Source organism: Anopheles stephensi, chromosome X, assembly GCF_013141755.1.
Source record: "Anopheles stephensi strain Indian chromosome X, UCI_ANSTEP_V1.0, whole genome shotgun sequence".
NCBI lineage: Eukaryota > Metazoa > Arthropoda > Insecta > Diptera > Culicidae > Anopheles > Anopheles stephensi.
This window is the reverse complement of record NC_050201.1, coordinates 8,604,076-8,884,381: the sequence shown is the minus strand read 5'-3', so window position 1 is coordinate 8,884,381 and position 280,306 is coordinate 8,604,076. Positions and strand designations below refer to the sequence as shown.

The following is a 280,306-nucleotide window of genomic DNA, read 5'->3' as shown; positions in this document are numbered from 1 at the left end:
CACAGCGAGCACGTTGGCTAGATTAAGTCAGTCCTGAGAGAGATCGGATGTAGCCATCGACCGTGTTACCTGTAAACGAATTTGACACCAGGCCATGACTTAACGACGTGCTCCATAGCATCTGGCCAAGAAAGAAGTTCGATGTGATGAAGACAAAGTACCTACCTGTCGGAGGGTTAGAATATCCTGAGGGTGACCCCAACCGGAAGGATACAATGGTTACGAACACGCTGCAGTCGTCAGTCAGACCGGTGCAAGCGGTTGCAGTCCTGATACGATGCGTGCCCTACCGTGCACGGACCAAGAAGTCTGAGAAGCAGAAGAATGCTTACCCCTTGTTCGAGTTTGGGCTGATAGACATTTATTTTAGGGCAGTACTACAATGGATGTTTTCCTCATTTTACAATTCCTCTCATTTGGCTCAGCAATTCATGTGTGCCCCGGCAAAGCTTAACGTAATGGCTGACTCTGTTATGGACAACGTGACGTAAAAAATATATTACGAAAATGGAAAGAAAGCTACAATAAACGATGATTGTGCGGGGGGGGGGGGGGGGGGGGGAACCGTGGATACGCCACATCCAAGCGTAGTTCGATCGAATAGTGCAATAATCACTGTAGATGCTGTGAAGATCCTCCGGGTGAAATATTTAGGCAGCAAATAATATCAAATCAGGCAGTCGGGTGTACGAGGTGTCCTATCCAGCTGTGAGTACACAACGACACCCGTAATGGCACTATTGAACCGTGTGCAAACGTGTACCAATAGTGAACTTAAAGTAAATCATAATTAATACGGAGCTTCTCGAGATGAATAGGCAATGTTCGAGAGCGATTGCTGGACGCTGGTTCGAGATGAAGGAGCATTGTTGGAAGGAATAGCTGCAGCAGAACCGTCATTCAGCTTTCGACATCCTGTAGGTGAAGAGTGAATGGAACGGTGTGTTACCCAATGAATAGGAAAAAAGGTCCTTGACTGAGAACACCGGCACGAACTTACCGTTGGATCGCAATCTGCACAGTGCCAGGAATAACCACGCCGTTTGGGTGTTTTTTTCAGTGGTGGTTCCAAACATCCGAAGTGATAGCTTTTTTGGCATTCATCGCACCTACACAGGTAAAAAAAAAAAAGCACAGAGACACATGTTAACAATATTGACACGCGAGATGTACGATTGATACGTACTGTACGATGTTAGCTGAGCTGCCCGGACCCTGGCAAACGTCACAAATGCATTCATCCGGTCCGGACGACGATGAGCCGATTGCTCCGGTGGAGGTGGTGCTGGACGCACTTAGACGACTGCCAACATCCCGCTTCACACGCGCCCGTCCCTGAGCGCTATGCTCGGTGCCGTTAAACGGTGTCAGCTGGGTAGCTGCCGGTACCATTTGATTCGCCTGCAGTTGGTTCTGGAGAATGATTTGCGTGCATTAGAGAGAGACAGAGCATAATGATAGCAAAAAGCGAGGAATTACCATCTGCGATGAACTGTCGGCGGCACCGGATATGAGCTGTGGTAGCGCAGACTCGGACTCTTCTATTCGTGGTTCGGTGCGCACGTAGAATATCTGTGTCGTGTGCCGGTTGGACCCGTCCAGTACGGATTTGATCTAAAATGTTGGAGTAAAAAACGGGAGGGGGTGTGTAAGATGGAATGATAGATGCCGTGAGCGCCACGGTTGCCGTACCTTAATTTTTATACGCGGCCGGCTATCACCGTACTCCGGCAGTGGTCCGTAATCGAGATCCGTTTGGTCGACCGGTTCATAGTCGTGATTCTTTCGCTTCCGTTTCCGTTTGTGGTCCTTCGAAATGGTGCGCTCCGTGTTCGGCGACCGGTTGCGATGCTTTTCCTTTCGCCGCTTACTGTGCTTGTGGTGTGTGGATGAGAAGGACGCGGTATTTTCCCGGGCTGGGCCAGACAGAACACCCGATCCTCCTGCTGCTGCTACTGTTGCTGCAACCGCTTCCGATGAGCTGGCCGCGCCGGGCCATGAGGTATGCACCATTGCTGGCGATTCTCCCTCCTGCGCAGGCATCGTTCTGTGTTGCGACGTACCAGCCGCGGACGGGTCCGGTGCTGTCGTGGTGGTTGATTCTACCTTTTCCGGCTTACTAGCCAGCGGCCGTTGCTGCTGCTGCTGCTCGTCCGACGTGTCCAGTTCGGAAAAGGTAGAATCGAGCAGCGAATGTTTGCTGCTCTGTTCGTCGCTCTGCTCCTCTTTCGTGGAGTTTATGGGTTTGAGATCGTTTGTATCGTCAGCCGGAAGTGGGTGTGTCGCCTCACCACCGGGCATGCCGGGTGGTGCGTCAATCGATTTTTTCTTCCGACCACGCTTACCGGGTAGCTTTGCAATCGACGATTCTGCCTCGTTTGTACATTCCTGCTTGATGTCCACCGAACCGGTCGAGAGCAGCACCACCGGGTTGCCACCCTTAATCGACTTCCGGGTGCCATCGGTCTGGGTAGGTGGCGTTGTTGGTGGTGCCGTATGCTCGGGATAGGTAAAATCGTACCGCACAATCGTACCGTCCTTGGAGTAGCGGGTGCGCGATTTCCGTGGCATCTTCGGTATGATGATACTTTCCGGATTGGAGTCGTCCGACTTATCGCACTCGGAACACTGCCAGCCGTACAGTTTCGACTTTTTCGGGTGGCGCGTGAGCGGCGGGTTCAAGCAACCGAGATGGTAATGCAGATGGCAGGTGTCACACTTCGCCAGCAGATGCTGATCATTGCAACGCTTGCAGATGCCACACTCGTTCAGCAGCTCTTCGCTGTTCTGCTTGCACTGGGTGCTCAGAATGCGCCCGGTATCGTCCCGCTTGCCCGGCACCATGAGATTCTGCAGCGGAAACCCTACGCCCATCTTCAATGCGGCCGCCGTCGGGACGGACATTGTGCGGGCGGGCGGTGTGACGCTTAGGGCTGCATTTATTACGACGTTCTGGTGCACCGGTTTCCCGTACGATGGAGCGCCAACGACCGGCGGCTTGCCGACCTGTTCCACCGGTATGAGCGCTTTGTTCGGGCAGAGCGCATTCAGATGCTCGTAAATCTTCGATATGGTTGCTTTGTACGATTCGTTCACCTTCAGCGCGTCCTGGTTCTTCGCTACGCTGCGATCATACTTGACGCGCAGCTGCTGCTGCTTCCCGAGCAGATGTTTGTTCAGCACGATCTGTTCCTGCAGATTTTTCTTCATGTCCACCAGCCGGATCGCCCGGTCGAGGTAGTAGCCAATAAACTCGACGCTAAATGCGGGCGGTATGTGCCACTTCTTGCGCACATCGCTCAGCGAAGCAATCTGCGCCTCCTGAAACTCGATCGCCGCCATATCCAGCCCCATCAGTTCCGCTTTGTACAGCATCTTCTTGCACGCGGTAGCGCTCGTGATCAGCAGCCGCGGCATCTTCTGCGTCGGTACCCAGGGCGGTATTTTCATCTCCTTGTGCGCGACGTACCGTTTGCGGTGTTTGGTAAGCTTCCGCTCGATGCGTACCTGTTCCGGGGTTGGTTTTTGCTTGCGTCGCGACTCTTCCTCCAGCTGCCGCTGCACCGCCTTCATCTTGATCGTGTTGTAGTTGCGCTTGCGGTGCTTGATGAGCGATTTGTCCGAATGTATCTTACAGTGGGCGTAGAACGGGTCGGCCTGGTCCGCTTCCTCCGAGTGTGCCTCGGACAGGAACCCATGGTACTGGGCACAGGTGACGTGAAAGTACGTCTTACACATACCGGCATCGCACCCGATACAGACACCGGTGCGCGCGAGCCGTGCGTCCTCGCACAGGCTGCACGTTTTGGCGCCCCATTTGTTGTACGGCATCTCGAACAGCGTCACGGAGGACAGTTGGTCCACCTCGCCGAACGCTACACCCGGCACGTACAGCGCACACACCAGATGTACCCATTTGCCCACATCCGTCTCCTTGAAGATGCCACCCTTGTTCGGGCACAGCTCACAGTCCGGATTTTCAATCCCCGCCTTGCACGCATCACAAAACCATGGCTCGGTCGAGCAGGACGAAATCGTGCTGGTAACGCTGGTACTTTCGCTCACACCGTAGCAACCTTCGTGCACGGTAACGCCGCAACCGTCACACTCGACGATCTCGTTCTGATCATCGCTGCGGTCACCCAAGCAGGCGCAGCAGATCGATTTCATCAGCAGCTTCTGGATTGCGGCTTCCCGCTCGCTCGTCACCTTCGACACCGGCACCGGTACGCTCGTCACCTTCGCGCTACCCTCGTTCGAATTGTCCTCTTCCTCCTCCTCCTCATCCTCATCGTTTCCGGTTTCGTTCGCATCCTGGTCGGCAGCTTTACGGTTCGCTCCATTCTGGCCTTTCAGATGCTGCAGCGGTTGATTGGCCTGATCGTCCTCATCGTCCTCATCCTCGTCCTCGTCCGCATCCGCATCCTCTTCATCATCGTCATCATCGTCGTCCTCGTCGTCGTCGTCATCATCGTCGTCATCATCATCATCATCGTCATCATCTCCCCCATCGTCGTTCTCTTCCTTCGATCCTAACGAACAGTCGTCACTTTCGTCATCGTGATCCTCGATGCGGAAATCCGAATCCGATGACGATTCGCCTAAATCAAAGTCCAGCAATGTTTGGGTGGTAAGACCGCTGGACTTCCTGCGCTTCACGGTGTTCCTCATGTTCGTGGTTTCTGTTGTGAAGGGAGCGAACGAAGTGTTAAGTGAGCCCGGGGTTTACGGGAACGCATTCGAAACGCTACACCGAACGCAACTACCGCTTTCCGATGGAAAAGCAGTGAAAACTAGATTGCAGCACAAAGCAATACAAACCAGAACATTGCAGGGAACGCCAGACGCCGTTTCCCGGAACGCGATGATTGCCCCTGACACAACGCACACTGACGCACGAGCGTGTGCGCACTGTCGCACAGTTGTTGAATAGCGGGTTTATATCGTCTGGTTAAACAATTGCACGATTCGATTTCGAGGCCTTTCATTCAACATTTTGCATAAATTTTGAAGCTATCATACAAATTAATTTACGGGCAAGATTTAAAAAAAATAATTACCTTCCTTGGTGGGTTATTTATTGTAATTTTAATAGTAATAGAAAAATTTCGCCCCGCAATGGTGAAATTCTAGTGTGATGTTTACATATGACATCTGTCACAATAACACCCAGTTTCCCTGCCGATGATTTCCATCCGAAGAAAAAACAAGGGAAACCGCACCACGATCAACCAGCGCTCAACGTGCTTTGGATAGCCGCACAATTTTCCTCCATTCGTCCAATTTTACGTCGGTATATAGATATTATTTACAAACCAACCTTCACCCTGGCTAGGGTGCAATCATATCTCGCGCTTTGGTTGCACAATTTCACTAATCGCAGCCTGCTTCTCTTTTCCGGTGCGGTACGGCTCTCACGCGCACACCACAGGTAAATACTCCGGCGACGGTATGTCTGGTGCTAGTGCCCGTTCGCTAAAAATCTTCGTCGGCAACATCGCTTGGACCGTGGGCCACCGGGAGTTGCGTAACTACTTCAGCCAGTTCGGCAAGGTGTCGTGGGCCCAGGTAGTGTTCGACCGGAAGTCCGGACTGTCCAAGGGGTACGGGTTCGTGTCGTTCCAGAAGAAGTCGGCGCTGGAAAATTTGGAACGCAACCAGAAGCACGTACTGGACAATACGCCCATCTTTTTCCAGCAAACGGATTAGCTACGGGGGAAGGGGGGCAAACATCACCGTAGAGGTGTAGCCGTGTAGGGCTTGTTTTGTAGTTGGGGTAGTAGGTTACTTTAGGATATGCGATAGGAGGAAAAACACACACACACACACACAAACACGGTATGGCGGATTTGGCGGAAGGATTGGAGGACAATCCGCTCGATGCAGGGTTCGAGAAGGCGAGCAAATTTCTTCAGCACAGCACCGACCTGTTCAAGCAGGACCAGCTGCTACAGTTTTATGGGCTGTACAAGCAGGCCACCGTTGGACCGTGCAATGTGCCGAAGCCGGCTATATACAGCATGGCGGCACGGGCTAAATGGTACGCCTGGGACAAGGTTAAACATCTCGATCCGACCACCGCCAAACAGGAGTACGTACGGCTAATGGATCAGCTTGCACCCGACTGGAACGCGAATAGCACCGGCGAAGCGGGCTGGGTGTCCGTGTCCAGGCCGAAGCGTCCGTCAGAAACCGGGCCGGAGGAGACGAACAAATCGCTGATCGATCGCATCAAGGAGGACGATCTGGACGGTGTGCGGGAAGCGATCCGGCACGGGGACAGTGCCGCCACGGTGAACGTGCTCGACCACGAAGGGCTGGCCGCAATACACTGGGCAGCGGATCGTGGGAATGTTGACGTGCTGGCCTGCCTGCTTACCGTCGACGGGATTGACGTCGACCTGCGCGCTGCGGATGGACAAACCGCGTTGCATTATGCATCCAGCTGCGGGAACGTAGAATGCCTTCAGCTGCTGCTAACACATGGCGCGGACCGTACCATCCGGGATGGGGAGGGTGAAACGTGTAGTGACGTTGCTTACAATCAAGCAATAAAAGCTTTTCTTGCGTGATTAACGAACCAACGAATGATACAATGCTAAGTCGTTTGTTTTATTCCTCTTTTAGGTTTTATAATTCACATCCGGTTAATGGTTAGTGTTTTAAACGAATACTTCCGCATCAAAAACACGGGTCATAGGTTCACATCACTTAATGGTTAATGTTTTAAACGAATACTTGAAAAAAAAGAAGCAGAACAAAAAAATACATAAAGAAAATGCAGCTCGCGCAGTTTATCAACCGTCAAACGTTCGATAAACCACCTTCGTGTCGACCTGGTTCACGCCGGTACTGAACGCTTTCAGCTGCACCGTTTGCGCATTCGCGATCTCAATACTCTCGATGTCCTCCTCCAGGAAGTCCTTGCACATGACGGGCATCTCCTCGAAGACGTTCGACGCTGTGTGCAGCATAATGTCGAAGCTGCAGCGCTCCTCCAGACAGGGCAGGAAGCTGATGGTAGCAATAATCTGTCGCATAACGTCACGTATCTCCTTCTGTATCTTTGCCAGCGGTTTGTTGGCGGTCGGTGCCACCGTGCCGTGCTCACCCCCGGCGTCATCATCATCGTACTGGGGCGTTATGTTGAAATCCCAACGCTCGATGATTTCCTGCTTCGCCACCGTAATGATACACACGGTTACTTTCGTGATCATCTTTTTCATTATCAAATCTAAAACGACGGGGGGAGGAAAAAAACCATTTTACCCGATGGTAAGCAGCCTGCTGCTGCCCGCGTAAATAGCGGCTGGAGTTTTACCTTGCACTTTGCCAATCATATTATCGATGTATGTTTTGATCCGATCATCGCGCGAAACCATCATCGGTATGCCGTTGTACTCCTCCTGCAGGAAATCGCATGATGGATAGATGCCCCGTTGAAATATGATCGAGTTGATGCTGTACTCTGTGTGGGAAACACGATCGGAATCGGTAACAGCTGGGTTGGCAGGTTTGGTGCTGTGCTTCCATCATACTCACTCAGATACTCGTGTATGATTGCCGCTGAACCTTGTAGCGTAATCGAATGATCGTTGCTGGTAGTCATACTGTTGTCTTTTGGTAACAGAACTAAACAAGAATATGAAACAGAATCTTTCTCCGCAAACGACCGACCCGGTGCGTCCAGTTGGGGATGTAGCTGTTGAGACGGATGAATTTTCATACTGACACGACCTGTCAAATCATGTCGTAACGCGAACCAGTGTGCGTGCACATTTCTGATGTCGACATTGTAATTATGTTTCGAAAAACTTTTATCATACTACACATTTTGCTATAATCGAAGCTTGTAAAATAATTTGTAGCTTTACTTAATTTTTTGTACTATATTTTATTCTGTTTTTTGTTTTGTTTTCTGCCTCATCATAATCAGTTCCGCTTCGAAGAAACCGTTGTGTTTGAAATAATTTCATATCGCTTCGTTACGCCCCTGTCAGTATGCAATGCGCATGACACCGTTTAGCAGGCAGTCGATAGAGCAATTTGATCGACTAACGTTTTGCTAGGTTTTTTTGGATTTGGTGTACGATAAGAAATTACAGTCATTACCAAACTGTTGCGGAAAATACGGACCAGAGATAGATCACGTTCTGACCTGCATAATTCGAATAGCAGTTAAAAAAGGAGGCTCATACGTTTAGGGGCGGTCCGGTGGCCGCTTGCATCCCATCCCGATGAGACGGTCCGCACCGTACGCAGGACGGATTATCTAGCTGCGGATAAAATTACGTCTAGGGAATGAGTAATGGAAAGAAGAAGAGAAAAAATTGTTGCATACACACGTTTACGACATATGGCCTTCTATTAAAAGGATTGCAGATATTGCCGATCGCCTACTAGTATCGATGAGTCCAGAACGCTGGGTTCCTTTACCGAACTTTAATACATCCAGTAAAGGACTATTAAATACAAAGATGGAGTTTTCTTGTCACCTCCTTGAGTTCTCGTCTTGCTACACATATTCTCCGATGTCCGCATGGTGTGAAGGTATGGGCAATTAACTCACTACCTGATGCACTCTAGCTTATGCTCACGATAATCGCTTCGTGTACCGGACCCGTTGATGTGTTCCCGCGTCCGGTGGTACGCCCGTTCAGGTTTTCATTCCAGTTGGTCTAGCGTGACAACGGTGTCCGCATAATCGGGTGCGTATGTTCGGCACCTCGCATCACATCTTCCCCACCGAGGCAGGGTGGTTCTCCACCTGCATACGTACGAATACCATTAGCATTGTATGGGTCTTGCGCACGTCCAGAGTTAGGGTAGGTGAAGGAGTTGGCAGATGATTTGCACGCCTGTTCGAGTGGAACATGTTTTTTTGTTGGTTTGCGATGCGTACGCACTCGAATGCAAGTAAGGCTCATGGGAGTGAACTCGCAAATTGCTATTAGGTCCGGCAGTTTTAACTACTTTTGGGATACTGTAAGTATAATGTAAAGCAACAGTTGAATGTAGGTTCCGGGGTAAAAAACACATCTAAAAGAAGTTTAAGTAGACAAGATTCTGGATTACGCCCGACAGCGTCAACAGTCTCCCTAAGCTAACTAAGCCTCCCATTTACGTTAGATATCAAGAGCAGCTACAATGAAGAGTGCCCTAGCTGAGCTACCCAATGTCAAAGTCGCCTATCGCATAGAGCAACAGATAGTATAGATACGAATGAATGACGAGTAATCAACTTCTCCACCCTACACCACCACCCCCACCACCTTGCCCCCAGCTTCCCCGCCAAACCGTGGCAAAACCCCACCACCGAAGATACGGACCACGGTAGCGCTGCTTAAGCGCTGCGGCGGTTGTGTTGTTGTGACCCATAAAATACCACCGGTACCGGGCGGGTTGGGGTAACAGCTGGGCGGATCGCCGTTCCGGGTGCGATTGCAAGCAGATGCTTGGGATCTTGGATGGGCGCACTGATTGTCTATATATATAACACGGCCAGCGTTCCACGGTTTGCGCGTATTCAGCTCTCAGCAGTTGCCTTGAGCAGTTCGCAAACTCCGCAATAAACAAAACGACTCAGTATTTTTGCTGGCCCCCCGGTAGGATTACATGTTTAGTTGTTTTGCATCTGCCTGCCCACCTGCGTTCAGTCCGGTTTGCAGCCACGATCTTCATCAAGCCCACGCTCTGTTTGCTTTTCCTAACTCCGGTAGCGTGTGCGCTGTTTAAGCCGCTCCGTGCACGATACTAGTGCATAGCTGTGTTTTTTGTGTTGTGTTGTGTGTGTGTGTGTGTGTGTGTAGAGAAATATTCGGGTGCGTGCGTGCGTGCAAGACTGTTTAGGAAGTTGTGAGCGACTTATCAACCAATAGACAACAATTGTGGGATATCGACCCTATATTTTCCAACTCTTCATTCTTCTCCAGGTTATTATTCGAGAAAAATAGTGCACATCTGTACTCCAGTGAAAGCATTTCTGTGCGTGTGTAGAAGTCAGTGAAAGGTCTTATTTCTTGTGATTTAAAGTGTGTTGGTGTTCCAGATCACTGTAACGATCGTCTCAAGTGAGAACTCAAGCAGAAGCTGTGTACACACCAATCAAACCAAGTACCGAGATCGCAGAAATCAACAAAGCTTTCCCGGTGTCCTACAGGACCTGTAGCCGAGCGCCGAGGCCGCGACCTAACGGAAGAAGTTTGCATTTGCTATCACACAGATACCATCCATCATCATGCCCGGACGTCCACTGTGGCAGGTAAGAGGGTCGTAAATGGTGCCGCTAATCAGCGCTTAACGGCGTCAAATCAATGCTGACGAACGCGACAGTTTCGCCATATATGGTTAAGGACAGCTCCAGCGACACGTACTCCAGTCGCACGCGTAAATCGGAAGGTGAAATGGTTTAAAATGCTACCGGTCAGGCATTAGATTACTCGTCCCTGACGGCATGGACGGCACAGGTTTCGAGGTGGGGATAGCGCCGACAGGTAGTGAAGGTCTTTGGGGTGTTTGCTAAAAATATCCCATTCCCATTATGCGTTGAATCAGCTGTAATTAATACGTTTCAACGAAAGTCGCCCTCACCTTTCGCGCTGTTCCGAGCGCCGAATGGACAGCAGCTCGGTTAGGTTGTATACACCTTACCTTCGGCAACGCACACTGGCCTTCGGCCGTGGCCGATGTGTGAGCAGAAGTTCAACGGATGCCAACAGTGCGCACTGACTCATCGGTGCCGGGTTGCCCACGATGGCCATGGTCCAAGGAAATTCTTCACCACCATCGCGAGCGTTTGTTTATGCGTCCGTCGGCGATCGCGCCCGGTTGCTTCATTCCTTGCCCCATCATCGCTAGAAATGATCTAGCAGGACACGTCCGAGTGATGCCCAGGGAGCACCTATAACGCTTACCTTATTTATCGGTAGAAAATCAACCGCATGACTCACACGGTCACGTTTCCCAACGCACCCATTATGGAAATGGTGAGCTAAATTTAAATGTTCCGTTCAGCGAGGTAGCGCGTATGAGCGAATCACAACGCTCAGCGGCGAGTCGGCGAACTACAAAACATTGCGGCTTTCGCATCGTTATCGCGTAGAATTTTCGTTGCTCGTCCAAAATGGTTGAAGTTCGAACAAGAAAAATGGAGGCAAATATTTCTTGTGCTGCCCGAAAACCTAACGGAAACCTTTCATCCGGCCCCCGACGCATCAACGGGTACAGCGTTTTTCACACCTAGCCCGAGGTGGAAAAAAATGCCTCCCGCAACCAGGCTCTCACCTGTTCCACATGCAAAGTGTCTAGAGTTCCGCACGATTTCGTATCGGACCCCCGGTTTTTTTTTCTTCCTTTACCAAGATGCTCGGGGAGGGCCTCCCGCTAGCAGTTGGACGCACTGATAGTTTTTTCAGCAAAAAAAAACATATTTCAACCCCCTCTACCACTGCACGCTGAAGACATTTTACAGCAACAAAATGGAGAGTGTGAATAGTTGCCCGTATCTTTGTCTTTGTCGTGGTGGAGCATTGGTTGGCAAAAGCCTGGAGCCCATCGCGAAAAAACAGAAGCGAAAAGCGAGCTCGCAGAGATAATCATTACGGCTTTAACTGCCCATTTCCCCCCCCCCCCCACTCACGGCGGGTATACGTCAAACACGAAGCAAGCTGCAAATGCATCTGTTTGCGCATCATCGATCGACCGAGCCGATCTGCATAAAGAAGAGCAAAAAAAAAAAACGCATCCAACCGGTGCAGTGAAGAAGGGCGCGACACATAGGAGAAGGAAAGCTTAGTCAAGAGTAGTAATAAGTACACACACACGCGTTTGTCACGGTGGACTAAAGATGGTGAATATTCATGGCTCGGGGGGGTTTTTTTTCGCAACACCCATATCTCTTCATCATCACAATCTGATTTTAATTACCTTTGCGAGAGAGCTCAGGTAGTATACACATATAGGACTTTGAAGGTAGCTGATGCTCTGCTGGGCTTTTGATTGCACATGTATCATTAGGCTTCATATTCAAACCACTCTTCTTCTGCACACTACTGTCTGGGGTGTCACTACCTACCTACTCTGCAGACTGTATGCCTTGCTCGAGAAAATGGGAAAAGAAGACCCACTTTGATGAGAGTCAAAACAACACGCTACAACAGATTTGATTGATTGCCGGGGGGGGGGGGGGGGGGGGGGTGAGTGGGTGATAATTTCATCATCATTGGAAAACATCTTCATTTGGTACTTACTTACTGAAATCTCTCTCTACTCTCTTGCCGCCGCTGATAATAATTTCTTGCTGGCTTCGCTTAGGGAATCGATCACAGTAGATTGATGGTAGGAGAGAGAGTGATAAGCGGCGTGCGCTTACGCACCATGCCATACGATCCGCTCTCATGAGCTTCGCTAGAAGAGAACCACGTTCGTTCGCTGCATTGCAGGAATTTAGTAAACACGTTCTACCTGTCTTATACAAAAAAATACGCTTGCAGAGTTGGTGTAACTGGACTAGCAAGTTGACATCATTTCTAGCTCCTAACTCTTTACTTTTCCTTTACCGTCATCTGTAAATCTGTATCCTCTCTCTCTCTCTCTCTGCCCTGTCTCTTTCTACCTGTTTCCACTAAAACAGCAAAGAAATAAAAGCAAATGGTACATCATTTTCTCCCCGGCAAATGACACGGGAGCAGGCTTGCAGAAGCGTAACGATGCACTGCATACTTGGCGCAACATTAGCCCGGCGCTAATCCCATCAACGCTACCCACAAGCTCGCTCGACCAATAATAATGTGCAACAAATGAAAAGCAAAAAAAGAGGGGCATCGTTGTAGTTGCAGATGCACGCATGAAAAATGAAATGGAATGAATTATTCACAATCTATCCCACCGTGACACGCACGCGTGTCTTTATATTGCCTAGGGTATGAGCGATGGGGATCGGTGGCTTGGATGTTGGCAATGATAATGATTTACTTCCACCTACACTGCCCCACGCGCAGCACGAATCGCGCCCTGCTCGCGCTAAAGTGGGGCATTTCTTTAAGATTCTAAATTTAAACCACCAGCGCAAGCAAGGTAGCAGCAGGTTTTCCAGCTTGGGTGTGAAATATTTTTGTTTACACACACACACTCACACACGAAAAATGTGTGTGACGGCCAGCGGCCTAGAATTGATTGGAGGTTGTGCGGTTGCTAGAGTATGAGAACTATTACTTTATTTTTAGACACCCGCATTTATCCCGCATTGTGAAAATGGCCGGACACACAGACTCCGCAATGGATGTACATGGCTCGAAGTACGCTGATGGAGTTGATGAGCTGATTTGAGCGATTCGAATATGGTAAGGATCGTTCATCAGCGCTCGAGCGCTGGGCTAGTAGACCGGTGTATCATCACACTTCATCCAATTTCTATAGCCGCACCTATATTTTTATAAGTGTTGCGTCACTTTCAATTGCGTAAGATTTTCATCTTATTTCGGCCTGAAATCTGAATTAAGACCCCACTCATTTTACCCTACTGAGACACCTTCAATTTAGGAAAAAGTTAGGCAAAAATTTAAAAAATGGTTAAAGGAATTAAAATTAAATTAAATTATAAATTATAAAAAAATAAATTATAAATGTTAAAAGTCTGAAAAATATACCCTTATGCGTAGCTCAGTTGCAAAAATGAGGGCCCGTGCGTGGGGGGATCTTATTTAAGATTTTAGCCCTTTTTTCTTTCATTTTTAGAAAAACCTTCAGAAATTTTTTTTTTAAACTTATTTTGTTTCATAAAATATTTTTTAGTGCTTATCGATTTGAAGAAATTCTGTTCTCTTTAAATTTTACAAAAAACTGTTTTACCATCTCGTAAGTTTTTTTTTATGTGCGATGTATGTAAATTGCAGCTCATATTTTTCCCAATCACCATAAATCAATAAGTTCATAGCAGGAAATGATCGTTTTATTCTTAACGACCTGCTAGGTCATGTCGGCCATCGACTGGCTTACTAGACTTCCTCATACCACGTAGTTGGATGGTATGTTCTGACTACATTTTTTAATCATTTTCATAACCACAATCCTCTTGAAAACTAAAAATAAAACCTATCTGTGAAATAGTACTTCTGATATCATATGAAGTTGTGTGTTCCGCACACGGACCAGACTAGTTTATGAAATTAAATGATGCTTTCATGAGAAAAGGATTTCTTAACAACTCCGTTTCGACGGTGGTTAATGTTTAAAAATGTGTTATAGGACCTCATTTCATTCCAATATGAGCAACTGCGCAATAGCAAAATTCAATTTTGCTTGAGAGCTATTTTGGTTCCTTTTCTGACTCTGGCCATTCGGTTGCAAATTAACTGTGGCCGGCTAGAGTGAGAGAGAGAGAGAGAGAGGTCTGATTTCATCATGCAAGATCAGGAAAAAATAGAAATATATGAACAATTGTAGCACACGTCGACTGAAGCACTAAAAAATTATAAAAAAGTAAAATTTAGTTCTTCTAGCGAACAAAAAGCTACGTTCATTAATTTTTTATTGTAAAGTTCCTGTAGTTTTGGCAGAATTGCTTAGGAATTTGAGACTGCATTAATCGGTTTAAAGTTTTTGGGTTAAATTTTCATCATTTTTATGTTTTTATTTTGTGATATTTTTTTGTGTTTAAACTGTATTTACCTTTTTTTGTCGAGAAACACTTTATCATGCGTACTACGCATAAAAAAGCTTCTTGATAAATAAAATCTATGATTGTGGCCATAAAAGAGATATTTAACTTATTTAACCAAATTAATGTTATAAAATCTGTCAAAAATATTTGTTTTTATTATCATAAAGCAATATAAAAATTTATGAGAAAAAATATTATACGAAGGAAAACAAACACGATAAACACTGTAGTTCAGCGTTGCGTCTATGGGACCTGTAGTCAGTGTATGCAGCGCAGGAAAATCTCACAAGCTCACAATCCACTCCAAAACTCGTTGGGAGCAATAAATTTCACCTTAAACATCATTTTCAACCTATTTTTTTTTTGTTTGCTTTTCCTGCTGCGTGCTGTTTACTTCGGTTTGCCCTGCGTCCCTTGCGGCGTTTCGATTGGTTGCGTTTCGATGCATCGATGCAGAGCGATCGTGCTGCATAATAATTACGCTGAAGCCGGATCGATTGAGGCCGGATGGCGAAGGAAAACCCAAAGAGCTGATGGCATTTGATGGCAATTCGATACGAATGCTTACGATATGGTACGGAAGCGGCATGATCGATGATGGGTCGATGGTCGAACGCCGGGCGCATGATAGCATGATCGCCATGATCGCACGATAGCGCGTGCTGCAGCGATTGGATCGAGTTTAGAAATTTCTCCCGTAACCAGCCGTGCATACCAGGTACGATTGGCGGGGTTTTAATCGCATATCACAGCAATCGGATTGCATGCGTGCGGTATTAATGTTCGAACGGGCGTTGGAGATTTTAAGCAGGGCGATGAGTGCAGTGCGGTCTGGTTGTAAATAAGCAATAAAGGCAGCTATCACGAACGATAAAAAAGTTGATAGCATTGCTTCAAATTCCAGCATGATTAGTTGTGCGTGTGGGGTTATTGTTTTAATTGGGTTTTTTTTTTATTCGGTACTCATCTCCTGCAAATGTTTAGTTACTGAGTTGTACTTCGCTGAAAGTGTTGCACCTTTCCATATAAACAGCCACTGCTGATCATTTTGTGGTAAAAAAGGAATTAAGTGAGTTACAACGTAGTGTGTGAGTGACTAGTCAGCACGGAGAGCCAAATCATAAGTGAATTTAAATAACTCTTCGTGTTGATTTAAATCGTCTCTGTTATCGCTAAGATTTAACTCATTAACTCATTCTGACCCAGTTAAATAAATAACATTTATTAACCACTTTTTTGCAATTAAATTAAATTTTAATCAGGAGGAATCAGGATTTTTTTTAATTCAATTAATCAAAAATAGATGAAAAATTTGTTTCATCAAAATAAAAGTTTGAGAAATACTATATAAGCTGAAAATCTTTTAAAAAAATGTTCAAAAACTTTATAAAAAATCATACCAAAATTATATGCAACTCTTCAACACCACATTTTTGTGGGGAAATTTCTGGGTTCAAATCTCATCCGGACCGTTCCCTCGTAGTGAGTGAACTGACTATCCAACTAAGAGGTATCATGTATATTAGGAAGCCAGAAATGGTGAACCAAGAAAAGTCGTTAGGCCAAGAAGAGAGAGAGAGGGTTAGAGTGGGAGAATTTTTTTTAGGAGACACAAAATTAGACCTTGGGTTTTTGCTAAAAATACATCAGTATCTAGCTCTTTAGTAAGTTGGGAAATATCTGTGAAAATAGCCATAATGAGCAAGCTAAAACATGGAGCCATGGGAATAGGTTTCCGTGTAATAGTAGTGTAGGTAGGTACAAACGAGTAGAGATATCATGGATTATTCTCAAAGTACAATGGAAATTTTGATATTTTATGTATTATTTATGAAAAAGATTATTAAATAATTTTAGTTTCAAAGACAAAACAACGATACAGTGTTTGATTTTATAAAAAAAAATTAAATAATGCATAAAACGCATTTGTATCTTTAAAATTACGCACTGCTCACATTTGTATGTCGACTAGCGAATATTCAAATTGCTGCAGTCGACATACGCGTGGTTGCGTGAAATATTTCACGCGAAACATTTCATTCGCATACACAAAGCTAGAAAGGACGACTAGCAGCAGGTACTTTGTATGTAATTTCTGTAATGAAACTCTTATGCCGTAAATATTGTGTGTTGTCAATTGAAATGATTGAGATAGCAATACTATTCTTCTAAGGGACATTCTCTCATAAAACCATACCAAGTGTGATTTCCGGTGTTGACGACTAAGCATGTTACAAGAGCACTTAAACCTTAAGGCAAAACAACTTTCACTAGTTTTTATTAATTTTTTATTTTTTAGTATCTACAAGATAGAACGAGGAAAAGCGTTCATCTATCAGCATCATCAGCTAGCAAAGGCTCTAGGTATATTGAGCATCTGCTCGTGCTAGCATAGCCTTCGGGAATGGGAATTTTTCTGTCATTCACTGTTGAGATCTCGTACAGCTAAGAACCTCGTCAGCCACCATAAGGGCAACTACCAAGGGGGGGAGGAAAAAAACTTACAGCAGGTCGCATAACCTACAATCCCGTCCTAAAAGCATCTTATTTACAGTTCGCCTGTTTTTTGTGTGTGGAGGCGACACCCAACATCCCAACAACGTGCACCAATTGCGCCCTGGTAGAGCTCACCTCAAGCACGGGGCAGATCCGCCACAAAGTAGTCGGCCGGAATTTGATGGAAGATGTTCTGCATGATCGCGAGCAGTATGTCCTCGATCGTTTTGGCAATGATCGGTTTGAGCGCTTCCGAAACCGGGCGCCAGTTATCGTTCAGGTACTGGTTGGTGCTGTCCTCCAGCACCTTCACACCCTCGAACAGGTTGCCCATGTGCAGCCGGAGTCCGGAGATCGTGTAATCGACCTTGGTGGCGGTAACGTTGTAGAAGACGTGACCATCCTTCTGGTACAGGACGGTGGTCGTACGCATGATGATGTCCATGCCACCTGAATTTTGGAGGAGGAAGGGGGGGTGGAAAGAATTTTTTAATGCTTGATCGGTGATTTACCAGGCCTCCACTACTTACTCGGTTCGAACCAACACTTGCCGTGCCCGTTCAGCGGTATTACCAGTATGCGGCCCTGCATGTGATAGTTACCCTCAAGGCGCATCTTCGGCAGCCGGATGTGTGTTTCCCAGCCGAAATCCTTGCTGCTGACACTGTTGGCCAAGTAGAGGAAGATTGTGTTAGTGGTCGCAGCGATAGACCGTGCGGAGGTACGCACAACCCCCTCCCTTTTTTCGCCAGATCTTACACGTTTCGGACGACTTTGGTGCTGGCAAAACCGGTGACCACCACCTTGGAGAGGGACGCGTTGACACTGACCGGTCCATCACCTTGCAGTATCCTTATTTTGCTGATCTTCATCGGATCGATCGTACCGACGTGCTCGAGCCCTTCGATACCTGTGTCGAGTGTATGTGTTGTGTGGTTTTGAGAAAGCATACGATCAATGCCGGATTAGTAGGTTCCAGAACACGCCAACCAACAACACTGAGTTGCTCTAGGACACACCACTGCACCACCAGCTGCAGTTCCACTTTCTAACGAACTAGTTTCTATAAATAAATAAAGCAAAAAAAACACACACGCGAAAACCTACGCCTCGCACACCAGTAATCGGGTCGATGGCCGTACGGGTTCTTGGTGGATCTGGTGGTGCTGTGCGGGCCCCAAACATGGTAGCCTAACCCTTGCCAACCGGTGCACGGTATGTGGTCACCATGTCACCATGTCATGTACGGAGAGTTTTTCACACGCGCACCTGCTTCCCCTCCCCCCCGCACGCCCCCTTCCCCGCAGCCGGCCTATTGCATTGACCTCCATCTTGGTGCCCTAAAAATTGCCGTCGTCGTACGAGCAGCGCCACCGTTAATCGTGCACCGCTAACCTTCGCCGCTGGACGGTTTACAAGCGCAGATTATCTAGCTAGGTGTTCGGCTACGGTAAACATCGTAGACACAGCTGCACCCCCAACAGAACGAGTCGATAACTTTTCTAGCTGTCAAATTTTATATTGCGTGGACGCAATGGTGGAAAACTGGCCCTTACTTAACGGCTCACTAGTGTACGATCTGATGAAATTCCGAATCGAACGGTGGTACGGTTTCAGTTCAAGGCCTCAGCAACATACACACAGGGGACGGACGGCCCTCCCGAGTGTGCACTGATGCAGCTAACACTTGCCGCTTTTTGGATTTGTTTTGTACGTCGTGTGGAAAATGTTGAAGGTTGGATTGGCAAAAAATGAGGTTAGGCACACCGAATCATGCGTGGGGGGATGGTGAGACAATGAGCCCTACATATCTTAAGATGGGAAGCACTCTTCAACACAGATGGTTCATTTACCGGTTACAAGCTTGTCGAACAGGCCCTGGACGGACTCGGTGGAACACTCCACGAAGTTTGACTGATCGAACCGGCAGGTCTTGATGAAGTCCGCTGTTTTTTTGGATGCCGCCAGAACATGTTGAAGAAAGCAGAGAAGAATGTTTCATTGATAGGCGTCCGAGTACGGGATGCGATGCTGCGATGCCTACGTTTAGTGTCGAACGGTGTACTAGCGGCCGCTGCCGGGATTAAACCAACCAGCAGCACACTTGCTACAGCGCACCGGATGCTCCAGAAGTTCCAGCTCGGTGTGGACATGCTGGCGGTTTGTTGAGGTTGAGGGTAGCTCCAGATAAATTCACACCTTCACGATCGCCTTATCAAACACAAGCAACTCGAGGCGTTTAACACTAATGTCCCGACACTGTCAGTGGCACGCGTGCACTTAAACTCAAACCAATAGCCGCCTATTTCACCCGCGTCTAAGAATCGTCCCAAAAGAACCTAAAGGCTCCTGAATAAAGTGGCACCGGCAACCGAACACAACCGTGGGCACAATCGAACGGCAGGCGTCTGAAAGCCCAGCAACATCAGTGTGCACGATTTATATAAGCTTTATATACCTTGGGACCCGATTTGGCGCGTTTATGGAGAACGATGCAATCAGCAAACGGTACTAGTGCTGCTCGGCCCGGGTCAGAACAAGCCCCCTTTCTGGTCGTTCACTCGCTCGCTCGTTCGCTCGCCGTCTCGTTAGAAATCCAAAACCCTCAAACATCCCCCGCCAACGGTGTCCGTTAGAGGGGCTTTGCGGTTTGTTTTTTTTTTTTTTTTTGCAAAACGGTAGCGTCACTCCCCTTCCGCTAGAACCCACCACACGGCACATGATCTCCCCATTCGCTAAGGCGACCGATTGAAGCTGAACGATGATATGTGTGTAGCTTAGTAGCGCGTAATCTTAAACGCTGGCCGGTTTGTGAAATATCTAGGCAAAGCTGGGCAAATTTGCAACTTCATCCCATAGCGTTTAATTGCCCCCGTCGGTTCCCCCATCTTCCCCGCCAACATGTTGGTGCAAAATTTTTGGGGTCATCCACCAAAACCTCGGAATTGCACAGTCGCATCCGGATCGGATCGCACGCGGTGCGCCAAGTCACGGCGACAGCAAAGGTTAACGGCTTTACCAAGCGCTGGGGAAGTGTCATCCGCCGATGCGAGAAGTTTCCGATTTCCGCCGCACGGTGAGGTTGGCGAGTGTTTTGCGAAAATCTTGGTTTCATCATCGGTACATGCATCGGTACCGGTTGATCGTGGCTAGCATAACTGCACAACGATCTGCCGAACGATTGCAGGCTGAAGGTTACCAGTGATGTATATGAGTGATGCGCGGGAAAAATTATGCAACCGGTGATTCTTATGACAATGTTCTCTCTTTCCACATGGTTGTCGTTCTCAGGGTTACGGTTCGTTCGCCAAACAGGTGTACTCTGCTTGGTATATGCGCCCCCTTGGTTGGCCGGCAGGTGGACGATCAATTGTGCGTGACATACTGCCACGGCTGATGCGAAAGAGCTCTCTCTAGTAGCCTCACTCGGAAACACTAGCCCATTAAGCGCAGCACGGTCCGGGGTGGCTCGGTGGTCGATGGGACAGCGGCACTGGCCTTCACACGGCAGGACTGGGGTTCAAATACCACCTGAGCCCCCGTTCCCTCATAGTGTGAGGATTTGACTATATCCAACTATGTGGTATCAAATAGGTCTTGTAAGACAAATATGGTGGCAGCAGGATCCTTTAGGGGTCGTTGGACCAAGAAAGAAGAAGAAGCAAGGCGCCAGCACACAGCCGCGCAGAGGAGGAGGATTCTTCATGGTCAATTTCTTCTCTTTCCTTGGCACTACAACCTTGAAAAGGTCTCGGCCTTTCTTCTTCTGGCTTTCTGTGACTTTGGTTTTACCCGTAGTAAATTCAGTCTCTGTCCCCTATGGGATTTGAACCCCGGTTCTGCCGTGTGAAGACAGCTGTTCCCTCGGCAACTGGACTTCCCTACGCAGGTCCATCTTAATACTCGTCAAAATGTACGATTTCTATTCATAAATGAGGCCTTAAAATATTTGACAACCACGATTGACCTATCCCCACAAACCCCTTGCACCCAAATATTTCCCAGTCCCTCCCAAAAATAAGAAAACGACTTCGAATGTTTATCGTACGTAGTGACGCTACGCCCTTGAGTCGAACCTAGCGCCGAACAGCTGCAAACATCATTAAATAACCAAACATTTTCGGTCGACCGGGATTTATAGATTGTTTTGGTTTGGAGCAGCCATTACTGGCCGGTCAGGGCCTGTGTGGAACGTCTGTAATGGCAGTTTGGGTATGGTAGATTCTAGAGATTTCTACCGCACTAGCGAACACGATAGATGACAGTTCAGTCCATCAGGGCCCCACTATTGTCGCAAGCCACACGTTGCAATTATTTTTGTTCAATCACAAAACTGGACCTACGACTTTGGCTTGCCAGACGGCGAGAACGAGAACCCACCGTAGGGAAAGGTCATACGTGCGACGTAACAGCAAATTCTAGTTGCGATGGTGGTGCTCCGTACCAGCTGCCTGAACGCTAGCAGATAGCAATGATAACTGATAATTAAGCCACGATAACTGGCAAACAGCTCGGGCGCCTCCACGTTCCATCAACGTCATGCGGGACAGGTAGTAATAATCCTGGCAATAGTGTTTGAAGCTCTGGTGATGTAATTCCCGCTTCATGTACAAGTTATTACTAGCCATTAGACGTCCGCTCCAAGATGTTTCGATTTTATTCGCAGATGTTCCGCTTATTCTACCTGACTTAACAACCTCTTTAGGGGGTCATGCCTGTTATATATGGCCTATTTTGATATCACGCCGCTCGATTGTCAGTCCTCACCGTCAGAGTGAATTAGCCAAAACAACGCACGATTTAGTGTCACATAATATTTATTTGTAGCCCGGTACGCCATTTTATAATACATCGTTGATTGCTACACGAAGAGGCGATTAGACATATTAGTACCGCAAGTGAAAGCGCAAACACAGAAAAAACACATCTACAACACACACACACACACATTGACCTTATTATTGTTGCAATGGCAACTGCATTCTGACACAGAACATCTTGTCGTTGCTGTTGTGTTTGGCCTAACGCACTTAATGGCGAGTGATTAAGGTTCCGATGAGTGTTGATGAAGTATGAGATTATCGCGCACGCGTGTGTGTGTGTTTTAAGGAGAATATAATAGATTTGCCCTCCTGCTACGTCCCTAATGTGAAGGTTAGATTACGGCGCGTAGGTGTCATAGGTTGCGGACGCAACCGTCATACGAACGAGCAGCACGATTAGTACTACCGGCTGACGGGACTGGGCGATATGTTTTCGTGAGTGTGTGTTTTTGTTGTTGTTGTTGTTGTAAAAAACCTTCCTAAAAATAGCAATGATGCACACAAATGACGAATCCACGAAGATGAATTTTCTGTAACGCTAACGCCCGTTTGGCGGAGGCCAAAACCCACCCGTACGAGGCGGACAATCGCGTGTCTCCGCGTACTCGAAGCGTGAATGGATGGATGGAAATAGAAGAGCGCGAATGAGTGTTTGTTTTGGCTTTTTTTTTGTTTTTGTACATAAAGAAAACACGATAAGTTATATAGACGAATACTCTCCGGATACACTAAAGCAAAGTCAGTTCCGTTTGGCGCATGACAGCAGGAACCGCTTACGGTGCTGCCGGCTATCTACATGTGGCGCGAGTTGCCGAACGAACCACACCCGGCCTGGGAGGCACCTTTGTTGTAGCCCATCTGCAGGTTCAGCTCGCCGTGATGAGCCCGCAGCTGTTCCTCGGAGAAGTTACGCTCGTTCTTGTCCGCCATCTTGGGACCAAGGGTCGGTCCATTGTATTCCGGATGCTTTTGGGTCTGGTGGAGAATACAGTGCAGCAAAACGGTACAACGGGTTAGCTTCAAAACTTTGCCCAGAGTCTCTTCGCACAACCACCGCCCCACTTACAATTCTTCCGAGCGAGTACAGACAGAGCGTCACCTGCGGGATGTTGCGGCGCTCGAACAGGTCCGCCGTCTGGAAGATTTCCTCCTCCGGCACACCGTACTTCTTGATCGCGGCCTGGAAGCGCTGAATGTTTTCCATCAGCTGGAAGTTGGTGCCACGCTCCTGGATCTTCTTCACCGAGCCCGGCGCCATCTTGTTGATCAGCTTGCACAGCACCACACCATCCTTCAGGACGTCCTCGTACGCACCGGGCGGCAACTTTTCGCCCAGCACATCGCTGATCCACTGCAGCACTTCGGCTTCCTGTTCCTTGTTGCGGGGCTACACGGTACCGTGAAACGAGAAACGAAATAAACATTACATCAGCGGCCGTAAAACAGCGGTCGTCGGGGAAAGCCATTAAACGCTTCCCGATTCGCGAATTTGCGCTATCCGCTGGTTGGCCTTCGGTGGGAGAAATTTTCCAACATCTTGAACGGTTGGCAATGTTTTTCCATCCAGCGTATGGGTCCCGTATGCTTGAAAATGGTTAAAAATAGATTCCTGGCCATGATCGGCTTTTGAGCGAGCGAGTTTTCCATCAACCAGGGCCACGCCGATTGGAATGCTGTTACTGGGTGGAGATCTCCCGCCAGGTTTACGCCAGCCAGCTTTAATCTTCCAGAAATTTTGCCAATGATGAGAAATTCGGGGCGTAATATTTTTTGCCGGATGTTAAGCTACACCGGGAGAGCTGAATTTGGCAGCGCATTAAGGTATATACGGCCACCAGAGATTGTTGCTAGACAATGCGCCATTATCATTACCGTGCTTCGGGGCGACACGTTTCTTCGGAGGTATTTTCAAACAATTTTCTCAATGCCACTGGCGTGACATGTGTACAGTTAGTACAATCAACATTAGATATATATTCTCCCCATACAACAGTTAATAACCATGACCACTACGCCTACGACTTCCGACGACATTAGCTAGGACGCGGCTAATTATATTACTTGTGCCGGACCATTGACCGATACCCCGTGTAGCGGCCAAAACACGGTCTTGAGAGGGGGGTTGGCGTGCGAGACCAGATTGATGTCCAATGCATATGTTTCAGCCTGGTCGGTATTTTTTGTTTTGTAAACCCATTATCCATTGTACTTGGACTCTAAAGTCGCATGCGCACCAGCTATTGGCATTCAAAGTTGATGACCATGAGGATGGACAGCTTGGTTTAATAGGATATCGACAAATCCCGGTGGCATAGATCACCACTACTTAGAGGTAATTGGCTGTAATTTGTGACTTTGGCAAACATCGCTGGACTCTGGGCGCATTTGTAAGCGTTGCCTACATCGATGAGGATGAGGACCTAAGACATCACCAAAAGTGGTTTGTTGCAAAATTGTTTTGATGTTCAAAACTCGCATCGCAGAAGCAGTTTGCATTGTGCTGGAAAATTCCCACTTCCCTTAAAACTACATTACAGCAAGGAAAGATCGCCCAAAAGGGAGTAGATCTCGATAGTGCACACGTACCGCCATTTTAGCTTTGATTGATACGGTTGATTGATCGTAGATAAACTATCACACGTCACAGCAGGTAAGCGCGAACACACTTCAACAACGGACACACACACAGACACGCTTGGTAGACAGCAGGTGTAGAAATACCCAGCACGGGATGTGCACCGCTTCTCGGCAACTTGTGATCGAAGATGCTCGCGGTACGCCGACTTGCGCTAGACTGTGCCGGTTCGACCACGGGTAGGCGAATTTTGTGTTTCGGGCTGGCAGAATTTTCGGCGCAGGTACGGGACGATCCAGCGGCGCGTGTCTCTTCGGGACGTTGGTTTTCACACCGCACCAACGCTAACCTTTATCCGTCCGCCGACGGTCTATCGCACAGCACGCACACTCACCCACCCACACAAACACACACGCGCAGGGGGTGGGGTTTGTTGCATTTTCCCGGCCGTATTGTTGGATACCGGAGCGAGCAGGAAAACTCGGCGGGGGGAGGGAGGGGGGGAAGCAAAACAAAAAAACCGCGAACGGGAGCAAGATCGCGGATAATTCTTGCAAGCATGGGTGCGCTTGCGCAAGGTGGTTTCGCTTTGTAAGCGATCCCGGTGGATCGGCAGATGCCTGGTCCCGTTCCATTCAGGTCGACTGTTCCAATCACTACGCCCATCGTAATTCGCGTGGAAAAACAACAACGTTCCGTTAGGAAATGGTTTTATATTTGCCGTGTTACATGAGGTTATGTGGTACGATTTTCGTTGGACGACTGTGGGCGACCTGCACCGGGGGAAGCTTGGGAAGCGCTGCAAAGATGAGAGTTGAGGGAAATTTGTTTTTCCAGCCGAGCGTCGGAAACGAATAGCGTTGCTTCGGTGTGTCAAAAGTCATGAAGATTTCTTGGAAAATTTATTAAAACATCTGAACGACCCAAGACCCAACGCTGGAGTCGGTGTGTTGAAGTTCACTTCCACATCCATATCTGTTGCCCGCAACATCTCGATCCGATCCTCAAGGTAAAGTTTCCCTTGGAGGTCGCGCGGGACGTGCTTGATGGAAGGATTTCCCATCGACCGCACAAAAAAAAAAACAAGACCGGTGAGTGACGTCAACGCTGGACGAATGATTGACCTCTTGCGCCATCGGCCTGATGCCGGACAGGAACCACGATCATATACTAAATTTAAATAATCGGCCACACCAGAACCACTACTGGGTGCATAGCAGGAGCTAGGAGCTGGAGGGAAGGGAACGATCGGGGGTTATAATCGGCGACGATTCGGAACCTAAAGATCTTGTACGTGTGCTTGTGTGTGTGGGCTGGTGGAAGTTAGTATCCTCAATGACATCATCCAGATTTGGCGGCACATACCGGGCGGATGTTGCAACAAGTTAATGTTCTGCGACGTGTGGCACCATCGCCATTTGTTTTCTTGGCGCGAGGACCGGGACCCTGTGTTTTCCAACAGTGTTTTCCCGAATGTTTTTGAAGGTGACAGTGCATCAATCCGCGGCTAGCAATAGATTCGGGTTATTTGATTAATCAGCCGTGTGTTCCACGAGATGTAACTGTCCGAATGCGTTCGTCTTCGCTGCCCAGTACCACATCAATACGACATGTAAATAAACTAGGAAAGAGTAGGTGGACAGGGCACAATCGACAACGGCTAGAGATGGCGTGGGCGGTCCTTTGGCACAGGAGGACCGGATATCGAGCTCGCTCCATACGCAAGCCTTAACTGATCCAGCTATAATCAAGACAATAGCCTAGTCAAGGAAGCCCAAAGTTGCAGGTCGTAATCTCTCGGGACCAGAGAAGAAGAGGAAGAAGATTTCGTGAATTAATTGATGTTTCCATCCGCACGCATTACTAGATTTTTTTCGTTCGTTCGACAAGATGTGGTCAAGATGCGTCGTTACCTTCAGGCTGAGGGATTATACGTTAAGCCGAAGAGCATGGTCACAAAGGGCCTAACCTCCTCGATGGACGATGAAAGCCGTGTACCGCGTGGGTGATGTACCGGACGTAGGCGAGGGGAAAAAGACATCCCGCTCCAACACATTTCCTCCCTTCCCGCCATTCCCCGCCATTCCTCGCAACCGGGTCCATTCATATTTCATGGGTGCACTAACACGCGTTTGGGTAGCGTTCGGTGGAAACTCGCCTCGTGTGATGGATCTTAAAATAACGAACCGCGAACATGGAGGCCGGCAGCAGCGTTCGCTCATTTGTTTCGCTGTGTGTTTTCCGAGATGCGAGAAGGTAGGCAGTCTCTCTCTCTCTCTCTCGCCCATGCATGAAGGCATCTGTGTGTATTATTTATTTACGTACTATTTTTCTTCCACTCCCACACGTACATGCCGTGACGGGTCGCAGCTGAAGTGTTTGTTCGCCGTGGCGACGGTTTGTTGTCTTTCGGTCGCAAGGATTAAAATGGTGCCATTTTGCTACAAACAACGCTCTGATCTCTTTCCTTCTTGCTGCCGTATCGGCCGGCCACAGTGGGGCACAATCCACATTTTTCAGAAATGTATCGAACGACTGATTTTTTGCTTTGGAGAGGGTGTTTGTTCGCAAAAAAAGCAGCTCCGGTGCAGCATTTCTGCCGGGGACAGTGGATTTCATCGTACGGGAGATATATTCACGCATGACGGGCTGTTCCGAGTCGAGAAATCCAGAGATCCAGAGAGCAACGAGAGAGCTGCATGAGTCCTCCAAGCCGCGAATTAGTAGAGTATGGGAGTAAACAACATTGGAGTTCAGAATCCTATAGCTCTCCATCCATTTGAATCCTCCCCAACAAAACCACCAACAACCAACTTGAGTTTGACAATATAGTCAGTTTACATGAGTTTGAGCCAGTACGGGCATGCAGTTATCAAACTTAGGCTGTCATTCTGAACCGCTGCACCAGGATGGCATGCGTGTAGGAGTTAGAACACATTCAATTTGAATATTGGCTAGTTCCGGCTAACGGTCGTTATCGATGCTCAGCCGGAAATCCAACGTTTCCGGCAGAGAGCAAAGAGAGAGCTGCGTGAGTCCTGCACGCCGCAAATTTGAAGAGTCTGGGAGTAAACAACATTGGAGTTCAGAATCCTATAGCTCTCCATCCATTTGAATCCACCCCAACAAAACCACCAACAACCAACTTGAGTTTGACAGAAGAGTTAGTTCACATGAGTTTGAGCCAATATGGACATGCAGTTGTCAAACTTAGGTTGTCATTCTGAACCACTGCCCCAGGATTGCATGCGTGTAGGAGTTAGGACATTTTCGAATTGAATCTTGGCTAGTTCCGGCTAACGGTCGTTATCGATGCTTAGCCGGAAATCCAACGTTTCCGATAGAGAGCAAAGAGCGAGCTGCGTGAGTCCTCCACGCCGCGAAGTTGAAGAGTCTGGGAGTAAACAACATTGGAGTTCAGAATCCTATAGCTCTCCATCCATTTAAATCCACCCCAACAAAACCACCAACAACCAACTTGAGTTTGACAGTAGAGTTAGTTCACATGAGTTAGAGCCAATATGGGCATGCAGTTGTCAAACTTAGGTTGTCATTCTGAACCACTGCACCAGGATGGCATACGTGTAGGAGTTAGAACACATTCAATTTGAATATTGGCTAGTTCCGGCTAACAGTCGTTATCGATGCTCAGCCGGAAATCCAACGTTTCCGGCAGAGAACAAAGAGAGAGCTGCGTGAGTCCTCCACGCCGCGAATTTGAAGAGTCTGGGAGTTAACAACATTGGAGTTCAAAGTCATATAACTCTCCATCCATTTGAATCTACCCCAACAAAACCACCAACAACCAACTTGAGTTTGACAGTATAGTCAGTTCACATGAGTTTGAGCCAATATGGGCATGCAGTTGTCAAACTTAGGTTGTCATTCTGAACCACTGCACCAGGATGGCATACGTGTAGGAGTTAGAACACATTCAATTTGAATATTGGCTAGTTCCGGCTAACGGTCGTTATCGATGCTCAGCCGGAAATCCAACGTTTCCGGCAGAGAACAAAGAGAGAGCTGCGTGAGTCCTCCACGCCGCGAATTTGAAGAGTCTGGGAGTTAACAACATTGGAGTTCAAAGTCATATAACTCTCCATCCATTTGAATCTACCCCAACAAAACCACCAACAACCAACTTGAGTTTGACAGTATAGTCAGTTCACATGAGTTTGAGCCAATATGGGCATGCAGTTGTCAAACTTAGGCTGTCATTCTGAACCACTGCCCCAGGATCGCATGCGTGTAGGAGTTAGGACATTTTCAAATTGAATCTTTGCTAGTTCAAACTAACGGTCGTTATCGATGCTCAGCCGGAAATCCAACGTTTCCGGCAGAGAGCAAAGAGAGAGCTGCGTGAGTCCTAAACGCCGCGAAGTTGAAGAGTATGGGAGTAAACAACATTGGAGTTCAGAGTCCTATAGCTCTCCATCCATTTGAATCCACCCCAACAAAACCACCAACAACCAACTTGAGTTTGACAGTATAGTCAGTTCACATGAGTTTGAGCCAATATGGGCATGCAGTTGTCAAACTTAGGTTGTCATTCTGAACCACTGCACCAGGATGGCATACGTGTAGGAGTTAGAACACATTCAATTTGAATATTGGCTAGTTCCGGCTAACGGTCGTTATCGATGCTCAGCCGGAAATCCAACGTTTCCGGCAGAGAACAAAGAGAGAGCTGCGTGAGTCCTCCACGCCGCGAATTTGAAGAGTCTGGGAGTTAACAACATTGGAGTTCAAAGTCATATAACTCTCCATCCATTTGAATCTACCCCAACAAAACCACCAACAACCAACTTGAGTTTGACAGTATAGTCAGTTCACATGAGTTTGAGCCAATATGGGCATGCAGTTGTCAAACTTAGGCTGTCATTCTGAACCACTGCCCCAGGATCGCATGCGTGTAGGAGTTAGGACATTTTCAAATTGAATCTTTGCTAGTTCAAACTAACGGTCGTTATCGATGCTCAGCCGGAAATCCAACGTTTCCGGCAGAGAGCAAAGAGAGAGCTGCGTGAGTCCTAAACGCCGCGAAGTTGAAGAGTATGGGAGTAAACAACATTGGAGTTCAGAGTCCTATAGCTCTCCATCCATTTGAATCCACCCCAACAAAACCACCAACAACCAACTTGAGTTTGACAGTATAGTCAGTTCACATGAGTTTGAGCCAATATGGGCATGCAGTTGTCAAACTTAGGTTGTCATTCTGAACCACTGCACCAGGATGGCATACGTGTAGGAGTTAGAACACATTCAATTTGAATATTGGCTAGTTCCGGCTAACAGTCGTTATCGATGCTCAGCCGGAAATCCAACGTTTCCGGCAGAGAACAAAGAGAGAGCTGCGTGAGTCCTCCACGCCGCGAATTTGAAGAGTCTGGGAGTTAACAACATTGGAGTTCAAAGTCATATAACTCTCCATCCATTTGAATCTACCCCAACAAAACCACCAACAACCAACTTGAGTTTGACAGTATAGTCAGTTCACATGAGTTTGAGCCAATATGGGCATGCAGTTGTCAAACTTAGGCTGTCATTCTGAACCACTGCCCCAGGATCGCATGCGTGTAGGAGTTAGGACATTTTCAAATTGAATCTTTGCTAGTTCAAACTAACGGTCGTTATCGATGCTCAGCCGGAAATCCAACGTTTCCGGCAGAGAGCAAAGAGAGAGCTGCGTGAGTCCTAAACGCCGCGAAGTTGAAGAGTATGGGAGTAAACAACATTGGAGTTCAGAGTCCTATAGCTCTCCATCCATTTGAATCCACCCCAACAAAACCACCAACAACCAACTTGAGTTTGACAGTATAGTCAGTTCACATGAGTTTGAGCCAATATGGGCATGCAGTTGTCAAACTTAGGTTGTCATTCTGAACCACTGCACCAGGATGGCATACGTGTAGGAGTTAGAACACATTCAATTTGAATATTGGCTAGTTCCGGCTAACGGTCGTTATCGATGCTCAGCCGGAAATCCAACGTTTCCGGCAGAGAACAAAGAGAGAGCTGCGTGAGTCCTCCACGCCGCGAATTTGAAGAGTCTGGGAGTTAACAACATTGGAGTTCAAAGTCATATAACTCTCCATCCATTTGAATCTACCCCAACAAAACCACCAACAACCAACTTGAGTTTGACAGTATAGTCAGTTCACATGAGTTTGAGCCAATATGGGCATGCAGTTGTCAAACTTAGGCTGTCATTCTGAACCACTGCCCCAGGATCGCATGCGTGTAGGAGTTAGGACATTTTCAAATTGAATCTTTGCTAGTTCAAACTAACGGTCGTTATCGATGCTCAGCCGGAAATCCAACGTTTCCGGCAGAGAGCAAAGAGAGAGCTGCGTGAGTCCTCCACGCTGCGAAGTTGAAGAGTCTGGGAGTAAACAACATTGGAGTTCAGAATCCTATAGCTCTCCATCCATTTAAATCCAGCCCAACAAAACCACCAACAACCAACTTTAGTTTGACAGTAGAGTTAGTTCACATGAGTTTGAGCCAATATGGACATGCAGTTGTCAAACTTAGGCTGTCATTCTGAACCACTGCACCAGGATGGCATGCGTGTAGGAGTTAGAACACATTCAATTTGAATATTGGCTAGTTCCGGCTAACAGTCGTTATCGATGCTCAGCCGGAAATCCAACGTTTCCGGCAGAGAACAAAGAGAGAGCTGCGTGAGTCCTAAACGCCGCGAAGTTGAAGAGTAGGGGAGCTAACAACATTGGAGTTCAGAATCCTATAGCTCTCCATCCATTTGAATCCACCCCAACAAAACCACCAACAACCAACTTGAGTTTGACAGTATAGTCAGTTCACATGAGTTTGAGCCAGTATGGACATGCAGTTGTCAAACTTAGGCTGTCATTCTGAACCACTGCACCAGGATCGCATGCGTGTAGGAGTTAGGACATTTTCAAATTGAATCTTGGCTAGTTCAAACTAACGGTCGTTATCGATGCTCAGCCGGAAATCCAACGTTTCTGACAAAGAGCAAAGAGAGGGAAAGCATCAGGATCGCATGCGTGTAGGAGTTAGGACATTTTCAAATTGAATCTTGGCTAGTTTAAACTAACGGTCGTTATCGATGCTCAGCCGGAAATCCAACGTTTCCGGCAGAGAGCAAAGAGAGAGCTGCGTGAGTCCTCCACGCCGCGAAGTTGAAGAGTCTGGGAGTAAACAACATTGGAGTTCAGAGTCCTATAGCTCTCCATCCATTTGAATCCACCCCAACAAAACCACCAACAACCAACTTTAGTTTGACAGTATAGTCAGTTCACATGAGTTTGAGCCAATATGGACATGCAGTTGTCAAACTTAGGTTGTCATTCTGAACCACTGCCCCAGGATCGCATGCGTGTAGGAGTTAGGACATTTTCAAATTGAATCTTGGCTAGTTCAAACTAACGGTCGTTATCGATGCTCAGCCGGAAATCCAACGTTTCCGGCAGAGAGCAAAGAGAGAGCTGCGTGAGTCCTAAACGCTGCGAAGTTGAAGAGTATGGGAGTAAACAACATTGGAGTTCAGAGTCCTATAGCTCTCCATCCATTTGAATCAACCCCAACAAAACCACCAACAACCAACTTGAGTTTGACAGTATAGTCAGTTCACATGAGTTTGAGCCAATATGGACATGCAGTTGTCAAACTTAGGCTGTCATTCTGAACCACTGCACCAGGATGGCATGCGTGTAGGAGTTAGGACATTTTCAAATTGAATCTTTGCCAGTTCAAACTAACGGTCGTTATCGATGCTCAGCCGGAAATCCAACGTTTCCGATAGAGAGCAAAGAGCGAGCTGCGTGAGTCCTCCACGCCGCGAAGTTGAAGAGTCTGGGAGTAAACAACATTGGAGTTCAGAATCCTATAGCTATCCATCCATTTGAATCCACCCCAACAAAACCACCAACAACTAACTTGAGTTTGACAATATAGTCAGTTCACATGAGTTTGAGCCAATATGGACATGCAGTTGTCAAACTTAGGCTGTCATTCTGAACCACTGCCCCAGGATTGCATGCGTGTAGGAGTTAGGACATTTTCAAATTGAATCTTGGCTAGCTCAAACTAACGGTCGTTATCGATGCTCAGCCGGAAATCCAACGTTTCCGATAGAGAGCAAAGAGAGAGCTGCGTGAGTCCTCCACGCCGCGAAGTTGAAGAGTCTGGGAGTAAACAACATTGGAGTTCAGAATCCTATAGCTATCCATCCATTTGAATCCACCCCAACAAAACCACCAACAACTAACTTGAGTTTGACAATATAGTCAGTTCACATGAGTTTGAGCCAATATGGACATGCAGTTGTCAAACTTAGGCTGTCATTCTGAACCACTGCCCCAGGATTGCATGCGTGTAGGAGTTAGGACATTTTCAAATTGAATCTTGGCTAGCTCAAACTAACGGTCGTTATCGATGCTCAGCCGGAAATCCAACGTTTCCGATAGAGAGCAAAGAGAGAGCTGCGTGAGTCCTCCACGCCGCGAAGTTGAAGAGTCTGGGAGTAAACAACATTGGAGTTCAGAATCCTATAGCTCTCCATCCATTTGAATCCACCCCAACAAAACCACAAACAACCAACTTGAGTTTGACAGTAGAGTTAGTTCACATGAGTTTGAGCCAGTATGGACGTGCAGTTGTCAAACTTAGGCTGTCATTCTGAACCACTGCCCCAGGATTGCATGCGTGTAGGAGTTAGAACACATTCAATTTGAATATTGGCTAGTTCCGGCTAACGGTCGTTATTGATGCTCAGCCGGAAATCCAACGTTTCCGGCAGAGAGCAAAGAGAGAGCTGCGTGAGTCCTCCACGCCGTGAAGTTGAAGAGTCTGGGAGTAAACAACATTGGAGTTCAGAATCCTATAGCTCTCCAGCCATTTGAATCCACCCCAACAAAACCACCAACAACCAACTTGAGTTTGACAATATAGTCAGTTCACATGAGTTTGAGCCAGTATGGACATGCAGTTGTCAAACTTAGGCTGTCATTCTGAACCACTGCACCAGGATGGCATGCGTGTAGGAGTTAGAACACATTCAATTTGAATATTGGCTAGTTCCGGCTAACGGTCGTTATTGATGCTCAGCCGGAAATCCAACGTTTCCGGCAGAGAGCAAAGAGAGAGCTGCGTGAGTCCTTCACGCCGCGAAGTTGAAGAGTATGGGAGTAAACAACATTGGAGTTCAGAATCCTATAGGTCTCCAGCCATTTGAATCCACCCAAACAAAACCACCAACAAACAACTTGAGTTTGACAATATAGTCAGTTCACATGAGTTTGAGCCAATATGGACATGCAGTTGTCAAACTTAGGTTGTCATTCTGAACCACTGCCCCAGGATGGCATGCGTGTAGGAGTTAGAACACATTCAATTTGAATATTGGCTAGTTCCGGCTAACGGTCGTTATTGATGCTCAGCCGGAAATCCAACGTTTCCGGCAGAGAGCAAAGAGAGAGCTGCGTGAGTCCTCCACGCCGCGAAGTTGAAGAGTATGGGAGTAAACAACATTGGAGTTCAGAATCCTATAGTTATCCATCCATTTGAATCCACCCCAACAAAACCACCAACAACTAACTTGAGTTTGACAGTATAGTCAGTTCACATGAGTTTGAGCCAATATGGACATGCAGTTGTCAAACTTAGGCTGTCATTCTGAACCACTGCACCAGGATGGCATGCGTGTAGGAGTTAGGACATTTTCAAATTGAATCTTGGCTAGCTCAAACTAACGGTCGTTATCGATGCTCAGCCGGAAATCCAACGTCTCCGGCAGAGAGCAAAGAGAGAGCTGCGTGAGTCCTCCACGCCGCGAATTTGAAGAGTCTGGGAGTAAACAACATTGGAGTTCAGAATCCTATAGTTATCCATCCATTTGAATCCACCCCAACAAAACCACCAACAACCAACTTGAGTTTGACAGTAGAGTTAGTTCACATGAGTTTGAGCCAGTACGGGCATGCAGTTATCAAACTAAGGCTGTCATTCTGAACCACTGCCCCGGGATCGCATGCGTGTAGGAGTTAGGACATTTTCAAATTGAATCTTGGCTCGTTCCGGCTAACGGTCGTTATCGATACTCAGCCGGAAATCCAACGTTTCCGGCAGAGAGCAAAGAGAGAGCTGCGTGAGTCCTCCACGCCGCGAAGTTGAAGAGTATGGGAGTAAACAACATTGGAGTTCAGAATCCTATAGCTCTCCAGCCATTTGAATCCACCCCAACAAAACCACCAACAACCAACTTGAGTTTGACAGTATAGTCAGTTTACATGAGTTTGAGCCAATATGGACATGCAGTTGTCAAACTTAGGCTGTCATTCTGAACCACTGCACCAGGATGGCATGCGTGTAGGAGTTAGAACACATTCAAATTGAATATTGGCTAGTTCCGGCTAACGGTCGTTATCGATGCTCAGCCGGAAATCCAACGTCTCCGGCAGAGAGCAAAGAGAGAGCTGCGTGAGTCCTCCACGCCGCGAAGTTGAAGAGTATGGGAGCTAACAACATTGGAGTTCAGAATCCTATAGCTCTCCATCCATTTGAATCCACCCCAACAAAACCACCAACAACCAACTTGAGTTTGACAGTATAGTCAGTTTACATGAGTTTGAGCCAATATGGACATGCAGTTGTCAAACTTAGGCTGTCATTCTGAACCACTGCACCAGGATGGCATGCGTATAGGAGTTAGAACACATTCAAATTGAATATTGGCTAGTTCCGGCTAACGGTCGTTATCGATGCTCAGCCGGAAATCCAACGTCTCCGGCAGAGAGCAAAGAGAGAGCTGCGTGAGTCCTCCACGCCGCGAAGTTGAAGAGTATGGGAGCTAACAACATTGGAGTTCAGAGTCCTATAGCTCTCCAGCCATTTGAATCTACCCCAACAAAACCACCAACAACCAACTTGAGTTTGACAGTAGAGTTAGTTCACATGAGTTTGAGCCAATATGGACATGCAGTTGTCAAACTTAGGCTGTCATTCTGAACCACTGCACCAGGATGGCATGCGTGTAGGAGTTAGAACACATTCAATTTGAATATTGGATAGTTCCGGCTAACGGTCGTTATTGATGCTCAGCCGGAAATCCAACGTTTCCGGCAGAGAGCAAAGAGAGAGCTGCGTGAGTCCTCCACGCCGCGAAGTTGAAGAGTATGGGAGCTAACAACATTGGAGTTCAGAATCCTATAGCTCTCAAGCCATTTGAATCCACCCCAACAAAACCACCAACAACCAACTTGAGTTTGACAGTATAGTCAGTTCACATGAGTTTGAGCCAATATGGACATGCAGTTGTCAAACTTAGGCTGTCATTCTGAACCACTGCACCAGGATGGCATGCGTGTAGGAGTTAGAACACATTCAAATTGAATATTGGCTAGTTCCGGCTAACGGTCGTTATCGATGCTCAGCCGGAAATCCAACGTCTCCGGCAGAGAGCAAAGAGAGAGCTGCGTGAGTCCTCCACGCCGCGAAGTTGAAGAGTATGGGAGTAAACAACATTGGAGTTCAGAGTCCTATAGCTCTCCATCCATTTGAATCCACCCCAACAAAACCACCAACAACCAACTTGAGTTTGACAGTATAGTCAGTTTACATGAGTTTGAGCCAATATGGACATGCAGTTGTCAAACTTAGGCTGTCATTCTGAACCACTTCACCAGGATGGCATGCGTGTAGGAGTTAGAACACATTCAATTTGAATATTGGATAGTTCCGGCTAACGGTCGTTATTGATGCTCAGCCGGAAATCCAACGTCTCCGGCAGAGAGCAAAGAGAGAGCTGCGTGAGTCCTCCACGCCGCGAAGTTGAAGAGTCTGGGAGTAAACAACATTGGAGTTCAGAATCCTATAGCTCTCCATCCATTTGAATCCTCCCCAACAAAACCACCAACAACCAACTTGAGTTTGACAGTATAGTCAGTTCACATGAGTTTGAGCCAATATGGACATGCAGTTGTCAAACTTAGGCTGTCATTCTGAACCACTGCACCAGGATGGCATGCGTGTAGGAGTTAGAACACATTCAATTTGAATATTGGCTAGTTCCGGCTAATGATCGTTATCGATGCTCAGCCGGAAATCCAACGTTTCTGACACAGAGCAAAGAGAGAGAAAGCATCAGGATCGCATGCGTGTAGGAGTTAGGACATTTTCAAATTGAATCTTGGCTAGTTCAAACTAACGGTCGTTATCGATGCTCAGCCGGAAATCCAACGTTTCCGGCAGAGAGCAAAGAGAGAGCTGCGTGAGTCGTCCAAGCCGCGAATTTGAAGAGTATGGGAGTAAACAACATTGGAGTTCAGAATCCTATAGCTCTCCATCCATTTGAATCCACCTTAACAAAACCACCAACAACCAACTTGAGTTTGACAGTATAGTCAGTTCACATGAGTTTGAGCCAGTATGGACATGCAGTTATCAAACTTAGGTTAGCATTCTGAACCACTGCCCCAGGATCGCATGCGTGTAGGAGTTAGGACATTTTCGAATTGAATCTTGGCTAGTTCCGGCTAACGGTCGTTATCGATGCTCAGCCGGAAATCCAACGTTTCCGGCAGAGAGCAAAGAGAGAGCTGCGTGAGTCCTCCACGCCGCGAAGTTGAAGAGCCTGGGAGTAAACAACATTGGAGTTCAGAATCCTATAGCTCTCCAGCCATTTGAATCTACCCCAACAAAACCACCAACAACCAACTTGAGTTTGACAATATAGTTAGTTCACATGAGTTTGAGCCAATATGGACATGCAGTTGTCAAACTTAGGCTGTCATTCTGAACCACTGCACCAGGATGGCATGCGTGTAGGAGTTAGGACATTTTCGAATTGAATCTTGGCTAGTTCAAACTAACGGTCGATATCGATGCTCAGCCGGAAATCGAACGTCTCCGGCAGAGAGCAAAGAGAGAGCTGCGTGAGTCGTCCAAGCCGCGAATTTGAAGAGTATGGGAGCTAACAACATTGGAGTTCAGAATCCTATAGCTCTCCAGCCATTTGAATCCACCCCAACAAAACCACCAACAACCAACTTGAGTTTGACAGTAGAGTTAGTTCACATGAGTTTGAGCCAATATGGGCATGCAGTTGTCAAACTTAGGCTGTCATTCTGAACCACTTCACCAGGATGGCATGCGAGTAGGAGTTAGAACACATTCAATTTGAATATTGGCTAGTTCCGGCTAACGGTCGTTATTGATGCTCAGCCGGAAATCCAACGTCTCCGGCAGAGAGCAAAGAGAGAGCTGCGTGAGTCCTCCACGCCGCGAAGTTGAAGAGTATGGGAGTAAACAACATTGGGGTTCAGAATCCTATAGCTCTCCATCCATTTGAATCCACCCCAACAAAACCACCAACAACCAACTTGAGTTTGACAGTAGAGTCAGTTCACATGAGTTTGAGCCAGTATGGGCATGCAGTTGTCAAACTTAGGCTGTCATTCTGAACCACTGCACCAGGATGGCATGCGTGTAGGAGTTAGGACATTTTCAAATTGAATCTTGGCTAGTTCAAACTAACGGTCGTTATCGATGCTCAGCCGGAAATCCAACGTTTCCGGCAGAGAGCAAAGAGAGAGCTGCGTGAGTCCTCCACGCCGCGAAGTTGAAGAGTATGGGAGTAAACAACATTGGAGTTCAGAGTCCTATAGCTCTCCATCCATTTGAATCCACCCCAACAAAACCACCAACAACCAACTTGAGTTTGACAGTATAGTCAGTTCACATGAGTTTGAGCCAGTATGGACATGCAGTTGTCAAACTTAGGCTGTCATTCTGAACCACTGCACCAGGATGGCATGCGTGTAGGAGTTAGGACATTTTCAAATTGAATCTTGGCTAGTTCAAACTAACGGTCGTTATCGATGCTCAGCCGGAAATCCAACGTTTCCGGCAGAGAGCAAAGAGAGAGCTGCGTGAGTCCTCCACGCCGCGAAGTTGAAGAGTATGGGAGTAAACAACATTGGAGTTCAGAGTCCTATAGCTCTCCATCCATTTGAATCCACCCCAACAAAACCACCAACAACCAACTTGAGTTTGACAGTAGAGTTAGTTCACATGAGTTTGAGCCAATATGGGCATGCAGTTGTCTAACTTAGGCTGTCATTCTGAACCACTGCACCAGGATGGCATGCGAGTAGGAGTTAGAACACATTCAATTTGAATATTGGCTAGTTCCGGCTAACGGTCGTTATTGATGCTCAGCCGGAAATCCAACGTCTCCGGCAGAGAGCAAAGAGAGAGCTGCGTGAGTCCTCCACGCCGCGAAGTTGAAGAGTATGGGAGTAAACAACATTGGAGTTCAGAGTCCTATAGCTATCCATCCATTTGAATCCATCCCAACAAAACCACCAACAACCAACTTGAGTTTGACAGTAGAGTTAGTTCACATGAGTTTGAGCCAGTATGGGCATGCAGTTGTCAAACTTAGGCTGTCATTCTGAACCACTGCCCCAGGATCGCATGCGTGTAGGAGTTAGGACATTTTCGAATTGAATTTTGGCTAGTTCAAACTAATGGTCGTTATCGATGCTCAGCCGGAAATCCAACGTTTTCGATAGAGAGCAAAGACAGAGCTGCATAAGTCCTCCACGCCGCGAATTTGAAGAGTATGGGAGTAAACAACATTGGAGTTCAGAATCCTATAGCTCTCCAGCCATTTGAATCTACCCCAACAAAACCACCAACAACCAACTTGAGTTTGACAGTAGAGTTAGTTCACATGAGTTTGAGCCAGTATGGACATGCAGTTGTCAAACTTAGGCTGTCATTCTGAACCACTGCCCCAGGATCGCATGCGTGTAGGAGTTAGGACATTTTCGAATTGAATTTTGGCTAGTTCAAACTAACGGTCGTTATCGATGCTCAGCCGGAAATCCAACGTTTCCGGCAGAGAGCAAAGAGAGAGCTGCGTGAGTCCTCCACGCCGCGAAGTTGAAGAGTCTGGGAGTAAACAACATTGGAGTTCAGAGTCCTATAGCTCTCCATCCATTTGAATCCACCCCAACAAAACCACCAACAACCAACTTGAGTTTGACAGTAGAGTTAGTTCACATGAGTTTGAGCCAGTATGGGCATGCAGTTGTCAAACTTAGGCTGTCATTCTGAACCACTGCCCCAGGATCGCATGCGTGTAGGAGTTAGGACATTTTCAAATTGAATCTTGGCTAGTTCAAACTAACGGTCGTTATCGATGCTCAGCCGGAAATCCAACGTTTTCGATAGAGAGCAAAGACAGAGCTGCGTGAGTCCTCCACGCCGCGAAGTTGAAGAGTCTGGGAGTAAGCAACATTGGAGTTCAGAGTCCTATAGCTCTCCATCCATTTGAATCCATCCCAACAAAACCACCAACAACCAACTTGAGTTTGACAGTAGAGTTAGTTCACATGAGTTTGAGCCAGTATGGGCATGCAGTTGTCAAACTTAGGCTGTCATTCTGAACCACTGCCCCAGGATCGCATGCGTGTAGGAGTTAGGACATTTTCGAATTGAATTTTGGCTAGTTCAAACTAACGGTCGTTATCGATGCTCAGCCGGAAATCCAACGTTTCCGGCAGAGAGCAAAGAGAGAGCTGCGTGAGTCCTCCACGCCGCGAAGTTGAAGAGTCTGGGAGTAAACAACATTGGAGTTCAGAGTCCTATAGCTCTCCATCCATTTGAATCCACCCCAACAAAACCACCAACAACCAACTTGAGTTTGACAGTAGAGTTAGTTCACATGAGTTTGAGCCAGTATGGGCATGCAGTTGTCAAACTTAGGCTGTCATTCTGAACCACTGCCCCAGGATCGCATGCGTGTAGGAGTTAGGACATTTTCGAATTGAATTTTGGCTAGTTCAAACTAACGGTCGTTATCGATGCTCAGCCGGAAATCCAACGTTTCCGGCAGAGAGCAAAGAGAGAGCTGCGTGAGTCCTCCACGCCGCGAAGTTGAAGAGTCTGGGAGTAAACAACATTGGAGTTCAGAGTCCTATAGCTCTCCATCCATTTGAATCCACCCCAACAAAACCACCAACAACCAACTTGAGTTTGACAGTAGAGTTAGTTCACATGAGTTTGAGCCAGTATGGACATGCAGTTGTCAAACTTAGGCTGTCATTCTGAACCACTGCCCCAGGATCGCATGCGTGTAGGAGTTAGGACATTTTCAAATTGAATCTTGGCTAGTTCAAACTAACGGTCGTTATCGATGCTCAGCCGGAAATCCAACGTTTTCGATAGAGAGCAAAGACAGAGCTGCGTGAGTCCTCCACGCCGCGAAGTTGAAGAGTATGGGAGTAAACAACATTGGAGTTCAGAGTCCTATAGCTCTCCATCCATTTGAATCCACCCCAACAAAACCACCAACAACCAACTTGAGTTTGATAGTAGAGTCAGTTCACATGAGTTTGAGCCAATATGGGCATGCAGTTGTCTAACTTAGGCTGTCATTCTGAACCACTTCACCAGGATGGCATGCGAGTAGGAGTTAGAACACATTCAATTTGAATATTGGCTAGTTCCGGCTAACGGTCGTTATTGATGCTCAGCCGGAAATCCAACGTCTCCGGCAGAGAGCAAAGAGAGAGCTGCGTGAGTCCTCCACGCCGCGAAGTTGAAGAGTATGGGAGTAAACAACATTGGAGTTCAGAGTCCTATAGCTATCCATCCATTTGAATCCATCCCAACAAAACCACCAACAACCAACTTGAGTTTGACAGTAGAGTTAGTTCACATGAGTTTGAGCCAGTATGGGCATGCAGTTGTCAAACTTAGGCTGTCATTCTGAACCACTGCCCCAGGATCGCATGCGTGTAGGAGTTAGGACATTTTCGAATTGAATTTTGGCTAGTTCAAACTAACGGTCGTTATCGATGCTCAGCCGGAAATCCAACGTTTTCGATAGAGAGCAAAGACAGAGCTGCATAAGTCCTCCACGCCGCGAATTTGAAGAGTATGGGAGTAAACAACATTGGAGTTCAGAATCCTATAGCTCTCCAGCCATTTGAATCTACCCCAACAAAACCACCAACAACCAACTTGAGTTTGACAGTAGAGTTAGTTCACATGAGTTTGAGCCAGTATGGACATGCAGTTGTCAAACTTAGGCTGTCATTCTGAACCACTGCCCCAGGATCGCATGCGTGTAGGAGTTAGGACATTTTCGAATTGAATTTTGGCTAGTTCAAACTAACGGTCGTTATCGATGCTCAGCCGGAAATCCAACGTTTCCGGCAGAGAGCAAAGAGAGAGCTGCGTGAGTCCTCCACGCCGCGAAGTTGAAGAGTCTGGGAGTAAACAACATTGGAGTTCAGAGTCCTATAGCTCTCCATCCATTTGAATCCACCCCAACAAAACCACCAACAACCAACTTGAGTTTGACAGTAGAGTTAGTTCACATGAGTTTGAGCCAGTATGGACATGCAGTTGTCAAACTTAGGCTGTCATTCTGAACCACTGCCCCAGGATCGCATGCGTGTAGGAGTTAGGACATTTTCAAATTGAATCTTGGCTAGTTCAAACTAACGGTCGTTATCGATGCTCAGCCGGAAATCCAACGTTTTCGATAGAGAGCAAAGACAGAGCTGCATAAGTCCTCCACGCCGCGAATTTGAAGAATATGGGAGTAAACAACATTGGAGTTCAGAATCCTATAGCTCTCCAGCCATTTGAATCTACCCCAACAAAACCACCAACAACCAACTTGAGTTTGACAGTAGAGTTAGTTCACATGAGTTTGAGCCAGTACGGGCATGCAGTTATCAAACTAAGGCTGTCATTCTGAACCACTGCACCAGGATGGCATGCGTGTAGGAGTTAGAACACATTCAAATTGAATATTGGCTAGTTCCGGCTAACGGTCGTTATCGATGCTCAGCCGGAAATCGAACGTCTCCGGCAGAGAGCAAAGAGAGAGCTGCGTGAGTCGTCCACGCCGCGAAGTTGAAGAGTATGGGAGCTAACAACATTGGAGTTCAGAATCCTATAGCTCTCCATCCATTTGAATCCACCCCAACAAAACCACCAACAACCAACTTGAGTTTGACAGTATAGTCAGTTTACATGAGTTTGAGCCAATATGGACATGCAGTTGTCAAACTTAGGCTGTCATTCTGAACCACTGCACCAGGATGGCATGCGTGTAGGAGTTAGAACACATTCAATTTGAATATTGGCTAGTTCCGGCTAACGGTCGTTATCGATGCACAGCCGGAAATCCAACGTTTCCGGCAGAGAGCAAAGAGAGAGCTGCGTGAGTCCTCCACGCCGCGAAGTTGAAGAGTCTGGGAGTAAACAACATTGGAGTTCAGAGTCCTATAGCTCTCCATCCATTTGAATCCACCCCAACAAAACCACCAACAACCAACTTGAGTTTGACAGTATAGTCAGTTCACATGAGTTTGAGCCAGTATGGACATGCAGTTGTCAAACTTAGGCTGTCATTCTGAACCACTGCACCAGGATGGCATGCGTGTAGGAGTTAGAACACATTCAATTTGAATATTGGCTAGTTCCGGCTAACGGTCGTTATCGATGCTCAGCCGGAAATCCAACGTTTCCGGCAGAGAACAAAGAGAGAGCTGCGTGAGTCCTAAACGCCGCGAAGTTGAAGAGTATGGGAGTAAACAACATTGGGGTTCAGAATCCTATAGCTCTCCATCCATTTGAATCCACCCCAACAAAACCACCAACAACCAACTTGAGTTTGACAGTATAGTCAGTTCACATGAGTTTGAGCCAGTATGGACATGCAGTTGTCAAACTTAGGCTGTCATTCTGAACCACTGCCCCAGGATCGCATGCGTGTAGGAGTTAGGACATTTTCAAATTGAATCTTGGCTAGTTCAAACTAACGGTCGTTATCGATGCTCAGCCGGAAATCCAACGTTTCCGGCAGAGAACAAAGAGAGAGCTGCGTGAGTCCTCCACGCCGCGAAGTTGAAGAGTCTGGGAGTAAACAACATTGGAGTTCAGAGTCCTATAGCTCTCCATCCATTTGAATCCACCCCAACAAAACCACCAACAACCAACTTGAGTTTGACAGTATAGTCAGTTCACATGAGTTTGAGCCAGTATGGACATGCAGTTGTCAAACTTAGGCTGTCATTCTGAACCACTGCACCAGGATGGCATGCGTGTAGGAGTTAGAACACATTCAAATTGAATATTGGCTAGTTCCGGCTAACGGTCGTTATCGATGCTCAGCCGGAAATCCAACGTTTCCGGCAGAGAACAAAGAGAGAGCTGCGTGAGTCCTAAACGCCGCGAAGTTGAAGAGTATGGGAGTAAACAACATTGGGGTTCAGAATCCTATAGCTCTCCATCCATTTGAATCCACCCCAACAAAACCACCAACAACCAACTTGAGTTTGACAGTAGAGTTAGTTCACATGAGTTTGAGCCAGTATGGACATGCAGTTGTCAAACTTAGGCTGTCATTCTGAACCACTGCCCCAGGATCGCATGCGTGTAGGAGTTAGGACATTTTCAAATTGAATCTTGGCTAGTTCAAACTAACGGTCGTTATCGATGCTCAGCCGGAAATCCAACGTTTCCGGCAGAGAGCAAAGAGAGAGCTGCGTGAGTCCTCCACGCCGCGAAGTTGAAGAGTCTGGGAGTAAACAACATTGGAGTTCAGAATCCTATAGCTCTCCATCCATTTGAATCCACCCCAACAAAACCACCAACAACCAACTTGAGTTTGACAGTAGAGTTAGTTCACATGAGTTTGAGCCAGTACGGGCATGCAGTTATCAAACTAAGGCTGTTTGATTCTGAACCACTGCCCCGGGATCGCATGCGTGTAGGAGTTAGAACACATTCAAATTGAATATTGGCTAGTTCTGGCTAACGGTCGTTATCGATGCTCAGCCGGAAATCCAACGTCTCCGGCAGAGAGCAAAGAGAGAGCTGCGTGAGTCCTCCACGCCGCGAAGTTGAAGAGTATGGGAGTAAACAACATTGGAGTTCAGAGTCCTATAGCTCTCCATCCATTTGAATCCTCCCCAACAAAACCACCAACAACCAACTTGAGTTTGACAGTAGAGTTAGTTCACATGAGTTTGAGCCAGTACGGGCATGCAGTTATCAAACTAAGGCTGTTTGATTCTGAACCACTGCCCCGGGATCGCATGCGTGTAGGAGTTAGGACATTTTCAAATTGAATCTTGGCTAGTTCAAACTAACGGTCGTTATCGATGCTCAGCCGGAAATCCAACGTCTCCGGCAGAGAGCAAAGAGAGAGCTGCGTGAGTCCTCCACGCCGCGAAGTTGAAGAGTCTGGGAGTAAACAACATTGGAGTTCAGAATCCTATAGCTCTCCATCCATTTGAATCCTCCCCAACAAAACCACCAACAACCAACTTGAGTTTGACAGTAGAGTTAGTTCACATGAGTTTGAGCCAGTACGGGCATGCAGTTATCAAACTAAGGCTGTTTGATTCTGAACCACTGCCCCGGGATCGCATGCGTGTAGGAGTTAGAACACATTCAAATTGAATATTGGCTAGTTCTGGCTAACGGTCGTTATCGATGCTCAGCCGGAAATCCAACGTCTCCGGCAGAGAGCAAAGAGAGAGCTGCGTGAGTCCTCCACGCCGCGAAGTTGAAGAGTCTGGGAGTAAACAACATTGGAGTTCAGAGTCCTATAGCTCTCCATCCATTTGAATCCTCCCCAACAAAACCACCAACAACCAACTTGAGTTTGACAGTAGAGTTAGTTCACATGAGTTTGAGCCAGTACGGGCATGCAGTTATCAAACTAAGGCTGTTTGATTCTGAACCACTGCCCCGGGATCGCATGCGTGTAGGAGTTAGGACATTTTCAAATTGAATCTTGGCTAGTTCAAACTAACGGTCGTTATCGATGCTCAGCCGGAAATCCAACGTTTCTGACAAAGAGCAAAGAGAGGGAAAGCATCAGGATCGCATGCGTGTAGGAGTTAGGACATTTTCAAATTGTATCTTGGCTAGTTCAAACTAACGGTCGTTATCGATGCTCAGCCGGAAATCCAACGTTTCCGCCAGAGAGCAAAGAGAGAGCTGCGTGAGTCCTCCACGCCGCGAAGTTGAAGAGTATGGGAGCTAACAACATTGGAGTTCAGAGTCCTATAGCTCTCCATCCATTTGAATCCACCCCAACAAAACCACCAACAATCAACTTGAGTTTGACAGTAGAGTTAGTTCACATGAGTTTGAGCCAGTATGGACGAGCAGTTGTCAAACTTAGGTTGTCATTCTGAACCACTGCCCAAGGATTGCATGCGTGTAGGAGTTAGGTCATTTTAAATTTGAATATTGGCTAGTTCAAACTAACGGTCGTTATCGATGCTCAGCCGGAAATCCAACGTTTCCGGCAGAGAGCAAAGAGCGAGCTGCGTGAGTCCTCCACGCCGCGAAGTTGAAGAGTAGGGGAGCTAACAACATTGGAGTTCAGAGTCCTATAGCTCTCCAGCCATTTGAATCCACCCCAACAAAACCACCAACAACCAACTTGAGTTTGACAGTAGAGTTAGTTCACATGAGTTTGAGCCAATATGGACATGCAGTTGTCAAACTTAGGCTGTCATTCTGAACCACTGCACCAGGATGGCATGCGTGTAGGAGTTAGGACATTTTCAATTTGAGTATTGGCTAGTTCCGGCTAATGATCGTTATCGATGCTCAGCCGGAAATCCAGCGCTTCTTACACAGAGCAAAGAGAGAGAAAGCATCAGGATCGCATGCGTGTAGGAGTTAGGACATTTTCAAATTGAATCTTGGCTAGTTCAAACTAACAGTCGTTATCGATGCTCAGCCGGAAATCCAACGTTTCCGGCAGAGAGCAAAGAGAGAGCTGCGTGAGTCCTCCACGCCGCGAAGTTGAAGAGTCTGGGAGTAAACAACACTGGAGTTCAGAATCCTATAGCTCTCCATCCATTTGAATCCACCCCAACAAAACCACCAACAACCAACTTGAGTTTGACAGTATAGTCAGTTCACATGAGTTTGAGCCAGTATGGGCATGCAGTTGTCAAACTTAGGCTAGCATTCTGAACCGTTTCACCAGGATCGCATGCGTGTAGGAGTTAGGACATTTTCAATTTGAATATTGGCTAGTTTAAACTAACGGTCGTTATCGATGCTCAGCCGGAAATCCAACGTTTCTGACAAAGAGCAAAGAGAGAGAAAGCATCAGGATCGCATGCGTGTAGGAGTTAGGACATTTTCAAATTGTATCTTGGCTAGTTCAAACTAACGGTCGTTATCGATGCTCAGCCGGAAATCCAACGTTTCCGGCAGAGAGCAAAGAGAGAGCTGCGTGAGTCCTCCACGCCGCGAAGTTGAAGAGTCTGGGAGTAAACAACATTGGAGTTCAGAATCCTATAGCTCTCCATCCATTTGAATCCTCCCCAACAAAACCACCAACAACCAACTTGAGTTTGACAGTAGAGTTAGTTCACATGAGTTTGAGCCAGTACGGGCATGCAGTTATCAAACTAAGGCTGTTTGATTCTGAACCACTGCCCCGGGATCGCATGCGTGTAGGAGTTAGAACACATTCAAATTGAATATTGGCTAGTTCAAACTAAAGGTCGTTATCGATGCTCAGCCGGAAATCCAACGTTTCCGGCAGAGAGCAAAGAGAGAGCTGCGTGAGTCCTCCACGCCGCAAAGTTGAAGAGTCTGGGACCTAACAACATTGGAGTTCAGAATCCTATAGCTCTCCATCCATTTGAATCCACCTCAACAATACCACCAACAACCAACTTGAGTTTGACAGTAGAGTTAGTTCACATGAGTTTGAGCCAGTATGGGCATGCAGTTGTCAAACTTAGGCTAGCATTCTGAACCGTTTCACCAGGATGGCATGCGTGTAGGAGTTAGGACATTTTCAATTTGAATCTTGGCTAGTTCAAACTAACGGTCGTTATCGATGCTCAGCCGGAAATCCAACGTTTCTGACAAAGAGCAAAGAGAGAGAAAGCATCAGGATCGCATGCGTGTAGGAGTTAGGACATTTTCAAATTGAATCTTTGCTAGTTCAAACTAACGGTCGTTATCGATGCTCAGCCGGAAATCCAACGTTTCCGGCAGAGAGCAAAGAGAGAGCTGCGTGAGTCCTCCACGCCGCGAAGTTCAAGAGTATGGGAGTAAACAACATTGGAGTTCAGAATCCTATAGCTATCCAGCCATTTGAATCCTCCCCAACAAAACCACCAACAACCAACTTGAGTTTGACAGTAGAGTTAGTTCACATGAGTTTGAGCCAATATGGACATGCAGTTGTCAAACTTAGGCTGTCATTCTGAACCACTGCCCCAGGATTGCATGCGTGTAGGAGTTAGGACATTTTCAAATTGAATCTTGGCTAGCTCAAACTAACGGTCATTATCGATGCTCAGCCGGAAATCCAACGTTTCTGACAAAGAGCAAAGAGAGAGAAAGCATCAGGATCGCATGCGTGTAGGAGTTAGGACATTTTCAAATTGAATCTTTGCTAGTTCAAACTAACGGTCGTTATCGATGCTCAGCCGGAAATCCAACGTTTCCGGCAGAGAGCAAAGAGAGAGCTGCGTGAGTCCTCCACGCCGCGAAGTTGAAGAGTCTGGGAGTAAACAACATTGGAGTTCAGAATCCTATAGCTCTCCAGCCATTTGAATCCACCCCAACAAAACCACCAACAACCAACTTGAGTTGGACAGTAGAGTTAGTTCACATGAGTTTGAGCCAGTATGGGCATGCAGTTGTCAAACTTAGGCTAGCATTCTGAACCGTTTCACCAGGATCGCATGCGTGTAGGAGTTAAGACATTTTCAATTTGAATATTGGCTAGTTCCGGCTAACGGTCGTTATCGATGCTCAGCCGGAAATCCAACGTTTCTGACAAAGAGCAAAGCGAGAGAAAGCAACAGGATCGCATGCGTGTAGGAGTTAGGACATTTTCAAATTGAATCTTTGCTAGTTCAAACTAACGGTCGTTATCGATGCTCAGCCGGAAATCCAACGTCTCCGGCAGAGAGCAAAGAGAGAGCTGCGTGAGTCCTCCACGCCGCGAAGTTGAAGAGTCTGGGAGTAAACAACATTGGAGTTCAGAATCCTATAGCTCTCCAGCCATTTGAATCCACTCCAACAAATCCACCAACAACCAACTTGAGTTTGACAGTAGAGTTAGTTCACATGAGTTTGAGCCAATATGGACATGCAGTTGTCAAACTTAGGCTGTCATTCTGAACCACTGCACCAGTATCGCATGCGTGTAGGAGTTAGGAAATTTTCAAATTGAATCTTGGCTAGTTCAAACTAACGGTCGTTATCGATGCTCAGCCTGGAATCCAACGTCTCCGGCAGAGAGCAAAGAGAGAGCTGCGTGAGTCCTCCACGCCGCGAAGTTGAAGAGTCTGGGAGTTAACAACATTGGAAGAATCCTCCAGAATCCTATAGCTCTCCAGCCATTTGAATCCTATAGCTCAGAATCCTATAGCTCTCCAGCCATTTGAATCCACCCCAACAAAACCACCAACAACCAACTTGAGTTTGACAGTAGAGTTTGTTCACATGAGTTTGAGCCAGTATGGGCATGCAGTTGTCAAACTTAGGCTAGCATTCTGAACCGTTTCACCAGGATCGCATGCGTGTAGGAGGTAAGACATTTTCAATTTGAATATTGGCTAGTTCCGGCTAACGGTCGTTATCGATGCTCAGCCGGAAATCCAACGTTTCTGACAAAGAGCAAAGCGAGAGAAAGCATCAGGATTGCATGCGTGTAGGAGTTAGGACATTTTCAAATTGAATCTTGGCTAGTTCAAACTAACGGTCGTTATCGATGCTCAGCCGGAAATCCAACGTTTCCGGCAGAGAGCAAAGAGAGAGCTGCGTGAGTCCTCCACGCCGCGAAGTTGAAGAGTCTGGGAGTAAACAACATTGGAGTTCAGAATCCTATAGCTATTGAGTTTGACAATATAGTCAGTTTACATGAGTTTGAGCCAATATGGACATGCAGTTGTCAAACTTAGGCTGTCATTCTGAACCACTGCACCAGGAGGGCATGCGTGTAGGAGTTAGGACATTTTCAAATTGAATCTTGGCTAGTTCAAACTAACGGTCGTTATCGATGCTCAGCCGGAAATCCAACGTTTCCGGCAGAGAGCAAAGAGAGAGCTGCGTGAGTCCTCCACGCCGCGAAGTTGAAGAGTCTGGGAGTAAACAACATTGGAGTTCAGAATCCTATAGCTCTCCATCCATTTGAATCCACCCCAACAAAACCACCAACAACCAACTTGAGTTTGATAGTACATTCAGGTCACATGAGTTTGAGTCGGCCGAGTTTGTGCTCCCCAACAAAACCACCAACAACCAACTTGAGTTTGACAGTACAGTCAGTTCACATGAGTTTGCGCCAGCCGAGTTTGTGCTCCCCAACAAAACCACCAACAACCAACTTGAGTTGGACAGTAGAGTTAGTTCACATGAGTTTGAGCCAGTATGGGCATGCAGTTGTCAAACTTAGGCTAGCATTCTGAACCACTGCACCAGGATCGCATGCGTGTAGGAGTTAGGACATTTTCAATTTGAATATTGGCTAGTTCCGGCTAACGGTCGTTATCGATGCTCAGCCGGAAATCCAACGTTTCCGATAGAGAGCAAAGAGAGAGCTGCGTGAGTCCTCCACGCCGCGAAGTTCAAGAGTATGGGAGCTAACAACATTGGAGTTCAGAATCCTATAGCTCTCCATCCATTTGAATCCACCCCAATAAAACCACCAACAACCAACTTGAGTTTGACAGTACAGTCAGTTCACATGAGTTTGAGCCAGTATGGGCATGCAGTTGTCAAACTTAGGCTAGCATTCTGAACCGTTTCACCAGGATCGCATGCGTGTAGGAGTTAGGACATTTTCAAATTGAATCTTGGCTAGTTCAAACTAACGGTCGTTATCGATGCTCAGCCGGAAATCCAACGTTTCCGGCAGAGAGCAAAGAGAGAGCTGCGTGAGTCCTCCACGCCGCGAAGTTGAAGAGTCTGGGAGTAAACAACATTGGAGTTCAGAATCCTATAGCTATTGAGTTTGACAATATAGTCAGTTTACATGAGTTTGAGCCAATATGGACATGCAGTTGTCAAACTTAGGCTGTCATTCTGAACCACTGCACCAGGAGGGCATGCGTGTAGGAGTTAGGACATTTTCAAATTGAATCTTGGCTAGTTTAAACTAACGGTCGTTATCGATGCTCAGCCGGAAATCCAACGTTTCCGGCAGAGAGCAAAGAGAGAGCTGCGTGAGTCCTCCACGCCGCGAAGTTGAAGAGTATGGGAGTAAACAACATTGGAGTTCAGAGTCCTATAGCTCTCCATCCATTTGAATCCACCCCAACAAAACCACCAACAACCAACTTGAGTTTGATAGTAGAGTCAGTTCACATGAGTTTGAGCCAATATGGGCATGCAGTTGTCTAACTTAGGCTGTCATTCTGAACCACTGCACCAGGATGGCATGCGAGTAGGAGTTAGAACACATTCAATTTGAATATTGGCTAGTTCCGGCTAACGGTCGTTATTGATGCTCAGCCGGAAATCCAACGTCTCCGGCAGAGAGCAAAGAGAGAGCTGCGTGAGTCCTCCACGCCGCGAAGTTGAAGAGTATGGGAGTAAACAACATTGGAGTTCAGAGTCCTATAGCTATCCATCCATTTGAATCCATCCCAACAAAACCACCAACAACCAACTTGAGTTTGACAGTAGAGTTAGTTCACATGAGTTTGAGCCAGTATGGGCATGCAGTTGTCAAACTTAGGCTGTCATTCTGAACCACTGCCCCAGGATCGCATGCGTGTAGGAGTTAGGACATTTTCGAATTGAATTTTGGCTAGTTCAAACTAATGGTCGTTATCGATGCTCAGCCGGAAATCCAACGTTTTCGATAGAGAGCAAAGACAGAGCTGCATAAGTCCTCCACGCCGCGAATTTGAAGAGTCTGGGAGTAAACAACATTGGAGTTCAGAATCCTATAGCTCTCCATCCATTTGAATCCACCCCAACAAAACCACCAACAACCAACTTGAGTTTGACAGTAGAGTTAGTTCACATGAGTTTGAGCCAGTATGGACATGCAGTTGTCAAACTTAGGCTGTCATTCTGAACCACTGCCCCAGGATCGCATGCGTGTAGGAGTTAGGACATTTTCGAATTGAATCTTTGCTAGTTCAAACTAATGGTCGTTATCGATGCTCAGCCGGAAATCCAACGTTTCCGGCAGAGAGCAAAGAGAGAGCTGCGTGAGTCCTCCACGCCGCGAAGTTGAAGAGTCTGGGAGTTAACAACATTGGAGTTCAGAGTCCTATAGCTCTCCATCCATTTGAATCCACCCCAACAAAACCACCAACAACCAACTTGAGTTTGACAGTAGAGTTAGTTCACATGAGTTTGAGTCGGCCGAGTTTGTGCTCCCCAACAAAACCACCAACAACCAACTTGAGTTTGACAGTACAGTCAGTTCACATGAGTTTGCGCCAGCCGAGTTTGTGCTCCCCAACAAAACCACCAACAACCAACTTGAGTTGGACAGTAGAGTTAGTTCACATGAGTTTGAGCCAGTATGGGCATGCAGTTGTCAAACTTAGGCTAGCATTCTGAACCACTGCACCAGGATCGCATGCGTGTAGGAGTTAGGACATTTTCAATTTGAATATTGGCTAGTTCCGGCTAACGGTCGTTATCGATGCTCAGCCGGAAATCCAACGTTTCCGATAGAGAGCAAAGAGAGAGCTGCGTGAGTCCTCCACGCCGCGAAGTTCAAGAGTATGGGAGCTAACAACATTGGAGTTCAGAATCCTTTAGCTCTCCATCCATTTGAATCCACCCCAACAAAACCACCAACAACCAACTTGAGTTGGACAGTAGAGTTAGTTCACATGAGTTTGAGCCAGTATGGGCATGCAGTTGTCAAACTTAGGCTAGCATTCTGAACCGTTTCACCAGGATCGCATGCGTGTAGGAGTTAGGACATTTTCAATTTGAATATTGGCTAGTTTAAACTAACGGTCGTTATCGATGCTCAGCCGGAAATCCAACGTTTCCGATAGAGAGCAAAGAGAGAGCTGCATAAGTCCTCCAAGCCGCGAATTTGAAGAGTCTGGGAGTTAACAACATTGGAGTTCAGAATCCTATAGCTATCCATCCATTTGAATCCACCCCAACAAAACCACCAACAACCAACTTGAGTTTGACAGTACAGTCAGGTCACATGAGTTTGAGTCGGCCGAGTTTGTGCTCCCCAACAAAACCACCATCTCATCTTTAGATTGACATTAGAGTCAGTTTACATGAGTTTGAGCCGGTATGGGCATGCAGTTGTCAAACTTAGGCTAGCATGCTGAACCGCTGCACCAGGATGGCATGCGTGTAGGAGTTAGGACATTTTCGAATTGAATCTTTGCTAGTTCAAACTAATGGTCGTTATCGATGCTCAGCCGGAAATCCAACGTTTCCGGCAGAGAGCAAAGAGAGAGCTGCGTGAGTCCTCCACGCCGCGAAGTTGAAGAGTCTGGGAGTTAACAACATTGGAGTTCAGAATCCTTTAGCTCTCCATCCATTTGAATCCACCCCAACAAAACCACCAACAACCAACTTGAGTTTGACAGTAGAGTTAGTTCACATGAGTTTGAGTCGGCCGAGTTTGTGCTCCCCAACAAAACCACCAACAACCAACTTGAGTTTGACAGTACAGTCAGTTCACATGAGTTTGCGCCAGCCGAGTTTGTGCTCCCCAACAAAACCACCAACAACCAACTTGAGTTGGACAGTAGAGTTAGTTCACATGAGTTTGAGCCAGTATGGGCATGCAGTTGTCAAACTTAGGCTAGCATTCTGAACCGTTTCACCAGGATGGCATGCGTGTAGGAGTTAGGACATTTTCAATTTGAATATTGGCTAGTTCAAACTAATGGTCGTTATCGATGCTCAGCCGGAAATCCAACGTTTCCGGCAGAGAGCAAAGAGCGAGCTGCGTGAGTCCTCCACGCCGCGAAGTTGAAGAGTCTGGGAGCTAACAACATTGGAATTGAGAATCCTTTAGCTCTCCATCCATTTGAATCCACCCCAACAAAACCACCAACAACCAACTTGAGTTTGACAGTACAGTCAGGTCACATGAGTTTGAGTCGGCCGAGTTTGTGCTCCCCAACAAAACCACCAACTCATCTTTAGATTGACATTAGAGTCAGTTTACATGAGTTTGAGCCGGTATGGGCATGCAGTTGTCAAACTTAGGCTAGCATGCTGAACCGCTGCACCAGGATCGCATGCGTGTAGGAGTTAGGACATTTTCAAATTGAATCTTGGCTAGTTTAAACTAACGGTCGTTATCGATGCTCAGCCGGAAATCCAACGTTTCCGGCAGAGAGCAAAGAGAGAGCTGCGTGAGTCCTCCACGCCGCGAATTTGAAGAGTCTGGGAGTAAACAACATTGGAGTTCAGAATCCTATAGCTCTCCAGCCATTTGAATCCACCCCAACAAATCCACCAACAACCAACTTGAGTTTGACAGTACAGTCAGTTCACATGAGTTTGCGCCAGCCGAGTTTGTGCTCCCCAACAAAACCACCAACAACCAACTTGAGTTGGACAGTAGAGTTAGTTCACATGAGTTTGAGCCAGTATGGGCATGCAGTTGTCAAACTTAGGCTAGCATTCTGAACCGTTTCACCAGGATCGCATGCGTGTAGGAGTTAGGACATTTTCAATTTGAATATTGGCTAGTTTAAACTAACGGTCGTTATCGATGCTCAGCCGGAAATCCAACGTTTCCGGCAGAGAGCAAAGAGCGAGCTGCGTGAGTCCTCCACGCCGCGAAGTTGAAGAGTCTGGGAGCTAACAACATTGGAATTGAGAATCCTTTAGCTCTCCATCCATTTGAATCCACCCCAACAAAACCACCAACAACCAACTTGAGTTTGACAGTACAGTCAGGTCACATGAGTTTGAGTCGGCCGAGTTTGTGCTCCCCAACAAAACCACCAACTCATCTTTAGATTGACATTAGAGTCAGTTTACATGAGTTTGAGCCAGTATGGGCATGCAGTTGTCAAACTTAGGCTAGCATTCTGAACCGTTTCACCAGGATCGCATGCGTGTAGGAGTTAGGACATTTTCGAATTGAACCTTGGCTAGTTCCGGCTAACGGTCGTTATCGATGCTCAGCCGGGAATCGAACGTCTCCGGCAGAGAGCAAAGAGAGAGCTGCATGAGTCCTCCACGCCGCGAATTTGAAGAGTATGGGAGCTAACAACATTGGAATTGAGAATCCTTTAGCTCTCCATCCATTTGAATCCACCCCAACAAATCCACCAACAACCAACTTGAGTTTGACAGTACAGTCAGGTCACATGAGTTTGAGTCGGCCGAGTTTGTGCTCCCCAACAAAACCACCAACTCATCTTTAGATTGACATTAGAGTCAGTTTACATGAGTTTGAGCCGGTATGGGCATGCAGTTGTCAAACTTAGGCTAGCATGCTGAACCGCTGCACCAGGATCGCATGCGTGTAGGAGTTAGGACATTTTCAAATTGAATCTTGGCTAGTTTAAACTAACGGTCGTTATCGATGCTCAGCCGGAAATCCAACGTTTCCGGCAGAGAGCAAAGAGAGAGCTGCGTAAGTCCTCCACGCCGCGAAGTTCAAGAGTATGGGAGCTAACAACATTGGAGTTCAGAATCCTATAGCTCTCCATCCATTTGAATCCACCCCAATAAAACCACCAACAACCAACTTGAGTTTGACAGTAGAGTCAGTTCACATGAGTTTGCGCCGGCCGAGTTTGTGCTCCCCAACAAAACCTCCAACAACCAACTTGAGTTTGACAGTAGAGTTAGTTCACATGAGTTTGAGCCAGTATGGGCATGCAGTTGTCAAACTTAGGCTAGCATTCTGAACCGTTTCACCAGGATCGCATGCGTGTAGGAGTTAGGACATTTTCGAATTTAATATTGGCTAGTTCCGGCTAACGGTCGTTATCGATGCTCAGCCGGAAATCCAACGTTTCCGGCAGAGAGCAAAGAGAGAGCTGCATGAGTCCTCCACGCCGCGAATTTGAAGTTTATGGGAGCTAACAACATTGGAGTTCAGAATCCTTTAGCTCTCCATCCATTATAATGCACCCCAACAAATCCACCAACAACCAACTTGAGTTTGACAGTACAGTCAGGTCACATGAGTTAGAGTCGGCCGAGTTTGTGCTCCCCAACAAAACCACCAGCTCATCTTTAGATTGACATTAGAGTCAGTTTACATGAGTTTGAGCCAGTATGGGCATGCAGTTGTCAAACTTAGGCTAGCATGCTGAACCGCTGCACCAGGATCGCATGCGTGTAGGAGTTAGGACATTTTCGAATTGAATCTTTGCTAGTTGAAACTAACGGTCGTTATCGATGCTCAGCTGGAAATCGAACGTTTCTGGCAGAGAGCAAAGAGAGAGCTGCATGAGTCCTCCAAGCCGCGAATTTGAAGAGTATGGGAGTAAACAACATTGGAGTTCAGAATCCTATAGCTCTCAAGCCATTTGAATCCTCCTCAACAAAACCACCAACAACCAACTTGAGTTTGACAGTAGAGTCAGTTCACATGAGTTTGAGTCGGCCGAGTTTGTGCTCCCCAACAAAACCACCAACAACCAACTTGAGTTGGACAGTAGAGTTAGTTCACATGAGTTTGAGCCAGTATGGGCATGCAGTTGTCAAACTTAGGCTAGCATTCTGAACCGTTTCACCAGGATCGCATGCGTGTAGGAGTTAGGACATTTTCAAATTGAATCTTGGCTCGTTCCGGCTAACGGTCGTTATCGATACTCAGCCGGAAATCCAACGTTTCCGGCAGACAGCAAAGAGAGAGCTGCGTGAGTCCTCCACGCCGCGAAGTTGAAGAGTCTGGGAGTAAACAACATTGGAGTTCAGAATCCTATAGCTCTCCATCCATTTGAATCCACCCCAACAAAACCACCAACAACCAACTTGAGTTTGACAGTAGAGTCAGTTCACATGAGTTTGCGCCGGCCGAGTTTGTGCTCCCCAACAAAACCACCAACAACCAACTTGAGTTGGACAGTAGAGTTAGTTCACATGAGTTTGAGCCGGTATGGGCATGCAATTGTCAAACGTACGCTAGCAGTGATGTAGCATTATGAACCGCTGCACTAGGATCGCATGCGTATAGGAGTTAGAAATGCTATAATTTAAGTCTTTGCCAGTTCAAAATAAATTCTGATCGTTATCGATGCTCAGCCGGAATTCAAACGTGTGCCATTTCGCTCTACAGTATCGGTTTATCGTTATTTCAAAAAAGTTTCGTTAAAGTTTCGGTTATTCGTTTTTGAAATTTAATTAAAATTTCTCTTTTTCTGGCCAAACGACCCATGTTAAACGGAAACACCAACCGGTTTTGAATGTGAACTAATTGCGATTTGTTCTTTGTGCTGGGTGCATTTTGAGCAGGAGCGCATGCGTTTAAGGGATGCACGTAACCCGTACCGTACCGATTGCTGCCTTAGCGGTGAAAGGGCGCGCCACCGTTTTTTTTCTGTTGGAGCACTCTGCCGAACTCGGTTTCGTCGTTCAGAGACGTCAAACCGGTTACGGTTATATGGGAACCAGGGACACATACGTGCAGGAGCTACCATGTTAGAGTTCGTCATCATGGCTGTGTAGTATAGCAAATTAAAGATTGATAAATCCCGTGCATCTTTTCCCCTACTACTTGCAGGTTGCCGGCAAGCGTGATCGCGATCAGGAGCGTGAAGCGCAGCACTGGATCGAGACGGTGATTGGCGAAAAGTTTCCCGCCGGTTACGTCTACGAAGACTGTCTGCGGGACGGTATTCTGCTCTGCCGGCTCATGAATCGCCTGTCGCCCGGCATTGTGCCAAAGATCAACACCACCGGCGGCGATTACAAGATGATGGACAATATTAATCAGTAAGTATATGCGAGTTCCCAAGACAAAACTCAATATTCCTTGTTCAACAGCATCCGTGGGTGTGTCAAAGTAGAAATGAGTTCTCAAAGACCCAAAGCCTCTATAAATAAATGATATTAAAAAAAATCTGCAGCGGTCTAGGCCGTTTCGCGCCAAATAACGCAGCCAAGATTGGGTTGCGGTGACAGGTCGGCAACTGTCAAGTTTGCCCGGTTTCAAAGATAACTGTCATCGTTGTCGGTCGGATTTGGCTGCTTTGCGGTACCGTTGGTACCAGGATCGCATGCACGCGGGAGCATCCCATCCGTGCGATCTGTCCAGCCCGGTCACATTTGCAAACGACGTGGTGCGGGTCAGCAGCGAAATGTCAACCGAGCGTGCGGGATTTCTACGATGGCGCATGCGCGAAAACAGCACTGAAACAGGAAATAACCGACATGCTGCGCATTTGTACGTGGCGAGCATGCGGCAAGGAGGATGCGGTGTTGGGCAGGCAGCCGATTGCTGCACGGCTGGTAGCACGGGTACAGTGTGTGACAGATGTTGGCGACATAGCATTAAAAACTCTCTTAGTTTTTTTTTAATTTCAAACATTTCTTGAATGAACTTGATATTTTAGAAAATTGGTTGATTATGGTTCGGTTTATTTATATATATATATTTATTTATAATTCCAGTATTACGGCATGACGCCGTATTGTCAACACCGCATGTGTTGACGATTACAAATTCACAAATATTAACAAGGCATTTCCTCCCTGTTATTCTGCCTTATCCCGGGCATGCTCGGTTGTCGGTGTGTGGAGATTGCAGTGTGGTTGTTCATGTCTATTGTGGAGGTTGTATTGATGATTTGGTCCGGGTCTATTGCTTTCTGTTGCTGTGTTGGTGGTAGTGTGGTGTGTGGAACGGAACATCCTTCCGTGTAGCGGATCTAGACTGTTACAAAACAAAAAGAAAACAGTAAACAGTAATCGGGACATTACAAACATTTGCCTGCGTACAGTGTTCCTCAAACTGCCCAGCAGTGATAGCCCAAGCTCGATCAAGCCAGCACCGAACTCAGAAGCTATCGGCGAGTTCCATCCCGTAACAGCAGGGTCTCTGCTAATTACGGGGTTGAACCCGCCGACCACATCCGAACCCAACGCCAGCCACGCCGGGCTCGCCCCATCAAGGCTAGACAGAGATGAAGAACACTGTTACAGAAAATTCTGCCTCCCTTCTTACGACAGTGCCGACTTTGACCCCGGATGCTGTTGCTTTGTCAACGGATCACCCGTGGCACTACAAAAAAAAACACTTAACACTTAAGACAAAGACAACACAACGAATAACAAAAAAGGAATGGCGGATATGGTTTGGTAGGATAATGGGGATGTGGAATCAAAGGATAAGACCGTTGTCTCTGGCGAATCGAAAGATGAGCCTCATGTATGCGAGGTCTCTGGTCGCCAACACTTCTCTAATTTCTGTGCCCGGTCGTCTGCCGATGCCCTCGACTGCGCCCAACAAGGAGGGTCTTGCGGTTTCAAACTCCACGCAGGACCACAGAAGGTGATCCACATCGTGAAATCCGTCACCGCAGCCACACTCCTTCGTCTGAGCCAGAGTTATACGCTGCAGATGAGCGTTCAACGCGAAATGATTCGACATAAGTCGAGACATCATGCGTATGAACGCCCGGTCTACAGAGAGCCCACCGAACCAAGGCCGCAGGGACACTTGCGGAGAGATCGAGAAAAGGAATCGCCCGAGATCATCCGCCTCCCACATGCTCTGCCAGCGAGACAGGAAAAGCTGCTGTGGTAGACGAAGAAACTCTCGGGCCGAGATCGGACGGTCGTAAAATGCGCCTTGTTGGGCGCCTGTTTTGGCCAGTGAGTCTGCCTTCTCGTTGCCGGGAATTCCACAATGAGAAGGTACCCAAATTAGCGAAATCCTGAACGCCTTGTCGAACATGGAGCCAAGCAATTCTATGATTTTAATGACAAGGAAATCCTGGCTCTTAACAGCCTTCGGGGATCTTAGTGCTTCAATAGCGCTAAGGCTATCTGTAAAGATGAAGTACTGATCCGAAGGTCTCGCTGCTATCATCAATAGTGCGTACAAGATTGCGGCTAGTTCTGCGGTGTAGACACTACACGGCTCCCGCAATTTGAAAAATGCTTCGGCGGACTCACTAAAAACGCCGAAGCCGGTGCCCTCCTTAGAGGATGATCCATCAGTATAATACTGGCTACTTTGGTCTAAATGGCCATACTTATCCCTGAAAATGCCCGGAACTACCATCGGGCGAAGATCATTCGGTATGGTCTTAATTTCCTCGTGCAACGAGGAATCTGTTGTTAAAAGGGAACTGTAGGTCTCAGGAAGGGCAGCACGGTTTAATGCCTGTGGAGCGCTAGGATGCACTTGTAGGGCAGCAAAATCTTCATAGATCTTCAAGATTTTGCTCTTAGAACCTGTCTCTTAATCATAGAAGGTTTAATCATTAAAAAAAAACTGTTTCTTACCGGCTGGCAAGGCATAAAGACTAAAAAAATATGATTAAACTATTGTACAATCGCTCCCATGCCCTTAAAACGCTCCAAATCATTCCACGCCATGCTGTGTACTCCATCTCAAAGATTCAACAGTATAATTGAAACAAGCTTACTTTGACAGATAAAATCGATCGCGACGTTCCGACGAAAACTAATAAGGATTACTCTAACTTTGTACCTATGCTGCCATCTGTTAAATCCCATATAAAATATTGATAGGACGGAGCTGTCACATCAGCAACTATTTTGTTGGCAAAAACCAAGTGCCTGCTTGGCAAGCAGATTTTTATCAACGCCAGTGATCTTGAGGAAGTAGAGGAGTTTCCGTCAAAACAGAAGGCTCCAGTAATACACTAAATGCACGATTTATCGCTCACTGATACGTCTTGATTCAAGCGACTGTCTTTTACAAGCAAGCAGTGGCCGATAGTTGGAAGTCGTGTTAAGGAGGGTGGACTAATGCTCCACTAGGAAGGTGTAGCTACCCGTGCTGTACAGGGCGTACAGGAGCACAGCGATTTCGATGGCTAGATATAGTTGAGTCCAACTGGCATCGGTTGCAACCGTGGTTGGAGGAATGCAGCACTCGACCGAGGATACAGATAAAGAATTGGCAACCTGAGCATGTCTAGAAGACGCGCTCAATCCTTAGTATGCGAATAAGAAGAAAAATATGCCTTATTTAAAAAAAATAAAACTGAATATTTAATTATACGGTAAATAGTTGATTTTTTTTAGGACATAAACTCTCAGCACAAACGCTAAATTAGATAATTTTATTTAACAAATATTAAAAATATTAAAAAATTAAATAAATTTTTACTCACCGTGCTACGATGCTCCTGGCTTGTCACACACTGTACACTGTGGCGCTTGGTATCGGCAGCAGCATCAGCAGGGTCGCTCACGTTCACCGTAGCCACGCCCCCTTTCTAGCCTGTTCCGGCACACGGCATGCGATCCTGGTAAAAGTTAGCGTTTGCGTGCTACATGTTACAACCTGTAGCCGCGGTTATAACCGATTGCGCCAGATCGTACACAACACCGGCTCGAACGCTTGGTGCCCCACACGGCCGAACCAGTTCGCGGTAGCACCCGGCCATACAAACGCGTAACCCTGCCGCGGGTGCTGCGAGCGTGGTAAAAGCGATGGTTAAAGTACCACTTGCTACGCGCGTCACACAGAAAGCGCCGATTGGTTGCGCTCGCGCCGCCTGGTAGCCAAGATGGTGGGAGGTATCTTTTCCCTACCGGTGTTGGGGATATTGACAGCCGCCGTAACGTAACTCGAACTCGGCACGTAACGACCGGTTCGAAACTCGACCGCCGGCAAAAACCGGTACGGTATCCCGTTCGAACAACTCCGAACAGGACGCAATCCGGTCGAAATGGGTACCGTTTCTACCAGGGTCGGATGCGAAATGGCAGTGCCGGGGCGTTCGGCTCGTTCGGTTTCGTGCAGCGAAATCCGATCGACCGAAATCCGGTCGAATACGGTACCACTTGTAAGGGGATTGCATACGTGGAGGAGGTATCGCTCGGTAAAGGCGAGCGCGTGTGAGCGAATCGGCTGAAACTGCGCTACGTTACCGGGCTAACAACACCATTCAGCTGGTGCTGCAAGCCACAGTACACAAATCGGTTAAACCCGTTCGCAACGGATTTTCCATAAGACACAAACTCTTTTTTGTTATAAAAATCACAGTCCCATTTTATTTGCATCGAATAAAGCAATTGATAAAAAGTGAAGCAATAAGTTCGAAACAAACGGGCAAAATATGACCGTTGACAATTTCCAACGCGTTTCGCCTGGTTTTTTCGCACCATATCGAGTTGGCTTTTTTTTATACAAATCGAAAAATTGTTGCGCTGCTGCACCGGAACCGGTGTCGAAATCGAAATAGTCTCGCTGTATAGCATTTCCACCGGGAGCGCATGCACGCCAGCAGGTTCGATGCTGTTGGTTTGCTGTGAAAGTCTCGCCCTATAGCAGCGTGACGGGGGAAAACCGTTCTGCTTGCACCGGAAGCGATGCAAGAGTTTAGCTGTGTGTTTTTATATTGATTGGCTATAATACTATATGCGAAATGCGGTTGCGAGTTAGGGGAATAAAAATCCAATTTCAAGAAAATTTAATTCAAAAATTAAAACAAACCAAATAAAGATTTTTATCATGGATTTTATAAAACGATTCCACACACTACCATGCCACGAAAACTGAAGAATAAAATTGTTTTTGATTGTTATAATTTTATTTTTAATACGGCGTCAAGTAGCCATAATTAAAACATGAATAAATAAAATAAAGTAATATTTTTAATTATGATTATATTAATGTGCCTAATTTTTATAGGACATTTAAATAACAAAAAAAGGCCCCTTATGAATAAAAAAAACACAGAATTTTTCATTTGCTATAAATGAAGTACCTGAACACGTCTTCTTTCTTTTTGTGGCGCATACAATTGATTTAAAATGTGTTTAAAATTATATACAATTTAATATATCTTTTTAGTTTATTATTTTTAAATATAAATTTAAGATATTTTCGCAGTTTTATATAATTTATTTAAACGGTTTGGTAATCTGCCAAGCATGTGTGCTGTCTGAATATAATTTTTTTAATACTTTTTTTAAAATTATTTTTTTACATTTTTTGCAATTGCGATTGCGATGCGTTTTTGATGTATACACCATTTTGATCAAACTTTATATTTAAAATATTATTTTATATTAAAAGTAATATATTTTGAATAATTTAAAATAAACTTTAAAAATAATTATTTTCTTTATGCAGAAATAAAATATTTTCGAGACACAAAAAGTACTTGGCAAGGTGTCAAATACATTTAAGAAGTGATGTTATACCTACTCTCATTAAAAAGCGCTTGTTCAAAATAGTTTTTATACTTGAATGTATTTTATAAAATTAAAATATTTTAAATATAGTTTAATCTGACGGTTTGTCAATCTGGCAAGCGTGTTCTGTGTCTAGATTTTTCACTTCTTTTTAATTTTTTTCCATAGCGATTATTATTTTCTTACACAGATAATTGATCAAATTTAGATTAAATTTAAATGAGATTTTAAAGTATTTATATAGTAAAATCATTTCTCAAATATCTTGTGGTACTCTGCTAAGCATTTTTAGTGTCTCGAATTTTTTTTCTACATAATATAAATAAAATAATTCAGTCCTTTATTTTATTTATTTTTTTATTCGTAAAGAACGGCCTGGCCGTATTGCTTAAAGCTAAATTACAAATAATAGTACAATTCACGATGGTTTGGAGACATTTCCTTCTCCAAACCGTGAAAGGGCACCTTAACCCGGGTGTGCTCGGTTGAAAATATTTCAGTCCTTTATGAATAAAAAAATCATTTTTTTGTAGTTTATTTTCAATTATAAATTGAAATAATATTTGAGTGTTTCTAAAGAACATTTTTCGAACTAAAAATTTAATTTAAAAAAAATTAAAATTTAAACCGTAACTGAAAAACTGCATGATTTTTTATGGTTTTATAAATTCAATGGAAATAATATATCTACTTTTATCAAGGTCGTTTAGTTCTGTGTATTTTCTAAAAAAAATAAAATTAATTATAAAAGTTGATATTACGATATGTTCTCTGGTAGAGTGTTATAAAAAAGTTTTTTTTGATAGTAGAATACCAACAATAGCAAAGATACATATTATTAACAAATATTGTCAAAATAATTCCATATTTTACCCCATTTTTGATTTTTTACATAATTTTTATTTATTTATTAATTACTATGCACAGATATTTTTATAAAATTTTATTTTACTATAATAAATTAATAATTAAATTTCCAAATCATCGCCATTTAATTTTTTAACCTCGATCTGCAGCAACTAGTTGTTGCCGTTGAATGCAGTCAGCCGAGAGACTGACCGGCGCACAGTTTGTTGTCCCCCGTATTGTGTATTTGCACATGTTTGTTGATGCTGTTGTTGTACGACCGGTTGCGACTGACACACACGCACCCACATACATCCTCATATAGATGATGCGTTATACGAGATGCGATAGAGTGTCCCAGCGATTGCTGCGCTCCTGTTGCTTAACTTATCGATTGCTCTCACCGCTTTGGCGAGTGCCGAATGGCAGCCCACCAACAGGCAACAACAACAACCAGCTGACTGTTATCGTCTCTCACGATGACGGGACATGCTCACCGTCGACCAAGCTTTCCATTACGCATTCTACATGTTTGCTCCTTCGCCCGTTGTTGACAGGTTCCAGAAGGCGTGCATCAAGTACGGTGTGGCCGATGTCGACCTCTTCCAGACGACCGATCTGTGGGATCGCAAAAACGTAGCCCTCGTCACGACGACCATCTTTGCCGTTGGCCGAGCGGTGAGTAGACAGTTTGTGTTTTGGGGGTGGTTTGTGCCTTCAAACAGTATTAATCTCCGTTCCGATTCTTCTCTCACAGTGCTACAAACATCCGGAATTCCGTGGACCGTACCTTGGACCGCGACCGGCCGAGGAAAACCGGCGCGAGTTTACCGAGGAGCAGCTGCGTGCGGGCGAGGGCCTGATCGGGCTGCAGGCCGGATCGAACAAGGGCGCTACCCAGGCGGGCCTTAACTTTGGCGCCACCAGGAAGATTCTGCTCGGCAAGTAGCGGGCATCGAAGACGTCGACGCCCCACGGCGGCGGGGCGGGTGGATATGCCAGAAGGAAGAAAATGGAAGAGAAAAGCGAAATTACAAATTAAAACAACAACAAGAAAGAAGAAACCCCTAACTAACTCTTCAGGACGCGTATACTAACCGTTTGCTATAATAATCGTATCTATTCTCCGGTCAGCTCAGTTATTGAGGATTACCAACATAAAAAAAACTACTAAAAAATTAAATTGAAAACAACCAAGCGCAGAGTTTCCCGGTGGTATATGTGTAGAACACAACAAAGAAACTTAAGCACTTAAATTATTAATCCTATTTATTAAACACCGAAACACTAATATGAAATGCTTGCAATTTTGAGGTTATTTTTGGAAACAAAATTTTTGCTTTGGAATAGATAAAAGCGAGGAATGGATGAGCTCGATCGAAAGCATTCACATACAAATTGCACAACACAGTTTTTGTTTTAAAAGCCCCCACACACAGTAACTACTAACCTGAGCCTTCAGAAGGTTAATTTGAGGAGGAGCCTTTTGAGGTTAACTTGTTTTCCTTTTTATATTATTTATTAGCACTCAACGATTTTAAACGATATTTAAAAGTATTATTAAAAGGGAGCAGGTATAAGCATCCCTTAACTCCGGTCAGGTTTTTGTTTGTTTCGTTCTCATATTTCTTACGCGCTCTAGCCAGCCTCCATGGCGACTTCTCGGTACACTCGGTATCTCCTCATGGTCGGTTTATAATTGTTTGTTTGTTTCTTACAAAAAATAAAGTACAATATTGCCTTTCTATAATCTGGTGTTTTCTTTGCTGTATCATATTTTCACTGGACTGGAAGGAGTCGAAAATGTCTCCAAGCTGGTATAGCTTCGTCTGGTAAGGATATTATGGCGTCCTTGTTGGGTTAAAACTTGAAGCTAGAAATGACACGGTAAGACATCGAAGGTAATTGTTTCACCATTCCTTCACCACGCTTGGTAGTGTTTTGCTCAAATTTCCAGAGAACTCGTAGCTGCTTTACTTACTGTACATCGCTAACTGATATTGAGAAAATGCCATTTTCAAAGCCAATAGTTCCTGAGCCGATGCGAGCAAATATTGGAGGTCCAGGATATTGGATTGGCAGACGACGGTCTGCAGAAGGTCTTCTGCAGCAAACCAAATCCTTGAAGTGGTTGTAGTGCCTGACAAGTTAGTAAGCAATTGTTGTTCTTTAGACAAATCTTCAAGAGTTCAACAATACTTTGAGATAAAGAAGAACTCTTTAGGATGCTGCCCGACGCTGGCAATTCTTCAGTGATGCGGACAACCTAAGTCAGTTCTTTAGACAAATCTTCACGAGATTGGCAATTCTTAAAGATGTAGAAGACATCTAGGATGCCGTCTATGGCTGGCAACTCTTCAGTGATGTAGGCAACCTAAGTCAGTTCTTTAGACAAATCTTCAAGAGTTCAACAAACCTTAAAGATATAGCAGAAATCTCGATTGCTACCCGACGCTGGCAACTCTTCTGTGATGCAGGCAACCTAAGTTAGTTCTTTAGACAAATCTTCAAGAGTTCAACAATTCTTAAAGATGTAGAAGACATTTAGGATGCTGCCTGATGCTGGCTACTCTTCAGTGATGTAGGAAACCTATGTCCGTCCTTTGGACAAATCTTGAAGAGTTCAATAATTCTTAAAGATTCAGATTCAGTGATGAGAAGTCTTGCCACTAGTCTTGCCAGTTGCGCGCGTTATGGTTTGTTCCTTAACACCGATTAGGTTGAAATGAGTAACTTGATGGGTGCTGGTTCAATTAAATCCTTGTAGTTACTCTAGCCGAAAGATACTTGGCCAGACAAAAATTTGTTACAAAGTCTTTTAGATATTCTAGAATGATTATGAAGTAAAAGCATTTTGATAATTGAGACGATCTGAGCTTATGAGCAGCTTTCCAGTAGAAAAGAGCATATATAAGAGCAATAGTAGAAAGAGCTTAATTCTAGTTGGCTTAACAACCTGCATATGTTTACCAGACGTATTGATGCGACGTAGTTGGATAATCAGTCCCCACTATGGTCTATCGAGTATATCTTCCTTGCAAGGGATCGGTATCGAATCACATCCTGGACAGTCTTCCCTGTACGCAGGACGGACTCTCCAGCTACGGGTAACTTAACTCTGGGACGATAGAAATTGTAACGAGGACCTGAGAAAAAATGACCCCCGAGATAGTATAGATTCAAAGATGGAGAAACTTGCTGGAACGATAGAGAAACCTCTAAACTTACGTTCAAGTACAATAAGATTGTAGAAATGCTGAAAAACAATAAGTCAACGCTGAAAGAGAAGCAGAAGAGTTGTGGGATGCTCGCTTTGCGAACGAGACAATCATTGTCTCATATCGGTCACTTGGCATTTATTTTATCCAAATGTTTTTTTTTACAAACATTACCACAGGTTCGTTTTTTATGCGTGTGTTGTAGTTGTTTCGAAATGTAGCGATCGTTTGTGTTTTTGTGCGTGCTGCAAAACACTGCTGCCATCAAGCTGCCTTCCAATCACTAATACCTATAGCTATTGTCATTATGCTTTGTTTGCGTGTATTGCTTCCTTTTTACGAGTTGAATCGTGTTCCGTTGAACTATGAACTCTGTACAGATTTTTTTATTCCAAACTTCGGGGGCGACTAGGCTAACCCCCCCCATTCGTGATGACATTTTGTTTTCCGCTGCCATTTTGTCGACTCTGAGGACTCTCCCTGTCTGGTGGAGTAGAGGTTGTTGCAGCTGTTTTTCTTCAAATTTGGACATTTTATCGCATCACAGGTTGCATTTTAGATATTTGTGGTGTTTGTCGACCAAAAATTTAAAGGACACTTGTGATATGGCGTAGAGCGCAATCGCATCTTATCGCGTATCGATCCCAGCGGTGTGATCGTCATTCACGCAGTTGTTGTGAAGCCAATGTCGAACCGTATCGTCTCCCGAGTGCGGTGTCCGCTTGCTTGGTGGATGCAGCCGGCGGTGCTTCTTCAGCGCATTCCAAATGCGAAGTTCTTCGCCAATCCTGCGAATGTAACAAAGTAGGTGAAGATATTAGGGAGGATATGTTGCTTGATTTAATTGGTGTGTGTACTAGCGTTCAAAATCAAGCGTCTCGGATATAGGCAAATGAGGGGGGGCATAAAGCACTCCTTTCCAACACCAGGCCAAATTCCTGCCACTTAAGGCTAGAGTTACTGCTCAGTAGAATATTACTAGTCCGTACGCAGAGCTGACTTCTTTGCTACGGGTAGAATCAAGTCACAGAGAGTCAGAAACGGCAGGCCGAGACTTCTCGGGGTTGTAGTGCCAAGAAAGAAGAAGAAGAAGTATATTACTAGTCGTACAAAATTTGTATGGGATTTGACGGATTGGAGAGTTGGACGGCAGTTTGCTTGGAAGACCTTATCGGTAAGACCTCACATTTGTTCGATTAGTCGTATACGACTGAGCAATGACTTGAGCCTTAGATGTAGTCGTTATCTTGGATCTTCTTTCTTGGTCTAACGACCTCTTACGTCCTTGCTGCCATTTCTGGCTTACAAGACTTATTTATACTTCACATAGTTGGATAGTCAGTCCTCACTATGGGAGGAACGGTCCTGATGGGATTTGAACTCTGGTCCTGCCGTGTGAAAACCGGCGCCACTGTCATATCTTCCACCGGGCCACTCCTAAGTATTCCTAGAATGGTCTAATTTTGCTAACCACCCATCAAATCCACACTTACTTCAAACCCAAACGGCGCAGATCGTCACGTTCCAGCTCGTACAGGAAGTCATCATACAGGAAGCCTTCGCGCAAAATTCGCTGCTGGCTTTCGATTCGCTTGATGCCTTGCGCCTGCAACCATTCCGCTAACCGCCGATCGCCAATCGACCCATCGTCCTCTTCCTCCTCCTGCTCCTCCTTCTCAGCCTCCTCCTCCTTCTCCTCCACGTTCTCTTCGGGCACGTGCTGTACGTGGTTGACAACCGGTGGCACCCGATTCCGGTGATGCGTCCGCCGCCTGGTACCATCCACACCCCCCTCACCCCCATCCTGCGGTGTGCTGTTTTCGTGCAGACAGCGTTCCATCAGCGCGACCAGCTGATCGGTGAGACACCGGTTAAACGCGCCACTCTCCAGCACCGCCCGGAACGCGCGCTGGTACGATTGTTGAGATTCCAGCAGGTACTCCTTCAGTCTTAGATTTTCCGCCTTCAGTGCTTCCACCTGCTCGCAGATCGCTTTCCAGCGCGTTCGCTTCTGCACCGGTGTGCAGGTGTCCGCACCGTGGCTACGGGCGCGCGGTTTATTCGACCGTGCGGTACTGCTGATCGTACCGTGGCCGGATGTCAGATGCTCCTCCAGCTCGTCGATGGTTTCGTCGTCCGGTTCCGGTAGATCGTAAACATCGTACTCACCACAATCGTACCCGGCCGGTCCCATCATACCATCCCGTTCGTCACGCCCATGGTGAACGGTGGCACCCGGTGGACGCCCGTTCACCAGCACGGTTGTGCGAGCAGCCGGTACCGCAATACCATTGCTCTCCTCCTCGTACTCGTCATCGTTCGGTGCGTTGCCGGCCAGATTGGCGCCCAGCTTCGGCGATAGGATCGTGATGCTCGCGTGTACGGCAGCATTGACTAGATTATCCAGCGCAAAGATCCAGTGCGGTTTGATGTTGTGCGAGCGCAGTACCTCGTTGACGGTGTTTTGAAACGCGTACAGCGCCAGATGCAGGTGCAGGATGGCGGTGTCGTTAAAGTTGGGCTGCTCCTTGAGCGCGGCAATCGCCTGCTCGAGCGTGTCGGTACGCTGCTCGGCAATGTACTTGCGCAACCCGTTCAGCAACATTTCCAGATGGTCCCGGGTGATGGCCAGCTCCTGGTTGCCGCCCGGCTCGATCTTCGTAAGCCACTTCTCGCAGATCTTGGTCGCGTCGTGCCAGAGCACCCTGTCCAGCGTTTGGCGTCGCTGGGAGTCTTTCTTCAGCAGGTAGAACCCATCGCTTTCGTTCGCTTCACCCGCTAGCGGCAGCTTGCTTGCCGTCGCCGCCGTTATATCGATCTACGGTGAAAGGAACGCAAAAAACAAATTTAACTACAAAACCTCTCGGGGTTATGGAAAAACGTACCTCCGGTGACAGTAAACCCCCGGATGAGCTGCGCCGGTTCAGCTGAAACACGGTCGATGTCTGTTCGGCGGTATCCAACTCTAGCGAAGGTGTTTCTGCTATATTCCTGCAAGGTGGAAAAACATGAAAAATTATATTATTAACACAGGCACAACATTGAGCCGAATATTGCAGTTGCAGCACAAAAAAGGTAGCCAAAAATCGCGTGCAGCTAGCAGAAGCACCAACAGCAACTCAATGCAACTGCCGACACGCAGACAAAAGGGGACATCTTCGTTCGGTTTCGCACACAGCTGTTGGCCTGTCTCGCCTACTTACCCGATGCTGTTAACAGTGTTGGGCGCCTTCGGCATCTTGATCGGTGTTAGCTGGAACGAACTTTTGTTTTTCCGCTCCGTCATCGACCGACTAGCGGCCGTATGGCCGCCGATCGTAGTGCTCATGGGCGAAATCGACGCGGGACTGGAGCGTGTTCGGCCATTTTGTTGTGTCATTTACCGCGCCATTTGTTATCCCGATACCCGATCGAAAGATTTCGAGCAGAAAAGCGACAGAAGGGCAAATAATATTGCAAACACACACACACACACACGCACGCATAAACAGTTTTTTTTACGAACAGGGTAAATAATAATAATAAAAACCGTGAAAAATATTGTGTTTTTCGTACGCGCAATTTGAAATGATAACAATGGGAAAATGGCCGATTTGGTTTGTTTGTCGTTGTGGAACAACACGTAAAGGTGGATAAAGAAAAAACGAACACACGACACGTACGTAAATAACGCAGGAATAACACATTTGATAGTAGAGTAAGGGAAAACGACGACGGAAAACGGAGTGTGTGTCGCATTAAATGGAAGAGAAAAAGAAAGAAATAAAAAAAAAACAAGAAAGCAACGATTATTATCAAATGAATGCACGGTCAAGCTGAAATGTGTTAAAGTGCAATGGGAATTCGTGTGATTAGCCAGAAAGCGAGAGAGACGAATAAATTATACGTATGAAAAACAGAGAGAGAGAGAGAGAGAGAGAGAGAGAGATCAACCACTATAGAGAGGAGGTTGGATTCAATCGTTCCGGGACTAATATTTTGTTTATCCCAGTAGGCCGTTGGTTTTGGAGTGTTTTTTTTTCCAAAACCTCCATAACACAAACGTTTACATGTTTTACACCAATTTGCGGTTCAAGATAAGAACAGCAAGTCCGAGAATGCTTTGATCGCTTGAACCCAATGGCCGCTTGGTTTATGAGCTGGAAAGCACTCTAAACCTACAGTGAAAGTCTAAAATCTGAATAGAATCCGGTCCTGCCGTGTGAAGACCGGCGCCGCTGACGCCTCGGCCACCGGACCGCCCCGGATTGAACTGTCATCTGGCTTAATTTGGTGCCTTCTCAATTGAAACTCTCTTATTTAGACGTAAAGCTTTGTGCAGTAAATTCAGGGAGCAAAAAAAAAAATAAATATAAGCCAAGATGTTTCAAACACGCAATACTAAGAAAGATTGTTTTAAATAGCTAAAATAGGAATAATACAATTTTTAATTATGATTTGAAAACAATAAATACGAATTACACTGAGTTTGAAAATTAAGAACAAATGCTGTTGGATATTACTTTTAAATATTGTTGTAGCTATACATCCTCTAAATTATTAGTAAATAATCTAACACAAGTGCCAAATTTTATTATAAAATGCTTTGTGAGCGATAAGTGATATTTAAAGTTTACAGCTAAACAGCAACAGCAAATCCCAAATACGGGGTATAGAGCAACTCGTTGGTATGTATTAGTGATGGGAATCACCACTCAGTAACGTGAATTAAATCGGCGCGAATGAATTAAATCTGGAGTAATGATTTAACTCCGACTAGCCACTCACTCATTACGTTTTAACTGACTCACTAGGAGGTATTATATCAGAGAGTGGCACGGACAATTAAATCATCAATGAGTGATTTAACTCAATTAAACCGCAGTGAGTGGTTAGTCGGCGCGGAGAAATAAATCACAAGTGAGTTGAAATAACTCTACGTGATGATTTAAATCGTCTAATTCATTGCGAAGATTTAAGTCATTCACTCATACTGACTCAATCTACAGATCACTAGTATATATCACTATAAAATCGATCCACTCCAAAAAAAAGGACTCAAAAATTGAGATCAAAACTGGCCAACAGCGATATTAAACGCCAGCGATCCTGGAACAACTGAATCCAACCTTGACAATAGCTTGAAAATATAAAAGAATTTTTAAACAAATCGAACTTTAACATTCACAAAATTTAAACAATAAAAACCGACAAGTTTAATACAGGTACGAAGGGTAAGGAACGAAGAGAACCAACGTTAGGGAGCGTCAGCAAGCAACGGAAGCGTCGTACGGTCCAACCCCTAGTGTTAGGCATACTTGGCTGTTGACGTAGCCCGCGCACTTACTCTGTTTCGGAACTGAAGGTGGGTGTGTTGCAGCTGACCGAACTCTGCTGGGACGTAAGCGTTTTGCCATTGTGTCGATCGGCTGGCATGCTAACGCTGCGTGAATATTCGCAACCGGCGGCGGGACTGATCGTGCTGGTGCTGCTAAACGATGGCCGCATCTTTTTGTGCTTCCTGTGCGACGAAAACCAAAACCGAAAAGAAATGGAGAAAATAATTGCAAGAAGCAAGAAGTACAACCCCCCAAAAAAAAGGGGGTGCTAGAACATACTCGCAAATGAAAGGATCTTCCAGCAGTTCGGCTGCCGTTGCACGCGTGTCCACGTTCACCTCGAAGCAGCGGAGGATGAAATTTTTCGCCACCGTGGACAGTTCCTCCGGGATTTGGGGATGCGTCTTGTAGAAGCCCACCTTAAACATGGCCGCCTGGGGGCTGCCGAGCTCGACGAACGGTGGCTTCCCGGTCGCCATCTCGACCACGGTACACCCGAACGACCAGATGTCGGCTGCCGGACCGTACCCCCGGACACCCTGGTCGATAACTTCCGGCGCCATGTACTGGAGCGTGCCGGTGAACGTTTCCGTCGCCGGGTTGATGCCGGCCAACCGTTTGGAGGTACCGAAGTCGGATATTTTCACCACACCGCTGTACGTGTTGACCAGCACATTGCCACCCTTGATGTCGCGGTGCACAATTTTCTGGTCGTGCAGGTACTTTAGCCCCTCGAGGATCTGGCGCGAGTAGAACGCGATCGTTGCCTCGTTGTCCTTGAGCGGTCCCCACTTGGAGCTGAGCAGCGCCGATAGCGATCCACCCGGGACCTGCTCCATGAAGATCTTGAAGTACTGGTTCTCGGACTTGGAGCCCCAGTACTGGACGATGTTGCGGTGGCGCAGTTGCGAATGGAGCTTGATCTCTTCGTGCAGCGGCTGGACGTCGTGCGTGTTCCGTTCGTACACCTCCTTCACGGCGATCTTCACCTGCGTGGTAAGATCGCGGGCCGCATACACCGCCCCGTACGTACCCTTCCCGAGCAGTATGCGCTGCCCCTCGTCGTCCAGCTCGTACTCGTACTTCAGCTCATCCGCCGACGTTTCCGCCGACGAAAGATCGATAAAGCCCGACCCCTGGTCGGCCGTCATCTGCAGTATCAGATCGTAGAACGTCTGCCGACACTGTACCGAGGGGAAAAATATCTGAAAGTCGTCCGAGTTGTGATGTACGTACAGGTACGCGCACCGCTCATCCCGCTTGTACAGGCTGACCGATTTGATTTGGCTCGCGAGAAAGTTAAAGTCGTGCAGCTTGAGACAGGTGCCCTTCGCGTGCTGCTGACAGATGTTGGTAATGTCGATCGACTTCTGCTCCGCATCCATGTGTATCGCAACGTAGCTGGGCATGTAGATCTTTTGCGGCTCGAGAATCAGTATCGGGAAGCGCACGTTGCTGGACGGCTCTTTGCGCGTCGCCTCGAGGAAAAATTCCATCCAAAACTGAAAGATCTGCTGCTCGATGCTCATCGCGGTCGCGTCGTCCGTCCGCTTGCGGGCCTGATCGATCAGCTTAATGTTGCCGATCGTCGACTTCAGGTACCATTTCGGGGGGCGCAGCTTAAACATACACTCGGCCGCCTGGATCGCTTTTGCGTAGTTTTCGGCCAGGACCGAAATTTCGAAAAATGTCGCCACGTTCCAGTAGTCCTTGATCTGCGACAGCGAACCCTTCTTGCCGATCAGATTGTTCAGCTTCATGCCGATGTGCTGCAGCTCGTTGTCGGTGAAATCCTTCCCGTCGATCACGAGCAGCGTCGCGAGATTGATGCCCGCGAACTCGTTCGGCTGCACCTCGAACGATTTCCGGTACCAGATGATGGCGTTCTTCAGGCTTTCCTTGTCCGTGTGGTTCGACTCGACAAAGATGTCCTTGTAGATGCGCCCGTACAGGCACAGCATGTCCGGGAAGTGGTTTTCCTTCTTTTCGAGCGCCTTCGTGCAGGTGCGCAACGCCCGCTCCCGATCACCTTCGTGGTTCCGTCGGTTCAGCGCGAACGCGTACAGATAATGCATATGGCCGGTGTTGATGTAGTTCTGCTTGTTCGGTATCGTTTGCAGATCATCCACCAGCTGTACCATCGCGTCGTAGTCCTGCACGTCGCGCAACGACAGCATGTACGTCTGCACGATCTCCTTCGACAGTACGTTCGGGTCGTCTAGCCGCTTGCGCATATTGCGCAACATCCGCTGCAACTCCTCCACATTGCCCGCGTGCTGATCGCGCAGGCTACGCAAATCGGCCAGAAACTTTTCGCGCAAATGTGCCTTCGACTGGATTTCCACATCCTGAAACAGCCGGCGCAGGGCAGCGACCAGCGTTGTCATGTGCGGCTGCTGTTGCTGCTGCTGCTGCTGCTGCTGCTGCTGCTGCTGCTGCTGCTGCTGCTGCTGCTGTTGTTGGAGCAGCGCTTGCAGCAGTTGAGATTGTCCCGCCTGCTCGTCAGCGGTTGCCTTCAGCGGGCTGGTAATGATGACGTTACCGTTGTCGTGCAAACGGTACGAGATAAACTGATAGTTGCCGCAGGAGATCTTCATCCGCAGCGTTGCCTCGTGCTGCGTGTCGTTGTAGATGACGATGTTCTCGTTCATCTCAAAGTGTTCGCGCACACCGAGATGATAGCAGAGCGTGCTCCGTTGCGTTTGGACGCTGAGATCCACCACGACGACGTCCGCATTGTAGAAGTTTTCGAGCGTGTTCCGATCGCCGTAGTCGAGCACCTCGAACTGCAGCAGCTGCAGATTGGCACCGACCTGTGCGCAGGCTTGCCGCACCTCCTCCAGGGCGGCCTTCCGGTGGCTCAGGTTCGCGCTCTTCTCGCAGTCGATCACGACCGCAATGTCCATGCGGGGTCGGCCATGGCCGCCGGCGTGCGAACTGCCACCGGAAACCATGATGGCGGTGTTGCCGGATATGTCGCTCAGGTTGGACATGCTGCCACTGCGCTTAACGCTCGACACTGCTGCATGAATTTCTGAAACGAAGCACGGTTACAGTTTGCGTATTAATAACTGGTCGGCACCAAGCAAATGGCGCACTTAGCTGGGACGTCTCCCATTCGTGCAACAATCAGAAACAAACATGTGTAGGCGTGTGTGTGAAAGTTAAACAATAATATTATTACTTTTCAGAGCGTTGCTAATTTGCTAACCACTAGCTGATAATCAAGGTTCTTACCAACCCGCTTAGACTTCGTAGATTTTTTAACTTTAAAAAAAGGCACCGTTAATGAGACTTCCACCTACTGCTTCATGCACTCGCGGTACTACTACTGGTACCGACAGCAATCAATTAGGATTTGTGAGCCTGCGAGAGTGCTTATTTTCACGCTCTCCATAGCTCGGTATCAGGTGAGGACTCGGTGTGCTCTCACACATGGCGACACTCAGCGCAATTCCGCGAAACAGCAGAACATCGCCCAACCGGGCATGAGCGGGTGGTACGCTGCGAAAGGGGTAATTTACAATTATGACAATCTAATAAGCGCACTGGTACGAGCTCGTAACACACATACCATAAACACGGATACGCATGCACACATACGTCTGTGCTCGAGCTGCAGGATGACACCGTCTCAAGGTGTTTGGGAGCAAAGGAAGTAGATAAGGCTACTCTAGCGCAGAGATTGACCGCTAGGTATATGGGCATATGCAATTCGGTCCCACAGTGGCTGTGCCGGACCTATCCGTACCCAACCTCCACAAAACGGTGAGCGGTTGAGTAATGCAGGGTTTACCATAATGCCTGCGTCAGATAAAGGGTGCGAATTTTAGCAAAAAGTCGTCGGCACTGCTTTAAATTCAGTGTTGGCGTTCCAACAGGATTGCATTCTTCAGAAATCTGCTTCTTCTTTGGCTAGGCGATGGATGTAGTTAGTCCTCATTACGGGGGAACGGTCTGGTTTTGTTTTTTTTGCCGGCCTCGGAACGACTTCTTAGGTCATGCCTGGCCTTTATTCCAACTTACTACACTTATCGCGTGGTTGGATAGTCAGTGCTCACTACGTACGGCGGATAGGACATAAACCTTGGGAATGTACTCTCAGGACTATACCTTCTTCTTCCTTGGCACTACAAACCTCGTGAGGTCTCGCGGCTTGCCATTTCTGGCTTTCTGTGACTTGATTTTACCCGTAGCAAAGTAGTCAGTACGGGGAGGCGGTCTGGATGGGATTTAAACCCCGGTCTTGTCATGTGAAGACCGGCGCCGCTGTCATCACGGCCACCGGATCGCCCTCAGGAGTATACGGCTAAATTCTGAATAGATGCCCCCCTCCCCCCCCCACTCACGGCACTCACTTTTCGCTACTGAGTTACTTTAAATTTAGGTAAAAGTTAGACAAAAGTGTTAAAAATTGTTGAAATATGGATTTATAATAATTATAAATAATTATAATAAAAAGTCTGAAAAAGATACACTTTTGCGTAACTCACTAGTAAAAATTAGAGCCCGTGAGTGGGGGGACATCTATTCCGACTTTAGCCGAGTATACTTGGTTAAGAATGTTGTTTAGACTGTTTATTCTTTCTTTTATCTAGTAAAAAGAGCCTGCAATTCCAAGAACTGAAGAAGTAGTCTCAATATAAAAATGTAAAGCTGAAGGCAATTTTTTTTTTTCACTCGTAATCAGTTTTTGGATCAACTACAAATGTTAGTTAACTACTACCCCTAAATATGTCAGTAATTTTTTATCTAAATTTAAAATTTGTTCCTTCATTGACGTCCATCTTACAGAGACTATGAGCAAGATTGATGAATCTGATGTTTGTTCACTCTGCCAAGCGTAGACTGTTGTGTACCGCACATTGTCTTTGAGCATGGAAAACCCTGCACAAAATAGGCGCTTGCGCAAAACCACACACCACACATATATGCGCCACTGTTTGTGCAGGTTGTATCTTCAACCAACCAAACAGCCCATCAGGTGCAATCGACCCACTGACCAACACTGACAAAATCGCCACCGTTCCCTGCCCGTTCCTCCCTGTTTTCTAGCTGCCGATAAGCCGGGCGCTTAAGTGGATAGGGACACGCGACGGTGCTACGAGTGTAGGAAGGTAGCAGCATACACGCCAGACACCAGCAACCTTGTCCGAGGTTAAGGCTCGAGGATATGCCACGCTAATTGTAGCTTGTTGTTTCCAATATCGTCTCAAGCGCAAGGTTTTTGTGTGTCTGTTCGGTGACCGCTGGGAAGTTTACCTATTTTTTTCTGAACTACACGGAAATTTGTCACACCAGGAAAAGATTTCTTGATCGAAACAGGGCCTCCGTAGACAGACGGTCACAGAGCTCTTCGTTGCACAAGCGTCCAGGGCGTGTGGGTGTGAGTAGGCGTGCTATCGCACGTTATCGCAAAACTTAGCACGAGTCAGATAATCAAAGCGACAGGTATCTTATCAAAGGGAGGAAAACATTTTTGGAAGCTGTTGGAAGCGGACCGCAAAACAAACAAAATAAAAGCAATTAGCATTTGATAAACGGTACCGGTAAGTTTGGTAATAGGAGGTAGCGAATGCGGCACATGTCATTTGATTTGTCTCTTCGGTGTCACTGCACAGTAGAGTTGAGTTAGCACCGAATAGCTTCACTTAATGTAATCTACTTGTAGACAGCAATTACAGGTGGAGGCTACTACCGGCATCTAATGGCTTGTAGTAATGGGTGGTAGCGATACGATTAAAATTGTCCTTCGAACCTAGCCGATCTTGACCAACCATGTGTACGTTCAATCGTCTAGACAACATTAAAAAATATTCCAGCGAACTTTAACCATTGAATTAATAAAACATCTAAGCGTCTCTCAGGCCTCCAAGACTCCATATAAATATAAGGCCTTAAGATTGACTATTATTAGATGTAGTAAACTAAGTTCTATACAATAATTTTCAACAGAGCTAATGTATGTGCTAAGCAAGCGCAGGTTAATGCTCACTACAGATAATTTTAATTTGAGATATCAGAGGCTTTAACCCAGAAACTATCCTTCCTGTTTAAGGATCTACAGCCTCAAGAGGTCTTGTGGTCTGCCATTACCGACTTCCTTGACTTTGGACGGTCTGGACGGCCATCGAATCTTCGGGATTGAAGAAATGTCGTCTCAAAAACTGATTCACAATATATAGCTAATAATTCTAACTTAAATGATTTTTGCTGATCATGCTTCAATCCAACAGCGGGGGGTAATAGAATAATCCCCATGAGGAGTTCCAAGATCCCCCCCCAGGATCAGCTTGCTACACTACTCAAATGACTAGAACTAAATCAACAGCCTTTGAACTTTAATAAATTTGAAGTTTTACACGCACTCAAACCGTCATCAACACTTGAAGCAATTGAACTAAAGCTCCACACTCACCTGTTTCTTCCATACTGCCGGCAGCGTTGAGAGCGTCGTCGTTTAAGCGTGCTGCAGCGTACCTTCCGGAACGTTAGTGTGAGGTTGCAGGAGGAGTTTTTCGTAGGTTTTTCCCTTATGTGGTTTTTCTTTCTTCCCAGCGTGACGGGAAGTGAATGTAGAGAGAGAGACAGAGATGGAGTATTCCGACACTAGATGGCACAACCTCGATCAGTCACGAAGCGATCAGTGCTGCGAATCGCGCTTCCGTTCGATGCCATAGTGACGGGCCGGTCGGTCGGTCTTTGCCTACCGGACATGCACCAGGTTTCGGGAAAGGGCGACCGTGTGCGATTGTCCACCACTATCAGTGTCCGGTTGATTGAGAACGAGCTGCACCGAGGAGTTGATAGCAGAGACTAGTACCCTGTAGCTGTTTGGCGCGTGGAGTGGTTGACTGTTTTTTTTTTGTGGTTGAAGAGTAGCAAAAACACACAGCACTGGGCACTCGCACGCCCCAGCAAGCTTAGCGCGTTTCTCGCGCAACAACTAGTAACTGCCGGTAGGGGAGCACAAAACTAACTACCGCGCACACGACAAACCTTCGCTATGTCGTGGGTGAGCGTGTGTGTGTGTGTTTGTGCGTTCTTTGACTTCGTATCCTGTGGACGAACGAGGGGAAGTTAGGGAGGGGGAGGGGAGGGAAGGAAAGAAATCGAAACTTTATTAGCCCGAAGGGATAGGATGGAGCTCTGATTACGGTGCGCAGCATACGCATACAGCATCATCAAGCTGTGGTTTTGCTGTACGCATGTAGGGAGGGCAGATTGGCACATGCGCATTAATTACAAGACTAGCTGTATACGTGTCTGATCGTTCGCCCGTGTGTCACTGTGTGTGGGAGTGCTCTAACGTCCCCAGATCCGTCCGGGTATTTTGTATACCGACACTTCACCCACCGTGGCGGAAACATGTGGTGCGTGGAACATCGGGCGGTGGGAGAACGTGGGGTTTCCTTCACATAGTGGCGGTGGGGGGTAAGCAACAGAAACTGCGGCACAAACCAAAATAACCCAACTTGAGAATACTAGCTACAGTCGATCGGTTATGAGCGAGCAGGATAGAGATGGGATATATAGGACAAGAAGGCAACAAACCCGGATGCTGTGGGTCTAAAGCGCGTGACAATCGCGTGAAAAGGGGCAAAAATGGTTTTGGGGCAAGGAAGCAATATTAGTTTCTGGCGCTTGCCAATGAGTGCATTCGTTTGAATGGGGCAAAATCGTTTGTTTAGCCAAAAAAAAAAAAGACGTAAAACGACGAAATATTCTAACTCAACGACCGCGAGACTCGAGCATATGCGGAGCGAAACAGTAACGAATGGGTAACAACAACGAATGGGTAACAACAACAAAAAGAAAACAACATACTTGTTGCATTCGTTTTCCTTCCTCGCGCCCCATCCCGGCTGTGTGTGCGTGTGGGTGTGGGCCACCCCAACAGTGGGCATTATGCGGCTGGCCAACAGCGCACAACGTGCTCTCTGCTCACACAAAACTGTAACGAAACCGTCCAAACGGGCGTCACATTGTCGCGCTCGTGCGTTCTAACGCTGGGGGAGGGCAAAAAAAAAAACATGCGGACCGACTCGTTTCGGTCACGGTTCCAATGGCGTTCGCACGTTTGTGGGTATGATTACCGTCTCGCGCCCGCTTAGAACAAGCTTCCAATCCGTCTCGCTAAGTGTTTCGATAAACGAACAAGAGAAGGAAAAAAACAAAACTGGCCCTTTCCATGCAATATTTAGGAAAGTGAAGTAATTCTGTTTGTTCTTACTGAAATAATGCTGAAAAAGAAGAGCGTGTATTATTAAGACGAGTGGAAGGCATAACTCTCGATTTTACTGTTGAGTCGTTGAGGGCCATGGATTTAATCTCATCTGAACCGTCCCACCGTAGTTGAGAACTGGCTTTCTATATATGCTTGGCAGAGGCCTTGGGGTGGCCCAATGTTAGAGGCAACAATGGCGCCCGTCTACATACGACAGGGCGGGAGTTCAATTCTCATCTAGACCGCCTACCCGTACACAGGGCTAACTACTTTGCTACGAATAAAATCAAGTCACAGAAAGCCAGAATTGGCAGGCCGAGATCTCTGGAGGTTGTAGTGCCAAAGAAGAAGAAGAAGGAGTTCAAATCCCATTCGGACCTTTCGTTCGTAGTGAGGACTATCCAACTACGTGGTATAAGTCTAGTAAGCCAGAAATGACAGGCATGGTCCAAAGAGATCATTAGGCTAAGAAGAGAGGTAGAGAAGCTATAGCAAGCATGACCTAGTAGGTCGTTAAGCCAAGAACAAGAAATATCTCAGTCAATTAATACTGTTTGACTGGACTTATGAAGTTCCAGGCGTCTCCTTTTTCGGCTCTGAGGTCTCCTAATACAAAACTCCTGACATGAGGCCTTTCTTACACGAAGCAGGCCCCTTACGTTACAGATCTCTGACACGATGTTCCTTATACAATTTCCTATCGTTTAATCCTCCACCGGAAACAGCAGGATCAAACTTCAGCAGGAAGAGGAAGTCTGGGAATTCAATTTAATCAAAACGGCCAAAAATTGTAGGCAAAGAGGCAACGAGGTTGTAGTGCTAAAGAAGAGATTTTTAATTGAAACTGAGGAACAGCATTGGGCTCGTCATACCCGGGGTAGCTTGTAGCGGTACTTCTTCTTTCGCCGGGTTTTGATCTAGAACAGACGAGTGTCTTCAATGCTCAAGATTTTGCTCGTAGAATGGGCCATTTTCATAGCATTTTGTTGTGCTCATTGCTGCAAAACCAGTGCTGGTCTTCACATGGCAGGACCCCATACTGATAGTGACAAATAACATCCAAGCAACTTGAGACGTCCTGGAAGTTGCTTTTAACATGCGATTCTATTGACAACTTCCTGTTTTAATGCCCTCCCCCAAAAGGGGGTTTGGCGCCTTTTAGCCGGCGGACAACCCAGCCCAAACCCTCGCTACGGGGTTGGGTATCGAATTCCGTTCGGAATGGACTGACTGTTCTGCAACGGGTAAAATCAAGTCAAAGAAGGCCTGTAATGGCAGACCAACTCTACCCTGAGGTTTGTAGTGCCAATGAAGAAGAAGAAACAGCGGATTGATTGTATTTCGTTTGTTTTTGAGCAAAAGATGAAATAATTTTGCGAATGGCGCGCAATTACCCCAACAAACGCACACACACATCTCTTCCGCTCGCTCGCTCGTATGCACGTTCGTTCTTCGTTTGATGGCGCTTTTGTTTTCAGAAGGGGTTTTGATTGTTTCACAAAACGATACCATCCCCCCAGCAAGCGTGGAAAAATAGGGGGGTTCATCAAGAAACGCGCCCTACCTGAACTTGACCAATACAGCCGCTTCTTGGCGTGTGAAGGGCGAATACAGTTTCGTTATGTCACCCGGATCATTCGCTCGCACAGATTGGAAGCAGACCGGGCGGGTACCGGGTGAAGGTACGGGGCTGGAAGCTGATCGTAACACGCACGGGAATGTGTGCGATCGTCTTTTCACTTGCTTTGGTAAACCCTCCGACGTAAAAACAATTGCTCCATACGGCGGGGGAGATGAGTTTCATGTGGGTACGTTTGATTGTCGCGTTTGTTTTGTTTGAAGCTGTGTGTATCGATGACGTCAAGAAGTGGTCTCAAGGTCGCGGACAGCATACGGACGCGGACATTTCGCTTTACGGGACGGACGGAGGTTTGTTGGTGCAGTGTTCTCCCTTTTTTTTAATTACTTCACACAAGAGTTTCCCATGGAGACACGCACCAACACACACACACACCCACACACACACACGGGCACGTACACGCGTGCTTGCATACCGATGATCGGAACAGATTGATCTTGATGCTACGGGCCCCATATACAACGGGCTAACGCACACGTACAACACTTTCAACAGGTTTGCCGTACCACTAGCGGGAAAAGTCCTTTTTCCTCGTGTTGCACAACACGTCAAACCACTTACCACCGATTGTTCACAAACGAATCAAACTTATAACATTGAATTTACTTTAACAAAAACACAACTTGACCGTACCACAACACCAGAGAGGAAACATCATCTTCTCCTGCTTCCTCTTCTTCTACTTCCGAGTGAGATTAGATCGTGCCATGCGCCAGTGGTCGGCAAGTACGGAGAACTCTGGAAAATAAAAACATTTTGGTATTCACCTTGATTCAATTGAATTTTCCTACGTAGGCTACCCTATGTGAATCATTCGCTACAATAACATCAAGCGGTAAGCTCGTTTGCATACGTTTTTACATCGTTTTTCATCACATTCCAGCCAGAGGACGAAAGAGTCACGTACTACCAACCACTGACTTTGGAATGCTCTGTGCTTGTTTTGTCTCTTTCTCACCAGCACCATTTACGCCAATCGTCTGTCTCTGTTCAACGCACATGCAATGCGAATGCTAGACTGTTTACCATCGCAGCAAGCTGTTTCATTTTGTACCGTGCTGTCATGTTGTGCATTTAGCACCGCGGGTTCATTTCTTCACAAGCAACGCGCGGTGGTTAAATTTGTGTCAGAGGTAGGCAACCGGTACAAAAAATATTTCAAAATTTTTATTTTTTTCATTAATTGAAAAATTCAAAACAATTTTTTGAAAATATTTCAAAAGTAAAAAAACTTAACTTGTTGCTTTTTAAATATATATTGTACCAAGGTAGTGCAACTCCTCTTCCACCTCGAGATCGTCTCAATCTTATGGGTGTTGCATTTTCATCGGGTGTACGAATAGCAGTACGCCACATGATGTCGCTATCATCTGCAAAACTAAGGGATTGTAGTAGTGATGGAAATATTCCGTTTTTTTAACGGAACGGAACCAGTGTCCTTTCGGAATGGACCGTAATGAATCTAGTAGGTTCCTTGAACCTACTTTAACAGGAACTCAAAATTGTGAAATTGGGAGCGTCTAGTGTGCAGTAGTTGTCAGTGTACTCGTCTTGTCTGCACAACAATATCGTAGAACCATTCTGGCTTCAAATCTTCAAAATCTTTGCTGATGCATGATAGCTGCTAGCCTTTCAGGGCCCATGTTGAACAGTTCCCCCACCTTCATTCCATCGATACCTGCTGAATTTTTACATTTCAGCTATCGGATGCCACTGATAACTTTGCCTAGAAATTCTGTGTTATGTCCGGTATTTTCAACATCTGCTCTGATCAGGTGTCAGTTGAGGAAGCACATCCGTGTGGACGGCCTAAAAGGACTTTGCGAGCTGGGTCGTCCGGTGTCATTCTCATGCCATGATTACCAGTCCGTTGGGTCATCATGACCACCAGTCCACTGGAGTATAAATCGCTGCACGATGGTCATCGTACAGCTCGTAGAGCTCGTCATTGTAGCGACTCATCGATTATCCTTCCATAAATACGGGGACAAAAATCCTTCTGAACATCTTCTTGTTAGGATTAGGGAGCAAAATCTGGTAGGCATTATTCAACTCCATAATAACCCTGTAATTGCTGTACTTTAGTCTCCCGACGATGGATAACCTTTCGTGTCTCATCAATGATAGGTGGCTGTAGTATGATATCTGGTAGTGGAGCAGCCTCTAGCTACTCGCTGAACTGATCATTTAGCAATTCCTCAACGTACTGAGCCCATCGCGAGATGACCTCTGGCTGGTAAATGACCAGATCTCCATCCTTATTCCGACAGCTCCTTAGGTCTGAAGTTGTTTCGGTGACCTGTTATCTGCTGGCAACACTTTCTTCCTGGTCCGTAACGCACTCAGATTTCTTGAAGTTCCCGAACTCTTTCCTCTTCGCTCCTGAGCCGTGAGTATTCCCCTGCGCATTGATTCAATGATGGGATTATTTTCACGAAATCCCTAGCCTAGCCTAGTAATAGTTTGAAGCATCTAAAATGGAGTCAACTAGTTTCAAAATAGTCTTTATCCACATAGCGAACTTCTTTAAAATAATGATCCCTCAGTTTCATGCCTCTTAAGCACAAAACGAAGCGCCACATGGAGGGCAGTAAAACAATTATGCCACGGTTTGATATGAGCCAGCGATTGGCTGCGTGTATCGCTATTGCATACCCATCAGGCGCCCTTGCGCTAACAGCCCAGGAAGGGGAAAAACAAGAGCTCGCTGTTCGCTATTAACGACCGTAACGAAACAGTGAAGCAAAACTAAAATATGAACCAAAATAAGCGAGAGATGGTTAGTTTGAAGCAGGGAAAGTAAAACCATCCACCGGGCCAGCCAAACGACACCTTCCACCAGGTGGAACTAATTGGCTGTGTTAGGGTGGTAACGTAGCGTCGCCATCGTTATCGGGCACCAGTTTCTTAGCGGTTTTACATCATTAATAGAGCAAACCGTTTGTTGCGCTACCAGCCACTGACCTGGCCCCGTTCGTGGTGCGTTCCAGTACCTGATCTGGTAACCGCAACCGGGCCGGGTCTGGGAAGTAGTGCCCGCTTGCTTGGGACTGTATGGCCGATGGCGTCATATCCTTCTGGTGACCGCACGTCTAACGCATGGTTTCGCTGGGGAGGCATTTTTTGTTGTTGTGCTTCTTCTGCTCTCTTCTCCATGAAGAAGCCCTTCACGATGCAACCCTCTGAGCTGCTTACTGGTGGGCAGGACACAAACCGTGCTGATAGCTTGATATGTACAGCAAGTTGCAGCAAGGTGGGTTTTGCTATTTCCTTTATCGTGGTGGGTATTCGTTTCGCTACTCTGTACAGTATGTTTTTCGTTTCTCTTATCGATTGAACTACTTTTCGCTCAGCACGATTGCTACATTTACGGAAATAATCGATTCTTTAAGACGACTTATGCAAAAACAAAAAACCCATTTCAGCATGCTCCGAGCATGCACAAACATGCTGCTTGTTACATACACTTATCGCCAAGCGGGGGTCTACCCACACACACACACGTGCTCGCATTGAGGTACAAGAAATTGAGGATTATTTCTTTAAAAAAACCCCCGCAAGAAAAATAGCAATAATTTCCCCCAACCACAAATATATGTGTGCCAAAAATGTGGCCTGGTAATCAATTTTTCGGGGTGCATTCCACCAGCAAATCATTTCCACCCCATCCACCCTCACCGGCAGCCACATCTGTTTTTTTTTGTTGGGACGAGTGAAAGAAAAATCACATTATATCATCGCGTGGAGTAATTACTTCAGCACGGTGAGCGTACGGGCTCTAATTTTCGGGCGTCAGGCGTGTGTTGTTTCGATTGCTGGCTTTTTAAAAGAAATACTTTCTTAATGTAACATTTCGATGCTGACGCGGGCAATCTATACAGCCACAGTAGCGCACGAGAACGAAATGCGTTGCAACCGCTCGATTGCACCGGCAAAACGGCGCGTGATGCGTTGACAAACTGTCATGCACCTATTGTGGAACTCTGTTGTTAGAGAGAGAGAAAAAGGATGTGAGCGAAGGTGAGCAATAACGCAGACCCGTTACGCACGAGATAGATATCGAGCGATTTTCTCCAAGAGCGATTATCATGCTGAGATGCTTTCGATGAAATTCGATGAAATTCGATTAAAAAGTTAAATTTCAAAAATATAATGATCATCCCAGAGCACACAATCTCTGGTCGGAAATTTTGAGCAACTATTGGTGCTAAGGGTAATTGTGGGATGTCTTTTTGCACGAGGAGAGCGTGCTTACTCGTACGTGTGTATTATCATATCGAAACGAAATAGTTGTTGATTTTGGACAAAAAAAAAGCACTAGTTAAGCATGTTGTACTACGTGAGATAATAATACGATGGGGCTTTTTTAGGTAATCGATAAGCCATGTTTGAACGATTAAGAGCAGCATATTTGGCAAGGGCCTCTTGACCAATTTCATCTTGTCTTTGTGTTAACTCTCATGTATTAATTGTAACTCATTATATTCCGTTTGAGGCAGTCCGGTGGATGTGTCGATAACGGTGCCGATCTTCACACGGCAGGACCGGGGTTCAAATCCCATCCAGACCGGCTCCCCGTACGTATCGCCAAATAAGAATAAAAAGAATAGGCCACGACCTACCCAATGGTACGATCTGATATTTTTTATTTGATTGCTAATCTTAAATCTTCTTTCTCACGTCAGGATTTGGGCCGTCTTCCCATGAATAGGTTTTTTTTTTAAAAGTAAGTTAAGTAAGTCAGAAACTACAAATCAAAACACCGTTTGGGATTCTAGGGCAAAATGAGAAAAGTTTTAGTTTTTTAAGGATTTCTCAAATATTTCAGAATTCGTTCTGAATATTTTTGCCGGTGTTTCAGAAATATATATATCAAAAAAGCAATAAACTGGAGTAAAAAAATGCCTCATAAACAATAATTGGTTGTTAAGTTGTATTGCAAGCAGCAACTGAACAGCGAACTAGTGAATTTGAAAAAGTGGACAAAATATGTGTTTAAAAAGATACTAAAATAATTAAAAGGCTTATAATTTTATTGTTGTCATCTTATCATACTAGAATATTAATTTTCCACCCTCATAAGCTTTTCTTCTTCTTGAAATAAAAAACGAGCGTAGATAAATATTACCGCTAGGAGGATATTGCCATAACAAAAATATCCCCAGGACTTCAGGACTTAACTAAAATTATAACGAAATTGGTAAAAAAAACTTTTTTTTAAATTGAAAATTTAAAACATTGTAAACGAAAAGAAGTTGAAAATTATTTATTTATTTATTTATTAAGTATTACGGTCCGATGCCGTATTGTCAAAGTTGAAAATTATTAGAATATAAAAAAATCGAACAATTTTTAATAAATAATAAAAAAAAATAATACATTTCGTTCTGTTCGACAAATTTTGTAGAGAGATTTTTTATCGTTCGAAAACCACAATATGACCCGCCGTAAAACGGGTGTGAAGTTTACTTTGCATTTTGCTACCTTTGTACTGCTGCAGCTTAAAACCTTAAACCACCGTGCCTGTTATCGTGCCCGTGTGTGGCCTTCAGCTTCCCGCCGTAAGGATGCGTGAAGGGTTGCAGCAAAGCGGTGCGCGGAGAAAGTTGGTCGCAATTGTTCGCGCTTTTTGGGGTTGGGCTCGTACCATGAGGAAGGGAGAGGGGGGTGTGGGTGTCGTTGACAATTTAGCCGCAACATACCGTCATGCCGTTTGCGCAATTTAAAGTCCGATTGCGTATTACCATACGGTGCGTGCCTCTTTTCGAGGGCGGGTTACGATGGGAAAGGGGATGGGAAGGTGGGTGGGACGGAGGTGGTGCAGCACGTGCTCTACATTTCGCGTTATAAGTGCGTCTGCAACTGCACGAAGGAGCAACCTGAAGCGAGCAGGCAACCAGCCGTACCGAATTCGAAAAATCGAAAGTGCTGCGCGTTACCGCGTGTGGCTGCTTGCTGAGGCTGCGCACGGATGTCGGTCGTTGCTATCAAACGGCAGTATCGGGGCGCGATCGGGCGCACCGATCGCAATATTTCTGTCGGACGCGCGCGCTCGCGTATATGTGTGAATGCGTTTTTTTTTGTTGTTGTGGGGAACGGGCAAGGGCCAAGCGGGAAGCGGGTTAAGCAAATTGTGCCGCACGACGATGCATGCTTGCTAAAGATGGCAATGAAACTCGCCCGTAAGGCAAAGTCCAATAAAGAAAAACACATCGGCATCAGGCAAGGCCCGAAGCGAATCATTTCTTCCTTCTGACACCTCGCCCCAGTATCAGTAATGGGGGGGGCCTGAGAGATGAGATGCCGTGCGAGCCAGATCCCGTGAGTGAAGGTTGTCATTACACGATCAGAAAAATTAGAGCAAACCGGGTGTTATCAAACACCTGGCCCGTAATATGGCCGGACGAGACCCCTTCCCGCGCGTTAACCTGCCCGGTGTGCCACCATTTTGTTACAATCGGCCACGGTACGAGTGGCCTTCGTACTTGGTGTGCGACCCTTTTTCGTGCGCTCCGCGATCAGCTTGCCCTGAAGCGTACCTGGGGCCACGGGAACTCGCGTTACACGGGATGTCGAAATTGTTGACAGCGAGACGGGGCCACAAGCATGTCACGCATGGCGAGATGCTTTTTGGTGACACCGCGTACACCCTGGAATCGGGTCGGGGCTACGAATGTAACACGTACACAGTAATTCCCAGAGAGCATTGCAGGTCATTCGATTCGTCTATTTTTGATATAGTTTGACAGCTGAAGCTTAGTACGGTGGCGCTTAGTGGCTCCTTTGACAGCTGTCAAATCAGTCACTTATGATAAGGGTGACTGATTAGTCACCCACCGATGAAGAAGACGAAACATCCCTCAGTATGCCTGAGACGCACACACACACACCGCAAAGCTTTGCGCAACACCAACACTGCCGTGCACGTCGTGGAATGGAATGTGCGTACCGCAACCAAATCATTGCGATTAGTGCCCGGGTCGATCGGCCGATTCGGATGCTTTGGCAGTTTTGGTGAGCTGGCGGACTGCTCAACTGGAGCGTGCGTAATCATCGTGGCATGTTGATGATTGCCGCACTTACCAGCGAGTGATATCTGGAAAGTTGGGGAGGGGGTTTCTTCTTTACATAACATGTTGTTCATCGATGAGGGGCGAGATAGATGTTACTCGAGTCCTTGGCTGGATGGTAGTGATAAATCGATGGAACTCTTTTTGGTGATGCGATATTGAATGTCCAGAATTTATCGAATGGTCAGCCATGTTGAAACTTTGTGTATGGTTAGTCTGCGTCTTTCCTGTACTCATGAATTCTGGTCTTCGATGTCCTCATGAACCCTGCGAATTAGGATAGCTAGAATATCATCAAGGGGCTACTTAAGTTTAAGGAGTGATCATCTGGTAGAATTACGAATTCTTGAAAGGAGTTTTCTTGATATGATTTACTGATTGCTAGAAAGTAAGTCCTGCGTACGAGAAGGACTGATCCTGACCGATCCCTGATATACTGAAAATATTTGCTCTGATAAGCTCAGTTCTTGATTAAATTGAATATCTAGAATGGCCTCTCGAACCTATTTCGCTGGGTAATGGTAAGACTTAATCCAAAAGTCCGCCATTTTGAAGATATTTTTAAACTAATGTCCTGACATTCTCTATAGTCACCAAAAACGCTGCGAATTAGAAGATTTGGAGTAGACAAAGGGAATGAAGTCTTTTTTTCGTCTTTCCTGAACTCAGGAATGTCCTCAAGGATATCTTTCTTTGTTATGCTTCACCTATCTCAATCTAAATTCTTTCTGGAACTAATAATCTCTGTTTTAGATTGTCAAAATAACTTCATCCGATCTTATTGACTAATACTGTCCAATTTCCTGATGTCCACAGAAGTATTGTGAAACTGAAGATTTGAAAAAAAGAGTCAAGGACTATAGTCGATAATATTTACTCGTCAGTCATATTGAAATAATGTTAAGCTCTTTGGACTTTTCTTTGTCTTTACTGGGCTGATGGGCCCTATTCCTTGATATCCACAAAAATATTGCGCAATTGGCTCCCAAAAATATCTTCAAGGATTCCTCATGTATCTTCAAGGAAGAAGGTATAGTTCCTCTGGAACTATTAATCGTCCCATATTGGAGATATTTTAATCTTCTCGTAAGCTTCCTGGGAGAATGGAGGATTCTCCATCTTCCCAGAGCTAAAGCTCTTCATTTACTGATGTCCATATAAACACTGTGAAACTGGACATTAGAAATAGGCTCGGGTCTGACGTCCTTGGGGAGTTATTCGTCTTCCATTATTTTAAAATCATTTCTCCAACTTTCCTGAACTGATGTGCTCTGTTCTGTGATGTCCACAGAGAAACATTGCGTAATTGGCTCCCAATAATATCCTGCAGGATTTATATCTTTAAAACCGTTGTTCAAAGCAAATTCTCCATCGCACCCTGAACTGCTATTTTCAACTACCGAGAGCCTTTGGACAATTTCCGCCAATACCGCTTGAAAGTGTTGGACAAGTTCCTTAGCAGCGAAAGGGGCCGTTTGTGGCACGGTTCGTTTGATACGTCCCCCCCACCCAGTTTAGCAGGCTGGCTACCGGAACCACTGCACCCACTCAACCGTGAGCGGCCATGTGCCGCTCACAATCGCACTCACTCATTTCCACCTGCTTCCACGGCGACATTGGTCGGCGGAAAAAGACGATATGTCCACCGTCTACCATCACGGTGTGTAGGCTCATAAATTGTGCTGCTAATGGTCGCTAGTAAAATGCTAGAAAAATGAAAACTCTCTCTCTCCGCGCCCTATCTTGCCGCGCAAAAATGGCGGACTGGTGTAAAGATGGCGTACGAACCGCGCACATGTGTTATGCATCGTAGGCAAGACGGTACGGTCCTCTAGTGACGGTCGCTTAACGATCGAACCGTTTCAAAAACAATTGCCAAAAAACAATTCCTCCTCCTCCCGTCTACTCCGTCCGTCCTTCCCCACGAGGCCCGGACTTTACGGATCAAACCACAAACCAGCTTTCATCGTTTCTGTTCCGGGCAGGTGAATCCCGGCAGAAAAAAAAGCGCAGGAATAAAACATTAACGTTTAAAGCCTTTAAAGCCCGATTCGTGAACATCATTCAGCTTGCTCGTTCAAATGAAGGGAAAGCCTCCCCTACCAACATGCGAACTGGAATAGATTAGTAACGGGACGGCCAAAGCCGCCATGACATATGCCGCCATGACAAAGAAAAGCATCATCCGACAAAATCATTAACCTCGCGTAGCGTTTTTGGAGGTTGGAAAACCCCTCCTACCAGCGAATGGAAAAATCGAAAGCTTTCGCCGAAAGTAACAGCCAGCGGAAGACACCGTTGTCATATGTCGCTGACAGCGGCCATGTTTGATCCCGTTGTTTGGGAAAGTGAAATGGTTTTTGGCGCACGCGCGCGTGTGTTACTTCATAGGTTCACGGGTCGATTTTCCGTGGAAAAGCACCACGTTACCGGGCACCAAACACAACGGGGAAGTGAACTGGACAAACCGTTGCCCAAACAATCTCCGGTCCGGCTCAAGGTTGCGTGTTTTACGACAAAATGGCTACGAAGAGTGGCAGTGCTGTACGCCACCATTCTAGATAAAGAATCCGTCTAGAATGGCGAACGGTGCGACGGGCAACCAATCAAAACATTACCGATGCGTGAACGGAAACGCTACTTAATGATGATTAAACGGGAGGTTCTCGGCGCGTGACTTGTGGAATTCGTTTGACTCGTTTTGTTGTAAAGCATCACAAAAAAAAAAACCACACAATTAATTTTAAAATGGCCAGTGCATTAATTCTCGGCTTCCATTAGACAGTCCGTACCATCGATCATGCTATCGCGATTGTGATTGGGAATCAATCAAATGTCGTTGCTGGGGTTTACCAACCAGTGCGATAAAATGAAGATCCCAACCCCTTCTGTTTCGCCCGAGATGGTATGCAATAAAGAAGAAAAAACAAATCGTCTTTTGTTAGGACTGTTCCGGACATAATTACAACCTCTCAACCCTGAAGCATCCCTGTCCTGGCCATTCGTACCGTCAGTCCAGCGGAGGTGCCAAAGCTAAATTCGCATTCGTGTGCGCGAGCTGGGACTTTGACTAATTAATGGCAGAGTGAGCAGAAGAGTAGTCAGAGGTCAGGTCGTCAGCGTAGTGACGGCTGTTTGCGCATGAGAAGGCAGGATGTGGCGGCCCTCTGCTGTTTTGGGCAGCAGATCCGTTTACGATTGAAATGTCACTGTCGAGGTCAGATTGGTGGTGTTCCAATCGGCTTAAAACTGAGCGACAACAAGAATCTAGCTACGCAAACGCACAAACACACACACAGTCACAAAGCGACCGGTATAGCACTGGCTAAAGCGTGGACTAAAGCTGTTTGGAGTTAATGTTGAAGTTAAGGGTAACGGATTTTGGTTTTCTTCGTGGCGGTAGAGCCGGTTCGAGACACTACGGCTCGCGTGAGAGACTTTGTCTGATGTTTACCAAATTTCTCGAATTTTCCATCAAAGCATAAGTTTAGGGGGGAAAAGTCACTTTACTTGAACTTCAAGATATTCTGAGGCTAGGCTAGGGACAGCTTTCTTGCGGATAGGTTGTGGAACTCCTCTCGAGGAAAGGTTTGAGATTTTCATTCATCGATTCCTTACGTGGCTGAAATAGTGGTGGCTGCGTAGTTTTGATCCGCTTCCCATAGATCTCCTAAAAACCAGAATATTAAACCCCGTCCACCCAAGTCCACCTTTTTGTGTCTCGGCCTAGCGAGATCGTCTTGTCGGTGATGTACGTGTGAGCTAACCCAACTTATGTGGGTGTTGCGAAAAGTCCCTAGTCTGGGATTAGGCGATGAATGGTGAGCGTCTTTGTCTGCATCACCAAGAATAGCTCGGCGAACCGGTTTGTGGACGATTATAACACCGAGGGTTACTTGCGAGCACCAGCAGCTTCATTCATCTCGGTAAGGATCTTGGACAGACACACTGCGGCGTGAACACACACACGCTTGTCCACAGCATCCAGGAACGTGTGAAACCCTTAAAGTGGCTAGGGTTTTGCCAGCTGGAGGAAACTTTTTGCAGAACCCTCGCACGTCGGCTACGTCACGGTGTGAGTGCGGATTTTGCAGCCATATGGGCTGGTTCGGGCGATCCGCTTCTTTCATCTGTCAACTTCAGGTTTCCCTTCCTTGGTTCAGGCCCCGTTTCGCCCACCGCCTATGTACGAAACGGTTTCGAGGGACCGGAGCTCGAGTCACCCCCCCCCCCCCCTCTGCCACACTACCATGGGATCACGACATTTCGCCCGTTCGATCTTGCTTTCGCTCTCGCTCTCCCACGATCGCGCTCACTCCCGCTCTCGCTCTTACCACGCCCGTACAAGAGTCACTCCATATCTCCATCTCCACATCCGAGTCGGTGTGGACTCGGTGGAGCTGTTTTTCAACCCCCCACCCCCGCGTGGCTCGACAACTCGTCGAGGTGGTGGTGAATGTTATAAAATACAGTGGCGCTGGTAGCACTGGATACCATTTTGCAAAGACACGTTCCACGGTGAACACTAGGGCCACCGAGAAAGAAAAATACACACTCACACACAAAAACAACAAGAAAACACCGTAAGATTGAGTACATCCCTTTTCCTTAAAAAAAACCCTTGTTTCCCGAGTGCGAGTTCGGTGTGCAGTGTAAGTGAGGTGTGAAAGTGAGGTGTGACAGTGAGGACAGTGCTATCCGGAGTTAATGTGAACGAATGAACTGAACCGTTGTGCCTAACGTACATGCCCAGATAGGGACAGTTGGAAGAGATCTTCAAGGAAATTGTCGGAGGCTCTAATCAGGATTTTTGTTTCTGACAGGGATTTGCTTTAAGTTCGAACATTCAATCAGCTCCTCGAATATCCCATACTAAGTCTAGGTTCTCCAGAGATCCTGGAGATCCTAACTGTGTTTTGCTCGAGTTGTACTTGAAGTTGTACTACTCACCAGCCTTGCGAATATATTCGCCTTCGTGTATGTGCCCGTGTGTGTGCCCGTGTGTGTATGTGAACGGTTTGAATGTCGTATTACCATCCTCCATGTCGTCATCCTGCTTCCACGATAAAATGCCAACCGGCCAACTGCACCGACCAAGCTAATAGAGCCCCCTCTCGCTCACCAGTTGGCCAACACCATCAAACACCAGCACACACACACACACAGCTTCTGAAAAACCGCTTTCAATGGATTCCGGGCCGTTGCAGGAGGGTTTGGCGCCCGGGAAATCGAACTGGAACGAAATTGGAAGTAGAAAGTAAAAGTACCGCCCGGGCAAGATGGCAGCGAACGATCGCGGAGGAACGAGTTAGGGCGACTGCACCAATAAAAAGCGGGAGACACACAACAACAACAACAACACTACGCTCAGCCGCGCGTGCCCGGAATCAAAAGCGCTGTTTAAGCGTCTCCCGCGCGCCTAGTTTTCTTCTCGCCTACACGCCACGGGGGTTGATTCTAGTTTAGGCCACGCGTCGGTGGTTGGGCTTCCTAAATTTCACTTTTATTGATGCCTGCCGGTTCGAAGCGGATCTAGGAGCGGATCCAAAATTCCCATACACACACACATACACACCTACACACGTGTAGGGTACCGCTCTGGAAGGGAACAGAGCTTTCGGTTTTAGAAAGTAAATCGCCCTTCCAGACATTTCTTCCCATGCCCCCAGTCTTGTGGCCCTTGAAAATTTATTTCATGTCTCACCACTAACCCTGCTTGGTTGCCTGTGGTGCTTTATGAGATGGAATTCGTTCATTTCCCTATACCGGAATGATCTGCATTTTACTGTCAGCAGAGCTCGTTTTTGACTCATCAAACGCTCAGATGACTGGTTGTTCGAATCCTTGTCTCTTTCCGTTTCCAATCCTAATCAAATGTTACTCTCTTACAGTGTATATTACGGTAAAGCGTAATCAACGTGTGCAGTGCGTGTTGCGCGAGTTGAACGTTGAGTGCGAAAAAAAGAGCAGCCCGTAGTAGCCGAACACCGTCTTTCATGCAACTCGTAGCGTAGATTTTGCGGACAGTTCTATAGAGCGAGCTGTGTGTGTGTGTGCGTGCGTGCACGCGTGTGTGTGACCGAGCGCGTTGCTTAGTGTGAACGGGTGAGCGACCTCACCTCCGAGATAAGCAACAAAACCAGAACAGAAACTCTCCAACTGTGGGTACTAATACCCATCAGCATCTGGAGTCGTTGAACTCCTCAAAAAGATTCCTCAAAGCCACACGATCAAATCCTGTTCTGTTCCCTGCCCAGCATAGCAGCGGTGTGCGTAGGCGACATCTGCTACCATCTATCAGCCCCTAAACAGCAGCGCGTCAGCGGAAAGGCGCCATCTGTACAGAATGCGTATGCAAGGAACGGTAAGTAGTATTGTGCAGGATCGTGTAAAAAAAAGGGATGGATTGTGCGTTGGAACACACGTTCGAACCACTTTCTCATGATAAGGCGGGCGAGATTATGCCAAGGACGCACTAAAAAAAACCAGTATCATGTATCCTTTCACCAGCCGGCACTGGACCTGTCTTTCTGGCAGGATCGGAACGTATCTGGTCGGTTCGATCATTGCGTCAATGGAGCGTTTGAAGTAAACAGCAACACACACACAGAGTGGCACAGTTTTTTTTTGTTTCCCTAGGTGCCATATATTCCGAGCCAACACCGCTTCACACCTCACAACCATAATGCAGCCCCTAAGCAGCCACGGGGCTGCCGCGTTCGTGTGTGTATGTGTGATAGCGTTGCAATCGGGTCAGAATAACAAGAGCACCAGACAAGACGCATTTCTACCGAAAACCCCCTTTTCCGCTGTCCATCAAAAGTAAACTAGTTTTTGGACTTGTGCCCTGCATTTGCCGAGTGATATCGACCACTTCGGGCCGCCGTTAATTGCCGCACTTCTTTTATGTAACTTATGCTTTGATTCGGCTGGTTCATGCCTTATTCGATCGCAGCCAATTGCATCATACAATTGCGTGCCGTGACGCAAGCATTCCCCCTCGAGGCCCGCGCACACGGGGTAGGTTGTTTTAGTTTGTTTTACTTTTACTACTACCGCGCCACAGTTTTTCACGTGCTTCGTTGTGCGGGTAAGAGGGGTTTCGCATTTCCCTTTCGGTCAGAAATCACCACCCTCGTAATGGTCGTCCTTTTGTGGTTGGCGATTCCGAGGTGTCACGAGCGCCAAACGTGGGGGGGAGAAATCTCCGTCTCTTGGGTCATCATCGAGGCTGCGTGTTTGACAATCGTGGCGAGCGGTTCTTTTCACCGTGCAGGGTGCACTTCAAGCTCGATCACACACCTCGAACGCGTATTTGAAGCTGGTTTGTGGCGGTAGAAGAACCCAGTCCCCAGCGATCCTCCTAGCCCGACCGAAGGACAAACCGAGCGAAACAGAGCACCGAAGGTGGCGCGTTCTCACCGCAGCCCGAACGGCACGGACATTTCGGCGTTCCGCTCGCACATTTCTTCACGCGCGCTGACCTTTGCAGGTGAAGATGCTCCCCTTTCCAGAGCGCGGTTGCCACACGCGGCGACCTAATAGAAGAATGCGCCGTGAGAATCGCCGTGTCCCATACGCGGCACACCACTTCCCATGGCTCGGCCTGTTCGCTTCAATTGGTTTCGCTCCCAACCGCCTGTCAGCGGGCTGCGATAACACGATATGTGAGACATTGTTTTTATGTTTTCGTTGTCGTCTCCTAACCAATATAGTATTCGGTGCACTGGCAATTGAATGTGGAGTTGTCGGAGAAGGAGGGGGGGAGGATCGATGTATTTACGTTACGGATGCAATCAGCGTTTCTAGATGGCGATTGCAGTGTGGCACACGATTTGGCACCGCAGATGAAGATGATCCGACAAAAAAAAAAAAACGGTACGAACGATAGGCCCCAGACTCTACACGGACGCTCGTTGCGGTACACCGTCAGCTTAAGTGCAGCTTACGGTTGTAGCTGGGAGCGACGCTTGGGACGCTCACCTGCCGGGCGGTGGTATAATCCTAACCCCTCGACTAGCTCGAACCCGTGAGAATATGTTTACATTTTGCCCTCGGGCCGTCTTCCCACAATAACGCAGCATAAAGCATAACATGCTGGTGGTGGTGTCAGCTTTTTTGGGAGGTGGTAAGGTGCGCTCCCGGGTGCTTTGTGGAGGTTTGCGGTAAGGTTGAGGCCGGGAGAAGTTGTAATGATGTGATGAGAACGGATCATCGGCCGCCACGGCAGCCGCAGCAGGCAGCGCGCTTCTTCTTCTGTTTTTTTCTTCTGTCCCTCCTTTGTAGTTGTCTTTCGTTGTGGTTCGGTTCGTTTGCAACAAGTTGATTTCAAACCTACGTCGGTGCGCGAACTGTTGCGAGCCGTGGACATCCACTGGCGGGAGGATGTAAGGCCCCCTAGATGCCCCATGCTACCCATCATTTTCCCATACCACCCGCCAAGATGACAACGGGACCCGAAACGCACATGTTATTAAATCAAAGATGGACACACGGTATTTACCTGCGACGGGTATGTGTGTGAAAAGTGAAGGTTTTTGAAGTCGATTTAGCGCTGCACCATCCTGAAGCGGGTGATTTACTTGAACAAATTGGCGATTTTCGTGCCAACGAACTTTGTCGCCTTTTGTGGTGGGTACGAGACTAAATAAATGCGAGATAATTACACACGATCGCGGGGACGCTCGTTGCGTCAACAATTTGCAAAGCAAAGTCCCTACCGTTGCGCTGCACAACGCTTTTAAGCAGCGTACACGTCGCGCGTTCTGTTAATCAGAGCAAACGGTAAAGATCCATCTAAATGGTTTTGATCGATCGCACGTACCTGCGTGTTCGGGTTTTGCACCTGGGAACGCACTAATGGATCGTGAACGAAATGCGGATGAAAAAGGGGGAAGAAGCGTGATCTACTTATGCCCGAATGGAGCGTGAACGAGGAAGCAATCAAACCGGTGGTAGAATTGAAAGGGAAAGTAAGCGATATAGAAAGAGAAGGAGAGTGATTTAGTATCCCGTGGTGGGGGTGACTGCATTCTTCAGGTGTTGGTAAGCGCTACCCGACTGTCCACGATCGGGATTAGTGACCGCCAGAGCTGAATATCGGTGGATCGTTACGTAATAGGCCGTTTTGCGTGGTGAGGCCTCTTTGTTTCGTCGCGCGTGTCCTGTCATTCTTGCCATACGGGAATCTCGCATGGCGAATGTGGCAGTGTGTGTATTGGGGAAGGCAGCAAAATAACACTACTACTAGTGATGCTTTGAGTTGGTGCTTTAAGCGTCGTAAGCGTTTACCTTTTCAGTCTGCGCGTGTAATTCAGCGTCGGAAAAGTATTCCAATTACGCATGTATTTTTTAAATTTTCTATCTCTCTCTATTGAGCTAGCGTCCCACGCAAGCTTATCTTACGTAATTGTTCTGAACGTTTCAGATTCCGTTGCCACTACCAATAAGCAACCATTTTTGACAAGCAACCTATTTGTTGCGCCAGACCATCACCGGCATTCGCGTGGCCAAACAAAAATGGATATGCGAATTTTTGCGCTGAAACCACTCTTGTGCAGCAGCGAAGCAATTATTGTGCGGACCAATGGCAAAATTCTCACCCAACAAAGCGGTGGCCTTGCAAACTTAGGCATGCGTTTGCCGCTGGCGTTCCCATGGGTTTTTTTTTTGGGATGCAATTTAGCGATGTTGCAACCGCATCACCCTGAAACGCCGCGATGTGCGAAGAAACCGCTGTGGTGCATTGTGAGCCGCAAAACTGTAACCTGCATGTTCCGGTATGTGAAAATTTGCGGTCCCAGCATCAATGCTACCGGACACCCTCATCCAGTTGCGGTGCACTAGTTGTGCAAAAAAACAAACAAAGGTTAGTGAGTTTGAGAAATAAAGAAAAACAGCGTTACCGCTTGGGAAGCAACACAAAAAGGCCGGAATCAAAACAAATGATAGTGTAATACTTTCTCATTCGCGTCGTTCGCCCGCAAAAAAGGCCAACGGAAGAAGAAATCTTACGTTCGCCCCCCTGGGGAGAGGTGTTGAGATGTGTTGGGATGGGAAATAATTGCGTTTGTTTGTTTTTTTTTTCTCATGCGTTCGCGTTCAAGTTCCAGCTTACCGAGCTGGACTTGACCGTGAAGATCGCAAAGGAAAGTGCTTCACACGCGCGTTCCGCTTGCAAGCGGAGCGGAGAAGTGATCGCTCGTTAAGAGCGTCCTCCGGGTGATTTCGGGGGGATACGGTGTTTGTGCGGGATGGCTGCTGCCCCAGCAAAAGGGCAAGCGATACCGAAGAGTGCGAGGGAGAGAGAAAGAGAGACAGAGAGAGAGGGAGAGAGAGAGCTCGGGTTTGTTATTATTTCTGTTTTCCGTGGCCAGCTGTCAGTGCGAGACACGGTCCATTGCCGGTGGTAACGGGATACCGCTTCGTAATGACGATTGAAAGTGAATCTGAAATGGAAACAAGAAACGATTACCAGTGCGCGCCGACGTCATACCGTGGTGATGCCGGTACGCGTTTGCTTGCTGTAGAAGGCCGTGACTTCAATATGTGGAGCAACTGTGATGTGACCGTTGCGTTACCGACATTGCAGTTTGTCGAGAAAACGGGACTTTGGGTTTGAAAATGTCTTACCTAATCAAAGCCGCCTGTATGGTTCTCACCTGTACCCAAGCGTCGGTTTTTGGAGCATGCGACAGACTCCACAGCATTGGCTAAGGTCGGCCCCGGGTAATGCCTTCCGTACGGGATCGATTTTCGAGCTCTTCAGACACATCTGGGTATCGCATTTCAATCTAGGACAGCTGGACATTCTTACCGCTCCACTACACCGGGCCCGGGCACCATGTTGACGCTAAATGTCAAGGATGCGGGCACGTGTTCTTGCTCCGCTCGAAGGTGCTCCCCATCCCCCCGGGAGGCATTGGGCAATGGCAGAATGGCATCAAACTGTGTGGCCCACAAATTGATTGTTTTCGGTCACAAATTACCACGGTAACCAAGGGTTGGGATGGCGATTTACTACCTTCGTCGGTAGAAGCGGACGAACGCGAGTGAGACCTGAGGACCGATTTTAATTACCGTGCCAGCCGCTCGGCTCGCATATTATCGAGCCCCCGTCACCCACCTGGACGCCATCTTGATTTAGCAGCACCACAGCACGCCGGGAAGCGATAAATCTCCTGACCCGAAAATAGTGCATCGATACCGTACCGAAGGAGAAGGCTAAAAGGTGCAACCGACCTCCATCGACCGTTGGAATCCATGCCAATTCCGTTCGCGTCCCCCTGGCGATGGGCTCGAGAAGCTAGCGCTATTGCGTCTGTGATTTTTTTTTGTTTGCTTTGGAATAGCGAAGATGTTGGCGAAACATAAACCACTTTATGGGTACCGGTGCAGCACAACTGGACCAATGCCAAAAGCATCCGGGGTGCCTGTGACTTCGATGGAAAATTCAATTAAAACTTCCCGTAGCTCTAAACGCAACTCCTCACGACACCCTCAGCTCGCTGTCGTCTTCAGCTTCGGAGAGGCTAATTTAAATGCTCCGTGTTTCTGACGGTGACGGTGACGAAGTTTATTTGTGGAAGGATCATAAAAATCTTCAAAATTACCGTCCGTGTCGAGAGCCAGTGGGTCCCTCGGAGCCATCTCGTGCTCGTAAAGATGCGATTCATTAATAATGTTACACATCTTGCCATTGGCAAAATTTGAATCCGTTTCCGAACTGTCTGCATCAAGAAGTGTGAGGACTTGGCATTTTGCTTCGGCTTATGATTGTGTGAGGATTCCGAAAGGTCTCAGCTATTCCAGGATTTCAAGTCAATAGTGAGAGCAATGCAATCCATTTTGCTAATGGGTTCTTACTGGTTGGGCTGACGTAGTACCGGGGCCACGGAATCGGGAAGTCACTGATGTTTGGGAGCACTCTTGATGCGGGAATCCGGAAATGAGTTCCTCCAACCGCGTACTCTCTCTCGCTTCCGGAACTACGGATGTACTAATCGGAAAGTGAGGCTGGGAAAAGGTGTGTGTGTGTATAAACGGCAGCAGCGGCACTCTTCCAAGTGCTGCCAGCAAAGTGCGGCATTCATCTCCATTAGTTCGATCGCTCAGCTGCATAATTGCACCTCGCCTTAGCAGCAGTCGCTGACAGCAACCAGCGTACCAATCGTCCCCCGGGACCGGGACAAGGGGTTTTGTGCCACTGAAACGGCAACGCCATTGCGCTATTAAGTCGCAACACCCCATTAGCACACCCTTCCTTGTCTTCTCCCCCCCCCCCGCGCTCTCCACAACCTGCATCTTTACCGCGCTTTGTGGAGAACCGTTTAATTCGCTTCAGTCACCCTTTTGTTTGAGATACCAATTTTCTCTCCCGCCTGCTGCTTCGGGTGGTTCGCTAAAAAGGTTCACCCGCCTTCCGTATGCCTTTTTCCCCCCAACTTTTCCCGCGGCCCACCCACGTGTGTTTGATTTATTAATGAAAAGCAATTTCCACGGTGGGCTCCGGCGGCAGGGGCGTCATGTTTGTTTTTTTCTGCCTGTGTTTCTCGCTACGCCAAGCTCCACCGGGAGGGATGAGTTGCCCTGTGGCCTGTGACGCTCTTGTTGGAGGTGATTATTGCTGTCATGAGCCGCCACAATTTTCCCCCACCCGCGGGAATTTGCATTTTCTTCTTCTTCTTGCAATTAAAGACGCTACTTACCCATCAGTTGCATCGTTTTTTCCCGTTCGTTTCCGTTTATGTGTGTGTTTTTTTCGTAATCGTACCCTGCGAAAATGCATGGTACACCTAACTTCTTCATGTCCGGAAAGTGCGATAAATTTCCATTTTCATTTACCATGTATCCACCACCACCATCTTCCGTTTGCATTTTCTTTCCTACCAACTCGGATGGAAGCGAGTAGGAAGTTAAATTTTAATTACGTTTAGCATTCGTTCCTGTATTTTCCCCCTTCTTTTCTTTGTGTCGGTGCTTTGTTTTTGTTGCCTGCACTTGGCACTTTCTTTTGTTTTCTCCGTATGGTTAAAGTGGCTAATAGAAATAATAAGACAATCAAGAGACGCTTCGGTAGCGGTATGAGATAATAAAGATTTATTTTAACTCACCCCGCTTGTTACGCACTTGACTTGGGTCGAGGCCCAACCGGGGGTCTAATTATTTTACAACCGTTTTTGAGTGTCAGGATGGAATGAATATTAATCGTTCTAAGCACACCTCTCAGAGAGACTGCCAGGCAGAGCAGCGGTTAGCGGTGGATGCTTTCCATCACGAACGAACGCTCTGCGTTCAAATCGCGCGCAACTAGTTGGTACTAATGAATCTTTTTCTCGTTTTCTCTCTCGCTCCTGACTGGTTGTAGTGGTTAACGTTGGCGGTGGGTATCGTGGTGTTGGCGGCGGCAGGTAATGCACAGACGCGCCGACAACAGCAGCAGCAGCGTCTCCGACAGCGCGTTCTAGCCGCACCATCCAGTGCCGAGTATGTGGACAGTTCGGAGGACGGCCAGCAGCAGGACAACCGTCCCCAGGCCCAGCAGTACTATGCCCGGGCACAGGAGCGGCTTGGCGATGTGGTGTTGGTAGCGTCGTCGGACGAAGATTACGGTGGTGGTCAGTACGGTGCGCCGGTAGCAGCTGCCCGTCCTCGTGCCGACACGCAGTATCAGCGACCGGTGGCCAAGAGCACGACGGCAGCACCGGTGGCAGCACGCCAGAAGGCGCCTGCCAGCGAGTCCCGTGCACCGCCGGTACAGACGATCCGCAACTACAGCAAGGTGAACGATGACGGTTCGTTTACGTTCGGCTATGAGGCGGCCGATGGATCGTTCAAGGAGGAAACGCGTGGAACGGACTGCGTGGTACGCGGAAAGTATGGTTACATCGATCCGGACGGTAACAAGCGTGAGTTCACGTACGTGTCCGGCAATCCGTGCGATCCGAACAATCCGGACGGTAGCGAGGAGGAGGAGAACGATCGTTCCGAGGGTGGCCAGGATGATTCGAACGAAAATGTGCCTCAGAACTACCCGGTACGTCGTCCGGTAGCTATTGCACGTCCTACGCCCGCTGCCGCACCTGCCCGCCACCACTCGACGCCTGCCCCTGCAGCACGTCCAACGACCACCGTGTTCCAGAACGATTATCAGGATCGCCGTCAGCAAGAATCGGCCGCCGATGCGGAGGAGGAGGTACAGATCGGACAGCGTGGATCAGCCCGACCGGCTGCCCGCCCGTTCGCCGGGTCCGTCACCACGACGCAGCGGCCGCGTGTGCAGATCGTAAGCACCACACCGAACCCAACACCAACGATCTTCCACAGTCCGGCACCTCAGCAACCGCAAACCGTGCTCCCGGTGAACATTACGCCCAAACCCGTGTACCGTGTGTCACCGCTGCCAACACAGCCTACGCTCGCTCCTACCACCTACCGACCAACCTCACCCAGCACCCGCGGCCCTTCGATCGACTTCGAGGCCGAATTCAAACGCTTCCAGGCCGACAACAAGCTGCCGAGCCCGTCGACCCCGTCCGCACCGAGCACCGCGCCCAAACCGACCGGCTCGCCCTTCGGCCGGCCCGGATCGCCCCAGCTAGCCGCCGGTAATCCGATCTACCAGTCGCAGCTTATCTTCGATCCTGCCTCGGGACAGTACGATACCGCACTCTACCAGCAGCTGCCCCAGAGCGACGGTGACTTCCAGCTGAACCACCGCATCCAACCGTACGTCGCTGGACCTCAGCAGCAGCAGCAACACCACCAGCATCCTGGCGCCGGTCAGCTCGTTACGCTCGAGCAGCTCCAGCAACAGTCACCGCTGTACCGCGCCCAGCCCGCCCAACCGGCCCGACCCGTAGGACCGCCCACCGTCCAGATACCGCAGCAGCTCTACCAGAAGCAGCAGAACGAGCTGCAGTTCATCAACAGCCAGCAGCTGTTCGCCCAGCAGCTCGAGCTCCAGCAAAGCCAGCTTCGTGCCGATCGGATCGAGGCGGCCAAGAAGGTAACGAGCGGTGGACCACCGATGCACCGTTTCCAGCCCCAGCCCCAGCAACAGCAGCAGTACTACTTCATCCAGCCGCAGGGCCCACCGCAGGGTGCACCCGGCCAGATTGATGCATTCCTTCGGGGTCATAACATCGATTACTAAGCCCCCCCCGAAACCACTACTTCCATACTGATCGGGTGGGTTTAAGTTTTGTGTTTGCTAGTGTGCGTGTGCGTGTTGAGTTTGTTTTTTAATTATAATTTTACTACACATTATTTCGTTCCGTTCCACTTCGTGAAGCCATTCTGAGGTATTCGTGTTACCTTTTCCATTTACATTATTGCATGCTAAATTTATGTCTTTTATTTGTTTCATTTTGTGTTTATTTATCGAATTGTTTCACTCGTGTATTAGTATCTATTTGTACCGCTCTCTATCTCTTTTCGGCTTTCTGCTCTATTTTCCCCTTCTTTTGCTAAGCTTCCTCCATATTTATTGTTTCTTTGTTCTTATCCCTTTTTTATCCGTTACTTGACTTTTTTTTCTACTTACTAGACTTCTTCTTACTATCATCTTCTTTTTCTATCTTTCATTCAATTTCACATTCGCACACACTACGTTCTACGTCTTCTAAAAGACATCAGCAAAACCACAAACAAAAACTGTGGTGTTCCATGACTTCAGGCAAAAACACCCCGTACCCCGTGTTTGCTAAGAGACATGTACTGTATAAGACTATTTTTTATCTACGATATAAGGACACAGTTAAGCCGTGATGCTTATGCGTACACTGACACACAGACTGCACTGGCGACAGTCAGCGCGATGGCGGCGGAATGCTGCTGCTGGAAGTAAAAATCAAATACCTGCACACACACACATATACACGCAGAAACGCAGAATATTGTAATAGTGCTCAAAAAGAAAGAAAGATATCAAGAAAACCAAGTGAGCAGGGTGAGGACATTTGTGCACTAAACCGATGCTGTCTGCGTGAAGTTGTATATGTAAGGACGTTTAAAAACTTTAAACAAAAAATCACGCGACGAAGTAACGAAATAAATAAAGGAAAAATCGTTCGAAACAAAAAAAAAAAGAGAAGCTATTCTCCCCTTGAGTATTCTTTTTGTTCAGCTGCTGTTAAGGTTGCTGTGGAAAGAAACGGAACGGAGCCAATTGAAATGCGAGTCGGCTGGGCCTATTTTGCTGAACCAAAGGACGCCCTTGGATGGGCTGAACGTTGAAGGAAGCGAGCGAGAGGTGCGGTACTCCTCTCGGCTAGGGTGGGCGCAATGTGCTGCCATTTTCTTGCAAGACCATTCCTATAATAAGACCCTCCGCAAATGTGACGTTGCGTCCTTGGTTGTAATGGGCGTTGGCGCTGGGTAGCAGAGACCGCTGCGACCGCAAACAATGACTTGCGGTGAGTAGGTGGTACCTTGAGCTGACCTTTGCGGTTTAAGTCGCGGGTCCTTTTTTGTTCTCCACCTCCCCCCCCCCCACCACCGTGCCTGATTCGCTGACCTCACAGGTCCAACTGTAATGCGCTGTAATCCGGTTGGGTGTCATAAATATCGCAGGCTTCAAGCCAAAGCTGCTGACTGACGGGGTGGCAGCAGTTGCATTTGGGCGCACGTGCACGGAGGTGAGTACCGGTGAGTCACCAAAGCAACGCCCCGAAAGTGGTTAGTTTTCGGTGCGGAATGCGAGACCTACGAACAATCCGAGTATGCGACAGCTGGTACGGAGGGTAGAATTTATTAGAAAGGCAACGCCGCACACCGGTGACTAATGTGGCCAAGAATGCGATCCAGTTTTGCCAGTGAACTCCCCGCCCTCCTTGTCAAGGACGTTTAAGGCGAGTGTGTATGGGGCCGACTCCATACCTTTTTGAAAGTATGCAAGGAACCGGATCTGTACCTCTGGTTTGCTACAATTAAGAGATAATGCGCGAGCAGCGCCTACGATAACATCTATCGCTAGCAGTATCTCGTGTAGCTCTGCAAGATGCAGAATCAACTTGGTTAGCAACGAACGAGAGCAGGCAGGACGCAGATCACCTTTCTCGCACACAGCCCCCAGAAATATCCCATTCATCATCAGGCCGCGAAGGTCAATCTGTACTGAAATTCACCGTTCCAACGTTGCATTCATGTGGCGCGGGCGCACACACGCCCCACGTGCAACCTGTTTTCATCGGCGGGGGTTGGCATGCTGTCATTGAAAACACGCAGAAGACTTATTTTTCCCCGGCGGCAAACTAGACGCTGACCATCAAACGCATGCCCCAAATTTCGAGGCTTCCCTTTCGCGCAACACTGTGCCCCGAGGGTTACACCATCCGTCTTGCGGGTTAAGGTCCACTGCCCGAGAAGAGGAAAAGAAAACCCTCCCCCCCCTTAAACAAAAAAAAAATTGGGAAGTTAGGTGGGAAAGAGAGAGATGGATTGTGTGCTCCAAAAAAAAAAAGAAGTAGATCATTATCTCTGGGACATTCAATCGAGTGACGCGCGCGGTACATAAACTGCCCAGTGCCTGAGGACATGTGAGTGACTGTGAGCTGGAAGCAAGGATATATGTTTGTATGTCTCGCAGGGTGTTATGAAACCCTAACCAGCCCCCTTGCAGCCAAATACTCCGTAACTAATGCATAACAAAACCCGTTTCGGTAAACAGTATCCACCCGTAAGATGCTCGATCTGCTGGAGTGAAGTGGTAAGGAAAACATTAGACAGAAATTAGCAGTATGGCGGCGCACTTGTTTTGGAAGACACTCGGTACATCGACACAGTGAACACTCAACCCAACAGCCATGGGATCTTTACAGTGATCGACAAAAAACGGTTCCTCTTTTTTAAGATTCCTTTCGTTCTGGAATGGATCTTTTAAATCACTCGATGGAATGGTTCAACTGTAGAGTGGAATATTGTAATCCCGTTGTGGAAATTTGCGATCATATAATGGAATTTTGCATTTAGTTTCTGGAAATCTGCCACTTGGCTGTAGAAATTTGCTATGCTTTGGATGGACTAGTTGCTATTAAAACAACTCTTCTGATTAATTTTCCCATCAATGATATTCAATGCATTTTTTGTTTATGGATAAAGCAACGTAATGGGCTGGGTGGGAAATCTTGAAGGTACGAGGCTCAGTAGGATAACTCAGTCACTTCTTCTTCTTCCTTAGCACTACAACCTTGAGCGATCTCTTAGCAACGCAGTCAAGCCCTGCGTAAGGAGAGGCGGTCTGGATATGAACCCCGTTCCTCAGCCACTAGCCCAAGGATTTATTCCATTCCTGTCGGATTATTCCAGTGGAATGGCTTCCAGACCTATTATCCCAGTTGAGAATTCATAGGCTAGCCTTGATGTAAGCGTTGACAAATCTGGCGTGGCGATTGAAGAATATTGTTTTGCTGCCATACAGCTTTTAATGGGAAAGACACGACTTTTTTTCATATTTTGCTTTATATTATTTTTGATATCTAAGGCTATAGGGTCTGGCCATCACTGCGTGAATAATATTTTTTATATCGTATGTATTAATTTCAATTTTTAATAAGGCATTTTTGACAACTGATTTCAAATTGGAAAAATAATGCTAAATTAATCCCACAGCACTAGAAACACTACTACTGAACATCACGTTTCGTACGTTAGTCATTCTTTTATTCTTTAAAAAAACAGGTATTAGTGTAGTTGTTTTAAGGACTGTATAGATTTTTTTATTCATAAAGGACGGGCTGAAATATTAAGTTTAAATATAGAATAATAGATCAATAGCAGTTAAAATTTCTAAACCTCTATAAATAAAAAACAAGGCAGTTAAAATTGAAAGAAAATTAAACGCTCTGCACTTTATTTTGTCGGTCACTGTAGGATAGAGATCGGTACAGGTCTAGGGCAAATTGACAGATTACCGTTACCAATTACCAATTACGCCTTTGAAGGCTAGGGAGAAACGTATTGATTGTTCTTAAAGTTGGTTTGGCTACCGTTGGAACCGGATCTTGGAATATCTCTTCTCGTCTGTAAGTTCAATTTGAAAATTCCTTGAAGTCTTTAAAACAAATTGTTATTTAAAATTAATCTGCCGCTATTTTCGTCCTTCTATCCCATATAGACTTCCCGCTACTAACATCCCAACCGTCCGGACCGAAGGTCGTCGCATTTCTCCTCGTTCGCAACCGTTTGACAGCTGCTGCTGCTGTTCGCACACACAAAAAAAGCTTCCATCACTTACTTTCTCGCCTGCATAAAATGCAGCTCACATACACGGGTGTATTATTTACGTAAGCGTACCGCATCGGGCCTCGGAAATTGGTCCCCGAATCCGTGTTGCCGTGTTTATTCGGGTGCGAGCGAAAAGAAAGAGCGAGTGAGAACGGGAAGACGCGTGTTGAAGATCAGGCAGGTAGTAGTTGTTGTGCTAGTAGTAATAATAATAATCATCGCTCGATTAGCCATTTGCTAGAAATGTCACTTTGAAAGTGTTGTTTCCCCCAAATGAAAGCTTTCCTCACTCTCGCTCACTGGCTCTCTTCAGGTCCCCCCTCGTTTTGCTAGCCTGCGTGTTTTTTCGTGCAGCGAATTGTGCAATGGGTGGATGAGCGATCGCACTTTTCCGACGGCAACTGGGAGGATGTTTCTGTGCTGTTTTTTTTTTTTAGGTTACGAAAGAGGAGCCATCTTGTTAGTGTTATTGATTGTTGCACAAGCCTTTTGCCAATACGCTGGCAAACTGATTGAAAAGAAAATCAATAAACAACGGTTACGGTTGTTGGTAGAATAATTATAGTACGAGATGAAACTTGACACTCGAATGCACAGTGGGTAAATGTCTGTATAAAAATGAAAATACTGACTCCCGTCATTAGTATAAAACAAAATTGGTTTTCATAAACTAGATACTTAAACTAAACACTAATCACAATATCTTGTCTTTCAATCACACTTGTCTTGAGAAATAAGCCTTGAAAGTATAAATTTGTAGTTTTGTTGACCAAAATTTGTGATAATTTTGACAAAAATTTAATCTGCCGAATGTAACTAACTAAAGACCCTATACTTGAAAATAATAGATTTTTTGACAATTTTTTTGTGGAAAATGATCGCAAAATATTATTTTTATGTTCAAAATTTTTAAATAATTGGAATTAATTTATTAATTTTTAATTTATTTTTGTAATTTGACAGGCAATCAAGTATGTTTTGCACTATCGAGGTAACGCCGGAGATTGATATCATTTGTAAGACTGATATTTTTCCAATGTTTTGCGCTTTGAAAGAAGTGCTAAAATAGTCTTTAATTATACAATACCTAGTCATTCTAGTAATATTTAATGATAAAAAGCGTAATAACAGCTGACACCGGCATTTGTATGACCGTTACCCACTGTGGAAAATACTGCGCGTTTTGAATGATCACTGAGAGGTGAATCCCTTCTGGATAGGATGCAGCCGGGATGCGAGTCCCGCCTCTGAGTGTGAGTTCTTCAGCCTTACGACCTCTTAGGTCATGACTGCCATTTCTGGCTTACAAGACTTAATGATAACCACGTAGTTGGATAGTCAAGTCCTCACTATGGGGGAACAGTCCGGATGGGATTTGATCCTCGGTCCTACCGTATGAAGACCGGTGCCGTTGTGCGGTATCGTCTTTTGACAGCAGACAAAAGTTCGACAGCTGTTGTCCAGTGTGGCCCACAGGTACACTGTACCGTGTGACGTAACCGGGTCAGCCAGTGGTACACATGCCAAACGAAGAATGCGTTACGCGGTTGTGCCGCAAGAACACGCCCGATACCTAATGTTGACACATTGCGTCAGTCTCGCTCCAAACACTCCAAAGACTGGGAAAAAACGGCCTGGCCTGTGGTTTCTGGGCCCTCTTAATTGGATGTCGTTCGACCACCGATGGTGAAAGATACCCGTCTTCTAGATGGCGCGATCCGCTTTTCGCAACTCTCCGCCAGCAGCACCATTCTCGGCAGGCCGGGAACCGCAACAAGGAAGCCTACAAACTAGACAGCGTTAGTTTGGAAGCCTATTGGGAGTTGAAAACTACAGGAGATGTATGTATCATATATCTTCTGAAGCCGGATATGAGCTGCACGCCTGCAAGCCGAGTTTATGTCCGAGACTACCAAAGCCAAAAAGCTCACCTAACCGGATGTGGCAGTTTTCACACGAGACCATTTCATTTCCGGACAGTCTCCGGGGCCCACCTACCATTAACCAACCCAACGGCAGGGAAATTCGTGCGGACAGGTTTTTCTCCGTACCGTGCTAGTACGCACGAAATGCATGCATATGTGCGATCGCTTATCGGTAAGGTTAAATGTCTGCACACACTGGGCCAGTGTTACCAGTTTTGCGCTTTTGCGTAATGGCGGACCAGAGAGCCGTAAAACCGTGTGTTTGTTCCGGCAGTCCCGGGGGGGGCGCGGGTTTTTGCGGTTGCGGGAAACTGCGTCGGCAAAACTGTTGGTAATTATGATCGCAGTTAGCAAAACAATGTTTTGCCTATGCAATTCCGGGCTGCAGTTAAGACATGGCGTTCAACAAACATGGCAGTACATGGGTGAAGAACACCCCGTGTGTGTTTTGTACTCGTAACAGGAACATTTTACCGCAAGTTGGTGAAATCCTGATCACATTGATCTCTTAAATCTCATCTTTGCGTAGGACACCACGAGCGCTACTTTGGGCGAGATATTTGGTGGATAACTCCACAGCGAACCTGCTGGAAAGGTTAGGATGGCAAGCGACGATCCGACGACCATTACCCGAAAAGAAAAGGAAAAAAAAACAGAAACGCATGGCCCCCAAGAGCGGGTGAGAGGCTGATTAGGGTTTGTTGTGTGAGCTGTTTTAGTGCTGTGGCCGAGGTAACCTTGAACTTTTGGAGCTTGTGGAACCGCAGCCGCGAATATGGCAGCGTCCGGTCTTATAGCCGCCGCGGCTCCAGAATCGGTGACCGCGTGCTGACTCACGAAAACGTTCGGCCGGCCCGGGCTGGAAAGCGTTTAGCTCTTGCCATAATTTGACGTATTGTTTCCCGCCAACGGTCGGTGCGATCGCTTTCCTGATTGGTGATGTGAAATTGGGTCCCGCTTCAGCACGATCGGTAGCGGTTCGGATCAATTACGTGGACACTCTCAAGGTGACGTTTGGAATAAAAAAAGCGCTTTAAGCGAAACGGAAACATATCCGGGAGAAAGGAACCCAACCCGAACCGAAACACCGTACCGTGAAGAGTTCTGTACCCGATTCGGTAGCGTTAGGCCTGTGTGGTGCTCGGTAGCCAAAGCACCCTAATTCACGCATTCCTCACATTACTCAGGCCCTGTGTAATCGATAGCCATGTTAAAAGCATGCTGGATTGCGTCACGTCGTACGGGGGCCTTACGCATGGTGGTGACGCATGATCGCCAACTATCGATCGGTGTATCGTACAGCGACTAAGTGTCGAACTGTGCGCCGGTATCGCGTAATCGCGACCGTATTTTACGATGAAAAACGGTATCAAAACCGCACTTCCCTCCCTCGTCCACGACTTGTGGTGGCGTAATAGTCGCGCGAAATTATGCACACCACCTAGGTAGGTAGCACACCTATATCTGGTGGACCACCAGATCTGGTGGAGTTGGAGTTTAGTGGTGGTAATGACAAGCGCAAACGTTGCCCTCTAAGCTTGCGCCGAGTTTGAGAACATTAGTGAGGGAATGGGAAATTGAGGAAGTGAGCTAGACATGATCTAGTATGCATGAAGTCGGTTAACTGACGCCCACGGTGAGGGTGCTCAGGCGCGTGGTTAATAGACTGAGCTGCTGAGGTATGGATGGAATTTCTTCCCGGTCTACTTGATTGGTCTGGTGTGGTTTGTGTTGGCCAGATTCTTTCAGATGGAAGCCCATCCGGTTCGTTCGATCGTTCTTATGACTCACTATCCCAGATATGAGTTAATTAAGTCAAGGATGTCAGAAATGGCACACCAAGAAATCTCACACACATCAGCCTAAAGCATGTCAAAGCTGAGTGCGTAGTGCTAGGACTAGGAGTTTCTTTGTCCTTTCGATTGACTGAACTAAACTGTAACAGACCAAGCATAAAAATAAAATGTCTACGTACCGTGGACTCCAAAACATAACTACGATGACAGTTCAAACTCATCCAGGTCAGCAAGATCGATTTCACTGGCTAGGAGGTAGTTCTTCCTGAGCATGTTCGAATTCATTGCAGAAACCTAGCTAGAAGGGTAAAACTGAGTCAGATTGAGTGACTGAGTTAAATCTAAGCAATGAAGATAGGAGTTAAACCATCACTAAGAGTTTTTTTAACCTCATTTATGATTTAACTCCCGTGCCGACTAACCACTCACTACGTATTACTCATTCCCTTCGATTTAACTCACACACTTACGTTTTAATTCACTCAGTATGTTTAATGCATTAGTGAGTTAAATAACTTGATGAGTCAGTTAAAACGAAATGAGTGAGTTAACACAAAGTGAGAGAGTTAAAACATAGTAAGTGAGTGACTAGTCGGAAGGAAGAGTTAAATCACCAATGAGTTATTAATCTCATGAGTGAGTTAAAACACAGTGAATGAGTGGTTAGTTGGCACGGAGAGTTAAATCATTCCTCGAGATTTAACTCTTAAAGGGTAGCGTAAGATTTAACTCATTCACTCTGATTCAATTCAAGTTAGTGAGTGATTATTCCCATCACTTCCAGGGTCTGGGCAGGACCGGATCGCAATAAGCTTCTTAACAGTGTAGTCTTTTTTAAGGCACGAACGTTGACTCCGAATGTGGTTGCTCCATTAACGTAAGTCCAATCAAGGATAGGAAGGATAACGGGGATTCGGAGTCACAGCATAAAACCGTTGGTTCAGGTGAATCAGTGGATTAACCCTTAGCTGTTAATCCTTTACCGATTTCGATACTCGGTCTTCTGCCGATTCGCTCAACTGCACTCATCAAGGAGAATCTGACGGTTCCCAATTCCACGCACTATCACCGAAGTTATGGAATTCGTTATCGAAGAGGTCCTCCAGAGGTCTCGGCCTGCTATATATAACTTTCCTGGCTTTGTAAGGGTAAAACCTTGATTGGCGAGACTTGAACTACGCATAAGTAGTTGGATAGTCGGTCCTACGTACAGGGAGACGGTCCGGACGTGATGCGATTCCTAGTCCTGCGAACAACTCTTCAATCTTTAAATATCGAACGTCCTTTTAAAATTAAAATAGCAATAGAACCTACTTATCTTAGCTACATATTGATCTTCCGAGCTTCCGACTGTTGGGTTTAAACCCATTAACAGATTAGTTCCGCATCTTTTTTCCAGGTCAAGGTATAAACTGTCCAAGTTCCTGAATGTAGGTGACCTTCAAATTTCACAAAAACTTACTGATATCAGGTTCCATGATGACTTCAGCTGGAAAAATACTGGCATAGAGATATTATAGGCCTCATTGGCTGACAGCTGCTTCTCACGCCTGGTAGCCCTCTACATTCAACACGCTTTTCTGAAGTCGCAAAACAAGCTTACAATGGAAAATCTAGAAAGCTTATTTAATAAAATGCTTCACTTATCGAATAAATCCCAATTAACACCGAAATATCTCGATGCTTTTGACGACTATGAAGTATAAAAAAGGACGCAATATTGTAGCTCATTGAAAAGGGGTTCAATACCCTTTCAATCGATCTGCTCTGCTATGAACACCTGCGCCTCATTTGTGTGAGTAACGTTAAGAGCTCATCGGAAACAAATTTGCTAACGCAAACGAATGCGCCTGCTAGGTATGTAATGTTTAGTTTGCTAGGTATGCAATACAGCTGGAAAGCTTTTTTCGGTTGGATATTTCTACGAAGTTTCTACGAAACGGGGAAAGCTTTTATGCTACCGGTTTGTGCTTTTAAGCATACTTATGCTACATTTAAAGCATTTCACTTTTCCGTTGCATTTATTGAACATTTTTATAATACCACCTACAACAGTAACACTAACACTTACTTTGAGATGGAAAAATGTATATGAAGATGGTAGCAAGACTTTTATTATTAAGGTGTTAAATTCTATGACGACTCTTGGCAATATTCATATAAAAACAACACTCTCAAAAACTTCACTGTACTAGTGTGCGTAACCATGCTTACACCATAACCTAGGACAAGCTTCATATTTTGGTGCGAGATGATTACCTTTACCCACGCGGCGTTACAATTTCCGGCTGGTGTATCATCGGTATCGGTCAAATAAATCTCACACGCTTCACGCTCACCGAACGACACCTGCACACATTACATCTAGCCTCACACATACACACACGCCAACATGTGAAGCAATGGGGTAAAGTGAAGCGATTCGTCTAAATGCTCCAATTTTCTTCGAAGCGTGCTGATGAAACTTCACTGTCACTTCACAGCGGGATGAACCGCGTGTGTGTGTGTGACTCATGACTCTACCCCGCACTGGCATATGCATTCCAGCACACGACCGACGCATTTTCCTCCCCAAACGTTCGGTTGGGAAAACCCATAAAAATATATGTCGCGATATCCCGATTGTCATCCATTTTTCCACCCGGGCAAAACTGGCACTGGCGATGTTGGATGGTGAGACATTTGCTGCACTCGTTACATGTTTTTTTTTTGCTGTGGTTCCATTGTTTTCGATTGGCGGGCTTACGGTGCAACCGTTTTGTTAGTACGAAATAAAGCAACCGGAGAAAACAATGAGCCTTAACAACTTCCTTAACATGGGTAGGCGACATACGGGCGAAAATTCACCCCCGAATCGATTGCACATCCACGCGGGACAATTTGAGCTGTTGCGTGGAATCGGGTGGGTTAGAAAATTGCGATGAAATTTCGTTCAAGAAAGTCGAAGATACAGCATTAAATCATGGATAAGTGGAACTTAGGGTAGATCGAATGTATGGAGGCGATGGAGATGTAGGAACCCGACTGATGTTAATCTTATCACAACTGAACAAGTTGTTTAATTGAAGTTGACTGTGTTGCTGATTTCGTTTAAAGGTCCAAGAATTCCATCCGGACTATTCCGCTTCGGGTATAATAAGGTCTAGGATGTCAGGAAAGGTAAGCCTATACCTTGTAAAGATGAAGTGCTAAGCGAACTCCAGATATTTGGTTTCGTTTCGGTAAGCTGTGGAAGCTTAGTGTTTATGGTCGGGAACTTAAGAAATTTGAGAGATTATATCTCAACTTGGTAAACCCTGTATCTTATAAAGAGTTTGTTTAACTCGCCTTGAAGTAGGATAGCTCTTTGGTTGGTATCAAGTTCTACATCCGGACATCAGCATCAGCCAATCAGCTGCTATGATTGCGTCATCCACGATACACTCAGGTTTTCCGGATAGGTCTTCCGGGAGGGAAGGTTCTTCCGGAGAGTTGAGAACACTTTTTCTTGGATGGATTGTCATCGATCACAAGGGAAGTCAACTTCGATTTGAATCAATGTGATCGAGGGGAGAGACAGCCATTAGGATTCGGATCAGGCTGAAGGTCTTTGGTTGAATCCCCTTACCGACCATTTTGTATGAAGAACTAAGAGCATGAAATATTTCGAAACTTCAACTACCTTGAGTCAAACTTTAGAACCGACAGAACAGCATAGATGTTGAGACACATGCAGCGGTGTTGGCTGCCAACCGGTCATACTACAGCAAACTTCTCCACTAAGCACCTGTCTTGTCGGAAGAAACTGGAACCTTGGAGAATACTTAGAGGAAGTTGGGGCAATTGAGCCTCCAAGTATCAGTATACATTGTTGTTCAGAATTGGGTTCAAAACTGGCTAATCCCTATATTCCGCATTCGAGAGAAAAAAAATACTCAGGCAGAGTTTTTGGCCTCTTCTGTCTATGGAAGGTTAGTAGAGGAGTCGCCCTACTATAACAAACACTGTTAGCTGTAATATGACCTCAGTATTTGTGGGTTAGACTCACCAGGCTCTGGTGGATTGATCATGATACATGAGCATGATGCTGCACGATGTAGTCCTCGTCAAGTTTTGTCAGGCCCTTTATGTCACCTTGGAGTGAGAGGGCGTAGTTCATCTATATTAAGATGAAGTGATGACTTTGATGCCTTCACCATTAATGCCGGAGTATTAAATTGGATTTAAACTGTGAGCGGTATCGAGGACTTCTTCAGCCGACCAAGACTGGGAAGAAGTTGTGGTGTCGGATAAAGGAGGAACATTTTTATTTTCAGGAACATACTATTTTGGATCTCTTAGGGACCTTAGGCCTCGAACAGAATACAATACCTGGCCATCGTATGTTGTTTGAGGGATCGATTGGGATATTGGAACTAGCTCGGAAACACTTAAATCCTTCTCGGAGTAGAATTCGTCCTACAGAAGAACGGTTATCGTTAACGATTCCGGCATAATCATAATCTGAGATGTTCTGAATGACTCTCAATCACACTCCGTCTCTTAGTATACACCTTACGGATAGCCGTCTGAGTCTTCTTTATACTCTATAGTCACTTGCTCAGAGAAAACTATAAGAATGACAGTGCCCAACATCGCATGCCAGGTGAAGGTGAATTGAAAGCTCTCAGAGCCCTTTCCTACCATCAAGGGCCTGCGCCAGGGAGATGGGCTTGCCTGTCTTCTTTTCAATCTGGCGCTAGAGAGCGAGCCATCCGAAGCTCGGAGGTGGAATCTTCGGGGACCATCTTCTATCAGTCAATCCAGGTCCTGGCATACGCTGATGACATAGACATCATTGGTTTGAGGCTCTCCTAAAAAGCAGAAGCTTACCAAAGGATCGAGCGAGCGGCACTAAGCTTCGGATTGCTGGATGGATGGCTAACAAACAATGGTAAAGATAGGTCACCGCACCCTTGAAGTCGTCGAAAAACATCACCTATCTCGGGTCAAAAATCCGCTTCGACAACAACATTGATTTTGAGTTATGCGTAAGGGTGCTGACTGCCAAGTAGTCATACTAAAGCCTGAGGCAACTTCTCCACTTAAAATACCTGTCGTGACGGACGAAGCTGGGACTGTACCGAACATTGACAGCCTCAGCACTCATATACGCCTCTGAAAACATGGGCTCTGTCCAAAACTGACAAAACTCTCTACGAGAGGAAGACGCTCAGATAGACTGGTCATGTCATGAGAATGACACCGGACGACCTAGTCCATAAAGTCTTTTTAGGGCCGTCCACACGAACAGAAGAGACGTGGTATTGATTGAGAATATGGCATTGAGATAGAGTGATGACGTTGAAGAGTCCGTCAGAACGGCCGGGATAATGGACAGGCAGACGACGGCGTAGGACCGTGAGCGGTATCGAGGATTGTTGCAGCAATAAGTAAGTAAGTCTCACATGCGCTTCTGAACCATTGACTCTAAGTCTTAGCCTGTACGAGCTGTGCGATGATCTCGCCATCGTGCAGCGAATAAGACTCACCAGGCTCCGGTGGGCTGGTCATGTCATGAGAATAACACCGGGCGATGACGTTAAAGGGTTCATCAGAACGACCTGGAGACGACGGCGCTAGACGATGAGCGGTTTCGACGATTGTTGAAGCAGACTACCTGTTTACTGTGCTCAACAAAATCGCTGTCAAAAGATTGCAGCCACGTACCACTCACGAGTGCCTAAAGTAGTCTAGCTTTAAAGTACACGCTCATCTTCACGGACACTTCCATTAGTCGCCAAACAATGTTCAGAACTCCACCTTTTCGGTGGACATATTGCCAAACACTCCTCCCCATGGTCCACCTGCTCAGCTACGCATGTCGTTTTTATTTATTAGTAATTAAAGAGGAACGACTGCGTCCCCAAATTATGGACCACTGTTGATGTCTATCAAACAGCCTTCGTGGAGTAGTTAAACGATTTTAACTGCCTTCTGTTGCTTCAAGAAAAAAAACTCCCCCAAAAGTCGTTCCGCCATCAAGGTGACAGGTCGAATGGTACAGGTTGGGCAGTTGGAAGCCCAGGTATGCAGATTATGTGAGAGCGGTGACTCGGGCGGGTGGATTTTTTTTTTTTGCTGTTTGTTTCTCGACCACCGCTGCATGAAAATTCTTTCATTTCGTTGAACGTCAAGATCGCAAAAATCGCGCCCGTGTGACTCCACCCCACGCGACTCCGGCGCGTGCGAGAACACACCGCTAATGCACATACAATTACAATACCACGATCGCAGCTAATATGCGGGGTGAAACATGTACGAGAACTCTGAACGACAGCAGAGAGGAGAAAAAAACAAGGGGCACAAAATAGCAATCACCTAAAACTTAACAAAAGCCCCCCTTGTTTGAACCGGTGGGATGAATTGTACTGGAACAATGGAATCAGTGCAGAGATTCCCACGCACAAGGGAACAAGGGAATTATGGTTTGATGTTGCTCAGTTTTTCGGGTGTTCGGACCGGCGGTTTGTTTCGCGACCATATGGGCCACCCGCCATTCCCCGCCCCGTTGGCCGTTTTGGGCAGGGTAGAGGGTTTCTTGGGCACACAACACACACACAGCGGTGACCGCATAGCGGCTGCACCCGGGCGGCTGCACCTTTTTATGGTGAGAATTCTTACGTTATTGTCGTTTAAATTGACACGGGCACCATTCTCGTCGTGCGTCGTCGAAAACCATTCCGCACCAGTTCGAGGCCGCCCCGATTCTTGCATCACGCTTAATGTACATGCGTGTCCGTGGGTGACGACATGAGGGAAATGTTTTTCCGCCCCTTTTAAAAGAAACATACACACACACACCACCGATTTTCGATGGCGAACTCTTAAACTCTAGTCGCAAGGGGGTGCTTTTTTCCCAGCGATTTCGGATGGTTCCAAATCCTTGGATCCTAATCGAAAATTGCAACGTAAGAAATATAGTGCTGTCAGTGTTGCAGCTAGCCACTGTTACGGTTAGAGGGGGGGGGGGGGGGGGGGGCACAAAATTGCTGCCCAAACGGTGCATTAATCATATGCCCGCGCGCGCGCTTGGAGACTGCCGCCAGACGACGAACCCCCCAAGCGTTCGAGCGGCTCCTAGAGGCAGAAGAAAGGTTCGTCCCCGGGTGCCCGTCCGTTGACAAATCGGATCCGATACGCTCCGAGGAAATTACCCACTGGAAATGATTTCTTCATTCTTGTTGAATTGTTGAATTTTCCTTTGGGGGCATTTTTTTTAGGCCTTCCCCATTCTCCACGGAGCAGGATTAGAAGCGTGACGTTTTGTTTTTTCAGGCGACACCTTTGAGTGTGAATTTAAACTGGCAAAGAAAAACTACCTTCATCACACCATCATCATCTGATGAGCTTATTATGATGTGTGTGTGTGTTTTTGTTTTCGGAAAATTTGCCCATCCCATCACAATATTGCTCCACATCACGGCTTTCAACTAATCATCAAAATGCAATGATGAGCTGTTGGTGGGTCTCATCTCTCTCTCTCTCTCGCTACCAAAATGATCGCCCTTTGGAGCATAATGAATGCTACTTTTCATCCATCGCTCCCCTTACCTGCTTCTCCGACACGCATAATTAATTTCGCGCCAGCACGCAACGCCCTTAACACCCTTTTTTTGTATTACCTTTTAAAGTGCAGTGAAGTTTTAATTTTTATTGAAAGATGACGAAAACAGCAGCAAGGAGAAAGAAAACCCGGGCTTTTTTAAAGTAAATAAATGCACATTTAAACTTCACTTAACAGCTTCACTTACAGTGATCGACAAAAGAGTAAGATTAACCTTTTTGGTGCGTAAAAGTGAGGTTATGAGGAGCCGTTGTTTTTCTTAACGAATCGACATAGTAATATTTTTGTTAATTTTTAGGCGTTTAAATGTTGAGTCTCGGTGGACGAAGTTTTTATTACAAAGCAATGATAGAGAATACTCCGCAAAATACATTTTACGGAACGAATGTATTCCTTTCCATTTTGTTTACTAATTGATGAAATGACAGCAAAGTACAAACAAACCCTGAAGATGACACTTCAAAATAACAGGGTTACCATATTTTTCTAAAGTAAAATTTTTAAGTAAACGTTTAAAAACCGTCGAAACTTAATCATAGACCTGATAATTTGCTTGAGCACTTCTATAGCTGTTTGGTAGGGTTTCCTATCCCAATGGCAAGATCGGTAAAATAGGACAATTGCAATATTTTTTATTTATTTTTAATGAATAGAAAAATTGCAACCTTCTATCTCCGTCGCCTTCGCAGAATCATCTTTGCCTCCGATGGTGGCGCTCGTCTGTGCCGTCTTCTTCCGGGTCTTCCCCTGTTGCGTGATGTAGAAGACGGTACCGCCTTTAACACTGCCCGCAGGTTTTTGTCCTCTCGTGCTCTGTCTGTCGCTGCTATCACCGCCACCAGACTCTCATTGTCCCTGTCAGCCTGCCTCAGTTCAGTTCTCAGGAATAGGAATAGGAATCAGTTCCTATTAGCACGGATTCGATTTTGCCAGCTATCCTATTCCGGACGTGTAGCTGCATCTATCTCAACAAAAATTCGTCTACCTCCGTGGATACAGGGCTAGCCAGTGCGATCAGGACAGCCTCGTCTTCTCACCTTAGCTGCTGGAGCACCGTCATAGCGCAGTTCGTGGATTCGTTGATTCAAAATTTTATAGATTTGACTTAATCGAACCCTTATAATTTATATTTTTTAACAGTAGCAAGAGATTAATTTCTTGTAAAAAAATACTGCATCGCAGCATCTTACAAAAAAATCATAAAAATTTAAATATATTCAAAGAGCAGCGTACCCATTTAAATAATTTGTTTAAAAATTTAATGTTTTCAGTCGTTCATATCAAAACGATTATTTACATAACAAATTTATTATGACCGGTTCAATGTTCGCCTACGCCATTTTGCTATTAATGATGCTGAAGTACGGGTTTACGATGACAAAGTTTGACAGTATGTGCAAACATTCAGGCGCTTCACTGTTGGCTGACTGGTCTGTGCAAACCCTGTATTTGCTAGCTAAGTTATTTAAAAAGTAATTTTTTATATATTTTTTAACGCAATATTTTTGTTTTCTTTTCTGATTGATTATACCTAGTAGAAGTATCGCAGGTAAGGGGTTTAAAAATCAGATATCAAAGTGGTCTTATAATATTGTCCCGCACTGTATACTTCACTCTCCACACAAACGAAGGGGGTAAGCGGGTGGTTGTAGGTGTGCAATACCGATTCCCCGATGTTACACTGCATAAGGAAGTCTTTCTTTTGTGACACTCGAACTCAACCGTCGGGTCACGGGTACCGCCGGGGTCAGTCGAGCACCCATCATCGGCAGGTTCGTCGCTTGCGCTGGCTACGGCGAAACGAAATTAATAATTCATGCTTGCCGCGCGTGCTCGCGTGTCGACGTTGCGTTACTTTGCGCCAACATTGCGCCAGTTCAGCTACCACGCACTGCAATCTGCACGAGATGCGATTTCAACATCACCGCAAGGGTGGTTTGGTGTTTTGATAACACCCGACCTGTTTGCCGGTCGTGATTATGATTAGGTTAAATGTGTTTTAACACATTCGGCCACCACTAAATGTGGCATTTAAACGGTTGACCTAAATCCTGGTTGCTGTTCCCGTTCCCTGCTGGTGGTAGTAAAAATCCCATGCAATGTGAAGCACATTAAAGCATCCGTTTATGCAATTGAACAATTACTGCTTCTCTTTTTTATAGAGAGAAAGAGAGAGAAAACCCAGAAATAATCCCTTAAGTAGCTAGCCATGGAAAACCCGCATTGGCTTCGGTACGCATTGTCTCACCCGGCAATAGAACAGTGACCCGCGCAGCCCAGCCCTTCCCCCTTCGCTTTGTTTAAGCTTCTGTGCCCTTTCATCCCTGATTAGCACGTGCGCGCGCGCGCGCTCGTGTGTCTGCACACCTTGCTCCGTGCACCATTAGTCTTATTTGTTTGTATTTTCTCTCCATTGTGTTTTCTTTCCTTTTTTCTCTCTCCCTGACCCCCCCAGTCCTTTGTCTTTTTCCATTCTTGGTGTGCATCCTGTGTCAAAACCATCCCCTCCGAACTACCCACCATCCGATTTGTGGTCTCCTCGGGTGTTCTGAGCAGACCGAGCAAGGGTTGCGAAAAACCAAACCCCCCCCTTCTACAGGTTGTGCAATGCAACCCGTTTCAAATGTGCAGCAGGTGTAAGTAAACACACATAGCCACAGAGAGAGAGAGAGAGAGAGAGAGAGAGAGAGAGAGAGAGAACAATTCACCACAGTCAGATTCATTGACGACCGAGGCGGCGACAATCGAAGAACAATCTCGCACGAAAAACGCAAATGAGGTGAACGATGGCGAACTTGCCGGGGGTTGGGGGGTTTGAGGCAGAGGGTGGGCGGGAGAAGGTGAGGTGGGAGGCTTTTTCCCAAAGTGTCTCCTTGAGAGTGAGAGAGGACAACAACAACAACAAGAGAAACGAACTCCAACCCCCATCGCCAGTCATGGCAGTTCTTGAGGTTTTGTCGTCATTGTGCGCTGGAGCTTTCATTACCCTGTTGTTTGGTTGATTTTTTGTGTGTGTGTGTTTTTTTTTTTGTTAATTCTTTTCTTTGTTTTCCACCATTCGCAGATTTTCACATCCACCGGGGGTTCTTTTTCTGCTGGGAGTTTCTTCCTTTGTGTTTTATTGGTGACCCTATGCCTATTTTCGGACGTAGTTTTGGAGTTCTTTTCGGCGTTGTCAGGACGGGACAAGGAGTTAAATTGTGTGCACCTTCAATCGTTTTGAATTTGACTACTATTGTTCACTAGCGGCGAGAGAGAGAGAGAGAGAGAGAAAAAAAGGCAACCCCTTAAGAAGCGAGACGAGTTATGGCAAAATGAAGATTCTTCTTAAAAGGGATGCCGAAGCGATTTAAATACGGGCCACCTTGAACCACCCTGTTGACAGGTACAGGGTTTTTCATAAAGCGATAGGAACAGTGAGATAATCGTATGATTTATTCGCTTTTTCTCGATCACAGGGTTCTTCTACCAAAAATAAATTGCTCACATTGAGCTGATGCAGCCCGATTTTGAGCCTCGATCCGGTTCCGGAACCTGGAGCAAGCCCTGTCTTCCGTGTTCCTGGAAGAGGGCCACAACAACGAACTTAATCTTTCCCACTTGTTCCACGCTGGTACTTCTAGACGATTCAATGACGGACGGGAAGTCGTACAAATTGTCAACCAACCATTTGATGCTTTTCATAGCCGTATGGCAAGGTGCGAAATCCTGCTGGTACACAAACGGCCTACCATTGGCCACTTTAGTGATCCAAGGCTTCACGATCGTTTCCAGCATCGCAACCCAAATCCCAATTCTAATCCCTGGAGCCTGAATGGTTTTAACAGTGTTCAGAGGAGACTTTGCACACTCCATGATGTTCGGGTTCTGCTTTCCGGCATGGATCATCATGATGCAGCCCGTTACTGTCAAATTCATCTTGAACACCCTGTAAGCGCGTTCAAGGATAGGATTTGAACTGCTCGATTGTGCTTTCTTATGTCTTTTGTCTATTGTCTTATCGGGCGGTCCAGTGGTAGATGCGACAACGGCGTCGGTCTTCATCCGTCAGAATCGGGGTTCAAATCCCAGCTGGGCGGTCCCCCTTATTGAGGACTGACTATCCAACTCCCGTGGTATCATTAAGCCTAGTAAGCCAGAAATGGCATCACCTAAAAGGTCGATAGGCCAAGAAGACAGAGAGATAGAGAGACTTATGTCTTCATGCTTAAGACTGACTATAATATTTATTCGAATATTTAAGAAATTGCCAATAAAATATGAAAAATATAAACAAAAAAAATTGAGCAGGGTTCGTCAAGCTATCATAATTATTCTCTGAAACGTTTATACCTTCGAGTTAGTACTACACTTTTTTTTACTGCACGCTCATTTTCTTTTGATTTTTTTAATGCAACTTACATATTATTTGATTGATAGACTTAAAAATGAATCATCATATTCAATCATATGTAAAACCCTGTAAGCCTCAACCCCATCTCCTATTACCCCGAGTTTTCCTGTAAACCCTGCTGTATGCTTCTATTGGCAAGGCGTGGAGCGTGCGTTAAAAAATGTAGCACCCGCGATTAACGGTGATGCGAGCCACCGAATCGATTCGCCATTGATTCAAAAGAGGGTAAGAAAGCAGGAGGAGGGAAGAGGGGGAGGAGAGGAGTAAAAGGGGTGTTAGTATTTGGGAAGGAGGCTGTGGGAAAAGCACTGTGCCTGGGCACTGCAAAGAAGATTGAATCAGTTGAATCGCCATCTTCTTCACTTGAAAAGGGGGTTGAAAAAAGGGGGTGGTGGTGCTCTGGAAAAAAACGGGGGTTGAAGAATTAAAGAAAATGATCTCCATAACGAAAACGGTTTTTTTGCTTCACTTTGCGGTTTGCGATTAAAAAACCACGCACCTCACCATTTCGATCAATTCGGAATTTATTTTTCTTTCTTTTGTTACACATTTTGGGGTGTGAGCCTAGGCCGTTTTGGGGCGTTTGTGCCTCCAAGGTCAACGGTAGACACTGACCACGCCAAAAAACCGTCTTAATGGGACGGCTGTTTTATTCTTGGCCTGCTGTCGTCTGGTTTCAGTTTTGGGTCGATTAGCGATTGTTTCTTTTGCCGTGCGAGGCCACAGCTGACGGTCATGTAAATGGTGTGGGGGGGCACCGAAATTGATCGATCGTTATTGACACTGACTGAGGTACTTGATGGCCGGTTTTTTTTCTCGGTGTGTTGTTTTGGGTTGATTGAACTGAATCACAGGGTTTGTTTTGTTTTTCTATTACTCGTGTGAAACAGGTCGTTTGATTCGAGATGGAGCATATTAAAACAAAAAAAGGCTTGAAGTGTGGACAATTATTCAAGCGGAGTAATGGAATTTGAATGGTGGAGTATGGTTGAGGCGTTAATAGCGTTAATTGTGTTTTGAACAATATTTATTTTGATTGATGCGAAAGACGGTGCCGGTCTCCGTTCTTCTGTACAGATATATTCCTGTAGGGGCAGCCAATAACGGCTGGGTAAGTCCTCTCGGGGTTGTAAGAGATTCAAACCTTCGTCTCTGTGTGAGATAGGAGGTCTTAAGTAGAGCCCTAGTTAATTCAAGACAAGATCTGACAATCATACACGGAAAGAACTGCGTGCAACAGATGGTGAGTGGAGAGCTAAAGAAGACTCCTCTTGATCACGCACAATCAAGATATTCTGACAACCATCCAGCGAAAGAATTCTGGAGGACATCTGGACCATCTCTCAGATAGTCATCAGTAACTTCGTGGAGCATTGTTTCCAGGATAGACGATCCTTCAACATCCCTTTTGTTTGTAGACCTCTGTCCTCTGATGTGGAAGTAAAGCAGTTGGAGATCGCTCTACTCGATCACATTGTTTAACAGATTTAGGCTGAGCCAAAGATGGCTTCTCTTGATCACGAAGAACGTCGGAAAGAGTCTTCTATGTTGATTTTGATAGCATCGGACGATCTATCCAGCGATAGATCTCAGTTTGGCGCTATCACGACTCTTCTTTCCATGTGGACGGCCTTTAATGACTTAACGGGCTGAGTAGTCCGGTACCAATCTCATGTCAAGACCAGACCACCGGAACTTGGCGAGTCTAGTAGAGCTCCTAGAGTTCGTCGTTGTAACGACTCCTCAATAGTCCCAAACATAAAGGGGCCAATAATTCTTCTGAGCATCTCAAATCCTCTCGAATATGGATAACTGAGGGTTCCTGCAGTTATGGATAGAATCTAGGGGTCTGAGACTTTACGTCCTCCTTCACCTGACATATGCTGTTGATAACTGTCACTGTTCTAAGCCTGGTAAGCTGTGCCGGAACTCCAAAATAGCTCATTGCGTCATATACTTTTCGATATCCAACGCTGTAATACCCCTGTAGTTGCTATACTCTAGCCTATTTCCCATCTTGTATATGGGATATCAAGATGTCAGAATTACTTCGGTCCTCCGTCAGAGTTTTCCCTGACTTCGGGCAACGGGGGTTCTATCATCATCTTTTACAAATGATGTCAGGATTTCAATCACTAGACATCGATTCACTTTAACTTTAGCAATAGCTAATAGCACGAGTACTGGACCCGACCAGACTTACTGAACGATGAGGGTCTAGGAACACCAAACTTGTTCGTCTACAAGGCCTCTTGATAGGCGAGGCCAGGTGAATCACATTTCTAACTCGCTCTGAGTTTATCTCAGCATTCTCAGGTGTCCACAACTACCCTCAAGATGTCTAATTCTTCTAGACCATCTCAGCAAGTTCCATATACCAATCACGATATTTCATCAGGAGTTTCTGGTATGGACGTGCTCCCCGAGCATATTCTGGACTAACTATTTCCTACCATCTTTTAGGCTAAGACATTATGAAGGGAGCCTGAAGTTCAACTTTACTCAGAATGTTATTGGTTGATTCCAGAACCATGTCCAGAACTTGAGAATTCCAAATTTTTTCGCGATAATCATCCTTGAAGAGGTTGTTTCTTGTATCTTTTGCTAGATTTTCGATGGCGGCAATGTGTCACAACCACTGTCCAAATGAGTCCTCGCAAAGTAATTCTTTTCCAATCTACCCAACAACCTTCTTGCAACCAGCTCCCAAAGTTCAAAGACTCCTTGGAACCGGCCAACGCTGGAACAACGTCATTTAGAGAGAAAAAACTCTCACAAACAAATCAAACTAATCTATTGTTGGTTTGATAGTTACTCACGGTTTCGGTTCAACGTCAACTGCAGGCAACAAGCTCGGTCTAGCTGCACAACATGCCAGCTTCGCCAAGAACAAAACCCCGCTCAAGGTTTTTAGGGGTGCAAAAGTATTCATTCCACGTTCCACCCAGTCACCCAGTCCCAAAATCACACCTTTGGCCTTGCGGTTGTTTTGTTTTGCTTCTGCAGCTCCGGTTCGACCCTCCAGAAAGATTTATCGACACAGTGGTTCAGGGTCCAAAAACAACCCCTATCCCAACGAGGCCGGAGGCCACCCATCCAAGGACCATCCACCGGAATGGTCACATTGTATGCAATGAGGTCTTAAGATTTGACGCCGCAACCGTATGAACGATCTTTGCCCCGGAAGGATCACGTGAAAATGGCCAAAATGGTCGTCCGTTTTCCATCACCCCGTTCGCATCTACCTAAGCCCAGGGGGTGGTAAATTTCGGTTCGTATTAACATTAAAATTATGCTCTTCCGCGCTGAGATCTTCTTAGTGGGCTTTTCGGGACAGGAACGCTATGGGAATGAATTAAATATTTTAGACATAAAGCCAATGCCAAACTGATGCTGCTGAGAACCTGCTGAGAACCGATGCCGATGGTGTAGGTTTGCGATGGTGTGATTATCGGGTGCATATAATTATTGTTATTTTTCCGGAGATCATTTTCGAAGAACTTGTTCTAGGAAGTTAAAACTACCGAAAACAGATTACGGTTAATGGCGTGTAAAGTCCCGGACATTTAACGCTAACTTCTTGGTACGTTAATATGTTACCCTTTTCAGTAATCGCTCCCCACTGAAGATAGTGAAGCAAGCGCATTATCATTCACAAGGTCACAGCGATTCGGATGACCGAGGTGGTGGAAAGAAAAACCTCACGGGATTGAAAGAAAGCAAGCAAAAGCAACCCCCTTAAGGGCTTTCGATAAAGTTGCCACCGGAAGCGGCTTACGCAATTTCTCGTGACCAACCCAGAAGCCAGCCAGCCGAATAATGCATTCCAACTCATAAATAGCGACACAAGCAATTCCACCACTGCACCGGGGCAGATTTTGCGTAAGTATTTGCTCTATTTATTCACCGTGTATGTGTGTGTGTGTGTGGGTGTATGTGTGACGAAATTGAACCAGTTATCAGGTATCTGCACACAACGCTGCTGCTTCGTACGTTGCCCAATCGGTAACGCCTTCGCCCAGGATGGTTCGATTCACCTCATCCACATTCGATTGACGCCTTAATTTATGCAAGCCACCGTACAAAATGACACCTTTTGGTTTTTGAACGTAATCGATAACACCGAACGTCCCATTAATCGTGTTTGAGGCTTCGACTGTAACCAATTATATCATGCGTGAACACCTTTTTGAAAATTGTACCAACTGTCAAATCAAGTTGATGAAGTTAAGGAAAGGAAATAGGAACAAAACAAAACAACCCCCCCCTGCATCGCAACGTAACGACTCCGAAACCGAAAACGTATGACCACGGGCTCGACATACATCCATCTGTCCACCGGGGACCGAAAATTTCCCAGGCCAGCCCATTCTGCGGGGTGGCTCCGCGTGTTTCGGCCGATTTGCATCAGGGCCGCCATGTCAAACGCTTAAAACAATTCGTACCGGGTCTGCCAGCCCGGAGTATGGTTGGCAAAATTATTGTCGCTTTTGGGGGGGGGGCGATTTTCCTACCCCCCATGAGAGGTCCGCTCTCATCTGTGCGGTGCAGTGTGCAGAACGAAAATAGCTTACCAGACACCCTGACGCGGTAATGACGGGGTGGGTGGGCCTCGCAGCCGGAGGACGGCGCCGAGCTACTAAGACCGAATGCATGGGATCTGCTTTTGTTGTTGGTGCGCCGTGGTGCGCCGGGTGGGAGGGTCGCTCCATCACGATGCTATATAGTACACCGACGCCTACGCTGCTGGTCTCATTTGAACGGTCGCGAAGTTGAGGCGTGAATGCGTGCTGCGAACGTGCTGGCGAAGGCACGCACATCAGGATTTTGTTGGGATCATTTTTTTTCCTCGGTAGAACGGGAGTGCGAGCGTTCGGAGGATATTCTAAGGACCTGTGTGACTTTATCCTAGTGGTGCTCACTGACTGGTTAAGAACTGAAGTGTATGTGCAAGGTTCGTGTTAAAGGGTGTGTGGTGTGAAAGCAAGCGAACACGTGTGTCTGTGTATTAGTTTTGAAGCTGCAGCGTGCAAAGGATACGTGATCGATGCGTTCTCCGCACCCCGTTCATCAATCAATACCGTTTCGCTTATGAGCGTAACGCCTTGTAACGCTTCATTTTCATTCTACTACTGAAAAAGGACTGTTTGTGTATGCGTATGTGCAGCGAGCGACGATAAATCCTTTCGCGGGGGATATCACAGGAACAGCGGATATCGTGAATCGATCAACAGCGATTTTGAAGCTAAGCGCTCGTTTGTTTATGTGAACCGCGGTGAAACCTGTGTGTGTGTGTGTGTGATCGAACAAAAAGGACAAAACACGGTTACCCAATCAATCAATCCACACAAAAATACGCAATCAACCAAATCGACGTAAAAGTGTGTTGCCAGGAACACCCGGACCCACCGACCGAAGACAATCTAAGGGCTGTGGCCCCGAACTTTGCCCCGTACTAAACGCTGCTGGACGAGGAAGTTATGTGCGTTACGTTGAAGTGAGCCAGTGAGCTAGCGATTCTAAAACACTCACAACCACGCGTCAGCCACGCGATTGAACTTTGCCCCCGGGGGAGTCTCATTCAAAAACGGTGCATCACAACACGGCCAAGATGGGATACATGGCGGCGCATCCCAAGGTGAGAAAATCTATGCTCCGGCAAACAGGTTTGCCAATAGCGCATGAGGTGTTTTTTTTTTGGCGGGCGTCGAGTGCGAAAACCAGGAATCATAAACACAATCAAGGCGCCATAAATGGTGTGCCGGCGGCCGGTGCCGTTCCCAACAACTGGCAGCTCGACCGAATGATGCAAATCGCGTTTGGTGGCTGCTTAAGAAAATTGGAACGTTCTCCGCAATTACCAATTGCGTGGTGCACTCGCACCGAAATTAAGTCTTCGTTCGGTTGGGCGAAAACACACAGGGTCTCTCGCGCAATGGCGTAGCATCTTAGGGGTGCTAACGGGTGACATCTGGTAGGTTCTACTTAGGTCCCGATTACTTCTTGAAGTGCTGATGCATGCGGACTCCAATTTTTTCTCTCTCTCTCTTTCTTGTTTGCGGGAGCATCCGTAACTTTGGTGACATACTCGTCGAACAAGATGGTGACCGCCCGGAGTCGTGCGCAACTTCGACCTGCTTCAATTATTACCAAATTATACACTAATTAATTAGTGGTGTGCTATGGTGGAACAGTAAGGCTCCCAATCTCAAGGCTACCCCTTCTCTTTGTGAGAGCGACCGACCGCGCTGCTTCAGATTAGTGAGGTTAGGACTGCACGGCATTGCACCGAACGCATCGCTGAAAGAAGCCGAAAAGAAAAGCGCTGAACGGTGGTTGACCATAGCGAGAAGAGCCAAAAAAAAACTGGAGCAACTTCAGCACCACTTCATCAATTTTAGTGCTCACGCGTGGAACACGCCGCGGAGCAAACTGTCGCCCACGGCCGGGCGCGTGTTTCTTTTCTTTCCAACGGTTTTCTGACGCGCAACGTGAAAAGTTCGCACGTTTCGCGTGAATCTCACACTGGGTGACCAAACCGAATGCAACCTCTTCCCGATGCAAATATGCAGCAGGTGAGGCAAACCAAAGCTAGCAGGGGGAAACTGGCGTGTGAGCACCACGTGGAACAACGCAGAAAAAACAAACGATCACATCGTAAAACGCGAACAGACAAAGGGTGTTTGCGTGGGGTATCGGAGAGGGGAGGGGGGGGGGGGGTTTCGGTGAAGAAATCCGCACACTCCGGAGGCCCTTGTAGGTGTCAGCGAGACTCGTGTTTCGATGTGGTTCAATTTCGCAAGTCGCGCGGCAAGAGATTTTTCGTTTGGCAATCTTGGTGCGTTATCAGCAGTAAGAGATGCGCTGTTGCGTAACGCAATGGAGTGGTGGGTGGGAATGAAAACTGATACAAAGTAATGCACCAAGGTGCGTTGGTGTGAGGATGTGCGGCAGCCAAATGTCTTTTTTGGTCTAACGACCTTTGGCTCAAATGGGATTTGAACCCCGGTCGCATCTACTACCGGGCCGCACCCAAAGTCATCAGTAAGAGCATTGTCAGCCAAAGACCAGAATTCTCCTCTTCGATCGTGATGTGAAGACCTCAGGATATCATCTCTCTTTCCTCCCGTTTTCTATCTCCTCAGCCTCGAACTCCAAGCAAAAGACGAACGAGAGTCATGATGTTGGCGTTGCTGTTCGTTGCCGGTTGCACACTGTCCTGTCCGTCGGTGGCAGCCATCACGACAACGGACGCCCTGGTGGAGGCAACACACACAACGCTCCCGGTGACGCTCGGTGAGCGTGAAACGGAGACCACACCCGACCACTCGGTCGATCTGAGCGAAGCGGAAACCAAGGACCCAACGCAACGGTTGGAGATCATCAAGCAGATCCGCAAGGTGAATCAGGATGGGTCGTACACGGTCGGGTACGAAGCGGAGGACGGTACGTTCAAGATCGAAAGTCGGGATGTGCTGGGTAACATCAAGGGTACGTACGGGTACATCGATGCGAACGGTGACATTAAGCGTGTGTCGTACGGTGGTCAGCCGACTCAGACCAGCCCGATGGTATCCACGCCACACACACCCGAAGAGGAGATTGTCCACATACCGCCAAGGTTCAACCGTACCCAGCATCTACTGATGCCGACCACCCGCCGGCCACCAAACTATCATCCACCGCAGCAGCTACAGCACCATCAGCATCTGCACCACAACCCCCAGCATGCCAGCACACTGCGCCCAAGCGTCATACAGACTATACCGCGCAAACGTCACGGTTACTCAGCGACCTCCACCACAGCAACGCCACCAACGAGCACCGCTGGCACAACGATGGCAATGAACGGTGGTTCGTCCACCACCAGCACCACCACCACAACCACAACCACCACCGAAAGCACGGTCACATCGGCCGCCACCGAAACTGGAGGCCATCTGGCAGCATCCTTCGGTGAGCCTACAGCATCCTCAACGCACACCTCACCATTGCACACGAAGCCCGGTACGTTGCTTATCATTCGTCCAACACCGCTACCCTACCAGTCTGGCAAGACCGCCGAACAGCTTGCCCGTCCCGAACGACTCGAAGCAGGCAAGTACACACACGCCCCATCACCCTCGAAGAAACCCGTCCGTGGTAACTTCCTGCGCCGTCAGCTGGCAGCACCGGCGGTCAGCGAATCCGGCGAACAGTACGAAGCACAGCCGCAGCAAATCGTTTACGGCCAGTCGGCGGCGGACGGTGAGCTCGGCAGCATCTATGCCGGCGGTGGTAAACCACTCTACACGACCCACCCAACGCCACGCATCCCAGCCGCCGTGCTAGCCGCACGTCAACGAGCCGCCCACATCCAGAGCGTACTGCAGGCACAGTCGCAATCCGCGCCAGGTGCACTTCCCGAGCGGCTAACAACGGAGCGCGTCTACGTAAAGCAACCGGCCCGCCCGATCAACGGGCATCGGCACGAACCAGCACCGATCGTGTACGAAACTTCCACCGAACCGAGCTCCGAACACAGCTACGTTACCGATGGTCCCGCGTCATCGTCCGTCGTGCAGATACCGGCCGCCAACCGTGTACTGGCGGCAAACGAAGCGGAAGCTCACGCCGAAGAACGGCGTCCCATCTTCCGTCCGCGGCCAATCGAGTTCCGTCCGCGTGATGATAATCCCTCACCTGCCGCCGGTCGTTTCCGAACACCGTACGGGCTACCTCCACCCTATGCACGCTCGTTCACACCACTGCCACCGCCGCAGGATTCCCCGTACGGTGGACGTGTTGCACCAGACGCGGACGATAAGGATCGTGAAGCGGACGAACCACAGCAGCAACATTTGAACAGCATCCTACCCTACAGACAGCAGCGTCGTCTTAATGGGGGTCTTAACCTTCCGGCAGGAGACCCAGCCTACCACCAGCAGCAGCAACCACTGAGCGCGACACAGCAGCAGCAGAACTCTTACCCTGTCCCGATCCCGTACAATCCGGCCCAGTACCCTCCACATCTAGGCGGCGGACGACTACCATCCAGTCCGTACTACTACGACATTCCCCCGGAGCGGCCTCTAACAGCGCGTGACTTTGAGCGTATTCTGCAGGTACTGATCTTCCGCCATCAGCAGCAGCAGGTCGCACAGCAGGTATCGCGATACCGTCTGGGAGGAGGCTATGGTGGCTACAATGGTGGGTTCCCGTACAATCCTTACTTCCCCGGACCATCTCCGTCGCCGTACGGGCTCGGAGGCCCCTACCTCGGCGGAGGTTATCCTCAGCAGCAGATCCCACGACCACCGCTACCCTTCCCATACGGAGGTGGACCGTACGATGGGCATCAGGGTTATCAGAACCCACTGTACAGTCCTTCCGCACCGAGCGCCAATGTGCGCGGTGGTGTGGATGGTGGTCAACCCGATCCTGATGCCGGTGGGTACGGCACTGTTCTACCGGCCGCCGCCCGACGCAACGGTCAGTACTATCAGTCACCGCTGGACGCAGGCTCCTCGGCCGGTGGGTCACTCCGTTCGGCCGACTATCTACCACCGGAGGTACGCGAAAGTCTTCTGTACCGGATGCTGATGCTCGCGATACAGGCACCTGGCGGGTCGGGTGAGGTGTTACCGCTCGCCGCACCAACTGGACCCTCCAACCAGCAGCTACCGTTGCACCATCTGCAGGGTGCGTCCTCGATGCCACGACCCCAGGCGCAACCAACCCATCGAGAACAGAGCCATGCGGGACAGGGACGTCCGGATGGGCAGAGTACGGTGACGGCGGCTGCCACCATGCTACCGATGTACAGCAAAAAACCCGTGCGAAGTGTACAAATTCTTGGTGAAGAGTAGTGCAGGGCGGCATCCAATACCGCATTCATCCCACCCAACGTCCTGCATGTTCGAAGCTAGAAGGTAGACTTGTTTTTGGTAGTAGTGTACACAATTATTAGGCTGTTAGATTACTGTAGGATGTCCAGGTCGGATGGCGTATCAGCCCAGCAATATGGCCGCCATCCAGGACAAAAAGCTATCACTCTCCCCCTGTATAGCATTTAGTTTCGTTGTATTATTGTTCTTTTTTCCCTCTGCTTTGATGACGTATTGGCGACGTACCAGTAGAATAAGATGTACCAAAGTTAATCTCACAAACACAAGCTCACGATCCTGGCGACTGTCATGATTTGGAGAAAGAAAAAAAAAGATGGTGCACGAGGCGTTGCGATAATGCGTAAATCCTTGCTTTTGACAAGTGTTTGTGTTTGTGTCTGAAGTTACCATACGCGAGCGACGTTTCGCTTCAAAATTATTGCAACTTTTGAGCTGCTTTCATCAATAAAACTAAATAAAATAGATAAGAATTATGTGTTGTTTACTGCTCGAGAGAGAGAGAGAGAGTGAGAGCCTTGGTTGCTTGTTGATATGTCTGGTGGTAAGTACTCCTCCTGTCAGACCAACCCACGAAACTATACCGAAGCGGACGAACCACCTGTCAGAGCCATTGTTATCGGAGTCTCGATGGCAACCTTGTTTGCAGACTGGAGATAGCTTCTGTTGTTCCCCGGTTCAATTATTACACTTTACCAGGTTATGCACATGGCAGATAATGGCTACGCCGGATGTAGAACGGAAGTGTGCCTGTTTACGAACGCTTGTAGGTTTTGAGGCGTCTAGACGAGGATGATGCAGCGGGAAGACTCTGCCTGACGATGGTCGTCACTGCAACGGATTCAATTGTCGTCCGATGTGGTTGCTTAACTACCCGGAAGCACAACTTCCATGTTTTTGCCACCTCCTAATTGGCTTCGTACCTTCGCACAACAATATAGGAAGGCTACATATCGTCCGTACCAAAACCTCAAACCAAGCAGACAGAGCTTTAAAGCGTTTGCTGTGCCGGTTGCTTCTTAACTTTCCTCGAAAAACATGCTCTTCCTGTGGTGGCATGATGGCATTTTCACAATGGCACTTTTAGATTTCAGAGAGAGAGAGAGAGAGGAGTGAAGGATTTTCCGAACGTTTCCAACTCAAGCTGTTGGTTGTGAATAGAAAGGCATTGTACCTTTCCTAATGACAGGTGTAATCTTCACCACACGCTACGGGACACGTCTTTTCGTTTAACTGTCAGCAGGGGATAGTTCCACAACCGAGTCCATTTTGCAATAAAATTATCGTAGAACGGCGACGTACCAAACTCTTAACCGAATGGTTGCAGCTGATAAGCGACGTTTGCAGTGCTCTCGTCACCTCCGGAATGGACCTTTTTTTTTTCATGCCAATCTTCAAAAGTTCTGCTTGGCATGGATTGGTGGCTTTGGTGGTTTTCCGAAACCTAATGTCAATTCTTAGTTCGTGTGTGTCTGTCTCTTCGAAGCAAGGTTAGATGCTTCGCCGAAAAACTTAAAACTCTATTCCAATTATTGGTGATTGGATGTTCCGGTGTCGGAGAGCTTCCGGGTAACGAATTTAGGGAAGCAAATGATATTTAAGTTGTTATCGATTATTTTCGGAACTTTTAATCCATTACTGTTTTTATGTCCATGCAGCTTATGTCCATGTACAGTGACGGACATAAGAATAAGAGCACCTGATTATGCTACATTGTTGAATGAGGTTATTATGCCGATTTTTTTTTCTTATTCGTTAGGAACGGTTTACACGTATTGCTCAACGTTATTTCAACGAATCAACTTTATTCTTTGTATAATTTCAAAACTATATATTTGGTCATTCTTATGAAAATATGGAAAAAATATATTTTCATTCAATATGGACGGCGTGGCAGTGTTGCTAAGTAAGTCATAAAATAAAGCAAGGCTATCCATCAACATTAACCTTTGACTCTCAAGAGCGATTTTGAACAAGAAAATTAGCAACTTGAGAAAACCTTCTCAAGTCCATCATATGAAAGCTTCTTGCTGTACACATATTTTTTCTTTATATCATTTAATATTTATAAGTGGCCTTTATCGGCAGTGAGCGTCCACTTTTTATGTTTTTCTGCCTCATCAGATTCGAGTTTTGTTAATAACCAGTTTAGATATTATTGTATCTACTTTTTTTTAAACTGTTTGTGTTTTTTATTCATCCGTAAGGATTTTGAAATTTTTGAAACTTAACTTAACTTCTTGAAAGCTTAACTAACTTAACTTAACTTAACTTAACTTAGCTTAACTTGAAAGCTTCTATCCAACGACTTAAAAGCTTTAAGGAGCTTTTGAGCAAAAAGCTCTCGATCCCCGTCGATGCTCATAACATTCCATTTGTCTCATTTTTGCTGTTGCGAGAGAAAGAGAGCAAAAGCAATGCAGGCCGTTACGCTTTACACTCGATTCAAAATTCAAAGTATGAGTTACAATTCTTCCTTTTTGTAGCGAGTGTAGAAATATAAACGGCCATAATTTAATTTCATATTCTTCTTTACTCAACGCACGCTTATCTTACTCCCTAGAAGAACAACTTAAAGCAAGTTTTGAAATAAAATTAAAGCCAAAAGCCATGACGGACGTTAATGGAATTTAAAAACGGTTGTAAGCGAGAGAGAAGCGAAGTTTAGTTAAAAGCTCATACTTCTTTCCTTTTCCGGCAAATGCTTGAGGGTAAGCATCTTAAGCGCGAGAGTGAAGGAGAGCGTTACTGCTTAAGGAAACAACACAAAGAGAACAACAAAATTACTTCACTTTATTTTGGATTACAAACATAACATTGGAACATCGTCCCAGCAACCACTAAAGCATAATATTTTAAGTTTAAATAACTATTGACTTTCGAAATTCAAGTTTTAATACCATCATCACCGTCTTTCTCGCTCTAGATCGCTGTAAGAATGTGAAGAGCGGACGTGAGAAAAAAAGCGTGAGCGTGAATCTTCATCTCACTCTCTTCTACTTTACACGATCTTCGAGAGCGATCAAACCCAAAGGCTGTCGCGCCTTTTTAAGGGCCTTCTTTACATTGATGAATGGAATTGGAAAGCAAGGCTCGAAGAAGATTTTTTTTCCAGAAGAGGAATTTAGTTGGCATGGTAACACAAATAATGGAGCCTACGGTGATTTGGGCTAAGAAATCTCAAAGCTTGTAGCGTGCTGAACAATATTTTGTTCATAAAATAGAGATAAAGTATGGGAAATTTGATAAATAATATAAATTCGAAACAGTTCACATTTCTTACAAATCTTTCTTTTTCTTTATTCGAAGATATTTGAAAATTATCGTAAGCAAACGATTTTTTGAGGACCTGCTTGAAATTCTGATCTAATGCTTAGGGCTATGGCTAATTTTGCCTGTCAGTGGGTATGGAGATTTATTGCGATGACCTTAGCAATAGCAGCTGGTCTATTGCTAAGACCATCATAGTCCTCAATATTTAGTTTGGCACGGTAGATTGATCATAAAAAAATAAATCATAGATGAAGTAGCAAAGGGCGGCACGGGGGTACTTACGACAGCGGCGCCAGTCTTCACACGGCAGGACCGATATTCAAATCTCAGCTGGGCTGATTCCCCCATAGCGTGGACTGACTATCCAACTATGCAGCATGACCTAAGAGGCCAAGCAATAAGAAGAAGAAGTAATATTATTTTATTTTATTTTTCTGGTAAGTTATAAAAAAACTGCTTGATGGATTTTTCTATCAACTAAAATTAGACGACCGAATATATATTCCTGTAAGATAATAAAGTTTAGGTAAAGCAGTTTAAAACAAATGTTTGCTTTCCTCGAATAAAAACACTTAACTCATCACGAGGAAACTAAACCCCCTAAACCACATGCTCCACGTACGATCGCAACAGCTCGCATTAAATTCGTTACCAGCTTGCCTGTGTGCCAGCTTACAAAAGTGCCGCCTGGGAACGGAGCATGGTTTCGAGTTTCGCACTCCCAAAACCGTACGCGCATCCATCTTGCGGGCCAGTAAGAAACGCACGTCGAAGCGAGCGCGTCACTACGGAGACAGAGATCTCCGCCATATTCGGTGTGCGTGTGCAAAAGCGGTGACTGGCTCTTTAGCGTGTGAAGTTTGCAGGGAGTTTTACGTAGCCAAAACGAAAACAAATGGTTTTGTTTAAAGCATAACATTACTTTGCAATCGTCTTCCGAGTATAAGTCGTACAGCAGTAAGGCTCTCGTGAGGCACGTGGTGAGTGGAACAGCCTAGCTGGTGGCGGCTGCCATGTAATGCCCGGGACCTGTCCGGACTCCGGCCTACAGGGAGGGTTCTCCAATAGTGTTCTCATTGGGTAGTTGTGAAGAAGTTGCGAAAGTGAGTGTGTGAGTGAGTTGTGTTTTGTTTTTTTTTTACCCTGAGTGTGGTTAAAGCCGTTAATTGCGTGGCCCACCCCAAAGAAGCGATATTAAACGCGCTGGGTCTCGATTTCACGTTTCATGCCGATTCTGATCGGAAATCGATAATTTTCCCTAAACACAGCATCCTTCCATTCTACGTGTGTGTGTTTGTTGTGTTTGTGTGCCTTGTGTGTTGTGCGTGTGCGTATTTTTGAGTGAAGTGGAGGTGTTTGGGTTCGAAGAATATCCTATCTACCTACCGTGTATCCCACAACCAGCATTCAACTGCGTGAGGAAATACGTACGATAATTGCAATCAAACATGCTACAAAACCTACCTTAGGGGTCCGATTCAGCACAGGAGATCATCGATCAATGAAGCGGCATCCTCCCGTACAGCCTTCAACAACTCCGGCGTGTGTGTTTTCACCCGCCAAGACTCTTGACCTGCCAAAGGTGCAATAAAGGTGAGTAACCCTGCAATATCGCATACGCCCTACAATATCCCTACAGTATTCAGGTACTTGTAAAATTACGTCAAGAAAGCCAGAATTGGCAGTAAAGTTGAAGTTTTAAAAAAAGAAGTGGAAGAACCCTGCACTTTCTTGTCAACAACTGAATTTGCGCCCTACGAAAAAAAACTGCCCTACTGCAAAAGGGCACGCTGTAAACAACAGCCCCCTCACCTCCAACTTCTTGGACCGGTGTCTCGGACGATAACTTACGTCTTCAAGAAAGCAAAAAAAACGACAAACCCCCCCCCCCCCCAACCGCCAGGTTTGGTGGCGAAAAAACCAACTCCAGAACTAACACTGCTAATTCGATAAATGTGAAAGGTTTTGCCCTTCACTTTAGGGGGTGCGCACTCGTGAGCCTGCCTGCCGGCAGTGGAAGAAACAAAATGGGTTGCTCGTGGTCCGTCCCGCAGGAGGAGGCCTCAAGTTTCACCCACATGCCAACTATCAAAGATTTACTTAAAAAAAATACCAACACACGTAACAGAATTAAGGGTACGCCGTTGGATCCCATATCCACACACTCCTTGCGTATGTGTTGCGAGTATGTGAAGCGCCGCTGGGTGAAACTGGCGGGTTTTCCTTTTTCTCATGATTATGCTAATTTTGTCACACACTGTGTATCACAACAACAACAACAATGGCGTCCTCAAGATGGGCTTTGGTGTGTTTTCGGCATAAGCGATCGTTCCGGATTTTGGGATAGGATTTAGCAGCTTAATGGTTAAGCGCTGCAGTACCGCGCGGTCGCCGTTGGCCACATACACACACACATTCTTCGTACGCTTCGGCCTCGTGTGGCTGTGTGTGAATGGCGGTTATTGGCTGCGTTTTTAAACTGCGCTAGAGGTTCGCACCGGGCAGGGTTCGAGGGAGCGCGTCCGACGGTTGTGGGAGGGTGCAATGTTTTGGCTTGGCGTAAAACCTGTTTTCTGAGAAGCTACGACCAGCAGGCTTACGTTGGGGGAGAGTTTTCGGAGGCTCATCGACGGTTTTTGGTGGGGTTTAAAACTCGGATGTCTATCGCACCGTACCACATCCTCCCAAAATAGGGGGGAAACATAACCGACTAAATTGTCAACAAAATGCTCCTATTGATGCGCCTCGAAGCAAAATAAGCAGTGAGAGATTTTTTTTGCAAAGGAAACACTTTCTTCAGTATTGGGCATGTTTGGGTGAGAAAGTTTTTAAGGAATTTTAGTGTTTTATTCCCCCAACTTTTATTTCGTTGAGATACACACACATCTTTGCGTGCGAACTACACACAGTCAAGATGATTCAAGAAATATTTTCCTGATCTAAATCTGACAGCTAACGATCCATTGCGAAACGTCAATACGAATTGTTTTTCTTGTGTGCTTTTTGTTGTGTGTTTCCATTTCTTCATTGCTCGGATTGGCTTTTTTTGGTTTTTTTTCTTCTACTTCTCCGTTGCACGAGGGTGCGGGCGATCGTGTTACCAAATCGAGGTCCGTGCGTTCCATTGCGGGGTTTTGCTTTCTCGCTTTCGCGCCCCCTGGTACCGAACCGATCGTGCCAGAAAAGAACCCTGCCATGATCGTGTACACCGTACGTTGTTCTTTGGGTCAGAGTGTATATTGCAGACAGCATGCTAAATGTGCAGAAACGTTATGGTCTGGCCGTTTGAAGAGGGCTACCAGGGCGTGTGTGTGTCTAAAGAACTGGGTGTGAAACTAATCACCCCTGCAAAATGAGCCCTTTTTCCTTTTGTTGAGTGGTTTTTAAATTCTTAATTATGAGTCTCGGTTGCGCTGGTCACTTTGGTAGCGTCCGGCTCTGTGGAGGGTTTTGTGGGATAGCAGCTTTTACGCCCGCATCCGGCAACTGTAGCTGATTGATTGAGCGTATGCGCGTGTGTGTGTATGAGTGTTTGAGCCAAAGGAAAGAACGAACTCAATCAGCTTAAAATGTTGGCTATTTTGTTTTTGATCTAGCAGACCTTTGATGAAACGAGATGAAGAAGTAACAATGAAACACAGAACAGCACAAAATATACGGGGTCATTTATGGTGGAAAGATGCTTATAGAAAGAAGGATTTATGATCAGTTCATTAAATTTTGCAGCCTCTTTTCATATCTGTGTGATGATCAATATACAAGGCACAAGATCGGCGTTCGAAATATTTAAGTATTTTCACACTGTGAAATCTTGCAGGAAGTCTAACAACTCAACATGCGAACAATCGAGGCATTTTAAGCTCTTTCATATTAATAGCAGTATATTTGCATTTATTCTACTTTGTAAGATGATGTTAAAAAAACATCCTTAGTTAAAAAAAAATCAGCACTACGATCCAAGCTCGAACACATTTAGGGAGGATTTTATTGAAGTTCTCTTGAGTCATTGTAGGGTCACTATCGATCATGTTGTAGGAAAACGTTTTCAAATATCAATGAAGTTAGACCCTATCTCCAGGGAAGCAAATAAGCATTTATGATACCGATTTCTTAATCTCGTCATCGAAAACGTCTTTCCACGTCGTCGAAAACGTCAGTAATTTTTGTAAATTTTTGCTTGTGAAATTCGGTATGACTATTCAGGAGACAGCGGATCGAAATTAAACAGATTTTCGTTCATTCACGTTCTATAATAAAAATATTGTTGATTTTTTACGTTTGCAAAACCCCATGAACCAATTTTTGCTGGTTTTCATACTTTAGAACCTTATTTTGGATACTTTTTTGGCTCTATGAACTGTATCCTAAAACACAGGCCTTCCAATCTTTAAGGGTAGTCTTCTAGACGAGCAGCAAACTCATAACAAAAGAAAACATAAACCAACAAGTTAGTGCTAATGTGTGAAAATAAGACCCAGAAATTAAGGTTAAGCAAATTTCTTGAACATTGTTAAAAATTTCTAAATATTTTTCTTCAGGAGAACCGCCAAAATGTTCGTCTGCGACTAACCTGTAATGTAATGTAATGTAGATAAACTAATCTACCGTCCAACCTGTTAAAGTATCTTTTAAGAGGCGAACGAGGTCTCAAAGATCCAAAGCCTTTATAAATAAACGATTAAAAGAATGTTTATGTATCAAAGTTCGAAAAACATATAACTAAAAATAGGCAGAAGAACCCTGCATTCTCACACTCTTTTCTTCTGCGCGGCACAAAGTCTTCTGAACCCAAACCCGTCCGTCAAAAGAGTTCAATCGAGAACGAGCGTCTGCTGCGCTGGTAATGGAAACGAACGCAGCATCACCACACCACCAACACAGCGATCTCTCGAGTGCACATTTGTTTTTATTCATCCGTTCACGAGTTTGGAGTGGAGATCTCGCCTCGATCGTGTCAATCTATCTCTTACTCTCTCGAGACGCACTTCTACCTCTCTCTCTCTCTCTCTCGTTTCTTTTTGTGTGGTGGCGTATCGAATCCTGGACCGTCGCACCCGATCCGTCTGTGAAGAGTTGGTTGAAATATTTTACCCAAAATAGGCACAAAACCCGGGGTCCAATATGGTTGCCCTGACTGGCTCCTTCTACCTGTCCGACCTCGGGCCCTCGGAAGCACCCCACACAGTCAAACTCCCAATACCTGACGCTGTGACTGTATTTGTGTGGCCGTTTTTCCGTGTGGCCACAGTTATGCTGTGGCGGCGATCGATGCTTATGCTGCAAGCAATGTTTATGCTTACTGCCGCCTGTGTCGTGACCGGTTCCGTTGTTTATTTTTTCTCTTTTATTTATTTTCCAACTCTTTCTTCCTCTTCCATTCGTCTGTCTCTGTGTGTGAGTTTCTGTTTTATCATTCCGTTTCTTTTTTTTCTCCAAATTGTCGTTCTTTTCGTCACGTGGAAACGCGTTATGTGCGTTGCATTTAATATACATCTTCATGCTGCTCGCTTTCTCATTCTTTCACGTTACGATAAACAAAGATAAAATATTTCAAGAGCCATCGTTAACCCTTTTCACAAAACCCGGGTTAATGTGTACAAACATCAGCTTGAGAAGGCATGAATGTAGTTCCATCATCATCCCGCGCGCTAATATAACAATAAAGCTAGCGATGGAGAGAGGGAGAGAGCGAGAGAAAGTGAAAGGGACGAAAGTGTGTTTGTGTGTGATGTTTCCATTTTTGTCACTATTTATCGCTTACAAACGAGAATATGGCTGTGTGAAGTGGTCGGAACACGTGTTTCTTCCGTCAAAACCAGATCTCCAGGATGGGCAGTTATGACAGCTTGGGAATAAAATCTTAGTTGGTAGGAGGAGGGAAGGTGCAGAGTTAAGGAGGATCCGCGCGTCATTAGATTAAATGTTCCCACAGAACACACAGATGTGTGACATAATTCTAGGAACTTTAATGCCGGCACGGTCTTTCTCGTCTAATCTCATGTCCCTCGTGTTGGTCTGTGTTTATGACCATGTCCATTGGCCGTCAGGTGGAAACTTTCAGTACGGATTTTAAGGCAACTTTCGTCCAATAGATCGGTCTGGTGATACATACGACCCACGGCAAGACCGGTGGTTCAAATCCCATCTGAGTCCGTGAGGACTGCTGGATGCGGTATCAATAGGTCTAGTAATCCAGAAACGACAGGCATGACCTTAATAGGTCGTAAGGCCAAGACGAAGTCCAATAGATCGATTGACCTCACTGGAAAGACTTGGCGTAGAGACTTGGCTGGCTTATCTTTGTTATGTTCCTATTTTGATCCAGGGCTTGATCCAAGGCCAAGGCAGCGATAGAATGTCTGATTACATTTCTTCTTCTTCTAAGCGGCTTAACGACCTCTTAGGTTAGGCCTGCCATTTTTGGATTACTACACATGTTGTTACCGCATAGCTGGATAGCCCTCACTATGCGGGAACGGCTCAGACGAGACTTGAGCCCCGGTCCTGCCGTGTGAAGACCGGCGCTGCTGTCACATTTACCACCGAGCCCCATCTGACTAGAATTATTGATAGATCTAGACTGGGATGCGGTAGATCCCCGGACATTCTTGTGTAGTTTGATCGATAGTTTAGAGCGTGTCCGGTGCAAGTTAACTTCCTGGTTACCTCAATATGTCCCGCTGACTGTCCAACACTCTGGTCCTCTATTCCTTTTAACGTACCTTCCCGTCATTTACGTGTTAGCCCTTCTCTCAATATCCCAACTAGGCGTCCACGTTAGGACCAGAATTATTCTTTCAACCTCTCTAAGCATTTATCCTGTCCCATTTTCCCTCCCAGCTTCATGCCTCCTCTTCCTCGTCTCGCTCCTCAGAGCTTTGTTAATCTTAATAAATAATGACTAAAACTCTTCTATAATACTTGCCCCATCGTTTTCTCCATTTCCTTCGCGTGTGAGTGCGTTTCCTTGACTCTTTGATAGTTTTAAAATAAATTTCTCTGCTGGATGACAGTTTGTTTTCATTCGTTTGGTGTTTTCTGAAGCGTGTGCAGTGGGATGCGTTTCCATTTTCCGTTCCAACATGAAACGAACCGATCTCCCACGCGTTGTTGATATCTTTCCTCGAGCTAGAATTTTATTACGAAACCCAAACGGGAATAGCGAAAAAAAAAAAACCAACAACTTCATCTTCTCCCATTTTCCGGATCGGAAAAAACCCACACACGCGGGCGAGTTTTCCGGGCTCGTCGTTCAGTGCAATCGGATATCTGTGGGTGCTGCCGTATGCAATGCCTGGTCCGATCAGTTCGTATGCGTTCGTTTGAAATTTTCTATTTTCAAAACGTCATATTCCCCCATGCCGGGAGGGGGCTTTTTCGCTATTTTTATTATTGCTACCTTCCGCAGAACATCAAACCAAGGAACGTGTGTTCAGAACGTTCTCTACAGTTTTCTTGGTAGCTTGGTGCAGAACAGAATCACTGCACACGGAGACGAATGTTTCCATGCTTGCTCTAGTGATACGGCGAAATAACGATGTAGTCATCCCACTAATCGATGACTATTAGACAAACGCATAGCAACAGGCTGCGGCTCACCACGATTGATAACGCTTTTCCCCAGCACACGAAGGCACACTTTCAGGATGTTTTATTTGATTAAACTAGTTCCACCGTTCCGGGTTTGTTCTGTTGATTTGCAAATGCTTTTCCCACCGTGCACAATTCTTGGGATGCAATTTATTCAGGGGAAGAGCAAAAAAACAATTCCCCCTCGGTACGATGGAAGGTCGTTCAATTGCTCAATAAACGCAGCACGGAAACGAACCGACAGTTGGCGAGCTTCGAATGTCAGATGTTGCTTTGGTAGGCGTTGACAGACAAATATTGATTTTATATATCCACCAGAAAGCACGATTGGATGGCCCACGTGGAAGCGTGTCCGGGTTTGGTACTTCTCATCCGAAGCAATGCATTCAAGCAAACATTTAACTATGGACGCATCCAATGCTGTGGTACAGCTCTGTTGTGGTGTACCTATTCAAATCCGACTTTATTTTTCCAGAATTAGCTCTGGATGTACTCCGGAGCAATGGCATGATCCAGAGAACCCAACTATACTGTGATTTGGAGTTTGGAAATGGATCCAGTATGCCTATGGTGATGCTCAGTAGCAGTAGATTGCTTTGGAGGTTAGTCCGGATTTACTTCTGGGATTACTTAGGATTTCTCCAGAGTTTACTCGGGATGAACTCTCGAGCAATGGATTAATTTGGAGTACACTCTAGTGTACTACGGAATTTGTTCGGATTCGAATCCAGTCTTTCACTGGCGTAGTCTTACTCAGATTCTTGATTCCACTCCGGAGTCGCCATTGTAGGTATAGTGTGAAATCACTCCTTTATACCATTGTAGATTCCTGCGGAGTGCCCGCCTGGGTTTAGCGCCCAATTTCTCCAGAGTTTACTGTGAATATGCTCCGGAGCTGCCAAGCATACGACGGAAGTCCAGGTCGGATTCGTAAACTCTTGTTAGTGTAGTGCAAAGATATTTCCATGAGCCTTTGTAGCAATGATTTGCTTCGTAGTTTACCCTTGGATCTTTTCCTAGGTTTACGTTGAATTTCTCCAGAGTTTGATTTCTGCTGATTTTAGTCTGGACGTACTCTGGATCACCCAAATATACTCTAGAACTGCAATTGCTCGGATTTGAATCCAATTTGCTAATAACGGTCTCTGAAACGAATTCGTGCATGCTCTTCAGTAGGTCTTTGTAGCAGTAGATTGCTCCGGAGGTTTGTCTGGATTTACTTCTAGGTATTCGTCCGTTTCGTCAAAATTTACTCTGGAACGACTCCGGAGCAGCCAAGTAAAGTCCTAGTCCTCAATTTGCTAGGATACGAATCCAGTCTTTCACTGGCGTAGTCTTAGCAGGTTTCGTGAATCACCGATCATCGATTTGCTATCACTAGTGCGAATCCACTTCCACGTGCTTTTGTATCAAGAGACTACTCTGGAGTTTCTTCTTCTTCTTCTTCTTAGGCACTACAACCTCGAGAGATTTCGGCCCGCCATTTTTGGCTTTCAGTGATTTAATTTTACCCGTAGCTAAGTAGTCAGAGCCCTGCGTACGGGGAGGCGATCTGGATGGGATTTGAACCCCGGTCCTGTCGTGTGAAGACCAGCGCCGTTATCGCCTCGACCACCGGACCGCACCGAATATCATGAATATTATCCTTTATATCATGAACCAGATATTCACCTTTTTGCTTTGATTGGAGAACAAGTACAAATATTCTCCTGTGTTCAAGGTATGACTTCTGAGTGCTGAGGTAAAATGATAGTGGCTCCAAGTCTTTCTCCATAGCCGAACCTTATTTCAAATTTCATACAATCTGGCGGTTAACTTTAAATCAAGGAAGTCAGACATTACAGGCCTTAAGACTTTTCGAGCCTTGTTTTAGTGCCTAGAAGTCTAGCTCCAGTTTGTATTGCTCGACCTCGTTATCATCGATTTCTATCACTAATGTCAGTATGCTTCTCACAAACAACTTCTTTGTCCGACTAACTGAGAACCTCATGCGACGCATCGTATTCCGCTAATTTGCCCAATTGTTCCTGATCAGTTTTCCACTGCTCGGTGAGCCCGGCTTTTTTCTTTTCTAGCCATTTTGCTTTCAAATTTACATATTTCAATCGTTGCTTTCTGCCAGCTGGTCGTAGTCTCATTAGCGTTTTCCAGGAATTATGTCTCATCTGGAGTTTCGTTCCTAGTCTCTGCTGGCTCACTACCTATTTTGTTGGAAAGATGGCAAATTCATGGGGAAGATTCCACCAGCTTCAACTGTACCAAACAGGCCGGAAGCAAATAGCAACGTTAATCGCCGCCCGAAGCTATCCTGTTGCGTGCAGTGACTTCCCCTGTCCACTTTCTACGCGCAAAAAAAAAGGAAAAGAAATCCATACGGAAGATAATAGGACGCTATTCTCAGCTGTGTATATTGACTCCGAAATATCTGTTATTGGCGCACATATATGAAACAGGTGTTGGCTTGATGGTGGTGGATGATAATGATACTCTCCCCTTCGCCTCTGTTCCCGCCTTAATCTCCCCCCTTGGTAACCTACACGCCTCCTACGCATCCCAGCCGATCCATCTCGGCAGTCGGTATACAGAAAAACAAATACCATGAACGCATTTGAACCTTTATGAGCTATTTCAATTATAACACCCCCTTTCTACCGAGTCCTCTCCCATCCTCAGACCTCCACGATCGAACAGCTAACGGTCCACCACAGCTTTGGATGGAGAAAAACTAACCCAAAGCAAGGAAAACAACAAAAAAAAAACCCCTGAAGAAGCGAGTGAACGCACATTGGAAACACACAAATTTAACGCGAACGTAGGCCGGGCAAAATAACAAGCTCAACCTTGGACTCAACCTGCAGGCCAGCGTTTGTGGCGGTACACAACGTACTTCACGGTGGATCCACCAAGCCGGCACTCTGTGCGTAGCGGTGCGAGTCGGAAAATGCGAGCCAGAAAATCAGGGTCGTTGCACAAACAGGGTAAGGTGGCTGGCTGGCATGGACCGGTGGGAGGGGGGGTGTGGTGAAGGGAGTGGGGGGTTGGGGGAGAAATTTATCTAAACGGTAAATGATAAGAAATCGGTGAAGATGGGAGGGGTGGCCGGGTGCAACGAAACCGGTGAAGTAGCAGCAATATTGGAAATAATAACATTTATTCATACGATCCGCGGTTTCCTCGAAAATCAACCGGGTGGTTTGGGATGAAGCTTTCTTTTTTTTTCTTCTTTCTTTCCTCCCCTGTCTTGTGTGAGGCCACTCCCAGCAGCTTTAGCGAAGATTGCATATCGCAATCGTGGCCTCCGGAAAAACGGCACGAACGCAAGCAGCCTAAAAATATATATTCACAACAATTGCAATGACGTGGGCGGTAGTACTCTAGAGATCCTAGATGTCTAGAACTGATAGCTCAGGCCAACTTCCTCTGAGCTGGGTGTGTGCGTGCGTGTGCAGGAAGGTGTTTCAAGTTTCTAGATTGCGTCATCAACACCGGATGCAACATCTCACTTCCAGCTGCGGCCAGCGATCTAATGTCCGGGACGTCGGGAAGGCAATGGTCGACCATTTTTCGGACACTTTAACTCATCATCATCATCCTCGTCCGCCGCTCGGTGACACACTCGGTCTTCCGGTCCGGTGTTTGTTGGGAGCTCGTGTTGCTTATCGAGATGGAGAGTCGCGGTTTGGGCCCGCGAATTAGCCGGAAAGCGCGAAGCGAAGACTCCCGCAGACACCAGACGAACGACCCGGTCGCCGTTCACACACTATCGAGAGCAACTTTCACAAAACATAGCATCGTCGGTATCTCGTCGGTGAATGTGGGGGGGGGGGGGGGCGAGACGGTTTGGACGAGATAGGAGCACTTGACCGGCCTGTCATCCAGCGCGGTGATTTCACGCCTCCTCACCACGAGGCGACTGCACGTGGCCCTCGGTGTGTTGATCCGGTTTTTTGTTTTGTTTTTAATCGTCGTCTTTCACGCTCCGTCTGCGTGTGTGTGAGTGACGTTCGGTGAAAACCGTAGCACGATTTTTGCCGCTGGCCGGTGGACACTTTCTAATGAATTGTCGGCCCAAGCCGCGCGCCAATTAACCACTGTCGCCGCGGTTTGATACCGTCATCGGAAGCGTCATCATCCAGCACATGTGGCTCGCGTGCCGAAAAGCAGCAAATGCTTTAGCGCGATAATCGATTGTTAGTGTGTGTGTGTGTGTGTGTGTGTGTGTGTGTGTGTGTGTGTGCTGGGCTTCAACGTTTCAAAGTAGCGTTTGAACGCACAATGGTCCGCTAAAGACTTCGCACCCCCAACCACCGCTTCACAATATCCCAGGGCATACTGGCCCAAAGCCACGGCTTATTGAAAGTGTAATTTTCGACTTTCCCTACGATTTTGTATGTTACATCTTAAGCACAGCAACATTGCAGCAATCACTGCAGCGAAATGGAAAGTCTTATCCGTTTCGTTGGCAGGATGTTTAGATATCTGGAGGTCACTGATAGGGTTGCGGATGATTTATGTTTGTTCAGATGCCTTAAGAGATATAACGCTTCAAAGTTAGAAGTAAACAAACATCTGGTTTCGTCCAGTTCGGAATCCGCGAGATCGTTGGAGAGTATATGCTCATTGAAGATGTCACCGAATCGCAATAAAAGTTAGACTCCCAATTATGTCTTCTAAATGTCTATTTGAAGTTTGAGCTCTTTTTTTGGATATACTGCATCCCTCCAATAAGAATAGGCTAGCCTTGATGAAGTCCTTACCTGGTCAACATTTAAGGATATTGAAGCGAGTCTCTTAAATCAAAAAATAAATATTTTGGAGTTGAGCCACCTTATATCGTCATCAATAAGATCTAGTACTTCCCGAGGCTTCATTAGTCGGTGTAGTCATTAAACAGACCTAGACAACGCCATTTTAATTATGTACTTACTGATTTACTTCTCATATGCTACAATCTCTTCATAGTCGTGGGCTGATGTAGAAGTCCTCGATACCGCTCACGGTCTAGGGCCGTCGTCTGCCAACATAGTATCCAGGACTTTCTGGCAGACGCATCATCCGCGCCTCTTCTGTCCATGTGGCTGTCCTCTAAATGGACTCTAGCTGTAGTTCACTTTGAAGAGCTTTTTTGCACATGGATCACTCTAGATAGGTGAATTTCAGTGCTCTAATTATTGCTGAAGATTTGTCTACACAACTAGTAATATTCCATCCATATGTCTCTGATATGACACATCGGTCTGACCTTGTTGGAAGCTCACCAACAATTGGACGGAAGAGTTCACCACCGAGCTCGAGGACCACAGCACTATTTTAACCTATCAGACAGCAGCCTATAGCCTACTACCGCAGTTCCGCATCAGGGACCTGTGTCCTTGAAGATGTAGCTGCCTAATCGGCACATCAAAGCCCACTGCACCGCCTTCTTGTCATAGCAAATCAAAAGCAATGTACGTGCATATCCATCTTCCTTTTTGTCTGTTTAACGAGAACAACACACTGCCGTCAAAACTGACGGCGACGCCCATAAGAAGCAGCAAAGAAAACATTTTTACGCTCGACAGACTGGCGATCGGTTTCCGGTCTCCTTCCCCCCCCCCCCTCCCCCCTCTTGCAGTTCGGTGGACCCCGGTGGGGTCTTGTTTTTGGTCGCGATTGGGTCTTTCAAAAAACGATTTGCTGAACCTCCGCGGACCGAAAACTTTTGTCACGCTACCGGAGCACCACCACCGGAGAAGGTCATGTTCAGTGGGTTGGGTCGCGTTTTTGGAGAAGCAACTGCTGGTCCTACTGCTACAAAAAACAAAACGGCGCCACCTTCCCAAACCTTCAAGTTGACAGACCTCTGCTTAGTTTTTTTGGAAGCTTCACGCCCTGTCTCGAAGAAGGTACGAAGAAGCGCGCCAAAAGCCCGATTTGCGGTGAAGCAATTACTGGGAGGTCAAGGGAAACAATCGCGGGCGTGTTGTGCGCGTTGCGCGAACTCTCTTGCGCGCGTGTTACGTGATCGCATTCGGCGGGGTGGTTTACTACGCGCTGCAAAGCCTGTTTTTTGCTAGATGGAGTGGTTGTTTTGTTCTTTTTTTTTGGTTAGTATTACACCGACCAATTTCGAGAGAATTGTTACACGGTCTGGTGTTTGATGGTTGAGGGGGTCGAGCAGCAGCACAAAAACAAAAAGGAAAGGGAAATTTGAACCATAGACGCGAAGGGTTGGTACAGCATTGTTATTCAGGGTTAAAAGGGTTAAGAGACGGAGGGAGCGATGTTGACGGGCGCATCAAAGCATAACTTGCTTGCTCTGCCACCAGCTAAATGATACCGTTTTTGTGTGTGTGTGTGTGTGGAAGGACGATAAAGGATGAAGCAAATAGGAACACAGTAGAAAAAAGGTGCCCGACAGTTGACAGAGCTGTCAAACTCAACTAAGAGAAAATGATTTTGAATGATGGAGTGAATCATGAAGGGATCTAGAAAACTCCTCACCAGCTGCTGTATGACTTGTGAGAAATTAAACAAAATTTTGTTTAAGTACAACATTTATACGGATTAATCACGAAACGGACGCAAACTTACAACATTGTTTGAAAGGCAATGTTCTAAAACTTAACATATTAAATGCGTGTTGTGGTGATACAAACATTACGTAGAATGATTTTGAAAAGCATTTTTCTTTTTTATCTATATGAACTAACCTTCCCAGGGGGCGGTCCGGGTGCCGATGCGACAAGGTTGAAATCCCATCCGGGGACCGTCAACCCCGTGGTGAGGACTAACTATTCCACTACGTGGTATCATTAAGGCAGGCATGACCTTAAGAGGTCGTTAGTCCAAAGAGAGTGAGAGATGGATAGATAGAGAGAGAGAGACAAAGAGAGAGAAAGAGCCTTTCCAGGACCGGAGATCAAATTCTATCACAAAACTGACTATTCACCTACGGGTAAAATCAAGTCACACAGAAAGCCAGAAGGAAGCGGGTAGAGAGCTCTCAAGGTTGTAACGCCTCTCAAGAAGGAGAAGCCTTCAACACAGATTATTGCAAAATTTGCTCATTCACATGGTCAATTACTCTATTCTTAATGGACGTTATTTGATTTGATGATGATCAAATTTCCTGTTATATGGTTAGAAACCCTGGAATACCAAAATTTACATGTTGACTGCAACTCCGTCTCTAACTCTTCGGGCTCAATGCTTTATAGTTCGAAGAATGCATGCAAGTCACTCAGTCAGTCAGTCAGTCATGGCAAGTCAGAGCCGTAATACAGATATAAATTAAAAAAAAATAAAACGCCAAATTATCTTGGTTATGCGTCCAACAAAATGAGTAATGTTATTTAGCATTGTAGATCAAAATCAGAATTATTACTGGGGTAATTTTGTTTTATAACACCAAACACTCTTTATAATTATTTTTGCTTGCTGTAAAAAGTGGCGTATACATTAGAACAGGAAGAAACAGATTGCAAATCACTGCTCAATTAAAACACCCCATACCTTCCTTAATGTTTTCGATAAGAACATCAAACCTAATCCTTTTCGTCGCTCGTCCGGTTTGACACCACTGGCTAAGTGTGAACGAATTAGCACCGTAAATAAAACGAGTTAAGTTACACTCGCCACTCGCCGCGTAGAAATAAAACAATTGCTACCTCTCGCTTGGAACGGATGTGAAGGGTCTAAAACGGAACGTTTTTATAGTCTTGACCATCCCTTACGATGGGGTTTATTTTATTATTATTATCAAAGCAATCCTTATTAAATAATGTTTTCATTGCTGCACAGAGGGGGCAAATGATAAATGAATCTTTTTTTTTTCGTTTTTGGTTAGCTCCCCAATCCTTGAGCTAAAGTCACATGAACGTTACAACAAACCGAAGAGAAATCAAAACCAATAATTTTACCACACATTTTCCTACGAACCGCACAGTAGGGCACACGATTCGGGAAAGCTACTTTATTAGGGGTGCCAACCAGCCAACCAGCCAATTGTGCCTAATGAATCCATTTTCAGCACGAATGATGTGTTGTTTGTTGGCGCCCGCGTGTTATTTCCTTGTTTTTTTTGGGGGGGGGGAGGGGCTGGTTGGGGCTTCTTTTTGGCGTGCAGCACGCAACCTCCAACAAACACCACGTTGCACGGGTGCTAGTGAATGCATATGAATTTCTTTTGGTTTTCCAATCCCTCCGGTGGTTTGGAAATTCTTTCCGCCTTCTTGCAGGAGAATGCAGTTGGGTTTGCGTTTGTTTTTACGAGCTTCATTCGTGCATTACCTAATCGCATTAATTAGAAAGAGAAAGAGAAAGACAGCGGAAGTTCTGGCTTGTCAAACCCTGATTTCGCAACTTTTTTTTCCAGGAAATTGTTTTTAGGTGGTTAATAAGTGTTTTACATGAGACTTTAAGGCTAACGAACATTTTCCATGATAGACAACTGAACAAAACACTGTGGCTTGTATCTTCTATTTAAGCTGAATTGAAATTTAAACTGTCAATTTTGTCTTACAGTTGTTCTTAGCTTGGTATTTCTTGTAGAATAACGTTAGACCGCAAGGCGCAAAGGCAAATGTGTACATCTGTACTAATGTAATATGAGACAAGCTTATCAAACATACGCCATTGTTGGCCAAACTTACAAGCTCGATCCATTTACAAATGCAGGGCAGGCAGGGTGCGGTAGAATCCTCCCAAAGGACGCCCTTTAATATGGGCCACAACATCTTAGCCTCTGGGCGTTCTGTTGAAGCACACAGCCTACTAATTTACCCATCCACTGTGCTCGGCTATCAAAGCGCTATTTGAAGCACCAAAGACAACTGCCAACTCGGTGGGGGAACGAATGGATGGGAAGTCTCTAGAGAGAGAGAGAGAGAGTACGCGCGTGTGTGTGTCCGGGTGGGTAGACAACCCGTCCTGCACATATGCATTATACGTGGCAGGATCGCGATGAAACATGAGTGCCGGATGTGTAGGAGTCCCTCAAACCCCCCCCCCCCCCCCACACACACACACGCACATCCTATTAGACCCAAGATAAGACATCCTGTTCGGGGTTTTACCCAATAACAGATGGGTGGATCCATTTTCTTGGGTGGATGGACCAGTTTTTGAAGGATGTGCATGTGATGTAACGAATTAAATTTGAATACAAACCACACACACACATTGATCGTCCTCCAGGGTGCGACGTTTGGGGCTTGAACAGGACGAAGGATTGAATCCGTCCGACGACAGCTCACTACATCACATGTACGGCCTGGCCGAGCGTCTTACACACAGCGCTACAGGATGCACCATTCACGGGCGTCCCTTGCATCCGTCCGTCAACATGTGGCGGGAGTGTAATTGTTTCGCCTTACCAGCGGAATCGTTCCTGTTGGATAGTGGGCCCAGCGCAATGAGAAGTTTGACATCTAAGGGACGCTACTAGAAGTGATGTGCAAAGTGAGTTAGAATGAGTGAATGAGTTAACTCTCAGCAATGATTTAAATCATCACTAAGAGTAATTTCAACTCACTTATGATTGGACTCTCCATGCTGACTCATTTACTACGTTTTCACTCACTCACTTCGTTTTTACTTACTCACTATGTTTTAACTCACTGAGTTCGTCTTAAATAACTCATGAGCTTAACATCGCAGTACATTATTTTTATCTCAAACACAAATTGTAATGACCGAAATCATCTCGCCAACGTGTTTTAATTTATCGTAGCGATATTTAGCGAGTGAGTGCGTTAAAACGAAGTAAGTGAGTTTAAACGTAGTGAGTGAGTTAGAATGTAGCGAGTGAGTTAAAACGTAGTGAGTGAGTAGTTCTCAATACAAGAATGAGTTAAAACACAGTGAGTGAGTGAAAGCTCCTTGGGAGTTAGCTCTTAAAGAGTGAGTATAAAATTTAACTCACTATTCTAACTCATTCACTCTGATTTTATTCACGTTACTGAGTGGCTATTCCCATCATTAGCTACTACCCGTATATTCTAAGGTTCTTCCAACAATTGAGTTTCGCACAATTAAGATGAGGGCGCAGAACTGACTATCTAGCTCCGGATAAAATCAAGTCATATAAAGCCAGAAATGGCAGGCCGAGATCTTTCGTGTCTGCAGTGCTTCTTTGGCAGAAGAAGAAGAAGAATTGCTGTTAACGTTTCAGAATTTCAATTTAAAATTTAGAGTCGCTTTCGCACCGATCCCCCCACGTGAGATTGGACTAGCAAGCCATTACATAGTCGGCATATCCTGCCAGGTAGTTAAGCCAAAAAGAAAAAGAAGAGTATTTTAGAATTTCCAAAAACAAATTTTAATGGCTGTGAGACTTAGTAGAAGGACTTCTTAGGACACAACTTTTAGAGAAAAGATTCGAGACAGCAGAAATCTGTGTTTGAAGATATAGGGAACTCACAAGATATAAATTCTAGAACTCTACCGCATATATTAACTTGTTTTCCAAAACTCCTCCGAGATTCCTTTTATCATCGCAATGTCCACCCATTAGACTATTGTGCGCTGTGATCGGACCTACGTGGTGGTAAAACGCATTTTAAATAGTGTGTACTATTTTGCCCATGCTCTCTACTCGCAGAAGGCGTCAGTGCGGAAATCACAACTCGCACAACAGCGTACGAAAAAGGTCACAAACACACACACACACACACACACACACACACACACACACACACACAAGGGACGCTACACTGAGCCTCCTTGTCCCGGCGACATCGTAGATCCTTGGTAAGCGGTAATTAAATATGTAATATGTGCGGCGGATGCGAACATTAGCATAAAGTGGTAACGGTGTGCCGGGTGCCCATAAACGGGACCGGTTTGGCCTTCCCATTTAAGGACCTTCCCGTGTTTGTGTGCGAGAGTGATAGAGAGAGAGAGAGAAACGAAGAGATGGTTATTTTAGTGTAGCTGTGCCGCTTGTCAACTTCCTTTTGGTTTTTTCTTTTGTTGCTCTGTTGAAATTGACGGGTCAGCTCACATGGGCGAGGAATAGGTAAAGGGCGAAAATGTCGAATTTAAATTCTTCACCCATATCCCATATCGTAGAACGGTGTCCTTCTGTGTGTGTGTTCAGTTTCGTTCTTCCTGTTTTCCCCCTCGGCGATAGTGGTAATTGTTTCCCAGCATCTTCAAAAGGACATTCTTCGCTGGTAAGCGGGGCGTGCCGGGACTTCCGGAAATTCTTGTACACAACCGTCCGGTGCGGTGTGTTCCGAGAATATCCGTGCTGCCACAGATTGCTTATCCGCGCTGATCCTTTGGTGCTTTATCCCTTGCACCCGGTAACCCCCGGTGCGACTTGCATTGCCAGCGTGAAATGTAATAAAAATAATGCCAAAGCACCCGAGATCAGCAACCCTCCACATCCAGCGAGCCAACAGCATGAACTCTGGACGCTGTGCATCATTCCACCCGTGGCTTGTGTGGGCTGCACCACAAAGCAAAGAATGCACACACAAAAAAAACTACTGAACGAATGGAGCTAATTTCACCCACCCGGTGTGCAATTTTTCCTCCATATTTGCGTGGGGAAAATGATATTTTCCACCTCTTCCACCCGGATGCCCGGATGAAGCGTGAGAAAGTGGGAGGTGAGGCTATCAGTTTTAAAGCTGGTTCTCGCAAACAAAACCAACCAACAGGCCTGCCCTACTCTCGGTGTAGGTAGCTTTAGTCCTGTCAGCAGGAATGCTGGGCCCCGCGAGAAATTTTATTGTTCGCTTCGCTTCTCAGTGCTTCTTATTCTTTTGTGTCTTGTGTGTGTGTGTGTTGTGTATGGTTTCGTGTGAGGTACACACCTTTTAGCGCCATCATGTTTCGAGAACGCATTCTTCTACCTCTCAAGTGTGTAGTCCTTTTTTTGCGATCGTACCTTCATTTTATGGTCCTTTCCAAGGGAACATTGTCAGATGAGGTATTTCGATGTGCGCTTATTTGTGTCACACCAATAAAAAGAAAATTGAAAACTCCTGTTATTCACATTTGTTACATGGTCTTGATTTTCTCTAGAAATCATTCCTGTAAAGCAAGAACAAGCAGGAAGACTCTTTAATCCTAGTTGGTCTAGGGGGTAGATCCTACGAGGAAGGGAATTTGAGGAGATCAGGAGTGGGGCTGACTCTGACTATGACCGTTGGAATTAGTGGGGGCTTTGTTGGACGAGATCCTTTGGACGATGACACAAGGTGTATTGGTGTATAAGTCCTCATCGTCTATATTGTTGCTTAGTAAAGAAGACCTCCGCCACGCCCTTCAGAAGACGAGGTCTCTTCGTGAATGGGGTCTCTGGTGTCGGTTGCACCAGCAGAGACTTCTCTGGACGACGTGGTCTCTAGGTTCACTAGTGATTAGCGAGTTATTTCGTTATCCAGTCGACCCTCATGTAAAAGAAGACCCCTGAAACGACAAGTCCCTTTATACGATAGCACTGGGATTTGTTGGTAGGTATTAATTTTTTGTTGACATTGTCATTTGACATCGCTAGACGTTGCGACTCTTGAGACGGTAAGATTTCTTCTTAAAGAGGCCTAAATTGTTGCTGGATACAACGTCAAGGTCTTTTTACAAACGAGGTCTCTAATACATCCCCACTGATTAAAGAGACATGTCTGCGAAGGTGTGTCGATCAGTCAGTTATTAGTTCTTGTAGTATTGCGTCTCCTAAAAATGTCTGAATAATCAGAAAAGGCTTTTTGACCCTAGTTTGGTAGTAAAAGAGTATTTGAAAACTCTGTTGGATGGGAACTTAAGGAGGCCATGACTCTGAGTCTTGGAATCTATTTGGGCCTTGGGGACAATAATAGCACAAGAAAGAAAATGTATCTAGAAAGAAGAGACTCATCAGACACCAAGGTCTCCCTGTAGATTAAGCCTATGTTTTAGCTGGAACTCTGGACGCCCGGAATTCCATACGATAAGATCTCTTGCAAAACGAGGTCTCTGGTAGCCACCCACCAGCGGTCACTATTTATTTCGCCATTAGCTAAAGTAACGTACCTGTGTTTGTGTGCAGCCATCCGGATCTGGATTAATCTCAGAGCAGTCAGGCAGACCGCACATCAGCCATCTCTCCTTACAATTGATAGTACAAACAATTGACGTTTGACACTAATGACAGCTAGACAACTATGACCCACTGTTCCAATTTCCCGGATTAACTGCACTGCAATTCCCCAACTTTCACCGGTAATCCTAATTGAATGTTTATATGGTGGTGGACCACCCATCATCGTACTTAAAATTCACTCTCACTCCTCAACAATACGTTTTTTTTTTGACAGTTCAACGTCTAAAACTTACAACCTCGTTAGAGATGGGTTCGTCGGTGTAAAATTTATTAAACCGGATAGACCAATCTTTATCTCTTCCTTTTCTCGCCGCCTATCTGCCTAGTGTGCGAAAGAGTTATCGGCAGTGTACGCTGCTCCAGATGTGCGCACGACCACGGAGGAAACTGCTCGCCGCGCCCTGAATGCATTTTTATTTCCAAACTCCGCTCCACCGCTTGTCCACTCGTACCACCTCTGGGACTCCACATTGCAAAGGGTACCCAATGTTTTTCGTGCCACTCTGTGACAGTAGGAGGTTATTGTTACTCTTCTTGTTTTTTTGGACCTCTTGGTTTTTTGGTCAACAAGATGACATTAGCGATAAAACAGTGATTTTATTGCCACTATCTTCGCTACTCTACCTCCATTTTCCATCCTAACTTCTCGCCCCCTTTAAGCGATCACATTTCACCGCTTTCATCTACCTTGCTGAGTTGCTGAGGTATTGTGGGCGCGCGCGCGCTCGTTCACCTTCAATTAGTCGCTTCCGATTATTCCCGAATTTCCATCCGCCGACCAGCGGCTTCGTACACCGCAAGGAAAGCGAGGTGCTGGGGTGGGTGATGTGAGGGAGCAGATAGTTTCCATTTCGTTTTCTTCTCCTCATTCGGGGTTTTTGGTTCCGCTCGGTTCCGGATGGATGTTGCTGTGCAGCGGATAGATAAGTGCTGTTGAGGTTTTTCTGTTTCGCTTTTCTCCTTTGCTTCGCTTCTGTTTAACACATTTGTATTTCTTTATCTCTTCTGTTTCGTGTTTTTCTTTTTACTTTGTATTTATACACCCACACACACACACACACCCAGAGAGCTTCCAAATGGCAACCTTCATTATCAATGCCATCGGTTTGGTGGCCAGTGTTTTGAGGTTTTTAGCATTTTCTTTCTCTTTTATTTCTCTTCTTTATTCTGTTCTCTCTCTCTCTCTCTATCTCTCTCTCTCTTTTATTTCCGCTTACAAAACGGGAATGTTTCTATTTCTTTTACCGTAGTCTTCCACCATGTTCAATGACGGAAAACAGTGGGGAAGCAATTGAATTTGGCAACCGGATTTTTCCGACCATTTTCACCACCTATCCGTATCTTCAGCTTCTCATCGGCTTCTAACGGAATTGTTTGAGTGAGCTTCACGATTTTTTTTGGGTTTCTGCTGTGGAAGTCTAGTCTTCGGCCACACACGCTCTAAGGTGGTCCCCGACGGTCTCCCAAGCCACGTTGACGCGTTGGGTGACTAATTTGTGAAATTAAACACGCCGAAAATAACGACGCTCGGCATGGGCGACAAATCGTTTGCGTCTCATCCGCGCTTCCTGTTCCCATTATCCAATTATCGACAGCCACCACGAGACAGTGCCACCGGATGATTTGGGATGGGAATGAAAAAAACCCCACGCCCCACGATAGCAACAATGGGACACCTTAAAACGGAGTGGTCTTGAAAGTAGCGGGATTTTCTTCTTTTTTTTTTTTGTTCCAAAGCACCCATAAATCCCTGTCGGTGCAATGTACCGATTGTCGATTTTGCTGTCACCGTGGAGGAAGAAAGAAAAGGTGGAATTTTAATTAAAGCAAAGCAGGAAAAGAATCTTTGTGGATAGGAAGAGGCACTAGTGGGCTTTGAAAAGTAGCAAACAGAAGAATAATACAAAAAGATAAGATAAATAGTACGAAAAAAGAGTGAATTTAGGCGTTAAGAACTGCTAAAATATCAAAAACTTATTTAAGCAAAATAAATTATTTTAAAATATTATTAAAAATATTTTTCAATATTCAAATATTTTTATAAGCAAATGTCATGGCTAGTGATGGGAATTTCGTTCTGAACCTACTTGGTTGAACGATTGGACCTAGGTTCAATGAAAATTACAGAGTAGGTTTTTTGCAACTACATTTTGTTGGCCTTAGAAGGTTAATGAGATATTTGTATTTATGTACCTCCTAAGGAGGTTTTTTGGGATTTTTTTATGTACCTCTTAAGGGGGTAACAACAAGGCTACTGCCGTGATTATGGAAATAGATAAATAAAAATAATATTTTGATACGCTGGCCTTGTTCCACGATATCACATTGCAAGTGTAGAGAGTGCACTGTTAGAAACGCTCTCCACTGTCACAATTTTCAGTTTCCGTTTGAGTAGGTTCAAAGAACCTACTAGGTTCAAAAACGTACTAGGTCCACACTGTTCCTTTCTGAAAAGAAACAAGTTTCGTTCCGTTCTGAAAAATTTCAATATTCTTATCACTAAACATTAAAAACAATGTTCACCAAGATTTGGCTCACGATACCGTATAAAGTAAATGAAAACTATTTTTTTTAAATTTAAATTGCCTAAAATTTGCGTATTCCAAGCAGCTATCTAGTTTTATAAAGTGATTCGATACACATAATTTTTGCTAAAATTCTTTAAACACTTTTTTCAACAAAGATCATGCTTGGTTGTGACACTCTTAGATAAACCAACTGTCAAATGCGTGTATAAGTTGTCAAACGCTTTGGAAGGAGCTTACCTATTTCGACTCAGCTGTTGTGGCTGCGATTGTTTGACAGAACAGCGCCATCGATCGTAAACAGTTCGATCGAACAATTCTTCAATGACAGTTATCAGTGCAAAATGTAAACAAATAAAATTTTTTCGGTCCGATAACATTCATTATGTGGAAATAAGTACTTGTATAAAAATGTTCTAAATTTGAGATGCGTTTAACGACCATCTGTCAAAATGATTCGTCAGTTGTCAAACACTAAGGAATGAGTGAAAGTTCCAAGTTTTAAACAATCAGGTTAAAAAATTTCATATTTGATTGATTTCAGATCATGAGCGTAAACATATGCCTCCGAAACCTGGAATATGAAGGTTTTTTTCCCCTATTGTCCATGAAAGGGTTAAGTCATCAAAAACCTCGTATATTGTTTAGGTCGAGCGTAATGTCAAACACGTGTATTGTTTGGACGTATGAAGACACGTGCTGTCAGGAATTTCAAACACTGCTCTTGTTATCATATTATTTTTTAAAATAAAAATAACTTTTATAAAAAAAACTCAAATGCGTGCAAAAAGTAGAAAAAATTTACTAACGCACTTATACCGTACGTTATGCGGAAAAGCTAATTGAAACAAAACAAACAAACAAACAGCACTTCCGCCCGGAGTATGTGAGATTCATTTCCAGCTGCTTCCAGTTCACGATTATTTTTGTTCCCCGCTTGATTCGTGTCCAGACTGCTGCATAACCAGCTGCTTCTCGCTTCCCATCATCCAGTACTGGAGAACGATAAAATTTTGCCTGATTTCCTTACCTTTTCCTCTGACTAATCTTTCTCATTGCTTGCATAATTGCTCCGGTGGATGGAATTCCGTTAGAGAAAAAACACACACAAACACACGAATTTATTATCAACTCCAAAATAAGAAAACAAAAATTTAAAATGAAGTATGAAGTTAACATGAAGTTGCGATAGGCGAAAGATTTGACTCTTGGAGGGGGTTTGTTTAACTACCTTTATCCACCGGGATGCGTGGATAGCGCAATGAGCACGTATTGTTGGACATACCACCCGATTCCGCATTCAGCACGTTAGTCGGAGCAACCGAAATCATCTCCATCCGGCATTATCCGTTGCGTGATCCTGGTCACGGCACCAGCGAACGATTCACCCTCGGTTCGGGCGCTAATCGTACAGTAAGCGTTCGCGCTCTCATCCATCCCACTGTCACGCTTCCGGTCCCTCCTGCTCCAGTACGAAATCCACTTATCCTCATCCTCCCCCTGCCCTTCCCCACCCATCCGTTCGTCGCGTTTCGCGTCATCCCGGATATCGGTAACTTCCGCTGCCGCAACCCGTAACGCCGCCTCACCCGAACGCGAAGCCCGCGCACCGGTCGTCGCATCGCTCGCAAACGGATTCGCACCTGCGTCAGTTCCGGCGGGCGTGGTGGTAGTTTCGAACAGTGCCATAATCGAATCTGTCACCTGTTGATGGTCGGCCCGGCCCGGCGCGGGATGTCGATTATCGGTCGCTTCCGGTTGGCCAGGTTTAGGCGGGTCCCGCAACAGGTACTTGTTCGTTTGCGACTCCTCCTTCAGGTAGGTTTGGAACTCGTGCCGGAAGTAGTCGTTAATCAGCCGCCAGATACCGGTACTGTAGCCGAGTATGACGGCAATGAAGAAGAAGCTGCGAAAGGCAAGCAGCAGCATCGTAGCTCCTCTATTTTTCTAACTCTCCCAGCAAGAACAAATAAGATCTGCTCCGCAAAAACACACTGTTTGGTCTCGTGACCTACGATAGCTAGATATAGTTTTGTTTCTTTTTTTTTGCGCCTCTTTTAACACTTGAAGCCAAACGCTTAAACATCACTCAACATGCACACTCATACCAACACTCCTAAAGTTCGCCAGAGTCTTCGTCCTCGTCGTTAAACACAAGCGAGCGCAGGATGCGATAGGACTGTTGCATCTGTGGCCAAGCCATCGTAACAAACACCACAATCGTGTTAGCGATCACGAACAGCTTCATCATTTCGATACCTGCCGGTGAGAGAGAGAGAGTGATAATAGAAGCTATTATACTAAACTACAGAAATGGGAGTAGACGGTCATCATCAAGTCAGCAAGAAAATTGACAGCATTTAAAAATGGCCCCATCATTTGCTTCAAGTGAATATTTTAAATTTTTAAAACAAATTTCTGAACCCAAAGAAACGTAAAAATCGCAAAATGATTAAGACCTCAAAATGCCCGCCTAATGTTATGCAATCCGCAAAACAAAATCAAGTGTTTTGTTTCATTTGAAACGAAAAACCTCAAACTCTGGATCGGTTTGAACATTGCATTGTTTGTTTGTTGTTTTCTTCCCTCCCCCCTCCTCCCCCCATAAACCAAAACTATTTTCCATCTCAATAACAAAATGGCTACCGTATCCTATATCCATCCATCCACCAACAGCACCGGGTCACAATGCATTTTCACTGTTTAGCTTCCCCCGATTGAGTTCCATTCTTGAAGCTCTTTGATTGGATTCCAGCTTCTCCGTATGCCGTCCTCAAAGCACCGTGGCTTCTCCCTTTTGAGCGCTCATCCCATTTTCACGTATCACTCCCCCCCGCCCCCCAGCCCATCGAGACACAGACTTCTTGAAGAAGTTTGTAGCCTGGAGCATCCTTTCGTTCGCATTGTTGTGTGTGATATCGTGATGACAGTAAAGTGGTGTGTGGCGGTGCTGGTCGATGCGAAATCCAATCAATAGCTCCTCTTTCACCCCGCTTCCCCCACTTTCCCTTATCCTTCAAACTTACCTTCTTCCGATCTTAAATACTTCCCGAAGCCGGCATTTGTGTCCTCGTCCGGGTCCTGAGCCACCGGTGCCACCTCACCCTTTGCCGCCTGCGCCGCCTTCCCTTTGCGCTGGTGACCTCCTCCCCCCGTCCCCGCATTTCCCTTCCGTCCTGACGTTGCCGGTGGCATAATCGCAATGCTAGGGGCGGGCGGGTTTAAGGCTCGCCGGTCTTTCGTTCGTACCCGTCCACCGACACACGCTCGCTCTTTCGGTTTGTTTGTTTGTGTCGAGGCACTGCGTTCTGTGGCTCGTTTCGTCTGGCCGAACTTACCAAGCTCCGGCCAACCAGGCCCCGTTACACACCTTCAGGGATCCTCATGCATTACGAAACAGTACAGCGGGACGGGACGGTGGCGTTGTGTGGTCTGTTGTCCGCCAAGACCAACAAAGACTTGGCTTTCGAGCTTTTCGAGGGAGAGCGGTGTTTGTGTTGTGTTTTCGTCTTTATTTGTCACTCCCCTGAGGGGAGAGCAGAAATCCCCAAGCAGTAGCCGCTCCTGAGACACTGAGAAAGAAAGAAAAACTACAGAAGGGAACAAGAACAGGAAAAAACACAAGTATAAATTAGTATTACAAGAGCAGTACGTTCGTACTACAGCAATAAGCCGCCACAGCCGTACCAGACAGCCAGTTTCTTCTGACGGACTGCTCGCCAGGCACTCCAGCAAGCAACTTCAGCTGTGAGCAGGTGATATCAGTCTTGATACTCCGTGCCCAGTAAACTTCTTTTCGAGAGGAGCTATTCGAGGACACGGAGCACGGACATTGGAGTTGAGGTCTTCGAGCGACCAAAGAAAAACAAATCCCTCGAATGTTTGCGATCCATCCCGTGGTTGTGCCGCCCAAATTGGCACCCGCATCAACCCTCGATTCCGAATGCTTTTGCCTCCACAAATCCCGGACCCGCGGGCTGCGGGTAAAAGGATACGAACGTCAGCGGCGACAGCGAAAATGTTGATCCGTCCGTCCATCCGCCCATCCCGCGCGTATCTCATTCAACCGTTCCACTGTCCACAATAATCGTCATCGTGTGACATCCAGCGGGCCACGGACGACGGAAGACGCATCCCGCCCATAACGGGATCCCCGTTGGAGCAAAAATTTAATCAATCATTTTCCCTCCAGACACACACACACACACAAAGCCTGTAGGTGGGCCAGGGAAAGGGCAGAAGGTGACACGAAAACCGGAAAAAGGGGTTATGTGAATGGCTGCTGTTTGGGCAATGATAACACACACATCCTGTACACATTTCCCTTTTGCGTGATGGGATTTCGTTCGGCCAAAGTATGGGTCGGGAAATTGGGAGCAGGGGGGGAGGGGGAGGAAGAATAGGAGAAACGGTTCTTCGCCTCTTCTCCACTCGCGCTGCAACCATCACCTAGGATCGCTTGTTTCGCACCAAACAAACATACATTCGCGGCACGAGCCCTCTAACCTCCGTCGGTTCTCCTTGTGTGTGTGTGTGTGGACCAGATTTTTGTGTTTATTTATTCACAATTGAGACTGGAGTTGCCTGAATGCAGAGGGGCAGAATGTCTCTGTTACGTGGTGGGGCTGAACGACAACCTAGTACTCCATGCCCCCCCGAGACGGGGATAGAGTGAGGGTAGGGAGAACCGAGGAAAAGTTTTGCTACCAAGCGAACGTAAAAAGCAGTTTTGCAACTGTCCGGTTGTGTCCGGACGACCTCTCCGGTTCCGGAGTACTGTTCGCTCCTAGTTTGCGAGGTTCCCCCCTAAGGGCCAGAAGCGTAAGCGATTTGACCAAGGGTGGGATGTGCCTGAGATATAAATATCATCGCCGCTCGCAGCTTTCACCGTTTCCGGTTCTTGCCGGTTGTAATGGTGTTAAAAAGGGAAAAACTTCTTCAAGTTGACCCGAGGTTAAAAAGGACGTCAACCTCCACTTATGTACCCGTGTGATTCAACGAGCATCTTCAGGTTAAGGGAGGACTTTAGACGAGCAGAGAGTTTGTGAGTGTGTGATAAAATTCTAGCGATTGCTTTAAAGCAATTTAGTACTGAACAGGGAAGAAATGACTTTGTCCACATGATTATAAAAATACTAGGTTTGAGATACACAATCTTCTTTTTCTTTGGCACTAGAACCTCGGTCTCGGCCTTCCAATCCTGGCTTTTTGTGACTTGGTTTTACCCATAGCTGGATTGTCAGTCCTGCGTACGGAGAGGCAGTCTGAATATCTCTGGAACCACCCTACAATACACAATCATAGGCTTTAAATTTTATAGTTTATTGCTTATCTCGGAAAATTTTTTAATCATGTGGACGATTGTTTTGTATTTAAAACCCCTAATATTTCCCCAATCAAGTTGGCCACCCCTGACATGAATTCTTTTCTTGGGTTAGCGAACTGTTAGGTCTTGACTTATTAATACCACGTAGTTGAATAGTCAACCCGCACTACGGGGAAGCGATCCGGATAGGATTTGACCCTAGGTCCTGCCGTGTGAAGGCCGGCACCTTGTTGCTCCATCTTGACCAGACTCTATTACGTAATTTTTGATAATAAAACTACATGTTTAGAATTATTTCGTGAATTTAAAGCGAAAATAAACATTTGATTTAATTAACAACCAATTTTCAATAACTTATTAGAAACTAAATTTTCCAAGAATAAAAATTGAGCACCCCTTCCTCTTAGTACACTTATAGTAATTTCATTTCCTCTCTTATTGTTACAGGTAAGCAAAATGTGATAACACACTTCCAATCGCGGAGTCTCGTCTTGGAACACGTTGACGTCTGTTTGAGCTGTCAAATGGTGGTTGATTGGGATGAGTTCGAAGCGAATGCATTTTCACTCCTACTTAGTAAGTAGCTAACGCTAATACACTACGTCGAAAGGCACGATGAAGCTCACCAACGCAAAACTCACGATGACTTCCTTTCAGATTTGAGACCACACATTCTTGCTGAACGACTCGTGATCGTTTGACACAAAAACACACTGCCGGACTGTTAGATTTAATTAAGCGAGATTGCGTGTCACACCTTCGGGAACAGTTCGTTCCGGTGTCGTTCTTTTTGTTTTCGCCCCCAGTACGTCCAATCAAGATACCGGCCGTTGGTGAACTGAGCCGTGCGAGTCGTGGCGTCCAAACAACTGCTGCACCGCCGAGCCGCTCTGTGTCACCTTAACGAGATGATTCACCGTGTGGGGTGGAGGGAAAGGGGGAAATCCTAGGGGAGGGGGGACACCCTTCAAGTGCCTGATGTCACAAATAGAAACATTGAATGGATGGGAAGCCATTGTAATGTTCGTATCGTTTGCGATTGCTTTTTCGAAAATGGCATCCCTTTATCCTGGTCGTCTAGTGCACCGGGGAAGAACGTACACAAGAGTCAACAATAAATATGCATCCATTGAGGATGGTACCCACACACACACACACACACCGGGAACCCCATTTGTTACGATGATTTGCGGTGAACTTGAGGCGGTGAAATTCCGGCATATGGTTGGACCACACCACCAGGATCTGGTCCTTCTGCCGATCGCTGGAAGACGTACACAGGCGTCGCAGCTTTCTGTAGGCGACAACGAACGAACGATGACATCGTCATACCTCAGCTCACTTTAATCCTCTTACGTAATCGGATTACATATGTCACACTGTCGCACACAGGTTCGCCAGGAGACGTTACCAAGGCATCTTCCAAGGCTCCGGACACTTCTAAATAGGCGTGCTGCTGTGTGTGTATGTGCGACCTTTCTCAAGTACGCAACAAAACCCTCGTTCCCCGGTTGTCTAGGTGCTTGTGCAACACTGAAGAAGGGAGAGAAACCTCCCCCCCCCACACACATACATATGTCCCGCGCTCTATTGCCTAGACCTGCACCAAGAAAGTGAGAAATTGTGGCAGGACGCTAAAGAAGGACACATTTTTCTTTCATTGCACGTCAACGATTCCCACACGCTCCCGGGCGGTGTGTTTTGTTTTACAGCTGATGGAAATGCTTCACCAGCTGCGGAAGGTGTACGGACGGTGTGACGATGATGGGATGATAAAAAGCTTTTTTGCATAACATTATCACAAGGGAAGGGTCGGTGATAGGTTTGCCTCCGCGGTAGGTCCTTCGCTCGGAGAACGTCCTGGCGACAAAGTAACGTGTAGAGCAGTAGCTGTGCCGTAATAGAACGCCCGATGGGTCCTCGGGCCGCGTGGATGCTGCAACGAATCCTGTCCACTTACCGATGCCTAACGAGGTGCATGGATGATGATAAGGTCGGCTGTACACTTGTCTCCATAGACGAGAACAGGTATAGTGCGCAACACTGGCAGGACTTCAAGCAACACGATACCACTTTCACACAATCGCGGACTACACTTCCCACTATGAAGTTTTTAAAGCATTAAGAGATACAGAGAACATAAGCTTTAAGTAATCCTACGTCATCCACGCGACCCCTTATACCAAGATTCCCATTTTTCCTAAGCCAAAATCTGCCGACGTTTCTCAAGATTAAGTGCATTTCGATGCAATGTTTACCGATTCTTTAAAGTATAGACAACTTCACCAAGCGGATACCGGCTCGAAGTTCATTCGCTCTCGGTGTGTGTGTGAAGAGGGAGAAGAAAATGGCGGCTTGCTGTGAGGCAGGCAAGTTTGCCTGTGCAAAGTAACAAGCAAACTCGAGCGAGAGAGTAAACGAAGTAAGGCAGTTACTATAACCCATCGCACGTAGCCGGGCAGTAGTGAGTGTATACGCCAGGAAACTTAACCGACTCGAACGGATGCGGACGGGGGCGAGAGTTGGTGACGCTAAAAATCCCCAAGCGAAATCGGAAAGTACGTTTTCTTGTTACGACGCTGAACTTTAGTTCGCGCTGTTCGCCCCCATCGTTCGGGGGTGTGGAATTGAAATGAAAGAAGCAAAAGAAGTACGTGCAAGAACAAATTAAAGCACAAGTCACAGCGAAACACTGAGCATAGGGAAGAAGAAAAAAAACCCTCTTACTTCATTCCCACCTCCGTCAGGCTTCGGCAAGGAATATAAGGCAGAGTCCTGGTCCTGGTCGTTGGCTGGTGCACCAGCCCCACTCTACTCATGGAGGCAAGTCAAGTTTTCTCTACTTAGTTTCGCACGTATTTTAAAAGCGAAACTAAACGTTAAGTTTTCCTTCCTGCTACGAGGCACGAGAGCCGAACTTTAACGCTCGGCAGAGCGAAATCTCGAGCTAATTCTTGATCCTGTTTGATCAGTCCTATTGCCGACCATTGCGTTCGGCGGTCGCCCTAGGGAGAAGGGCGAACGTTCGGGGGAAAGACACACACACACATCTATATTGCCGAAACTTTGGAAGCGCGTGGGAGATTTTGTTTTTTCCCTTCATTACGATTCGGCTCGGTGGGATTCTACTGGGAGTTGCACCAGGAATTGATATCTGGCTGACCCACACCAGCAAAAGGGAAGTGTCGGAAGTGCTCGTTTATTAATCCATCGTTAATTGACTCTTACCTACTTGTTGAGTGGAGGGGTGGGAGGGAGATGGGTGGCCCTTTTTTCCTTTCCCTTTTTCCCTTTTTCCGCTCTTCTTGGAACACGTGAGCGCGCGCGTTTTTTCTTCCCCACAGCCTAAGCACCTCAATAAGGACCATTTACGAACGGAATCTTTTCTCGCGTTCCTATTTCTTTCACTTACGTTGTAAATCGATCCAGTTTTTTTTTCTTCTTCCTATGGTGGAAAAGTAGCAACAGAATGGCACATTCACCGGCCGGACTTGTGGAGCAGATTTTGAACGACTCAAATCGGAACGTAACGGTCGGTGTGTGAAACAAAGTGTGAAGCGGCGAGGCGTTGGCGCTCCGTTCGAAATTTGCGTGCTAATTGGCTGTTTGAGTGCCGCGAGCCGTCACCGATGGGTTGGCCGGAACGTGGTGGCGCAGATCTATTACAGATTGCGAAACGCTCCGGTACCTCCGCCGCATCGTACACCCTTCACTTGTTATGAAACTGTTGCTCGGGGGGGGGGGGGGGGGGGGGGGGTGGATGGGGCCAGGCAGGTGGGTGGGTGATATGTGCACGAGTAACGAACAGGTAGTTGGGTGGCTCTTGTTGAAAGCTGGTGAGCTGAAGACTTTAAACTGTACGCACACATCTCTAACGGCTACGGGAGTTCCGCCCTTAGTCGGTAGATTTAAAGAACTTTGTCCATTTCAAACTTCTTCATTAATAAAAACGCATCTGTAACGCTTGGTAACGCTTACATTTCGAACTTCTCCATATCAATGCAATTTAGAGGGATAAGAGAAATAGAGAGTATAATTTGCCTGCCATAATTAAATGCTATAATGGATCCTATAAATTTTAAATAAACCCCATAAATCTAAAATCGTTTTTAGACCTTTATAAGACCATTTAAAGACCAAACGTAGATTAATTTAAAATATTTTTCATGTCTTTGCTGTCCACCGAATTATTTATTGTCTTTTTAAGATGTTTTATTTTATGGACAGCAGAGATATAACTGCGTAGTCAGTATGATTAAGGATATCTAAGGCAAATGTAGCCGAGAAATTGTAATTGAGGATTTTCTTCGTACTATGAGCTTAAGCCTGTGACCAGAAAAAGCCAGAATATTCAGGTTTTGCCTGATGATCGACTTCTTCTCAACAAATCCGTCCAGCTCAACAATGTTGCAAGGCCCTTCCTTGGTAGCAGAAATGTTCCAGGAATCCTAGGCTTTATTGCCGGAGTATCCGTCTTAATGAGGAACAGTATTCTATACAAGATGAAGTTTTTCTGAACAAGGCGAAGATGAATCTCTCAAGACGAGCAGTTGACGTCACTTTCGAGAATGACCTCAGCATTGTTTGTATTAGGCTCTATCGGACCACAGTATCCAATAATCATGTGCACTAAACAGAGTTGCATTTGATCCTCAAGTTATTGATGACAAACTGGTTCCGAATCCCTAGAATGGTCGCTTCACTTCAAAAGCTTTCATCATATAAAATGGCTTGCTGTTTCTTAGTTAGTGTTTCTTTTATCTGTAAGAGCATGAGTAAGTAGGTAAGGGTAGGAAGTATACAGTAGCACTGGGTATTGAATTCCGCCAGAACCTCCTCAAGGTACAATCAACTCAAGAAAACCAGAAATGTCAGGCCAAGATCAATTCTGGTCGAGGTTGTAGAGACAAACCAGAACTATGGGTTTTTTAAAAAAAAACCGTAGTGGAAACCATTCATCCACCCTCTGGGTACTGCCAGATTCTTACCGGCAGAAACCACCTCGGGCCTTCACCGTAACTCTAAGCTTACCAACTAGGGTATTACGTTTAGAATGACGGTATTTGTCCATAAGACACGCCTCGTCGCCGCGCTATGACTACCTGGTCAGGGCGTCTGGCGTGTCAGTTTACGCTTACTACCGGATGCTGTATGAGCTAATGGGACTCTAGCACCTTAGGTGACGTACTGCCTGTAGGAGTACGCGTTAGTAATACAAATCTTCACTACAGTTTACTGCTGAGAGACTTGACCAACCTCAGTATCTTCCCTTTCAACGCGAATGCGTCGCTGCTCCAGACGAGACATGATGGTCTTGATCGCTTCTGCGATACTTCACCAATTCGTTCCACATTCGTTGAAGCCACTTCCGTACTAACTTGCTCGAACATACGACGGCGAACAACAGTAAAACGTGGACATTCAAAGAAGACGTGCGTCGGAGTATCGCGATCATCCGGACATTCTGGGCATTGCGATTCCCTGATGAGCTTCAGGTCCCCGAGGTGCGCCTGGAAGAAGCCGTGCCCAGTCAACAACTGCGTTGTGAAGAACTCGACCTCCGCGAAACGGCACAAAACCCAGGCGGAAACCACCCGAGGTAAATCAGCTGGCGTGTCCAAACATCTCGTGAGGATGCATCCCACTCCAGCTGCCACTGCAGTAATGAAACAACCCTCTCTGCTGCTCTAGCTGATTTAAAATCACACCCGGTATTGCGACACCGATTGTGACATCTAGCGTCTTTCAAAATCATGATGTGTAGTGGAATCATCCCCGCGACCACACAGCAAGAGTCGTACGAATCAGTTCGGAATGCGCTACACACTCGCAGCACCAGTAGTCGGAAAAAGGATTTTAGAGCTCTCCGATGCACCTATTTCTCCAACTATAAATATGGGCTTATATTATCCTATGTTGGACGAAGACCATTATCAGAGATTTCTTCTTCTTCCTTAGCACTACAACCTCGAAAGGTCTCGGACCTGCCATTTCTGGCGCTCTGTGACTTGATTTTACCCGAAGCTGGATAGTCAGTCCTGCGTACATCAGAATCATTATTAGAGGTTTACCCTACTTTATATGGCTTCGAAAAGGAGCGAATGAGGTCTCATGAACCCAAGGTCTCTGTAAATAAACGATAGGAATTTTTTTACATGAAATAGCTATAAAATAATATAGTATGGATCCTGTTTACTTTGATCTTACCATCAAGCCTTTTTGCTGAACAAATGCTTTAACCTAAGACTTTTATAAGACCATAAAGCCTTCATATAAGGGTAGCCTTATATTACCATAAAGCCTTCATGTAGTGGTAGTATTATATTTATGTGACACATCTATTATTATTTGTTAGTAATCTATATTTATCAATTTTTTCTATTGATCACACAAACCGTTTTCCGATTTATGCAAAAGGAATCCAGCACCGCAAGCCACGTACTCGAGATACAGTCATCGATATATTTATCTTCCGCAACACGATTGATCAAATCATAATAATCACCTGCCCTAATCCTTCCTTTCTGCAGCTGGTATCTCTTTCACCGCCGACTTTTATTGCCGCCCATCCACCCATGTGGGTGGGGAAAATTGTTTTTCGTTTTTATACGTTATGTCATTATGCATATCGACCTGCCGGCCATTATTCATAACGAATTAGGATCAGGATAGCCATATCGAGCACACAAAAAAAAAACTGGATGATAAGTGTGAGAAGAAGCAACAAGCAAAAGGGAAAAAAGGGGGAGCAAAATAACAGAATGCGCATAACAAAATGGCCACAGTAAAGCGGAACGATGCGGTACTGTCCATATCCCCTTCATATAACCGTTCGCCATTTGCAATTCTACTCACGATTGCGTTCCGTTCGGTGTTTGGCGTGGAAAAGATCGCGCAAGGAATACGGCCTGTCAGACCTCGCACCTGTATGCGAGATTGTGTGTGTGTGTGTGTGGGGGATCAAATTCACGCACGATAAGTTGCGGGCAGGTGCTCGATAAAACATGCATCGATAAATCGAACGATGGTGTCCGAGAAGCAGCATCGGCCATTTTGGGGGTGGTGTGAGAATATTTTCCTCGTCATAAAACGTGGTGGATGATTGCCAGAATCCCCCCCCCCCCTTGTTTCGTATCGTACAGGCAGAAAAGGAACTTGGAGGGTGAGAATTGAGCGTCCCACTGCATAGCTATTCAAAAAAATGCCGGGCTGGAGCAAAATCTTTCCAACAATTCAACCGGCCCGAGAAGGCATACTTGCGCACCGCCATTCCTTTGCCACCCGCCATTTTGCTATTCCGTGCACAGCATTGCAAAAACATATTTCGATTTAGAATTTTTTTCGATTTACAATTTACATTCGTTTCGTCGTTTTTGTTTGCATTGGCTGTATTTATTCCCTCACACCTTCCCGTTCACTAATCCTGCCAGCGTGATTCCTGACACTGTTCGTGGAGTGATTCCTGATGTTTTTTTCCCCCCCCTGTACATGTTTGTGTATTGGCAAAAGGGATAATAAATGCACTTGCAAAGCGTGTTGTGCTCTGTCATTTTCGCAGCTGTTAAGGGATCGTTCACATCATCCCCATTCCATACCATAATTGGGCATGGGAAGCAGGAGGAGTAAGAGAAGGGAGTGAGAAGGGGAGGGGTGTTTGTTTTTGGGGAGGGCGGTACTTGTAGGTGAAAGAGACACTGCTGGTGGATTATGCTGCTACGTGATGGAATTACAACCCGAAAATTTTACTTTTTTTCACCACCCGTTGCATACTTGCAGGCGGCAACGATCGTACGCCAGATGCCGGAAGCGCACTGTTTCGCATCATCAAGTGCATCCAGGACAAACGGCTCGTTTGTCCCGTGTTGGCCCGCATCCAAAATAAATGCTTCTGTCCTGCACGAAAACGATGCGTCCGCATGAATGAAGGCGCTATTTTCGGTGATTGGATTGAGGCGAAAGTTGTGACGTTCGCCATTTTGTTTTTTTCCCCCCTTTCGTAACAGATGGACGAGGGAAATGAGCGGTAATGAAGTGTGTGTGTGTGTGTTTGAATCATGCACAACGATTGAGAAGCGAATAGCGACCGGATGCGACATCCTTTTCTGTGTGTTCTTTTCTTTTCGTTGCAAAGTCGTTGCAAACACAGTTAACATTCGTTAGGATCAAGTTTTTGTGTCCCTTTATTTTTTGCTACTATTTTTATACATTCCCCACCTTCCGACCTATCGATAGCGGTCATTGACTGATACTCGAACGAAGTTTTGGGGCAAAAACGAGCAACAAAAACAGGGACATACCGAGGGCGATGGAAAAGGCCATGGGCGGCCGATAAAAACAGACTAGCTATGCAATAAAGCAAGTAACTTCCGGTTTGGAATCGGTTTCGAAATATCTCTCATCGTTTATTCATCGATTCGGGATGAGCGGAGATTGTAGTGCGTGTGTGTGCGAAGGTTGGAGCCGTCCGGAGGTTCCATTCATCTGTCATCGCACCGTCGGGGCAGAGTGCTACAGTTCATTTCCGGCAAAAGCAACAGCCGGTACAACGGTGACGAGGACGACAACGGCATGCCGAATCCTTCGGTATTTTAGACCAAACCCCGACAGCACAAAACCGACACGAACGGTAAGGTTCGGCTGCTCGAGCGCTAGCAGAGATAGCTTCAGCTTCCGAGACGAGGCACGAGTTGGATGATAGCTAACCCTTCCGTGAGCATTGCGTAGAATAAAAGCAGGAATCAACACACATCAACTGAACCAGCGCATTCGGTGTACCGTGTAGAGAGTGGCTTGGTTCCTTACCTCAAACGACGCGAGTTCGAATCACGTGTCTGGGGTGGCGACGCGGGTTCCACTTGAGGGTTAGTCTGTGAAGTTATCTGGGAAACATGGTGAAAGAAAGAGAGAGAGAGGGAGAGAGCGATTGTGTGTGCTGGAGATGAATTTCCCTCGAGGGTTGTAACGCTATCAACTTCACCAAGCCCCCCCACCGGTGGGAAATACACCAGCAACGCAAATGAAACCACTTGTTAAGATTAAACCGAAACGAGAGAGAGAGAGAGAGAGATGGAGAAACGTCTCCTTGTGTATGCTTGTCGCGACGCGCAAATAAACACACTCTCATTTTGCACCGGCGGCGACACATCAGCGGACGTCGTCTTGCAACCTATCTCACCTCCGCTGGCGGCTGGCTGGCACAAACCGAGCAAATATGCACGTGCGGTTGCACGGACATTAGCGATACACGAACCCGAACCCGAACAACAGCTGATGATACTCCGAAAATGCTCTCACGAAAATCGCTGGATGCTGTGCACACATTCTATGGAAGAAGAGAGCAGAGCTTCTGTTATCTGATAACGTTTCGAAGAGCGCGCGCGCACCGTATCAGGATAAGGCGAGAGAGTGAGAGAGAGAGAGTCTAAGGATAGGAGCGAGATAGGTTGGAATAGCAAGTGGAATAGTTGCTCACGCCATTAAAGCACAACGAGTCAGCATTATCCGTGTCTCTCGTTTGGAGCTTTTTGACTTCCCAAATTGTTGCCATTCAGAAAAGGGACACTTGCACTATGGGATTAAAATTGATAGCTCAGACAGAAATTCAACACAAGTATCATCATGTTAAAAGACCTTTTAGGTCATGCCTGCCATTTCTGGCATACTAGACTTAACGATATCACGTAAATCAGTCGATAACTTAACGATATCACGTAGTCAGTCCTTTCTTCGGGGGAACGGTCCCGGATGGGAGTTGAACCCCGGTCCTGCCGTATGAATACTGGCGCCGATGTTGCCTCTACCACCAGGCCCCCCCGGTGCAGGTATGTCCAAAATATATCCACGTTCAAGTCCGGACTAAATCGTGCTCTTGAAATCAAAGACTCAGGATCAAAAGAGCACATTTAGAAACTTTAGAAACGATACTCCACATAATTTGACATAATTGACCTATTAGGGACTTCATGTAGCAAAAGTGGTCCAGATATCTAATCCCGTCTGGACCGTCTTCCCATACGGTTATGGATACATTTAGAGACCTTCAAAGGTTTTAATGCCGAAGAAGGGGACTGACTTGGATTTAATCCACAAAAGCAAACTTTTTGTTTTAAAGTTTCAAAGATTACACTGAGGGATTCTATCTTCTTCTTGTTCCTTAGCACTACAACCTTGAAAGGTTTCGTCTTGCCATTGCTGGCTTTCTGTGACTTGATTTTACCGATTGCAAAGTAGGCAGCTCTGCGTACGGAGATCCGGTCTGCATGAGATTTGAACCCCGGTATTGCGAAGACCGCCTCGCTACCGTCCCACCCCACGGTGTGATTCTATATTTGCCTTTATATGAACTATCACAGCACCCTGTATTTGACATTAGACATCCGGTCAATCTGCTGCAGTATCTCTTTGACGAATGAACCCACAGCATTCACGTATTAAAATTCATAACTAAGTCATAAATGTTAGTTGCACGATAAAGACTGTACATCGTCTGTTAAATAAAGTTGAATAACCTGTAATCTATAAAACAGATAATTGTATACCTTAAGTGGGTAATTCAGATCCGGGGAGCTGACATTAATAACAGCCGAGCCGAAAAGAGCCGAATCTTATATCCGCAAATGCCGATTTTGACTTCCAAAAAAAAAAGCTCAACTGATAAGGTATCGTATCGCCGCCTAGTGGATTAATCATCCAAAAAGACTTGTTCAAAAGGTTCAAACTACAGTCCTGATCCCGGAGAAGGAATTAGCATTTCAGAAAAGTCATCTAGTTTAGATATTCATATGCCCTTACGCAAGTAAAAAATAGATTCAACTCTCAGGATCAGGATAGGTCAGGATAATAGATAGGACTCAACATCGGCTCATAATTTAAAACCAAACCAAATCGAGTCCTTCTGCCAACCCATAGTGACAGCTCCGAAATACGAGTGCGAGAAACGGATGCGGGACCGAGAGCGAGCAGGACAGCATCCGTCAGCTGTAAGCAACAGCATCGTTCGTGCCTACCGTTCTGATTAATCCGTTCCGCTTAGATTGCCACCGTCGCAGCGCGTCGTCAGAGCGTTTTCGCAAGCCGAGCGCCGTAGTTCGGTCATCGTCGCCGAAGCAGAAAAGGGGCTTCGAACGCAGGCATTTTACTTACCCGTCCCAAAAACCTACCGTGTGTGTGACGGATCGCACATTTCGCACAGTGCCAGTGCCAGGTGCAGGTCGTGCTTCCGTGCTGGTTTCGGTGAATAGGTTCGCGGTTTCGCGAGTACATTGAGTGTATGAGTGTAGGTGACGTGTTTCGTTTAAAATTAACCGGTTTAAGATCGCGGATATCCAAGTGCCACGAGTTCATCTTCATATCCACGACCAGTGGAAGATCGGCTAAGATCAGTCCTACTATAGGACTTCAGTAAGCTTTGTTCCTGAACGAGATGATCAAGTGAACATTTCTCCAGCGTTTGGTGTGGAACAGTGCTCCCAAACTTTGCTGCAGGTTAAACGAACTTAAAAACAACAACACAACTACGATCTGCGTTACGCCGGCTCGTGTAAAGAATGTGCAACTGCTGCAAAACTACAAACCCCACGTCACAATCAACCTCACGATCCTCGTACAGGCATTCATTCCCGGGGTCCAGGGTTTTCAACGTTCAATGGTTTGCGCGTCCTCCACCTCTAACCTATCCTATCCAAAGCACCCGGCATCCCGGAACATGCTGGATGGATTAGAGCAATGGGTTGGAGTCTGGGCAAGGATGGGACTCGAGTCGTTCCTTCGCCCTGGAGTTGGAGCTCCTGCAAGTGGAAGTCAAACACACCGTACCCTGAGCAAAAGCGACAGACTCCAGCTGTGTGAAGAGTTGTCGACGTGTGTGATAAGAGTGTTTTGGGGGGCGGCGAACTATACACACACACACACAAACACATACACCAGAGAATTGAAAGTTGTGTGTTACCGAGAGTTGGACAATAGAATGAAAGATGATTGTGTGATGTGATGTGTGTTGTATCTATGAGTGTGTGTGTGTGTACATGAGAATGTGTGTGTATGTAGAAAATCTGGCCGTTCGGAAGCTAACAGTAGTATCCCATTCCCACACCATGTTGTCTTTTGCCGGCCCAGTCGAAGTCTATTGGCAGGTTGTTTTTTTTTTCTTCTTCATAAGATAAAAAAAAAGTTTGCCTATTTATAACAAAGAGAGCTTGTTAAGCAAATTTTAATGAGACTTCAACATGGTTTCCAATTTTGTACTTTGGTTCAATCACTACACGAATGATAAGTTAGAAAAAAGCCCAAAAAAGGTTACAGTGCTGCGCAGATTGCATACTTTCAGGCAAATCTATTCCATCAACTGCACCCCGTACACCCGTCATTCACCAAATAATTGTCTTATTAAGACTTTAAAGTCCAGATTGTTCTGATTTCATTCGGTTCTCCTCCAGCAACGTGACAGAATAATCTAGTTGTTCCTTCGAACTGTCTAGTCAAGACATAAGTTGACGAATTCTAGACGAGTATCCATTCTCAACCCTTGAAAGCGTTTCCAATTTTACCCTCCTCTCTCTCTCTCACTCCCTTTTCCACCAAAAGTTTGTCTGCATGTGTCTGCTGCGTGACTTCATCCCGTGTAGTAGCGTTGAAGAGTTTTAAGAGCTTATCAAACACTTCAAACAAAAGCGAACCCATTCTTCGGTGCCGTTTGTCAGGACACGAGACCAGAAACGGTCAATTCCGGGTGTCTGGGTTTTGTTTTCAACCTCACCCGGGAGCTTTCGGGGGATGGGGATGGGAAAAGTTTCCTCATTAATCGCACCATCCCCTGCACAACACCGGCCATCAGGACGTAGGACAGTTTGTTAAACGGTTTTACAGCTCCCGTGTTCAGAGAGGAGCCCACAGCTCGATCGAGTGTGCATTCGACTGTGCATATAGGAGCTGAACATTCTTGGTAATGGGTTAATTTGCTTGCTGGCACTGTTGTTGCAGCTAGATACAGCTCGCTTCTTTTTTGATGCCCTAGTGCCGAGAAGGGTGTAACCTTTTACGAAAATTAAGTGACAGTTTCAACCCTTATGGTTGAACCGCCCCTTGATTCCGTGACGATCACACACTATCAGATGAGGCACCGGGGTGTTGATATGTGACCAGCTCGGACCTTGGAGGCATTGGAGTCAAACAGACGTTCGAAAGCCTTGCTGTAGGCTTACTTCTTGAAATCACAAACACCTCATCCCGACTTTAAGGGGATATTCTGATCCTGGGAAGTTGTCTGTGATGAGACCAGGAGAAAATAAAACTTGAGTCATCATTTCGACTAAGAACGTCTGTTATTTTTCCTAGCCTCTCTCTCTCTCTCTCTCTCTCTCTCTCTCTCTCTCTCTCTCTCTCTTCATTTATTCCCACGACGGTTCCACCGTTTCCGATTGTTTCCTATTTCTCCGGTCAAGTTGTGCCCCACACCATTTTGCGGGAAGGACCCGAGGGTAGCGAAAGCGAACTTCCGGTTCCGGTTTTTTGGGTTTTTGTGGACGTGGACGAACCAATTTTCATCCGAACCGACAGGCATTGGTGTAAAGTGACACAGTTTTTTTTGTGCACGAAATTGAAACAGATGGGCGAGAGTTTCTCATTTCTGGGGGGAGGGAGGAGGGGGTGCAGAGGAGTTACAAAAGTTTTTCCCTGGCCAGAATTTTGTTCACCACTTTAAGTGGTTTTCAAAAAGGGATTTTGAAGTAAAAAAGAAAAAAAGCACACCAATTTTATTTTAAAACTTTAATGCAAATTAATTGTACTTAGGTTTGATTCGCTCAACAAGAGTGATTGCAAGCGAGCTGCAATCGGTATTTGTCTTCCGTGCGTAAGTAGCTGCCGTATGCAGCTACCATTATGCCCTTTTCAAGTGAAACACGCTCAAACGTCAATTAAAATCATTCGGGAAGTTGCCGTAGTTTGGAAGGTTAGAACCGTTTCATAAGTAATGTGCTTCAGCCCTAGTGCCTGTGCGTAACAGATTTGGCAGGCCCACGCACACGCTAGAACCGAATCCAAATCCCTGTGCCAGTGTGATCTAGTAATCCATTTGCCAGCAGAATGTGTGTAGGCTGGGAGCGATTGATGGATGGCTGGTACGGTACGGTAACACGAGGCTCCGATTAAACAAACAGCAGCAGAAGGCGTCAGTAAACTCGGCACACGTTTGCCACTGCACTCCATCATTTGATGCTTCACACTCGCACTGCTCGCTTTGGCAAGCCGGTGAAGAATTCCTTTGATGGCGCCTACAGAGACAGAGAAATGCCTTTGAATGAGGGGGACGGGGGGGTGGGTAGTGAGAGCAGGAACAGGAAGAGGGAAACGCGGGAAGGCACTCCCGTGAACCGACGGGAAGGTTAAAAGGATTCTTTTAAACCGATGATGCGTCCGTTATCCTTACATGAATGCGATTATGGTTACGAGGCTGTACCAAACAGACATAAAAGAGACCCCGAAATGCGAGCGAGAGAGAAATGAAGGGTGGCGGAAGCTGGTACTGGCTGGCACAGACAAGGTTAGCAAATCGCATCCAATGCCCGCAAAATGAGTGTAACGTCCCGGGTTGCTTGCCTTTACCGTCGTGTTTAATCAAATCTTAGTTGGTTTTTGCCCGGAGACAGGGAGAATTTTTTTGTTGCTGATGCTCTCCCTCCTTTCAATTCCTGGAAATAATTCATCACTTCTCCCCATCGTAAGCTCCCTCGGGCATATATTGAGTTAGCGTTGGCAAACCCTGACCACCGGCAAACGTGGAAACGAAGCTGAATACATGCTACCAAACAATTCCATCTTTTACCCGTCCCGTCGGGTTTTCCTAGTTGTTCGACTTCCAACGCTTTATCCAACCGGCCCACACACACACACACACGTGTGAAGCGAAATGTAATTAAATCTGTAACAATGTGCTTTATGTAGCGCTCCACGGTTCGCAACCTTTCGCATGTTGCAGTCCTGCAAGGTTGAGGGCAAAATCGTCTTCTTAAAGCATGCTGGAGCGCAAAAATCATCATTAGTTTTAATAACGGCTCATAATGCCTAAGAAGCTCGCTATGTTGGGTGTTTCATCACAGCAATTGCATACCTTAAAGCGCTTTTACACCATCATCCGCTTTTTTTGTAGAATACATAATTCATTCTTAAGAGGTGCTAAATGCATAAATTACATCACCTACATTGCATACTTTTAGGCGTATTCTAGCTATACAACTAGTGTAAACGCCTCAAGTAATGCAACATGCGCCAGGAAAGTTTCTTGAATTTGAAGTACCCTACCAGGTAGGACCAATTCACGGGAACTGTAAAATCTCCCCAGTCTCTCTATATCGACATGAGAACACAGAGATCCAATTTGAGGCACAATAAAGTATGCGAGCAGGGCTGCCAAATCACCATTAGCTTTAACAACGTCTCATAATGCTTGAGTAAAGCTTCTTAACCATCACAATGTTTCTTCTTCTTCTTCTTCCTTGGCACTACAAACCTAGAAAGGTATCAGCCTGCGATTTCTGGCTTTCTGTGACTTGATTTTAGCCGTAGCTGGATAGTAAGCTCTGCGTACTGGGAGGCGGTCAAATCCTGGGATGGGATTTGAATCCCGATCCTGCTGTGGGAAAACCGGTGCCGCTGTCAATGTTCACAATGTTTACGGAACGCAAAAAATAACTTTTTCATAATTCATTCTTAAGAGGTGTTCAATGTGTTCCTTTAATCACAACGTGTAAACGCCTCAAGTTATGCAACACTCATCGGAAAAGCGTCTTGTTTGTTAAAAACCATTTCTTATACACTCTTTTTTGTGTAGCCAGTGTTTTGAAGTGACAGGCACAATTAACCGAGAAAATCTAAATACCCAAGTAATAAAGTAAAATATGTAAGGTGCACAACATTTTCATTAGTTTAAGCCACGTCTCATAATGCTTAACAAGCTTGTAATGGGGTATGCTTTATCAAACCGATTGCATACTTTACGGCGAGTTTACCCGCATTCTTAAAAAAACGTTGTTAGTAGACGAATACAAAATCATTGTCAAAAGGTATTGTTTCACAAATATTGCATACTTTTGGGCGCATTTTTCTACACAATGGTCTATGGAGATCGTAATCAATTGTGTTTACATTTATATACTTTAATAGTAACTAAAGTTTAATCTTACTGATTAAAAGTGATATGTTTCTTGCCGTAAATCACCATATACCCCAAAGCTAGCCCAAACAACGCCTAAAGCTATGCAAAACGCACTCAAAAACGCTTCTTGATTCTACTTAATCGCTTCTTAAATCACTCTTTTTAATAGCCATCCTCCTAGAAACCAATGCGTCGGAAAATTTAAAATCACCCATAGGCCCGATTTAAGAACCGAATCGAACGGGAGAGCGCAATGATGCAATTTGCGATACATAATTCATTGCCGTTTTTCGAACCACCGAACCAGGTGGTCCATGCTTCGGGGTACCATGAAATGAAGATTTGCATTAAGTTTGACAGTGGGAAGCAGTGGGAGAGGCCTGTGTGGGTTTGCAAAAACCATCACCCCGGGGGTAAAAGATTATCGATTGAGTTGAGTTTCCGTTTTGTGAATGATTTCCGGTTTCCGGATATGTTTTTTTTTTTCTTCGCCATCTTTTTTTGTGCGAGTGCGAGTTGGAATCGTACCAGCTAGTGAAAGCGATGCGGCGTAACGACGTTGCCGATCTGGTGCGATTTTGCAGTAGGTCCTGGTAGGATGGTATGCCTATTAACATCCCTATTAACAGTCACTTTGCCTACATTCGGGCGTCGGGGAGGGGGGGGGAGCATCATTGAGAGCTGCCAGAGAATCGGGGGCAACCGGTTCGACAAATCAATTCATCTCGCCACCGCCACCATCATCAAGTCGCGCTAGGGAGCTTCTCCATCCCCCTCTCTCTCTTTTCCCTACTTAACACCACTCTAACTCCCCCCCCCCCTCTTCCCCTCTACCCTTGTTTCGTACGCCATGATGATTGAGTGGTAATTAAACGGAAATTTATCCCGTTGATTCCGAATCGTACCATCGGGGGAAATGAGTTTTCCGTGCAGATACGGTGAAAACACGTTGCACAGCAAAAAAAATCCCCCCGAACGGCTAGAACGAGCATGTGTGTGTGGGTGTGCGAGGACCCGCAGATTGAGCTCTCACACGCACCGGCACACACCCGCGCGCATGTTTAATCAGCAAACCAGAACCTTCACGGTACTTCCCCTTTTGCAAAAACGTTGTCTTACGTACGGCGGAAAGATGCTTCCGGGCAGCAAACAATTAGGCAACTTCCCGTCACAATGGTGGCCCGGGTCAGCGGAGGTGACGTTAAAGACCATTTGCAAATGGTGAACACTGTCTCGCAGAGTCCATCTTGGAAAACCGGCAGCAGCACATATAAGGGTGCTTTAAAAAGTTTGCCACTATGACTAAAGAAACTCCACTAGTAGAGTCACCATTTTGTCTGTGTTTTGCTGTGTTTATTTTAAATTTACGTTACGCAAAGCACACAGTTTGCGTCTCTTTGGCCCGGTTCGATCGGGTTGGTAGCTCGATGAAAGATTTGGTGAGCGAACACCGAAACCCCACACTGTCCTGTACCTGATCATGACACTTTGAAACCGAGACGAATGGCACGAATACAGGTGGGCGAAGCATATTGAAACACGTAGAGACAGAGCATCAAACCGACAGGAGAGAGGGAGAGAAAAAAAAGCGAAAACGATGGGACACTAAATTGGACGACAAACATCTCCGTACACCCTTAGAAACCAGCACCACGCGTTGGCGTTGGACAGGTTCTGGAAGGATTTCTTTCTTTCTGTCCATTTTTGTCGGTCACTATATTCCACTTTATCCTCCCGGAGCTTAACTCACTCGTCTGTTTTGTTCGACATGTCCGCCCGTCTTGCCCGAGTATTGAGGATTTTCTTTCCGTTTGCCGCTAGCCTAAATGTGTACCTTTAGGTGAGAGTGGTGAATAGTCCCAAAAACCTCCCCCCCACCAAACCAACCGATAATAGACATGCATGGCAAACAAAAAAATAACTGTGCGGTACGGCAGAGTAAACTGGACCCGTACGTTATTGAATATATTCTTTAGTTTTTTTTTACATCACCAAACCCGTCAGGATTTCCTTTTTTTTTTTGTTGAGAAAGGGAGATTTTCCATTTGATTCCTTTCCGTGTGCCACTGTACCGGATCGATTACGGGTGAACATTAGTGATGGGTTCTCTGGAATGGACCTAAGGTACTACTCCAAATGCGGGTAGTTTGACTCCGATTCTGATTCCGAAGCAATGGAATCGCCGTTTCCAGGTGGAACTGTCCCGAATCGATCGGAAGCGTTCAGAATCGTTTGGAACCGTTGGAACTATTCGAACCGCTGAAACGGTTGGGCCATTGGAACCATCCGGAACGATTCCCACGTCAAGAATCATTTCATTGGTTAGATGGATTCAATGACGCTTGACGTTGCTTTTGGAGACGATGTTGGACTGGCTAACGAAGAGGTTTTACTCCCAATGCGATTTTTTTTAATCCGACCGATGAAATGCGAGATCATGTGTTTACAAATATTTGCTTTGCTTCTAAGAGCGTTCCAACTGTTCTAGCGGCTCCGACTGACAGTTCCAACGGTTTCGAACGGTTCCGACGGTTCCGAAGGTTCCGACAGCTCCGACGATTCCGACGGTTCTGACGGTTCTAACAATTCCAATGGTTCCGGATGGCTTCAACAGTTCCAACGGTTCCGGGTTCCGGTTGCACCTACCTTCCAGAACAGATTTTCAATATTTTTTTATCTTCCGGCACCACTTTTGCTTGTTTGGCCATCTCTAGCGGAAATCGGCCCAGTTTAAGCAGTTTCGATTTGATGGTTTAGGTTCGTTTTTTTCCCCCAATTCCTCGCCGGACACCAAAAATCCCTCGACTGGCAGAATCAATCGTCCAGGAAAAATGCGTATTAGATTCTGTTTTCCCTTTTCCTTCTTTTTTGATGTGCTTCTTACATAGGAAAAAGGGTCCTTGCGAAGTCTTAGGGCCCAGTTTTTGGAGTCGCGCTCGAGTGAGTTTTTGCTTTCGTGAGCGTAATTTGCGTGTTTCTGTGCGGCTGTTGATTTGGCTTAAAAGATTGGCGAATCCTGTGGGTGGGTTATTTTTCTCTCCTCCTCCCCCCCCCCTACACATCGGTGTACGAAATTCATATGAATACTTTATACACCCCAACCCGAATGTGATGTATAAATCACGTGTATGAAGAGAGCAGATGGAGAGGTGTATGTAAATGAACGCTACCAATATTTTCAACACCAACCCAGCGCACGTCATCGCTCATCTACTGTTGTGCGTCCTGTTTCCGAAGCAACAACGACAACAAAAATCACCCAAAAAGGGGTTTCTCGAAAATGGCCTCCCAAAAAAAAAACGGGTCCCTCCACACAAAATGATCCCAAGAAGATACTACGATATATCATTGACCGTCCTAGGACCGGCCTCCCCGTGATAACAATACACCGATAGAAACCCGGGGGCGGGAAAGAAGGTTGGTAGTACAGTGGGACTACAAAATGAGCCATTTGATTAAAGTCAACATTTGCTGGTTTGTGATGTTGTGCAACAGCAACCGAGCCGTTCCCATGCTTCCTCGCCCCCCCGTTAAAAAAACGATATCCCATAAGCGGTGAGCCGTTAAAAAAGGTTTTTTGTATTAGTTTGTTTGTGGACCGGGCGCAGGAAAGCGATGGGCGGGGAGGGTGAGCGAAGACGGGTTGTGGTGTGGAAATGCTCATCACCATTAACAAATTGTGTGAGAAATTTGAATGGCTTTTCCGAACCCATCGCTTTTCCTGCTTGATGCCGAGCGGGGTTTTTTTTTTGTGGAACCGGGGAATCCTTCTCTAATGCTAATGCCCCTGTTTGTTTGCGGGACGGACAATAAATAGCAAGCGGGGGTGGGAAGGGATATTTTCCTGATGCATGGAGAAAAGTCCGGAAAAACCACACAATAGGGTTATTGACATGCCACGGCAAAACGTAATGACGTCTATAATGTGTGAGGAGTTCTGGATATGGGGCGGGTGCGTGTCCGTTAAAGCTGGGAATTAAAAAAAAAAAGGGTACACACACAAAGGCCGTGGAAAGACAGTACAAAACCATATTCACATGCATAGCACAAAGCCTTATTAAATAGACGGGAAGCGAAATAATGCAACAAATCATTCGAAACGAACATGAAACACCAGGCGCCTCCATCGTACGAGAATTATTCCTTCCTCGATGGAGACGCCTGGTGGCTTACGGAAGGATTTTCTTTGCTCAACGATTTTGCCAAGTATATGAACGATCACCGGGTGCGTAATGTTACCGCAATTTATACGGTTTGCTTGCTACACATACAAGTTCAATTATTGTTCTACCAATCTACTATATGCCGACAGGAACAATGGTTGTAATGTGTAACGTACCCATGTTTCGATCCAATCGATTTCACTGCTATTTTCATTTTATTAATTGAAATCAAGTTGTATCAGATGTTAGGATAACATGGCTAGGCAACATGTAAAATGAAACGGAGGGACCCATAAAGAAGAGCCGTTTTACCTATCGCTCGCTCCTCGTATCGCTTTGTGCATTTTTTTTTTTGCTTCTTCTCAAACGTCAACCTTTCAACATTGGTAAACCATCAGTTTGTGCTAGATGTACTTCAGATTCAGAAAATTCTACCCCGCTCGCCGTGATACAGCAAGTGCTTTTCTCTCCCCCTTCCCCTTTCACCTCCCACCCATTGTTCCCGTCCCGCTTTGTTTCGACTAATTTTACAAACTTGGCAATTTTCGATTCCACCTCTTCCGGCTCGTTCGTTCGCTGGTTTTCCCTTTTGGTCTGTACCTCTTACAGCACACACACACGCTGTGATGTACTGTTTGGACAGTGTGAGGCAAAGAAAAAGCTGGCAGCGTTGAATATGAGTAGCCAACGTTCATGCAAAATACTTCCTCCCCACCGATTTACTCCAGACGACTCCCGTTGTCGTGTGTGTGTGTCTGCATTAACTCCTACTTGTCAGTAGCGCCACTCGAGGAAAAGTGCTCGAACAAGTGCTTCAGACCCCATCATTCGATCCATCGAACGGCAGGCGGAAACAATGTTGTTTCTAGTTGCGAGCGCGTACCCTTGTCGCCAACAACGAGCCACAGCTTTACATCAAACCTTTTTCCAGCTCCTTCTTCTCTCGCCACCGTTTTCTAAGCGGGTGGGGGGGGGGGGGGGTGAGGTGAAGAAGAAGGGTCAGAATCCCGGAAGCCGGATAATCCGAACAGAACGAACCAAAGCTCAGGCCCCACTCCAGCGCAACGGCGAAAGATGCGAGCGACGAGATACGTGTCATGCCAGAAAATCATGATAAAGTTAACATGTTATTTTCGTAGCCATTTTCCTTCTTTTTTCGTGTTTTTTTTTCTTCTTCTTTCCTTCACACTCCTACTCCCTGACAGCCGGGGGTTTTCCCTGTCTGCTGGCAGCTTTGCTCTCATTTATGCTGTTCTTAGTTTTTTTAAATCATATTCAGCGAAAAGTGACTTACAAAAATGGTGCACAAAGCAAAACTGGGGTTGGAGGGGGGGGAAACAAAAAGAAACCACACACACACACACACACACACACACACACCGATTTTGCTTTTACCAGTAACCGTGTAACGTTGTTTTACGGTGATAGTACACACGCGCACACAGCTTTTTCAATCCATTTTATATCTTGGGTGCTACTCCTGGTCACGTCACCACGCGCTTCTTTTCTGAGCTGTTGTGTTTTTGTTTGTTCGAAAGTAACAGACAGAAAGAGACAGATAGCAGTCGAGAAGACGGTTGAAATGAGGTTATGTGGTTGTTTTAGCCCGGCGGATTGGGACATCCCTTTTTCCCGTGGCCTGCAAGAGACGTAGAGGCTGAAAGCGGGTGGTGGGAAAATATCGATAAAAACCAATCGCCAAATGAAATGATAGCAAACGGTGCATGGAAAGGGTGATGCCGGTGAAAGCGCGACAGAGAGAGAGAAAGTGAGCGTGTCGAGAGAAGGAGGGAGATAATCAAAAAAAAGGGAACCAAGGGAATAGATAACGACGAAATGGATATAGACAATTGACTTTTTCCGCAAAAATGAGGGGGGGGGGGGCGGGGAGAGGATGTGGCTGTTACTCGAAAGCTGGAGCCATTTTCATGACTTTCCAATCCTCATGCTTCCCCTCCGTAGACGCTACCCCCCTCCCATCCTTCCTAAGCCCATGCTACTTTTGCATCCGCTGCTATTTGCTGAAAAGCTATTAAACCATTCGATGATGGATGGCTGTTGATGCGCTATGCGGGAAGTGCTGGCAGTAAACCAAGGTGGTTACGTATGTATGTGTGTGTGTGTGTGTCTGTTAAGGGAATTCGGGATTGTTTTCCCATTTACTTTATTTGTCTGCGGATTCAATGGCAAGCAAAGCGTCATCCTACCGAGCGGCCGTCATCGGGTTTTGAATATTTATACCGAAAGTGAAACGTTTGCGTATTGCGGGTGAATGGGATTTTCAGGGGGTAGGTGGGTGGTGTGGTAGCAGATGGTAGGAAAAACCTCGTTTCTGATCCTGTTCCTTGGATTCCTTGGGTTTTGTTTTTTTAGATGGGCAGCTGTCGATTTGAAATCAATTTCACTCTCGTTTCAATAAAATTTAGCGTTCTCTCGATTCAGTCTTACGTTTTTGGTACAAGATGGAAAAGGGGGGGGGGGGGTTCGGGGTGTGCAAACCACCCCAGACAGTGTGGTACGACAAGCGGGCTAACAAGTTGTTAACCAAAACTCATCAATCGGTAGTTATTGCAGGTGAATTGGTCCGTTTTAGGGTATGTTTGTCTTAATGCAGTGTGGTATTTGCCTGAAAGTATGCAATGTACATGACACGAAATTGCTTACTCGTATCTTAAACTGGTGTTCTACATCGCATCACGCTTCGATCGCCGGCCATCGATCTTAATCCGATCAGTTTTTGCGAAATCGAAAGCTTATTTTTATAAGCAATCCTTTTTCTGCGTGTAGCAGACACTCTAAATATACTTTGCGTTAAAGGGCGTTCTTTTTGTTGTAGCGAAAGTTACTCATTGTTCCCAAACAGCTATTGGCATATTGATTCTCTAGCCTACGTGCACCATATCAGACACCGATATCGTGGGCCCACAACCCTTCACTGAATCGATACTGTACTTCAACTCCTCCAGTACCCTACCCTCCTCCGCCCCTCCTTCCCCCATCGGGATCGGCGGAAAAATCATCTCAACTTTATCACGGTTTTCTTTAGCCCCACAGAGAGACAGAGAATGTAGCGCACGAAGAGTTCGGAAAGTTAAGCTCCTTCACCTTCAACCAATGCTTGCCAATCGGCATACTGCTGATAACCGGTATTGTTCTACCGGTCCCAAAAATAGGATGTGTAGTGTGTGTGTGTGTGGGAGAGGAAAATCATCCTACCCAGTCTCCTCTCCCGTTATCACATCATCCCTTAAACTCTTCTTCTTTTGCATTTGTTTCACTAGCGGAAAGATTTTTCAATTATAAAATCTCACCCCCTAAACCATATCGCACCCCCGGTCGACAACTCCTCAAACCCCCCCCCCTCCCTCTCCCACCGCATCCACAAAGCGACCACATGAATCTGTTGGCCGGAAAATTGGCTCGCCAGCCCAAGGAAGAAGGATTAAAGTTTTACTCCACCACGCACCACACGAAACCTACCGAAAGGGATTCGTTTCCACCCTTTAAAACTTTTACACCCCCATTTCCCTCTCGTCCTCCATCCCCTCCTTCAACCCTTCCCCCTTCTCGCCGTGCGCTTTTGAGCGTCATTCGTACGAATAAATTGCCATTTATCGGCGGTGCGACGTCCATCACTATTCCATCAGCCACCATTTTCTTTCAACCCACCTCCCGGGGGAAAACGTTACACGCGCGCCCACCTTAAAGTCTTCGTCATCCCGGCACGCGCACGGGATGAAGTCATGAAACTGGGTGAAGTTAAGCGTACGGCATAGATTTTCGGGAACATAGCGATTGTTATGATGGGGAGGGGAAGTGAATGGTGGGAGGAAGGGTGAATTTCCCTGTCATTTTCCATATTACCCGATCACACACAGCAAACTGGTAGAATCGAAATGTCGTTCCGGTTGTTTAGCGTAGCTCCATTCTCCGGTGAGTTTTCCACCCATCGTCCGCCATTAACAGGGATAATAATTTTCCCAACCCAACCGGTTGGTACAAACGAAAGGGAAGTAGTTTTACTGCTAGCATAATATTTGTGTTTCATGTCTGAGAGAGAAAGTGTGGATGTGTGTATGTGTGTGCGAGTTTTCCTCTACCACGCCTTCCTTTTAAATTCTCACCCTCGTTTTCTTCGGGCTAATAAAATCTGTAAAATCTAATTTTTCCCCGGTTACACTCGCCAAACAATACAGAACGCATCCCCCAGGTTCCCAGGTTGTCATAATAATATAATCTAACCGTGTGTCTGTGTGCTTGCGCTTACGGTAATAAAAATAAGTTGGAAACTCTCTCGGTGGAAAATGAGGATGTGCACGGTGCTGTTGAAAGCGGGAACAAAGATGATGATGAAACGATTAAGCAGATTGGGAAACCATTATTTCCGGTCCCGGTAATCGTTTCCGTTGCCAGGTGTTGTGCAAAAAACGAGACACAGATCGAGGTACCTGGTTCTTCGCTTCCATTCCCTGCTGTCTTAACCGCGTCTATCAACAGTAAAATCCTGGAAGGTCTTTATGGCTGTTGCGTCAGACACGGTTGCCGGTGTGTTTTGCTCATTTTATTCTCTTTATACTTACGCTGTGCTGCTAGGAAGACAATCCCAGTGCCAAGCGAACGATGTTCATGCGTACATTGACAGCAGTGTTCTAGGTTGAATGACCAGGAGAATCAACATTAACCCTTGGAGAGAACATTTTGTGTAGTTTGGTGCGCGCCTGAGTGACTCCGGAGAAAGGGTGGTTGGGTGTGATTGGGAGCGCAGCAGCCTCTCCCGCCCTCTCCCCTTGACCCACCCATTCTGAAACACCCATCCCATCCTTCTGGTGGTCGGAACGTCAACTGCAGAACACACACACACCAACAAGCGAAGAAAATAACAGCACCGAAACAAAATCCACCGGTCGTTACCGAGTGCGCCTAAAAGTATGCAGCTGATGACATTCAACTCACTGCTCATGTTTGACATCGTGTTCATCTTCTTTCTGTTCCTGGTCGGCGTCACCTGCCTGGTGTACTATCTGCCGCCCCGCGAGCTCACACCCCACGACGTGTCCGCGGCGTCCTCGCCTCCCCCGTCCTGCTCGGCGTTTCCTTCGCCCGCGTCCGGCGGTCCGCTGGTGCGTGGTTGCGCTTCCGCCGCTCGCCGTATATCGGGCGAGGGCGGCACACCGATCATACTGGTCGGTGTGCGTAGTGAAGCAGCAGAACAGCAGCAACACCAGCAACACCAGCAACAGCAGCAACAGCAGCAGCAGCAGCAAGAGCTCTCGCAAGGCTGGTCACCAATCACAGGGCACCACCGATTCGCTCAAAACGTTCTGACAACTGACAGCGTTCGAGTTGATTCCGAACCGGGAGAGATTCCCGCCGGCCAGCTATATCCGTACCCGGTCCGAATGGATAGAGGCCAGCACCAGCAGCACCAACAGCAGCAGCAGCAGCTGTTCCTCCACCAGGAACGACAGGATGAGCAGGAGGTTCTGCTGCTCGACTGTAGCCTCGAGGACATTATCGCCCTGCGGCGGATGGCTCACCACGGTGAGGTGCGACTGCCCCCGACCGCCGGTTTGTCGGACCCGTGCCGTAGCTGCTGCTGCCAGTACCAGCCGAGCGTTGACCGATGGTCGTCTACGCCACCCATCGTACCGCTGCCGCCGACGCCACCGCCCCGAACCGTACGCCGCGGTGAACTGCACTACCAGCAGGAGGCCGAGGTGGAGGTGGAGGAGGACGAGGAGGAAGATAACGAGGAGGACGAGGAATACCACCAGCGTGTCCAGTATGTGCGTATCGAGATCGAACGGGGCAATGGAAGCAACGGTACCGTCACCGGCAGCAGTGAACCGATGTCGATGCCGGCATGTTGCTATGTGCGGGCGAAGGACACCGACATCAGGGCGTGCAGTGGACCGATTCATGATGTGTAGAGGTAGGTAGGCTTGCGGCCCATTGTGGAGAACCAGCTCTACCCAGAGTGTCTTTCTGTTTGAGTTTTGCATGTATAAGTACGTTTTTGTTGTTAAAAATTTGCATGTCTATGAATAGAGCAGCTGCAGGAAGATAAATACCGATTATCATTTGAATAAAATCGCCAAAGTAGCATTTTACGTTTTATCTTAGATTTTAGACTGCTGTTATTGTGATTTTATTTGTACTTATTTGACTTAAGACTTGCATCGCTTGAATGCTCCTATAAAATATTAAGGCAGCTCTGTTAAGACTATGTCCGCTGTTATGTCAGCTCCGGCTCAACTTAGGCCTACCGCGTCTCATCTTTCCATGTGATCAGCCTAAAAAAACATTACGGGCTAGGTCGTCCAGTGCCATTCTCCTGACATGCCTAGCACAAATAAGCTTCCTCCAAGTCAATTTGGGCCTACCGAGCCTGGACTTACTTTGTGATCGGTCTAAAAATTGTTTACGGGCTTGGTCGTCCGGTGGCATACTAATGACATGCCCAGCACAGCAGCGCCTAAGGAGTCTAATAAGCTTCTGAGCATTTTCGTGTCTAAGAAGGCTAAGACAAGGTCATCAGTTTTGAACAAAGTCCATACCTCAGGGGCTTTTGCGAGTTCTGGAGCTTTAAATGTTCTACACAGGGCAAGTTTTGTTCGTCGCGAGAGGTATTTGGCATGGTAAAGCTACCTCAGGCTGCAGTATGATCGTTCTCTGGAGCCGGTAGGCGATCTCTGAAGACTGAGATGACCCAGTCCAAATCCTATTAAATGAAGCTGATGAGCAAGTCAGATATCAAGACCGATTTTTAATCAATACTAGACATCGACTGGGATATTGAATCGCTACATACAGTCGTTAGGGAAGTCAGTAATGGCAGGCTAAGACTTCTTGAGGTTATAGAATCAAAAACACTTCAATACCACTTATTAAAAGAGATATATTATCACGCTAGTGCCAGATTTCATTAGCACAGCTAGATTAAGTCATAATCACATAACCAAATAATACTTCCACCAGATATATGGTGATCAGTCAACAAAATATCAGTCAGTGTAAGTTATGTAAAACTCACAAATAACAACGAAAAAAACCATAAGCCGCTCAGCACTATGCACTCCTAATGATGAATACAGCTTGTAATGAAGCTATTAATAGCCTTTATGGCATCTTCCTGCTAACCGGGCGCCCTATCATCACAGGGAAACACACAGAACTTTTCGCGGAAATCCAAGTTCCCTACCAAAACATAGAACAAAATAAAAACCACGTGAAACTGAAATTGAACACACTAAACGGTGCCCGAACAGAGAAGTACTAGACTAGAGCAGGACGAGCAGAACAAAGCAATGCGCTCGGTAGCATTTAATTAAAATGCCAAATTTCATCCACGACGACAGAGAGCAGCGGCAAGGATCCAATTACAACGAGCGTTTCGCGCCTGCAAATAAGCTCCGGTGAAAGCTCCCACGCTCGTGCGGAGCTGTGGATGTGTGTGTGTGTGTGTGCGCGAGCGTCAACACCCAGCTATGCACTGTCCGGATTGGCACATTGTCGCCTTTGTTATTCGATGCGAGACTGTTACTTTGGTAACTACTAGTTGGTAGCACTGCGTACGTACGCAGAAGTAGGACACTCATTTTCGAATGATTTTCCCCGTGTCCGAGATTAATGATGATTAATTGCAGTGGAGATAGCGGGATCCGCGATCCGAACGGAAGAACGCAGCTATGCAGCATGCTGACGGGTAGTGATGCTCGGTACAGGCAGCCGAACATGGTCAAACGCTAGCATGCATATCCTTCGAAGGAAATGTGAGGATTGATTCGCTGTGAGGGGAGTAGCGAGACAGGGGACCGGCAGCGCGACAGTGAACGGAAATGAAGGATCGGTAATGTGTCAGTCGGGCAGCGCACAGCATTTGTCACGTGTCATCCGCAAACGGCGCGTCCAAGAATTACAAATGCGTCTCGATGGAGGCGCCCGGTGCCCCATGCAACGACGCAATGGAGGCGCCCGGTGCCCCGTGCATCAGCGAGCTGGAGACGCCTGGTACCGGGTGCAAAAACACGCAGTAGCTGTACGCGGGCGTCATTATGGAAGTAATTAGGTTTCGCGAGTATGATGCCTTCCCCCTTGCTTCTTCTTTCCCCCGATACCTCCCCGCTCTTTAGTTTGCTAACCAGTAATAAGCAACAACAAAAAAACAACGGAACGCTTCGAACGCTTAATGAAGTTTTTTTTCTATATATTTCGCCTGTCTGTGTGTTCGGATCTTCGGAAGCAAGGAAACAGGGTTGCAGTAACGGTCATAGCTATTTTTTGCTTTTCGTGTCGTTTTTTTAGGACTTTTCCCGAACAAGGTGCACACATCGCTGTGATGTGATGCTGCACCACGTAAGACACTATAATGGTTTTCGTAAACGTGAAACACTTTAACAGTGGCATCAGTGTTGAACGAACGAGAGAAGAAGAAAACGCCTCGCAAAATATAAAACAAGAAGCCCAGATGATGGCTGCTTTATCCCTTCGGTTCGCGGGGTCAACACTGTTAGCGCGGACCGAAGTGACAACAAAAACTTTACCTTTCTCGCGCGGTGCTTCCCACGATCAGGGTGGTAATGAAATCATCTACCAAACGGAAGTGATGTCATTTTTCTTCCACCTTCCTTTGCTCCCCCCCCCCCCCCTCTCACACCTCCATTTAATGGCATAATGCGCGGAAGTACGAGGGAAGCGAAAATGTGAGTGCAGCCGGGCAAGATTGCACTTTTCTTCTTGTTTGATAATGTTTCGCACCGGCGGTATAACGAGAGTCCAACATGGCGGGTTTCGGTCAGCGTGTTTCGTCATTATCATTATTTATAATTTCCCCCTTAAAATGGTCCGTCCGACGGATTATTTTTGAACGACGTGCGACTGCCCCAATTTTCCTCTCGCGACTGTTTTAAATGAAGTAAAACACATCACATCGTCGGCCGTCCACAGCTCTCCCAGCGCTGTTAATTATTTCATTATTATAGTTGCGTTGAAATGTTCAACCCTGTAAAAGCACGTGGCGCTCAGTTTCGGTGGAAGAAAAAACATAACAAAAAAAACAACCCCCCAAAACCGCATAGCCACAATATAGGCTTCCATATTTCCGTGTCTCTGTTTGGTGAAACGATTTCGTGCGACAGTTGCAATCCAATTAAATTGTAAACCACACACACACTCGCACCCAGCTACCCAGTGCATCGACTTGCTCGGGATGGGGAGGTAGTGAAAATTTGATCGCTTTGATTCAATTAAACCGCAACAAAATGGCCGGGAAAGGGGAGAGAAAAACCCGACCAGTACGCGGAGTAGTTTGATGGGTCGAGTGACAAATTAATTATTTCCTTGCTGGCTCGGATCGCTGCTGTGGAACTCTCGGTGTTTGTGGTTATTGGTGGAATCTTGTTTTTTGTTTTTTTTTTTAAGTGACAAAAAGCGTACACCGAATTGTTTCGGAAATAATAATTTAAATCAAATCACGGTGCGATGTATGTGTGTGTGATTCTTTATGGAATTCAAATGATTTAATTAACAACCGTAATGCGAAATTGTAAACGTCAATTATCATCACATTCGATAGCTTATGATTCATGTATGAAGCGCTCTCCGTTAAGCTACGTATCAAACACTAATCCTTTCGGTTTTCCCTACAACCCCACTCTCTCCCTCTTTCTCTCTCTCTCTCTCTCTCTCTCTCTCGCTCTGCATCGCCATCTATCGCCTGATAAAGTCAGCCTCATTCAAACCCATTTCTTCGCCATTTGCTACACCTGGAGCAAGCGGACGACCTGCTGCGAGCAGGAAAAGACCCCGGCGACGTCTCTCTCTTTCGCTCCCACCCCTCCTCACCCCCTTCACCACCCTTTGCTTCCTACCAACAACCGGTTTGCGAAGGGAGTTTTTCTGTTTGCAGCAACCGCAACCCGGGGATCGTTCTCATTAATTTTAGATTAACTTTTTGAGCGTTGATTTTGTTTCGGTTGTTCGGATTCGATTTGTGCGTCTATCGCCGCGTACCTGGTAAAGAGCAGCACAGTATAAACGGTTGTATCTGTATGTGTGTTGTGTGTGAGACATATGCGGTTTTCCCGCCCTGTTTCCTGACTCGACCTTCCGTTGTCCATTGGTGGTTGCTTTTGACTGATTTTGCGCACCTTTTTTTTCTTGGCTCTCGTCAATCCTCTCTAACCTCACTTTTATGGTGTCAGCAAACTGTCCGTCAGGTATCAATTTCCAATCGAAGTGTGTATAGATATAGATTCGAAACGAAAGTAGGTGGGGTATATTATTTCATGCCTTTTTACGAGTGGGAAAATGTGTGGGAAACCCGGACCAAAAAACCTAGAGTTGCGATGAAGCGATACTCGGAGCTATCCGACACTCGGAGTGTGCCTATTATTCTATTCCCTTCACGCACTCCAGCCGACAAAAAAATCCCCCCCGGTCTTCGGCAGTTACAATTACAAAGTAAGAATGTCCTTTTGGTTGGGACAGCAGCAAAAAAAAAGGACAGTTGAGGGATCTAACGGGTCCTGCCCGAAAGGGACACTATTAATAAAGGTAATTCAAAAAGTTAAGGCCAATCGTTAGGATGAACACAATCGAAGAATGTTTGCTGTAAAGCATCCAGAGGGTGGACCAACACAGACAAAAAACGGAGTCCAACAACGGAAATTTCTAATCAAATGACAGGTCAAGACGAAACCCCGAAGAGAATGCCACGTCAAACTGGTGACTGGTGTCCAGTTTGTTTTTCCTTTTCATTTTCACTTCGGCTTTTGGCTATGACAGTTCCAAATATCATTCCAATGTTTTCTCGATTAAGCGGAATTTACCTTCGCGTTCTTGTACATCTCCCCACCGACAGCCGAACAACAACAACAAAAAAGCGTTTCATTCATTCCTGCCCACCTTGAACCTAACTCCCACAGTAAAAAAAAAAAATGGCGGACAGCACAAAAAACACGAATGCTTGATTGCCAAAAAGGGGAAGCGCTAAGCGGAGCGTGGAGCAGTAGCAGCGAACACAACCCCGTGTACCAATTTGACCCTTTTCTTGTTGATCCGCCAGGTAATGAACAGCTTTAATTCGATTGGTGTCCCTTTTTTTTCGGTCTGCCGTGGTTGGCGCGCGTGATCCGTCATTCTTCGTTCGCAATTTTACATGGTGTCGGGCTCGATTAAAGCTGCCAACTTTGATTGACGTGAAATATTAAATAAAACGACGCTCCGTGCCGGTGCGCCGTTTGTGTGAATAGAATTTTCGCAAGAACGCAAGACGAGATATTCTGGAGACGCTAAAGCGAGTGGTGGTGGTGGGATGCTTTTGCTCGCTATCATTTATTGCTTATTCTAATGCGGTTTTTCTCTTCTTCTTCTTCTTCTCTTCTCATCAACAGCATGTATACACAGCCATCGTCTCTGTTGGTGTGGTCATCGTTAGTGTCATCGTCGTCACCGTCGAGGAAAGCGGACCAACAGAGCGGAACAGCGCAGGAACATTTATCGCAAAATCAAAACTATTCAGCTTCTTCGGAGCAATTAGCAGTAGCAACCGCAACGGTCGACGCATCATCATCATCATCATCATCTGTCACACTGTTGTCGGTCACAACCTTCGCAACCGGTTCGACAACAGCAGCAACAACGGTGTCCATTTCGGCTAGTAATCGAACGACGACGCAAGAACGCGCAGGAAAGTCAATTGAAGCAGACAGTAGAAAGGTTGCAAACAGCATGTCAACAACCAATGCAAACAGTAACAACAACAACAACAACAACAACAAAAATCATACCAACAGCAGCATTATACCGGCCGAGAGTGATAGTAGTGATTCCGCAATCGGTCCGGACAGGGTGGAACGGAGAGCGGCACCAATACAGTGCGACATGCCACAGGCTGCAACCGAGCAGACGGTGGTTGCGGAGACGCAAGTTGACACGGCTACCGAGAGCGCTCAGTCTGCAACAGCAGCAGCAGCAGCAACAGCACCACCACCAACGTACGGTGCCTACACTAACAATACTTTACCGCGGGGGCCTTATCTTCAGTATAAGTATAACAACATTAGTAGTGTTCCGTGCAACCAGGACAATAACGAACATCAACAACCGCAGCAGCTTATACTACACCAACATCAGCATCATCAACTGGCTCAGCAGCATCATCAACATGCATCCGCACACCAGCAAACGCAACCGTATCGGCAGCATCATCACACCCGCCACCACCATCACCAACAACAACAACAACAACAACAACAGCTGCAACATCAGCAACAACAACAACATCGTCAGCCGTTGCGCGGCAGTGACGTGCTGGAAATGATTTCACGATTTAAACGCACCCACCCGAACGGTGAGATGGAGCAGCAACAACACCAGCAACACGGTGAAGAAGCAGCTCATCAACAACAACAACGTTCGGGAGATGTGTTGTCGGTGGGCCTAAAAGACGAGCAACGATGGGAAAGCGGCACGCACAAAGGGATGAACGAGCCACAGTTTGCTGACGATGCGTTACAGCAACAGCAATGGCGTAAGTCAAAGCACCCAGAGCTGGATGGTAAAACCTACACGAGCAAAGAAAGAAACGGCAACCACCCCAACCACCACCAGCAACAGCAGTCGGCGCTCTACAGGGACGCTAATCACGGTGGTGCGCAACAGTTGCGCCATCACTATCACCACCATCAACACAACTATCAACACCCATCAACAGCGGAACCAGCAGTCGGCCATCAACCGCCGTCGTCGAACGGTGGTGACGTACGGCCAACGACGCCGGCCATCGGTAGTGCCGTGTCGCTTACGAACGTGATCGGCCTGAAGCGGCCCAGCCAGGCGGAAGGGTGGGCACTACTCTGCCAGTCGGTGCAAGCGCTGCAGGACCTTTTTCTTGGAGGTGAGTGAATTTTGATTGTTGTGAGTCATTGCTAGACACCTATATAGATAGGTGATTGTTGCCTACGACCTCCGAAACCCTTGTTGATCTTTTTCTTAGTGTCTTAGCGTAGGGTTTTATCTATTTTCTATGTCGCCAAATGTTCTAGACACAGCACTCAGTATTCCAATTCCTCTCGAAATTAAGGATACAAGACTTGGGAAAACTAGTTTGCTTAGAATCCCAACTAAGTTTACCTAGACTTTTAAGAACGATAATAGACAACATCACGTTCTAATGTGAAGGTCTGGTTAACATAAAAGGTGTTCGCCAGGAAGATTGTCTTATCTTCTCTTTAATCTGCGCTACTGAGGGGTGTTATCTTCAACAAGACCATCCAGATCCTGGCATACCCTGATGACATGAACGTCTTTGGGTTAAGGATCTCCTATGTAGCAGAAACTTGCCAAACGATGGCGGCTCCTCCAGAGGTCCTGCTAGCTTAACAGATATACCGATAGGTTATCTCCTCTTTAAAGTTTTCCAAAACATCATCTGCCTAGGTTCAAAAGCGAGGAACGACAACAAAATCGATGTTGAGGTACGAGCAAGGGTGTTGGCTGCCAAGCACTAATACTGAAGTCTGAGGAATCTTCTCTTGAAACAGCTGTCACGGTGGACGAAGCTAGGGCTATAGAACATTTATAGTATTTCACGTACATCTCTACCACATAGGTTCTGTTTACCGATGACGAAACCTTCTCAAACACGTTGAAGAGGAAGATGTTGGGCACAATGGGCTATTTGGACTAGACTCGCAAGACTTCCGGAGTCACGGTATGAGAATGATTCCTGATGACCCTGCCTGATGAAACCTTCTCAAACACGAAGAGGAGGTAGATGTTGGGCACAATGGGCTAATTGGACTAGACTCGCCAGGTTTCGGGAGTCACGGTATGAGAATGACTTCTGATGACACTATCCTTTTTGGATTGCCTCTATGGACAGTGGAGGCGTGGTTGGTTATTGAACCCAAGTTGAGGTGGATTGATGCCGTTGAAACATTCTCCAGAAACACCAGGATAATGCACCGCCATACGATGGTATTAGACATTCAATCAGATAACTTCCAGATGTACTGGGCCTTCATAAAAGTATTCTTGAATCGGAGGTTAACGAAGCGGAATTGTCGACTGACCCCCGGCTAATTAAATTACTCTACCTCAAGGTTCTCTTTTATCACTGTGTTATAACATTAGGTTCGGTGGCCTAGGCGACAGCGGCACCGGTCTTCACACGGCAGGCCCGGGGTTCAAATCCCATCCAGACCGCCTCCCCGTACGTGTAAGGCTGACTACTTTTCTACGGGTAAAATTAAATCACAGAAAGCCAGAAATTGGCAGGCCGAGACCTCTCGAGGTTGTGGTGCCAAAGAAGAAGAAGAAGATAACATTAGATCTGGATCTAATGCTCCGACAATCTGGTGGATGCTCTGTAGAATATTTTAGTAACGTAATGCTCATCAATAACTTGTTTTTGAACAAATTTAGCAGGAAAAATCCAGTACAAAGAATGACTTTATAATAGGTCAAGAGGTCCAATTGCTTATTCCCTTAAGTTTACCCTTGATCATTATGGTACCGAACAAACTTTTGTGACATGGAAACCAAATCAGCTAAATCTAATGATATCATTAAGCAGCTCACTATTCGACCCACGCACGCATACCCCATCTATGATACCTCCAGAGTCCTGATGCGCGTGCACATATCTCTGTGCAGCGAGTACAGGCACAGCAAAAAAAACAAGGGGGGGATATCAATTAATTAGCAGATAACTTTTCGCCTTCGCTGCCACGGCCAGCTGTCGAGCCAGTGCTTTTAATTGACAACGCAACGCAAGGCCGTAAGCCTCTCGCTCTCGCTTGTCGTCTCTTTACCGTGTTTTCGCTGCGTAGGCTGCGATAATGAAGATAGATCTCAGGTGTCATTATACACGCGCGAACCTGTTTGACACGCAGGATCACGGCGACACGGTTTGTGCTTCAAAAACTTGTAATTAAATCAAGTACCTGTTCCGTCCGTGTGACTTCGAGACGAGCAGTTCGGTGTGCTTGTCCCTGCTGCATTGGAGGCCAACTCTCCCACGGCGCGTGAATCATTCCAACATCGATCATTTGCAAACCGTATTTTCAACTTGTTTCGATGCTTCTTTCTGCGTATGGTAGGTAGCTTCCGTACGGCGGACATTGGTGTGAGTGCGAGGTAAAAAATGTGACATTCTACCACCTGAGTTCCTTTCCATCGGGAACAGAGCGAAATTGCACGTTAGGACCTCGAAGACTCTGAGGACGCTTAGGTTAGGGATTTCTCTACTGGTCCCGTTTCGACCCCTAAAAAAAAGAAAGATCCTTTGCTTGACGAGGAAATGAGAATTCCAATGCCACCAACACTCCGCTCCACGCTTTGCTCTGCAACACCCCGGTTTTCTCAAGCCCTGAGCGGTTGCCCTTTCGCAAGAATATTTGTACGCCAAGCGAACCTTACACACGGTTCGCAAATTTAATTTCTTTCCTCCTCCAAAATCTCACCCCAAAAGAACCCACCTTCCTAATTTCAATCCCCAAGCCCCATCACCCCCCCCCCCTCCCTCTCCCACCCAACCAGTGGTGTCTGGTTTGTCTGTCTCCAGACCAACCTACCAGCGCATCTTATAAAGTTTTCCACCATTCCGGGTCTGTGGTCGATGTTTTCTGGGTTTGAGGTTTAGGATTAGAGGGTTGGGTTAAAAGAGAGAGAGAGAGAGAGAGAAAGAGAGTTTTCTTTCCCCTCATTCTAACTCATCTGCTCATCTTCGTGTGGGGCCGCGATTTATTATCACACAACTCTAACGATGGTGCTCAAACATGTTTCGGACACAACCGTGCTTGCTCCCTGCGCTTACGGGCTGCGTGCCAAATTCTTTTCCCGACACCCCCCCCCCTCCCCCTTGTCTCCCTCATCCCCTCGCCTCTTGCCAAACAATGGTTGGCCAACTTTGTACTTTGCCACGACCATTTAGCACGTTCTGGGTGTAACGAATCTGAGACCGACATGTTTCCGTCGGCCTCGGTTCGATCGGCCAGCTGCCCTGCCTGCCCATCATACCGTATGTACGTGTGTGGAGGGGAAGGCAAAAGTGGGATGGAAAAATGAAAATCACACAAAAGTGGGAAAAAAAACCCCACTTTGCTCTGTGAAGTGCTTGATCGAAACGATTTTCCCGTTTGTTGCTTCTTCTTCTGCTGCTTTCGGTATAAATATTCTCCCCAGTGGTATGTGTGTGTGTGTAAACTCTCACCGGAATTAAAGCGGGACCGCAAGTTTCCACCATCTTTCTTTTTTCGTTTGCATTCTATTTTCGGTCTGATTTGTATCCCGCTTGATTCCATTATTTCTTAAACCTTGTGTTTTATCTGTTTCCGCTTTTTTTTCTCTTCTTTTCAATTTTTGCTTTTATTTCGGTACATTGTGCTCACTTAATTTGGAAACTTTCGTGTGTTTGTTGTTTCATTGTTGGTACCAGTGCCATTTCTCTGGTGTGCGGTGTTAACGTCTTTAGCGTCGTTCGCAGATTTTTGGCCCCGTTGTTAGCGGTGTTGCGTTATAGCTGCAACGGACAGCGAAATATTACATAATAGATTAAAGCTAAAATTATCTCGCTCCCAACCTCACCACCCCCCCCCCCCCTCCCTCTAGCCGCCACCAAAAAAAACTGGTGAGATATTGTCCGTGCCCCGGCTAGAATTGGCCGTAAGAGATTGTGGAATTTCACCTAATGATGATGCCTCTTTTGGATACCGAACAAATTGGGCTGTTTGTTCGCCATTTATTTGTTCGCGTGTGTGTGCGTTTGTAGGGTTCTGTCCCTTTTTCGCATTTCCTAGCGGGCGGCTTTATTTCTAACACAAAAAAAAATGACGGGAAATTACGGCTGGATGTGGGGGTCCATAAAGCATGACCACTCAAGCGGTTAATGGGCCTTTCCAGTTTGCTGTGCTGCAACCTGACCTCCTAACCTACCTCCCCCCCCTCTCCCGAACCCACTTCCTGTACAGCTTTCTTCTTTTATTTTTTGGTCCGTAAGGATGGGTTTTAGTTTACCCCCTAGGGAAAGCTGGTCCCCGCCACCAAGGCTCTACCAAGGTGGGGATGAAAACGAGATAAACACAGAACCATTTAAATGAAGCAATGAGCGTGTAGCGAACCATCCCAATTTTTCCTTCCTTTCCCATTCGTTCTCTCTCTCACTAGCCCTCGCGTTGTCCTTTGCCAGACCAAGTAGGATCACAAAGTCGGTTCAAGTTTCTTTTCTGGGCAGGCTTTTTTCTTTGGGGGAACCACCCAACAAACCACCTTTTTCTTTCGGCATTCGTTTGCGATGTTCACACTCTGTTTTGCTCTCCCTCTCTCTCTCTCTCTCTGTCTATTCACCCTTTGGCTGGTGTGTTTACCTTTCAGCAAATGGAATCCGTGGATTGGATTCGGTTGGTTGGCGACTTGCGGCTAAGCTGCCACAACTGCTTAAAAACCGCGTTTTAATAATCCTTCCCCGTGTCGGGATCACCCGTCACCTGTTGCAATAACAGACCGGCCCGGTGCAAATAGAATCTTCCCTTTTTGCCGGGGCGTCTGTTTGATCTCGGTGCGAATTGCCGTAACCACCTTCAGGGCCGGGCCAAACTGCGGGTAAGCAACAGACGCACCGGCAGGCTGTTATTATTTGTTCTTGTCCTTTGCCGAATTGAAATCGAATTATGCGTAAACGTTCGCCCTCCATCAGCATCGTTGTGTGTAGAAAACAAAAACCAAAAAAACAAAAGCGGATGGTTTTGCAGAAGCTTTCTGCTTGTGGCTACTTTAGTTCACCACCGGGCGTCTCCATCGCCCCTTACAAATTCTACGAAACGTACCAGGCGTCTCCATTGAAAAGGACCGGGCGTCTCCATCGCTGGTAACGCCACAATTGCTTCGCTTTGAAATGGAGCTAAATGTTGGTTTGCTATTAATTCTCCCTCCGCACCCCCCCCCCCCCCCACCCCCCCTATCCCTTCTTCAACGTGCCCCACCCTTTTCGGTGCTTTGAAACACGGCCGAGATTTGCCGAAAAACCCACAAACTAGGCTTAGGTTAAATCGGTAAACCAGAGGCTAAAGGTGATGGGCACCAGCTCAATGCGGGAATGTCAAAGATCACGCAACCAATCACGAGGGTACGCTGCGTGCCACCACGCACCACGTTAAGTACCGTTGGTTAACTATAACTTTCAATACATCCTTCGCACTTTAAGAAGGACCTCGGTGCGTACAGTACAGGGCAAACAAACTCTCGAGCGTATCAACTCAGGAGAAGAAACTCTATTGTATCGGTGTGATAATGTCACAAGAGCAACAACAACAACAAAAAAGCTCCTACACTTCCCGTCAGTACTGTTTGCGTCACATGATTCACACGCGTGACAATAATATAGGATTTTTTGCGGTCACTTTTCACAAATACGGTTACGTCATAATGATGCCAGATCCGGGAAATTCTCTCTTTAACCTTACCGGACACAATCTTCAAATCAAATAAATCTTTTCTATTATACACACACACACTCGCTCACACCTGCCCACACACACCGAAAAAGGTCGCCTGTGCCGCGTGCAAACACCTCCAAGAGTCTGCGGCCCCTCGGACGAATGTGTGCGTGTTTGCTTAGGGTTTTGGGAGCAGAAAATGTGTTCTTCCTTTGGTTCGGGGTTTTTTTTTGTCGAGGAGTAGACCACCGCGTTCTTGAATGTGCCACCCGAGGGGCCGGCCGAAAATGCTTCCTCGGCCCCATCGGGCTTTCAATTACAAATTCCACTAGCAAACACACGCGCACCCGCACACATCTGCAGAAAATATAAACGGCCAAACCATAAACGCGCCGTATCCGAGCAGGCTTCGGGTCGTGATGGAATTAATCGAAAAATAAACCACTACTACTACCGGCGCGGCTGAAATTTTCCCTCCACACCGCTGGAACGCTGGCACTGGAAGGACACTGGATTTGAAGGTTCATTAATCATACCCGCCACGCACTGTTTATAGAGGGGCGTCCCTTTAGTGTGTCCGATACGGAAAACACTGATGGAAAGCACATCTTTCAAACGACTTTCACAAGACTTTCCAAATGCCGAAGATGGTTTAGGGGGCGCGCAAATTGTAATTATGCCTTCCGGTGTACAAACGTGTGTGTGTGTGTGTTTTAAAGACCGTGCAAAAACCTCTCCATTTCTGGTGTAAGTTACTCGAACCGACCAATAATAATCTTTAAAAAAAACCCCGATTTTCAACGAGAAAAAAAAGCTCCCAGCTGCGGTGAAAATGCGACACGCAAACACGCGGCTTTGTTTTGTCTGGCGCTGGCTTCTGTTCTGACGCGTTGTCTTTTTTTGGCGAAAACTTTAAGCAAGCGATACCGGGCTGCACACGGGAAGCATCACTCACCAAACACAGACGTTATGCTTTGCTGGCTCGAAATTCCCATGGGCTGAATATTTTATCCGCAGATTTTACCCGATGCCAGCCCAACCGTTTGCTGCGGCAGATTGAATCCACTGGATTGGTTTTCGGTTTTAGCAGCATCACTGTATTTTTTTTTTTTTGCTCCCGCAAGCAGCAGAGCGATGCGAATCGATTACAATCAAACTTACCCCAATCGACTTCGAAGCTTGGTTGGAACACCCCGTTGTTCAAACAATAACGATTTGTGAGGTGACCAGATGAGCACCTTTTTTGCTACTGTGTGTGTGTGTGTGAAATGAGTGAAATGGAGATGGCTAATTAAATTTCACCGCTTTTCTTGTCATTATCCCAACTCTGAGCCCAACGGATCGGGGAAAAAACGATACAAAAGCTACATTTGCTTGATTGCAGTATAACTTCAGGCGCCTGTACTGCTTGATTGTAGTATAACTTTAGGCACTGCATGCATAACTGCTGCCTATTGCTGTATATTGTCACCAGCAAGCATCTCCACCTCGTTACGTCGAGTTCATTAACTGTGAATCGTAAAAATAGTTTTCCACCCATATTTAGCAAAGGCACAACAACTTTGATTGCAATGATGGGACCGTAGCTGGATAACGAACGACAACAACCACTACCATAAAAAGGGCCCCCTGACACACACAAACGCACACACAAATACCATCCCACACTGCCCCAATAATGCAATATCTCGTTCGCTATTTGCCCAGGTGTGCTGCTGACAGGGGTCGGTAGCGCCCGAGCATTCGAGCGAACGCAATTCGCACCCGGGCTTGCAATAATGATGGAACGGATGCGCGATGCACTTTTCGGGGGCTAGAATTTGTTGCAACAGATAGCAGCTAGTGGTGTTTCGATTGTGGCGAAAGGTGGGGTAGCAAGGGGGGGGGGGGGGGGGGGTGGGTTGGAAAGGAAAAAAGAGGGTTGGTGAAAACATGAACCTTACCAACTGCGACCATTTTCCTTGTCAGCCACCGCTTTACACTCTCTCACCTCCCCCCCCTTAGACCCCCCCCCTCCCCCGCCATCCATCCTTTTCATCTTCTTCATTTCGTAACACTGCTCACATTTCCTTCGTTTCCCGGCCCCAGTTGGGAGGAGAAAATTACGCCCACCCTCCCTCCTCCTTCTCACCCCCCCCCCCCCCTTCTTTCTAGTCCCACCCCTTCACGCGTTCTCATCAAACTCCCGGGAGCGTACCGTTGACAAGTCGTCCTATCGAACCCGGGGAAACAATCAGTCTTCCCAGACACGCTCGCTCCATTCGCCGGCCTTGCTGGTTCTTCCCGCGCCACCGTACTGTGCACCACGCGCACCGAAAGCGTGACGCAAATGGTACACTTGCAAATGCACTTGTATGGTTTTGCTATCTAACACCGCATAAATAGCGTCACAAAGATGTTCGAAACTGTGTGGGACCGTGAGGGGTGGGGAGGGGGAGGGGGGGGGGGCGAAGGGAATGCGAGGCAGGAGGGAAAGCGAGCGTGAGAAAGTATGTGCAGCAACTTCAACCTTACAACCCCCTGCTTAACAACCTTGTTAAGAAGAGAGGAGCAACAACAAAAAAAAGCAATTGTTAGAAGAAGAAAGTGGGCGCTCTGCGGATTGCATTACTTTAGGCGTTTTTGTTGAATTTTATTTGCGCGAGAGTATACAAATCACTAAGACAACTAAATTATCTGTGTGTGCGTGTGACTCGCTGCGCTGAACAGTTGTCATAAAACAAACGAAAATATTATCTTAATTGGTAAAAATGAGATTAAAGCTCTGTGGATTGCATTATTTCAGGCGCGTTGTATAAACAATCTCGACCGAGCACACCCGGGATAAGATGGCTTTTTACGGTTAGGGAGAGGAAATGTAATAAAAACTAACATAAATATATATTATTTGTATAATAGTTGTATGCGATATGGCCCTACAGTTTTTATCATAACAAAAAATGGTTAAATTATCTCATTAAAATAAAACAAAGCAATTAAATTAAGCTGAAACATCGCTATCAAGAGAAAAATCAGTTTATTTGCAAAGTCGCAGTACAAGTTCTGGAGATGCCATTATTTTAATTCACAGAGCGCAATGCCTTAACATGATTTGTTTATTCCCTTTCATTTACTTTTATTTGAATAGAACGGCATGGCCATACTGCTTTAAATTTATTTAAAAATAATTCAGCTTTGGCTTTAGCGCTGGGAAACGTTTCCTTCTCCGAACCTATCTGAAATAAAAAAGCTTCGCAGCAAATAAAACAATTTATTGGGGATAAAATGCAATTATAGCTCTGCGGATTGCATAACGAAAGGCGTTTTTTCTCAAACATGCAATGGGAATTTATTTTCTTCGAAGCTTAACTGCTCAAACGTTTTTACGATACAGATGCATTGATGATTCTATAAACTGCATTACTTCCGACGTTGCTATATCCATTAAGGCTGACAATTTGCAGAAAAGCATTCTCGCGAAATGAGCTGCCCGCCTTGTTATCGATCTAGCTTAACAATTTCCCTTAAAAAGGGAAAAATTTACCGAACTAAACCAAGCGGTATTCGCTCTGCAAATTGCATTACAGCAACAACAAAAAAAACAAGATGGTTCTTGTATCAAGCACGCCGTAAAGTATGCAATCAGCACAATAAAATGATCTATCTGTAATTTCTTTAGCTTGATGCTTCGCTCGCCCATCTTATCAGCAGATCCCAACCACAAGATGGGGTTTTCGTGAGTATCATTTTCCGCCAACTAGTTTATTCGATAAAGACTGCCGGCCCGCGAAAAGTGAGCGTGGAAACGAAACGTTGGGGCTTTTTGTTCGCTACCATTAACCATGTTTCAAGCAAGTTCGTTCCACAATCGTCTTGAAACTGTGTTCAGTACACAAAGTAATGGTGCAGTACACACAGTACAGGAAAGCACTACATTCCTTCCTTCCAGTGCAACGTGGCTCGCATCGCTTGGGATTGGGGGGTGGTAAGAAATAAAAACACTTTTACCCAATAATCAGTATCGGTATATTAAATCAAGGCTTAAATTGTTTATACAGCCAAAGAGCAGCTAGCAAACCCGGTGCGGAAAATTGGTTTAAAGGAAAATTTAGATAAAAAAAAAGAGAAAAACAGCAAGCAGAACACAAATCAAACAATTCGTTTCGTTGTTTGACGAACATAACAACGGTCGCCACAAGTCCTGGCGTATTGGCACATAAATGCGTTGGCCTCATTTCACTGCAAACTGTCCCGTTTCCTGGCTTCCCGCACCAATTGCGCGCCCGTTGCATGTTTTTCTTTATCTTTGTCGGTGTGAGCTCTTTTTTATTATTTCCCCTTGAGTTCGTTTTCGAATGAAGGAATCCACGACAGATGGAACAAACTGTCACCCAGTGCCCTGTGTCACGGACCAGATATGGATCACCTATCTCTTTGGTAAACTTCGAAGCTGACGGGTGACGGTTTGCTAGGGACGGGTAGAAAATTATAAGGGGAGAGTTCTTTTTTTTTGCTTCTTCTCGCAGTTCTCCAGCTGCATCCTTTTGCGGTTCAATTCACGCTTGTCAGTGTGCTCTGTGGCTTTACTTTTTTTTTCTTTCTTTTGCTCCCTCTCCTTCCTCTTCCATGTTCCTTCTTCCGCATCATTCATCATTGTTTAAAAGGGGGGGAGGGGAAGAGGGGGATGAAAACGGGGAGGGGGGAGGAAGAAAAAGCAAGGAATTGCACAACGCGAAAAAGGCGCGCAAGGACGCGAACTCCAAGGACGAACCGTGTCATTTTTCTCAATCATTTCCCAAAGCCTTTTTTTTTTGTTATTGCTGTTGCAACCGCGCATCCAACACAATAGTTGCAGCCAGTTTTTATGCTGATTGTGATTTGCACACACACTCGCGCGCGTGTACGGGGAAATGTGTGGAGCACGGTGGGTTTGAAGTATCGTCGCTGTCACTGGCACCCGTTACCAATTTGACACGCGTGTAACGTTTAGGGGTTACGTTCGGTGGGTTACGGGGTAGCGAGGAAGGGAGCGAGGGAGAGAGTGAAAAGGGGTACATTAAAATATGATTTCGAGAGTAAAAAAAGGGGGGTTTTTTTTTCACTTGAACCCTTTCGCACTGTTGTGCGTTTCTCTTCGAAAAACTTAACTCACCAGTCGGTATCGCGAAAGAGATCTTTAAAAATTAACAGTCGTTAGAAAAGTAACCGTAGCTCGAACTTGTCATCGCAAACGAATTGTATTAACGGTCGTTAAATTTAAGGCACGTTTTTGTATCTACCCTGGGCTGATACGTAAAAAAAATTTAAAGCTCATTGTTTGATAAATCATTATCATAAATCAATACGGATTTCTTGGCAATAAAGAAGCAGATCGATTGGTCAAAAATGGTGCATCTCGACTTCTTGACGGGCCCTTTTTTGCTGGTCTTATCCGGCCTTTCACGAGCCCATGTATGCCCTAAAATCTCACTGCGTAGCTCGGTTGCAGTGTAGGAGGCACTCAGATGATCTGGATAATTTATACATTCGATCACTCACTAAATGTCCATAAAACCTTGGTGCTGTAGCATATCATAAGATCTTGCGTTCCTTGGAATGATGTCTAGGCTTAGGTTTACCCATTTAGTTTAACCACCACTGCTTCGAATAGTACGAAATACATCATCTTTAATGTCTTTTGTTGAGTAAAAGGCTACTCGACTCGCCTTTCTGGACGTAATTGAAGACAATGCAAAATTTTTCGTATACATGAGCTGTTTTTGAGTTTTGTCGAGGTTGTTAATTCTCGAGCACTCACAACCAGCTTATAGGAAGATCAGTCTCTACCGATATTTACGAGGCCCTATTGAAAGCTCTGGGCTCCAAGCATCTGCTTAGATTTTCTTTACAATTTAGGTTTGGAAGCTAGACAATGTAGTATCACAACCATTGTAGCAACTCAGACTTGAATGAGAATGAGGAAAATGTACTTAAGAGAACACGTGTCATAGAGGATCAAGATGAGAAACGAACTCAATTCGCTGTCCTCCTTGACTGCAGTCGTGCGTATAAATTCTTTATTCCTAAAGACCTTCTATATCTGTCTCTAACTTTTAACGATCGTCAAAATCTGTCAAATGCTTCACGATACCGACGTCTGTAACAGTGAACTGCTGAAATTACATATGTAGTGTGTGAAAAGTGCACACAATTTTTCCTCAGGTTTCTTTTTTCCCAGAGTCCTTGATGAGAAATGGGTGGTGGTAAAAGGGGGGTGGGGAGGTGGTGATGGCATCTCTCTTAAGGGGGTGAGTGATTTTATTTGATTATTTATTTCTACCTTTTTTGCTCCTCAACCGTCCTGCTAACTCAGCTAAGCAACAGCTGAATTTTGGTTGGCAAATTTTTCACACCCCCTCGCAGGGATCCCACCCTCACACCACCCCTCACATTAGTGGGTCCCACCGGTTTTTCGATTGTTCGCAGTAATTGCAATCTTTCATTCGTTTACGTGCACGAAGCACGTGAGATTTTTTTTGGCTGAACAGGATATGCCCTAGGTACCATATAAAACACCCATCATACACATACACAGACAGATAGACACATCCAGGCGCGCACCACAACAGCTTCCCCTAGACGACGAGGCTACCAAAGCAACAAATATTCATTATGTTAATCAAGAGGCAGCAGCCGCAACATTATCATCGGCATCATCGTACGCAAGCGGGGAGGAGTGGGTGGGGGTAACCTTTTTCCCGGAAAATCAGATACAGGAAAATCAGTGCAAGGAAGGAAGTGGAACGAATTTAACGAACTTTACCGTGTCTATTGTTAAACCGTGAAGCAGCAACAGTAGGCAGTGCAGGAAACAGAATTATAATCCTCCGCCACCACCCCCCCCCCCCCCTCAATGGTTGGTGACTCACCCTCCCACTCACCCGGCACCCCTTCATCCGGATATTGGCACTTCCTTACCACACACACACACACACCCACTTTTCAACTGTTGGGGAAATGTGAGTTTTCCCTTTGCGTTTTTTTCCCCCAACTTGTACACGAACCGTGGAAAATCGCGGAAAAATCAGGCACGAGACCAGAACCGCAAGCAACAAGCAGCAACCCAGAGGAGGAGAAGAACATTAAAAAGAAAACAAAATGACACCCACGCGTGAGGGAGGGAGCCAAGGAAGGACAATAATCGGGTTTTCCCGAGCCAGAAAAACGCGAACCGAAGAACAACAGACGAGAGGAAAAAAAAAGCAAAAGTTTGCGCTCAAGATTTTCCACTTATTTGCCGTTTTGATTCATTCCGCTTGCACTCATACCGCCTCCACCCCACTCGGAGGGGGGAGGGGGAGGGGGATGTTGGGGTGGTAAGAAAAAAGAAAAAATGGTCCCAGACCCAGACTTTTCATTCTCATTTCTTGGCGACCGTTCTCGCAGCCTCGCAGGATTTCACCCAGGATAAATAATAATATTTGTTACAAGCACCGTCCCCTGGTTTTCCTCGCTTCACAGCCCCATCACTCCTCCCACCCCCCCCCCCTCCTCCAACCCAACATTTCTCTCCATACACTCTTTGTTTCGCGCTATTCGATCGTGCTTTCAGTTCATTTATCTTCTTTGCATTTTATTTCTTTCGTTGCTTTGGCCTTATTCTTCTTCCCTGGAACGCGAAGGTATTACCTGGAAGTGGGAAAGGGGGAGGCAAAGCAACGCAACGAGTGAGGATTAAAGGGAAGCAAATATATATCCCGAGTGCCTTATTTGCTTACGGGCTTTCTATCTTGTCGATTGTGGTGGGTTTTTTTTCTGTTTTCCCTCAAGCTTTCGCTACAAATGTGCTGGCTTTCGACGGTTTGAATTTTGCCGCCAGGATTCCTGGTGTTGCTTGCCGCCCTAAGCTGACATTCGACTCGGAAGCTTTTTGGATTCGCAGGAGAAAAATCTCAAACTTTGCCTTCAATACAAAAAGCGAGAAAGAAAAGGCATATTTTCTTTCGTATTGCATTATTCAATGCTTGCGAGATTGCTTCTCCGATTTTTTCTCCTCCCCAAAAAACTCCAAAGGGAACCAAAACAAATGTTAAAGTTTTTTATCACATTTTTGGTCCAGTTTTTTTTCTGTTTCGCCCCGAGAAACATTTGCTACTAACCAATGAAGTACAAACAGCCAAAGGACGAGCCCTCAACGAGCTGCATTTTGAGCCACATAAAACCTCAAATGCTTGTGCATGGTGAAAAGTTTGGTGCCGGGCCGTGCTAGCTGCAGAGAGCGAGATAAGATCAAACGATTTTTCGCTCTGCAATCTTTTCGCGCTCTCTGTCTCCTTCTCTCTCCCGCTTTGTATTGTTTATTTTTGAAAGATTAAGATGAAAAGCGGAACCTTAAGCCTTGTTCACCGAGCACGGGAAGGAGGACGATTGGAAATTAAAGGTAAATTCCACGAAGACATACACACACACACATATGCTCGTTCGTATTGGAAGCTTTGGTGGTATGTTTTCCACCTCCCTCCCCAACCTCTCCCCCCCCCCCCTCGCCAACCCTCCAAACCTTGGGAGGTTTTTGGCTAACAAGCTCATTAGAAGGTTCGTCGCTTGGACCGTCGCTTGCGTCCACAAACTGCGAAACGCGCTAATTAATTCAATTAATTAACGTCAAGCGCAGTGCGAGTCCGTGAATGTATCCCCGGCGCGCCCTAATCCACCTTTAACCTTCTCTCCCGGCCACCTGTCCTTCCTTCCTCCCCAGGCCAAAAAGAAAAAAAAAACAGGATCATCTCGCTGCCAGCGAGCGCAGAAAACGCACTAACAACCGAACAAAATGGCGATGGCGTGGCGCGTGCCACAAGCGTCTACCAGAAAGGCGCTCAACAATCAAGTCAGCGTACAGTGATTGCCAGAAGAAGAAATGGAACAAATAGATCTACTTTGATTGCCACAGAAACGATTCGGCGGAATTATTGGTGGGGAAAGCAACAAGTGGAGGATTAATATTAAAAGGGCGTCATTTTATTTATTTTTAACTCATATGGGTTTTTGTTTCGTGTTTCTCGTTTTATTTGTTTCATTCCTAGAAGGGCGAAATATATTTCTATTTTTATCTTGTTTATTGAATTATTTAAAGGGGCCGTATACTATTTTCAAACGTTTAACAAGGGATTTGAACTAATAGGAGTTATTGAATCAGTAAAAGAGACGTTTGTCGCTCGAATTCCGAATAGTAATAAAGTTACTGCTCGCTTGGGAGCTTAAGAATCTTGATTAATTTATTGAATCCCAAAATAATCAGTGAATCAGTACAAATATTACTTATCAGTGATTTGAATCCTAATTCGAGTCCCAAAAACCTGTGGTGTAGGTCTTTGCTAGTCATCGTAGAGATTTGAACCGTAAACACGGGCCAAGCAGGGGGATTCAAATCCTTGAAAAGTAATGAGTAAGTAAAAGAGTTACTGCTCATTCATAAGATTTGATTCCTCAGCAGCGAACAGATGCAGATTAAGATACCAAATAAATAGATGGTTAAATTACAAATGAGCAAGTATTTGAGTCCCAAAACGATATCTGGTAGCTCCACATGATTGAAAGAATTACTTATCGCCATAGAGATTTAAATCCTAAGCAGGAAATAAGCTGGGATTTGAATCCTACTTTTTCTTTTTAGTTTATTGATCTTCATGGCCTTATCGAATGGCTTACTAGATTTAATGATATCGCATAGTTTGACAGTCAGTCCTCATTACGTGGGAATGTTCCGGACGATGTTTAACTCCCGGGCCTGCCGGTTCTGCGCTTTGAATCTTAAAATAATGAATCAATCACTGAATAAAATACTAGACCCTCCATAGAATAGAATCCTAGATTCAGGATTCCAAATATCTACCGAGTGAAAAAAGATACCAACTGTTACAAGGATTCAAATTTCAGAAGAGTGAACGATAAAGTAAAATCATTGATATTGGCCATACAGAGTTGAATCTTTTCCAGAGATGTGATGCCTACAGAAAATTTAGTTATTTACAAGAAGTAAGCAAGGATTTGAATTTCAAAAGAGTGTATGATTTATTTGTATGAGTTTCTTTTTGTTATAGGGATTTGAATCCCTGCCTGCTTCCTATTAAGGATTCAAATCCCGAGAGAGTAAATAGAGAAATGAAAGAGTTACAGGTCGCTCCAAAGATTTAAGAGTCGTAAACTATATTGGAATCAGAGATCCTTAAAATAGTTACTAAAAGATTCGAATCCCGATGATTTTCTCTATCTTACTCCCCGGTAGAAGTGGGACAACAATCTTCTTCAAAAATCTCTTATCAAAAACAATATGCTCTAGGCAAGTGTTTTGTTCTGTCACCCACTGTATTGACCGAAATCAATTGGAATAGCAAAGCAATGATCTAACAAAAGAAAAGCAAAAGGCCCACATACACACATTTCCTAACTTATACAGTGATATATCTACCACCGCTACGCTATTAATTATCATTAAGCCCACCAAGGACGGCGACTTCACCTAAGCATTTCCTTTCCTTTCATGCTCTTACTGACTGCTAGTGACGGTCGTTGATGAAGCTGTATTTTAGCTGCATCAGTAACTAAAATTCTTCATTCACTTACATTTTGTCTGGTTTGTTTCCCTGCTTTCTCTTTACCCAGAAACACCATCAATCAGCAAAGTTCGACCGTTGATAACGCCCGCCAGCCTGCAGATCAGCTCACGTGGACGCGTCGTCTTTAGTATCGTACCGGCGACGACAGGTGGACAACAGCAGCAGCAGCAGCACCAGCAGGACGCTCTGGACATCACCGAGGAACCGTTTCTATCGCCCGAGTACATCAACTCACTGGGCAAAACTATCCAGTTCAGTGAATCTGACGTCGAAAAGGTAAGTAAAGTTGAAGGATGTTTAGATGGAGCGGGGGGGGGGGGGCGGGGTCAGCAGGAGTCTCCGAGAGGAAAAGATGGAATGGAAATGAATCCACCCACTAAAACCTGTTGCAGGGAAAACAGGATGAAAGTGCTGCGTTTTTTTTTTTTGTTGCTGTTCTCTCCTCGTCCACTCGCTGATGGAGATGCATTTTGAAGAGCGGTGCAGCAATCTATTTAACTTGAAACTATATTTACGAGCAAGTGAAAACAGGGCCGGAACAAGGAAGATGGCAGCAGCCGCGGCACCGGTACGGGAGAGAGAGAGAGAGAAATAAAGAGCCCACAACATGCTGTTAGGATGATTGTTTTCAGTGGTAAAATCTCGCTCCATCCCGGGGACAGACAATAACAATAATTGCATTTCAATTCAATTCGTGCCGTTTTCGAGAGGGCGTCAGTTTTTCCTCGCCCTACAACATTTCATTTCCACCGGACCGGAAAAAGTGTCCAATCATGTCGACCACCACCGCCATCATCATCATCACTGCCATCTAGAGAGCATCGATTTGCAACAAACACTGGCTAGCTGGCCAGCTAGCGGGAGAAACAGTAATGGACAGTTCGATTAAAAATTTGTCTTCCCTGGCTGCTGTGGCTCAAAAGCACTAATTCACCACACAGCATTTGACACAAACAAGGATGCCTGTCAAAAAAGTGACGCAAACACGATATTGTGCAGCTTTGAGAGCTGCCAATAAACCAATCAACTGCCCTTAATCGAGTCAAGTTGAGTTTTTTTTTGTTGTGCCTGTTGGAATTTTCGGGAACACCCTCGATGTCTTGCAGTGGACTCGCTTTCACACGTTTGGTGTCTCGTTTTTTTTTCTTGCTTGGTTGCAGATGTGGATCTACTCGCTCGGTGTCACGCTGCAGCGTACTGTGTCATCGTTTGCCGTCAACCATCAGCAGCAGCAGCAGCAGCAGCACCAACAGCAGCAGGAGTACGATGGAGCCCTTCATCTGCTGACCGAGGACGCACTCACACCACTCGATCACGTCGTGCTGGCGATGTGCGAAGCGAACCTATACCAACGCGCCAGCCTGATGTTTCTGCTCGATGTAAGTTGACCAATGAACTGGAATTTTGATTTTTTTTATTTGAACCCTTTTAGAGATTTGTGCTGTGCTGGCTACAACAGAGGGGGTTTTTTTAACTCACTGTAGAACAGATTTTTTTTTTGTACGTAATACTGGAGAGTCACGAACCTAACCGGAGTAAATTTGCACGTACGAGACCCACGAGGCCTTAGGCGGGAACTATCCTCTGGGTATTGCCAGGATTCTACTGACTAAACACTCCAAAAGAATTCGCCTAATAGATTACCAGCTAAGGTATTGCTTCGGAGATGAGAGGTATAGACGTTTTATATCCCGAAGGATGACTACTTGGTTAGAGTAGTAAGGCGTCTCGCCCACTAGGTACTGGAAGAGCTAATGAGACTCTTCAAGCGTCCAGCAGCAATCTACTGCCTGCAGCGATGGAACACTTCTCCATAGGAGTACTAATGAGCTAATGAGAAGGTTCCTCCGGCTGATGTTTGGTTGAGCACCTAGACTAATCTCGCACCTGATCTCTTTCGAATCATTTCGGCAATGACTATCCAATTCTTGCAACTGGAACACATTAAGGATGTGATGTCACTTCAATGCCGACTTGGCTATTAATGCGGTGACGACCAGCATTAACTGAAGACTGAACCTCTGCATCAAGACATGCAGAAACTTTCTGAATGGCATCTGAAAACCTTTATTGAGGCAAAGATTTAGTTGAGTATGATTAGTCGGTAAAGAAACCCTGTATTTCCTACAAAAACTATTCACTTCCGGACTACGTTTAACTAGACTTCCAGGAAGAACTAGTTATGTTCCAAGGATAAGAGAAGTTTTGCTTTTACTACCAGAAATATCCACGATCAGACTGAGTTTGACTAAGTATTTACAGGATATCCGAGGTGAACTAGTAATGGTCCAAGGGTTAATCGAAAAGAATCCTTCCACATCCTTTCCACTTCTAGACTGAGTTTGGTTTAGTATTTACAGGATTCTCAGACTGAGTTTGACTTAGCATTTGAGAGTATCCCGAAGTGAACCATTAATGTTCCAAGGAATAGGAATAGTCGATAAAGAATTCTAGTATTTTCTGGAATAGTATTTGATGCCATACTGAGTTTGTTGACAAAATTTCCTTGAAGAACTGATAATGCTCTATGGATTACTCGGTAAAGTTCTGCATTTCCTTTTCCATTTTTTTGGTTTCCAAGAAAAACTAGTAATTTTCAAGGTTCCATCGATCTTGTGATTTCTTTTTCACTCCCAGACTGATTTTGACTTTGAGTATTTTAGAGTGCTCGAGGAGTACTATTAATGTTCCAAGGATTAATCGATAAAGAAATCCAGCGTTTCCTATTCACTAGTATGCACGTCCAGACTAGCTTTGGCTTAGTATTTACAGTACTTCCTAGAAGAACTAGTAATTAGTGTTGGGTCAAGTAGCTCTTTTTAAAGAGGAGAGATGGCAACTGCTCACTAACATGTGAGAGGTAAGGCCTCCCGGTACTCACTCCGCACTCACTGAGGGCGAAGAGGCCGAAGTGTGCGGAGCTACCTATGAAATCGAAGAGCGCGCTCAGAGCCTTCATTTTATTGAGGCGAGGCCTCCCGGTAGCTCTCAAGCTTACCACCCAACACTACTAGTAATGTTCCAAGGATTAGCCGGTAAAGTATTCCTGCATTTCCTTCATGAAGTTTCTGGGGGAGGCGCGGTCTGGATGGGATTTGAACCCGGATCCCCGCACCACCGGACTCCCGTTCAAGATTTAAGTGGACAATTTATCTGTAAAGCTGAATAACTGTCCCCTAAAGCTTGTGCTTGACACCTCTCACCTTAAGCGGTGTCTTGAAAGAGCTCGTCTGTATGTTGTCTAATTTATCAGAAACAGGAGTCCAGCAAGGGTATGCACTTTAGCTAGCTATCTCAGAATCCCTGCAGCGCTCAAATAATATTTTTCACCCGAGCTTCGCTAATATTAAACTATCGAACAGAAATCTGTCAACAACACCATCTCGGCAAAACGGCAAAACTAATAACCAACATTCCGCGAACCTCTAGCCTAATAATTCCTCTACACTTCCGTTCAAAATATGCCACCAACACTACTACTACAGCAACAACCTCCCAAAATACACTTCCGGCCGTGAGTTCGTGAAATTCTTTACAAAACCCCTTTCCTTCACCAAAATGTCTGCCTTCCTTGATGCGTCAAGGGGTGTGGTGTGTGTGTGTGTGTGTGTGTGTGTGTGTGTGTGTACAGAAATTATCCTGCACCGGCGAAAACCCCCGGGGCAAACATCTCGGCACATTCCACCGTGTCGATGTGTTTCTGTGTGTGTCGGTTTTAAGTGAAGAATGCTGCCAAACATGGCTGCAACATTGTTGTCGGGTTTCTGCTCGGGAACGCTCGATGCCACAACGATGCAACGATCGATGGGCTTTATTTGTTTGGACAGCACAAACAATTCCCTGCTGCACAACAGCCGGCGATCGCCCTCCGCCCGATGAGGTGATCGTTCGTTGTTTTGATAGATGGCGGGATGTTGCCAGAGTGCAAAAAAAAAAACATCAATAACCAGCGGGAAAGTTTGTCCCCGGGCCGAAGATATGGCCTAGCGTCCAAATATCCGAGGACCACTGTTCCGAAAAGCGAAACGGATACAAAGTTCAATATGAACTCGCGCTGGTTTTTGGTGTAGCGATATCGCTGTGTGTGCGTGTACACTAATTAGTCCGTTTCTGACGAACAGAAGAAACACCAAAATGGCTACCCAGGGCTCCCACGATATAAAAATAGTACGCCCCGTGGGTGCAACAAAGCCAACAAAAACGCTTGTGGATGGTGTACAATTACAGCTAATTTCGCTTTTTTTTCACGATAAATTTCATTATACAAAGACGTGAGGGGGAGGATGAATATTTTTGTTCTCGATTGGCCCGGTTTTTCCAGCCCTCCATTATTCCTTCCTTTGCTCACATCAGGCCTGCTCTGCATAACGCTGGCCATTGCTCACATGCCGTTTGATTGTGAAATTTTCGTAATCAGCATAATTACAACAACAAAACCCAAAAAAATACTCTTCCAAAAACCCCAACATACCAACACAACTCTGCCCTCTCTCTGTCTCTGTTCGCTTTTCCACCGACTCGGGAATCATAGAATGCACTTTTTATCAGAAATATTAAAACGCTTTGGTTGCGATACAGACAGGGAAAGTATGCTGGTGCCGTTTAAATACATTTTCCAAATTAGCCCTCTATTGCATGGAAAACTTCATCCACCCTCACTCTCTCTCTCTCTCTCTCTCTCTCTCTCTCTCTCTCTCTCCGTTTTTTCGCATGCTGTAAAGAAAAGCAATTGTATAGTAAAAGCTCAAAAGGAGCGAGCGAGCGAGATGGGAAAAACGCGCTGTAAATAATTACGCTAAAAACACACACACACACACACAATTACACCAAAAGCACACCAACTCCATTTTGTACGGCCGGAGATGAATCAGAAATGGGCGCTTTTCAATGCAGTCCGCGGCCGTTAATTAAAAACTTTAATTTAGTTTCGACATTCGGGTGTTTTTTTGGTTGTCTGGGTGGGTGGCACACACACACACATCCATAGAAAAAAGGGAACAGGCAAAAGCTAGCACAAATTCTCGATTGTGTTGATCGTAAAAAATGGCGAGGGGGAAGGTTGCTAAAATCTGGTGGGAGATTTGCCCGGAACCGGAATGGTTTGCATCAAATGTGTCGTCATCGGCATCGACCAGTTTCATTTCAATTGTTCGATTCGGCATCAGTTTTTTTTTTTTTTTTTTGGTGGGGCTTTTTATTACCCTTCGGAAGGAAAATGAAAATGCATTTTCACTCATACATAGCTAGCTGTAAGTTGAAATTGAACACATGAACGATAGTCTGAATGGAAATTCATTAAAAGCTCGTGACGTTTCTATGATGAGGTCAAGGGGTGGCCAGGTCCTTCATACGACAGATCCGGGGTTCAAATTCCATCCGGACCGTTCCCCCCGTAGTGAGGACTGACTATCCAACTACCGTGGTTTCATTAACTCTAGTAAGCCAGAAATGGAATGACCTTAAGAGGTCGTTTCGTCACGAAGAGAGCAAGAGAGATTTCAAGGGACAGAGAGGAGCAAAAGGGGTTGAAAGGGAGATAAGCGTTGAAGGGTATAAAGAAGGGATGTCGCTGAGCCTTCAACTCATGAGATTATTTCGGTGTGAACAAAATATTGAGCAAACGTTGGAAGTAAATGCTTTAAAACTATTTTCCAAAACCTTCCCGATATCACTCCCAAGGCCTGCGATTGATTCTAATCGCCGGGCCCAAAAAGGGTTCGAAAATCATACAAGAAACGGAGAGACAATCACTGACCAGACATTCTTCTTCTTCTTCCTTTTCTTTGATACTACAACTTTGAGAGGTCTCGGCGGACTATTTCTGACTTTCTTGACATGTCTATACCTATAGCTGCATAGTCAGAGCAGCTTCAACGACAGAACCTAGACCCTGACTAGATCTCTCATAATTTTGATTTTCAAACCGCTCATGTCAGCGTATCAGAATCCAGTTTTTCGAAGGTTTTTCCGAATAACCATCAACACATGTCTGGTGAAGGTAGATGGAATGCTCTCAGCGATGAGTTTGCCTCTTCTAATCTGACGACTCGAAGCTAAAGAGACTCGAAGGTGGAAACTTTAACTCTACGAATTTCAGATCCTAGTATACGCAGATGACATAGACATCATTGGTTTGAGGATCTCTTTTATAGTGAAGTGGTCCAAAAGTTCACAACAACAACAACCTAGATGGTGAAATACTCGCAAGAGGTTACTTTTACGAGCAAGGGTAAAAATAAGACTATTAGAACATTAGTCCCGGTATTTACAGACACCTCGGAGACAAGGGCTCTGTTCAAAACTGACGTTCTCTTCTATGCCGCGTCCGAGTGGAAGTTGCATAGTCGCATTTGTTGTCCCCTACTGTGTAGAGTTGCACAGTCAAAGTCAAGCTCTAAGAGCTATACGATCAAACTCGCTCTTGTACAGCAGACTCTCTAGGCTCCAGGTGTCATGAGACTGCCATCAGAGGACCCAGCAGTGGAGGAATGGCAGTTGAGGCCTTTCTAATTGTGATATTAAAGGGAAACAGCAGGATTTCCCTCACCGATGAGGCCCCCTTGACGGACGAGGACCCGAGTGGCCACTCCTTCCGCTCCTAGGTTGATCCGCCACTGGGACCCAGTCCTCCAAAAGTCTTTTTAGTCCTTCCACAAAAATAGAGGAAACACCAAACCTGTTCAACAAATCGAGTAGTATTGATGGCGAGTTGAGGCATCCGCTAGAATGAACTGGATATGGGATTGGAAATCCGAAGCCTGCTAATTTGATTGGTTGATTAGTTTTAAGAGACTTCGATTGCCATTGGACTTCATTCTTCTCTAGCTTGCCATATGCTCGATGACATAACACTTCAACACTTTCACGGCATATTCTTTCTACAATGTTGATAGCGTAGATTTGTGCCGCATAATTAAGAAGAATATTTTGAACCCACCACAACGCATATCTCTAATAATAAACAAATCAGCTAAGCAAATCTGGTCTTCAGTAGAATAAAATATATCATGAAAAGTAGCTCATCCGGACAATTTTTGATCTGCAATGCATTTCTTCGTTAAGGACTTCAGTGGCGAGTCAAATTCCTAGAAGTCTAATGAAAATTGGAGGCCTCAAACACGTCGATCAGCTGTTGAGACCAGAGTCAAAGGTCATGCGGCGACATCAGTCGTGTTTACTCGAGGGAGTTAGGGGCCTTCTAAATGATCGCGACCTCCAAGACCCCACAACCAGTTTAAAAGATTCTACGCCATTGTCCATATAAACTCGGGACCCCAAGCATCTACTTAGGTTGCTTGTACTATTGACTGCCTCTGAAGGGTCTCAGCATATCATACCAAGGCAGTCTTCACGATTTGGCAAAAAGTCTTCTAAAAGTAGTTCTTTATCTTGATAGACACCTATTTGAAACTTTGTAATGAAATTCGAAACAATGTTAAACTTTTATCTGGAAAACCTTTATTCTTTTTATTTTATATACATTTATACCACTATTTTTATATCTTTAACAAGGCTTGACAGCAAGTTAGAAGCATGAATTCTGTGATCTATCAAGGCCACACCTTTATGCCGGTAGTCGTCAATCGTTCCGTTTTATGTTTGACAGGTCTGTTGTGTAGTATACCCCACCCAACGGATAAATTTAAATAAAAGGGGTTTAGCACTATGTTTTTAGACACATTTTGTGCGTGTGTGTGTGTGTTATCGTAAAAAGCGGACGAGAAGTAAGGACACAAAATGGAGGCCAATCATGGCCGGCGCATCCATGTAAATGCAATCCGAGATCCTGCGTTGCAACGCTTGACCCAACCGGAAACCGGAACGATCGAGCGCCATTTTTCGTTGTTGCCTGTTTTCTCACATCCCGGCAAAAAAAGAGCGGCACTAAAACTCCGTAACGTGTGTAAAACTGTCATCCTAAACGTGGGAAAAGTTCCACAGTGACAGTTTTACCACCCCCTTTCTCCCGCTTTCTCTCCCTCTTGCCACTTCTCTCTGCTTTATTTCCATCGACCCATTCAACCGACAAAAAAAAAAAAGTAAAACAAAGCGCCAACTAATCCTGTTCGAATGTGTAGCGCGAAACTTTCGATGAAAATGATGCGTTTTCCGCGTGGACGAAAAATAAGGGGATGGAGATGGGGAAAATGCATTTGGCATATTTTCCATCGGCGGCTGAGCATGATGATATATGCAGCAGCAGCACGGTCTGTGCCATTGTTGTCCATTGATAAGATTTGTGCGAAATTCACCACCCGCACACTTTATCGCAGCGAAACACTATGCATCACATGGCGTCTCTCTCTCTCTCTCGCTCACAAATGGAAGCCATTTTCTCTTCAGAAGGACAAACACACGCAAAAGGCTTCGGCATTAAAACAAAAGGAAAAAGCAGGAAATGGTAGCGAACGGTCCGATATCCGTTACCCATTCCTTCTGTGTGTGTGTGTGTTGGAAAATTGATTCATACTTTGTAACCCACCCTCTCAACCCCCTTTGCATCCCTTCGAACTGTTTAGCGGCAAAAAATCTTGGCCAATGGCCAGAAACAACACACTTTGTGGGCGCAAATTGAGCTGAGGGAAGGGAAGATGGAAGGCGGGGACATTTTCTTCTGCCGTTCATTGAGCGCTTCGGAACACCCACATCGCGTATCGGCAAAATCATTTTCCACTTCATAAGGTTTCACTTTTCACTCTTGTGTGTGTGTGTGGCGCGCTGGGTGTTTTGCTTTTTCCACTTTTTCCCGCGACCGTTAGGAGGGTGCGTTGGGGGGCATGGGCATGGGAGGAGAGGTCTGTGGTTTATCCACCTAACCAGGAGAGTGTACTCTTCCTCCTCCTTCCCCGCCAACCTTACTCCCCTCTTGCTCTCTTCTATTCGTGGAGCACAGGCACCACTGAAACTGATTTATTGTTTCCCATGGCTTCTAAGTTTGCGCCTCATTGGGCTTCGGGCTTCGGAACGTTTGCTTCGAATGTCAAATAGCGGGCTACCCTTGTGTGTGTATGTGTGTGCAAATATGTGTGCAAAGGATCGGTTTTCCAGCACTTACACTACACAGCTTGATTTTTCCCGGACACTTGCCCATACAAGTGGCTGTCGAAGGATCGTAATCGTCTGAACAGTGAAAGCGAGGAGTGTGAGCGAGAGAGAGAGAGAGAGGGAAAATAATAGTTTAGGGGAAAAATTTGAGGCGAGGAATCTAGGGAGGAATTTCGGTTAGGCGAGGTGTAGTTCGAGGTTAGTTTCAAATATAATAAATAACTTCCAATTGAATAGGAAGTGTTCCTAGCGGGCAGGAAAAATGGCTCCCTGTGTGAAACTAGCAATAAGGGGGGGGGGGGGGGAAAGGGTAAGACGGGGAACGGCGTGTTGGGCAATCATAGTACCATGGACCAAGTATCGCCAGTGGTTAATCCTCCTTCTTTTTTTTTTTCTTCACCCAGTAGAACTCTGCAATTTCAAGTTCGAATTCCTTTGCTGGCAAGCCTCAGCTCAGTAGATAAAGTAAGGGTGGATTTTGCTCTTTTCCATCCCTTTTTTTTGGTATTGACTACTTCATTTGGTGGATGCTTTTTTTTCATTATTTAGAACCACTTAGACCCGAATATGGGATGGGTGGTTCCATTTTCAATCCCATTTCTCTTCTCGCAGGCAAAAATGCACCGGCTCACACGGACACCCGGTACATGGAAAAGCTATCACCCAAAACGATGCCTGTATCCTCGATTTTAAAAATTGACCAACTTGATGTTGAGGAAAGTTGGTTGGCCCTTTTTTTTGTCAGCCCGAACCGAACTTATTGCTTCCTTTTGGCGGCGACCCCTTTTCACAAGAACGTGTCGCCACACGCTGGAAAGAAAGAATGATGCGTTAAGCAAAACACTACACCCACACACACATTTCTGTTTGCCACTCACGTCGAATGACATTAAAAACGTTTAATTTTGTGCCCGGTTTCGTCACACGCTCGCTTGATCACCCAACACGCAAACGAACGGTGACAAATATACGCGCGCGCCTGTGAGCCGTTCGCCGAAAATTGATGGCCTGTTGATGCAATCCTCCCTCCAAAAAAACACAAACACAGACACAGACATTAACCGCAAAACGTGAGGTCCACCCATTCCAAAAGAAACCCGAAAAAAAAGCCCCACGAGCCTGAAGTTGAAGTGGAAATTCCATTTATCTTTCGTGCGGCCATTTTAAAATAATAACAACAAAAAAGTAAGCTGAACACAAAAGAAAAACCGGGTGAGCAGGGGAAAGAGTGGAGAGGAGCGTTAAAGAAAGTTGTGACGGACGGCCACAGCACTGTTGACTATTAACCGAAAAAGTAATACTCCAGGAAAGCAAGGGGTTGGAGCATTTGGGCCGGAGGAAAAGAGGGACGGAAGTCTGAACCGTAAGATTGGTCCGGACTGTGTGTGTGTGTGTGAGTGTGATGGAGTAGTTCTACTTGTTGCGACCCAATCAACCCATCAACTCGCCGTACTGGTGTGCTGGTGTCCTGGAGGCTGTCCGGGACAGCAAGTGCCTGGACCCATCTTCCGCCCTCATGAAAATGGAAAGCACTGACTGTTGGCTGTCACATTTTCACAGAAAATTTGACAGCTATTACCTTACCCGGTTTCGGTCCGGAGTGTCTGAAAAGTCCGCCCCCGATTTTGGGGGATGTTCGGCTATTCATACTCCTTGCTTGCTGAAGATAATGCGAGCATAAGGAGCCGAGTGGGGGGGGAGGAGAGGTGGCTGGGTGAAAGGAAACGGAGAAGAAAACGACCGAAAATGGAAAGGGTTAGGGCGGCTCATCGTGAGCGTGATTAATGATCGGAAAATGCAAATCACAACCCATCCAAACACACACACACAAAACACTGACAGAACTGAGTGTCTAGGAATGTGTGTCGGGGAAAGAAAGTTTGAAGAAAAATGGGGGGGAAGAGAGGGGAGCGCCACATTTTCCTCCCACGCTCCCTCGCTTCCCGTTCTGCTGCTAATCGTAAACCGATCATCCTTTAATCTAATCCTCGTTGGCGTTCAACAGTTCCACCAGCGCTAAGTAGGACCGAAGAAGATGGAATGGCTGTGAGAGATATTGGACTTTGCGAAACGCGGACGGTGGCTTGTTCAGATACTGCAATTTTCCTTCTTTGAAGAAAAAAAACTCCCTCTTTGCCTTCGAGGCATGTTTAGGCCGCTTTTCTTCTTTTACTGAATATTATTATCAGTACGCGGCTTGTAAACAGTTGAAATGTCCTCTACCTTTGCTGTTAGATGGATATCTCGTTCCTTTTGCAGGATTAGTAAGCTATTTTTGGTTTTCCTGCGTATCCATCCATACACTCTTAAAAACGGACTAAATTTAATGTCACGCTTGCTGGTGGTGACACAGTCTGCCTTTTCTTAGTGTCTTAATAGTTTCTGCTTTAACACCTGTGAATATAGGCGTTTGAGTCTGACTCGTCCGCACCATCACAATGCTAGGAACTGTTCCGTGTGAAGCGTCATCCTTACCCCTTTAAGCTCAACCCTGTCTTTACCGTTCAGTTCGAACCATCGGTCCCGAACAGATCTCCCAGTGTGCCGTACACATCACCTTGTGCATCCCGCAACGCCTGCACAATGATATCCTCCGTCAGCTGTTCATAATCGCTCACCTCACCGACGGATACGAATCCACTCAGCTCAAGAAACGCTGCGTTAAACGAGCATGCCACCTTATTGACGCACTGCTTCGCACGCGGAAACACGAACGCACGTATCTCCCTACCGTCCCGCAGATGGGTCCACGTCCAGAACAGATTGTGCGCCATCTTGCGTTCCATCAGCGCGGTGATCAGTGTCCCCAGCCCGGTACATACGGGCTCTAGGTCACGGATCGGATCACGTACCACGAAACAGTAGCCTTGGGCTGGTAGATGGTCCGGCAAGCGATGCAACAGCGGGATGTAACCACGCACCGGGATCAGTTCCTGAGACCAAATTAAGAGTGGCACCTCACTTTGTTTTAAATTCGTTCTCGCAGCAACTTACCGTTTGCTGCACGTACAGATCCGTATCGATGCGTAGTAGGTGCAGATGAAGATGATTCACCGATGCCTGTGCACCGGGACTATTGTACCCGATCCGATAGCGACGGTCCGGTAGGCGTAGCAGCAGCTCAAACGGTACACGAATCCCTGCCGGTGTTAGCATCTGCGAGTGCTGACCCTGTCGGTCCGGTACGACGAGCGAATGGTATACCGTCACTGGGCTGTTGTTGATCAGAATTGACGTTGGGAAATGGCCCCCCAGCTCTAGCTGTATTTCGACCGGATCGATCCGTGTGAAGTTAAACCGTGCCGCATCGAACGGAGCATCCAGCAGAAATGCGTATGGTTGTCGACGTTCCGTCAGTCGCTTCCGGTTTAGCTGCCGATGGGAGGAGGCAAGCCGTGGTGAGCCCGTACACTAATTGCAAGTAGTTGCAAAATTGCTTACCAAAATGAGAAAACCAAATTTTCCCTCAGCTACACGCTCACGCTCGATGTGGAGACGGTAGCGAAATCCCACACCAGCGTCATGCCGTTCCGTCCAGGACGCTTCTAGCAGATGCTGCAGTTCGGGATCAGGTTGCGCACCTTCCGGTGATCTGGACAGCTCATACGAGAGCGACGTTTCCGACATGCTGCTTGCTTCCGTACCAAGAACTGTTCAGAAATACAGATAATATTGATTCATTCACTCCGATGTCTGAGAAAAATTGAAAATGGTTATTAAAATTGTAAACAAATCATTCGTAACTGCTATGAGCCGAGATGCCTGTTACCGTTTCTATTTAAAAGGAAATAATCGATTGAAATTTTGATTCCGTATCAGCCCTGGGAATTCGCAGAACTACTCCGAGAATACTCTTTCAGCTACATTTTTTCCTCAGAAGAGGAAATCTGAACATTCGTTTTCGCTTAAATGAATCTGATTTCAACAGTATTTATAATACAAAAAGATATTTCTAAAACTGGCTTCATAAGTAGTGCTTTAATTGCATTTGGGACCCTTCCAGATCATATCGGACTACTGCAAGAACCATCACCTGTACAAGCCGTTCTCTCACATGCTGATCGACCTGTTCCGTGAGGTTGTCTCGTCAGCGGAACCGCACCAGCAACGCCCATCACCCGTCGGGCAACCTCCGGAACTGAAAATCAAACGTTCGATCGAGTCGTTCGAAGAGCAGAAGTATGTAGAAAGAAATTTAGGACCACCCCATACAGTATCGTGTGTAACATCCGTTAATATCTCTTTGAAACTCCCATCCGTAGAAGCGATACCGATTCGGGTCGATCGTCTGATCATGGTGAGCTGCTGGAGGTGCATCGGAAGAAGGAACCATCTGGAGGTGCCCGTACCCAGCAAGACACTTCCTCCCAGCAGCAGCAGCAGCAGCAGCAGCAACATCAAAGTAACTACGGCCCGATCGTCTGCTCCGGTGACGACTACCAAGAGTACGGCAAAACCACGGCAGCAACGCTGCTCAGGGTAAAGCGACCACCGACGGTCCACAATCCGGCCGAGCAGAGGTTCTGCTCGCTGCCGAGACCATACGACAGGCATCAGCAGCATCAGCCCGGCACGCTGGTACCTGAACCGTATCCCAACTATCACACCATATCCTACACCAAGAGTGTAGCGCGGGCGGGCGACATCATCGGGCAGGCTGGCCAACACCAGGGCGTTATCGTACGGCGGCGACACAACGCGGAAATGCTGGCAGCGCGTCGACGTGCCGACCAACGACGGAACACCATCGACGTAACGATGGTCGAGGTAAGGATGGCAGAGGCGGCAGCACAACATCAAAGTCAGCAGCGCGCACTGCAGCAACCGTCCTACCTTACCGGTCCCGGACGTCTAATGCCGTCCAAATCGATCAACCATTTGGCGAGTTTGGTCGGTGGTGGTGGTAGGTGTGATGAACCACCTGCAGCATCACCACTCGACCAGACCAGCTTCAATGCCACCTCCATGCCGAGTAAGCATCATCAAACGCGAGGTAGCATCTCCGAACGCTTTCAAACTCGAGCGTGTTTGCTTTTCCCAGATCTCGGTATGCCGCTCACGACGGTAGTTTCGATCGCCACCCAGACGGCTGGCAGCAATCAAAGGCCGGAAGCAGACCACGGAAGCGATGCTACCGACCCGACGGCATCGACAACCCACAAGGGACCGGAGTTCATTGTAAATTCCCACTCAGCACCAAAGTCTATTGATCTCACAGACGCAAAGGTACATTGCCGTAGCTTTCTTGTTTTCCATTGGAGAAGTCACACGAACTAAACATATTTTATCAATCTCGGGGGGGTTTTTTCTTTACTTTCCACCTCCTCCAGACACAGCATCGCAGAATTGTAACGATTCTACTCCTGAACGGTACCAAAGTGAACGTCACGTGCAATCCAACGACCACGCTCGCGCGCCACATCTTCGAGGCGATCCTTCGGCTGGAAGGTTTGGGCGAAAACTTCTTTCTCGGCCTGTGCGCCCTCATCGGTGGTGATTTCGTCTTTTTGCCACTCGATCTCAAGATCTACAAGGTTTGTCGAAGCAATCAATCAATCAAATTTTGCTTTCTTGCTTACGATTTTTATTCTTTCCTTCCCCCTTTTTTCATATCTGTGTAGGTGGCACCACAAATATGGATCAACACGTCCAAAAAGGCCACCCCGATGGTGGAGAACGTGGTGTTTATGTTGTACGTGCGAATAAAATTCTTTCTGCCCACGTTACGCGGCGTTAGGTAGGTGTTGATGCGTTACCACCGGTGGCGTTACATTCACCAGCACTTATCACTAACTTCACTTTTGACAGCTGTGTCGAGTCGCGGCATTTACTATACCTCCAGCTAAGGAAAAGCATCCTCGAACGCCAGATTCTGTGCGCCGAGGATGATTTGATCGCACTCGGTGGGTTAGCGTTACAGGCCGAGATAGGCAGCTTCAAAGAGCACGTAGGTACACGTTGACAAAGCTACGCGTCCCAGCGTCTAACGGCAGGCATACGTTCTACTTAACACCCTCAGATGAAGTACTCCGAATATTTCACCATCTCGCACTACCTGCCGGAGGAGGTGTACCGGAAGAAGCGCGAGCTGGCACGCTACCTACGCAATGCGCACTTTCACAAGCGCGGACTGCAGCAGCGCGAGGCAGAGCACAACTTCATCCGGTACGTGCAGGAGCTGAAAGAGTACGGACTGCATCTGTACAGTGCGTCCTGGACGACGGGCGAAGGCATGACGCTGGACGTGTATGTCGCCATCTCGCTCGCCGGTGTTGCCATCTTCGAACGGAACGTCCGCTACCAGCCGCGGGCCAGTCAGGAGCAGCAGGAATGTCGGAACGGGAAGAACAGCTTCATGCGCCATCTGTACGCATTGTTCGACTGGCTCGAGATCGAAAACATATGCTTCTCGAAGCACGCGTTCTGTGTGGTGGTGCGTCGGAACGAGACGCTCGGTTCCAAGGGTGACAAGAATCTGGTGAAGTACAAGCTCCGGATGGATGGAAGAAAGTACGTATGGCTTAAACTGAAACAGAGCTCGCTAGCAACATTTAAACATTTTCCTTTTCTTCACATTTGCAGAAGCTACTTTGCTTTCAACCTAGCGTCGGAACATCACAAATTCTACATGCAGTTACGCAACTCGTTCACCTCGATTAAGAAGCTTGCGAGCGAGCTTAACATCCCGATCGACCAGCAACCGAACGGTGGCACCGGTAGTATCGGGGCAGACGAAGACGTCCGCAAGAAGCGAACCGTAAACGAGCTGATGGACGGTACCACGCGCCCATCGCCGGATGCGGCGTCAACCGCTTTTGATGCGAAAAACATCGAAAAGATCGACAAACCCTTCAAGACGACCGGGTTGCGGGTGCGCAATCTGAAGAAATCGATGCTGAATGATAACCGGTTGGCCCGTCTGCGGCAGCGATTTCTGCTGAAGCGCTCTAAATCCACCGTCGAACCGGGCAGTGCCGGTACGTCCGCGCTAAATCTGACGGTCGAAATTACCAACCAGCAGAACCAGAACAAGGAGAACGAAAATCCGTTCCTCGGAGGGGTGGCCGGTGAGCAGGACCCGGCGGACGGTGTACCGGGCGTACCGTCGCCGGGTGTGCTTGAACTGTCCCAGTCCGGTAGCAACTCGCCCAAAACCACGCACAGCATGAACCGGAACAAGGTGAAAATGGGCACGAAAGTGTTTTCGGCCCAGTTTCTGAACAAATCGTTCGATAATCTTGCCGCGGCCGGTACGGCCGGTGGTGCTGGTATGGCGGGAATGAGCGGTGCCGTCTCGTTCCAGAATGTTGCCAACATTAGTCGCAGCAGCAGCGGGTTCCTGCTGCACGAGGATGACGTGGACGCGGTTGATGCGTTGGCGCATACCGGTGTACATCCACCGGTACCAGCACATCCGTTGATCGAGAGCAGCGTGGATGAGGTGCTGTCGGTGAAGAGTAGTATGGGTTCGGTGTACTATATGGAAAAGATCGACGAACAGTCGGTCGGTGGCAGTGCGGAGACGTTACTCTCCCCGAAAGCGTGTGTCATACGTGAGTGGGCGTCGGCCATTGGCACGAGCAGCAGGAGATCTAGCTAACCTAACACCTGGCTTTCCATTTACAGAATCAAGCATCCGCAGTGACAGCTGTCAGTTCGAGCTCCCGATGGCGGATGAAACGATCTCCGACACACTGCTGGAGAAGTTTAACAACATTAGCCAGTGCAGCGGTGCGACCAACGATCGTATCCTGGCAACGGTCATTATTGTGAAGGATGCCGTCATCGGTACCGATCAAGATGCGCTGCTGATCCCTTCGCAACGCCCGTTTCTATCACGCAGCCAAGAATCGATCGCATTCCCGGGGAAGTGGTCACTGACGGCGTCCAGCCACAACGGCGCCACTCACTACGACGAGTTTGACGAGCGCTTCCCGTACGCCACGATGGGTGGTGGTGTGAAGAAAAGAAACCGTGAGCACAATAATGCCACCGCCCGATACACACTAGGTATTAGCATCGTGCAGGGCAACGATAACAATGTGTACGTGAAGGATCTCGCACCGAACGGACCGGGTGCTCGCAATGGCGTACGGGTGGGCGATCAGGTAATCAGCCGTAGAAAGCAAGCCATATACAATACAACCAGACACTTACTCTCCAAATTTATCAATCCCTCTTGCAGATCATTGCAGTCAATGGGAAATCATTGCTCAATCTGCCGTACACCGAGTCGCTAAGGATATTGCAGCAAACGGGGCGCACGGTGGAGCTTGTACTGTCGCAAATCTTTCACCGGGCAGTGCCGGAAGCCGAGCAGCTGCAACACCAAACACGGCCAACCACCGTCACCAAATCCAACAGTCTGTACATCAAGAATGGTAGTCGCTCGGCCACCGCTACACCCCTGCTAGACACACAGCAGCACACCCTACCCTCGGCCCAGGGTCAAATGAAGAATTTCGAAGAGGGCGATAGCACAGCGCCCAAGCTCTACTCCCAAAGTCAGCATCGCAAACAGCTCGCGGAACGTGTGCCCGACGGATCGTCCAGCTCGGTCCAGCGAACGGCCGCCGGGCCGGACACCAACGGTGGCAGTGTGAGCCAACGGTACACAAAAAACGTTGCCGATATTCTTCGGACGCGTAATCGAATTGCGCTAACCGAACGGAGTCACCAGTCTGGGCCCCACCAACATCCACCACCACCTGCGTACGCCACTCTAAGTCCCTCGAAAAGTATGCCCGACCTGCCGAAGGTACGTAGTAACCGGGTTTTGCGATATTGCTCAGGCTAACCGCAACTAACCGTGCCTAATCTTCGTTGCACAGATCCTGCAGGTGTACAGCAAACAACCGCCAACGTTCGGTGCCGTTGGACACCCGGCCATCGTTGGTCCGCATCGAAACACCACCCGCCTAGGATCGTCTGTGAAGCTACCGGGGCAGCAGGGTGCATCCATATCGCGCAAGTACACCGGCCCGACCAGATATCCCGTGACACCGGCGAAGGATACGTTCAAAACCACCGTCGGACCTATCCGGACGCAGCTATCACTCTCGAACGCTTCCGAGGACGAGCAGGTGTTCATCTAAACTTTAACCAACGCGCACACAGATGCATCCAAAAATGATGGAAACGATAGAGAATTAGATAGATGGATAGAGAGACAGAGGTAGAGATAGAGAGAGAGAGAATGAATGTATGTGTATGAATGTATGTCCTAGCCCTATATCTATGTATGAATGTACTCCAATCATTTCTGTTGTGTTGTTCTATCGACTTTGGTGCTTCCCTCTTCCCTCTCTCTCTCTTTCTCTCTTTCTCTCTCTTTCTCCCTCTCTCTCGGTGAATCGTGTGTTTGTTTGTGTGTGTGTATTTGCTTTCATTGAATAGATAGACACAGAGGCGATGATGATTGAGGGAACCGAGGACTAGCAGGAAGTAATGCAAAAATGGGCAAAAACCAACAAAATACCAAAATCCTCCAAAATCTCTCTTTACGCTCAGGGTCGCTTGCCACAAAAAAAAACAAAATGAAAGGCGTCCGCAGGCATATATAACCATATAAGGCGCAACGACAGCCACAGCCAAGTGTGTAGCTTTAGTAGCCGTTCCACTACCAACAATACAATACTATATGTCCTCCTATCCTCTCCCTCCCTTCACCACCGTGAGCAAGTCGAGCAAAACCAAGCAGAACGTCAGCAAGGCACACCCAGCACGAAGGACAGCCCTGAAAGCAGGTCAAAGGGAGTGTAGCAGCGTGGGTGCAGTGTTACTGTGTTTTCTGTTTGTTTGTCCGTTTCCGTAAAGGCTGTAGAGGGTTGCGTATGAGTAGTAGCACCACACCACCGCGGTGAATGCGTGGTGTCGCATTGTGTAAGCAGCATTAGCCTCTAGACTTTGTTTCGCGTTTGCATTATAGCATTTTTGTTTTCCTTTGCAGACGATAAGGCTTCTCCGGGGAGGAGGTTTTTCCTATCTCACACACACACACACACACACCCGTCGTGTAAAGCCAAGACTTTGAGCAGGGTGTAGTAGACGCCCAATTGGCCTATACATATATGCCTAGAGAACTGATAATAGACAACGAAGTATGACTAAAGTATCTAACAACCATATTTATGTCTACTCTATAACAAAAAGCAACAAAGGGCATCAGTCCCCCCCCCCCCCCCCCCCCACCCGGAGATGCCTTTTTTCACCCCTTACTGTCTGTAAAGCCTTACTGTTCTGACTATCTCTACCTAGTAGGATATGCATTCGTGCTAGGCGCATCCTTCTTTAGTTCTTCCGTCGTTCGTTCGTGTGTAGCTTTAAGACCAGTTGCTTCCTATTGAATTTAATGTAGTAACCAGTTAAGTTAAATCTGTGGATCTTCCAGAAACATGCAAAAAAGGAACAAAACAAATCTAGATAGAAAAAGAGAAATAATATTCATACGGTTTATCAATGTTACATGTGTGTGTGTGTGTTTGTGTTTATCGGTGTTTTGTACTTCTTAATGTCGATTTGTGTGCTCTCCCCTGTCCCACCATTACTGATCGCCTTCGTCCGCCAGCTGCATTAGCTAAAATCCTTTTCACTTTTTACAGCCAGCATTCAACACCTCCTATACTCCACGTTCGTGGCACACCTGACCGGCATGCCTGACGATACAAGGTGTTTGAAGCGCACGCGCCCATACGAAGAGGGACAATATAGGTTGGTTGCGCTAATTTAATTAGGTTCTACCGAGTTTGGTTTTCTCGATTGACTAGCACTACTTCCAACTAATGGGCAACACTGAAGGTGTTAGAAAGGAGTGGTCTGATTTGGTGGTATCAACAGTATCAAGACACAGTGCCCGGATGGAAGTTGAGAGGTTACCGGAGTGTCGCAGTGTTGGTTTTGATGCGCCCGGAAAACCCGAGGTGTGAGGTCCAGAGGAGAGGGTTCCAGAAGAGATCCCGCAAGCGATTCCATGATACGGTCTTGGTCGATGTTCTTGGATGAACACGTTCGCAGGACCCAACCACGGAACGGAAACGAACAGCAGTAGCTGGTAGACGGAAGATGGATTTCTTTAAAAGTAAGCTTCCACAGTGCGCAACTTAACTTTTCTTTCCCTTCCCATGCTGTGTATCTCTATCACCCCCATGTGTCTAATCTTTCAGGCGTATTGCCACCGCTACCGAAGTTGCCCAAGTTGAAGAAGCTGCGCCAGTGGAACGGTGGCTCACTGTTGAGCCTGAACCAGTTTCCTAACCTACCGGCAGCGTTCAATTTTGGAGTTAGTGGTGGCACTGTTACACCCGCCACCGATGCACCATACACCACTACCCGGCCTGTCCCACGCAATGACTTTGTTCGGCAGCATCCGGTACCGCCACGTCACATGCGCCACTCGTCGGACATTTCGATCATCTCGTCGGCAGTTAGCAGCCGAACACCGGCCGACTATAGCCACCGGGACAATCTCGGTCTGTACGCGCTGAAGTGTGATCGTAGTGCGGCCAAGCGAGGCATACTGCTGAACCTACCCCGTAAGATCACGCAAGCGGTCGGTGGTTCGGAAACGCCCGTCGGCCCAACACCGGCCACCATGGTGCACGAGAAGTTTTCCCCCTGCAAACGACGCCCTCCGGTCGAGGTGCCGGAGATAAAGCCACCACCGAGAAGAAGAAAGCGGCCACCAGCGTGTGACCAGCAGCGGAAGCCGGACGCCGATCTAGGCCGGTGGCAGAAAAACAACAGCGAGCTGTTCCGGATCGTCGAGCGCGAATCGGCCAGTACGGCACGGGCCCGATCGGCCGGTGGTGTTGGGCTTATGTTGGCCAAGAAGCCGCACCGTACGGGCGTGCCCGCACCACCGAAGGGAAGCACTTTTTTCGACGCACCAACGTCGAGCAGCGACGGTGCGGTGGTGGAGCTGGTGGAACAGGTAAAGGCGCAATCGGTCGATAATTTGCTGGCGATGCGCTATCATCGCAGAAGGCGCGGTGCCTTTGCCGAGCCGGAAGGACCACGGGAGGAGAGTGATAGTGAGTCGAGTGACAACCGGCAGGTGCAATCGCTGCGACTTCATCAACAGCCGCCGCAACACCATCAACATCCGCACCATCGGCGATCGTCATCCGCCGTTAATGGAACGGTCGCTAAGAGCAACATCATTCAACCGGACAAACCACCGTCGGGTTCAACCTCACTGCCGCCAGCGGCACCAACGCGCCACCATTTCCCACCGATGGACCGGGCGTGTGATTTCTCCATCGATAACAATTCGGACGAGATCGAGGTGCGCTTCCGGAGAGGGTACAGTACGGACGAGAGTAGCGAAACGACAACCACGGTCGCTGGCGTGAAGCAGGACGATACAGACCGACGTCCACCGAACTCGGAGAAGCTTCCACTGCCGCCACGTGTCGTGCAGTTGCGACGCACTGATTCCGGCCCGTCGGCTCGCGCCAAGTTGGCCGGGTCTCCGGCCCGCACGGTACCAAAAGCACCCGAACCGGAACCCCCCGTTGTACAGCCGGATCCACCCACAACGCGCCAGTTTATGCCACTAGCCGAGGTACTCCGGAAATCGATCGACAGTGCAGAGTTAAAGCGCAAGTGGATTAACGATTTCCTATCGCAGGGCAGCGAAGCAAATGGTCCAGAAGCATCTGGGCCAACGGTCGCAAAGATCGGTGGTTGCACCGTACTCGAACCGTTCGTTCCACAGCTAGACATTGTTCAGCGGATGGATCGTCAGCTGGAGGAGCTCGAGGGTGTGGTGCCGGGTCGCCGGCAGGAATCGAACGGCAGTGTGGACATTTTCCGCAAAACGAATTGCGATTTCGAGGAGTTTGATGAGCTTTTCGACACGGCCGATCGTTCGACCGAAGAGTCCGGTGGCCGGAAGATAGTTAAACTAAGCGAGCAGATCACGTACATTGATCGCAGCAGCACTACGAGCAATCTTTGCTTTTCTTCCTCCTCCTTTTCGTGTGCGAGTATGGAGGACGGAAAACCGTCCCTACCATCCTCAGCTCCACCATCGTTGCCACCGCCTCCTCCTCCGCCTCCCCCACCACCACCACCACTCCAACTTCAGGCACCTCCTGCAGAGGGAGAAGCCTTGAGCAATGGTAAAAAATCGCTTACCGGTAAGGAACGCTTTGCCGGTTGTAAAAGCACAGTCAAAATACAGGACTACAGCAGTAAGCATCTGCAACGCGTACGGTACCTTTCATCACCGTCACCGTCCCGCAGCTCGATGGTGGAACAGCTTCACACCCACGGCATCCAGCGGTGGACCGATTCGGGTAGCGATACGGACCACAACAACGAAAGCGGTCTGCACCGGAACGCAAATAATAAGCCTCATATAGCGCTTCCTTTCAATGTACTCAATAATGCTAACAGTTACGATAGAGACGACGCGTTTCCTGCTTCCAACCATACTAAACGGCAGCAACAATTTAAGGATGCATCGTCAGGCACCAACCGACAGTTCCATGTCGGGGGTGAACAACATGAAAACGGACCGGAATTGCAGCAGAAACCGTATGCTGCACGAATGCATCCGGGAGAACCGGACAAATTGTACGAGGTAATACTTCGTTGTTTTCTATTGCGTTCCGGAAGAGCTACCGGAACTGGTGGCTCGCACTATCTTCCCTAATATTTTCTATAACTAAAAATGTAATTTTACCTACGTTTTCCAGACGATAAACTCTGCTATGATCGGGGAAGGTCGAAGAAGCAGTGACGGGATTAAACCGACCGACCGTCACCCGGAGCGAACCATCGAGATCCGGAGCGTTCTCCTACCGGATTACAGTGAATACTATAACGAGGAAGGTGTCATTATTATATAAAGCAAACAATAAAACAGAAACACTGCAGCGCAAACAACTATCCGAACAAATTTACTCACCTATAATAAAACCTACGAAAACACAACCCGGCAACCCGGCAACAGGCGCGATGTGTATATCGTTTGTAAACAAAAGGCATATTAATACTCCCACACACTGATACAACGCAGCTACAATTAGCTAATCGAAATTGAACTGAAGTGAAACCGAAAAAAAAAACATTAATTGGTAAAATATATACATAAGAAAGTGTAACACATGTCTGTAACTGCATTTATTACTTACGGTGAGAAATTAGGGGATAATAATTGGAACATGATTTTGTTTTTCCCCATCAACTGGCACCTACCGTGTACAGCGCCATCTATTGGACAGTAGCAGAGTCAGATTCGTGTGAGGCGCCCGTACCGATAAGTATTGTTTACAATGGAGTAAATTTTTCTTATTAAATAATTAACACAGCAGCATTATTTTTACAAAATGCTCATTTTTCTTTGAGAATACAGCTCCCGGAGGCGTGTTGGCTGACTTTCTTTGAATGAATGAAGCTAGAGGGCCGGCTTTCGACCAGGCAGCTGACGACCAGGAAAACAATCCGGATGCTGAGATTCCGCTGTCCTTCCGGTAAAATATTCCCCCATCCCAATGGAAAGCTTCAAAATTCCTTTCGTTTTTCCCCTTACCATTTCCCTTCCTGGAAGAAAAACGAAATCTTAACCAAGGTGCTTCGAGCGCGCCCACCTCTGGCCACTAGCCACCGTAGCTGCGTTTCCTCGCAAACGTCAAACGGCGGCCGGAAGCGCTCGGTGCGTTTGCTTACCATTCCGTGCGTTTACACCGTTTTCGCTGTCAAAGCGCTCGACTCACTGCCGTGCGATCGTTCTTTCTCTTCCGGGCCGTGTACCGAACTGTATTGACACATTTCGCCAAGGTAAAGTTTCCGACCAAATTTCCACGCCAAACTCCCATCGAAGGTGCCTGAGTTTGTGTGCCGACCGGTCCGTGCGCTGTGCGTGTTGCTGTGGGTTTTAGGTTTTTCGGGCATTTTTTTTCTGTTACTGGCCGCTGCGGGAAACGTTGATGTGTAACGCCATCCCGGGTTAGGAAAGCGCCGTAAGACCACCGCCGTCTCGCTGTAGAGTGTATGCGTTTGTTGTGCGGGTGTGTGTGTGTGTGTGTGTATGTGTGTATGCTGGTGGTTGCCGTGTCCTCCCGGTGGAAAGTGACTGTAATTGTGTGGTGATTGTGCCCAATAATCCTGTTAACAACAAGCGCAAACAAAATGCCCGAAAAAGCTTAGACATCCACGCGGACGCGCGCTGCTGGACTCACTGTATCCCGACCGGTTAACTTATGCGCCGTGCGTGTGTGTGTGTTTGTATGTCTCTTTGCAGATGTTCATGCCAAAAGCACATCGAGTCGCCATCTACGAGTACCTCTTCAAGGAGGGTGTGCTGGTCGCGCAGAAGGATTTCTACGCCCCGAAGCACCCGGAGCTGGAGAACATCCCGAACCTGCACGTCATCAAGACGATGCAGTCGCTCAAGTCGAAGAACTTCGTGAAGGAGCAGTTCGCCTGGCGCCACTACTACTGGTATCTGACCAACGAGGGTATCGAGTATCTGCGCGCCTACCTCCACCTGCCGGCCGAAATCGTGCCGTCGACGCTGAAGCGAGCGGCCCGCTCGGAACCGCAGCGCGCCCGCACACAGGCCGGTCCCCGTCCGGAAGGTCCGAAGTCGGGCGAAGATCGCCAGGCGTACCGGCGCATGCAGCAGGCGGCACCGGCCGACAAGAAGGGTGATGTTGGTGTTGGTGCTGGCGAGCTAGAATACGTAAGTATAAGAGCCCACAACCTTCCCCAACGGTGGGACGCTTCCCTATGTGTGTCTAACCGTCCCTGTATCGTGTTTTTACCGTCACACCGGTTTTTCTTTCCAGCGTGGTGGATTCGGCCGTGGTAACCGTATGTAAGAACCGTGTGCCGATTGGGAGGATTCGCCGAACCACAAGCACACAGAAACAATAACCACAACAACAATCAATTGGCCGTCTTTAGTTCGTCTTGGCTGCATTGCATCGGAAGGATGTTGTTTGGAAACGCCACGCTTCTTGGGTGGATCATGGTGATGCATTTCAAGCAGGGAGGGGCGTTGGGGCGCGCGTGCGGTCCAGAGTGGTGTGAACGTTAATGCTCCACATTAATGTTGAAATTCGGGTTGATCCTTTATTATCTGTAATGTTCAAAGTGAATTTGTTTTGCCCCTCTCTTACGTTAACATACAGCAACGCAACGCTCTTCGGATTAATAAAGGCAGGGACGAACTAAAAACACCAACACCCCGCGCCAACTCTATCTCTCTATATCTCCCTCTCTGTATCGCTGTTTCGGTATCGTGTTCCCCCGTGTTGGTATGGAAAAAATGTTTGGGCTTGTTGTCCCCCCTGCGGAATTGTCTACCATCAAAATGCACGCGTTCTCGCTTCTTCAATCAACTGTCCAGCACAAATCAACAAAGTGCCGTCACCGTCGTGCCTTTTTTTTTGGGTTGGCTTTTCTCAGTGTTGAACGTTGGGCAGCAGCATTTTCCTCGCCATGCTAATTGATTTTCTCCGGGGCTTTGAAGCGGTAAAGGTCTGATTTTCTCAATCGTCCACCAAATAAGGAAAACATGCTTCCGACGATGGTTATAACGTTTGTTTGGGGCCTATTGGTTCGCTGGGTGCATTCGGGCGGTAAGTTACAAAGCAAAGTCTAGCTCCTTACAAGAAGTAAAATGTATCTTCTAATTTTAACGTTTGTGGTTATCAAACTTTAGGCAGTATGCTCTGCTACCGGACGAAGTATTCACACGATTGAGACATACACATCCTCCCCCTGAGCTGGTCCTTCAGTGCTGTGTTCCATTGGGGGTAAGACAATTTTCCAACTACGCTCTCTTCAATTGCACAACTAACACCACCGAACGATTCCATGACATGGTTGACATATAGCTTAAGTAGGAAGCAAGATTAGGAGTTGGTAACGTTCTCGAATTAGTTTTGTCCTTTTTTTAAAAAAAAACAACGTCCAAGGCTATCTGACAAGGTCCCAAGCTGTCCATCCAGGTTCCTAACTATCCATGAATGTCCCAGGCTACCCCTCAGGGGTCCAAATTTTCCATCAAGTTTCCAGGCTACCCCTCAAGGTTCCAAACTTTCCATAAAGGTCCCAGGATACCCGTTAAGATCTCAGGCTGCTCGTGTAAGTTCTGAGCTATCCATGAAGGTCCCAAACTATCCATCAAGGCTCCTAACTATCCATCAAGGTCCCTAACTGTCCATCAAGGCTCCAATCTGTCCATCAAGGCCCCAAACTATCGATCAAGGTCTCAAACTATCCATCAAGGTCTCAGGCTACCCGTTAAGGTACCAGACTATCCATCAAGGTCTCATGCTACCCGTTAAGGTCCCTGGTGACCAGTAAAAGTCGAAGGTTATCGATCGTTTTCCATGCAGGAAATTAAACTTTGTTGAAGCCGGATGCTGGTCAAATGACGAAATGGATTCTCTGGACAAGCTTTTATATTGTTATAGAAAATCTCATCCCAACTCAGGGCAGGATGTGTGTTCTATGTAAACAAGCAACAGTACTGCCTTTGAAACATTTCTATCAAATCTATCGTTGCGATATGTACATATTAGCAGATCGTAACACTCGAGCTAAATGTAATTCTCCATGGAGTAATCAGTTCATCAACGGCTACTATGCTTACCATACGATAAACCAATTGCTTTCGGTTCATTATCAGCGTTCATTTATAAGAAATGAACAAAATAGGGCGTTCATTTATTTAGATAAACCATTTTATGCGTTGCTTATACATAGTTTGATTTTGTACTCTAAATGAGCAAACTTTAAGTGTGTTTGCAAGGAACATTTGTTTGAGCAGCAATCGAATGTTTTGCATACGGGTTCGGGTATAAAATCACAACCGGATATGCAAATATTATTAATTTAGTTGGCACTTTGAGATCTTAGTTAACAACCGGGAGGATTTTTCGGTATCACCGCTCGTACTGCAGGTAGCTTAGTCCTTAGCGATAGCTTTGCAGCTTGGAATGTCCTGCTGTACAGGCTTGTCCTTCAGCGCCGGTCCCCGGAACGACGACGATCGCCGCTTTTTTGGTATCTCATAGTCGGAATCGTCTGACTCTTCTTCCTGGGGTGGGGACGCGATCGGTTCATCAACAATGATCGTACAGCGGAACGAAGCTGGGCTACCGGGACGGTCCGATCGACGACACCATGGCTCAGCTTTGGTTATCCATAGACGCAGTTCCCGACGACGGTGCATTCCATTCGAATAGCTATGGAAGCGTGCCGGTTGCATGTCCTTCTTGTTCGCTACCTGTCCCATCATCATATTCTCAGTAGTTTCGGCAGTATCTAACAAAGGATTAAAACCGATAAATGAGGTTACATTAGCATTTTGTTTTATGTATTTGGTTTGCCGGCGTATAGGTTAGGTTACTATCCCAAAATCTTCCGTTCATTAGGTTCATGAGAAGGATGTTGCTCGCTTCTTGGAACTTACCAGATTCACTGCACGGTGGCTGGGTCGCATGTTCATGCAGATTTGGTGCCATTGCGTTGTTGCACTAACAAAATCCTGTAGTTTTGAAAAGTTGATACACCCCGTCGGTAAAATATCGCTAAAGGCATATAGAAATAGCTACTTACAGCCGCGTATAGACTTGTAGGGGGATGTTAACGATCAGACCAGCGAATGAAATGAAGGCACACGAAGAAACACTGGGGAAAAAAGTACGGAAATCGATTAACCACCAATATATTAGAGCATACACGGTACAGAAAACCCTAATAGAACAAAAAACATATATATTGGAGCATACACGGTACAGAAAACCCTAATAGAACAAAACCCATCATACTTACAGCGTTAACGGTTAAACACAACTGGTTGCTAGCACACACCGCCACGAAATAACGCAATTGCGGTTGACTGTTCCAGGAATCATGAACACGCAAGTGTCAAGCAATGCAACGGAAACATATAATCGAACCATCAGTTTACGACTGCCCAATGAACTATTTGCCTCTGTCTCCACAGATGATCGCATCCCAATAAGGGGGGTTATTAGACGCGGAATTGATCGTCAAACGTTTCTAGCTGTCAGAGTGTAACGATATAGTAATATCCCATTTGCGTTAAATACGGTTATGAGTCAAAGTATTATCGGAAAACGTCTAACAGATGAGGGCTCTCTCTCTCTCTCTCTTGGCCAAACGATCGCGGCTAAAGTCTGAACAGATGCCCCCCCCTCACCCCCTCTCGCTCCCACGGGCACTCATTTTTGCAACTGAGTTACTCAAAGGGGTATCTTTTTCAGACTTTTTACAATAATTATTTATTTTTTATTATTTGTAATTATCTCAAATTATTTTTACAACAAATTTTCACATTTTTGCTTAACTTACCTAAATTTAGAGTAACACAATAGGGGCTAAAGTCTGAATAGATGCCCCCCCCCCCCCCTCCTCCCACTCACGGCACTCACTTTTCGCTACTGAGTTACCTTAAATTTAGGTAAAAGCTAAGCAAAAATGTGAGAAATCGTTGTAATAAGTTGTTATAATAATTTAAAATAATAAATAAATACTTATAGTAAAAAGTCCGGAAAAATATACCCTTTTGGGTAACTCAGTTGCAAAAATGAGTGTCCGTGAGTGGGGGGGAGGGGGGCATCTATTCAGACTTTAGCCCTCAATAGGTATATATTCCGACTTTAGCCAAATTATCTTAAGCAACCAATTTCAGCACGCTAAAGATCGCTGGTGTAAACACGTCTTTTGCAGTAGATAAGCAGCATTCGTAGATCGAGCTGTTAAAGAAAGTTTTTATGCACTATTTATTTTCATGCAAGGCATCTGTTTCGGCGGATGTCATTCCGCTGATCATCTTCCGACCTGCAACTGTCCGCTGTTATCGATCGGAGTATCGATTAACCCTCGATCGTCCAATAGCTCACGCATAATTTTAGGACGCTTTCTATAATATTTTTCATCGATTTTTTTTTTTTGCACACTTTCAATACGAAAAGATGTATTACAACAATGCACAATGTTTTTTTTCTGGTGACGCTTAATGGCACAGTTCGGCGATGGTATGTTTTTTCTTTCTTTAAGCAGCACGATAGTTCAACTTCTTTACTTTTTGGCTATTTGGGTAGACTTAATGATACCACGGGAGTTGGATAGTCAAACCTTACTGATGGCGAACGGTCCGGATGGGATTTGAATGCCGGATGGGTCGTATGCCGTACGCTAGTGATGGGAGCTCGGAATCGGAACTCCCTAGTTCGGGATCCGATTCCCGATCCATTTCCGGAATGGATCAATCTCAATCCCGATTAGGGAACAAATTCCAGTACCAAACTTCTTATTTTTCTGTTACCCGATAATCTCAAGAGGTTTCCGTAAGATGGCATTCTCTAAGCCTACAAATGTTCTCGAATTTGCCAATGGTAGTTTAATGTTTGCGAATCGGTTCCGGATTCGATTCCGGAATCGAAGGACCTACTCCCCGGGATTGAGCCGATTCCGACCAAACGATCATTTTGTCCATCACTCCATCCAATTTTGAACGCTCCACGACTGCTCTGTCCCTTTGGCAGTGGGTCTCGTCTGGTGCCGTTTCTCCTGACATGACCAGAAGTTTGACGAATTTAATCCGTTGCACGATGGTAAAATTATTTTATAGATCATTCTCTCTGATGCATGTTCTTCATGGTAGTTGTCAAGACTTGCTGCATGGTAAAGATGTCACAGTTATATCACAGTACTGGTGAGCAATCAAAAGGGTGGTGTAGAATTTTGAGAAAGATCTCCACAACGCAAACAGCGAACCAGTACTGGACAGGTAAGTACACACACCGATACGTTTCGTTTCGTAGCTTCACGATCAAGTTTATTTATACATCTAATTACTTGCTTTCCACTAGTTTTCTTAACCATCATGGATTAGACCTTAAGCCCTTAGCAAAAAAAAGGAAAAATACATCGATAAAGTTACGAGTATTTGCAGTTCGTAGGTTTAAGCGTTCAACCTAGGCATCGCCTAACGCTTAGGAAAACTTAATTCCTATATGCTCGGTAGATTAGAGAGAGGATCGGTAGATATTTTTAATAATACCAACTGAACGTAACGAAGCTTAGAGAGGTGCCGGGAGGTCCGCATCGAATGAACACGCGCCAAAGTACAGTACGTTTGAAAGCGACGGATGAAATCGAACGACTCCAACTTTCTGTAAACCTATCTAACCGACCCGCCCGACCAGTACACATGGCTAATTAGCGCGACGCTTAATGGACACCTTGCCGCGGCGCAAGTGCGACAGAAAGATGCGCACCTTTTGGCCGTCGGTTGTCTTTTTAACGCAGATCGCTTCCACACCGATGGCGGAAATGTTGGCCGAGAAGCGCGAAATATCCCGGCCCTCCACGTGTACGGGCTGGCCGCGATGAAACCAGCGGCGCTCGTACCACAGCTTACCGTCCTCGATGCGCGTATCCGCCAGCGGCTGCTGGTTTGATTGTCCACCCGACGATTGAGCCTGCACGCGGGCGATCAGAAGAATCGTATTAGCGGAAAAACGGAAAAAACCCACGCCAAGACGCGTTTGCAATACATACCGTGGATGTGGTGGCACCGGTAGTGTAGCCCTCCGAAGGCGTTCCATTCTGGTCGGCTGGATTCGTGGCGGAGGAATTGGAAGAAGCACCGCTCCTGCCACTCTGGCCGGTGCTACCGCCGCCACCGCTTCCACTCGCACCCTCATTCATAGCATGCTGTGCAGCCGCCGCCGCCGCCGCAGCAGCAGCAGCACGGCTAGCGGAGCTAGATTTGTTGCGCGTGATGAGCTTCAAATCGTGCTCGATCTCTTTGTCCTCCAGCAGGAACGTAAGGTGGTTCGTGGTCGGCTTGCGACGCTTCTCCGGTACCGGCAGTGGCTCGTTTGGCCGACGGCGCAGCTTCCGCGTTACCGTTGGCTTTAGGTCGAGCGAGTCTCCGTTTAGCTCCATCGAGGAAAACTCCTGCTCGATCATCTTCTTCTGGTCCTCCAGATCGGCAATCAAATTTTCGATCAGCTCAGCCTTCTTCTCTTCGTACTCCTTTTCCGCGGCCGCCTTCTCCAGGATGCAGTCACGCTCGGCACAGGCGAGCAGGTAGTCCCGTTCCACCTCGTTCAGCAGCAAACGGTCGTCCAGTTCGTTTTGCAGCCGCTCCACGATCTTTAGATACTCCGGTTGCTTACGCTGCTTGCACAGCTCCAGCTGCCCGAGCAGGTTGGCCAGCTTGTCCTGGTACATCTGTTCCTTTATTTCGAGCCGTTCGTCGACGCTGTGATGCTGGCTCGCCGCAGCACTTGCCATCTCACTTTCGCTCGCTTCATCCGTATCTGAGGGTGGGTGAGCCGGAAGAAAGCAAGGGTTAAACATTAGTCACACCCGTTTACGCTTCACTGGAGCCTATAGGTTTACCTTCCGCGCTATCGGCATCGTGCCCCTGATCGTGATCGTGAGCAACATCCTGTCTGTTGTCCATTTCTAAAAAGGTGGCGATATTTCTGTTCCCTGCCATGATAAATTCTGGCCCTTTGGGAACTGGTCCAACCCTAGAACTGATGGGATCAAAAGGCTACAAATTAAAACATTCTTTTAGGCCGCTCAGTGCTTTACTCTATTGAGCTGTAATGATGCTTACAATAGCGAATAGTTTTTTTTAAAACGCCGGCAGTAATCAATAGCGTAGTAAATGCTTCCTATACGTGCCTTTTTTCGGTTAATATGGTGCTTTATAGATGTGTATTTATTTACTATTCTGAATCACGCGAATGACAGCGTCCCTTTCCGAGTACCCAATTAACATTTAGACAGGCAGTTCTCAAGTTTCGCAGAAAACTCCCAACGCAAGCTGTACCCAAGTTGCGCGGATTCGGAGAAACACATTTTTTTTAAATTTAGCAGTTCAGTTTATATAATGTGGATTTTATTCTTGATTTATTAAAAAATCGATAGTTAGACAGGTTCCGTGATTAAATAAAGGCTAAAGTCTGAATAGATGCCCCCCCACCCCACTCACGGCACTCACTTTTCGCTGAGATACCTTAAATTTAGGTGAAAGTTAAGCAAAAAGGTGAGAAATCGTTGCAGTAATTATTTATTATAATTGAAAATAATAAATAAATAGTAAATAAATAAATACTTACACCAAAAAGTCTGAAAAATATACCCTTTTGGGCAAGGTATGTAGATATAGAAGGTAGAGTTGTTTAGAGCAAATTGACATTTCTCGACCTGACATAACAGTTCCGTGGTGATCAAGGGGAAGGGTATTGAGAAGAGTGACGGCAGCGTCGTAGGAGGCGCCGGTGGTGGTATTGCTTGCGATTTTTTGACGAAAAATGCAACCAAATATCGTCAATCGTCTGTGGGACAACACTTAATATGCGAAGATGACCCATAAATTAGCGAAATTGCTCTAAGGACTGAGAATTGAGGCTGTTTGTTCATGTTGGTAGCCCCATAACATATGTTTTTGTAAACAAACTCTGACATAACTCGACTAAAATGTCGCCCTGTCAAATCGATAAAAATCCACCTTCTAAATACATACACCTTGCCTTTTGGGTAACTCACTAGCAAAAATGAGTGTCCGTGAGTTGGGGGGGGGGATATCTATTCAGACTTTAGCCTTAATGCCTCATAAATCTTATATAATTAAAAAAATAAATAAAATAAAACCGATTTCTGGTACTGTCACACTTATTTCGGTTGGAATTATAATTCCGTTTTGAAATTTATGTTAAAAACTTCCCGGGAATTAACATTTCCAATTGAAAGCAGACGTATCCAGTGTGTAGCAGCCCTAAGCATTTGCGAAATGTCAAAATTGGACCAACCTGCGTGACAGATACAGCCACTGGTGGCAGAAGTAAATAAAGGGACCTTTTGCGAGGAAGCAGAGCCAACTGCCGTTGTTGCACGATTGTCCTGAACAAGTTCAAAAGATCCATTGTCCTAGCAGGCCAATGCACTGACCGGCAGCGTCAACCGGTAACCGTGATCGTGATCGTTCGGTGGCCCGCCACTGTTAGAAGCTGGAAGGGAATATCGTGCTGCCCTAGCCGAAAGTGGGGGCTACAGCTCGTGCTAACAGATTGTAGCCAAACCGTGCCAAACCGATGTGATACATCGCACCAGACGGTGGGTTTGGTTTTCTTTCTTTTCTCTTTTCTACGCCCGTAAATAGCCGGCATGGTTATTTTCTAGCCGGTTTGTTCGCAAAGTACGCACCGGTTACGAATTGTGCATCCGCTAGCAGCAGCATTCAACTTGTTCATCAATTCAACCACACACATCATATCCGCGGGCAGCCATGGATTATCGCGATATTTTGAACATTGCCAAGCAAAACTCGGAAAATGCCAAGGCAGCGAAGGAGGTAAGTTGACTGAGCGAAGGTTCAATTTTATGGCCCGGCGGTAAATGGCCCCAATAAAACGGTTGTGTTTTGTTGGGATGCATGGAACCGGTTCGTCCCATGAGCCCGGGAGGGAAGACGACGGCCTTCCAGAACAATCCAGAAAGCCAAGGAAGCGTGTGTATGTGTCATTACTTACCTGACTCCGCTTTTACCTTTACTCTCTCCCCCCTTACTCACACAGAAACGCGGTTATCCGGCCACCCTAACCCCACCGACAAAGGTCACCACGGAGAAGAAGAGTTTGTCGGATAACATAAAACGATTCCTCGCCAAACGGGAGGAGGAAGAGCGGCAGAAGGCGATGGAAAAGCATCTCAAGGCACAGGAACTGATGGCCAAGCGCGGTGGCAAGGGTAAGAAAAAGATCGAAAAGATGCTGAAGGTGATCAAGTCGGCGAACAAGTCCGTGCTGGACGATGCAATCGATGCGCAGGAAAGTGCGCTCGGAACCGAAAGTCTGGAGGACGATTACGGCTACACGTCCGCGGTGGCATCACAGTTTTACGCCAAGATGATGGACAAGTACAAGAACACGCCGACCGAGTCAATGTTTTCCGAGGCGAAGAAGCGCAGCATGTCGAGCGAAGAGTTGGCCCGCGTTAAAGCACGGGTACGGAACGGTATCATGAAGGAGCAGGAAGAGCAGCACGCACCGCGCACACGGAAATCACGCACATCGAAAGCGGATGGCTGTGATGAACGGGGCACTGTACCCGAGCTAACCCAATCACCACCACCACCACCGGTATCGTCGAGACGGGACGATGCCGGCAAACAGTCATCGTCATCGAAAGGAAGCGCGAACGAGGAACGCAAACCGGTGGTACGCAAACCGAACGTACCGCCACCGCCCAACTTTTCCGACCTGCTCAAGATCGCCGAAGCGAAACAGTTTGAACCGATCAAGATAGACGTGCCGTCGGTGAAGAAGCGCGAACAGGAACGGCCACTGACGAGCAAGGAGAAGAGGGAGTACGAGGAGCGGAAAGCATTCCTGGAGATGAAACGGCTGCGCGATAAGGTGAAGGAGGACGAGAGTTTGTCCGAGCAGGAGAAGCAACGGAAGCTGGCCCGGTTGGATGCGTTGCGTGCGGCCGGCAAGCTACCGGGAATACCGCCCCTTCCGGCAACGGCCGGTTCCGGTTCGAAAGCAGCGTCCTCGAGAAGGCCCAGCTCACCGGTAGGAAGCAATGCTCGCACACAATTTAAAATCCCTAAGCGAAACGCGGACGGGTCGTCGGCGGAAACGGCAAAAGTCACTACACCGCCACGCGCGGAGAAACCGGCTTCGGTTGCCCCGAAACCGACACCTTCATCGGCACCGGAGCTGAGGGCGAAACCATCGGCCGGACCCACGAAACCCACCGGCAGTGCGGCACAAAAGTCTACCGTGACGGCATCGGTATCGAAATCCTCCACACCGCGCCCGATTAGCAAACCATCATCCGCCGCCAATACGCCAACTCCGTCGGTGCAAAAATCAACGACCGCGGTAAACGGCAAATCCTCCTCACATACGCTTCCAAAATCAGCCTCTTCCTCGGCGACGGCGAACGGGAAATCGACCCCTAAACCGGTTGGCCCTGCACCGACGAAAGCGCCCGCTAACGGCAAACAACACCAGCAACCGGCAGCCAGTTTGCGACCTGCGTCGGCTGCACCGACCAAACGTCCCCTACCGGCACCGGCCACCCAAACCCGCCAATTTCCACCGCCCGATGTGCAGCGTACGGTGAAGCGCCGGGATGTGGGTGGACGGCCCGCACCGAACAAGAAGCGGCGCGTGATAGACAGCGACAGCGAGTACGACAGCGAGATGGACGATTTCATCGACGACGATGACTGCGAGGAGGACTACTCGTCCGCGATCAAGGACATCTTCGGGTACGACAAGTCCCGGTACAGGGATGAGTACTACGATGACGATGACGATAATATGGAGTCGTCGTACGCGCAGCAGATGCGCGAAGAGTACATCAGCAAGAAGATCGGCCTGCTGGAGGATCTGGAAGATATGCGCATGGAGGAGGAGGAAAAGCGGCGCAAATCGGGGAGCAAGAAGGGTGGCCCGGCGGGACCGAAGAAGAAGTAAGGCAGGGGGGGGGGGGTGGTTCGTAACTTCCCACCGTTTATCCCGAGATTAGGTGTGGCGCAGGGCAACCGGTTTCCGGTATCGAGTGATACGCCCTCTAGCGGGAATGTTGGTCCACTGCGGCTGGATTTCGATGCAAACAGCGGTGCGTAAAGTTTAGTACCAGTTTTTTTTTTAAGTATCCGTCGCACACACACACTCTGACACTGGAGATGATTTTTGAGGAACCAATTCGACTCGATCAGACGTATTTAATGTGTCGAAAGTAGTCACCGCGAAGGGAATTTCGAATCCCGATTAGCCTGTTTTTTTATTTGTCTTCCCTTTTTCGTATCGTCAAGATAGATAAAAGAAAGGGATACTTTCTAACACTTTGTTTTTAATGTTTTTAATAATTTTTCTTTTGCTTGTTCCAACCTTCCTAGCGTTCCGGGCCAGTAAAAGTAAGACCCAAACCCGTACCCCGTGTGACTCCCATTACACTGACATGTATCAGCGAATCAGGAACAGCGATCGTAGGGACCAAAGGAAGAATTCTTTAACCGACTTGTTCCTCAAGAAAACCCTCTCCGTAAACGACAATCGATCCTCTGGTAATGGATGTTTTCCACCCCGTTCCATTGTGTAGGTCGTAAGGCGCGAGGAAGGATTAGTTAGCTAGGGCACCAAGTTCCTTTCCGTGCAATTTACTGAAAAGCATAATCTCAAACATAATTTTTATCCCGTTTGCAATTAATTAGATAGTTGTTTTAGAAAACAAATGGCTGAATATGAGAAACGCCTTCAGAATACCACGCTTTACCGAATTGTTGTACCGCCTTCATTCGTTCGTCTCGAGCTACAGAGAAGAAAAAAATTGCTCCAGTAACCAATACTAGAGTAAAATTGGGAGGAATATTTTTATAACTTTTCGAATTGCTTGTTATGCAAAACAAAAATTGGTTAAGAGAGAATAGTCTCGTTAAGGGAGGAGGAGCGTTGACTACTACAACTGATCTCTCGTAATTCTCCTACTGGCAATCGGTAGAAGCCCACGGGAAGGGATTGGTTGGTGTTGGTTGGTCACAATGATTTCTCAATGCTCATATGTTCTACATTTTCCTTTCCTTATATTTAAATACATTTAATTTACGCGCAAACGTGTGTGCGTGTGTGTGTGACGTTTTTGCAAGCAGCTGTGTGTGTGTGTGTTGAGATTGCATTTTTCTTTGCCGTTTTTTTCCCGAAAAAAAAATGAACACCACACCGAGTGCTGTTTGTGTGTGTGTATTAGAGTAGTTTTTCTTTATTGTTACGTTTGCAAAACTTTATTTACGTTTTTTTGCCAAGACATTTAATTTCAATGACATCGTATATTTGGATATGGAAATAAGAAATAAAAAAAAAAACGTAGGAAAAGTAGGGGTTAACGGTGTAGTATTTTTGTTTGTCCGTTCCCAATTCTAGGGCTACATTTAGCCAGCAAAAAGACTAGGAAAAGCAAAAATGGCACGCGGTTAAAGGTCTCCCCCGCGGTGGTAGAAGAACGAAAGCGCAATATGACTGAACTGATCCGAAATTATCAGCGGGAAGGAATATCCAACACCAAACACTTGGCCAACAATTTGCTCTACATAACGGCATTCGATGCGAGCAGGTCGCTATATATCTATATCGCTGGAATAATGTGCTTCATAACAGATTGTCACCCAACAAAAAAAAAAAAAACGGTTAAAACTTATCCAAACTAAACGCTAGCAAATTTAAAATTTTCTAAAAGCATTGCATGCTTAAAAAGTTAGTATCGCCTAAAAATATAATAGAATCCTTAAAGCAAAGGACCTTCCGCTAGCTTACAATCACATTTCCGCTCCCGGCCCGAATCACAAATCCAGCATCCGGCGCAACCAATTCTTATCACTCTCGTCCTCCCCGTTCGCCTCGGTCGACAGCTTCTGCAGGGTGGCACAGATCTCTTCGCTCACCTCGTTCGCTTCGGGCATTTCCGACAGGACCCAGGTATCGTCGGTGCTGGCCAACACCTCGTCACAGATCGGGCAGGTTTTCTGGTGGATGTTCCACTGCTCGATGCACGGCATACAGTAGCTGTGCGCGCACGGTAGCGACACCTCCGGTTTGCGCTCCAGACAGATGCAGCACTCGTCGCCGTGCTCCCCTGCCGGCGGACCGTCCGCAATCGTATCGACCTGCGCCATTAGCATCGATGCGGTCGTACATTCGGGAAACACAAACCCGCTGCCGGCCGCCGACCCGTTGGCGGAGGATGACGAGGTGGAGGAGGCGGACAGTGGGACCGGCGAGGCGTCCGGTTGCTTGGTGGGTGTGGTCGTGCTGGGACCGGGTGGTTGGGTGGTCGCCTTCGGGCACCGGTCCGCGACCGTGCTGCTCCCTTTGGACGGGGTGCCCGGACCGCTACCGCACGACCGGGACGGACTCGAACCGGGACTGTGTATTCGCTGCGTTTCGACCGTTACCATCGCGTGCAGGTTCGTCTGGAATGTGCGGAACACCTGCAGAAACTGTTGCAGCGTGAGCAGCTTGAAGCAGTCGATCTTCTTCGTCTCGGGATCGATCTTCACGCACGCGATGCGAACCGTGCGCTTCCAGAGGATGGAATTGTCCGAACCCTTCTTCACGGCAAACACCAGCTGCTTCCCGTTCGGATCGAGACATTTTCTTGAGCTGTGCGGGGGAAGCGAAACCGATTACTACGATTACCGCACAACCGGTGGTGAATCATTAGCCCAAAACCAAAACACTTACAGTCGGTTCAGATCGGCGAGACACTTCTGGAAGTCCTCGTACGCGAGATTGTTGATTTCGGAGAAAATGTGCACCTGCTTCTTAATCTCAAACTGCAGCGAATCGACCGTATCGGCTGGCAAAATTTTCTGCGAAATGCTAGACGCCTGGCTGCCCATTTTCCGGTTCGGGTGTTCTTGTTGGTGTTGTTGTTGTTGTTGTTGTTTGTTGCTGGATGCTGAAAATTCAAAACAACCCAAGAAAGAAAAAAGCAACAGAACATGCACTTTCGTCTACACAAATGGTTGTAGGCACATCAGGAGGCTTTTACTCACTTTATCGGCTGTATGTGTACGGAACGGTTTAAGATTACATTATTTGTAATACGATATCGTTACATTAATTGGGTGGTTGGTTGATAGTGGCCGGGATACCAAGGGAAAAAAACACAAGCGGAATATAATGTCCCAAATACTGTTGACTACAACACGGCGAATGGCGTTTTAGAAGAAGAACACGCGTTTCTTTCTCCTAGTGTCAACTAACACACCGTTGTTGTTTTTCCCTATACAATGAAAAGCCCGTGCAAACTGAAGAGCCGTCCGGATGGGAAAATACCCTTACACAGTGGACGGCTGGGCGCGTATTAAATCTTCTTCAATCTTCCTTGCTGCTCTCTAGACACTCCAGAAAAAAATCTACTCCTAAAAATCTTGTAATGTTGATATTAGGTGCACAAGAAAGTTTCTGCTGTTGATCGATTGTTGCGAACGCGACAAAATAAAATTTAAACTAAAATTAATGGGCATAAAATAATTACATAAACAATCTCTAAATCAACTAAATATCTTTCGTTTTGGATAAATTCTCAAAAACAAATATTATCTTAGGGGGAAAAAACCCTCCACACCCATTGCTAGACATTAAACCGTGTGAAAGACAAACTATATTGTAAATAATTAATACGTGTCAGGATGTATCATAAGATGTCCAAAAAGGAAAAAGGAAATGTATATAAGACAGAAATATTGTTTCTAGGTTTCTTTTGCATTTGGAACTTTCATCGGTATAGGCAAGCCTCGGGAGTTTTCCTTCTTAAGCCCTGACCAGCAATTCGTAAGAGTTTACCGTTGGAAACTTGTCCGAAGGAAAAAAAAAGGTCTTCAGTTTAACTCGAGTGAACTTTAACTGAGTGTTGGAAAGCCATCTTCCGGAAAAGCGCAATTGCAATCAACGGAGGTCTGGTTAATCTAGGAAGAAGCCTAACGTCTGATCCGAGTAAGGTTGGAACGATATAACCGACTCGAAGGTTTAGGATTGACCAATCATCGCGGGGTCAATCCTTCGGCGGATTCTACTTCGTTACCCGCGACTGTACAACCATACTGCGGATGTTCTCGATATTGCGTCACAGGGTTAGAACCGATTCAAAATTCCGACCATTCTGATAGTCACTAGATCAACGGACAATAGCTCCATCCTTGTTCGGGTCTACCATGCCTTCGCTGGCCTGAATTTCGCTACTGAATTACCTTAAATTTAGGTAAAAGTTAAGCAAAAGTGTTAAAAATTGTTGTAATAATACTTTATAATAATTATAAATAATAAATAAATAAATAATTGTAGTAAAAAGTCTGCAAAAGATACACTATTGCATAACTCACTTGTAAAAATGACAGCCCGTGAGTTGAGGGGGGTCGGCATCTATTCAGACTTAAGCCTCAGACTTTAGCCCTACGTGCAACTGTACATAAATATATAAACAAAACAGCTGCAAACTTGCTCGCACACCTAATGCGCTATATGCATTTCTTCTCGCTTGTTGTTTTCCTCCCCTCCCCTTTCCATTACATCGTGACTTCTTTCATTTGTTTTGCAAGCTGGAATCAGCTGACAGCAAGGTGTATGTATTTAGAAGGTGGATTTTTATCGATTTGACAGGGCGACATTTTAGTCGAGTTATGTCAGAGTTTGTTTACAAAAACATATGGTATGGGCAACAAACATGAACAAACAGCCTCGATTCTCAATCCCTTGAGCAATTTCGCTAATTTATGGGTCATCTTCGCATATCAAATGTTGTTCCACAGAAGATTGACGATATTTGGTTGCATTTTTCGTCAAAAAATCACAAGCGATACCACCACCAGCGCCTCCTCCGACGCTGCCATCACTCTTCTCAATACCCTTCCCCTCGATCACCACGGAACTGTTATGTCAGGTCGAGAAATGTCAATTTGCTCTAAACAACTCTACCTTCTATATCCATATACCTTGGCTGACAGCCAGAAAGTGACAGCTAGCTACACAAACGTCAAACGAACCGAGCCCATCTGTCATCCGCGGCTGCTTGTTCGCACCGACAGTGTTGCAACGTGTATGCCAGCAAGCTTCCCGGTGCGAGAGAGAGAGAGTAGAAAATGAGAGCGAGAGAGAGCGCGAGAGTGGGGGCCTACAGAAAAGCAGAGGGAAATGCAGTAGCGTATAAGGTCTCAACAGTACGTACACCAAGCATTCAAATTTTCCACCTCGGTGTTTGGTGATCGTACGATTTCGAGCCCGTCGGGTTTTTTTTTCGTTGTTGTTACCTGGTAAGAAGAACACCCGGAAGTCCGGAAGTCGGCAGCGATGACCGAAAAGGATACACTGGAGGCTGCCATCAGCGCCCAGGGAGATGTCGTGCGTAAGCTCAAATCGGCCGCTACGAAGGATAAGGCGAAGGTAAGTGCAAGAGGAAGGAGCCGTACCGTGCAATTACTCGGTTCCATTTGTGGAAAGGTTGTGAACACAAGGAAAAAGTTCTCCGGGATGTGTTTTGCGGGTATCGTGAAAACCCAAGTAACAATTTAGCAAAGGTGTCTTGGAGACGTACATTCTCACGTGGCTTTCGTGATACAACACAACACACGGCCATGCAATAGCGTGATCGAGTTTCACCATTCTCAGCGGAAAATCGTGCCACCCCACACCCGGTCACACACACACACAGCAAAAAAAAGAAAACAACGCCAAGAAGAGTACGATCGATTTGCGCTGGAATTGTGCTGCAATGCACATTTTTCGCCCCTCGAATCGTCAGCATCACATTGCGGCAAAGACAGTACAGTGAAAAAGTGAAAGGAAAAACAGCTGAAAATTACCACCACCACCACCGTCGGGCTCGAACGACAAAAGAAAGCGAACGCAACACTATTGTAGTGTGGCGAAGTAGTGGGAGCACACAATTGCACAATGATACTGCGACAATTACGGTCGGCCACGGTGCTGCCCGGAGTGGGGAGGGCAGGCGGCAGCCTGCTTCGGCGGCACATTTCATCCGCTAGGAGTTCCACCTTATTAGCCAGCACGACAGTACAAACGGCCCGACCGGATGAAGAGCGAGCCCGGCAACGTCTCGCACAGGTCTGTGTGTGTGTGTGGGTGTGTGCGCACAATGGCGCGGGGAGTGATGGGGCTGGAAGTGAAGTGAACCACAACCAAATCCATTGGTACCGCTAGCTAATGGCGCTTTTTTTTTCTTTTTTCTTTCGAAACATTTTCTCCCAATTTTACCACAGATCAACGAAGAGGTACAGAAGCTGCTCGCACTCAAAGAACAGCTGAAGCAATGCACGGTGGAAGATGCAGGTGAGCCGGCGGTACCGAAACCGTCCGGTGCCACCGAATCCACACCCGGCAACCGGAACCTCTCGCTGAAAACGCCCAAGGGTACGCGCGATTACGGTCCGGAATCGATGGCGCTCCGGCAGCGCGTTCTCGATCAGGTGATACGCGTGTTCCGGAAGCATGGTGCCGAAACGATCGATACGCCCGTGTTCGAGCTGAAGGAGGTGCTGACCGGCAAGTACGGCGAGGACTCGAAGCTGATCTACGACCTGAAGGATCAGGGCGGTGAGATACTGGCGTTGCGGTACGATCTGACCGTCCCGTTCGCACGGTACGTCGGTATGGGCAACGTGTTTAACATCAAGCGCTACCACATCGCGAAGGTGTACCGGCGGGACAATCCGCAGATAACGCGCGGCCGGTACCGGGAATTTTACCAGTGCGATTTCGACATTGCCGGCACGTACGATCCGATGCTGCCGGACGCGGAATGCGTGAAGGTGGTGTGCGAAATACTGTCCGACGTCGGTGTGGGCGAGTTTGTCGTAAAGCTAAACCACCGGAAGCTGCTGGACGGTATGTTTGAGGCGTGCGGTGTACCGGCGGACAAGTTCCGCACGGCCTGCTCGTCCGTCGACAAGCTGGACAAAACACCGTGGGCGGAGGTGAAGCGCGAGATGGTGGAGGAGAAGGGCCTGACGGAGGACACGGTCGACCGGATCGGGGAGTACGTAACGCTGCACGGTGGCCCGGAGCTGGTGGACCGGTTGGCGGCGGATGAAAAGCTGAAGCAGATACCGAGCGCGATGGAGGGGCTGGAGGATATGCGGTTGCTGTTGCAGTACTGTGACATTTTCCAGGTCGCCAACCGGGTCTCGTTCGATCTGAGTTTGGCGCGCGGGCTGGATTACTATACCGGCGTGATATACGAAGCGGTGCTGCTCGGTTCCGGTGCTGGTGGCGGTGCTGAGGAGGAAGAGATAACGGTCGGTTCGGTGGCCGGTGGCGGCCGGTACGACAATTTGGTGGGAATGTTCAACCCGAAGCGGAAGCAGGTCCCGTGCGTTGGTGTGTCCATCGGGGTGGAGCGCCTGTTCTCGATTATCGAGGCACGAGCGGGCGGAAAGACGCGTACGAACGAGACGCAGGTGTACGTGGCCTCCGCCCACAAGGGACTGCATTTGAAGCGGCTAGAAATGCTTAACAAACTATGGGACGCAGACGTTAAGGTAAGATGCTCTCTGCGCGGTCTCTCTCTTAGCCTAACGACCTCTTAGGTCATGCCTGCCATTTTTGGCTTACCCTAATCCTTATGGAAAATGAGACCTCTTCGACGATAAGGTTTCTTGGTAGATGAGGATTGGCCTAGGCTAAGAGGAGGTGTTTCCACCAGCGGAACCAATTCTATTCCAACCAGATCAAGAGCTTTGCAAAACCACTCACATCGTGCCTCGTTCCATTCCACAGGCGGAACATTCGTACAAGCTGAATCCGAAGCTGCTGGCCCAGCTGCAACACTGCGAAGAATACCAAATCCCGTACGCCATCATACTCGGCGATGGGGAACTGTCGCGCGGTGTGGTAAAGCTGCGAGAGATTGCCACCCGCAAGGAGGAGGAACTGCCCGTGGACACGTTCATCGAGGAGTTGCGCCGTCGCTTAAGTGCATCCTAAAACGGGTGGGGAAAAAAAAACGCTTCCGCTATCGATCAACCGGTCACGTTCGATTCGTGTACATTTTCTTTCATATCAGCAATCAACACCCCACAAAAACACTCAAACGCCTCGGACACATTGGGTAGAGAAGCAACCAACGGCATGTTTTGTAATAGACATTTATTTGTATGATTTCTCATCTCATCGATAAGTTATTCTTTCATTTTGTGTGTGTGTGTGTGTTACTGTCCTCTCGCTGTGTGCTAGAAGCATAATATGAAAGGCAAATAAATTAGTTCGACGCGTGTATCGACGCTTTAAATGGACGGTCGCGCGCACTTTACTGGGCGGAAAGGACACTCCTACCGCTCAGTAACGGCTGTACCCGGTCAGCATTGGTGCCGGACTGGGCCGGTAGATGAGCCGTCGCCGCTGCCCAAACGATCCGTCCTGATCTTGGGGATGGTGATGATGATGATGGTGGTAGTCGGCTGCGTCTCTGCTCAGCACACTCGAACCATCGCGCACCTCACGCACCGGATAGGGGGCGGCCGGGTACGGTGCATAGTCGCGCGGATCTTCGTAAATCGTGATCGGCGCCGGTTGCAACGGAGCGGTGGCAAACGATGGTCTCGGATTGTAGTACGAACGGCGACGGTACAGATCATCGTAGTGGTGGTAGTTGGCACCGGGTTGATAATAGTCGTAGCCACCGTACGCCGACGTACCGTAGTGTTGATCATTGTGGTCGTTGTGTGCGTAACCGTCGCGATGGCCGTAAGCGTTACCTTTTTGGAAAGATTATTTTAAAGTTTTAATCCATTTGTCTGGATTCTAACTGGGTAATGCTAGGAGGAAAATAACTGCGATAAGTCAGTACTCATCGGTGATGCCAATAAGGACTGACTATCCAATTACGTGGTAGCATTAAATCTAGTGAGTCAGAAATGGTAGGCAAGACCTAAGAGAGGTCGTTAAGCCAAGCAGACAGTACTAGTCGGTGATGCACAGAAAGATCATCTCGCTTTTAGTAAGTGGTTCCGAACATCACCAAGCATCAACAGACAGTACCGACTGAATTGTATCAACGTTCATTATTTGCGCACACTCCTCTAAGATCTGAATTCTGTCCAAAGTTGATGAAACTCTTCTAGTCACTAGTTCGAAAGGAACATTCTCGAATAAGCCGAGATCTATAAGCTGTACAATATGCTACAATATTGGGCCAGCGAACTAGACTCGTCAGACTCTGATGGACTGGTGATGTCATGAGAATTGCACCGTAAAATCCAGCCTCAAAAAACGTTATTTTTTAAGTTTCCGCATAGAATATGAGCGGGAGTGATGGTCTGCAGAAACGTCTGGAATAATTTGACTGTTTTAGCAGTTTATAGGACTTCGTGCTTCATTTTTCTCCCTAATCCTACATGATCGGCTTGTCCCATTCGTTGAAGAGATAGTCGGAAACTATCAGAGAGGATTCCGAAACGGAAAATCAACCGCTGACCAGATCTTCACGATGCGGCTAATCTTGGAGAAGACTATAGGACCCGATGAGCTCTTTTGAAATTCCAGACCAAGCTTACCAGGCTTGTAAGAATGACAATTGTCAACATCTCTCAGGGCACTTAGCTACCAAAGGCCTGTGCGTCAGGGAGATGGGTTTGTCTGTCTCCTTTTCAGTCTGGAGCTAGAGAGGAGCCATCCGTGATTCGGAGGTGGAATCCTCGAGCGCGGTGAGGAGCCGCTACAATGACTAGCTCGACGAGCTGTACGATGATCTCACCATCGTGCAGCGAATTAAACTCGCCAGGCTCCGATGGGCTAGTCATGTCATGAGAATGACACAGGACGTCCCAGCCCGTAAAGTCTTTTTAGGCCCGCCACACGGACAGAGGAAGCGTGGTATTGAGATGGAGTGATGGCGTTGATGCGTCGTTATCGAGCGGTGAGCGCCTGACAAGTAAATAAGCAAGTCAGGACTTCACTTGCCTTAGACAGCTTAGAGGTGAAGATTAGGAACGTAACAGTTGGTAACCTCGTTTGCGCCTTTGCCCTAACATGGTGCAGGATACTCACCGCGATCAAGGGCACCTACGCGCCGATAGTTGTGCGCTCCCAGCAGCTCACTACCCGAGGCCCGATCATCGTAGTGATCCCGCAGGTAGTCGTTGCGCCGATCCTGGCTGTACAGCTTGTCCGCGTAGTCGTTCCGCTGGTTGTGCCGATTATCGTACACCTGCTTACCGCCATGATCGTCCGAATCCTCGTAATACGAACTCTTGCTACCACTCTCGTCCTTGTGGTAGGAGTTGCTAAATCCCGACTTGATGTGCTTCCGGTTGTGCGATTTGTCCGCCTCAAAGTTTTCCCCCGCCAGATGCTTCACCTTGTCGACCGTACTGCCCTTGCTCGCATCCAGCACCCGGTGCCCGTCCAGTTGATTGTCGAGTTGATGGTAGCGGACAGCGTCCGAGGCCGACCCAATACTGCCCGCCTCGTCGAACGCGTGCTCCTTACGGTGGTCACGCGCATCACTGCCACCCTCACCGCTCGCACCCTTGGAGCTACCGCTCAGCAGCTTCTTTACACCGGAACCACCCGACGCGGACGATACGGATACCGGGCGGCCATGCACCTGATACGGGAAATCATCCGCATACGGATACGCACCGGTGTTCTCCACACACAAACTACCGATCGTCACGACAAGCAGCGCTTGCCAAATAACAGGCATCAGACACGTGCACTTCCAGTTTCTTCCAACCATCATGATTGCTTTCGGGAGTCGAAACACTTTGAAAATCGCAATTCACAATCACCGAACACTCGAGCACCACTGACCGTGGGCATCGTCCGCTGCCGGCCTTAAATATATATTCACCGACCACCGGACGGCTGGTACGGGAAGTGGCGGCTTCTGGAGGTTCTTCCCATTACTATTCACGCCACCACGCCATCCATTGACTATTCGTTCCACCTTCGGACCGTTCTTTTGGCAGACCGGGAAATTCATCACCCCCCCCCCCCCACCTCACCCCCCCTAAGTTCATCAGCAGCATAAGAAACCAAGATGAAAACAACCCTCCCAAGAAACCAATGTTGTGGCAGGCAAAAAATCGAACTCTCCACGGTGGGCCGAGCAACATCTCAAGACCGTCACGCATGAACGGTGTTGTGTGTGTGGCTTCCCATGTCAACCCCAACAGCCCCGGAACAGAACATGATCGAGCATTTATTTTTCTTCCTCATTCTGCTGTTGGGCTTTGCACACCGGGGCGGGTTTGCGAAAACGAGCGCATCGAATGCACAATACGGGGCACCACCACCGCGTCGAAGGCGTCATCTCGGATCTACGGATCTACGGATTGGACGGGTTCAATCGCCTCGCGGATGCGATGCCGCATACAGCAAAAGAACGGGGGTGTGGGTGGGTGTAAATCTAATTGCGCAGGTGCCGGTAAACTCTTCCGGTAAACGTGGGTGGACAGTTGGGTGACCTAAAACATAGATAATTCATTAAGTACGCCTCGAATGGGCTTCTACAGTACGCAGGTGTTACCTTCCGAGTCTGGCAGTCTTACTCTAGTAGTGGTGGTGCGTTACCAGCTGTAAACGATCGTCCTAACTTCAACGTGTCTTAAAAATCGTAGGCAAGGTTAGTCTTTAGCCCGTTCTCGTAAGGCAAGCAGTTCGAGCTCCACTGGTCAGCATCATCTAAGAATCTCCCCAGTACAAAACCCACACCTCAGTTCGATGATCCAGAAAATCGGTTTTATTAACATAAACGCTGTATTTGCTTGTAGTTGATGCATTACAAGAGAGATTTGGTTCAACTTGGTGTACAGTACAAACAATAGCAATAGGGGGAGAGAGTATCCATCCTTTTACCGCCGATCGCGCGCGTTCACCCATCTGTGCCGCGTCGTGCTTTAACATGCTTTCAGTTCAGTTTTTTTTTTTAAATTATCTTTCTACACCCAATTCTTCAGCACGGAGGACCCCCAACCCTCCGGGTGCGACGGTTCGATCTAGTAGCTTCCTGTTTCATGCTGTGTGTGTGTGTGTCGGTCTATTCAGGTCGGGGGGTGTTGTTGGATGGTTCCTGATTTTTTTGTTTGTTTGTTTGGTCTTGCTGTCCTAGCTCAAACAATACATTCGCAAACCGATGATGTCGCGTACGATGATGCGACTGAAAATTTAGTTTGTATTACAGACAAAAAAAAAAGTGTTTGTAAATGTAAACATCTTCCACCACAGCAAGCAGCAGCAGCAGCAAGCTCACAGACGCGTGCCCTCTTATTTGTGAATTTAAATTACGTACTCTTCGGGCACAGCTGTGTTGGCCAAAAGGGGGGGGGGGGGGGGGGGGGAAAGATGATGGGAACCTAAACCACTAGCTGCATGCGCCTTTCTGCGTGTCCTTCGGTTCGCTTGGCTCAGACCGACCGCAAAAGGTGATACGGGAAGGGAGAAACTGGTGCGTGCTGCTGCTGTGTTTGGCGGGGTCCTAGCGGTCGCATCTACTCTTCATCGTCGAGCGTTTGTGTGACGAGAAACATGGCCGCATCGTACTCGTCGCGTTCGCACGCAATGTACGCCTGGATGACGAGATGCTCCGGGTAGCCGAGCGCCTTCAGCCGCTCGATCGCGTCCATATCGGACGGCGTCAGGCTGTTGATCATCGCGGACGCAATGTCCTCCAGCTCGCGGGACATGGTCGGACCCTGGGCGGTACCTTCGTTAATCATCGCCAGAAACTCTTCCTGATGCTCGGCCACGATGCTGAGCAGGTCGGGATTGCTTTGCTGCATGCGGCGCATCAGGTACGGCAGCATCGTCGGATCGTCGCGCAGGATGCGCTTCATGTCCTCGAACACGGGATTGTTGCGCAGAAAGTCGAGCGGATTCGCATCGGACCCCCCACCACCACCACCGACCTGGACCGCACCGGCTGCCGGAACACCGCCGCCGCCGCCGCCGAGCTGCTGCTGCTGCTGCTGTTGCTGGTGTGCCTGCTGTTGGGCAGCGGCCAACGCGAACGACACATCGCTACCACCGCCCATCTCCGACAGCAAGTACTCGACGGCACGGTCCGGAATGTTGGCGCAAATTTCCAGCGCAATTCTGGCGCTCTGTTCCGAGTAGCCCATCTCTGCGAGAATCAAGGAGAGAGAGACATAAAGGTTAGAAAAGGAACAACAACAAAAAACATCAATGGCTTTAGCCCTTACCTTTTAGCCTCTGAATGTTGATCTGCATCTCCTCCGGTACGGCATCGGTTGATGGATTGGTGCTAGGCTTGTTGCTCTCGGTTGTGCTGCTGCTGCTGGTGGTGTTGGTGTCCTTCTTCGCGCCGGTTGTCTTTTGATCGTCGCCGGTTGATTGGGCAGATTGTGATGGTGTGGACGTGGACGGTTTGTTCGTACTGCTGGACGACGACGGATCGGCACTGTCGCCCGCACCTCCCTCCACCTTTGTGTCCTGCTTCGGTGCTGTTTCCTGCTTCTTCGCATCGGCCGCCTCACCCTTGTCGTCTGCGGCCGGTGCGGGCTTTTTGCTCATCACCACAATAAACTTCTTGTCGTCGAGTTTGTACTGGCTGAGCAGATGGTCGTCCTCCATGATTTTGCCCAGATAGATCAACCGCTGCCGGTCGACCGGATACGCCAGCTCGCTCTCCGTGTACAGCTTCTCCTTCAGCGTTCGCACTGTGTCCTTTTCGACGTCCACCTCGACGAAGAACGTCTGCTGCTTCAGTGTTTTCAGTGTGATTTTCATTTTTGGCAAACGTTGCGTACGGCTTACAGAAAACTCCCCGTGATGCCCCGTAACCTTTACGCGCTGTGTGTATGTGTTTGTGTGAAAACACGTCCAACCGCGTTCGCTTACCCGTCGAATGCCTGTGTGACGAAGCACGATTTTCGTTCAGCGAAAGAAGGCGCTGTGTTGCCTGTTTTTGATGTTGTTGTTGGTGGTGCTGTCGTTGCGGCTAGAATATCCGTTCCCGTAGCTAACAAAAATGAAACGAGTCACCCCTTTACACACACGCACACCCTCAACACTTCACGCACGAAATCAGTCACGAAGCCAGAAAATTGGCCAGCACAGGGCTCTCTGCACTGTTGCCTTCCGCTGCCGTTCTTATTTTAGCAAAGCAAGCGACCCTTCGTTCCTTTCGCAGTTTACCTCATGGACGTGGTTGCCTGTGACTTGAAGTTTTTAGCCTTTCCGCCAAGAAGAAGAAGAAGAAAATGATTTTCAGAAATTCTATTTGACAGTTCCCGTTGGCCTTTTGTTTCGGTCGTGTGTGGTGGTGTGTTTGGTCGCATCACTTTTCGCCCCAGGCAGGTCGGATGCTCGAACAACAGAACTGCTCGAATGTGGCTGGAAGGTCGAGCAGTTCTCGGCAGTAGTACAGTAAAGTCTCGCTATTTATTTTCTGTGCGAGTTTTTGTGTGATTTGTGATGGTTATTAATAATAAATTGGGCTGGAGCCTGAATAAAGACCGCTCCACTCACTTATCGCAGTTGAGTTACGGAAAGGGGTATCTTTTTCAGACTTTTTAAATTTATTATTTATTTAATTGTTATTTATTATAATTATTTTTTTTTTTATTCATAAAGAACGGCCTGGCCGTAAGGCTATAATTATTAATTATTATTCCCTAAAAAAATCTCATTTTGGCCAAACCGCAATTGACGATTAAGAGAATATTTGTGAGCAAATATCATATGCAGCTTAGAGAATGTCGTCTTAAGGAAAAAAAAAAAATTCGAGATTGTAACAATTTTCTCCCTGATTGAGATTGATTTCCGATTTGGCTCCGGACTTTGTTCCGGATTTGGTTCCGGACTTGATTCCATACTTGATTTCGGACTTGATTCCGGTCCTGCCTGCGGAACCGGATCTATATTCCAATCAGTATATATCAGTGACGTCTGCGGACGCTCAGACAGGAACTTATCAGCAAAACAATGTCCTCAGGCATAGCCGATCACGAACCTCAGACGCCGTCATTCGGTTGATGAAGTGTTCGCACGTTCGATTTCCGAATCAAGATGTGGTTGGGAAGATAATTTTAGGACGAGGCACATACCAAGGTTTTCGACTAAAGAAACTCCTAAGAGTTGTGAGCCAGAGAGCAGATAATTGTGTGAGGTTATCCGGGGATGCATTATCAAGCATCATTTAGCAACACAAAGAACGAGCCCGTTGAAGGTACATCATGAAAGTTGAATTGAAATCTTTCTGTGGAGTTGAGGGCACAGAAAGATAGAATTTAACATCATTGGCATTACATCATCCTTTAGGAGGAAAACATCTGATGCAATCTGGGATGAAAATCAATTAAGGACTCAAGACGCTACCCTGTGCAACTTCAGACTTCGTATGTATAAATTGTTTGATACTATCGTACTTCGTATCGTTTGATACGAGATGCTACTGTAATTGCTCTTGCTTGTCGATTATTTAAATGTCCGTTGAGCTCGAATTACATACCGAACCTGATAATGAAATGGTCATAAATTTGCTTCTGTTAACTCAATATTGTGGTTCTGTATTGAAAGCAGATAAACGCGAAGATTATTCTAGGGCCCATTTCATTCTACAGAACTGGTAGCTCCAAATTTTCCCAATGGTAGGTTCGGAATCGTTTACGGAATCGGTTCCGAAATTAGGATTATCAGGTTAGGTTAGTCCGAAATCAGGTCAGGTTCCAACCGCAATCTCACACTACTTTGGAAAATCGAAAGATGTGTATGTAGGGATTAGAATAGAGAAGGCAGGGAATCCATCCAAATCAACCGATCCGCCAGCTGTCATGACCGGAAGATGTGGAGGTCCGTGATGTCTTCGCACTCAGCTACCACCAAGTACATCTTGGTGAACGTCGCAGGTACCAGTAACGCATCAGGTGCGTAGAAACTTTCATGCTATTCTACAGTAATAAATCTACCAAGACAAGACACCCTAAATCTCCGATTAAGATTCCTGGGAACAGAGTGCCATTGCTTCAAGAGTCCACCTAAATTAATCGTAAAGCAGATAAGCAGGCTCTTTCCGTCGTCCATTAAGTGCGTTGCAGGTATGATTAAGAATTAAGTCACAGTAGCTACATATCACGCCGCATGGCAGGTGACTCCTGTATGTCTGCCAGTTCCGTGATTATGCCTTCTACGTCCTAAGCTCGATGGCTGGTGGGCGAGGTCAAGCCTACTCGGCAAGCATCCCAGCATCCCTCTTGCAGGCTGAGGTGAATTGGAACATATCACTAACGTTCCAAAACTTCTGAAGCTACCAGTGCCTCTATATTGTCGAGATTTGTGTTTTGTGGTTGTCTTGTTCAAGTCCCAGCAAGCGTGTATGTCACTAGCGAACCACAGCAGCACGTCAACTGGAATGACGTGATAAATAGAGTGATACTTTCACCACAATGTCAATTTTGTTGTCGCTTGTAAGCTGCCTATGCTATTGCCTAGCCTGCGAGGTATCATTCGCCTGCACGTGCATTTTATTTTGTTTGCTGTACTCCTTCAGGTACCTTCAGGCCGGTCGGTGAACAAAACGAGCACGCTCGTCCAATTAGCCATCCAGTAGCAACGATGATGTCTCAGCTCAGTATCGCACCGTACCACACACACTGCGCGATGATTATCGGATATTGCTGTAATGTTGTCGTGGAAACCGGCTGGCTGAGGGAGATTAGACGTCTCAGAACTGTGAGTAGACTACCCCCCTAAGAGACGTGATAAAGGTGTATTGTAGGTCCGATCTTGTTGTTAGGTCAACTGCTGCTTTGCCTAGCGTTGGGCCTATCCCGGTATGTGATGATGCTCGAATTGTACATAGAGGAAGCAGGCAGAGATTTACAGCCCAGTGCTTTGTGTTTTTTGTCCCTTAAAGACCATATACTATGGAGGTGGGAAAAACTATCCCGTGGGGCAGAATATAAGGAGACGAAACCTACAGAACTATGTCAGTATAGTTTGGTGCGGATTTCGTCATCTTACATCGATTGATCGTTCGTTTCTTTTGTGATGGACACTACAACTACAGGTAAGTGCTAGATTTTGCTTCTAACATGCTGACTTTGTACAAACGGGTAAACAATTCTCTTTCTGCTTCTTCAATAGTCTCCAAGGATGCTCCATCCAAACGTCCAGTTAAGCTGGAGGAGGCTTTTTTAATGACGAGTAAGAATAGCGACTTCAACATCATCAGCCAACTGGTCAGACAGGCAACTCATTCTAATCTTCCCCAGAGTTTGGCCTGTATAATGTGTGCCTGATCGCCATTTCCGGCACCATCTTGGCCGCCGTACTGTTGGAAACGCTCGGCCTCAGCTACGTACTGCCGGTGGCCGAATGTGACCTACTGCTGACGACCCGCGAGAAAGGGGTACTGAGTGCGATCTCATTCGCCGGCATTATTTGCAGTTCGCATCTGTGGGGCTTTCTGGCGGATACGCGTGGCCGGCGGGCAATCATCATGCCTACGCTCTTTCTAGCCTTTGCCTCATCGGCCCTGTCCAGTCTCACCACCAACTTCTGGCTGATCACTGTGATGCGTTTTTTGACTGGGTTTTTGTAAGTATGCGCTTGCAGCATGGCGATAGTTAGCTCCTGATACCTGACCATATCTTCAGCATTTCTGGACCATCTGCCACCATTTACGCGTACCTGGGAGAGTTTCACGGTAAACGGAACTGTTCCCGTGCGATTATGGGTGCATCGTTTGTGTTTGGCGTCGGTTCGATTCTGCTTCCACTGATTGCCTGGTCCATCATCAACCAGGAGTGGGAGTTTACCATCCCGGTGCTGAACATCATCTACCGACCGTGGCGATTGTTCTTGGTGGTGTGCGCACTGCCAAGCTTCATCAGTGCGCTAGCATTGCTCTGGCTACCGGAGAGTCCTAAGTACCTGCTGTCACACGGGCGGGAAGCGGAAACGATTACGGTGCTGCAAAGCATGTACCGGTGGAATAGAAGCTCGCGTGACCCTGCACTAGTGCTGACCGGCCTATTGCAGGAAACGGAAGCACAACAGACCAAAGTTCGACGTGAGGAGGCAGCTAACAGTAAGAGCGTGGTTGGGCTGCTCAAGCAAATGTGGCACCAAACGGCACCACTGTTTATGGGTTCGTACCTGAAACGTACCATCATCATCTGTGTACTGCAGTTCGGCATATACCTTACATCTAGCGGGATGTATATGTTCTTCCCCGACATACTGAACCGGATAGCGGAACAGCAGGCGAAAGGCGTGGAACGGATCACGGTGTGCAATGCGGTCTATGCGACGCGTTTCGATATCGAGGAGCTGGTCAATCTGACCAACGGTACGGTACGTCCCGACGTATGCCACCAGAAGCTAGACATCTCCGCCTACGAGCATTCGTTCGTGCTGGAAGCGAGCTACGCGCTAGGGTTTGCTGTTATCGGACTCATCATCAACGCGGTCGGACGGCTACCGATACTGGTGTTCATCTTCACTCTCTGTGGAACCTGTGGCGTTTTGATCGTGTTTATCGATCTACCTCTACTAGCTATCTGGTTCTACCTGATACTGCTCACGTGTGGGTTTTGCATTAGTGTCGTTAATGCTTGTGCAGTTGACTTGTATCCAACGAATCTACGGTAAGATAGACATAGGTTCTTGATTCACGATACAACGCATGCTAATGAGTTCTGTCTTTTCCATCCTAGAGCTATGGCCGTGTGCATCTCGCTGATGTTTGGAAGGCTCGGAAGCATTGTAGGATCCAATCTGGTAGGCTTCCTGCTGGATACGAACTGTGAGCTCACGTTCTGGATCTCCGGCCTGCTGTTGGTTGGGTGTGGCGTGCTCTCCTTTTTCATTCCACATATTTACAAACGCCAGGCGTCGGAACGGATCAGTGTATCGTCGCGATGAGATTCCGAAGATGGGTGGTAATCATAGACCCTATAGAGACTGAAACCTAACAATCATGGTAGCGTTTAATTATAAGAACACCTAGAGGTGATAGCACGACAGGACTGGGTATTGAATATGATGTGTACTAACGTCCCGAACGCAGAACTAAGCTATCCAGCTATGGGTTTGATAAAGTCAAAGAAGCCAGTACTGGTAGGCTAAGACCCCTCCAGGATGAAGAGTCATAAAGACATCTCTTGACATAATGGTAGTTGGAGTGAACGGAGCCTCGGAAACTTATTAAGAGATGAATGAGATATCAGATATCTAAGGAGCCTCTTTAAATAAACGATAAAAAATGCCAAGGATTCTCGACGTCCTTCTTTTCTTCTTTTTTGGTCCAACGACCTCTTAGGTCATGCCTGTCATTTCTGGCATATTCTTTTTCTTTCTTGGCATGCTCCTATTGAGTACGTCTTAGAGTACGGAAAATCGGTCCATGGCTGCACTTCTCCATCCCCGGCTGCATCTGAACTCCCTCAGGTCTGAGACTTGATTCAGCCAAAGCTATGATCCTCTACGCTTCGTGCCGGACGGGTTGCTGGCAAGCACATTCCTGGTTGGGAATGAGTCCGGCATCCTCCTTCTCCACACGCACTGCACTCGCAAATGTTTGGTGCCCTCCACCAGCATGGTCCAGGACTCGTGCCCGTAGAGAACTACTGGCCGTATCAGTGTGTAATCTATGGCGCATTTCGTGTGCTGTAGGAGAGTCTTCTGGGTCTCTGAAGTCTCTCTGGCGCACTAGACTTAATGATACCACGTAGTTGGATAATCAGTTCTCACTACGGGGGAACGGTCCAGGTGGGATTTGAACTCTGGTTCTGCCGTGTAAAGACATGCGCTGTTGTCTCCTCTACCGCTAGCCCGATTATCAAAGTCCAATTAAAGGACTTGGATACTTCTCCATCTTATTTCTTCGCCTGTTTCTATGGAGCACGTCTTTACGACATAGCCTGCCTAAAAATCGTTTCCTGGAAACTCGGACCCATGGCTGCCCTGGTCCTCCATCCCCGGCTGCATCTGATCTCGCTCAGGTCTGACTCCACCTGATCCAGCCAACAAGTCGCTGACGAGCACCTCACATCCTCATCACATGCCCTAACCAGCTTGTCCTTCCAGCTTTGGCAACCGTCAGGATGTCTGCATCGCCAAACAGCTCAGCTAGCTCGTGGTTCAGTCTCCTTCTTCACAAGCCCTGCACACGCAAATGGTTGGTGTCCTCCGCCAGCATAGTCCAGGGCTCGTGCCCGTAGAGAACTACCGGCCGTATCAGTGTGCAATCTATGGCGTATTCTGGATCTCTGGAACGCTCCTGCCATATGAAGACCGGCGCCGTTGTCTCCTCTACCACTGGACTGCCCGATTCTCAACGTCCAAGGGTGTCCAGCTAGAGGACTTGGATGAGACGCTCCGACTTTGAAGTCTGGTCCAAGGAACTTAAGGGGCCTTACCTAAAGGGCCTCGTCCAAGTGACCTTATCCAAAGGGGTCTCTATTCTATGAAGAAGCCTTAAACTGCCACAGATTCTTAAAAAATGTTAATTATTAGTTACATATTTGAAATTTATCTATTTGAATCACACCACGTCGATATTTCTGCTACCATTTTACCTTACATTATATGCTAATAATATCCCATTCGCTCGTTTCTCCATTTATACGCATAAAGTGTTAAAAATCTGGTCTCTTTATGTCACGTGCCGCACGGGTACCGCAACCTTTCGCAACATCGACGAAATCGACGGGGAAGGTCCCTGCGTCCATATTCATTTGAATAAAAAATCAATTAATACACGAGCCCTAGAGCACGGCCGTACTGTCTCTGTCTTCGTTTGAGGATGGCTATGAGTATGGCTCATCAAAACTGACCCACTCGGAAAAAAGGGGGAAAATAAAGACTGGCTGGGAATCATCATTCATCCCGGTGGTTGCGGTGTGTGGCCTAGTTGCTCGTTGTGTTCCCATTACCCGGAGCACGCTGTCCAACGGTGAAGGGCTCTCCATCATCAGTTAACACCCTTAGAGTGAGTTTCTTCCATCCCGAATATCCTGTCAGCAACCCTGCCACCGGATCCCTTTTCCCATTCTTTTCTCTGTATATGTGCTGCCGTCTCAATTGGTAGCGTAATGGTTGTTGTTATTCTTTTTTTCCATTCCCCCGACACACACACACACCCTTCATTTTTCTTCCGTTTTGGTGAGGGTTTTTTTTTTTTGGTGTTGCGGCTACCTCACAGACAGCATTTGATTTGACACTTTTCCCATCAACTGATCTGTTTCCGGCCCTACGCCGTCCCGATTCTGCCAGGCGTCGGCCGCCATGGAGATGAAGGACTATATTTTATTTATGTCTCATTCAATTATCCGTCATCTATATTCATAACTCACCTCGCGGCGCGTGATTGCGAAATGGGACTTTTTTTTTCTTGGAGTGGTGTACACGAGCCACACTGGTGTTTGTTTGCATATTTTCCAAAACCTTTTGCTTTTTATTCCTGTCCTCCAACCACGCTAAATGCGTCCCCCCTTCCCACGGTGGAATGGATGACATGGGTACGGGAACGACACAAAAGACACTTGTGGCGATAATTGCTTGGGGTTGACTACGTCTAGTGTGTCATCTGGTGTCACTCTCGCCTGGTAGCGAAGCCCCAGTCCTTCTGGGCTCTCACTCCGACCGTCTCGTTTTAATCAAGATGAAAAATACCACCAAGAAACGATACACCTACGCTAGGTTTCTTTGTCGGGGTCCAGAAGGAAAGTCAATCACCCAGTTACCTCACTCCCAAAACGAGGCTTCGTAAAAAACCGCAGAAACCCCACCAAAAAATACATAAATAATGATGATAAGGTCAGGCACGCTAAGAATTGGCAATAAATCATCGAACTGTTTTATTGTCCTGTTTGCCTAGGTTCGATTCCTTTATGCGATTTCTCTCCCAACTCTTAAGGACTCGCCGGTTTTTTTTAAAAAGACCCCGACTCTGCTTATTGTCAGACTCCAACTTGAAGGATGGAGGGTATAAAGATGCGCGGAAAGCGTATATATATATATCTCCGAATTGAAAAGCGGAAACAGTGTTCTTTTTCAGCCAATTTTAGTCAATCTCGTGAGGGTTTCCTTGAAATCGTGTGTACAATAAACATACTTCTGCAACCGAGCTGCCTTAGTTCGGGCAGATGCCTTCTGCGGGGAAAATGGTATAACAGGATAACGATCAGTAACGACTCGACCGTTCGCACATCGGCGGAGAGGGACACAGGGACACGTGCCCGCACCACGTTAGAACCTCAACCAGGAACTGACAAGAAGCTGCAAATTTTATACCCACAACCGCAGCGAGCGTGTGTTCGTCCTTAAACTAATGTAATTATTTCACTCTCGTACACGGCCGGTCCAGAAGCGATGGAGAGCGCAGTTCTGTTGAGTTGAATGATTTGACGCGTGCCGTCGATCTTGATATAAGGTAAGGTTAGAAAAAAAGGACAGTAGCCGGCGACGTTTGGGAGGGTGAGCCCGTTTTCAAAACTTAAAACTTTTAACTGCATCGGTTTCAAGGAACTACCATATAAATAGGGAGAACCCCTCAGGAAAAAAAAAGAACGGCCGTCCGAGAATTCGTTCTCGTTAGTCCCCCGGATGAGGTTGCAAGGAAAATCAAAACCCCGGCACGCCTTTTACAGCAACGAGAAAAATGGTTCGTGTGAAAAAGTGCACCAAAACAGGGACGGAAGTCACTTTTTTCCTCCCCGACTTTGCCTGTGTGCCGTGCATAGATTTTTATCGTCGCCGGTGGTGCATTTGGTGCTGGCGGACGGTGGGAGATTATCCTGGAAATTAAATTTTATGCGGTTCATAACGCCATTTGACCGGCAGTGGGGTTGCGTCACAGCTGATCTGCAAATGATGGTTGGTGGCACGTTTGTTTCGAGGCTGGTGTTACAATTTTTCATGGTGGGATTTGTTTTTTTTTTGCCGATGGTGTCAAACGTATTAGAGCGTTGGGCTGGTTCTTACAATCACTTACGCAGTGATTCCTACAATCGAATTCAAATAGGCAATAGAATGCTTACAACGAGAACGTTCATTTTGATTGCCATATTTAGTGTGAAAAGCCTTTTTCAGATTAGATCACAATAATACTTCAAGATAAATAAGAGTTCGAAGAGAGTATTGGTGACTCCTAGGATATCCAGTTTGTGAAGACATATTGAAACTTAATTAGTTTTGGTGGGAAGCTCTGGAATAGAATATAAAATTATCAAAATGTCTTCGTCTAGTCTAGTGACCATCCCACCGGAGCCTGGTGAGTCTAATTCACTGCGCAATGGTGAGCTCGTAGCCCTCGTCATTGTAGCGGCTCCTCCATTGTCCTTCCATACATACGGGAGCCAAAAATCTTTCTGAGAATCTTCCTCGTTAGTTTTGGACAGGGTCCATGTCTCACGAGACGTATGTGAGTACTGGGACTATAAATGCTGTATACGGTCCCAGCTTCGTCAATTGCGACAGGTATTTTGGGTGAAGAAGTTTCCTCAGGCTGTAGTATGACCGGTTGGCAGCCAGGACCCTTGCCTGGTGCTGACTTTTGACCCCACATAGATGAAGTTTTGGACGACTTTGAAGGTGCGGTCACCTATCTGTACCAGCAACCCGAGGTTTAGTGCCGCTCGCTCAATCCTTTGGAAGGCTTCTGTTTCGTAGGAGAGCCTCAAACCAATGATGTCTATGTCATCAGCGTATGCCAGGATCTGGATTGACTTATAGAAGATGGTCCCCGAAGTTTCCCCGAAGAAGACAGCGCTTGGTGGTAGCAAAGGGTCTTGAGAGTTTTCCATCCACCTTCACCGGGCATGTGATGTTGGCCATTGTCATTCTTGCAAGCCTGGTAAGCTTGGCCGGGATTTCAACACAACGCTCATTGCGTCGTATAGTTTAACCCTGGCTATGCTGTCATAATCGGCTTTTTAAAATCAATCCATCGGCCATCTTTTCGAAGATTTTCCAGGATCTCTTGTCGAAAATGGTCCGAGTGACTAAGACGGAAGCCTCGCGAGCGTTCCTCAAACTTTAGGACTGTGTATCGAATCCCATCCGGATCGATCTCTAGTAGCAAGGACTCACTTGTTGTCTTCTTCTTCTTCTTTGGTCTAACGACCGCTGTAAATAAGGTCATTCCTGCCATTTCTGGCTTACTAGACTTAATGATACCACGAAGGTGGATAGTCTCACTGACCGGATATCTCATACCGTCCGGGTCCTGTCTCTTCCCATATGCAGACTCTTTCTTTCTATTCTTCTCAGACTCTCAAAGATAGGCGATCGCAAATTCAAAATCGTTCTCAAAGTTTACCCATCCATGGGTTAAAAACGCAGCATCAAGCATGGATGTTGGAGGTATACGCGCGGTGCCACGATGTCTCGGCTATAACCGATCATACTGCAAGCCGCGTTGGACCTTTCTGAGGTTGTCTAGCTCCAGAAGGGAAACGAGTAAACGTACTTGTTATCTAGCCCAAGGGTACTAAAATAACATTTTTCTCCAGACAATTGTCCATTGATCCGCGGTTTGTCCGATTTATATGTGTCAGAAGATAAGTTAACAACCGTCTACATCATAAACGGTGCAAGAAAAACTATGTTTTAATACATCGCTAATGCTCAGTAATGATCCTACGCCGTACAGCATCGTGCTAGATTTTAAGCTGCTTTTATCTGACTTTTATTACCTAGCTTGCTCATTGCTAGCTGTAGAAAAAAAGGGGAGAAAAATGAAACATACCCAGAGGACGTACACAGCCACACTCATCGATTTATGATCGTCTTGATCGTCTGCTTTTAACCATCCAGCTCAACCATCGGTGGCCAAGGCCGATTTCCGAGGGTCCGTGTCATGTCTTTTTTGTTTTGCTTGTGCCGCATCTTGGTGTGAGAAGTTTATAACACCAATAATATGCAAACTAAGTGCAATAAAAAAAAACACATAAGACGCGCTACACACGCCAAACTTCAGAGGAAAACAGTCGCCACAAAAGCGCAATTTCTCGCAATGGTTTTGGACAGTGGCGAGAAAGAGAGAGCATGCACCGGTCGCCCGATAATAGCGTCGCTCGTGTCGGTTCGGGGCGGACGGGCTTGCGCTGTTAGGCGTGGGTGTGAGCGAGCACGAACGTTGGTGCTCCGAGCACGTGTGGCTCGCTGGTGGTGTGTAGGTGTGAGCGAGTACGCCACTGAGCGAGTTTGCCCTTGTTTTCCAGCACGCTAAATCTGGCGGGGAAATTGCATGCATTCACTTGACACTTGAGCCGCAGAATTGCATTGGAGCAAGTGAGAGAGTGAGAGAGATAGGGCATAGGGCCAGGATATTTCGGAACAGTCGCGCGCACCGAGCCCTCAGACACGGGCGTTCGTGATGCTGATGACGCGGCGGTGTACCGCTTTTCTATCCGACAAGGCACGCCAAGTTCTGTTCCGATAGTCGCGCGAACCGGACGTCACTCAACGGTGTGCTTTCGGTCGGTTGCTGCGAGCTCGTGACGTCCGCGGTGTACGCACGTGTTGCTGAGCGTTTTTTAACCAAGTGGGTACAATCGAGCGCGTTTGGACATTAAGTGATCATTGTGTCGGTGGATCTCAGTGGAATAGAAATCAAAGAAGGTGATTGAAGCCGGCGAGTGATAGTAAAGTGCGTCTGGGCCGATACCTGCTAATAGACAGATCTTCCATCAAACCTCAACATGTGTGTGATGCAGATGTAGCCGTGTGCACCAATCAACCGGGAAAAAAATCCCAATTGTCTTGAGTGGTCCTGGACCAGTTCGCCGATTCTTAATCATCATAAAGTCATCCTCAGCTTAACTCATTTCGCGAGATTTGTGTTTTGGACAAAATCTTTTCTTCTTCTTCTCAATTGAGAGGTAGTCTTGGTCTGGCAGCTCTGGTCCTGGTCGTCAGATATTCTCAGATCTCCTTTAGAGGAACGATCCAGAATTGGGGTATTTGAAGTTGGAGGACGTGTATGGAACAGAAGTTAACACCGCCAGCTTTGTTATGTTTTATAGCTTCCAACAGATATATTGGTCTTCACGTTCAAAATTAAGATATCGCGAATGGAATGGACAAAACCGATCATGTAGCGGTTCCTCTGTAGCCTCACGCAACATATCTTCATTAATGCAGCCTACCGGCGCGGAAGCCTTTAGCCGTACTTAATTTGTTTTATTACCGAACTTCCTTGGGCGCGCTCATAATTTCCCTTCAATATGATTTATGTCACATCGATGATGTCTGGGAACGGGCGTTGAACGGTTTATCACCTATTTTACCGCCGAGCGAGTTTATTATCTTCCCGGGCGATTTCAAACATTCAGTTTTGGTGCTGTTGTCGTGCGGGGAACCCCTTTTTAAGCAGCGGATTTAAGCAGCAACCTAGATCAAATCGATCAATAGGCTCTTTTTTTTTTGGAGCATATTAATTCTTCTTCTTTTTTTTCTCTTTGAGGGTCATTGTAGAACCTCAGTTTTATTCAAATCCAACCTTTAATGGAGTCTGTGTGTGATCCTGATCGATTGTTGATGACCACACGCGCATCGGGTTTTTTTGTTCGGGAAGCTATAAGACGGAATCTCGTCAAACCGAAAGGGGCATTATTTTTTAGGGTGCGATCGCAACCGGATGTCTACGATGCCCGGTCTTCGATTTCTTGACTCCCAGGTCGTGGGAATAGAGTGTGAAGTTGTGAAGTTTGTGTCCTGACGAACAATCCATTTTCTTCAACTCCATCAGCAGATATCTAGTGTGTTGTTGTGATACGACGGTGCATTCAAAGTAAAGGCAAGTGAGTTAAGTTGACTGGTGGTGCATCCCACATTCAAAGTGGGAACAAAGAATTCGCCAGTGAGCAGATATTTGCACGTGAGAGTACGTGAGCCCCAGCCGCAAGATAGTTGCCAACAGTCAGCAGTTATATGTGAGTATTGATGCATTTACAATTATGATTATAATTTTTTCCCCATTTTTTGGTTGTAGTTTATGAAATGTTAAGACAGTCGGAAAGGGCACACGGCAGCACCGGGGTTCAAATCCCATCCAGACCCCGCCTCCCCGTACGCAGAGCTGTGACTACTTTGCTACGGGTAAAATTAAGTTACAGAAAGGCAGAGAGAGAGAGAGAGAGACCTCGCGAAGTTGTTAGTGCCAAGGAAGAAGAGGAAGAAGACAGTCGAAATCGTATCTCCAGTAAAGGAAAACCAGTAATCTCCGAAGCCCAACACGGGGAAAGAATAGGTCGCTGAGTTCCGTTCCTGTCCTGTGCCGGCTCTCAAATCTTTTCGGCTCGCCTTTTGCGTGAGCATGGTATGGCATGGGGAAGGAAGCAGATATGCTCTGCCCAAGGACCAGAAGATAAAATGTTGAAGCAATCATTTTGCTTGCGCAAGAAGGCTCCAGCGGATTATCATCTGGAAAAACCATTTCCCGGTAGCGTGCCAACGTGGGGCACCAGACTCCTTGTATTAAGTCCCGGAAGGAAAAAGGTCCTTTTTTTCGAGTACAAGTAGTGAAGCAAAAGGTCACACACATACATACCTACACCCACATGTACACCGATCCATCATTCATGGTGTATTAAAATTCAATTAAGGTGTCGCTTACCAATTTCGGTCCTTTTTACGGGGACGAGTGTCCCTGTACAATGCTCAACAACAATTTGTCCCTATGTAAGCGTGTGTGTGTGTGTGTGTGTTTGTAGGGATTTTCTGTAGGTCAGGGAAACAGGGACAGGAGACAGGAACTATCTGCACCAACCACCATACTCCCCTGGTCGTCGGCGTGGTCACCCTCGGCCAATGTGTACGCGCCGGCGTCCGGTATGGTGGCCATTTTTACGGCGGTTTAATTTTTGAATTACGTTCAATTATCCACGCATTCCTTGTTCAAATCACACGACACAAGACACCACCACCATACACAGTCCAGGCGCGTGTTATGCAAGACAGAAATTGCATTAGGAAAGCGGAATCCCTCGTGAGTCGTGTGTGGGATAGCCTCTGATTGATGGGTTTGGCTTGCTTCCCTTTTTTGTTTGTTGCTGAAGAAGAACTATTGGCAGTCTCTTCCCATCGGGGGCCGCTCGACACGTGTCCGCCAAGAAGGTACCAGCCCGGAATGCGCGTGTAGTGAAGGAGAGTTAACTTGCCACCGATCGACCAATTTTTAGAAGGGCAATTCAGATTAGCCGGTTAGGTGATGGTGGTAGCTAGCTCAGTATTACAGTTAGTGAGTTAATTCCGGGAAATGATACTCCAAAAAAAATGGCACTCAAATTTGAGCGTGAAGGATAAAGTCAAGAAATTATTTTTTGAACTTCCATTTTTACTCCTACGATCATAATCTCAAACTGGCTTGAATAAGGGGCACCCCGTTTTCCGTGAAAATTAAAACTAATTAAAAATCGCCGAAATTACAGCGCTGGTGGAAATGGAAATTTAGGAGTGCAAAATAAAAGAGGAAAAACCCGCGTGTACGCCACAGAACCAACCAGATCGTTTGTTCCGTTCATCTTTCTGCGGTTGATTTCGACCGTTTGCACCCCCTTGTTTTTGGAACTCACCCTTACCCTTTTTTCCGAGCTGTTCCGAGTACAATGTGTGGTTGCCTGCTCGGGGAGGGGGGCTGTGGATGGATTTTAATTGGATTTGCAAGATTTAATCAATCTCATGCGGGAAGTGGACGGTTTCTGTAGGAAGAATGCTCATTTTCGCCGGGGGACTATTTCACATTTAAAATTTGGATTGTTTTTTAAAGCGTTCACCAAAAAAAAAAAAGGTGGTGCTTACTTGGGTGATGTGTATTTCTTTTTGATCAAAAGTCAAAGAAAAAGGTATCTTCTTGCTTGGCCTAACGACCCCTCTCAAGGTCTTCTCACTGCGGGGGAACGCTCCGGATGGGATTTGAACCCCGATCCTGGCGTGTGAAGCCACTGTCCCATCTATCACTGGACCGCCCCCGCAAAAAAAAAGGTAAATTGCGAGCGAAAAATCGATCCAACATTCCACAACCCGAAGCCAATTTGTCACAAACGGAGAGCCGGTGAGACACTCGACGCACAACAAATGCCGGTAGATTGATCGAGCCTACCTGCTCGCATGGTGTGGAGAGGGCTTTGTTTTGGCCCTCTGCCGGTGTGGAATTTCAAACCCAGGCGGGGGAAAAAAAACCCCGATTGGCTGACCATACCATACTCGAAATCTCACGAGATTGACAATGATCCAACCAGACTGGAAAAGCCTGGTTCAAATTCATCGCAGCCCGACCATCATCCGGCCGGCTACCGTGCGGGTGTGCCGTTGCATTAGGGCTAGAACGGTACTGCATCAGCGATATGCGGTTTGTTGGCGATCAGCGCACCAACTCCAAACTGCTGTTGCAGTGCCATCATCGTCCTCATCCGGCTACCTGGTGCTGCAATCCGAGATGCGCCCTTCGAGTGTGCGTGTTTCACCAGGCGTCGATTGTGGTTTTCCAGTGTGGAACGCATACAAACAATACCCCCTTTGCGGATCCTCCCCCCTTCCCCCCCCCCCCCCCTATCCACGTGTCAAGTATGTCCAGCCCCGTGTGACGGATTCGCCAACCGAGCGAACCCGGTACCAGATAAAATGGTTCGCGATAACACCGACTCCC

The 280,306-nt window shown here is 46.7% G+C and overlaps 24 protein-coding genes and 2 long non-coding RNA genes across 55 annotated transcripts in view; 14 read left to right on the top strand and 12 right to left on the bottom strand.

Annotated features, from left to right (window-relative positions):
* The window catches only part of LOC118517491, a 1,582-nt gene extending 1,002 nt beyond the window's left edge, over positions 1 to 580 (top strand). The window contains exon 2 of the long non-coding RNA XR_004908321.1: positions 1 to 580. This exon is cut by the window's left edge and continues 151 nt beyond it. This is a non-coding gene — a long non-coding RNA (uncharacterized LOC118517491).
* Positions 339 to 4,922, bottom strand: LOC118517481 (PHD finger protein 14). The gene is made up of 6 exons (XM_036063662.1): positions 4,822 to 4,922; positions 1,693 to 4,682; positions 1,480 to 1,614; positions 1,187 to 1,413; positions 1,001 to 1,109; positions 339 to 915 (listed from the first exon to the last, which is right to left on the bottom strand). Exons 2-6 carry the CDS (start codon positions 4,669 to 4,671, stop codon positions 901 to 903), a joined length of 3,465 nt encoding a protein of 1,154 aa, XP_035919555.1. The 5' UTR covers positions 4,672 to 4,682; positions 4,822 to 4,922; the 3' UTR covers positions 339 to 900.
* An 89-nt stretch (positions 4,923 to 5,011) lies between these two features.
* Positions 5,012 to 6,588, top strand: LOC118517490 (SRA stem-loop-interacting RNA-binding protein, mitochondrial-like). Its single transcript, XM_036063688.1, has 2 exons — positions 5,012 to 5,289; positions 5,432 to 6,588. Exons 1-2 carry the CDS (start codon positions 5,148 to 5,150, stop codon positions 5,707 to 5,709), a joined length of 420 nt encoding a protein of 139 aa, XP_035919581.1. The 5' UTR covers positions 5,012 to 5,147; the 3' UTR covers positions 5,710 to 6,588.
* Positions 5,202 to 6,602, top strand: LOC118517488 (acyl-CoA-binding domain-containing protein 6). The gene is made up of 2 exons (XM_036063684.1): positions 5,202 to 5,293; positions 5,384 to 6,602. The coding sequence occupies exon 2, from the start codon at positions 5,841 to 5,843 to the stop codon at positions 6,570 to 6,572; it is 732 nt and encodes a 243-aa protein (XP_035919577.1). The 5' UTR covers positions 5,202 to 5,293; positions 5,384 to 5,840; the 3' UTR covers positions 6,573 to 6,602.
* LOC118517487 (mitotic spindle checkpoint component mad2) lies at positions 6,592 to 7,729 on the bottom strand. Its single transcript, XM_036063683.1, has 3 exons — positions 7,543 to 7,729; positions 7,322 to 7,468; positions 6,592 to 7,234 (listed from the first exon to the last, which is right to left on the bottom strand). The coding sequence occupies exons 1-3, from the start codon at positions 7,724 to 7,726 to the stop codon at positions 6,798 to 6,800; spliced, it is 768 nt and encodes a 255-aa protein (XP_035919576.1). The 5' UTR covers positions 7,727 to 7,729; the 3' UTR covers positions 6,592 to 6,797.
* A 1,762-nt stretch (positions 7,730 to 9,491) lies between these two features.
* LOC118517447 (muscle-specific protein 20-like) lies at positions 9,492 to 65,474 on the top strand. Of its 4 annotated transcripts, none has more exons than XM_036063589.1 (5): positions 9,492 to 9,605; positions 9,933 to 10,261; positions 57,261 to 57,472; positions 64,282 to 64,402; positions 64,482 to 65,474. In XM_036063589.1, exons 2-5 carry the CDS (start codon positions 10,238 to 10,240, stop codon positions 64,671 to 64,673), a joined length of 549 nt encoding a protein of 182 aa, XP_035919482.1. In that variant the 5' UTR covers positions 9,492 to 9,605; positions 9,933 to 10,237; the 3' UTR covers positions 64,674 to 65,474. The 4 variants fall into 4 exon arrangements, with proteins under 4 accessions (XP_035919482.1, XP_035919486.1, XP_035919485.1 ...); XM_036063593.1 differs by having other exon boundaries at positions 9,524 to 9,660; XM_036063592.1 differs by having other exon boundaries at positions 9,524 to 9,715.
* LOC118517446 (protein takeout-like) lies at positions 16,931 to 19,941 on the bottom strand. The gene is made up of 5 exons (XM_036063588.1): positions 19,200 to 19,941; positions 19,009 to 19,101; positions 17,915 to 18,065; positions 17,686 to 17,819; positions 16,931 to 17,605 (listed from the first exon to the last, which is right to left on the bottom strand). Exons 1-5 carry the CDS (start codon positions 19,306 to 19,308, stop codon positions 17,292 to 17,294), a joined length of 801 nt encoding a protein of 266 aa, XP_035919481.1. The 5' UTR covers positions 19,309 to 19,941; the 3' UTR covers positions 16,931 to 17,291.
* On the bottom strand, positions 21,795 to 24,802 carry LOC118517448 (myophilin). The gene is made up of 3 exons (XM_036063594.1): positions 24,565 to 24,802; positions 23,045 to 23,365; positions 21,795 to 22,953 (listed from the first exon to the last, which is right to left on the bottom strand). The coding sequence occupies exons 1-3, from the start codon at positions 24,568 to 24,570 to the stop codon at positions 22,771 to 22,773; spliced, it is 510 nt and encodes a 169-aa protein (XP_035919487.1). The 5' UTR covers positions 24,571 to 24,802; the 3' UTR covers positions 21,795 to 22,770.
* Positions 65,475 to 67,019: 1,545 nt separating the features above from the next.
* Positions 67,020 to 82,828, bottom strand: LOC118517445 (mitogen-activated protein kinase kinase kinase 5). Of its 8 annotated transcripts, none has more exons than XM_036063579.1 (8): positions 82,688 to 82,828; positions 78,679 to 79,319; positions 72,540 to 75,294; positions 72,269 to 72,442; positions 70,146 to 70,289; positions 69,828 to 69,933; positions 68,436 to 69,760; positions 67,020 to 67,730 (listed from the first exon to the last, which is right to left on the bottom strand). In XM_036063579.1, the coding sequence occupies exons 2-8, from the start codon at positions 78,689 to 78,691 to the stop codon at positions 67,571 to 67,573; spliced, it is 4,677 nt and encodes a 1,558-aa protein (XP_035919472.1). In that variant the 5' UTR covers positions 78,692 to 79,319; positions 82,688 to 82,828; the 3' UTR covers positions 67,020 to 67,570. The 8 variants fall into 8 exon arrangements, with proteins under 8 accessions (XP_035919472.1, XP_035919475.1, XP_035919474.1 ...); XM_036063582.1 differs by having other exon boundaries at positions 67,031 to 67,730; positions 78,679 to 79,213; positions 82,688 to 82,814; XM_036063581.1 differs by lacking the exon at positions 82,688 to 82,828 and adding an exon at positions 82,542 to 82,560 and having other exon boundaries at positions 67,031 to 67,730.
* A 10,845-nt stretch (positions 82,829 to 93,673) lies between these two features.
* On the top strand, positions 93,674 to 105,284 carry LOC118517444 (RNA polymerase II degradation factor 1-like). Of its 5 annotated transcripts, none has more exons than XM_036063574.1 (3): positions 93,674 to 93,779; positions 95,088 to 95,560; positions 102,563 to 105,284. In XM_036063574.1, exons 2-3 carry the CDS (start codon positions 95,543 to 95,545, stop codon positions 104,348 to 104,350), a joined length of 1,806 nt encoding a protein of 601 aa, XP_035919467.1. In that variant the 5' UTR covers positions 93,674 to 93,779; positions 95,088 to 95,542; the 3' UTR covers positions 104,351 to 105,284. The 5 variants fall into 5 exon arrangements, with proteins under 5 accessions (XP_035919467.1, XP_035919470.1, XP_035919468.1 ...); XM_036063577.1 differs by having other exon boundaries at positions 93,685 to 93,848; positions 95,454 to 95,560; XM_036063575.1 differs by having other exon boundaries at positions 93,685 to 93,848.
* Positions 105,285 to 107,998: 2,714 nt separating this feature from the next.
* LOC118517443 lies at positions 107,999 to 109,114 on the top strand. Its single transcript, XR_004908300.1, has 2 exons — positions 107,999 to 108,218; positions 108,311 to 109,114. It is a non-coding gene; the product is annotated as an uncharacterized LOC118517443 (long non-coding RNA).
* Positions 109,115 to 128,890: 19,776 nt separating this feature from the next.
* Positions 128,891 to 134,473, top strand: LOC118517442. Its single transcript, XM_036063573.1, has 2 exons — positions 128,891 to 129,757; positions 131,265 to 134,473. Exons 1-2 carry the CDS (start codon positions 129,731 to 129,733, stop codon positions 133,965 to 133,967), a joined length of 2,730 nt encoding a protein of 909 aa, XP_035919466.1. The 5' UTR covers positions 128,891 to 129,730; the 3' UTR covers positions 133,968 to 134,473.
* A 3,547-nt stretch (positions 134,474 to 138,020) lies between these two features.
* On the top strand, positions 138,021 to 234,873 carry LOC118517435. 3 transcript variants are annotated; one of them, XM_036063557.1, is made up of 16 exons: positions 138,021 to 138,869; positions 197,496 to 199,000; positions 215,160 to 215,389; positions 216,274 to 216,492; positions 228,162 to 228,337; positions 228,421 to 229,130; positions 229,200 to 229,384; positions 229,489 to 229,692; positions 229,780 to 229,895; positions 229,967 to 230,105; positions 230,178 to 230,668; positions 230,741 to 231,711; positions 231,785 to 232,266; positions 232,344 to 232,916; positions 232,990 to 233,241; positions 234,760 to 234,873. In XM_036063557.1, exons 2-16 carry the CDS (start codon positions 197,497 to 197,499, stop codon positions 234,802 to 234,804), a joined length of 6,297 nt encoding a protein of 2,098 aa, XP_035919450.1. In that variant the 5' UTR covers positions 138,021 to 138,869; position 197,496; the 3' UTR covers positions 234,805 to 234,873. The 3 variants fall into 3 exon arrangements, with proteins under 3 accessions (XP_035919450.1, XP_035919453.1, XP_035919452.1); XM_036063559.1 differs by lacking the exon at positions 138,021 to 138,869 and adding an exon at positions 191,898 to 192,034; XM_036063560.1 differs by lacking the exon at positions 234,760 to 234,873 and having other exon boundaries at positions 138,022 to 138,869; positions 232,990 to 234,622.
* Positions 161,549 to 166,660, bottom strand: LOC118517438. Of its 5 annotated transcripts, none has more exons than XM_036063565.1 (3): positions 166,416 to 166,660; positions 163,490 to 164,053; positions 161,549 to 162,722 (listed from the first exon to the last, which is right to left on the bottom strand). In XM_036063565.1, exons 2-3 carry the CDS (start codon positions 163,656 to 163,658, stop codon positions 162,580 to 162,582), a joined length of 312 nt encoding a protein of 103 aa, XP_035919458.1. In that variant the 5' UTR covers positions 163,659 to 164,053; positions 166,416 to 166,660; the 3' UTR covers positions 161,549 to 162,579. The 5 variants fall into 5 exon arrangements, with proteins under 5 accessions (XP_035919458.1, XP_035919457.1, XP_035919459.1 ...); XM_036063564.1 differs by having other exon boundaries at positions 163,490 to 164,035; positions 166,431 to 166,649; XM_036063566.1 differs by having other exon boundaries at positions 163,490 to 164,035; positions 166,416 to 166,647.
* Positions 224,536 to 238,655, bottom strand: LOC118517437 (GDP-D-glucose phosphorylase 1). Of its 2 annotated transcripts, XM_036063562.1 has the most exons (6): positions 238,297 to 238,655; positions 238,071 to 238,206; positions 237,850 to 237,980; positions 227,600 to 227,808; positions 227,153 to 227,530; positions 224,536 to 227,091 (listed from the first exon to the last, which is right to left on the bottom strand). In XM_036063562.1, the coding sequence occupies exons 4-6, from the start codon at positions 227,783 to 227,785 to the stop codon at positions 226,663 to 226,665; spliced, it is 993 nt and encodes a 330-aa protein (XP_035919455.1). In that variant the 5' UTR covers positions 227,786 to 227,808; positions 237,850 to 237,980; positions 238,071 to 238,206; positions 238,297 to 238,655; the 3' UTR covers positions 224,536 to 226,662. The 2 variants fall into 2 exon arrangements, with proteins under 2 accessions (XP_035919455.1, XP_035919456.1); XM_036063563.1 differs by lacking the exon at positions 238,297 to 238,655 and having other exon boundaries at positions 226,291 to 227,091; positions 237,846 to 237,980.
* Positions 235,094 to 238,088, top strand: LOC118517436 (actin cytoskeleton-regulatory complex protein pan1-like). Its single transcript, XM_036063561.1, has 3 exons — positions 235,094 to 235,235; positions 235,321 to 237,743; positions 237,859 to 238,088. The coding sequence occupies exons 1-3, from the start codon at positions 235,220 to 235,222 to the stop codon at positions 238,009 to 238,011; spliced, it is 2,592 nt and encodes an 863-aa protein (XP_035919454.1). The 5' UTR covers positions 235,094 to 235,219; the 3' UTR covers positions 238,012 to 238,088.
* Positions 238,656 to 238,784: 129 nt separating the features above from the next.
* LOC118517440 (40S ribosomal protein S10b) lies at positions 238,785 to 240,351 on the top strand. Its single transcript, XM_036063569.1, has 3 exons — positions 238,785 to 238,942; positions 239,406 to 239,846; positions 239,953 to 240,351. Exons 2-3 carry the CDS (start codon positions 239,406 to 239,408, stop codon positions 239,983 to 239,985), a joined length of 474 nt encoding a protein of 157 aa, XP_035919462.1. The 5' UTR covers positions 238,785 to 238,942; the 3' UTR covers positions 239,986 to 240,351.
* Positions 240,352 to 241,785: 1,434 nt separating this feature from the next.
* Positions 241,786 to 243,535, bottom strand: LOC118517441. 2 transcript variants are annotated; one of them, XM_036063570.1, is made up of 4 exons: positions 242,951 to 243,532; positions 242,735 to 242,806; positions 242,589 to 242,663; positions 241,786 to 242,440 (listed from the first exon to the last, which is right to left on the bottom strand). In XM_036063570.1, the coding sequence occupies exons 3-4, from the start codon at positions 242,638 to 242,640 to the stop codon at positions 242,082 to 242,084; spliced, it is 411 nt and encodes a 136-aa protein (XP_035919463.1). In that variant the 5' UTR covers positions 242,641 to 242,663; positions 242,735 to 242,806; positions 242,951 to 243,532; the 3' UTR covers positions 241,786 to 242,081. The 2 variants fall into 2 exon arrangements, with proteins under 2 accessions (XP_035919463.1, XP_035919464.1); XM_036063571.1 differs by having other exon boundaries at positions 242,589 to 242,806; positions 242,951 to 243,535.
* Positions 243,536 to 244,951: 1,416 nt separating this feature from the next.
* Positions 244,952 to 246,934, bottom strand: LOC118517433 (sin3 histone deacetylase corepressor complex component SDS3-like). Of its 2 annotated transcripts, none has more exons than XM_036063555.1 (4): positions 246,780 to 246,934; positions 246,557 to 246,713; positions 245,708 to 246,474; positions 244,952 to 245,628 (listed from the first exon to the last, which is right to left on the bottom strand). In XM_036063555.1, exons 2-4 carry the CDS (start codon positions 246,654 to 246,656, stop codon positions 245,362 to 245,364), a joined length of 1,134 nt encoding a protein of 377 aa, XP_035919448.1. In that variant the 5' UTR covers positions 246,657 to 246,713; positions 246,780 to 246,934; the 3' UTR covers positions 244,952 to 245,361. The 2 variants fall into 2 exon arrangements, with proteins under 2 accessions (XP_035919448.1, XP_035919447.1); XM_036063554.1 differs by having other exon boundaries at positions 246,557 to 246,696; positions 246,780 to 246,933.
* A 1,043-nt stretch (positions 246,935 to 247,977) lies between these two features.
* On the top strand, positions 247,978 to 252,041 carry LOC118517432 (protein SPT2 homolog). Of its 2 annotated transcripts, XM_036063552.1 has the most exons (3): positions 247,978 to 248,281; positions 248,348 to 248,519; positions 248,743 to 252,041. In XM_036063552.1, the coding sequence occupies exons 2-3, from the start codon at positions 248,454 to 248,456 to the stop codon at positions 250,651 to 250,653; spliced, it is 1,977 nt and encodes a 658-aa protein (XP_035919445.1). In that variant the 5' UTR covers positions 247,978 to 248,281; positions 248,348 to 248,453; the 3' UTR covers positions 250,654 to 252,041. The 2 variants fall into 2 exon arrangements, with proteins under 2 accessions (XP_035919445.1, XP_035919444.1); XM_036063551.1 differs by having other exon boundaries at positions 247,978 to 248,519.
* Positions 251,909 to 254,118, bottom strand: LOC118517434 (RING finger protein 141-like). Its single transcript, XM_036063556.1, has 3 exons — positions 253,731 to 254,118; positions 253,417 to 253,633; positions 251,909 to 253,335 (listed from the first exon to the last, which is right to left on the bottom strand). The coding sequence occupies exons 2-3, from the start codon at positions 253,572 to 253,574 to the stop codon at positions 252,516 to 252,518; spliced, it is 978 nt and encodes a 325-aa protein (XP_035919449.1). The 5' UTR covers positions 253,575 to 253,633; positions 253,731 to 254,118; the 3' UTR covers positions 251,909 to 252,515.
* A 1,697-nt stretch (positions 254,119 to 255,815) lies between these two features.
* LOC118517429 (histidine--tRNA ligase, cytoplasmic) lies at positions 255,816 to 258,964 on the top strand. 2 transcript variants are annotated; one of them, XM_036063547.1, is made up of 3 exons: positions 255,816 to 256,116; positions 256,953 to 258,230; positions 258,469 to 258,964. In XM_036063547.1, the coding sequence occupies exons 1-3, from the start codon at positions 256,024 to 256,026 to the stop codon at positions 258,673 to 258,675; spliced, it is 1,578 nt and encodes a 525-aa protein (XP_035919440.1). In that variant the 5' UTR covers positions 255,816 to 256,023; the 3' UTR covers positions 258,676 to 258,964. The 2 variants fall into 2 exon arrangements, with proteins under 2 accessions (XP_035919440.1, XP_035919439.1); XM_036063546.1 differs by having other exon boundaries at positions 256,108 to 256,797.
* Positions 258,965 to 258,976: 12 nt separating this feature from the next.
* Positions 258,977 to 262,261, bottom strand: LOC118517431. The gene is made up of 2 exons (XM_036063550.1): positions 260,737 to 262,261; positions 258,977 to 259,445 (listed from the first exon to the last, which is right to left on the bottom strand). The coding sequence occupies exons 1-2, from the start codon at positions 261,428 to 261,430 to the stop codon at positions 259,027 to 259,029; spliced, it is 1,113 nt and encodes a 370-aa protein (XP_035919443.1). The 5' UTR covers positions 261,431 to 262,261; the 3' UTR covers positions 258,977 to 259,026.
* Positions 262,262 to 262,409: 148 nt separating this feature from the next.
* On the bottom strand, positions 262,410 to 264,967 carry LOC118517430 (UV excision repair protein RAD23 homolog B-like). The gene is made up of 3 exons (XM_036063548.1): positions 264,847 to 264,967; positions 263,892 to 264,670; positions 262,410 to 263,812 (listed from the first exon to the last, which is right to left on the bottom strand). The coding sequence occupies exons 2-3, from the start codon at positions 264,436 to 264,438 to the stop codon at positions 263,181 to 263,183; spliced, it is 1,179 nt and encodes a 392-aa protein (XP_035919441.1). The 5' UTR covers positions 264,439 to 264,670; positions 264,847 to 264,967; the 3' UTR covers positions 262,410 to 263,180.
* Positions 264,968 to 267,242: 2,275 nt separating this feature from the next.
* On the top strand, positions 267,243 to 269,927 carry LOC118517428 (synaptic vesicle glycoprotein 2B-like). Of its 2 annotated transcripts, none has more exons than XM_036063545.1 (6): positions 267,243 to 267,381; positions 267,566 to 267,718; positions 267,796 to 267,855; positions 267,924 to 268,248; positions 268,308 to 269,300; positions 269,370 to 269,927. In XM_036063545.1, exons 2-6 carry the CDS (start codon positions 267,700 to 267,702, stop codon positions 269,575 to 269,577), a joined length of 1,605 nt encoding a protein of 534 aa, XP_035919438.1. In that variant the 5' UTR covers positions 267,243 to 267,381; positions 267,566 to 267,699; the 3' UTR covers positions 269,578 to 269,927. The 2 variants fall into 2 exon arrangements, with proteins under 2 accessions (XP_035919438.1, XP_035919437.1); XM_036063544.1 differs by having other exon boundaries at positions 267,446 to 267,718.
* Positions 269,928 to 276,011: 6,084 nt separating this feature from the next.
* LOC118517427 (LIM/homeobox protein Lhx9) overlaps positions 276,012 to 280,306 on the top strand; it is a 25,984-nt gene continuing 21,689 nt past the window's right edge. The window contains exons 1-2 of one of the 4 annotated variants that reach the window (XM_036063543.1): positions 276,012 to 276,202; positions 277,412 to 277,592. The gene's annotated coding sequence lies outside the window, so the exon portion shown is untranslated. Of the gene's footprint in view, positions 276,280 to 277,408; positions 277,593 to 280,306 lie in introns of all 4 variants that reach the window. The other 3 variants (XM_036063541.1, XM_036063542.1, XM_036063540.1) reach the window with 3 other exon arrangements.

Excerpts from the sequence above, each read along its gene's own strand:
- LOC118517445 (XM_036063579.1), bottom strand. Across the intron at positions 69,934-70,145 it reads AACACTGTTAACAGCATCGG|GAATATAGCAGAAACACCTT; the intron begins GTAAGTAGGCGA and ends TCCACCTTGCAG. Across the intron at positions 69,761-69,827 it reads GGGGTTTACTGTCACCGGAG|ATCGATATAACGGCGGCGAC; the intron begins GTACGTTTTTCC and ends CTTTCACCGTAG.
- LOC118517487 (XM_036063683.1), bottom strand. The coding sequence starts at position 7,726 with ATGAAAATTCATCCGTCTCAACAGCTACATCCCCAACTGGACGCACCG. Across the intron at positions 7,469-7,542 it reads AATCATACACGAGTATCTGA|AGTACAGCATCAACTCGATC; the intron begins GTGAGTATGATG and ends TTTCCCACACAG. Across the intron at positions 7,235-7,321 it reads TATGATTGGCAAAGTGCAAG|ATTTGATAATGAAAAAGATG; the intron begins GTAAAACTCCAG and ends CCGTCGTTTTAG.
- LOC118517431 (XM_036063550.1), bottom strand. The coding sequence starts at position 261,430 with ATGATGGTTGGAAGAAACTGGAAGTGCACGTGTCTGATGCCTGTTATT. Across the intron at positions 259,446-260,736 it reads CGTAGGTGCCCTTGATCGCG|GTAACGCTTACGGCCATCGC; the intron begins GTGAGTATCCTG and ends CTTTCCAAAAAG.
- LOC118517429 (XM_036063546.1), top strand. The coding sequence starts at position 256,627 with ATGATACTGCGACAATTACGGTCGGCCACGGTGCTGCCCGGAGTGGGG. Across the intron at positions 256,798-256,952 it reads CCCGGCAACGTCTCGCACAG|ATCAACGAAGAGGTACAGAA; the intron begins GTCTGTGTGTGT and ends ATTTTACCACAG. Across the intron at positions 258,231-258,468 it reads TATGGGACGCAGACGTTAAG|GCGGAACATTCGTACAAGCT; the intron begins GTAAGATGCTCT and ends TCCATTCCACAG.
- LOC118517440 (XM_036063569.1), top strand. The coding sequence starts at position 239,406 with ATGTTCATGCCAAAAGCACATCGAGTCGCCATCTACGAGTACCTCTTC. Across the intron at positions 239,847-239,952 it reads GTGCTGGCGAGCTAGAATAC|CGTGGTGGATTCGGCCGTGG; the intron begins GTAAGTATAAGA and ends TTTTCTTTCCAG.
- LOC118517432 (XM_036063552.1), top strand. The coding sequence starts at position 248,454 with ATGGATTATCGCGATATTTTGAACATTGCCAAGCAAAACTCGGAAAAT. Across the intron at positions 248,520-248,742 it reads ATGCCAAGGCAGCGAAGGAG|AAACGCGGTTATCCGGCCAC; the intron begins GTAAGTTGACTG and ends TTACTCACACAG.
- LOC118517446 (XM_036063588.1), bottom strand. The coding sequence starts at position 19,308 with ATGTCCACACCGAGCTGGAACTTCTGGAGCATCCGGTGCGCTGTAGCA. Across the intron at positions 19,102-19,199 it reads TACACCGTTCGACACTAAAC|CGGACTTCATCAAGACCTGC; the intron begins GTAGGCATCGCA and ends CCAAAAAAACAG. Across the intron at positions 17,606-17,685 it reads CAAGTGTTGGTTCGAACCGA|GTGGCATGGACATCATCATG; the intron begins GTAAGTAGTGGA and ends TCCAAAATTCAG.
- LOC118517435 (XM_036063557.1), top strand. The coding sequence starts at position 197,497 with ATGTATACACAGCCATCGTCTCTGTTGGTGTGGTCATCGTTAGTGTCA. Across the intron at positions 229,385-229,488 it reads TTGATCTCACAGACGCAAAG|ACACAGCATCGCAGAATTGT; the intron begins GTACATTGCCGT and ends CACCTCCTCCAG. Across the intron at positions 233,242-234,759 it reads ACGCTTCCGAGGACGAGCAG|CCAGCATTCAACACCTCCTA; the intron begins GTGTTCATCTAA and ends CACTTTTTACAG.
- LOC118517447 (XM_036063589.1), top strand. The coding sequence starts at position 10,238 with ATGCCCGGACGTCCACTGTGGCAG. Across the intron at positions 10,262-57,260 it reads CCGGACGTCCACTGTGGCAG|GTTGCCGGCAAGCGTGATCG; the intron begins GTAAGAGGGTCG and ends TACTACTTGCAG. Across the intron at positions 64,403-64,481 it reads TCTTTGCCGTTGGCCGAGCG|TGCTACAAACATCCGGAATT; the intron begins GTGAGTAGACAG and ends CTTCTCTCACAG.
- LOC118517428 (XM_036063545.1), top strand. Across the intron at positions 268,249-268,307 it reads CGTTTTTTGACTGGGTTTTT|CATTTCTGGACCATCTGCCA; the intron begins GTAAGTATGCGC and ends CCATATCTTCAG. Across the intron at positions 269,301-269,369 it reads TTGTATCCAACGAATCTACG|AGCTATGGCCGTGTGCATCT; the intron begins GTAAGATAGACA and ends TTTCCATCCTAG.
- LOC118517433 (XM_036063555.1), bottom strand. The coding sequence starts at position 246,656 with ATGGCAGGGAACAGAAATATCGCCACCTTTTTAGAAATGGACAACAGA. Across the intron at positions 246,475-246,556 it reads CGATGCCGATAGCGCGGAAG|ATACGGATGAAGCGAGCGAA; the intron begins GTAAACCTATAG and ends ACCCACCCTCAG. Across the intron at positions 245,629-245,707 it reads CCGGTGCCACCACATCCACG|GCTCAATCGTCGGGTGGACA; the intron begins GTATGTATTGCA and ends GCCCGCGTGCAG.
- LOC118517430 (XM_036063548.1), bottom strand. The coding sequence starts at position 264,438 with ATGAAAATCACACTGAAAACACTGAAGCAGCAGACGTTCTTCGTCGAG. Across the intron at positions 263,813-263,891 it reads CAACATTCAGAGGCTAAAAG|AGATGGGCTACTCGGAACAG; the intron begins GTAAGGGCTAAA and ends TGATTCTCGCAG.
- LOC118517448 (XM_036063594.1), bottom strand. Across the intron at positions 22,954-23,044 it reads TGTACTCGCTCGGAAGAATT|ACCCAAAAGCATCCGGAATA; the intron begins GTAAGTGGGGCG and ends ATTCTCCACCAG.
- LOC118517442 (XM_036063573.1), top strand. The coding sequence starts at position 129,731 with ATGGGATACATGGCGGCGCATCCCAAG. Across the intron at positions 129,758-131,264 it reads ACATGGCGGCGCATCCCAAG|CCTCGAACTCCAAGCAAAAG; the intron begins GTGAGAAAATCT and ends CTATCTCCTCAG.
- LOC118517438 (XM_036063564.1), bottom strand. The coding sequence starts at position 162,392 with ATGCTGCTGCTTGCCTTTCGCAGCTTCTTCTTCATTGCCGTCATACTC.
- LOC118517488 (XM_036063684.1), top strand. The coding sequence starts at position 5,841 with ATGGCGGATTTGGCGGAAGGATTGGAGGACAATCCGCTCGATGCAGGG.
- LOC118517441 (XM_036063571.1), bottom strand. The coding sequence starts at position 242,640 with ATGGCACCAAATCTGCATGAACATGCGACCCAGCCACCGTGCAGTGAA. Across the intron at positions 242,441-242,588 it reads GCCACCGTGCAGTGAATCTG|ATACTGCCGAAACTACTGAG; the intron begins GTAAGTTCCAAG and ends ATCCTTTGTTAG.
- LOC118517481 (XM_036063662.1), bottom strand. The coding sequence starts at position 4,671 with ATGAGGAACACCGTGAAGCGCAGGAAGTCCAGCGGTCTTACCACCCAA. Across the intron at positions 1,615-1,692 it reads GGCCGCGTATAAAAATTAAG|ATCAAATCCGTACTGGACGG; the intron begins GTACGGCAACCG and ends CCAACATTTTAG. Across the intron at positions 1,110-1,186 it reads AGCTCAGCTAACATCGTACA|GTGCGATGAATGCCAAAAAA; the intron begins GTACGTATCAAT and ends TTACCTGTGTAG.
- LOC118517490 (XM_036063688.1), top strand. The coding sequence starts at position 5,148 with ATGACATCTGTCACAATAACACCCAGTTTCCCTGCCGATGATTTCCAT. Across the intron at positions 5,290-5,431 it reads CTCCATTCGTCCAATTTTAC|GTAAATACTCCGGCGACGGT; the intron begins GTCGGTATATAG and ends CGCACACCACAG.
- LOC118517436 (XM_036063561.1), top strand. Across the intron at positions 237,744-237,858 it reads AACCGGACAAATTGTACGAG|ACGATAAACTCTGCTATGAT; the intron begins GTAATACTTCGT and ends TACGTTTTCCAG.
- LOC118517434 (XM_036063556.1), bottom strand. The coding sequence starts at position 253,574 with ATGGGCAGCCAGGCGTCTAGCATTTCGCAGAAAATTTTGCCAGCCGAT. Across the intron at positions 253,336-253,416 it reads CTCGCCGATCTGAACCGACT|CTCAAGAAAATGTCTCGATC; the intron begins GTAAGTGTTTTG and ends TCCCCCGCACAG.
- LOC118517437 (XM_036063562.1), bottom strand. The coding sequence starts at position 227,785 with ATGTCGGAAACGTCGCTCTCGTATGAGCTGTCCAGATCACCGGAAGGT. Across the intron at positions 227,531-227,599 it reads AATTTGGTTTTCTCATTTTG|CTAAACCGGAAGCGACTGAC; the intron begins GTAAGCAATTTT and ends TCCCATCGGCAG. Across the intron at positions 227,092-227,152 it reads ATCTGTACGTGCAGCAAACG|GAACTGATCCCGGTGCGTGG; the intron begins GTAAGTTGCTGC and ends ATTTGGTCTCAG.